Source organism: Lynx rufus, unplaced genomic scaffold, assembly GCF_022079265.1.
Source record: "Lynx rufus isolate CCGP_SWC_20201006 ecotype Redwood Valley unplaced genomic scaffold, mLynRuf1.p SCAF_5, whole genome shotgun sequence".
NCBI classification, from domain to species: Eukaryota; Metazoa; Chordata; class Mammalia; order Carnivora; family Felidae; genus Lynx; species Lynx rufus.
Window position 1 is genome coordinate 12,064,141 of NW_025814867.1, and position 204,626 is coordinate 12,268,766.

At 42.0% G+C, this 204,626-nt stretch overlaps 1 protein-coding gene and 1 non-coding gene across 2 annotated transcripts; both read left to right on the forward strand.

The window, feature by feature from the left end:
• The first annotated feature begins 59,178 nt into the window (after positions 1 to 59,178).
• GADL1 (glutamate decarboxylase like 1) lies at positions 59,179 to 196,347 on the forward strand. Its single transcript, XM_047100262.1, has 14 exons — positions 59,179 to 59,346; positions 66,662 to 66,788; positions 69,021 to 69,111; positions 72,592 to 72,698; positions 73,403 to 73,518; positions 79,254 to 79,333; positions 79,456 to 79,510; positions 84,277 to 84,393; positions 90,760 to 90,824; positions 91,096 to 91,177; positions 122,299 to 122,498; positions 132,260 to 132,311; positions 141,880 to 141,969; positions 196,174 to 196,347. The coding sequence occupies exons 1-14, from the start codon at positions 59,194 to 59,196 to the stop codon at positions 196,345 to 196,347; spliced, it is 1,509 nt and encodes a 502-aa protein (XP_046956218.1). The 5' UTR covers positions 59,179 to 59,193.
• LOC124527366 (U6 spliceosomal RNA) lies at positions 139,424 to 139,530 on the forward strand. Its single transcript, XR_006965830.1, has one exon. It is a non-coding gene; the product is annotated as a U6 spliceosomal RNA (small nuclear RNA).
• Positions 196,348 to 204,626: the final 8,279 nt, after the last annotated feature.

The following is a 204,626-nucleotide window of genomic DNA, read 5'->3' on the forward strand; positions in this document are numbered from 1 at the left end:
GTATCAGGGGCAACTGGAGTTTTATCCTATCAGAGAAGTCCCAGGAACAATATAGAACACGTGCTTTAGAGTCCTTCCTACCTCATGGGTTAGGAAGCTGGGCCATGTATACCCCAATTACTATTAATCACTGATAAAAGTCTGCTCTGAAATCGGGGGGGGGCAGTTCATTAATTCCACATAACTGAGCTTTCTGAATGAAAGGGCCGAAGAGGCCCCCAGACAAAAAAACAAAAGATATAGATATCAGCAGTTTAAAATTACTGCTGGTGTGTCCGAAAATGGAAGAAGTGAAGGATGTTGGGATGGCACACTCCCACTCTGTTACACAAGGGTGTGTTCTGTTTCGTTTGGGGGCATAAGAAACTTGGACATGTTTATGGGTCAGGGAGAAGGAGTCAACAAAGAGCAAGAGGTAGGAGATTCAGGAGAGAGACAAACTGATTCAGGGCGTCAAAGGGAGGTGACATCTTGAGCCTCGATGGGAGAAGGGAACAGCTGTAGAACAGATGGTCCATGTTTAGAGGTGGGAGGGGGAGAAAGAAGGATGGAGTTGGGTGTAGATACTTCTTTAGGCTGAGGGTTGGGACACTGAGGTCTACCCTATGTCATGATTTCAAATTAGTAACGTACCATGCAGTCACCTTTTTAATGAGTGAGGGAACTGAGTATTTAGTAGGTAACTTGAGGCAAGTTCTGAAGGTTTAAAATAACCAGTCAGGAGAATGAGAAGAGAAGCTGACCACCGGTCCTGCTGCATTGTACAACCCCAAGGGCACCGTTCCCATCATGACGTGTGGCATGATAGTCTGCTGCTCATTGCGGGAATGGTTTGAAAAGCAACACAGCTAGTCCAGCCGAAACTGAACATCAAAAAATTTTAATGGCACTAAGGCTTACGTGTGGTGGCGTTTACTTCAGTGGGGCTCACGCTTATAAGTAGGCTGGTTGGATTGATTCACAGTAGGAGATTTTCAAACAGAGTTAGTAAAAAGACAGGAGCAAGAGAGTTTCGCGTCTTCGAAGACTGATTGAATTAATGGATCCTGGAGTCAGGCAGACTGGTAAGAAAGCGGTCAAGGTGTTGGGGGTATTCGTGAAATGAATGAACAAGGGTGGGGGAGCAAAAACCGAGGAAGATGGAAGCAGAGGAGGTTGTAGACAAAGATTTAAAAAAAAAAAAAGGCTGATGATGTTAAATAGGGTTTAATCCTGAGAAATATGGTCCAGGAAGAGTGACCCTGTTATTGGATTGATGGGGTTGGGTGCAAGTAAAGAGACGGTCAAAATGGTAAGGACCCCGGGGCTTGCCGGTTGGGGAAGTCACAGCATGTATATGAACACATCCCTCTCCTCACCTGTGGCAGACATGACCAATCCATCATGGCACTGATGGCCTCATGATTCTTCTCACAACCAGTCTGACGTGGCACCATGGCTTCATGATCCTTTTCAAACAGCAGTGCTCATTGCCGTGTAGTTATCCCACAACTTGGGGGATTTTGTACGGAAGGTGACACGCGCTGATTTGGACTGTGACCTGCTGCTTGTACAAAGTACATTATAATGGAAACCGGCTGGACTGGCATCTGGAGGCTTAGGTCCTTCTCATGTCTATTCCTAAGTGACCTGCATAGGTGACTTCATTGCTCTGTATACTTGCAAATCAGGTGTATTTACACCTACTTTGCCTACCCACTGGGAAGTCGTAAAGAGACTGCTCTTAGAGAAAAGTCAAAGATGCTATACAAATATTTGTCATCGATGTCATTGGTGTGTCGAAAGCTAAAAGCAGTGGCAAAAAATGGAGTAAATATGGGACTCATTGAAGAAGACAATCTATAGATTCAAAGCACAAGGGTAGGTTCTGTGTTTTGTTTTTCCTCATCTGCACTTTCTAGGTATTTTTAAATTCAAGCTAAAGCATTCATCCAATGACTCTCTCTGTACTAAAGAAAAAACAAAAAACCAAAAGCTTGGTTATTTAGGGGTGCCTGGGTGGCTCATTAGGCTAAGCGTCTGACTCTTGATTTCAGCTCAGGTCGTGATCCCGGGGTCATTAGATGGAGCCCCGGGCTGGGCTCTGTGCTCGGCTCCGTGCTCGGCATGGAGCCTGCTTCAGATTCTCTCTTTCTCTCCCTCTGCCCTTCCCCCATTCTCTCTCTTCCTCCCCCTCTGCCCCTCCCCCTAACATGTACTCACTCTCTCAAAAAAAAATTTTTTTTTAATTCAAAACCAGTTATTTAAAGAACTGTTTAAAAGGAAGTTGGCAGCTAGAGGGATTATATAATCTTAAACAATACTGCCCCATGATGCAGAACTCTGATATTTCCTGCTCCTTCGTTTCCTACAAGCTTCCAGGCTGCGGCAGAGACCCAGAATCCTACCCCGTTGCTCACAGCCAAGTGTAAATTAGACCTGTTGCATTTTATGGTTTGGCCCTGTTTGACCATTCCCATGTCAACCTGACCACTCTCTATTCTATTTTTCCAAGGAGGAAGCGAAATGTTATTATTCACGCCTCTCCTGCCGGAACTCACCAACAGGCGGAACTTCTTCCCCCTGCGCTGCGAAAGCGTTCCAACGCCATGCTGATTTTTCCCCCTGTGGTCAAAACAGAAACTTGTTTGTTTTCTCTCAAATTTATTTGGAAAGGATGTTGTTACAGCAGTGCTGTTTGAATTATTATAGCTAACCTTTTCCAGTGTACATGTCCAGAGGCATAATTGGATTCCCAAAATGAACTCCATTGACAACAGCTGCAGAGGGATGCTTCGACTTGTTTATTCTTAAAATTAATGCTGCTTTCATTCGCTCTCTCTCAAAAATCCACTAAGTAAGCCGGACTTAGTGAAGGGCAGATTTGTTAATATTTCCAAAAAAATAATAACTACAGGAGTAGAGATCTGGTACCAAAACTGATCCCAGGACCTGCCTTTTTCCCCTTCCCTTTTCACAGTATGTTTACTTGGACAGTGTGTTTAGTCGGGTGGGAGAGTCCCTAGACTTCTCATTGCACTTAGCAATCTCTTGTGACCCCTTAGATAAAATTTAGTGGCATCAAACTCTAGTAGCCACTTGTACTCCTGGAGTATCATTATTCTTACAAATTGTCCATCATTATGCTTTTATGGGAGGGCTGTTATACCTTGTAAATAGCACAAGCCCAGCAGCTATGACCCAGCAGGCTGCACAGGGCACTGCCCGCTGAGTGGGCAGACGCTCAAGAGAAAACCAGCTCTTTCCTGAAGTGCACATACCTGGTTGCTGCGGGACAGGTGCCAGTGACTTAGGGAGGTTGAGTATTAAGGCCCTGGTCTGGAAGGCAGGCGGGTATGGTCTGTATCCCGGCTCTGCCACCGATGAGCTTCCGCATGTGTCTGACCTCTGCAGTTGCTTCTTGAGCTTTAAGCAATTTTCTTAATGTTTATTTATTTTTGAGAGAGAGAGAGAGAGAGAGAGAGAGAGAACGGGCACGAGTGGGGGAGGGGCAGAGAGAGATGAAGACAGAATCCAAAGTCGACTCCAGGCTCTGAGTTGTCAGCACAGAGCCTGACGCAGGGCTCGAACCCGCAAACCATGAGATCGTGACCTGAACCATGATCGAAGCGGAAGTTGGATGCTCACCTGACTGAGCCACTCAGGCACCCCTTGCTTCTTGAGCTTTAAAAGGGAGATGATAGCGGCGCCTGGGTGGCGCAGTCGGTTAAGCGTCCGACTTCAGCCAGGTCACGATCTCGCGGTCCGTGGGTTCGAGCCCCGCGTCAGGCTCTGGGCTGATGGCTCAGAGCCTGGAGCCTGTTTCCGATTCTGTGTCTCCCTCTCTCTCTGCCCCTCCCCCGTTCATGCTCTGTCTCTCTCTGTCCCAAAAATAAATTAAAAAACGTTGAAAAAAAAATTAAAAAAAAAAAAATAAAAGGGACATGATAGTCCAGCCTCGTGGGGACGTGAAGTGTTACAGCCATTTTGGAAACCAGTTTGGCCGCATCTATTGAAATTAAAAATATGCACATCCTTCAAACCAGAAACCTCATTTCTGGAATCTGTCCCTAGAAATAAAAGCTCCAGTGCACAAGGCCGTGTGTACTCGGGTGTTTGTGCAGATGAATGAACTGGGGCATCTACACCCTGGAACATGGTACAGCCCTGATGATGAATGAGTGACTTTTCACAAGGTTTGCTTGAAGAAGAAAAATTAAATGCAGGAAGAAGTAAATCATGTATGTGATTTAGGTACATTTAAGAAGCCCTTATATATGTGTGTAAGCATGAGTGTAAATTAATGTGTGTGTGTATTTATAATCGATATGGTTTTGGAAAGATATGGAGATGAAAATATGCATGCGTGGATTACCTTGGGGGAGGGGAGAGTTATGTGAAGATGTGAGAATGAAAAACAGAGTAGGGAATTAAGAAAAAAGGGGAAAGAAAAGACCCCACTAAACAGTGTCTATGATCCGTTGTGGGCTGAACGTATGTCCCCCAAAATTCATATGTTGAAGCCCTAACCCGCAATACCTAAGAATGTGACTGTATTTGGAGGTGAGGCCTTTCAAGAGGTAAATGAAGTTAAGTGAGGTAATTGACACGGGCCCCAATCCAATATGACTGGTGTCCTATGTGTAGAGGAACCGAGGGCACAGACACACACAGAAGGAAGATTAGGTGCAGGCCGTGGAAGGAGGCAGCCATCTTTACAAGCTAAGGAGAGAGGCATCGGGAGAGGTCAGCCCTGCTAACACCTTTTGGACTCCAGCCTCCAGAACCGTGAGGAAATAAATTTCTGTTGTTTCAGCCACCCAGTCTGTGGAACTTTGTTACAGAAGCCCTACCCAACCAATACATTATCACGCCTAAACATTTCCGTGTAGTTATTTTTATGTGTAGGTGTGGCTATAACTAAATTAAATATATGGAAAAATGCCTGCTTCCCATATGAATTATCAAGTTCTCAGTAAATACCAACTATTATCATTGTATTATTACTATTATTATCAATTTCACCCCACAATATGCAGCTAATATTTCATTATCACTGTTTTCTTTAGAAATTCCTAATTTTGGTTGGTATGATAGGAGTTGTTTATAGAGATTTTTCATTTTTAGACTGAAGTATCTGTTTTGTTTTACTTTTTATTGATATTATGTACTTGTAGTTTTATTGTAATGGGATCAGAGAATGCTGTTCATACTCTTTTGCTTTATAGAATTTATTGTGGCTTACATGTAAACTAACATAGCAGTTTTTCCACATATGCCTGAGCAGATGTCCTTTTAATGACTAGGATGCAAAGCCTAGTAAATATTCATAGGATCTACATTACTGTTGTGTGTTTTAAGGTCACTCTTACTTATGTTTGTCCACTTGACTCTGTACATTTCATTATATGCTTTTGTGAGGTTTTTTTTTTTTTTCCCTTGTAGATAGTCTGGTTTTACTCTAAAAAAATTCCTTTTTTGACATTTATAAAGGGTTTATATTTTTGTTCTAGTATTTACCTATAAATACCTTTTATATGTTTGTAATTTTATCTTTTCCTTACTTAGGCTTCTGCTATTTGACTTGTCATCTTTCAGTGATGCTCTTAGTATCTCACCTATTATCTATGTGGCAATAAATGAGCTCATTCTGTTTTGCCCTGCCTCCCTCCCTTTCTCTCCCATTTTTTTAGTTGTGCTGTTATAACTCTATCAAAACATTTAACACTTACAAGCTATTTTCCTACCCTTACTACTAGGTTTGTTTTTGTCTCAGATCTACAAATATTTATGTAATATGTGTGTGTGTGTGTGTGTGTGTGTGCATTGTGTGTATAGATATACATAACATACAATAGATACATATTAGAACCTACATACATATAAAATAACATACCATAGGGGCGCCTGGGTGGCGCAGTCGGTTGGGCGTCCGACTTCAGCCAGGTCACGATCTCGCGGTCCGTGAGTTCGAGCCCTGCGTCGGGCTCTGGGCTGATGGCTCAGAGCCTGGAGCCTGTTTCCGATTCTGTGTCTCCCTCTCTCTCTGCCCCTCCCCTGTTCATGCTCTGTCTCTCTCTGTCCCAAAAATAAATAAACGTTAAAAAAAAAATTTAAAATAACATACCATAATAACATATTAAAACACATCTGCACATAACACATCCAAAATTATGACATTTTCCTAATTATCTCTTCATCATCTTCTAGTAGATTTTTCAAGAACTTATGAATACAGGGGCGCCTGGGTGGCTCAGTTGGTTAAGCGTTTGACTTCAACTCAGGTCATGATCTCGCGGTTTGTGAGTTCGAGCCCCGCATCGGGCTCTGTGCTGACAGCTCAGAGCCTGGAGCCTGCTTTGGATTCTGTGTCTCCTCCTCTCTCTGCCCCTCCCATGCTCATGCTCTGTCTTTCTCTGTCTCTCAATAATAAATAAACATTAAAAAATGTTTTAAAAAAGAACGTATGAATACAATATTCTGTAACTTCCTATGAATTTAAACTTGTTTTATGCTGTATCATACCAGCATTTAAACTGATTCTAGAACTTTTTCTGGGTTAATAAAAAGTCCTTGATTCATACTTTATTTCTTTGAGTTTTAAGAAAATGTTGTTCCAGGATTTTTTTGTTTTTATTTTTTGTTTTTTTTGCTTTGCATGTTGATGTTGAGAAGTCTTAAATCTAATTTTCTATTCTTTGTAAGTGACTTGGCCATTGTAATGAAAAGCTCATGTTATTTTTTCTGTACCTCTTAAAGTCTAAAACTTTTTCTAGGTTATGGCTTGGAGTTGACCATCCTGGGCATATGGTGGACCTTTTCAATATGTAGATTCCAGAATTTCTTTTCTTCTGGAAAGTTTTCTTAGATTACACTTTTAATTTTTTTTTTTCAACGTTTATTTATTTTTGGGACAGAGAGAGACAGAGCATGAACGGGGGAGGGGCAGAGAGAGAGGGAGACACAGAATCGGAAACAGGCTCCAGGCTCTGAGCCATCAGCCCAGAGCCTGACGCGGGGCTCGAACTCACGGACCGCGAGATCGTGACCTGGCTGAAGTCGTACACTTAACCGACTGCGCCACCCAGGCGCCCCTAGATTACACTTTTAAATGTTAGTTGTATCCCATGGTTTTGCTTTTCTCCATCACAGATTCAACTTATGGTTATTCTGAGAATACTTAACACTGTCTCTGATCCTTTGTTTCACTTTGGTTATCTAAACTGTTTTCATTCATCTCCTCAATGTTTCTTAATTCATTTTCAATCAAGTTGACTTTCCCTTGGGGCTTTGCAATTTATTATCCATTTCTGAAATAGGGTTCTTTCCTATTAAAGTTATTTCCTAAGTGTGGGCGTCTGCTTCACATATTCCTATTTTCTGCCTAGTTTCTTCTGTTTTTCTTCTTTGAGATGTTCCTTCATATCTGCAAATACCTGTTAATGGCATGTAACTCATGTTGAAGTGTATGTAGCGTGACCCTGCTTTTCTTTTCTTAGAGTGTTTTCTTTGATTCCCATTTTCATCATCTTATAATCGATTTATATGGATGTTGTCTGTGTTCTGTTTTTCAATGTCTTGAATTTAACTGGATGATCAATAAAAAATGTAGCTATCAAAAGTTTTGGTGATTCAATAGGTTTCTTCCTTTAAGAGTGCCTTCTTCTGCCAGGGCAGTGAAGTAAGTTCATGTTCTTCAGTATGTGGTATCTTTTGAAGAGGAGGAGGGCTGACCTGTATTTTGATTCTGTTGTGCTCATTTGTTCCCTAAGTATCTTAATTTCTAACCCTTGTTTCGTTCTTCCTTCTAGGATACTTTCCTATTCCAAGTTGCCTACCTTTTGCCTAGAAAGACTGCTTTATGAAGACTGCAGCTTCTAGTGCTGTACATTCTAAGACTGTACCTCTAGATTCTTCCAGAGCTAGGTTTCTGTGTTGTACCAGGTCAGAAAATGACCTGAGAGTGAGTTTATTTGTTATCTGGCAGCATTAGAACCCTGAAGTATTCTCCAGGTTAGGGAGCATTAGTGTCTGTATAATAATGACTATTTGCGATCCTTGAATATGGTTTGTCCATCTGTTAATGTAGGTATTTAGTCATTGATCTCAGTGAAGTTTTGTAGATTTTAGTGTAAAGGTACACACCTATGCACATCTTGTAGTAGATTTATTTTATTCTGGTGGTTGTGTTCTTCTTATAAGTAGTATACAGTTAGTGTTTGTTTATTCAGTTGAACAATCCAAATCATTATTTAGAGTATTTAGTCTTTTTATGTTTAACATAATTACTGATATAATGGGATTTAAATATACTATCTTCAATGATTATTTATTTTGACCCAATGTTGTCTCTTCTTTCTTGCTTTTTTTACATTAATACAAATTTTAAATTATTTTATGATATCATTGCTTACTGGGGGGGCTAATTGTTTTAAGTTGGAGGTTTTTGGTTATTAACTGCAAATTATCATTATTTTTCAATTACAAGTACACACTTGATATCTAACATCAATGAATCTCAGTAAAAATAATAGATTTTTGTTTGTTTTGTCTTTGTATTTTGAAAACATTTTTTTGCTCAATTTAGTTTGTTTTTAAGATGGCAGGAGATCAACACAGATTTGGTGAGAGAAGCGGCAGGGGTGAATGTTACAAGTAAGGAGATTTGAGAGAGAGATTGTTGCATGCTGGGCAAGGTGTTCTCATCTCTTTGTAGCTTCTTCAAGACTTTAGTCAGGTTTTGCTTCGTAATTGGATCTGTTTCTTTTGTGTGTTGAGATTGGTCATGAGGCAGATCAATTTCTTTGCATTTTGGGAACTTGCCCAGGGCTGCGTACCAGACAGGGGCCAGCTAGAAAACAGAGCCTGTTCTGGGTAGTTCCATGGGAGGAAATTACTATAATGACCTAGTAACTAAAGTATTAGAAGAACTCAAGAAACAGAGGAAGAAGGTAAGGAAACTCAAAGAATAGTAACTGCAGGAAGCCGCTTCTATCTTTTGGGGCAGTGGGCCAAACGAAGGAGCCATTGTTACCAGATTCCAGGAGCTGTGGCCACCTGGTGGGTGCCGTATCCATCTTAGGCTCTATGTGACAGGAACTGGAACCACACAGCTGCTGCTGGACACACAACCCAAAGCCAAGAAAGAAGGGATGCAAAATCTCTTGGTATCTTCTTCCAACCGCATTTCCATCTCCTGTCAGGGCCTCCCACTATGAAGCCAAGTGAAAGCCGAGAGGCGGGAGCACCCAGGACATGTGGTTTCCTAGAGTCAGTCCTCTGTAACTCAAAGCAAATGAAGGGAATGAGGGAGAGCGAATGTAAGGGCACAAGGCAAATGCCTGGTGCGGCACGTATTGTGATCACATCTTTCTTAAACGTGCTGGATGACTTCCGGGCACAAGGAGACTACACCTGGGTGGCTTCAGCTCTCCGGCTGATGGCTAAGCTTGTGACGCTAGGAATAATTGAGGGGTGTGGTCTGTGACCAGTCCTGGCCTGGCTCTGAGGGATGTCCTGTTCTGGGTTAAGAATTGCTTTATCCCCACCTATTCAAATCTTCTAGGTGGGGGTGTCTTTGAGGAGATGGAGTCATTCTTACGTGCCCAGAATGTAAGGTTTTTATGGGGTCCTCTCAGGGGAGGGACAACCTCCCCAGGGAAGTTTTCTGATGCTGAAGATCTAACTGAATTCAGCCTCTCCTTGTGCATACCCATTCTCAACCTCAGCCTCTGGCAGTAAACCTCCATCTCCATTTTTCTTTCAACTCCGCTATAGAGTTGCCCATGCCCGGCAACTCCCGGCAACTCCGCCATCTTGAAGGGAGTTTTGTCATGATGGCTCAAGCGTGGCCATAGTCACTGGTGTTCCCTTGCCTGGCACTTACCATTACCCACTATTCTAAGCAGTGAAAATGCAGGATGCTAGCTGCCACCCCAATCTCATCCTTGGCATCCTTTTCCTAATCATTTTTCCCAAACGGAGAAGTAGGAAGGCACAAGGAAGAAGAGCAAGTTCATTACTTCGGCAGAAGCTGAAGTTAAACCTAGGGAGAAGCTCTTGGCCAACTCTGCCTTTACTTTTTCATGTCATCTTGTTAAATAGTCGACAATGTTTAACAATATTTTTATTAACTATTTGTTGACTATTTAACAACAGTTAAATGACTGTTAAATGAAGTAACCTACACAAGAGACTGAGAAGTAAGTAAGAGATGGGGTGAGGCAGACGCAGAAGGGTGTGATGTCCTGTAAGGTAAAGGAAACAAGTTTTAATAAGAATAGTCAATACTGCCAAATATTGTGGAGATAAAGGAATAGAAGCACCTAAAAGTACCCACTGGGTGTGGCGAGGGGGGAGGTCATTGGTAAGCTTGGCAAAAACCACGTCCAGTGACGTGCTGGCAGCCTCAAGAGTGAGTGGTGAGTGGAAAAGAAGAGGAAACAGTGAGTATGGCCAAGTCCTGACAAGTTTACTAGCAGAACGGTGAGTGGGGAAGTGTGGTAGTAAGGAAAGCGTTTCTTTTAAAAGTGATAAGGCCTTGAGTGTCTTCATATTCTAATGGGAAGGAGCCAATAGGTTGGGAAAGTTTAAAGATGCAGGTGGGATTAGGAATAGTCAATAGTAAGATTTACGAGAAAAATAAGTCTATTTTTTCTCTCACAAGGTAAGGCCTCTCCTCTTTTTGGTAAGTGCTTAGAGCCTACCCTGTGCCCATATTCTGCTGGGTCCTGCGAGCCATGATGAGCCAAGGCTGACATGGTTGTTGTGGCCCATGAGAAGCTTAGAAGCTAGCAGGGACATAGTCCTTAATCAAAGGATCGCATCCCAGATTGTAAAAATATACCAGCACCGTGATGTGCGAGAGATGCATTGATCTGCATAGTTTTGTGCTTTTGTTTAATTGCAAACTCAGCAATCATGGAGAAGCACGGAGAAAAGCCAAGGGGAAAGTACAGAAGGGAGTCTTTGGGTGCCTGACTATGGGGCAAAGACATTTCATAGGTTAGGGAACACGAGAGAATTCCTCCTGGTGCCTGAGTTTGTCTCAGGGGAACGGAGCCTCAGACAGTCATCGCTTTGATACTAGACTGTTGGGCCTGTCTGACCTACCAGCTGAGAATTCAGCTTGCTACCTTTCTCATACACCTCCACGGCCACCAGTGTCTTTCCAGGGGGAACTTGGCTCTGAGCGCTGCTGACTCGGGGGACAAACTCCTACCTGATAGAGAATATGATTCTACTAATCTCATTTGTATTTATCAGGTATTTAAAGATAACAGTAAAAGGTAAAAATAGACCTCCAAACTCTAGCTAAGGGATGAACTTTACCTTGCTTTGTAGAACTTTGAGATTCTGTAGGTTGTGTGCTCCTGGCTCTTTTTCTGTCTTAATCTGTTTGAGGAAAAAAAAAAAAAAAATGATCAAGAGTTCAAAGATCTAGATCCTAATTTGTGTCCTGACTCTAACTTGTGAATTTGTTCACTTCATCAGTTTTCCTTTCGCTGGATTAGATGAGCGTTCAGCTGTCTGATCCTACCTATTAATTTTAAGAGGAATTTACAAAATGTACAATTTGCTTTTTGAAAAATTCTGAGTATGAGGCACCTCCTGTATGTCACAATAATTAGGTAGGTTGACTAAGTGCCGTTTTAATTACCAAATTTGTAATAATCAGCCATAATTTTCAGGATTCTCCACCCTCCCATTGGGTTCCTCCACCCTTGACCTATTCTTACCTTAGCATGTCATTTGCACTTGACTCCCCCACATTTCTGCCTCTTTATTTAATACTGTGACGCTTCTTGTCCCTCTTTGATTAATGAGTTTACAGGTGCAAGCTTCAGCTGACTCTTCTGAAACAGAGCCATCTATTTATAAAATTAGATGCCTCATAATTTGAAAACAAAGGTGAGAACTTATTTCTTTTACCTAGAGATTTTCAAAAAAGCTTAGCATCACAGATCAGGAACTATTAGGGTTAGATGAGAGATTCAGTCAGATGGATAAGCTCCTTGACAATTGGTCATCTGGGTTGAGTTTATGCCCTTCTAAAAGGTAGTCTCAGAAAGCTTGCAACTTACCATAGGGATTACCCTACGATGAGAATACTGAACATGAGAGGCTGCTTCACAATTTTTTTCCAGTTGAACAACAGACCTTGATATGAAAAGAGGCAATCCTGCATGGGTGGACTGAAGAAATGAGTAGTCTGGGGGGCCACCAAGTAGATAATGGCTGACTTAGGAAACTTTCTAGAAAGACTGTGAGAAGTTGGTGTCCGTCTCAGGTCTAATCCTTTCCCTCCCTCAACATATGCGGACACAACACACACACACACACACACACGTGCGCATTAGAACTACAAACCATTAACCATTGGCTTCTACAGGTCTACAGGACAGGCTAAGTAGAAAGTTGGCTGAGCTACTGGAAGACCCCAGTGGTCTATTAACCTGAGGGCCTTCTAAATACAAACCACTCTTCTGGATGCATTCCACCCCTAGCGAGTGTTTCCTTGCTGGCTAAGGAGAAAGCAAGACTTTCTGTTTTGACAATCTGAAGCCTATCTACCAAACTTAATCAGAGGGATAGGTAAAATCAGCTTCCAGAGCAGGAACTTTGTCTCCCCCTCGTACCCATCACCAAGCTTCAGCATTGCAATTTTTTTTTTTTTTTTTTTTTTTTTTTTTTTTTGCTGTATGGGTTTCATCTGTCTACTGCCCATTTTTTTCCTGGACTATTTTATTTTATTTTTTTTTAATTTTTTTTAACGTTTATTTATTTTTGAGACAGAGAGAGACAGAGCATGAACGGGGGAGGGTCAGAGAGAGAGGAAGACACAGAATCTAAAACAGGCTCCAGGCTCTGAGCGGTCAGCACAGAGCCCGACGCGGGGCTCGAACTCACGGACCGCGAGATCATGACCTGAGCCGAAGTCGGACGCTCAACCGACTGAGCCACCCAGGCGCCCCATTCCTGGACTATTTTAAAGTAAATCCCACAGTCATATAATTTTACCTGCAAATATATATGTATTGCTAGAAGATAGGAACTATTTTTTAATAGTACCCAGTGGTTGTTATCATACAAAAAATTGATAATGTTTTATTAATATCATCTAATACCAAGTCCCTATTCAATTTTCCCAAATTGTGTCAAATGTTCCTTTGCAAAATTGCTTTATTCCAATCAAGATCCATACAAGACCACACCCTCCTCCCTTCTTCCATTCTTCTGCTGGACTCCTCACGGTTACAACACGGGTAAGCCAAAAGGGAGCAAGAGGAAATTGCTGATGCAATCCAGACAGGTCAGTCTCTAGGGGCAGAGAACAGGGGGAAGACAGATGGAGGAAGGTGGATGTGCAGAAGAAAATAGGAAACCCACCATACCTCAGAGCACAAAACAGGGCTGTGTGTTCGGGGAGGAACATGATGTGTGCATGAGGGGGCTGCAGGGAGACAAAGTTTCGGCTACATCAGGAAACTTCACCCACTTCTCCAGCTGGAAGAATGGAACGGATCCTGTTGGTCACTCTAGGCAACATGCAACAGAGGAGAAGTGAGGCTCCAACCAAGGTCTTTTTTACTACTATATTTCCTCAATACTAAGATTCCATCAATTGTACAATGTGCTGTCATTTTAACAGCAGTCTGTCAAGTGCAAGAAGGAAGAAGGAAAGAGGAAGGAAGGAAGGAAGGAAGGAAGGAAGGAAGGAAGGAAGACACATATTGCATGAATTATAGCCATCAGTGGTACTTGGATATCCCCATTTTGAGACATTAAATGTCAAAAAGAAATACACAGACCAAGCATAGTTTCCGAGAGCAGCGAAACTGTTCTGTATGATACTGTAATGGTGGATACTTAACGATGTAGTTGTCAAATAATCAAATAATGATATAGTTGTCAAAATCCAAAGAATGTACAACAGGAAGAGAGAACGTAATGTAAACTATGGACTTTAGTTAGTAATAGGGTACCGATATTGGCTCATCAATTGTAACAAATGGACCACACCATCACAAGATGTTAATAACAGGGAAAACTGTATGTGCGTGCGTGCGTGCGTGCGTGTGTGTGTGTGTGTGTGTGTCTGAGAGAGAGAAAGAGAGAGGAGGTGGTGGAGAAAGGATATGTGGGGGGGGGAGGGGATCTTCCTCTGCTCAAAGTACTTTCTGTAAACAGAAAAGTACTCTGTAAAAACTGTAAAACTACTCTAAAACATAGAGTCAATTTTTTTTTTTAAAAAAAGAAGTATGTGTTAGACTAAAGGAAGTACAGTTATTACACCAATCTTAAATGCTCCCTACTGGTCAGAGTGTGGTGGGTGTGGTGGGAATAATCTTAACCCAGGCAAACAGGCAAAGTTAACCAGAACATGAGTGTCTCTGCAGGACTGTTTTGATAAGCATGGATTTCATTACATTTGTATAGCTTAATTAATGCAATTCCAAAACACACCGTCTCCGAGTTACACAAGGCAAAACATAAAAACAGAGGCAGATATTTCTTTTCTCTTTTGAGACCTTAATTATGCTTTAAAAAATAATGACAGAAGAAATAATCATTTGCCATACTGATGAATATGTAGTTTTCCTTAATATTAGAATCTAAGGCAGGATCATAACTGGCTACAGTGCAGACAAACTGAGGGATATCAGTGGTTCAGGGTCCTTCAGCCCTGGAAAGCTGCCAACAGATTATTCAGTTCATTCTTTGGTCCTCTGGGTTGGCACCTCTCGGTGTCTTTCTGTGAATAGAATTCAATGAACAGAATGGATAAAATAATTGGACTGCAAGGTGTAACGATTTGACAGCCAGTTAAAAAGCTAGCCTTACACAGAAGGGGTGGCCCTCTTTTTATCTGCTCTAGTCTCCAAAGATGGCCTCCATATGCATGGCCTCTGTATGCATGCCCTGAAGCGATCCCCTCCCAGTGAACCTGGGCCAGCCCTGTGATTTCACTTTTGACTATAGAATGTAGCAGAAGGTCCAAAGCTTTGCAGCTTCTTGAAATGTTGATTCTGAGGGCAGCCAGCCACCATCTAAGAAGTTCAACTCTCCTCAGACCTGTCTCAAGTGCTCCTTGGGGATATACTTCAGAGTAAGATGATCTCTGCACCAATCGCTACACTTAGTGATGGAAAACGATGGTTTTTGATGGGTCAGTTTGTTGGCCAGTCTCAGCTGGCCAGTTTTTGCCTGGGGACCCTCATGGGGTCACAGTCAAATTTGGAAGTTAAGGCTGGAGTCATCTGAAGGCTCAACAGCACCAGCTGCACAAGATGGCTTCCTCAAGCACATGTCCGGGCACCTCACTGTGGTGGCTGGAAGAAAGGCTGGCCAGGCATCTCTGTTTCCCCACGCTGCCTTTCTGGTGGCTAGTGTGGGCATCTTCACAGCATGGACATTTCAGGGGAGCCAAGCCTGGACTGATATTCCCAGAGCCCCAAGAGGAAGCTATAAGACTTCTTTTGACCTAGCCTCGGGAGTCCTGTCTGCCGCATTCTAGAGTCAAAATGGGTCCTCTTTGGAGACTAGTAGCTATTTGAGTGCTACTATTTTTCTGTGGAAGTGTATTTTTTTGTTTGTTTCCAACAATTCCCCAGGTTCCCTTTAAGTAGCAGGTTCAGATAATAATAACAAAGTGACTATTCCCAAGGGCTTGCAATGTGCCAGGCACTGACTGCCCTACAGGTTTTATCTCTCCCAGTATCCTCTGAGTTACCAGATATTTGTCTCAGTTTTGCAGATGGCGCAACAGCATAGAAAATAACTTGTTGAAGGTCACGGGGCTAGCCAGGGGTGGGCCCTACATATAGTCCACGGCATAAATGTTCTGATTTCTAGCCATCTAGATGATGTGTTAAATTCTAAACATTTCTAATGCTTTTGTCTACACCGTATGAGAAGCCAAGAGAACCTGGACACAGATGGAAAAAAGGAAGGGTGAAAAAGGAAGATGTTGGAAATCGTGACCAGAAAAAAAAAATTTTTTTTCCATGCATCTTCCTTAGGAGGGCACGTATAATTCTCTGTGATGACCCCTGCCTAACACCCCTTCCCCCACCTTATTCCTATTTTGTGCTTCACTGTGCTTTTCGTCAGTGATTCTTAAACCTGGCTTCACTTTAGAATCCCCTTGGAAAATTTAAAAATTCCTGATGGCCCAGCCAGCCCTCAGACCAATTAAATCAAAATGTTTGGGATACAGCTGAGGTATCTGTATTTTATAATGCTCCCAATCCCACAGGAATCCAGCATAGGGTCAAATAACATAAACCCTGCTCTGGTTATCAAGAACAGTTGGTATTTCACCAAAAACACCAAGATGTTCAATATTGCTACCTTTTGCTTTTGCCACCCATTTTTCTTGGCAAAGGTCAGCTCATCATTCAATACCCAGAGTGTCAGATCACCCTTCTTCAAAGAGGACATACCACCCTTCCCACTGCATGTCACACGTCAGTCGTAGCAGCATGAAAAACGCATTATTTCGCTGGTTTACTTGCCTGGCCCCTTGCCTCTCCTCCTACCACCCACTGTCATAATCCTCTTTAGGGCAGGGAACATATTTTACTCGATTCCTAGCACAGTGCCAGGCACACAATAGGGCCATGATAAATGTTTAATGACTGATGACTGACGAATGAATGAATGAATGAAGGAATAGATGGATGAAAGAATGAATAAATGAGTGAATGAAATTTAAAATCTGCTACTTTCAGTGGTTCATTCCACGGCTTGGTTTCAGGCATAAAATTACTTGCTGAGAGTGTATAAAGAATATCAGAACTGCCTTTACGTAAACATTAGGTGTTATCCCTTACAACTGACCAAGCGTTGCTTATCAGACAGCAATGCAGTCAAACCCAGTAACTTACCCATAAGGACATGGTTGAGAAAAATGTGAAAGGACTGCTCTTAAACACAAGCAAGATATCAGTGGTAATGGGTAGTATAAAGTAGGCAGGTTTATCAGAGTCCTGGCGAGAAACCAATGCCACGTTCACGCTGGAACAATTAAGAGTTTAACAAAGCGATTATGTCAATGGTGCCAGCAGGTATAAGGGAAACCAATGAAGAATGATATAATATCCTTGGGCTGGCAACATGGGAGCTCTTGACCTGCCTGAAGAGGCAAAGGGAAGAGAGCAGTTCTTGGAACTCAAAGAGAATAGCTGTTTGGTGAGGGCCATGTGTCAGGAGCCACCATGGGTGGGGAGACACAAGTGGCTTGTAGGAACCAACAGAGAGGGACCGTCGGACCTCACGTTTCCCCTCTCTCTGACCTCCTGCCAAAGCCTCTCATTGGTTGAATGCAGCTCAGCACTGGAGGGCAAGAAAGCCCAATGAGACAGTCCATATAGGTCAGTCTCCCAGGTCACAGAGCAAGGTGGAGAGGGGATCTGGGAAAATACCCAGCACAGTAAGACGGGTCGGTCCTTGGTGACCGTGCACACCTCTTCCACTGGCCTTTCTCCCCTGACAGGTTGCTCAGGCCCACGCTCCTTTCACATGATTAATGGTGTTACTGATGAGGGAGCATAACCCAAGCTGACAGCAAAGTACAAGCTAGCACACCCCCAGACGGAGCATGTGTGATATTTCTCGGACATTCCTGGTTACCCAAGAACAAAGGAAAGGGTTTAAATGCTTGCCATGGTGATGTGGGAAACTAAGGCATATGAAAAATTCCCTTACTCCCTACAGCCCATTGATAAGTCCTTGAAACAGTCAGAGTGACCTCCCTCTGGGAGTTCGGCTGCCCTGAAGATGACACTTTGCTAGGGGCAAAAAGGAATCTGGGCTTAACATTATCTGGACCCCCCCCCCAATTCCCCAGGATTCTGTAAGTCCACTTGAACGTGTAAAAATTCCTTTGGAAACTTCCTTTATCTCAGGTCCCCCAAGATATGTGCTGGGACTCATACTCCAAGCTTATGGCCCCTGATGTACATCTGAAGGGTCTCATGACTAAGGTCTTAACAACCGGTAAGAAATGGTGTTTCCCTTGCTTCTAAAATTCCTTAGAGACTTACGCTGTCCCTAACCCCCTCCCAACCTAAGGGTATATAATCAGTTACTGGTCACAACCCCAGTGCAGCTCTTTCTGTCCATGAGTCCTGCCCTTGTGCTTTGATGGAGTCACCTTTTTTTGCACCAGTGACATCTCTGGGAGTTTTCCTGGCCTTCGGCTCTGAGCCCCACCATCATCCCAAGATCCCATGATTACCAGGTCTTACTGGAGACTTTTCAGGGGCACAATCTTGTCTTGAACCTTTTACTTACTTTCTCTTAAACACATCTAACATTTTGGAGGTTTTCTAGGGAGTGTTCATATTCCCAGTTACAAAGGAGATAGAGCATAAACAGAAGGGAAAATCACAAAGCTTCAACATACACTACAAAATTTAGCAAAGCAAGTGCTCTGAAGTCTGTAACGCATGACAGATTTGGCCTTTTTATTTCTTTTCCTCAGTGGATTAGTTTTGGTCCTCCTTAGACCTTAAATTCCCTAGGGCCAGAAATTTCTGGCAGGAAGGTGCTAGCTCTTTCCAACTTCTTTTGCTTTCTAGAAAGTTCTAGGTCTATTATCTTATGCGTGGCTTATAGGAAGGGTCACAAATGCAAAGGCATATAAGGGCTGATAGGAATTTAAATAAATTGGGTTGAGTGGAGACTGACACTTACTATATGCCAGGCACTAAGTGTTTTATATTTATCATCTTCTTCGCTCATTACAATTCAAAGAGACAGGCGTAATCATTGTCTCTGTTTTTGGGATGAGGAAATTGAGACATGGAATACATTTCCTATATAAAGGGAGCAGTGGTTCCTTGGCTCCTCTTGTAATCAGGTGGCAATATGGGTCATGACCCTGAATTTTTTTTTTAAGAGCTTGAAATCTGAATTTAACGTGAACTCTCTTAATTAAGACAAAAAATGGCAACTATTTAGACACTTCTCAAAAATACCCTGCAGGCCAAAGAAAGTAACTCTGTGGGTCAGTTATGGCTTTAGACAACCCATTTGCAACCTCAGGTCAATGATTCTAGAAGCCTTGTAAGCAGCAAAGCTCAAAGGTTTTAAATCAAAAATACAGAAAACCCTGATAAATTCGCATGAATCCATGGGAATAACAGCAGTTGTCCCTCTAGGTCACTGCTTTTCCTCAGCAGGAGGCTCCAGGACACCTGCCTCCCACCCCCCCCGCCCTTGCCATCCAGGAAAGACTTGAAAGGCGATGCTCATCCTTAAATTAACTACAGTTGCCCAGAAAAAAAAAAAATAAAAATAAAAAATAAGCAAGTGAGTTTCATTTGCATTGCCCGCAGGAGGCCAGACACCTGGCTTCTCCTTTTCAATGACCCTTCTTTACATAGACTTGCCTGGAGGAATCTAATTTCACCTCCAATCATTTTTTCCATTACTTTTATTTAGGAAAATAAATAGCCATCCCTTGTGCTGAGTACTCAAGTCGAAATTATAGAACCACCAACCAATTGGAAGAAAAGGTTTGGTTTGCTGAGCCCATTGAGATTTCTTCCAGCTCTTGTTTTTCATAAAGTCAGGTTTGAAAAAAACGCACACACTAACGGGGCCGTGCTATAAACACACCGAAAAGTAGCTACAGATCTCGGAAAATTAGTTCCTGTGTATACACTTGTATCTCTTTTCAAAGAGCTTTCCCCCCAAAGAAAACACCAGCAGCGATTAAAGTCGACAAATGACTCATTTGGGGGAACGCAGTTGAGAGTCAAGGGTTTTTTGGATGCAAAAGTTATTTTAAAAATCTTCACAATCAGCTCTAATTAATTGGCAGCCCTTTTTCTTCTCCTTGTGCACTCTCGCCAGGGTTTCAAGAGACCTCTTGGCCATCTTGACCTCCCACGTGTGGGCAGAGGTGGGAACAAGGCACAGCCTCATGCTGGGCTTCATCCTACACAACAATGATTCTGGAAATGTTGTCCTTGTACCCACTTGCACCAGAATTACCTGGGAAGAGGAGGTGTAGTCTAAAATGCAGCGTTTGGGCTCCCCCGCCCCAGACCAGCTCTATCAGAATCTCTGCACTTTCAGCAGGGGAAATTGGCATTTTAGCAAGCTTCCTTGGGGATTGGTGGGCTAACTATAAACTGGGAGCTATTATGACCGAGGCATCAGGTAAAAACAATGGATGCTCACATTTCGTGTACATTTCCAGCCCATTCCTGCCTCACCAATACTGCTGGGGAAGGTCACTGAGAAGACAGGACCACCAGTTGACCCCAGGCCCTTTGAACTCCTCACCCCCACCCCCGTCCTCGGAACGTGGCTGTGGCTTGCTTTTCCAGCTAGGACACAGGATGCAACCTTGAGATGGTGATGTGCTGTTGAGAACCAGGGCAAAGTCTATGTGACTGAACCCAGTTAAGGCCTCTAAGTAAACTTTTAAGATCTGGTGGGCAGGTGCGGGGATGTGGTGTTGAGCTACCGCCCAAGACAAACCTCGGGTGTAAGTTCCCTTCGCCTTATCGAACCTGCCACCTACCAACCTGGAGAGGCCCGCCTCTTTTTATCACCCCTCCCTACCCTCCAAGTGTGGGGACCAGTTTCCGATTCCACCTGGGAAGTTCCTGAGGGGGTTGGGAACCAAGAAATGACCCCTTTGAAGTAGATACTATCATTCTCATATTTCAGAAGAGGAAACTGAGGCACAGAGAGATTTAATAAATTTCCCAAGATCGTATGTAATGAGGGATTGTGGGGCAAGCTGAGGGAAAAGTGCAGGCTAAGAGCACCCCTCGCCCCCAGATGGGACATGTATGGTATTCCTCGGAATATCCCGGCTCCCCCAAAATGGGAAAGGACAAAAAACAAATGGTTAAACGCCTAAGAGCCTCCACCACTTTACCAGAAAAAGGCAATCCCATCAGAGCCTAAAGTCCAGGAACCTCTACTCTCTTAATGTTAATGCTTTGCTAGAGGGAAAAATATCCTTAGCTTGACAACAGCTAGGCCTCCAGTAAGTCTTTAGCATATGGAAGTCTGTTTGGAAACTCCCTCCGGACTTTATCTCCCCGGACACCATAAAATGGTCACCCCCCCCCCCCACACACACACACCATGGGTCCTGTCCCCGTGCTTTCATAAAATCACCTTTTTTCACCAAAGATGTCTTCATGAATTCTTTCTTGGCTGTTGGCTCTGGACCCCACGAACCAGTCCCCCATCACCCTAAAACATCATCAATATATACACCTGGTTAGCTGCAGAGATGAGAGCTGAACTCCAACAATTTGGCTTCAGAGGCCACTCTTCATGATTACTTCGGAGCCCTTCTCCCATGGTGGTCCCCGGGGCTGCTGGTTTAAAATGGAGGTTCTGGGGCCCCTGTTCCAGAGATGCTGACTTGGTGGGTCCTGGGTAAGGCACATCAGCCTGCTGGGGCTTAGCAAGTATCCTGGGGGGCGCGTCCCTGCCCCCTGCGGCCACACCTTCCCATAGCAGATTTGTCACAAGGCAGTCTCCCCTCCCAGACAAGGGCCCCTCTTGGAGCGTGACCCAGAGCCCCTCCCTCTTGTACTGTCAGCCTGTGTCTTCTTACTTGGTGTTTCCCTCTCCCTGCAAATATGCTCGAGACATCCCCAGTCTGAGACGCGTGGCAAAGCCACAACCCAATCACAGGTTACCTGACCCCTCTAACTGCCCTCCTTGGTTTTCACATCAAACCTTTAGAATTAACAGTCCACCTTGCCGGGTCCACCCTCCGTCCCCTGCCCAGCCTACCAGCTCTGGCTTCCAGCATCACACCTGTGATGGGGCTCTAATGAAGGTCTCAGGTGGCCTCTCACAAGTTCCAGCACCTCCTCTGGACACTGCATCAGGGCTCACCCCTTCCCGGCCCCCCTTCCCTCTGAGCTGTTATTGCCCGGTTCTCCAAGGGTCTTTCTGCTCTTCCTGGATCCTCTCTTCTCTTTAAATTCAGGGGCTTCCCGAATTTCTGAGCCGGGACTTTCTTTTCTCCCTCCTCTGCCAATGTCAGCCTTTCCCATGGCTTCATCAATCTTTGATGAAATCCCTGTCTCAATATCTCTTCCTCAATCTCTTGTTCTTTGGAAGTCTTGTACTTTACTTTTAAGCATCTTTTGGATAAACCTATTTGAAGTCCCCACAGTTGTTTCAAACTTATCCCAAACAACTCGTTATTTGTGTATCTTCCCCAAACACCTTTTAGCTCTTTTTTTTTTATTTCTGGGTAGTTCATCACCTACCCAATTTCCCAAGTCAGAAGGTTGATTCGTCCTCAACTCCCTACCCCCGCATTTCATGCAAGTCTTGAACTTTCTAGAAAGTGCCTCCCTGCTGCTTCAGTTCAGGTTGGAAAATGATCTCAGAACTGATCTGTCCGCAGTTCTTCCTTCCTCGTCCGTCTTTAATGTGTCACCAGATTGGACTCCCAGAGAAACAAAGCTGATAATACATCTCTGTTGTATCCACATTCAACTTCCGAGCTGGGGTCTGGACCCCTTGACTTGAAGATACGATTTCATGCCAGACCCTTACCACTCCCGGCACCCGCACTCTGCTCCGGCCACCCTCCGCTGCTGTTCACTTCAGCGAGCCTCCAGGCTCTTGATTTGCACAAGCGGACTCCTCTGACTAATGCCTTTTCTTCTTTTCTTCATTTCGTTAAGCTCTGCCGTATTTTCTCAACCCGGTTGAATGCCACCTCGTCTGGGAAGCCCCGGGGCCCCCAAGCAGAGACAAGTGACTTATGCGCTGGCTGCTGTAGGATTGGATTCACCTAATGCATCTGAATTACCTTCTTACCCATCCGTCCTCATCCCTCAGCACAGAGCATCGCAGGGAAAGACCACTGATGTGTCGGATCTGTCCCTCTAGCCTCAGAGCCTGCACACAGTGGATCCTCGCCGAGTGTTATTCCAACAGATGGCAATTGCTCCCTGGCACTCAGAGCGCAATCAATGTCACAGTTACTTATCTTCCTACACTCCATTAGGTTTGGCTCGAACACTCAGTCGCCAGTGGAAATCTTGTGCGGGGAGTTTTGAGTCTTACAAGACCCAGTAATTGATGATGGGCGAGGGTCCTGCACACTGGCTGGTCAGGATCGTCATTGCCCAGGCAGACTGGAATCGTAGCTGCGCTTGCGATGGAATAGTCGGGAAGGTTAGGCCCACACAATCGGTTCCCATCTACAGAGGTGCCTACGCTGACGGCCCCCTCTGACGCCTGCCTGTCTCCAAGGCCCAGGACCCAGGCCATGACCTAGTTACTGGAAGCATTTGAACCCCTGACGTGCCTTTGCCCAGGCTTGGGGAGTCCTTGGCCTCATCTCTTTCCACCCTCGAAGGTCAAGTTCTCTGTCCTCTTTGTCGCTCCAAATATCCAGGTTCGTTGCTTGGTAGGCCTAGCCCGGTCACTGACAACTTATGTGCCCACATGCACCAGGAGGTGGCTGTGTTAGGGGGCAGCAGAAGGCCACTAAGGACGGTGGCCGCTTTTCAGGTGCAGCTGATTGAGGGAGGGCAGCCCATCGTGGCCAAAGGGTTCTTCCTAGTTTTTCAAGAGATGCTAGGAATGGAATTTTGTGAGAAAAAAATTTAGTAATTTTTATTTTTTTTAATTTATGTTTTTTAAGTTTATTTCTTTTGAGAGGGGGAGAAGGAAAGAGAGGGGAGAGGGGGAGAGAGGGAGAGGGGGAGAGGGGGGAGAGAGGGAGAGGGAGAGGGAGAGAGAGAGAGAGAGAGAGAGAGAGAGAGAGAGAGAATCCCAAGCAGGCTCCACACTGAATGCAGAGTCCGAATCGGGGCTCAATCCCACGAACTGTGAGATCGTGATCAAGAGTCAGACACTTGACTGACTGAGCCACCCAGGCACCCCCGGTAATTGATTTTTAAAACCATCACGGTGGGAACCAAATAAAACTTGCTTACAGGCCAGATTCAGCCGGTGGCTGGGCAGCTCGTGACCTGTAACCCAGGCCTTTCTGCCGTAAGAATTTTATGATTTGTCTGTATGGTAGCCCTCCCCTCCTAGCAAATTTTCTGACCTGGGAAACACAAGAGAACTGCTTGCCCTCCCTGGAAGTTTAGAACCTAGAGCTGGCTGCTGCTGTCCGTGGCAGGGGTGGAGATGCTGTGGACTTTTCCGTGGTAGGCTCTAGGAGCAAGGCCATAAAACAGAAAGGCTAGTTAGTGTCTTAATAAGTTGCCTTATGATGTTCGACTGTTACGGCAGAGAGACGAAGGACAGTCCAAAGTTATACCCTTTCTTCTAAAGACCACTTCTGTATTTTAACAGTGACCTTCGGTATCAGTGTGTTGTTTTTTAAAGTATATTTATTTATTTATTTTTAGTGAGACAGCGTGAGTGAGTGCAAGCAGGAGAGGGGCAGAGAGGGCTGGAGGGGGGCGGGGAGAAAGAGAATCCCAAGCAGGTTCTGTGCTATCAGCTCAGGTCCCAGTCTTAAAACTGGTGCGATCATGACCTAAGCTGAAATCAAGAGTCGGACGCTTCACTGTGCCACCCACGTGCCCCTGGATCAGTGTGTTTGAAGCTATCTGTGGGAAGGACCATTTTTTTTTTTACTCTGGCATGAATTAATAGTAAAATAAGATAATAAATTAGTAGGAAAAAAACATGACATAAAAAGAAATACACAATGCAAGGCCCCAATTTTATTTTTATATTATTAGACACAACAGACATAAAATCAGCCTGCCACCTTGCTATGCAGCAGTGGTTCTCACTCAATTGGGAGCGTTTTGTCTGATGGGGACATTTGTCACCGTCTGGGGACATTTTTGGCTGTTGAAACTGGGTAGAGGGAGTTACTAGCATTCAATGGGTAGATGCCAGGGATGCTGCGGAACATGCCAGAACGCCCATGACAACCCCACAGCAGTCACCAGGCCCAAGAAGTCAACAGTGCCAAGGTTGTGTGTATGACAGCTTCTAAATGACTCCCTCATTTTCTGTCTTTACCTTTTTGTGGACCAGTTATGAGCCCTTCCCTGACTGGCACTGGTCTATAGACCACACTCCGAGAAGTACCATTCCAGAGGTTTCGCCAACACCTTTCTGACCAAACCCCAGATATAAGCCGATGGTGGGATTTCCAGAAAACTTAGTGTACTATCTAGGGGTTCTCATAGCAGATGGTTAAAAATATATCTGAGATTAACCCATCAACTTCCATTATGGTACTTTTCAGATGACATATCCTCCTGTCTCGGGACAGAGGCATAGCTGAGCAAGAGTCTCAATTGTGTCAGGTGTATCTGCACCTTTCTTGTTTAAGTCATGTGTACATGGGGAGAAATAGAATGGTGTTCTTAACCTTCTAGACTTGAAAAAATTAAAAACAAAACACCGAAAAAACCCTTGAAAAGAGGTAAACAAGTGACTGATTGGCAGTCAAGTCGGTATCAACCGTCTTCATTGTCTCCTGGCTGCAAGAATCATGTGCAATGTCAAATGGCTTTTAATATCTCAAGGTCATCCTCAAAGACCCTCCCAAGACCCAGTGAGGTGGCTGTTTCCTTACAATGCCAAATCCAGATGAAATCAAACATGGAAGTTTTCCTACGTACTACAGAAAGGAAGAGCTTTTGGAATCCACAGATTTGAATCCCAGCTCTGTTGCTTACTAACTGTGTAGCCTTAGACAAGTACCTAATTTTAAATTTATAAAATGGGAGTAGTAATAATTGCTTCTCCGGATTACATGCCAAGTACTCAGCACAGCTTGCTTCAACGGGACGCTGGAGTTGGTATTTATCCTTTTTTTTTTTGGCTCTCCTGCATCTATCCCTCCTTCCTATGTGTGTGGGGGTCCCTTTGTTGAGTATGGTAACAATTGGGGCACGTGGGGAAGCCGAAGAGAGAAGATTGACCCAGTTGACTGCTGGAAATTTTCTTATTGGAATAGATCCTCAGAATGTTCTTTCTTCTCTTCCATGTCCTATCCAGCAAAAGGCATGCCTTTCACCTTCAGTTAAATTGGTCCAATGGCCAACTCTGCATGGAAGAGATATTTCTTTTTCTTTTCTCTGAATGTAAATTTCTAATTCCTTGGAGGATTCCTGGGGGAATCTGTTGTTGAGATGAAATCAGTTTCCAGTAAAGTGTTTGTAATATAGTAGTTGCTCAATAAAAGCTGAATGAATCTGTGAATTGATGAATGCTTTTCTCACAGCCAGTGTGCCTGGGACATTGATTGCCAAGGTCTTTCTTAAGAGCCATTTTTATGTCCTGCCTTGTTATGGAAAGTAGAAGCTTCTTTGTGAAGGAATTATGACTGGCTAAGTGCAGTCTTTTTCCTACAACACCAACTGCCCTATCTTTTTACCCTCTACGGGCCAATTTTTTTCTGAAAGGTTTTGGTGAAGAGCTCTTATTACAGATCATGGCAAGTGTTTTTGCTAACCAGGGGAATCCAGTGTAGAAATTGGGCATAGGCTCTGTAATCATAGAAACTACATTCCAATCATGATTCTGAAACTCTTCACTTCTGTGTTTGCAGGCAAGTTACTGAAGCTGAGCCTTTACTTGCCCATGTGTAAAAAGGGGACAATGATAATTTCTGTTCTTACAAGGATTATAGGAGGGAATGTATGAAAAGCATTTAGCAGAGTGCCTAGTTCATAGTACATGTTTAAAGATGATAGCAACCAATATTAGTGAAAATGGTCACTTCTGGTTGGAAACATTTATTTTGGAGAGAGCAAGAGAGACAGAGCACCGGTGGGGGAGGGGCAGAGAGAGAGGGAGACACAGAATCCAAAGCAGGCTCCAGGCTCTGAGCTGTCAGCACAGGCCCAACACGGGGCTCGAACTCAAGAACTGTGAGATCATGACCTGAACCAAAGTCAGAGGCTTAACCAACTGAGCCACCCGGGAACCCTTGGCTGGAAACTTTTAATCCTTCAAGGAGAAGTAGCTATCTTCTCGGAGGTGGCTTCTTGACGCCCTATATCTTTCATAGAACATAAAATATTTAAGAAAGGTTAGCTGGTTCTAAGCCTGTCTTACCTGCACTAAAGTATTCGGAGGGCAAGATTTTTCCTTAAGTTACTAGTAACTGGTACAGGGAGAAGTACCCAGTACTTGAAGAATGAAAACACAAAAGAATATGACACAATGCCTTCGTTTAAGATTCAATAGGACCATCTACAAGCCAGGAAGAGAGTTCTCACCAGAAATTAATCCCTGGCACCTTGATCTTGGGTTTCCCAGACTATAGACTGAGAAAATAAATCTCTGTTGTGTCAGCCAAATGAATGAGTGAATGAATGAATGAATGAATGGATAAATAAGTAAATGAATGAGAGCACTGAGATAAGCCAGTACGAGGTAAGCTCAAAGAGCAGTTTCTGGTTTTCAGTCTAAGCATTCTGAATGGTATATTTGCTGGTGGGGGAGAGGGAGGGTGAGGGAGGGCTTCTTGCCCAGGTGTGTAAATTGACGTTTCTTCAATCCACTGCGGCCCAGCTGGTCCCGGTTTGTCTCGTACAGAGAGACGTATAATTTAGCAGTGGCTGACACTGGTCACTGATCCGAGCTGGAGTTGGTATTTATCCTTTTTTTTTTGGCTCTCCTGCATCTATCCCTCCTTCCTATGTGTGTGGGGGGTCCCTTTGTTGAGTATGGTAACAATTGGGGCGCCTGGGGAAGCCGAAGAGAGAAGATTGACCCAGTTGACTGCTGGAAATTTTCTTATTGGAATAGATCCTCAGAATGTTCTTTCTTCTCTTCCATGTCCTATCCAGCAAAAGGCATGCCTTTCACCTTCAGTTAAATTGGTCCAATGGCCAACTCTGCATGGAAGAGATATTTCTTTTTCTTTTCTCTGAATGTAAATTTCTAATTCCTTGGAGGATTCCTGTAACAAGGTTCGCTTATTACAATGCTAAAAACAAAAAGAAAATTCGCCAGAGCATAAATACACGTCCTTCGGTATTTTTTAAGTTTATTTGTATTATGAGAGAGAGATAGAGAGGAAGAGAGAGAATCCCAAGCAGGTTGTGCAGTCAGTGCAGAGCCCGATGTGGGATCAAACTCACAAACTGAGATCATGACCTGAGCCGAAGTCAACAGTCCAATGCTCAACCGACTGAGCCACCCGGGTGCCCAATGTCCTTCACTGGTTTTTGAATCAAGCTACCAAAGGTTAATTCCTGAAGTTCTTCTTTATGTTTCCATCACTAGATCTAAGTCCTTTTTCTGCTGAAACTGGATACAAGAGAGTAGACGGAGGAGAGGGTCTCAGGAACTTGATAAAATTTGTCTGGAGTGTCTTTACTGTTTCTAATGAGTCTAGTTGGAGGTATATTGGGAATAACCACTTCTTACTTGAGAGCAAAGATCTGCCCTGTCTTCACTGATAGGGACTTAAACTCTTGCTAGCCTGGAAAGAATTTACCTGCTAAGGGTGGATACGAGGCTCTGTGCAAAAATAAACCAGGACTTTTTTTTTTTTTTAAGCCCGTTGAAATATCTAGATAACAAATGCAGTTCCCTAATGTAGTTGTCATAAATATGCTTTGAAATGGCATGAACTGATTTTGCTCCTATCCTATCAACAGCCTAAGTTAAAAGCTCCCGAGGGAATTTAACTTTAACCATAAAGCTTGTTAGAAGGATGACAAAAAAGCCGCATCCACTGATTAAATTTAAATTTACAATAGGAACATGGCCGCAACCCAACTTCATGGGCTGGCTTGAAGAACTGGAGCGTTGAGAAAATTGCAGCCTCAAGACCAAACAAATATCAGGCCTTTTGGCCTTTCCCTTCTCCAAACTGGAATTTTGCAGAGGCAAGAGAGGCTGAAATCCGATAGGGGAAAAGGGATTCGCTTGTAGAACTCTGAAATGTCAAGGCAGTACTGAATGAATGGGTAGCAGACGGAGCTCACGGCAGCGGCCCTAAAATAGGTGCCCTGAGCTGGTGGCCTGGAGCAGGCCGCATATTTAGCTGAGGGCTTCTGGGGCCAGATCGGACGCTGTGAGGTGGTTACTCCCAAACGCCGGCCTCTGGAAAAGTCACAAGCCAAGGCTCACTCACCTGCCTTGCCTAGGAGAGCTGCTCTCTGCCTATTTCTACCCAGGCAAATCACCCACATTCCTGCACGCTGTTCCCCACCCCTTCCCAGCGAGGGCACAGGGACCCCGGGCAAGGGTCAAGTCGTTGGCATGCAGCCAGCCGCCCACCAAGTATTAATAGAGAGCCTTGGGCCGCAGGAGCCTGGCACTGGGGCCTCGGGTTGCAAAGTGAAAGGAGCGCCAGGAGTGTGTCCTCGTCTCTCCCTCCGCCCTGGCGCGCGCCCAGCTGCCGCCGGGTGCACCTGCGGGGCCCCAAGGGGGGCGCTGCCTCAGCAACTGCAGCCGCTGCCTAGACTGCGGGAGCCGCGCGGGGGACAACCCGGAGTCGGGGAGCAGCGATGAGCAGCGACTCGGACCGCGAGTGCCCGCTGGACGGTAACGACTGGCCTCCGCGTGGCTGCGATTTTAGCCCCTAACCGCTTCCCTCGCGGGCTTTTATCCCCGGGATGCTGGGTGACCTGCGGATTGAGGAGGAGGGGTTATTTCTCTGTAAGGCGGCTGGGCTGGGTAGGAAGTCCCCATCTTCATGGATTTTTTTGCATCCCTTTCTGTACCTTTCAGGGTTAATTTTAGAATTTAAACAAGTTAACTTTTATACAGCGCAGAGGACTGCGCTCGCAACATAACGGGCACCGTGCAGGTTTGCGAAATGAAATGCGTGTCGGGGTTTCACTGCTTGGCGCGCTGCTGCGGGGATCCTTAGACCCCGTGAAAGTCCCTTTCCCGAAGAAAGACGATTTTGCTTCTACTTGGGACGCGCACAGCATCACCCCCGCCCTCCCACCTCCACCCTGCTACTCTTAGCAACTGGCCTGAAAAGAGGCTGCCTTGATCTTAACAGAGAGAGTGATGCCCTGATGCACTTGGGATGGGAGCCTGCGGGTGGGGGACTGGACGTTAGTTGTTTAGGGAAGGTGTTGGGCCGCAGAATTCCCCAAACTGATTTTATAACGCGGATGCCATTTAGTTCTATAAAATAATGGTTACTGGCTTTTGCGAGGGAAGGGTCTTAGACTGCTTTGAACGTGTGATGAAATATTCCAAACCCGTCTCCCATGGGGTTTCACCCATCTGTACACATTTGGATGTTTGCTAAAGATTTCAGGGTAGACTCCTTACCTACCTCCGTGAACCGCCCCCCCCCCCCATGAAGATCCCCTGCTTTGAAAGGTCATTCCTATTGTTATTCAGGCATTTTCACTAACTAGTTAGTTGTTGACCTTTTAGGAGGAGCGCTCCTCCAGGAATAACTCCCCTTTGCATCAGTATCCTTTCGAGTTGTACTGAACGAGGCTTAATGAAGCTGTGTTAAGTTGAAGCTCTCTGGGGGCTTGGCCACAACAGGTGCGCCTGGCTTGGGTTCCCTGGGGATCATTTTCAGGGTGGGGAATTTTGCACAGTATTTGGCAAGACAAGAGCCATTGTACTACAAGAAATCTTCTTCGTTCATTCCTTTTATTGTCCCTAAAAAGTTCCCAGCATAACTGTCTTGATCCTATTCAAACAAAAAACATTTTTTTTTAAGTTGCATTGTTACTGTGTTTCATTATATGGTTAGAAAAAACTAGTCCTATCAACTTCTGGAGCTTTTTGTAAAATTACTATTTTTGTGTTTCTAGGGTCAGCACTCTCTGTAATTTAAGACATCTAGCTATTGGAGAACTGATTGAAAACTATAAAGTAGATTGTTGATCAGAAAAAAAAAAAAATTTCCCAGTTATGTGGCAGGCTTCTTCATGTGAGGCAAGGATAAGCCGGATAATTGTATGGGACAACCTTAGCCCTGCACTGTTTTGTTTGTTTGGTTTTCTGTTTTTAATCGTAATTCTTTCAAAGCCATACACCCTTTAGAAGTCTGATAGGAACTTAAAAAAAAAAAGTATCTATTCTTCCTAAATTAAAGATGTGTCCTTGTAATTGGGCATGTCTTGTGATGACTTCAATAATTAGCCATGTTTGAAGAGTGAAGTGTGAAGTTTAACCTGACATTTGAATTCCGGAGAATGCCAGGAGGCCCAGGCTGTGCGTCGGGTCGTCTTGGAACAGGTGATAAGGCCATAGCATGTCTAATAGCAACCAATTGTGCCAAAAGTTGCCTATGACATCCTTAAAAAAGCACAGGATATATATGTCAAACTCAGTAAATTTCTAAGTATGTGTGACAAGATCGTGTAAGGTGACATTTGATGAGTATGTTAAATGATACGCCTTGTGTTAAACCCTCTTGTTGACTATCTGTTACAGCCCTATACATTATGGAAGAACATCACAGGGAATCCTGTTACAGATAAAGAATTCCTCATGCTTAAATACGGTTTATGATCTTGCCATAGCACATCCAATTAATTATATGATATGGAAATTTTAATTCCATTAACAATTAAGAATTCTTTGGACTCACATAATATTCCTCCCCCAACCCATGGTTTGAAATAATAACACAAACCTTCCACATAAATCGTCCTGCAAACTCATTCTTTTTATTTTATGCAGCTTTGATTCTTGTTGAAACACTTTTAAAATGGAAGCGAATTTCAAGTTTTAATGGGGAGGGGTACATATTTTTTTTCTCTTGAAAAGCTGACCTTTAAATACTGTTGTAAGTCTGGTGTGTTGTAATAAGATTGAAACCGTGATATCCAGGAACAAAATTTTTCTGTAATTTGTCTGGTGCCCTCTTTATAACTCAAAGATAATGACAAAAGATACTGATTTCCCGCCGTGTTGTCATGTTGAATTACACTGCTTTGTTGCAAATCATAGTTAAGCTAACTTTTGATCTCCCCTCTGCCCTTGGCTTCCCCTGCTTTGTTATATAAAGATGTTATGACAGTTTATGAATACCTAATTTGTAAGTGTCCCCTAATTGTTTTGCATAAGCAGTTGAGGTGCTTTCAAGTGCGTGAAAGTTGAGTGTCTTTTGTTTATCTTTTTCTTTTCAGAGTTAGGTCCGGGAACAAGACCCTTTGTAAAGCGGGATAGCCGCCCCCTTCCCCCCCTCCGCCTCTCCCCGCCATTTAAAAAGTCACCGCTCTTTGGGAAAGGAAGAATGAATGAGTAACCTTTAACCTGATATATTTATATACTTTGCAAAAACTATAATGTTGCTTCCACACTGTCCCGGGAAACAGGATGATATTGTTTTGTTTTTCATGTCTCACTGCTGCTTCAGTTTTCTGAGAAGTGGGATCCTGGGCCTCTTTTTTTCCAGGAGCACCACGTTTCTCTTCCAAGTGGGCAAACTCCTCTTTGGTCTCGAAGGGAATCTTGACTTTACTTTTGAGATTTTCCCTTGCAGGCGTTCTGGTAACCTTGCTGAGTATCCCTGTGACCCCATCCCCTCCCTGCTTTCCAGCCCTGACATACTTCTCTAGAAGTCTAAATCTCTTGATTCCAGTCTAAATCAGTATCTTTTGGTACACCTGTTCCATAGTGCAGAGGGTGGTAGGATGGAAATGGAAATGGGAAAATGCCTCAAAGAAAATAATTTCTCAAAAATGGAACCCACATTAAATTTATGCACAACACGCATGGATTCTGGCACAGTCCCTTTTTCTCCTCTCCCCACTTTCCTTTCGCCTTGAGCTTCTCATGATCATGGAGAGACGGGATCTCCATGGTGTTTGGTTCTGTGCCCATTAAACTTCTTTTTGGATTATGAGGGACTGAGTATGTAAAACATCTATTATTTTGTCCCCTTGTGATCACCACATAGGTGAAGACATAAAATTTTGCCATCCTCCTGGGATCACATGTCCTATGTGCTCCCTTTTAACCATAGCCCCTCCCCTCCCCTATAAGTAACTACTACCCTGACTTGGGTAGTAATTACTTTCTTGCACTTTTTATAGTGTAACCATCTCATTATGCATTCCTCGACGTAACAATTTAGTCTTACCCATTAAGAAAACCTGTGATACGTCTTTTAATTTATAGATTCACCCTCCTGTCCTTTTCCATTCTTATAGTTTATCTGTTAAAAAGCCTGGGTTATTGGCCTATAGACTTTTCCACAGTCTGGATTTTGCTGCTTTTGTGCTGGTGGTTCCATGTTTTCCTTGAAGATCACTTTATTTTGAGCACTATTTTATACCACCCAGCCCTTCCTCCTTCTACATCTTCTGGGTTAAATTACATTTCTTAGTTTAATCTTTGACTTCTAGAAAGAGCCATGATGTCATTTTCTCTATTAGGCTTTTTATTAGTAGGCAATAAAAGATTTTATTGAGCTTCTATTATGCAGCCCTCATTTCTTACATTAATTTCATAATTAATTTCAGTAAGTTGATTGAAAATTGATGCTCTCATTAACTAATTATTTCAAGTACTAGTCATTTGGGAGCATTATGGGCAGTCTCACAAACATATATGTATGTATATGTATGTGTATATTATATATATATTTTAATGTTTGTTTATTTTTGAGAGAGAGAGAGAGAGACAGAGCGTGAGAAAAGGAGGGGCAGAGAGAGAGGAAGACACAGAATTTGAAGCAGACTCCAGGTTCTGAGCTGTCAGCACAGAGCCCAATGCGAAGCTCGAACTCATGAGCCTTGAGATCATGACCTGAGCCGAAGTCAGACGCTTAACTGATTGAGCCACCAGACACCCCACAAACTTTTATATTTTAAGCCCTTTTTTGATCTGTTTTCAGAATTTTTCACATTTCTTCTATGTTATTTTTGGTTTCATAAGTAATATTCAGGCCATTATTTCTTCTTCCTACCATTAGTAAGAGTAACATGTTGGAGTGTTTTCCACGTTTGGCAATAGGGTTTAGTTTGAAAAAATGTTTATGTTGGGTTGCTTAAATCGTAGTAGATTGCAGGATAGTTTGTACAGCAAGAACACATTTTGTTGAAAAATAATAATTCATTTATACATATGAAACCGGAGCGGAAAGAACTTACACTTGGGGATTAAAAGTAGTTGTATACAAGGGGCACCTGGGTGGCTCAGTCGGTTGAGCCACTGCGTCTTGATTTCTGCTCAGGTCATGATCCCAGAGTCATGAGATCAAGCCCCATGTGGGACTCCATGCTGAGTGTGGAGCCTGCTTTAGATTCTCTCGTTCTCTCCCTCTAGCCCTCTACCCTACTTTCCCTCTCCCTCTCTCTAAAATATAAAATAAAATAAAATAAAATAAAATAAAATAAAAACAATAGTTGTATTCAATTGGGCAGGTAATGAATTTTTCCTTTGGTTCTTCTGCTTGTCTGTATTTTCTGAAGAGCATCTTCATTGCTTCTGACAGACAGAAAGAAAAAATAATAATTTAATAGGGAAGTGGGCTGGGAATGGGGTTTTTGTTTTGCTTACATGTTTTTCTCATTCATTTTAGGCCAGGCTTTCCAGTTGTATTTGTCGGGTTTGCTTTTTATTTTCTTACACAAGCATGATTGTCATTTCTATTGTTCAAACAAATCCTTATATTGGAATCTAAATGTGTTCTTATTAATCCCAAGTTACTGAATATTCAAGTTGTTTCAACTTTTTTTTTTTTATCACAAATATGAGAGAAGAGAAATAATTGGCCGGAAATTAAGTAAAAATATAGAAGCAAGAGAAAAAAGAAAGGGAACTATACAAACCTACCAAAGGATTAACAGTGTTTTAAGGCATAATATAGAGTTGGAAATTTGCATAGAAATGCATCAGGATTAGCAATTCTTGAAAATCCAATGGTCAGAAATAATTATTATTATTTTTTTTTACAAATTATCATCCTGACTAATTTGCACTTGGTTATGGCAGGTGATGGGGAAGAACAGGGTTTGAGCTTTGCTTTTTATAGACCAAAACTTAGTTTCTGACTCTAATAACAGTGAGGCCCCTTTCAGGGCAACTTAATTTATAGATTCCCCAGTACAATGGAGATGTTAACAAATAACGTTACTAACCTCATGGGGTTTTGTGAGAATGTACGTAAAGTACCTGGCATGTTTAAGATTAGTATGTCCTGTCTTCCTCCCTCAATAAACGTTTACCATATTGAAGTGTATGGATAAATATGCATGGAATTCTATGGGGAGTATGTTTTAAAATAAGATATAGCTTAGATAGAACCTTCAAAGCAAATAACAAATGGACTGTAGTATAAAGAAAGAAGACCTTTGATCTTTATCACTCCTAATAGAGTAATTGAAAAAGGGACAGTGGTGTATATATATATATATATATATATATATAAAATTTATTATATTATAATAATTATAATTATATATATAATTTATTATATTATAATAATTATAATTATATATATATAATTTTTTAAAGGTTTATTTTTGAGAGAGAGAGTGTGTGTGCATGCAAGTGGGGGAGGGACAGAGAGAGAGAGGGATCTAAAGCAGGAGGCTCTGCTGTGACAGTGTAGAGCCTGATTTGAGACTCGAACTCACAAACTCTGATATGACCTGAGCCAAAGTCAGCTCAACCAACTGAGCCATCCAAGCTCCCGGGACAGTGATTTTTTAAATAGTCTTCCTACTCAGAACTGAAACAGCAGAGATAGAGAATACAATAGAAAAATATGGGAGACAGATTTTTGTTTTTTGGTTTTTGGTTTTTTTTTTTTTTGCCACTGATTACATTATGATCATTGAGCTCAGCATTTTCCTGGGTCTGTGCAAGGACAGAGCCTTTGGTGGATTTAGGGAACTAAAGTCGGTTTGCTTCCATTGCCATCACTGCTGTAAGGGCCATCCCTTCAACAGAAGTTGCATATTTGGACATGAAATGAATCAGAGACCTCCAATGTGGGTTTTGACCTGATACTCCTTTTATGAACAATACATCACAAAATTCTCATGCATTGGAGTTATACAGAGCAGGTTTTTTCCCTGCCTTAGCTGAGCTTCATTTTAAGTCCTACATATGGTTTACATACTTAAAGTTGTCTTGTCTATGGCCTCTGTGGTTGGGGCCCTTTGAGCTGGGGATAAATCCCAACAAGTGTTGGTCCCAACTCAAGACGGCACCATGGAATGCATCTTTGCTGTTCTCTTTTTGTTTCTTATTGTTGGTGGAATGGTTAAATTTTGTAGACTAAGACTTGAAAACATGTGGATTTGGGTGAGCAAATAGGATATTTAGAGTTGAAGGATTTAGATCAATGGGATATCAGCTGTCTATTTTACAGGTGGCTGTCTCACTGATAATCTCTTTAAAAGGCATACACTTGAAATTTGTATTAAAAGAAACTTCTAAGATTTACAATAGCATCAAAAAGAATACATAAAGATAAGCCTAACCAGGGAGGTAAAAAGTTTTTACACTGAAAACTGCAAACATTACTGAAAGAAATTAAAGATGACACAAATAAATGAAAAGACATACTGTGTTCCTTGATATGGTTAAGATGTCTATACTATCCGAAGTGAACTACAGATTCAAAACAATGCTCATCAAAATTCCAAGAATATTTTCTGCAGAAACAAACAAACAAACAAAATCTTAAAATTCATATAGAATCTCAAGAGACTAAATAGCCAACACAATTTTGAAAAGTAGCAAACTGGGAGGACTCAGACTTCCTGATTTCAAAACATATTGCAAAGTCATACTAATTGAAACAGTGTGGTACTTACATAAAGAAGGATACATAGACCAATGGATTAGAATACAGAGCCACGAGATAAGCGCCTATGTATGTGGTCAAATGATTTGCAACAAGGGTGACAAGACCACTCAATGGGGAAAGGACAATGTCTTCAACAAATGGTGTTGAGAAAACTGTATATCCATATGCAAAAGAATAAGGTTGGATCCTTACTTTATACACTACACAAAATTGACTGAAAAATGGATTGAAAGCCTGAACTGAAGACCCAAAACTACAAAATTCCTAGGAGGAAACATAGGAGAAATCCTTACAGTGTTTGATTTGGCAATGGTTTCCTGGATATGACACAAAAAGCAGAGGCAACAAAAGCAAAAATAGACAAGTAAGACTCCATTAATCTAAAATACCTTTGTGCATCAGAGGACACCAACAAGAGAATGGAAAAACATCCTGTGAAATGGGAGAAAATATTTGCAGATCCTGTATCTGATAAGGAGTTAATATATAGACTATATAAAGAACTCCTACAACTCAATTACAAAAAATCAAATAAGTCAGTTAAAACTTAAGCCAAAGACTTGAACAAATATTTCTTCAAAGATGACACACAAATGACCAAAAAGTCTATGAAAAGATGCTCGGCATCATGAATCATCAGAGAAATGCAAACCAAAACCACAATGAGCGATCACCCACACTCACTGGGATGACTACTATTAGAAAGTAATAATAAAATAGAAACTAACAAGTGTTGGAAGGATGTGGAGAAATTGGAACTCTTGTAGGCTATTGGCAGGATTGTGGAATGGGGCCACTGGTATGAAAAACAGTAGAGAGGTTCCTCAACAAAGTAAAAATAGAACTATTATGTTATCCAGAATTCCTATTTCTGGATCAATATCCAAAAAGAACGGAAAACTTGGTCTTAAAAAGATACTTGTGCACCTGCATTCACAGCAGCACTGTTCACAATAGCCAAGAGGTACAAGCAACCCAAATGTCCATCAATGGATGGGTAGACAGACAAAATGTAGTTTATACATACAATACAATATTATTCAGACTTAAAAAGGATAGAAATACCGTCACTGGCCACCACATGGATGCACCTTGAGGACATGGAGTTAAATGAAATAAGCCAGACATAAAATTTTATGATCGGACAAATACTGTATGATCCCACTTAAATGAGGTAATGAAAGTAATCAAATTCATAAAACCTAAAGTAGAATGGTGGTTACCAAGGTGTGGGGGAATCCAGGGAGAAGGAAAAGTCTTTACTTGTTATAGACTTTCAGTTTTGCAAGATGAAAAAGTTCTGGAGATCTGTTTCACACCAATATGAATACAGTATACTTCAACAGAGTGAGTGGCACACGTAAAAATAGTTAAAATGGTAAATTTTATCTTATGTGCTTTTTACCACAATAAAAAAAAAAAGAACACCTAATTTAAAAGCAAAGGAAGCAGGCTTTTAAGAATAGAAAAATTAGTGAAATAATTTTAAAACTTACTTGCCTCCCTCAACACATTTAACCGTCTTTTGTGTATATTGGCATTGCCTTTGGGAGGCCAGAATAATATAGCATTTCTAAGAGTTGAGATGTATCCGCCATGTTTGTCCCTTCACTGAATGATGGGCAGATTTCTGTTTCTGAATTCTTGTAACTTTTATACTGTTTGTCTCCTTCATCATGATCTGCCATGAGTGTCAGAGAAAGAGTAATTTCTTTCTTCTCATAAATCCTAGTAGCATCTTTAGCCGCCGCTTGCCACATTTCCTCCAATTTATTGCTTTCGACAACTTTGGCTATTGTCCCATATTCCTGGTTTTCTAGCCCACGAAAGGTTGGTATCGCACCTGATCTAAGGTTGATTGCCTCCGGATGAAATGTGAATAGGTGTATATAAGAGGAGGTCTAAGTATCTACTACACTAACATTTTTCTACTTATTTATTTTGCACTCCTTTGTATTTTTGTGTGCGTTCTGGATATTTGATGTTGCCAGATAAGACGCTTCCTAATAGAGTGTATGTAGGTGAAAACGTATTTTTATGTACACGTATGCATGCATAATTATAGTTCACGCTCATGATTTGGAGAAACCAATAACGTTTTATTGCTCAAGAGATACACATGTAAACAGATTTGGCAAGTAAGTCCCGGTTTAAAGGAAAATTATAGCTTTTTACTCACTGAACTGTACTGGGAGTATGATAGATCCTTCACCCTTCTGGAGGGGACAATGCCTGCATATGCTCTCCTAGCTTGCTCTGTTTCTATCGCTCACATAGGCAGTGCTACTAAGAAGTCCTTAGCAGAGCCTACAGAAGGGTGCACTCTTTTATGCTGCCCATGATTTTTTAAAAGCTTTATCGAGGTATGGTCTACATATCATAAAATTCACCTGTTTGAATGTGCAATTCAATTTTTAGCAAATTTACAGAGTTGTGCAACGCTCAGCACAGTCCAATTTTAGAGCATCCCCATGCATATGATATTTCAAAAAAACATTACCATGCTTCTTTTTCCTGCTGTTTCTGAGTACCTGCTCTTCTCTGCAAATAGCTGTCTGCTTAAGAGGGAGTATGATCCTTATGGGTAGAATGCAAAGAGAAAGATAATTACTATTTAGATTCCGGTGGCCAAAATAAGAGTTTCAAAGGAAAACAATAGTTTTACAACTCAGGCTATTGCCTTGATGTAGGGCTCCCTAAATTCCTTTATTTCCCCTTTTACATGACCTACTAGGCCTAGAAGACAAAATCGTGGAGGTATCGTACAGAAAAGATACCTTTGTGTACCTTTAAAGCTAAGATCAAAAAGGGAATATTTAAAGTAAGAAAAGTCAGTGTAGAATCTCCACTCCTGATATGAGGTGATAATGGGGAGGGAAAAAGAGATTGAAGCAAGGGAGGCAAATGTTGAAAGACATAGCATCTACTCCTTATTACTTGGGATCAAAGCCAAGGAGCAGGGAGGGGTGTAGATCATTTACATGGTAGGTTTATGGAAACACGGCCAACAACAGAAATCTTTACCAACTTCTCTTGGGGAAGGCTGCCTTGCAATCTCTTCAACGCAAAAGGGATGGCTCACTGAAATTGGACAAGGAGGGAGAGGCTTGATTTAGCCTTTGAAGGGGTGGAGGTAACTCAGAAAGGCCCTCTTGTCCTCAGAGGAAGGTAGTTGAATCAAGTACCCTTGATCCTCCCAAGGGTCCCTCTCTGATGAAGATGAAATCATAGGACGATCTCTGTTGGGGAGGTTATGGAGGATGTGGCATAAATCCAGAGGGTCTATACCATCATTTACAGCCAAGGCGAGGTGACCTTAGTCGTGGAGCACCTCCCCTATCTAACCAACGGAGAGAGAGAGAGAGAGAAAGACCATGAATATTCCTCAGCTGTGACTGCCAGGTGAGAAAGGGTGTAGAAAGTAAGATTTCCCAGAGACAAGGGTGCTAGTGGAGACTATACTGATCCAAGGCCCCTACCGGTCTTCCTCCATCTTGAAGTTGGATAACTTGCTTTTCTGCTTATGTGCCTACAAGCCATCATGAAGAGTATTAGGAGAAGGGGAAATGGAGATCTAAGAGATGGAACATTTTTACACAGTAAAACTGAGCACTGTCTAAAGAGACTGTTGAACTTATTACATATGACCAAATTTTAACCAGATTGGACTAAATAAGGTACATTTTGTTACCTCTTTTTGGCAATGGCGACTCAGGGGGAAGACAAAATTAATTAGAGACCAAAATATATTTATATTTTCTCCGTATACCTGTGTGTCATAAACAACCTTGGGGCCACAAACAACCTTGAAACAAATGAAATTGGCTGCTTTAGCCACTGCCATTGACACCAGCCCCGTCTTTGCGGAGTGCAGTTGCCAAGGGTGAACATGCACAAGCTGGGCCTCAGGTCTGCTGATGGAGCTCCCGTGGTAAGTGAGGCTTAGCGGCAAAGTCCTCCATTTTTTTTAAGAGGGAAAAACAATGGGTATCGAATGTCAGTCAAGTCACATTGTAATTCAAAGCTGAAGTATCACTTCATTCATTCATGCCTACAACTCGTAAAAGCAAAATAATAAAGAGGGACTTTTGCCAGGAAACAGCTTTGCTGAGCCTCAAGTGGTCCCCGTGGCCCTAAAGACCACATTCTTCATCATTTCCTCCAGTGAGCCGCCATCATGGGGTCCTGACACGTTTTAGGAATTCACAGTAGTGCAGACCATTGATGAAGACTCTTAGCAATTCTGGAATGTGATTTGTGCTCATTATGTGAATGGGATTTTAACTGAAAAATGGGCTTTCGCCATAGAATCACGGACAGTTAGAGTGGCCAGGCATCTTGTAGAGGGTCATTTAACTGACGGCATCATTTAACCAGAGAGTAAAGTACTATTTGCAGTCAAAGAGCTATGTAGGGCTAGAGTCGGGGCTGGGCTCTCCCATCCCAAGTTCTATAATGTTCTGTCCGTGCGTATTGTCAGAGCAGATAATGAAAAGTAAGAAATCAACCCTGTAAAATACAGATTAAATCACCGTTAAATTTTATGTTAGTTTCCACCAGCATCTGAAGTACAGTGCTAAGAATTTCAGCATTCAGGAGCTTCTTAGTGGGAAATATTATAGAGCGGCTATCTAAATATTCAAATCTGTTTTGATGATTAAGCTGCAGCATTGGCAAATTTTAAATTTCCACACTCCAATTTTGCCTATTAAATATATTGCTAAGTCCTCTTGTTTGAGTTTCTTGCTGATAAGACTATTCCCAATTCAGCACTCTGGATATTGTGTTGTTTGATCTCCTAATGCTTTGCATTGACTTTCAAAATCAATAGAGACTTAGTTGGTATTTTATGACATATCTTATCTGTTCTTTCAAATGCTATGTGGGCCAAAAAATATATCCAGGGAACACATTTTCTTCATATGCACTTTCATCATGGTTTATTCTGTTATGCCATCAGCTCAGTTTTGTTTCAGTACCTAATTTGTATGAAGCAATGATAGAGAAGAAAGAAAATCCATAAAAAATTGAATTTCCTGATACTTGTTGGTGGCCTTATTTTTCAAGTTGATGGCACAACAAAAGAGAATTTCAGAAAGTAATTGTGGAACATACGTATGATGACAGTTTGGTCCAGAAGTGTTCAATACAATATGTCAGTTTAGCAGTTAATTGTTCTTTTATTGTTTCACGTGTATGCGTCCAGTCTCCCTGGTGAGAGAGGCAGCGTGGTTTAGTGAAAAGAGAAGAGACATCGCAATCAATCATAGTTTGAATATCAGCTCTGCTATTTACTATACCAGCTATGTGACCTCCCCAAAGTTAATGAACTTCTCTGATCCTCATTTTCATATTTGTACAGTTGGGCATGATAACTTGCCACACAAGATGTCATAAAGAGTTGCGTAGGGGCGCCTGGGTGGCGCAGTCGGTTAAGCGTCCGACTTCAGCCAGGTCACGATCTCGCGGTCTGTGAGTTCGAGCCCCGCGTCGGGCTCTGGGCTGATGGCTCAGAGCCTGGAGCCTGTTTCCGATGCTGTGTCTCCCTCTCTCTCTGCCCCTCCCCCGTTCATTCTCTGTCTCTCTCTGTCCCAAAAATAAATAAACGCTGAAGAAAAAAAAAAAAAATTAAGAGTTGCGTAAACACGTGTTAATGTCCAGTGCGGTGTCTGTCTGGGCCACGGGCGTTCAAAACATGGTAATCATTTGTCTTGATTTGAGTTTTTCAGAAGCAGACCTAAGTCAAGGGTAGAAGAGTAAGTAGTTACTTTGGAAGGTGGTTTCAGAGCTAGCCAACAGAGAATACATGATAAAGCAAAGTAGCCCTGTGCATAATTGAAGCTTAATTCTACTGGGGAACTCGGGGTGTTAGTGAAGAATACACACCTCAGAGTCATCCCCTATGAAAGACAAACGAGCTGGATATTTAGACATTAATTTCTACTGGTGATTGGTGGGAGATGCTGAGGTATGGGTATTCGTTTTTCAGAACTTCAGGCTGGCTACATAAGTGGGCAGAGAAGGTTTTGCCAAGATAGGCTGCAGGCAGAGGGATAAAGACAGTTGACTTGGAAGGGATGGCTTGAGCACAGGTCCGCCCCTGAAGAACCACTCTACTCCATTTTTGTTAACGATCACTCCATTTCCTTAGTGAAGAACTTTGTTTTCCTAGTTCCCTGTCGTTGGTATGCTGAAACCACTTCCTACCAGCTCGTGAGAGTGTTAAATATTCAGAAATGTTGTAAGCGAATTATCAGATTGTTAGTATCTTGAGATTAGCCCGACGGGAGTCTTCACACCAGGAAACTAGACAAGTGCTGTCGGTCAGGGCCCTTTTCTTCAGAAACCAGTTTACTGGCGCACCACTGTCCCCGTCCCTCTTCTCCCGGTGAATGGAGAATAGGAGTCACGTGCAGAGGCTCAGGAGTCAGACCTGAGTTCAAGTCTGAGCTCTGAAACCTTTTGGCCGTGTAGCTATGGGCAAGTTACCCAACTTCTGTGATCCTCAGCATCCTTGCCTATAAAACAGCATGTGTGTAACTTGTATGGGTAGGGTGAAGATGAGGCCCAATAACATATTGTGCCTAAGGAGTACTCTGGCATAACATGCTTATTATCGAAATTAAACCTTACCCAATTATGGGAGAGGCTGAGGAAGAAAAATTCCATGAAGAGGCAAGAGGGTTTCTCTGGAAATCAGATAAAAGTCAAGTCACTAACCAGCCCCCGGAAGCACTGGCAAGAGAGGGCAAGTTAGAGCTTATAGAGGAGCCTGGGAACGCAGGCGGGTACAGTTGCCAAAGTGTGACCGTGCACGGAGCTGGAGAAAGAAAGCTGTTTCTCTGTGTAGCTTCCATCCCTGAGAATCAAGAAGCAAGCATTCAGATGAGAAGAGAAGAGACAAGGACAAGCCAATATGTGCTGGGATGTCGGCAACCACTCACCACGGTATCTGACATCAAAGACCGTCCGAGAGGCCGGGCCACTGCTTCTCTTCTGTCTAAGCGCAGATCCAAGAGCCGCAGAGAATAATGGATTAGGAGACCACCCCAGCGGGCAGAATCGGAACCCCGTGCAACAGGCGCAATATGTCCTTGGCTAGATTTCAGAACTGCTGTGGACCAGTGGCTGGCTCTGTGCCTTCCGTTCTTTCCTGGGAGTGTCTATGGTGGTAATCGTATTCTTGCTATTTTATGTTGAGTGTGGTGTCTGAGACTCTGTGTGTTTAGTTTATGGGTCCCTGAACCAAGAGCAGCTGCAACTGAATAGCCTTTTATGTTTGTAGACTTGACACAAATCAGAAGCGATCCTGGACTACAAGCCTGTTTCTATAATAGGACAAGATTTGGGCAGGTTTGGGGATGGGAATAAGTGTATTTTGTGGGTGGAAGGAATATGAATAATTTTTGGTAAGAGGGTAGACTCTAGTAGGTTGAAAAAAAAATGGCTTCACATTCCTTTATTCCTTCCTAGCATTCGTATCACTTTGCAATGTGACATTGCCTTCTGTCGTCAAGAGGTGAGCTTTTTTTCTATATCTTTGAATCCGCTTCTTCTGGTGACTTGCTGTGATCAACACAGTGTGGCAGAGGTGATGTTGTGTGACATACAATCCAAGGCCTCAAGAGGCTTTGTAGCTTTTGCTTTCACTATCTTCAAACCTACTGTCACCTTGTGAGGAATATCAGTCTAATCTCTTTGAAAATGAAAGCCTATGTGGAGAGAGAGGTCCAGCTATCCTAGGCTTTCCAGATGGGCTCAACTCCCAGCCAATGCACAAGCTGATCCAGTTGTGTGAGTAAGCCCAGGCAAGACCAGCAGAATCACCCAGACAAGCCACAGCATCTCGAGAAACAGTACATCATTGTTGTTTTAAACTTCTAAGTCTTGGGGTCATTTGTTGCACAACTGTAGATAACTGATGCCTCCTCCCAATAAAGTATTTTTGTGTTTCACTTAACCAGAGTGAGTTTTAGTTGTTTGTATCTTCACAGGGTTGCTGTGTGGGATAAATATGCTATTATTTGTAAAGGGCTTAACCCAAACCTGGCACGTAGAAAGTGCTAGATAAATGATAGCTACTATTCTATGAAATAAGTTCCAGATGTTTATGAGAGGTGAAGTATGGACAGCCCTTACATGTACTATAGAAGGAGGTACATGACCATCAAACAATATGTGTGCCCCTAAATCTCAATTTTCTCAAAGTCAAAATGAGGATATTTGCTAAATGATCTATAAGTGATGGTCAGGCTCCAAGATCCCATGTTCCTATGCAAGATTGGCCCCAAACCCACTTTGGCACATATTCTAGATGGACCCAAATTCAAGCCTCACTGGGTCTCAGCTGTGGACGCACCCATGCCAATGTCTTTATGATCTGTTATGCAGTGTTCTACGGGCACTTCATTTGTCAACATCAGAGCAGCGATGAGATGTGTGGGCATCCCCCTGGGCAGCCATGTTTGCCACTTCAGGGGCACCATCTACAATGTAGTGTATGTGACTGGTGGCTCCCAAGAAGGTTAAATTTTTTAGAATATTTTCTCTGATTTTATATGGGGTAAGGCTGATTCTGTGTAGCATAAAGGATGAGAAGGAAGGTGCTGGGGGCAGCCTCACCTTCTTTTCTACTTCACTGAGCAGTTCATCTCTGTCCCTACGTTTGCATACTCTGCTCGGCAATGCGTTCGCCCTGCAAGGGCCAGAGTCCTCTCGCCTTAGAAGGCAGCTTAGATCATCTGATTTTCCTTAAAGATGCTTCTTGGAAAGGTCTTACTGCCATTCCAACAGCTTCGTGGTATGTTCCTTCCCATCACTTGTAATAGCCTCCATAAAGGAGTTTTGCTAAGTACAGTTTTCTGCATTTGAAGTTGGCCTCATGTGAATGTCACAGCATGTGTGTTGAGGTGCTAAGGAGCTGAGAGTTACTGTCTCTGCTCATCTAGAAGATGATCTGCCAAAGGCCTAGGCTAGAAGGCAGAACCCTGGGCACAGATGAGCTTCACATCGGAGTTAATCAACAGATCATGCAAATGAGGCACCCATTTATAGCATTTATTTAAATTTTCATTTAAATTGCTGGTTAAATGGAATACATTTAAAATTCTGAAGTCAACACTTGAGCAAATTGGTTTTAAAACTATATATTAAATTGCCGCACATTGCAATTTAATGCATAGTTCCAAGATAATTGCTTATTGCTTTAGGAGTACAAAATATAGGTCCAAATTGTTTAGTGTGGCTGATGAGACACAAGAAGCAGTATCTTCTCGTTTGCCTTTTCTTAAAACAAAGAAAGGTAGAGTGTGGTAATTATCAACGTTATGTCGGACTGAACTCAGGGTATCTGGCTTTGAATTCTGCCTCTACCACTTATTAGCTGTCTGATTTGGGCAGTCCTCTTAATTCCCTCTGGCCTCAGTTACTCTATCTGTGAAATGGAGTTAATAAAGATATTTTCATCATAGGCTTATTGGGAGGATTACATGAAGTGATCTGTACAAGGTGCCTGGCTCAGTACCTGATCTGTTATAAATATCCGGTGAATCTTAACTCCTGTTTTTTTTTTTTTAAATAAGGGCCATTATATTTTTATTTCCTGTATGGCATCTACTACTAGAAAAGATAAATCACACAGGTGGCATCATCTGTGGCTTGCGTTATATTTCTTTTTGGCAGTATCGTTCTGAACTCTTTGCAGAGACAGTACTCTACTTGTTGACCTCAGTCATCCAGACTTGTTCTTGAGAGGAATATTTTTAAAAAGAGAAAAAAAAACCACCATATTTGCTTTCTGACAGTATCTGGGTGATCCCTAAATTTTGGAGAAAAAGATAAAAAGAGATGAGGAATTCTGAGGGTCCGTAGAGTATACTAAGGTGTGTCTAATTGGATTTAACTTTCCTTACTTGGAAATGGCTACAGAAACCAAATTATTCAGAGTATGAGTTATGGTTCTCTGGTGTCACAGAAAACAGGATGAGTCTAGATCACTTTTAGGGGGAATTCAGTGGAAGGATCTTAGAATTCACTGATTTGGAGAGAGAGGTACATAATTAGACCTTTGAAAAGATAGGAGCCCAGACAACTCTGGAGATTGGAAATACTTGGTACCTGGAGATACCCACCAAAGAGCATAACCTTAATTGACAATCATGCCAAGACTGTGTCTGGGGGTGGGTGGGAGGGTCGTTCCAGTTGGGATGCTGGTTAAGCCCCCAAATGCCCTAAGCAAACAAGGAAACTAAAAATGGGCATTCTCGCTACTTAGCCGTATGTCAACAAGGCTAATTTACAGACACAGCAGTGAGTTAAATCTCAGGTTTCACAAATATGTGTAGACAAGAAGCAACATGGAGAGTCAAGGAGGACAAAGAGCCAAAATGGCACAGGGTGAAAAATGACTACGAGGGTGGCAGTGGCTAATGAAGGAGAGGGACACACAGTGAGTAGTGTTCCTAGTGTACATATTGCACCTTGGTCCCAGAGTTCCCACTGAGCCAAATGAAAGCGTCTCTTCCATAGCCAAGTTCTCCAGTCTGGGGCTGGAGGATGGGGCTGAAATGTACTATGTGGATATAATAGATTCAGTTTTCTCATAGAGCCTGACTACCTTCAAATCCTTGCAAGCTGAAATTGTACCCATCAGAAAAGTTCATAAGGCTTAGAGGTGGGATGGTGGGTGGGTGTGGGTGGTTTTAAGAGCTGCTTATCAATATGACAAGCTAAGATATACAGTAGCAGCATATACAGCTTGTCAAGTAATGTTTACTCAAGCGATAGAAATAAATGACTCTGGAAAACCTACTCTCTTGAAAATCTCAGAAGGTTACCTAATTCCTGGCCTCATGTCCAGTGAAAAAGGAAGGCATTTTTGAAATTAAAGTAAATTATCAATATCCATTATCAAAAAAATGGGTATAGAGATCATATACCTCAACATCATACAAGCCATAAATGACAAGCCCACAGCTAATATCATCCTCAATGGTAAAAAGCTGAAAGTCTTTCTCCTAAGATCAGGGACAAGACAAGGATGCCCACTCTCACTGCTCTTAGTCAACATAGTATTGGAAATCCTAGCCAGACCAATTAGGCAAGAAAAAGAAATTAAAGGCATGCAAATGGAAAAAGAAGTCAAACTGTCACTATTTACAAATGACATGATATTATAAATAGAAAACCCTAAGGGCTCCATCAAAAAATTGAGTTGTTACAACAAATCAACAAATTTAGTAAAGTTGTAGGATACAAAATCAATACATAAAAATCTGCTGCATTTCTATACACTAATAATGTCCTCTCAGGAAGAGAAACAAAATAATTCTATTTGTTTTTATTTTGTTTAAAATTGTTTTTAATGTTTATTTTTGAGAGACAGAGACAGAGTGTGAGTGGGGGAGGGGCATAGAGAGAGAGAAAGACACAGAATCTGAAGAGGCTCCAGGCTCTGAGCTGTCAGCACAGAGCCCGATGCCAGGCTCGAACTCACAAGCCATGAGATCATGACCCGATCCGAAGTCGGACGTTTAACCGACTGAGCCACCCAGGCGCCCCCAAGACAATTCTGTTTGTAATTTCATCAAAAAGAATAAAAAATCAGGGATAAATTCAATCAAGCAGGTGAACGACATATACATTGAAAACTACAAGACACGAAGGCAAGAAATTGAAGAAGACACAGAAAAATGGAAAGGTATTCCATATTCCTGGATTGGAAGAATTAATATTGTTAAAATGTCCATGCTACCCAAGACAATGTACAAATTCAATGCAATCACTATCAAAATCCAGTGGCATATTTCCAAAGAAATAGAACAAATAATTCTAAAATCTATGTGGAACCCCCCCACCCCATGACGCCAAAGCAACTTGGAGAAATAAGAAGTTGGAGGCATCACACTCCATGATTTCAAACTATATTTCAAAGCTATAGTAATCAATATAGTATACCATTGGCATTAAAACAGACACATAGATCAATGTAACAGAATAAAGCCCATAAATAAACACATATGGGGTCTATTAATTTATGACGAAGGCATGAAGAATATACATTGGGGAAAGGACAGTCTATTTAATGAATGGTGTTGGGAAAACTGAATAACCACATGCAAGAGAATGAAACTGGGCTATCTTACACCATACACAAAAATTAACTCAAAATGGATTAAAAACCTGAACACAAGACCTGAAACCAGAGAGCTCCTAGAGGAAAACAAAGGCAGTAAGCTCCTTGATATAAGTCTCAGAGATGATTTTTTTTAGTCATCTGAAACCAAAAAGCAAGAGCAACCAAAGTAAATATAAATAACTGGGACTACATCATACAAGCTTCTGCATAGCAAAGGAAACCATCAACAAAATGAAAGAATAACCCACTGAATAGGAGAAAATATTCGCCTGTCATATGTCTGATAAGGAACTAATATCCAAAATACATAAAGAACTCATAGCTCATACAGAAGAACTCAAACAATCTGATTAAAAAATGGGCAGAAGATCTGAGTAGACATTTTCCCAAAGAAGACATGTAGATGTACATGAAAAGTACTTGTACAAGTACATGAAAAGGAGCTCAACGTCATTAATCATCAGAGAAATGCAAATGACAATCACAGCGAGATACCCCCTCATACGTGTTAGAATGGCTAATATCAAAAAGACTAGAAATAACAAATGTTGGCAAAGATGTGGAGAAAAAGAAACGTTTGTGCGCTGTTGGTGGGAATGTAAATTGGTGCAGCCACCGGGGAAAACAGTATGAAGATACCTCAAAAAATTAAAAATAGAATTATCATATGATCCGGCAGTTCCACTTTTGGGTATTTATCTGAAGAAAATGAAAAAGATTTGCATCCCTATGTTTATTGCAGCATTATTTATAGTAGTCAAGATATGGAAGCAACCCAAATGTTCGTCGATGGATGACTGAATAAAGAAATTGTGGTTATGTGTGTATACATATAGAGTGGAACATCCTTCAGCCCTAAAAAAGAATGAAAGCTTGTCGTTTGACGTGACATGGATGGACCTCAAGAGCATTATGCTAAGTGAAATAAGTCAGACAGAGAAAGGCAAAACTGTATGAGTTCTCTTAGGTGTAGAATCTTAAGACGAAACAAAACAAAAAAACCACCCATAAAGACGCAGACTCATAGACGCAGAGAACAGATGGGTGGTTGCCAGAGATGGGGAGTCAGGGTAGGAGAAATGGACGAAGGGGATCAAAAGGCAAAAAGAAAACAAACTGAAACAAATAAATAACAACACCTAAGGCCTGTCTGAGTAGCCGAACAGCCTGGGCTGCTGTTTACAGTTGTGCAGGTTGTACCCTGCACACTCTATGGGGCACCATTTATACCACTGTCTAGAAGAAAAATAAAATTATAAGTGAATAAATAAATAAATAAATAAATAGGGTTTATGGGACACCATGCATTTATTGGCTATTGGTGGGGCTCTGACAGCTATTTTTTTTGGGGTGCTTTAGACTCCCTTGTGAGGAACTTGTCCTCTCAGAAAATGGATGGTGTTTAAGCACCCACCTCTTTTGTTGAAGGGGATGCCTTTGTATTTCAACAGAATCTGAATCATTTGACTAGCATCCGAGATGCTAACACAACAGGCTCTCATAAAAAAAAAACCCTAGGTGATGGGAACATGTCACCTCCAAAAAATGTTATATGTTCGCCAGTGCTTTGCAAGGGAGGAACTGATGCATGGATGCACAAAATGATTTTTTTCTCGCCTTATTCTGTCACCTTACCACCCAAAGATCATTAGAACATAGATTTCCTGGAGAATAGGAAACTATCCTGTCTTTGGACAGCTTTAGGACTCATTAGAAAGACACAGGATTCCTGGCTTCAAGTTTACAGCAGCACTATTATGGGGAGACGTTAAAATAAATACAAACCTACCATTCTGTCCACTGCCTAGTTCATGTTCTCCCTCTCCCTGGCCTGGATTATCACCATCCTATCTCCCCACCTCCAATTCTTGATCTGCCATCTGACCTCTACACCTGTTAAATCTTTCTAAAGCCCTCTTCTTATCCCGTCGTAGATAAGGCTTCCTACTGCCCACCAAGTAACACCTAAATTCTTTCTATTCAAGTTACTGCAAGATCAGTCCCCATGCCACCCTCCCAACACTCACTTCTCCCATTTATAGATCTTGCCTCTTGGACAAATTGTTGGGATTTCCTGGACACCAACATACACATTCATTGTTTTTTGTTTTTTGTTTTTTACCTGGTTCGCGTTGCCTTTTTATCGTGAATGTGTTTGCCATGACGTTTCTACCCCCATCACAACCAATTCGTACTAATGAGAAATAAATCTTGATTCCCTAAGCCTGCCCCGCCACATTCTTGACTAACTTGCCATTTTCCAGTGGTCTCCATATCAGCGCAGGGCTCCACCGTTTGCCAAACCCAAGAGTCACCTTAGATCCTATTGTTTTATTTACCCCCTACGTTCAATTCACCAGCAAGTCCTCTTGGCTTTCCCACCAAAATGTCTCCCGTAGCGCAGCACTTCTCTGCATCTCCACTGCTACCTTCACATCATAGCTTCAGTTCTCTGTTGCCTGGACCTTCCACAGGATTTCCTCAGTAATCTATGTCCATGTGCGCCTCTGCGTGGAATCAGACTAATCTTCTATAAATGTAAATCCCATCATGTTACTCCTCTGTTTAAAACCCTTAAGTGGCTTCGTGTCGCTTTTAGAATAAAATGCCTTACCTGATCTGCTCCCTGTCGGTCTTTCCAAAGCTCACTTGGTTCCTTCTTTTCCCTTTTCCTCCCACTTAGGCTGCGCAGTCCTTTTCTGTTTCTTTCAGGGGCCAATTTACAGATTATTTGCATTTTCTCTTCCTTCCTGCTAGGCTGTTCTCTTTCCACATCTTTTTTACATCTGGTTCCCTAAAACACGTCAATACGAATGTCTCTGCCTTAGAAATAGTTTCCCAGGACCAGATCTAAAATAGCTTCTTCTCCTTATTCTATTGAGTCATTCAAGTAATTTCCTTCAGAGCATTTATTAGAGCCTGCAATTATTTTAATTGGCTATCTGTTTGCCTTTTTATTGACTACATCTCCTGTCTACCCGAGTAAATGTAAATTTGTGTCTTCTTGTTCATCTTGCACATGACGGGCACTAAGTAAGTATTTGCTGAATGGTTGAATGAACGGTCATCCTAACTACCGTCTAATCCAGGTGGCCTTTCTGCTTCGCACATTCAGAAGCTCTTCTCTGGAATTTCAGTGTGTTTTGTCTGACCTCAAGCTTCATACTTTACACCCTCTGGATGGGATTCTAGGTATTCGTAAACATGTCTAATTGTCGTTACGAGATTTTGAGGTTACCATCTGTGTGTCTGATTCATCTCTGAGTTCCCCCACCGTGCCTATCCCAATGTCTTGCACACAATATTCAGTAACTATTTCACCAAGTGTAAATGTAAGCAATATTGATTCACTGTAGATTTCAGCTAATTTCTTAATTTCTTTCTTTCTCTCTGCCTATGGGTAGCCACCCCTCTTTAGCTGAATAATATTGTAAGCATAGTTTTGCCTTTTACTCCTACGTCGTCATATTTGTGGGTTGCACTGTGGAAATCATTCAGTTCCTAAAAAGGCTCTGTGATTCTGCAGCATCGCAGAGGTAGACTCAGAAGCTAAATCCCTACATTCGTTACTATTACCCAAATCTCCAGAGGTTTTGTGGCCAATGCCTCGTATTGTTGTTATTTATTAATCTTTGTTTATTTTCTATAGTCTTTTTAATTGTAGGTTGCCCATAGTTACCCTCTCATTGATATGTTGTTTTAAGACAACAAAATGGCTTAAAAACGGGCATGAAATTTGAAAGGGAGGCAAACAAATTACGAGCCCAGCAGTACCACCCAGGTGCATCAAGTAAATTAGGCATCCGCTCTTTTAAGATTAGAGGAGACACCGGACGTAGAAAACTTCAGAACAGAAGGGTGTTTCTTCAACTTGCTCTTTCAGCCGTATTTTCCTTCATTCTGTCTCCCTAAATATTCTCTTTTCAGATGTTTAGCAACTTGAGGACAGAAACTGTGTTTCTTATCTCTGTAGCCCTAGGCACCAAGTTGGGTGCTTGGTAATTGTCCCTTATTAATTTATTAATTAATGCTATCCTCTTTTGCAGGCGTTGATTTTCATGCCCATCTTGGACTGGCCTATTGGGCTTTCCAGGTCCCGACTCTCAGACCTCCCTTGGTCCCCATTGTCTTTTGCACACGTTTTTGGAAGCGTTCCTTGGCTCCCACCCAGATGCCTGGATTCCTCTTTTGATCTATTGTTCCTCCTTCCTATCCTTTGGAAGCAAGCATTATTTTCCTATTGCTAATTTTCTCTTAACGATTAAAGAGTCTTGGATGGGACTCTTGGCTCTAACTGGCAGACTTTCTGATAAAGACCTAAGGCTATTAATTCTAACTTTTACCTGAGCCAACAGTGGAATGTGGGTGCCAAAAAAGAGTTCATATAGACTCAGTCACATTAATAGTTACTATTTCTTGTTCTCTTTAGACTGTTCCTGGCACTTTGCTCAGCACCTTACATGCTTTGCCACATTTAACCCTTCCAGTGACTCCTTAAAATAGACATGGCTATTTCCTCCCTTCACCAGATAAAAAATCTGGTGATTTACATGGAATGTAAATAACATGGATGAAGTCATAGGAGCACAATTAGAATTTGGACCAGGATCTGCCTGGTTTCAACGCTTAAGCTTTGGTATCAGCTAGGATGCTCATGGGAGCCTTATTAATGGAATCATGGTGACCAGAGCACGGGAAATATGAATTCACTCTATTTAAATTAAAAAAAATTAATGTTTATTTATTTTTGAGAGAGAGATAGAGACAGAGCATGAGTGGGGGAGGGGCAGAGAGAGAGGGAGATACAGAATCTGAAGCAGGCTCCAGGCTCTGAGCTGTCGCACAGAGCCCAGCGTGGGGCTCGATCTCATGAACTGCGAGATCATGACCTGAACCAAAGTCGGATGCTTAACCAACTCAGCTACCCAGGTGCCCCTGAATTCACTGTATTCTAGAGCTGGGGATACCACACCTGGATTTTTGTGCTATGCCTCCTTTTATAAGAAATAAACTGACCCAGACTCGTGACCATGGGCTATCAGAAACCATTGAAGAAACTGGAGTAGTTCTAACTAGAAAAAAAAGAGAGAGAGGGAGAGAGAGATTTAGATGATAGTTGAAAGAAGTCTCCCCGTATTTGGCTCAGAGCCCTGTGGAAGAGAAATTAGACATGTACCCACTTACTGCCAAAGCCTGTGGAAATGACACAAATGCATACGTGAAGTCACGCTGAGAGGAATTTTTGTGACCATTCCAGCTGTCAGTGGGGTGCTACTCTACGTGATGCAGTTTTAAAATTATGATTATTCATTATACCGATACTCAAGGAGAAGACACGTCCTCTAATTCAGAAGTTTCCCCCGATACCTCGACTTCTCTTACAACCCTGAGCCTTAACCACGAATGTCGGCATAGTTTATATTCAAAACATCTTATGAGGGTCCTTCTCGTGCCATTGGACACCTGTCTTCTGGTTGGTTATTCAGTACTCTGAGGCTCTCGGTTAACTGAGGACAGGAATTGAGTCTACTTTATCTTGCTGTCATTACTACCTCCCAGACATGGCCTTACGAACTGTAGATGCCTGCGGAACAGAATCTTGTTGGTCCTCCCCAGAGCTTCAGTATGTTATTTACCCCGGTTTCACCATTTGCTAGCTCTGTGGTGCTGGGCAAGCCAGTTAAACCGTCTGTGTCTCAGTTTCCTCAGCCGTAACACGGAATACATAACTGGAGTTTTGGCGACCGTTAAATTTGTTAAGTCTGTAAAACTTCGAGAACGGAGCTGGACACGTAGCCTGTAGACATGTCTCGTGTGGCTGTAACATTTTGAGGACCTAATCTCCCCGTGAGACTTGGAGGTCCTTGAGGAAATGATCCACTTCGCGTGTTTGGCCCCTAAACTGGTTGGTGGCCTGTGTGGCAGGTGATGGCTACATGCTTGTTGAAATGAATGCCTAAGTATTAAAGTTTAGAGAGAGCCTAGACAACTAAAGCTGTTAGATTTTGGGAGGACCTTAGCGGTCACCAGAACAGTGAATCGTAAGTCCAGCTGGACATTAGTGTGTTTTTCAGCAGCGTTAGTGTAAGTTAGAGCGCTTGCCGAATTCCAGATTTTGAACACAGCCTAGAACAAAATCGTTTGAGTAGCGACTTAGGCATCTGAATCTTACTCAGCTTTTCTGGTAGCCAGCCCAGCACTTTCCTTTGTGTCCTATTTTGTGGATAAGGAAACTGAGACATAAAGAGGTTGTACTCTCCCAGGATCGGGGAGCTTGGGAGAGAGATCGAGACTAGAACTCAGCTAACTTGACATCGTGGCCACTGGGTTGTGCAGGGGATCTTTGGATTGTATGAAGGGATTGCGTAAGATGACTTCCCAGACGTCTCTGCCGTTAGCCAGGCGGTCCTCAGAGTTACTGAGTGCCTACCCGTGCTAGCTGCTGAACGGGTTTCTGACGTGACCAGGAAAATGAGACACGCATCCTTTTCCTGTAGGATTTTACATTCTGGTGCAAGAAATCAAACCGCTGCACAGAAACCACAGTGCAAGCTGGAGAGTGACAAGGCAGGAGGTGTGGAGAGCCGCCCGCTCAGTGGGGGCTGAACTGCATGACCGCCATCTTGTGTGCTGAACATTCTGGCAGGAAGTACTGCTGTGTTTACGGGGCAACCCCCCACTCTGTGGCCCCTCTTTCTACTCTTCCACTGTGGCCCCTTGGTCTAGAGTTCATTACCTTGTCATTTGACCACGCTGAGGAGATTTTCCCTTTCTACTACGGTAGCTTACTGTCACATGGAGTTTCACTTCTCCTCCGTGCACTTATCTATTTAATAAGTATTATTGGTTGCCTGTTACTGTTAGCTAAAATTTATTGAGCCAGCTAATATTAATGACTTTTTTTTTTTTGCGTGCCCACTACGTAGCAGGCACTGTTTTAAGTCTTTGTCGGTGTTAATTTACTTAATCCTGCGTCAAAGGAAGAGGCCACTGCTCAATAACTGAAACAATATTTGAAGTTGAATGTATTGTTTGCTCACCAGGGAAATCTGCGCATCTCTTTGAACAAAGCAAACATTGATCTCATACAGAGCTTTGGGAGGCATGGGATTGGAGAGCCGGTGGACATTCACGAGTCAGAGTTTAAGGGGTCAACTGCCTTTCACATTTGGAAGTGTGGTTCCTAGGGTGAGGCTGGATGGACTGACTTTCAGAAGTCAAATTCCTACAAGAAAAGGAAGGAGAGAGCATAGAAAGAGAGAGGCTGCAGCAAAAAGCATGGAGAGGAGAGGAAAGTGAGAACTTCCGTGTGCAGTTTCCTTTCACAGTCCAGAGGCTACAGCTCAGTTTTCCTGTTGAACCTGTTCCCTGTTCTTCTTCCTGTTCCTCCGTGTCTTCTGTAGGCCATGGATTGTATGAATTGTATTCTATATCTACCCCATCCCCAGCCAAAGTTGTCTCCCGCTCAGTTAGTCAGGTAACTTACAATGGCGTCGCAGAGAAGGGGACATTATCATTGGTTGGTTGAAGGGCCAAGGAGAGCTTCTTCTATTTAATAGCCAACAAAGGCTTATCAGACTCCTATAAATTGCCAGGTACTTTCTAGGTGTTACAGAAACACAAGCGAAACCAACAGACAGAAGCTTATACAGCCAAACCTCTATTGGAGAGACAGATACTTAGACAAATAAGCAAATAAGTTTATATTATATGTCACATCATGGTCACTAATTTTGAGTCAAATAAAGCAAAGAAAGAAGGTGGAGGTGAGAAGTGGCTACAGTTTGAAATCAGGTCGTCAAGAAGGCCTCTTTGAGAAGCTCATGTTTAAGAAAAGAGTGGAGAATAGTGAAGAGGCCAAGGTGGATGGAACTTGGTGAGCTTGGAGGACAGTAGTAATAGATGAGGTTTGAAGTCCAGGAGATGATGGGGACAGGAGATCATTTAGGGCCTTAGAGCTCATTATAAGGACTTTGACTTTTTGGTTGATGACATACAGAGCCATTGGATGGTTTAAGTCAGCCTTGATCTGACATATCGATTCAAGGGAACATAAGAGCTACTATGTTGAGCACAGTCCATACGACATGCAGGACAAGGGTGAGAGCCAAGGGTTAGCTGGGAGGCTACTGCACTAATCCAAGCTTTTGATGGTGCTTTGGACTAAGGTGGTAGGGGAAGGGGTGATGAAAAACAGTCATATTTTGGATTTATTCTTCATGGAAGATTCTTCCCATTGAAAGACTTCATTATTAACCACTATACACACTAGCAGTTAGATTGGAAATCCTGGGTACATATCCCAGAAGATCACAGTTTGACCTACTTACACAACCTTCAGAGGGTCTTTTCCAACCTGGGAAAAAGCATGGGGAAGAAGAGGCACATTGTCACATCTGGCAATAGAATTAGAATGTATATATCAAGAAAAGAAGCATAATCCGTCTCCAGTTCTTTATAGTTTTTATAGATTTTCTCACAGATAATTGCATGAAATATGGGGATTTCTTTGCTGTGGAGACAAAGATGACTTTAGTTTCAATTTCACTGCTTTTCTGGTTGCAAGTGGGTGTTTGACATTTTGTGTGTGTGTGAGAGAGAGAGAGACAGAGAGAGGAGAGAGAGAGAGAGAGAGAGAGAGAGTGATTCTGAGAGAGCTACAGAGTGACTGCTATTCCCTGAACGATAAAAACCTGAAATCCTACTAATGAGGTTAAAAAAACTAACTTTTTCTCTCTGCCTAATAATAGCCCTGCCTACTGACATAACCAGGGTTCCCTGAATAATCGCCCTCTTTTCCAGTTTATTTTTAGAACCTAAAATTGGGAGGGAGGAAAAGTGCCTTTAGGTGTTACAGGCTTCCCATCTGAGAGCTCAAACCCTGGGCTTCCACATTTGGCCCTGAGCCGTGTTGAATGCACCCTTCCAAGTGAAAGATAAGTCAAAGTGAAGGGTGGAACTGAAATCCGTCCTTGGAGCTCTGGATGGTTTACCCTTCAGCGTGAGGTTAAAAGATTGATCCTTTGCTGCAGAACCCGGCTTTCCCAAATTGGGGAATCTGCCTGTGCCATTTTTATCTGCCTCCACGGACACCAATTGGGTTCGCCAGTGACAGAAGTAAAGCCACAGAATTTTACCAAAATAAACTACTTTGAGGAAAAGACGGACTTTAAGGCATAATACATGTTAATACTGTTATGCTTTTTATGCTTTAGTAAGCATAAAAATATTTGAAACGCTTATGGGCCACTGGCATACATTTCTGGAAATTTCCACAATGTACATTACAGGAGGAAAGAGAGACACTGATTAGAGAGAGAATAAAATTGAATCAAAGCTTGTGACAGATATTGGTGGAATATTTGGATGAAGTTGCCAGAATTATTTTTGTGGAGGGCTATTTTGGGTAGGCAGTAACCTTTATTCTCAGATATAGATTTCCATGTTGACTTTTAACCTTTAGTCACTGACTGGCAGTTGTACCTTCCTGAAAATGTTCTGTTCCATCCTTCTGCCTGTGCCCAAACTGGAAGTTTGAAAAATTTAAGGGTATCAAATGTGGGTTTACACCAACCATCATGCATCTCACTTTCCTTTTCTTCTTCTTCCGTAAAAAAGTGGCTGAGTACATGTGAGGAGGGGCCCTCAGGGACAAAAGCAGTGTCTTTAATATAGAGGGTCATTTAAGCATGAGCTTCAAATGTAAAGTTAAGAGAGGTGACCTAGAGATCATTTTTTCTTCAGGAATGACTCATTCCTACAAAAGGAATATATGGCAGTCCTTAACCAATTGCAGAAGAGTGGATGTGCACAAAAGAGACATGGGCTTGTGTCTACAATCATCTTTTTGTACATGTGTTTGAAAGGTGTTTGCAAGAGTGAGTAAAGTAGGTTGAATTTACATTTCTTGAGCTCCTCCGCACTCCCTGATGCTAAACAAGATGCTGCAGGAATGGAAAATAGAACTTTCTTTCCTTAACTCTATTATGCCATTGGGAACTATAAAAAAACTGTCAGCTTCAATGCCCCACATGTATTAAAAGAGATATGGGGCGCCTGGGTGGCTCAGTCGGTTGAGCATCCAACTTTGGCTCAGGTCATGTTCTCGCGGTTCATGGGTTCGAGCCCCGCGTCGGGCTCTGTGCTGACAGCTCAGAGCCTGGAGCCTGCTTCCGATTCTGTGTCTCCCTCTCTCTCTGCCCCTCCCCCACTCACATTCTGTCTTTCTCAAAAATAAATAAAAACATTGAAAAAAAGAGATACACCATTCGAAGCTGGGGTAGTGACCCATTTTTCCCCTTGTGTTTTGTTGTGATCTACTTAGATTCCATCTCAGACATGATCTGTTTGTGTGCTTGCAGGAGACCCCCGTCAACAAGAGATGGTTCCAAGTAAGAAGAGTGCCGTTCTCGTGGATGGGGTTGTACTGAACGGCCCCACAACAGACGCAAAAGCAGGAGAAAAATTTGTGGAAGAGGCCTGTAGGCTAATCATGGAAGAGGTGGTTTTGAAGGCTACGGATGTCAGTGAGAAGGTAAAAATAAAAGACACCTGTCAGAAATCTGAGGCATGGGAAAGATAGGTTCTTTCCCAATCTGGTGGTTCGATGTAAGGGAAAATGGGAAGCTCATGCTGTTATTTCCTTCCTACCTTTGTTTCAAGGGGATCCCGGGAACCAAAGTGTGAGCCCCACCCCCTTCCCCCCAGCATCTACTTTCCTAGGAGGGTTGGCACCTAACTTTGGCAGCCATCTTTTCTTGGGAGACTGGCTGAGACCTCAGACCTTGACCATGAGGGCATGAAACACAGGAATGAAGCTTCTGCGCTGTAACCGTGTTGATTATAAATAACCTGATGATCTGATTTATACACGCCCTAAAAAATACTCTGCTCTCCATTGTCATGGGCACATTCTTTTTGTTACTGGTAAAACACAAGCGGAATGGGGAAAAGGGTATGAAAAGTTTTAAAATTGATCTAAAGGTCCTTCTCAGGAGCTTGTCTGAGCTCAACTGGAAATCTTGGTTAAGTCTGACTTCTGACTGGCACCAGTTACTGGTCCTAGGTTTCAAATTCAGGCTCCAATTCAGATTCAAATTGATACTTCAATTATTACTAATAATATCTACTCTTAGGAGTATTTACTGTGTGCCAGGTGATGTTCTCAAGACTATTCCGTATGAATTTGTGCATTTAATCCTTACAAAAACACTAAGAAGCAGGGGCTATATGTTAACTCTCTTTTAAGGATGAGGAAAAAAGTGAGGCACAGGAGGTCAAGTCCTCTGCCCAAGATCACGTGTTAGTAGGTATTAGCGGTGGCACGAAAATCCACGCAGCCTGGCTTGAGTCTGTGCTTTGAACTTCTCCTCTGTGTGTCTCTTATAATTGCTCGATAATCCTTTATCACATTGATTATCTTTCATATTGGAGTTGAAAGTATCAACGAATAGATGTATAGGAGGGATTCTTATTCCAATTCTATTAGTCAAAAATAAATATCGTTTTAAAAAGATTTTGAATGTGGAACGGTATTTATTCTGAATTTTTGATCACACGCATTTGGGAAAACTAATAGGAGTAAAGACGAAAGTGTCTCGTGAACTTAGAGTAGCTACATTCCAGGCAAAATCACTGATGGTATTTCTTGCTTACATATTTACAATTGCATATTTTCTGGTCTTATCTGTACTTGTGAAATATTTTGGACCGGCTTCACTTTGGAGCACACTGCTTTGCTGGTAAGCTTTTTTCCTTTTTAATTGGCCTCTATTCAGTCATTAAATATTAACTGAGTATTAGCTATGGGTAAGCCATTATATTTGGCCCTGGGGGATATAAAGACAAATAAGATAAAAGCTCGGCTTTGAACAGAATTTATAGTCTAATTGGAAGGATAAGTTTTCACTGGACAAGAGAACAGGGGGTCCCAGTAAGAATGTGATAAATGTGTGTGATTGGGGCTGACTTCGGGGATTTCACAGAGGAGTGGGCAGTCTGAGCTTTGATGTGGGTTGTGAAGGTCAAGTAAGATTTTGAAGGGCAGAGAGAAGCCGACCCATGTGTGCTGAAGAAAGCGGGAAGGCAAAGAATGGAAAGAGCATTGCAAAAGGGAAATTTTGCCCAGAAAGAAGGGCTCATGTAGAGGAATAATGGGAGATAAGGCAAGAAGGGGAGACTTAAGATCTTAAGTTATCAGTTAAGGAACCACAAGTTGATTGCAGTACAGTCACCGTGTCTCTCCATGTGAAGTTGGGTTGAAAGCTATGTTGAATTTGGGAGAAGGAGGTGGAATTTTTATGTCGTGAATATAGTCTACTTTCTCAGAGATCCAACAGGGCACCTTTGAAAGGTGACCTTCAGATACATCCCCACACTTTGTGAGTTGATTACTTCTAGTGCCTTCTCTTACAGACATTAAAAAAAAATTGAGTTACAGGGACGCCTGGGTGGCTCAGTCAGCTAAGCACCCAGCTCTTGACTTCAGCTTGGATCATGATCTCACAGTTTATGGGTTCGAGCCCTACACTGGGCTCTGTGCTGACAGTGTGGAGCCTGCTTGGGATTCTGTCTCCCTCTCTCTCTGCCCCTCCCCTGCTTGCTCTCTATCTCTGTCTCAAAATAAATAAAAGTTAAAAAAAACTTAAAAAATTAAGTTATAATTTACTTTTAGTAACATTTGCTCCTTTCGGTGTGTGGTTATATGAGTTTGATAAGTCATGTAACTACACCACAATCAAGATATAGAACAGTTCCATCACCCCCTCTACAATCAACCCTGGGACCATCTATAGTCAACCCTGCCCCTCGCCTTAGCCCCTGACAGCTGCTGACCTGTTTTCTGTGCCCGTATTTTTTTTTTTTTTGCCTTTTCCAGAATGTCAGATAGGTGGGATTCTATCACAAGAGGCCTTTTGAGGCTTGCAATTTTCCCTCAGCAAAATGCATCTGAGATTTATTCATGTTGTTGTGTATACAGGGGTGCCTCATTTCACTTGAGTGTCCTTTGCAAATATTATGTTTTCTACAAGTTGGGGGGTCTGTGGCAACCCTCCTATTGGTGCCATTTTCCAACAGCATTTGCTCACTTCGTGTCTCTGTGTTGCATTTTGGTAATTCTCACATTATTTCAAACTTTTTCATTATTACATCTGTTATGTATTATAACAAATTCTAAAATATTGGAATATTTTTTATATTTCTTACGATCAGGGATCTCTGATGTTTCTGTTGTAGTTGTGTTGAGACACCACAAACCACACCCATATGACAGTGAATTTAACTGTTTGTATTCTGACTGTTCTACCCATTGGCATTTAGTTCCCCGGTTTCTCCACCCTGTCCTTGGACCTCCCTATTTGGAGACACAAGAGTATTGAAATAAGACCACTGAATAACCCTGAAATGGCCTCTGGGTGTTCACATGAAAGGAGCAGGTGCATGTCTCTCACTTTAAATCAAAAGCTAAGTGGCACCTGGGTGGCTCAGTCGGTTAAGCGTCCGACTTCAGCTCCGGTCATGATCTCACGGTTCGTGGGTTTGAGCCCCACGTCAGGCTCTGTGCTGACAGCCCAGAGCCTGGAGCCTGCTTCAGATTCTGTGTCTCCCTCTTGCTCTCTGCCCCTCTCCCGCTTGTGCTCTGTCTCTCTGTGTCTCTCCAAAATAAATAAAAATGTTAAAAAAATTTTTTAAATCAAAAGCTAGGAATGATTCAGCTTAGTGAGGAAGGCATTTTGAAAGCCAAGATAGGCCAAAAGCTAGGCACTTTGCATCCGTTAGCCACATCGTGGCTACAAAAGGAAAAGTTCTCGAAGAAAATGAAAAAGTGCTACTCCAGTGAACACATGAATGATGAGATAGTAAAACAACCTTACTGCTGATATGGAGAAAGCATTAGTGGTCTGGGTAGAAGACCAAACCAGCCACAACGTTATCTCTTAAGCCAAAGGCTGATCCGGAGCAAGGCCCTAACTCTCCTCCATTCTAGGAAGGCTGAGAGAGGTGAGGGAGCTGCAGAAGAAAAGTTTGAAGCTAGCAGAGAGTGGTTCGTGAGGTGTAAGGGAAGAAGCCGTCTCTGTAACAAAAAAGTTCAGGGTGAAGCAGCCAGTGCTGACACAGAAACGACAGCAGGTTATCCAAAAGACCTACACTAAACACAGATTTTCAATGCAGATGAAACAGCCTTCTATTGGAAGATGCCACCTAGGACTTTTAAGCTGGAGAGGAGAGGCCAGGCCCGGCTTCAAAGCTTCAAAGGGCAGGCTGACTGTCTTGTTAGGGGCTAATTCAGCTGGTGACTTGAAGCCAGTGCTCACTGACCATTCTGAAAATCCCAGGGCCCTTTAGGACGTTGCTAAATCTCCCGTGCCTGTGCTCCGTGAATGGAACAACAAAGCCTGGATGACAGCACCTCTGTTTATAACATAGTTTACTCGATATTTTCAGCCCAAAGTTGAGACCTACTGCTCAGAAGAGAGATTCCTTTCAAAATATCACTGCTCATTCATAATGCACATAGTGTCACCCAAGAGCTCTGATAGAGATGTGCAAGATGAATGGTCCCATGCCTGCTAACATAACACCCATTCTGCAGTCCGTGGATCAAGGAGTGATTTCAACTTTCAGGTCTTATTATTTAAGAAATACATTTTGTAAGGTTATAGCTACCACAGATAGTGATTCTTCTGATAGATATGGGCAAAATAATTTAAAAAAAAAAGCATTCTGGAAAGGATTTGCCATTCCAGATGCCATAAATAACATTTGTGAAACATTGTTTCATATTGACCTTGATTCTGAAGAAGGTCCTACCGTGGGCAAGATGCTGAGAGCATCACATGCTACCGAGAAACCGTTCATGAAAGGAAGAGTCGGTTGATGCAGCAAACTTTATTGTCTTATTTTAAGAAATTGCCACACAGCCACCCCAGCCTTGAGCAGCCACCGTCTCGATCAGACAGCAGCCATCAACGCTGGGGCAAGGCCCTGTACCCCATGATGGTTTGCGTCTTTTAGCAATAAAGTAGTGTTGCTCCATAATCTCTTCAGGGGCTTCCTGGGTGAAATCTGAAACTGGCTCCTGGCAGAGGGCAGGGAGAGACCAAAGAAACGAACAGGCCACTCCAGGTTGGTGGTGGCAGTTTTAATGAGCAAAGGGAACTTACGTAGGAGACTTGTCTTGGGCGGCAGCAAGATGGGTGGATCCCTGAGCCTGTCTGCCTCATCTAGAAAGTTGATATACATAGAGATAGAGGCCTCAACTGGGTTCAGCCAAATACACTGTGCGACTGTTCTCAACACCACGTCATCTCAAGACTGTGTCCCCAGAGCCGGAAATGCGACTTGAACCCACATTCCAAGGACGGGGAGGGGGTGAGTAGCCTCCAAGTGCCCGGGTCCAGCTTGTGGGTCACCTGGGTGGTCACCTCTTCTCAATGACCTCCCCCAACAAGTGTTTTTTAATTACGGTACGGACATTTTTTTGAGACATGATGCTATCGCACACTATATATAGGACAGTGTAACCATCCCTTTTATAGGCACTGGGAAACCAAAAGTGTGTTGGACTCACTTTATTCTGATAGTCACTTTATTGAGGTGGTCTGGAGCCAAACCAGCGGTGTCTCTGAGATACGCTTGTATCAATAGTCATTCCTTTCGATGGTCTCACTTTTGATTGAACTCTGTCTATTATGGTTCTCACATCAGACTTTAAGTTCATACCTCTTGTACAACTTAGCATTTCCTCCTTCTTTCCCCAACCTCCCACCTCCCAGTCTCCTGACTTCCTGGCTACTCCCTTGTCTCTCTCCTCCTCTCCACAGCCTAACTTTTTAAAGAGTGTCTACACTCCCTCCCTCCCTCTCTTTCCTCACCTCCCACACCCTCACTCCATGGCAATCTGGCCTTCACTCCCACCTCTCTAAGCCAAACTGGTATTGCCAAGAACACCTCCTTGTTGATAAATCCCATGAGCACTTCTCAATCTTTATCAAATTCGGCCTCGCAGTAGGATTCGATAGTGATGACCATCTTCTCCTCAAAACGTTCTTTTTTTCTTTGTTTTAGCAGCACTAAACTCTTCTCAGATTGTCCCTGCTTCTCTGGTTTGTCTTCCACCTCACAAGTGAGCTTCTCTCCCTTTGCCTGTATCTTAAGTGTTGTTGGTGCCCAGGTGAGATCCCGTGCCTTTCTTCTTAGCGGTAGGTTCTCTCTGAGCCATGTTATCCGTATTGTATTTTCGTAGTATATGCCTAGAACTGCGTTTCTTGTCTTTCACAAGAGCTTCAGATCAACTGCTGCACTCCCTTTGGAGGTCCTGAGAGGCCTCAGACTAAATACGCTCAAACCTCATCATCCCCACCCCACATCCCACCAGATTCTCCACCCGCCTCCCCCACCCCACCATCACCACCTTCAACCCGTGCACAAAAGCTACAGACCTGAGGGTTGTCCTTGGCCCATTCTTCTCCCTCATCCTTACTGTGTAATTGACTTCTGGGTTCTATTGATTCTGCATTTTAAATATCTGTGGAAATACTTCATTCCACTGGTATCCACCTCATCCAGAATACCACCTTCTCTTGCCTGGTTTAATACAGTAACCCCTCATTTCCAATTTCACTTGGAGTCGTCACATAGCAACTAAAGCTATTGTCCAAAACACAAATATGTTCGTAGCATTCCCCTGTCCCAAACATTTCAGCGTCTGCCTTCGAGCCAAGTTCGAACTCTGTGACGTGCCAGAGAAAATCTGTCATGATCAGAGTCTTGTTTATCCCATTCAGTCATTCGTTAATCCTTTTGTTCATCACATCTTTATGGAGCACTTCTTACGTGGTGGGCACTGTGTTAGCTACTTGAGAGCAGCGAGCACAGATGGACATCTCTGCTCTTGTGGACATTGTGTGGGACATAATAAATGAATTACATGGTAGGTTGAAAGGTGGCAAGTGCTATGGAAAAAGGAAGAGCAGAAAAAGTTGGGGGGGGGCTGACAGAGATGGGACAGGGTGCAGCTCGTGATGTTAAATAAGGGAATTGGGATTGCTATCATTGAGAAAGTGACTTTGAGCAAAGCTCTGAAAGAACAGAGGAGGTTAGCCGTGAGGACATTTGGGACATGAGCATCCAGGCAGAGGGCACAGCCAGTGGGAAGACTCCAAGGTGGGGGTGTTCTTGGTCTTATTTAAGGAAGAGCACGTTAGCAGGGCAGAGCCAACCAGGAGGGAAGCAGATCATACAGGATCATGTTAAGTCATTGTGAGGACTTTGGCTTTACCTTGAAGGAAGTGAACCCCTGAGATATGTCAGCAGAGGAACGACCATAGCTTCGATTTAAGAGGATCATTCTGGATTCTGGCTGCTAGGCTGATGGACTGTATGGGACAAGGATAGGGGCACAAGCAGAGAGACTAGCTAGGAAGTTATCGTGGCATGTCAGCTTCCCTTCTTGGCCTCTCCTTCCTCAAACTCCATGCTCTAGCCACACCAAACTAACTTCACTCTTGAGATGTGCCCCTTATCTTTTAGCCTTTATGACTTCCATTACTTCCGCCTAGAGTGCCCCTTGCCTCACCCCGCTGCCTAATCTTTGCTTGGTTATATATCGGTTCCTCCAGGAAGTCTTTGACCTTCCAAATCCAAGATGGGGCCCCTCATTTGTTCCAATGACATCTGGGCCACTCTCACAGCCTTGTCACGCTGAACTGTGGTGGCACATTTAAATCTCGGTCTCCCCCACCTGTCTGGGAGCTGCAGGAGGGTAGGGTCCATGATGGTAACGTCCTGACTCTGTTAGGACCTGACTCCGGCGGGTGCTCAGTTAACTGCCATTGCTGAATGTCTAGGTTTGCGAGTGGCGGCCTCCTGAACAGCTGAAACAGCTTCTTGATTTGGACATGAGAAACACAGGAGAGCCACACCACAGGCTGTTGGAGCTCTGCCGGGATGTCATCCGCTACAGCGTCAAAACTAGTAAGACCTTTCGTTTGCTTCCTTCGTCCGTACCCCTGATAAATTCTTATATTTTCTTAAGCACGTATTTACCTCACAGTAAAGCTGAGGATGGCAACGTTTATGAGATAAGAAAGCTAGGTCAAAAAAGAGTGGTTCTGGTATGTTTGCGATGGGCCATTTAATCCCTAAGACAGATTTTTTTTTTTTTGTCAAGGCCAAAGATAAATCGATGGAAAAACCGTTGGTGTTAGTGATCATATAGAAATATCATCTGTTCCTTGGCCATCCCATCCCCCGTTTATAATCATTGCTTATGTTGGTCCAAACTGCCAAAGGTCAGTTTGATAGTAGAATTTGTGAAGGGGTTTTAAATCCGAAAGGCCCAGAATATGCAAAAAGAAAAAAAAATGCTAAGGAGGGTGTCCTTGCTATAAACAGGAATAGACGTGGAAGATACTGATGAACTCTTGGCAATTGGTACTTGCCCAATTATTCCATCAAATCTAGCAGGATCAAAACATGAAAACCCTTAGGATGGTGTAAAAAAAAAAAAAAAAAAAACGAACACATGGTAAGTTTCTGCTGTGATAGCTTCACAAGAAGACTTAACAACTATGATCTTTTGTAAATGCAGTAGCATGGTATTCGTCTTGTGCAGAAGTGCGATTCTAACTGTTAATATCCCATACACCCAGTGAGCAAGTTCCAAAGGTAAGAAAGTAACTTTCCCAAATAAGCATTTCTCCGTGTGCTGTAAAGGTAATCTAGTGCTTAAGACCATACAGGCATTATGCTTGGTGAATTCTGACACTGAACTAAATTTAGTGGAAAGAACATAATAAAATCCTGGCTAAAAATAATTGCTTTATATTCCCTTGGGAAAGTCTGGTGTATGTATCAAAAACCCAGTTAGCATTTCAAAAGAAGAGATACATATCTTATTATTATAGTGCATGTCAGAAGTGGAGAATGACATTTAATGCAGTGGATTTTTCAGTTTACTGGATATTTTCCATAATGTTACCATGGAAATCAATCATAAATTAACACGGAACTAAAAAAAAATCTTATTAAAATTACTTGTAGCAATGTCTGGTTTCCTCTGCCAGATTAGAGGAAGTTTTCCACATATTATTTTTAAAAAGCCATTTTCTTGGACTTTTGTTTTTTATCGAACCCCCAGTTTAAAGAGGAAAAAAAAAAGAAAACCTAAAACCAAACGCCGAGCGTCGTAATGAGAAGCCACTAACTAAAAAGGTTCCCAAATACTCAAATTTAGAAATAGACCTCCTGCCTCTTTGTTCTTTGTCATGCTGGGCTTCCTATGATTGAGAATGTCAAGTCAGTTAGCCTGGTGTTTGGTGTGAATATTCACACTGTGTAAAGCCAAGAACCTTTATGAGACCTTTTATAGGAGGGGGAAAAAAATAGAAAGTTGGAACTGGAGTTGAGTCTTAAAGGCTACTGCCTTTGAAGTAAGTTGAATTAGAAAGTTTATGTAAGCCGCATGATGAGTCACATCTTACTCCATCTACATAAGCCAGTTGCACTACGAAAAACGGTCTAATCTGAAAAATGAAAAGTCACTCCCCACCGGTAGCCCAGCGTGAACCCTGTTGGCGAGTGACACGCGTTTAAAGATAGGGAAGTTAATATCAATATTTTCAGAAGACAAAGGCAGCAGGCTTTGATACCTGGACAAAGAGTTCAAATAATCCAGTGCTCCAGGGTTCTGGTTTGGATCTGGGTTGTTAGACAAAAGGGAGCAGATAAACCAGAGGTCTCAAGGTAGTGCCCAAGTTTTGCTTAGAAACATATTACTGTTCGGTAGAAATGGTTATGAGGTGGGTCTTCAACATGTGTTTCTCTTGTACACAACTAGAATTTGAATTCTTTTTAAAGCTGTTGCATAATTTACATTCAGTAAAGTAGACAAATCTGAAGTGCTTAGCTTCATGTATTTGTACCTATCTGTGCATGAGTAACCATCACCAAGAGCAAGATAGAGACCATTTCTGGCACTCCAGAATAGACAGTATAACCTTCGCAAAGGTACCCAGAATTCTAACCTCAGTCTCCGTAGATCCGCTTTGTCTGATATTGAATGACATCTAAGTGGAATCATGCAGTATATATTCTTTTGTACCTGGCTGCTTTTCCTGTCTGAAAGATTCCTTTATGTGACTGCTGTATAGATAGTATTGGTCTTTTTTATCGCTGTGTAGATGAATACTCTGTTTAAATTTACAGACCATCCCAGATTTTTCAACCAGTTGTATGCTGGACTTGATTACTACTCCTTGGTGGCCCGATTTATGACAGAAGCCTTAAACCCAAGTGTGTAAGTGCCATTTTACTGAACTCTTACACGGAGCATGCATTAGAGATGTTTTTTAAGTAGGTGAAGTTTTATTTTGTGAATTTCTATTTAATGGTTTCATTTGTACAGTGTCGTCGTAAATAATGGAATGATACTTAGCAGTATTTTAAAGAGCCGTTTGATTTGATAGTGGGACTGTGAGATGGTTAACGCAGGCATGGTTATCTCCACCTACCAAATGAGAAAATTGATAAAGCAACTTGTCATTCATTCCTGCATGAAAAGTCATGTCTCTGCCAAGTGCTGGAGGGATACGCTGAATAAAAACAAACCTTGACTTTGCCTTCACGAAGCAAAAAGTCTAGTGAGATAGAGATGCTCCATGCAAATTGATCAAAAATATCCACACAAATTGATCTAAACCTTTAATTCACATATGAAGAAGACGTGCATGATGCTATAAATATAAGTGGACAATTTTCTTAGTTGGGAGCTCGGGAAAGTCTTCTCTGAGGAATTGACGACGAAGAGTTGAAGAATGAGTATAAGTTAACTAGGTGAAAAGAGGAAGGATGGATTTCAAACAGAGGAGCAGCATGTACAAAGGCCCTGTGGCAAGAGACAGCATGATGTACCTTATAAACTGAAAGATCAGTGCAGGTGTAGCTGAATAAGCTATGGGGAGTGTGATGGAGGATGTGATTGGAGAAATGGATAGAAACCAGATATGCAGGACTCAGTGGGCCATGTTTGTGAGACATCCTAAGTACAAAGGAAAGGCTGTAAAGGTTTCTAAATCAGGAGGCACCATTTGCTTATTGAAAAGATCACTGGAAATATGGAGAATGGATTGAGGGGACCAATCAGGAGGGCATTATCCTAGGCGAGAGAGGACAGTAGCTTGGACTTAGACAGAAGTGATAAGAATAGAGAGAAAAACATGTGTTTAGAAGATAAAACAGAAAGGCCTGGGTAATATATCAGAACTTGGGAATGAGGACAAGAAGGAGGTTTATAAAATGTTGCCTGGGTTTCTGGCTTTTGTAGCTGGGTTGACTGTCATTTTATTCATCGACAGAAGAAGCATTAGAAGAGGGGACTGGTTTTCAAAGATATGGTAAAAAAAAAAAAAAGAAAGAGCAAGAATTTAATTTTCAGTTGTGAGCAACTGAGTTTACAGTGACTTTGAGATATACAAGAGTATGTATCAACCAAGCTGATATCTCTATGAAAAGTATCAGTTTAGAAGTTGTGGTGAATGATGATAATTGAAATGGTGGGCGTGGGTGGGATTCCTGAAGTCAGTAAAGCTCAACTCTTTCTGTTCATTAGAATCAACCTGGGACATTTCCAAAAAATGTATTGAGGCCCAGGTCCCAACCCAGACCAATTAAATCTGAATTTCTGTGGCTATGTCCCAAGCACCGGTATATTTTCAAAGCCAAACGAATGATTTTGATGAGCAGGATGAAAACACTTTGAATAAAAACAAATCAGGAGATGGAGAAGCAGTGTCTGCAGGACAGAGTATAGAGTGAGGATAGAAGCATAGGACTGAGCCTTGAGGACATCTAATATTTTACCATCGGGAGGAGGAAGGCTAGCCTACCATGGAGAGAGAGAGAGAGAGAGAGGGGAAGGAGAAAATCAAACAGGAAGGCATGGAAGCCATGGAGGAGAGTGTGTCTAGAATCATATGCTGTTGAGTATTGACTGAAGACAGAGGTTCAAAATTGTCCCCAGAACTGGCAGCATGGATGTCATTGGTGACTTCAGTTAGAGAAGGTTTTGTGCGTAATGCGAGATGATACCAGCTCACAGTGAGTAGAACAGTTAAGTAAGTGCTAGATAGGCCAGAAGAGAGAGTTAAATTACCCAACTCTGTGAACCTTTCCTTGTGGATCTTGGGTTTTCTACCTTCCTTCCTGGGTTTACTTTTAGTTGAAACACTGAGAGGTTTACAAAACGTTCAATTGCTGCTAAGCTGAACAATCCCCTCGAAATGGGAGGTCCTGAGAGCATCCCATGATGTCCTCTTCTCCTCTTCCATGCCTGTTCTCAGGTTCAAAGTTTGGCTGGCTTTCAAAGGCAGCCTTAAAATTAATTTTTTTAAAAAAAGTGGATGATTATCTCACCATTTTTCAGGTACACATAAACGTATATACTTTTTCCCACACTTTTGCTATGTGTAAACTGGTTGCCTAGCATGGTTGGAAATAGAACTTGGATTGTTTGCAAGATGACATGATGTCTGGAGAGTGCTTGGCACATAGGGAGGTGATACATTGTGGTGTTCTATTTTGTTGTTTCGTTTCATTTCGTGTTTTTGTTTTGCCCTGTTTCCAACGTTTTCCCTTCCAGATGTTAAAATATTTGCATTAAATCCTGTGACTGTAAGTCTAAGTGTGTCTGTTTAACGTACATATTTAGAGTACCCATTTATTCAGATACACTTTAATGTACTGGCCCCATTGTCAGAGAAGGAGACTATAGACAGTTAGTCTCCATCAGGTTATCTGGAGAAAGAAATGACTCAAACATCACAAAACAAGACATGGTCACCTTCCCAGGTTGGTTCTCGGGGAAACTGCTCTAGATGGAATTGACCGAGCAGGATGTGTATTAAGGAATGCCTTTGGGATCAACATGGGTGAGGGAGGGGAAGGCAGCGGGAGTGGAGGGAGACAGGAGTCCAGCTGTCATGCAGGCTCAGTGACGATCTTGGCCGACTCCGTGGAGATCTCTGGAGCTACAGTGGCCCTTTAGAGTGGTCTGGAGTTGGGTCCACGTGACCGTTACACCTCCAGCTAGCCCAGTTATAAGAGGAAAGGTTGTGACCTTGGGAAAGGTGGCTCCCTGAAGCTGACGCAATTCCCAAGGGGCTAACTTCGTTTCTCTGGCAATAGCAGCTCAGCCCAGAGCAACAAACCCTTCAGTGACAGGGGATTTGGGTAGTGCTTTGCAATAAAATCATCACCTAATAAGAGATGCCCCGCAGAGGACTTCCCATTTGCACAAACACAGGAATGTAACAGAGGAAACCCTAGTTGAGGATTCGTAGTTTCCATGTAGAATATCTAGGGCTGACTGTTAGGGTACTCATGGTTGTAATCTAGTAACACCTGGTTACCGTGACAATGGTTTTTCTTTAACTAGCATCCAAAGCAGCATCCAGAGAACAAAGTGGCCACTGCTCATAGCTAATGTAAAAACTCTAGATGCACTGCCTTTATCTCTCCCTTGCCGTAAATTAAGACTTCTGAAGTAGCTTGCATATCCCTAAGGCCACCAGCTATTGGCATTTATCAAATCATGACCAGCGCTATCACTGACTGCACATGTCTCTATTTCCAATTGGATAAATGGCCCAAGACTCTACAGAGGCTCACCCACAGGTCCATAGCCACTTGGTTTAATAAAACTCTGTGTGCATTTCTCGGGACACCAAAGGGATGGTTTGACTCTAGTCATAGAAGTGAAGTGTTTTTTATATCTATCTAGTTATACGTATGAGGTGTCCCCAGTGTTTCTGTTAGTGGAAGAAGCGGTTCTGAAGAAAATGATTGAATTTATTGGCTGGAAAGAAGGGGATGGAATATTTAACCCAGGTAAGTACAGCTAGTTATTGCCATCTCCTTTCCATTGCAAACATGTAAACATTTATTTATGTATTACGTGAGGAACAACTCGTTGAAGATTTACATATTCCAAAAGGTTGGATATTAATGATGCTATTTGTTGAGAATCTGGCGTGTTCCTCTTCCCGGAGTGACAACATTTTGCATAAATGCTAAATAACTGACGTAAATTTTGAACAAATAAGATATCTACCATTTAGGATTTATATCTAACAAATGAATGTATCTGCTCCTGGGAATTTGGAAGGGCTAGAAGTTTTTCAGTCAATTTTACTTGAGGAGATTTCTGAATCACATTTTGTTTATCCTACGGTCCTTTATTGGGACCGTAGATGAGCGTGTATTATCATTTTATTAATCAGGTGACAGAATATTATTAACTATGAAGACTTGGGTACTGGCCCACGTCCTTAGATTGAAACTCTTAGTTTGGAAAAACTCTGGCATGAGAGAATAGAGCCAAACGCCAGTCTTTGCTGAGGTTGGAAATTGCTGGAACTGGAGGTTAGGAAGTGTGTAGGAGTGATGTGTGGGACGCGGCACTCAGAAGACTCTTCCGGAGATTTGTCATTAGACTAGAACAGCTACGGCCATTCATGTCTTGCACGGTGGTTGGCACTTAGGGAACTATACTTTCATGCTATAAATATGCCATTTCAATTTTGTTTTTGCAGGTGGTTCAGTGTCCAATATGTATGCAATGAATTTAGCTAGATACAAATACTGTCCCGATATTAAGGAAAAGGGGCTGTCTGGGTTGCCAAGATTAATCCTTTTCACGTCGGCAGAGGTAAAAAAATTATTTTTGATATCAGATACAGATTTTTCTGAGAATGCATTATTTAAGAGGGTTTGGTGTGTTTGGGGCGTCTGATATGCTTTTATCCTATCCACGTGTGACTAATATGCCTAAGTCTAACATCATATTTTCTTCCAAAGGAAATTCTGATGGGTTTGATATTGTAACCCCTGGCCACTCAGTTTTGTACATCACCTTGATTTAAAATGTATAGTCTATCACATTTTTCTTTGAGAAAAGGGAACATTCAATTTGAAAGTGCTATCTCTTTCTGTGAATCTCTCCTTCGAGTGTCTTATTTATTAGAACTTATCAGCTATGTCAGAAGACTCACGTCTCCTCGTAAAACTGATGGCTTTGAATGGCTAACACAAAGGCTTTTCAAGAGGATAGGGAGGTATTCAGAAACAGTGACCATCACGCGCGCGCACACACACACACACACACACACACACACACGCTTTCGTGTTGCCACAATCCCCTATCTCCTTTTACTCTCCGCCAAAGTAGGAAGTCCGATTTTAAGTAAGTGCTTTGGCTTTGAGCTAAGCTGCCTGGATTCAATTCCTGTCTCCACTACTAACTATCCGAGTGACCTTGGTAAGTTGATTAACTCCTCCATGCCTCAGTCTCCTAATTTGTTAAAATAAGTATCAGTTAGCTGTTGTATGCACCGACTTATCCCAAAGTCCAATGGTGTAGAACTATAGCTATCTCTCAGTGCTCATGAGCCTTGAGATAGCCAGGCCAGTTCTGCAGCTCTTGGCTGAGCTCTCTTATCTGTCTGCGGGCTGGCTGCCCAATGGCCGATCCAGGAGTGGGCTTGACAGGGGCGACTCCAGTGAGTTCTGTCTGCTCCACGTGTCTCGTCCTCCAGCAGGCTAGCCCAGGTGTGTTGTCGCGACCGGGGTGCAGGTGAAAACAGCCTGGGACCCCACCAGGCCTCTTGAGTCTAGGCTCAGAACTGGCACATTTTCGTTGGTGTAACTATGTGACGGGAAGGAACCCAGATCCAAGAAGTGGAAAAACAGACGCTGTCTCTTAAGGGGCCTCGACGCAAAGTCATCTGGCAAAGGGCGTGAGTACGGGGAGAGGTGAACAATTTGGGGCCATCATAGCAAGCCAGCAGGCACAGGAGCTCAGCAGTCACAGATGAGTGGGGCGTTCCAGGGATCGAATGAGTTAATGCACGTGAAGTAGGATCTGACACATCACAGATGCACAGAGGTGCTAGATTTATTAGTAGGAGGAGAATTACCTAGCTACAGTAATGTGGGTAGAAGTACTACCCACAAGCTGAAGTACCATCTTATCTGAACGGGATTCTTATTTTCCTTTTCTCTTTTTGTGCGATTCCAGTGGGTGCCTCTGTCCATCCCACCACTGCCTCTTCCCCACATCCCTGGCCGGAAGAGTTTAGCTTCTGTTCCTTCTGTGATAATCCAAGGTCTCTTGTCCACCACACGAGGCGGGCAAAATCTATGAGTCCTCTGTTATTTCCGGCTGGGCTTTCCCGTATCTGTTATTTTCTTTTGAGAGCGTGAGTTATTAGGGTAGGAGAACCCCCATGTTTTCCTCCGTCTCTGTCTAACCTTTGTTCTGATTGGTTCAGTGCAAAGTGGGCAGCAAGTGTGGGAAGTGTCTGGAAGGAATCATCTAATCTGAGATTCTTAACTCAGCCACCTGAGGCCCTTCTTCCCAAAACCTTCTTGCGGTGAAGCCAGTGAAGAATGTTTGGGAATATAGTCATCTGGGGGAAATGCTTGGTTCTTTGGGATTATTATGGAGTAGAGTTCCCCTCTCTGGGTTCCAAACTTCGGTATTTCCGTTGAAGGAAGCCAGCATATCGGAAATGCAAAGTCCGTTCTGCGTTTGAATGGCCACTTCCACGCCTGTGAAAGCGGATTCAGTAGCGCCCCTGCTATCAGCTCAGGGCTTTTACTCTTGCCTTCTTCATTCTTTGGTTTTACTAGAGGTCTTTTCTGGAATAATTGTTCTGGAAAAGGGGGAGGAATTCTACTGTGGAAGCCTAGAATAGAGATCATACCTGCAAGAGGTCAGTGACACAGGTGTAGCTAGCAGATTGGGAGTGAAAAGGTAGTGAAACCTCATGCAGCTGGGAAACCAGAACTAGTATGTTTTTAAACATCTCTGGTGGAGCTATATATGCAAAAAGAGGTAAGACATATGCCCTGGCTAACATGCCAGCAGAAGATGGAACCAGAAACCCAAGAACTAGGGCCACGTCTTAGTTTACTCCGGCTGCTGAAACAAAATATCATAGACCAGGTGGCTTCAACAGCACACGTTTATTGCTCACAGTTCTGGAGGCTGGGAAGGCCAAGATCAAAGTGGTGGTAGATTTAGTGTCTGGTGAGAGCCTGCTTCCTGGTTCGGGGACCATCGTGTGCTCACGTGGCCTTTCTTCAGCTTATGCTTGTGGACAGAGGGAGATGTCTCTGTCTTCTCTTCCTATGAGAGTCTCACGCTTGTGATTTCATCCAAACCTAATCCCATCACAGTGGGGCTTAGGGATTAAACGCATGAATTTTGAGGGGACGCAAACACTCAGCTCACAACCACGTGAATTCTACAGGAAAACTCCATAGCTTTGAACACACCGTAGCTCCAAATGTGTCTTTTCATTCCATCCATCCAGACCCTGCCTTGTTGCTCATTCCTTTCCCTGTTTCTGCCAGAGAGCCTGAAGTCATAGTATTGCATTATTTTCATTCATGTTTTGGTGATCACCTTCAAAGCAATCCATTAGTTAAAAAAAAAAAACACAAGAATTAAAGAAGGCTGTGTTTCCTCAATGGTCTTAAACCCTGTGTTAGTCTTTTTGCTATACCTCTCTTGCTTCCTTTTAGGTGCTGGCCCTTGGCCCTGTGATTATTTTGATTATCTGATTATTTGTGAGTATAAACAATATTAGGTGGTCTTCTTTTTCCAGTTTTTACGAGGCCTTCAGGGTAACCACTCCATCTCTGTCTTGCACCATCGGATGTAGATTATGGGCACGCTCCACTGAAGGTGTTTTTGCATACCGGAGGTTTTGACTGCAATCCAATTGTTGATGCGGACCTGGAACATCATAACGGAGCCACCTGCACTGTCAGTGTATCCATAGCAGCCTCTGCAGGCTGAACAGGAACCAAAGAGAGGGGACACTTGGAGAAAAGTAACAAAGGTCATAAATCCATGGCTTGATTAGCAGTTAGATATGAATTCCCCTGAAGTTAAAGAAATCATAGGTTTGGAATTCAAGTCATCGTGGGAATCAGCATAAAGCAGCGATCATTGTCTGCTACTAAAAAGTGAGGGGAGGAAAGAAACTCTCCCCTCCCAGCCCAGCCAGCCGTTGGCCTAGCTCCTCTCTGGCAGGATGGGGACTGGGATGGGGTGAGAGAGGCCAGGTGCACTTCTCAGGGTCGTGCCTCCTCACCACCTCATTCACTGCCCTCTCCGTGGCCCTTCTCTCTAGGCAAGTGTGACCTGAGTTTGAATGTTATTTCAGGTGTTCTCCACAGGCCAGCAGGTGCTTCCTACGACGTCAGGCTGGGTTCCGACCCTGCTTTAGGAATTGAGCCAGCTGTGTGCTCTTGGAGAAGTCCTTGTACGACATCCCTCTCCCTCATTCCCCAACACGTGACCTGCACAGACCCCACCGCCTGGAGCTCATTTGAGCATCGGATTAGTCAGCACCAGGAGGGAGTCCCATTGTCCGGAACACCATCTATGGGAGGGGAAAGCGGTGCTTCACCGAGAAGCCCAAGGTCACAGAAAAAAATCCTTTCTGGAATCAGAAAGGAAAACGTCAGTGCAACCCTGTCTTTCATGTAGACACTTGCTGTTTTATCTTGATAGAAATAAAAGCCCACTGAGACTTTTGTGTCTTCTGTGGGACGAATGAAACCTGAGGGCAGATTGGGTCTTAGAATGGCTGACTGACTTCTTTTGCCGGAGATGGGAGCAGCCGCCATTTGTTTCTAAATTCAGCCGTTACTTCTGAACTCCAACCTTCTAGGTTTTTCCTTTCCTTGAAACTACTAAGCACGTCTAAAGCATTGCCTTCCTTTTTTTTCCCCCCCTTCCAGGGCTCTTTGCTTCCTCTGATGCTTTTAGATGTTTAGACTTCAGTTTCGCAGACATTTTTTTTTTTTAATCTGTCCCTATCCATCTGAGATTGACATTGGACTATACTTTGCCCCGAAGTACCTAAAGATAGCTCCACGGAAGCTATTCTTGCTCTGATTACCGGTTTTTTACTCAGCAGATCCATTATTTTGGGACATTTTGCTATTTCTTAGGCCAAAGCTATGGGATTTTCCTTATTGGCAGATGTCCGTGGGATAGGCTACACTTTATTATTACGAGATCAATAATTGTTTGGTTGCCAGAGCCCAAGTCTCTGGTGAGAAATAATTCACCTTGGCTGTGTCACCTTAGCTGTGGTGGGCTGATGTAGCAAGTAGAGAATTAATTACATTTTCATATACATTATTACTCCTCAATATGCATATGTTCTTGTAACAATTTGAAATGAATGCATCCTACAGGCACTTGGCTGTGTCCTATTTGATACTTGGAAATTAATTATTTAGGCTGGTTTCATTTTTCCTGATGGTGTTACTTCTGCATTTATTTTTACAGAGTTAAAAAAAAAAGAGCTTCCAATAAAACTCTCTTGACAAAGGAAGAAAAAAATTACCACATTTGAGGGAATATATCAAGTTAAGTGTGAAGGCATGACTACTCTTTTAATGTATTCATACCTACAAATTAAATTACTAAGGGTTTTTGGTACAATAATGTCCTTTCGCACCTTCATTTTTTCTGGCATGAGACAGAATTAATTGACCACCTGTCCACACTAATGTATAAAGAGTGACATCTCCAATGTTTGAATGCTAATTATTTTATAGGCTTTATATAGTAGGAAAAAAAGTCCCAACAATCTAAAGCAAATACTACCATTTCCAGTAGAAAATAGGTCAGACCTAATATTAGAGCCACATTTGAGCCTCATTCACACCAGGGCTGCAGAAAGTAGTGTGTCCATAAATTACTATTACTTTTGTTATTGTGGTGTTAGCCGCATTCCTGAATGCCTAATTTTGAGCTTACGTTTGATACTGAGCCAGATTCGTCAAGTGTCTGATCTGCAGTTTATAAGCCGTTGTTTGCTTTTGAGAACAATTAAATTCTGCTGTGGTTTGTGGTTGCAGTTATTGAAGCAGAGTCTTGCTCCCTCCTTGGAGGGTTTTGAGTCAGCAGTGGACTAGATTCTGTTTCCATGAATGTTGAGTCTTATTATAGCGTCAAGAGAAACTTCTCTCGATGTTATGGAAAAACAACAGCCTCCAGTGAGCAAGTTTGTTCCCTATGTCAGGTTCTGTGTTAAGCCCCTTACATGTATTTATTTCTATGAAAAACAAATGAATTCGCATTGACACACCCACTTTAAATTAGCAAACTGAGGCTTGGAGAGTGTACATTATTTTCTCAAGATTCCATAGCTGTAATTGGAATTAAATCCTAGTTTCTCTGATCCCAACCAAAGTCGATGTTTTCAACCACTATATTAAGTGACTACTTTCTTTTTTCTTTTATGGAATCATGTTCCAAGGATTGGGCTCAGCCATATGACTTGAGATAATAGGCAATAGTTTTTTCATGCTGTGTATTCATGTTTTCCTTTTTCTCCCTTGTCCCTTTTAATTTAGTGTCATTACTCTATGAAGAAAGCAGCCTCCTTTCTTGGGATTGGTACAGAGAATGTTTGCTTTGTGGAAACAGATGGAAGGTAATGGGGACAGGATCCGGAAGCCTGGTGGGCGGAGGGGGAATTCATACTTTTTAAAAAAGCAGTACCAATGTCTGTTCACTACTAAACATAACTGAACATCTCAAATCTGTGTCTCTTAGAGGTAAAATGATACCTGAGGAACTGGAGAAGCAAATCTGGCAAGCCAGAAAACAGGTGAGAGGGGAGAAAAAGAGGGAAGGAGAACGTAGGCATGTGTCTGGATACAAAGGAGAGAATTGCAGCAGCCGGACCCGTTTCTGTGTGTGGGAGAGAGAAGAGAGCTGGTTCTGGATAGCACTAAAATAGGGAAACTCATTTACAGATGTTCTATTTCCAGGTGCTTGGCTGTCCATGTTCTGTGCACTTTCTCAGATGTTCTCATTCCCAGGTGGCTGGAGCCTATTAAAACACTGACATCACCGTATTCTGGATTCTTGCCTCGAATTAGCCTTCAAAGAAGAGCCCAGCCTCTCCAGCAGGACCCCTGTAGCCACTCTCCTACCTAACTACTGCCTGAGAATTCTATAGGCCACACCAGTTGTCTCTGGGTTGCAGTCAGAATGATTTTGATTTCTTGAGCAATCTGCCCTCCCAGGTTGCTTCCACGCGAAGCCCATGGCATACCCATCACCTTATTTGGGGCATGGGCCTGGTATTTCAGCTCTGGCAGAATGTCCTCCCTTCCTTAGCTGCCAGAATACATTAAAGCTGACATACCCATTGCTGGGAAGGCAAGGCCTGGCCCTCTCACCTGCCACATGCCAGCCAAGGCTGGCCCTGACACCTGCTTTTTGGGGGCGTGGTTGTCTTGGTGGCCGCCATCTTGCTTCTTGGACCCAAAGCCTGCTGGGTTAGGTGCACCTGCTTCATTGTTTCCCTCCCATCCCACCACAGCTCTCGCTGCTCTTGGAGCTTCAGGCTATTCCCCTGCGTTTCCAGAATGTAGTGACGGCATCAGGTTTGCAACTGCTGTAGCTGCTGACAACCAGAAAGCCCAGCCTTGAGCTGGGATAGAAGGATCTCCTCATACGAGTTCACACTCTAAGAAGGATAGGCTCTTTATTTGTATTTTTTATTTTAATCCTTTTCTGTTATTTTACTCTTCATATTTTTAATTTTTCCTAAAAACCACCTTATCACCAGAGCATGCTTGCTCATTGCATTTGGGTTGAAATTCTGTACTTAAAAATTCTGCCTTTACTACAGGTGTACTGGCTTTAGTTGTGTGTCCTTAGATCTATATTTATCTTTTTTTTTTTTAACATTTTGATGACAAGTGGGCTTGATAGCTGTCTGGTGAGACAGATTATCAGATTTCATTCACTCTCAGGTAAAATTCTATATGACAACCTGCTTGTTCTGCTGTGAGCCACAGATATTGTGTTCTAATTTTATCCTTTTTCCCCTAGTTTTATCTTTTTCTACATACGTTCCTATCAAAGAGAACTTTGTTTATGTCATTAGTGCTTGTCTGGGGGCGGGGGGTGGCGCGGAAAATCGATTGTGTTTTCCGTATGGTTCATAGAATTCTTTCCTTCCTCCTTCCCCACTCTCTTTTCACTCTTTCTTTCTTTCTTGAATTTTAAACTTCTTATTATGGAAAATTTCAAATATATAAAACCTAATATAATGAGCCTCTCTATACCCATCATGCAACTTTGAAATTGTCAACTTCTGCTCTGTTCTGCCTACACCCCACCCCCTTCCACTACCACTAGATTAGTTTGAAGCCAGTCTCACACATCGTATCATTTGATCTATAAATAGTTCAGTATATCTGTAAAAGGTATATACTCTCTCTTTATTAAAAAAGAACACACACACCATTACAAGAAATAATTTCTTAATATCATCAAATTTTCACTCTATATTAAAATTTCTCCTATTGCATTTTTTAAATAGTTGGCATGTTTGAATAAGGATTCAAGGTCCATATGTTGCATTTGGTTGATTCATCACACAAATCTTTTCTAATCTGTAGCTTACCCCTCCTCCTTTTTTTCTCTCCCTGCAATTGATCTGTTGAAGAAACCAAGTTTTTTATCCTGTAGAGTTTTCCACATTGTGGTTTTTGTCGATCACATCAAGAATTTGAGAATCTAAGTGTTCCCTTCCCTATACGATCCATCTGTTCTCTATATTCCCTGTAACTTGACAGTGAGATTTTGAGAGTCGGTGAGACTTAGGTTGGGATTTTTACCAGGAAGGCTTCTTCACAGGTGGCGTTTTGTCCTTGAGTCGGGACACATCTCCTGTCTCTTTTTGTGCTGCCATTGATCCGTGGGTTCTGGTATTATTGGTCCGTCAGTTACAGACGTCTGCTTCGGCTTCTCACCCCATGAATTTTGCTGCCATGGATGATCTCTGTCCACACCCATTATTTCCTTTTGTGATGTTCTAATTCATTCCCTTGTTCCTCCTTCATTTAATGGCAGGCTTACTACCCTAAAGAAAACCTTCCCTCACTCCTGTTTGGTTTCCCAAGAGGAGCCGTTGGCACAGTGAGGGCAGGATAAATGTTTTATTCTTTCTCCTTATTTGCCGGTTTTCATATTAACGAGTTAGTTGCCTAGCATCCCCTAAAGATAGCCAAAGCGACTTTTCTTCTTTAATATCATGAAGGATGCATGCTCTAGCATATTTGATGGGTTTTATTCTGCTTCAGTCATTAGTACTTTCATTGTTCAAATTTTTGTTTGTTTCGACAATGAAAGTACATGAAAATTGACATATCCTGAAGTTGAGAACTTGAAAAGACGAGTTTTGAAAAAGTGAAAATCGCTTTAGGGACATTTAAAAGTAGGGCAATGGGGTGAGAGTGGGTATGTTTCCTCAGTTTTCTTTCAAGTTAGTTAAAACTTGAGTCTGGATTCACCGAGGACAAACCTTGTGTCTGTTCTGAGATAATACCTGGCGATTAGCTTCTTTTTCCAGGAGCTTCAGACCTTGCTCTTCTGTTTCAAGCTTTTAACTCGTGTTGCTACAGATGTGGGGCCAGCGCGTCAATTTTTTTTCTGCTGGGATTCAGTTCCCTGGCCCACCACAATCCATTAAAAATCTGTTGAGCAGTGACCTTTATTTGACGCCATTACAAAGATGCTGAAAACCACAGGAGCATCAGAAGTTCTTATGAAAAGATCAAACTCGTATAACCACTGGATATTCGAAAGTGCTTTCGTGTACGAGTGTTTTTAGTGACAAACTTTCGTAGGGAATACACCTCATCAGCAGCACGCAATCAACCCTGTTCCCACTGAATTTTCTCACTGATAGCTTGAGATATGAGAAAGGGGAAAAAAAAATGGAAGGTTAAATCCAGATTGCAAAAGTTTAATTTCTGGGCCTGATATTTATAGCTAGATTGTTAAAAAGGTGAGGAAAACTCATTAATAGGCTATAATAGCCTGCAAAGGTATTTTTTCACAACTGTTCAGGGTGTCATAGGGTTTATAAGGAACAGTCCAAACATGAAAGGCACCTTAAGTGCTTTTAGGAAATTACTTTTTCTCTTAATGATTGATGTAAATCTGGTCTCATTTTATTTAGGTCACCGACATGATAAAGACGTAATCTGTTGGTAGTTGATCACAGGGAAGAATTCCTAAAGCCTATGGTTCCCCAGGGTCTCTGTCCCCTACTGGCCCTGCTCTAACAGGTTTGGATGGACTGGATTCCGTGTGTCACCAGTGTCTCCCCAGATGGCAAATGGAGTCATTGTGTACCATCACTTTGTTTCCCGTGCATCTCAATTTAAAGAGGTGGACCAAGTGTCTTTGCTCTGCTTCTCTTTCCACTGAGAAGTAACGTCCTTCTGTCGAAGGTCAGCTAAATGGGAATGAGTCAGGTTCAGCCGGAACACCACCTGACATTAAATGGGACGTAAGAACAACTGAACTTCAAGATAAAACAGAGAAAACTATGACTCCATCCTAAATGGAGGTAAAATTACTTTTATAGGCAGTAAACGTTCTTGTCACTTGTTCCTCAGGAGCTCCAGAATCTTCGGATTCTCCCTGCTTCCTCCACCCCTACTTCTGTCTGCAAATTTTCCCTCCCAAGTCACTTCCACAGTGAGCAGAGCCTCTTTGCTGACATACGGGGATGAATCTATGAGGTAAACAACCTCATGTGCTTCCCTCTGTCTGGCTACTCTGAAGTTCCTTATGGGGCCAGGGCACCTGGCTTGCTTGGCTACAATTGCCATTCATCTCTGCGTGTGTTCCCACGGTCTCCCTCCCCCACCCCATTTCCCTCGGGCACCTGTTGGCTCTACAAGATGTAGCCACGGGCTGTATGAAGAGGCATAATCACGGTAGGAGTGATGCACGTTCTCTTTTCTAGCACTTTCTAATGGATTTCTCTGTGGGGCACCCATCTTGGCAAGTGTCTCCCAGTGAGGTTACTTTATCCCCTCGGATACCACTTTGTACCTGAGCACACACTCTTTGTTTTGTAGCTCTGCTTACTTTACAAAGTGACAGGCAGACAGGCCTCCACGGTTCGCCCCTGGAGCTGCTTGTTTTCCAGTCGTCCTGGTGTGGAGGCGCAACAACGCGGGCACCCAGGCCCCAGTGACATGCCCCCAAAAGGAGTTAGTGATCGCATAGAACGCCAGCCTGCCACTGGGCAGAGCATCCTCACTTTCCGTGTCGGAAATCTGAGAGCGTAAAATGCTACGGAAAGAAAACGAGAATAAAAAGGGTTACGATGAGTATCAAGTTGGGACCAAGGACTCTTGCTGTCACAGCATTGCCCCAGTTTCCCTGACCTCTCTGAGATGAGGTTGCGGAGAAGTTGAAAAGCGCTCTGCAGGAGTGGTCACCTCCGACGGGACGGAACCCCGCAGATCTCTGGATGTATAACCATTCTGTTTACCATCCTGCTACAGGACAAACGTAGTGGTGATGGTGACAGTTCTTGTCTGTGGGTCCTCCTCACAGGGAGCAGCTCCGTTTCTCGTCTGTGCCACCTCTGGGACCACCGTGCTGGGAGCCTTTGATCCCCTGGATGAAATAGCGGACATCTGTGAGAGGCACGGCCTCTGGCTTCACGTGGATGTAAGTGCATTTGTCTGTACCCATTGGTTCAACTTCCTCGTCTGTTTGCCGCTGCGGTAGGATGTCTTTCATGTTCTCAGAGACTAGACGTGAGGTCCCAGCTACTTTCATTTGTGCATTTCTTTCTTTAAAAAAGTTTTTTTTAATGTTTATTTATTTTTGAGAGAGAGAGAGAGAGAGACAGAGTGTGAGCGGGGGAGTGGGGGGAGCAGAGAGAGAGAGAGGGAGACACAGAATCTGAAGCAGTCTCCAGGCTCTGAGCTGTCAGCCCAGAGCCCAACGCGGGGCTCGAACTCATGAACCGCGAGATCCTGACCTGAGCCGAAGTCGGACGCTTAACCGACTGAGCCCCCCAGGTGCCCCAAGTGTATATTTCTAAGTAGGGGAAATATATATGTCATTTTCCATAAGGTAATAAAGGAGAAGATGCCAAGACTTGGTGTAAATTTTGGTTTTGCTTTCCAGATTCTATTTTATTTCCTCTTCTCCCATGAACCATTTCCTCTGGTCCCTTCAATCTAGTACTGTCAGGATGCAGGTGTGGTATGAGGGGCACATTGAACTACAGAATCAAGAGACTCTGACTTTGGGTTCTAACTGGTCTCTTCTTCATTGTGACCTCACCCGTTTGGGCTTTGGTTTCATTTATAAAGAGGGAGATAGCTGATGTGGTCTGTGAGGTATCTTCTAGCTCTACAATGACATGATTCCAATCAGCCGGAAAATGCAAAAAGCTGCATTACATAATTGCCTGCTATAAGTACAGCGGGTTTTGGCTGGTTCCCTCGTAGATAATTATTTGAGAGGGACTGAGATAACTTGCATTCTTCATAATTTTCTAACTTAAAGAACGGACTTTTTTTTTCCCTAATTAATTTTGTAAGTCCTGGGGCTCTTCATAATACATTTTCCCTTAATTAAAGGTAACTCTTCAAATTCTACTAATCCAGGGTTAATCATTTGAATTCAGCCGGTTCTGAATGCTTGTCGAGCTTTTGGTTTTCCTTTTCTTTTTATAAAACGAGGAGTTAATTAGTTTGATTCAACCTAATAGAGGTGATGGTTGAACATACTGATGACACCATAGGGAACTTTCTTCTGGCAAGTGAGTGATTCATATCCTCCTTAGCAGAAAAATAAAGAACGCTATTTTTGACTTTCTGAACGGAAGGTAACTAAGCATTTGGGGGATATACCTACACACGATTTTATAGTTTGTATGATTTTATGCTTTCAAAGTACAGTGCCTGTGTTACAGAGAGAATTTTTCAGCAGCTCAAGGCTTTCATTAAGCAAACGCTAATATTTGGTAAAAGCAGCAGTAATGTAAATCTCGCTAGAGTCACCGGCTCTATTAGTATGCCGATGGCAACGCTTCAGGTAGATTATTTGTGACTTTAAATGGGATTGTCGCATTTGTCCTTGTTCACATTTCAGCTTTTATCTTATTGATTTTTATAGACTTAGGAGCATAATAATACATTCCGTCCTAAAAGATAATATGAAGTGAGTACTTTGTGACTGTGGAAATGCGGGGAAAAAAATCAAGTATATCAGCAGTTATACTTAAAAATTCCGTTCTCATAAAAGAAACATCAAATATGGATTATGTAGTTTAGGGAAAGCAGAGCAAGTACAGCAGTTTCTAAATTGGGAGTGAGATTAAAGACTTAAGAGAGGCTCAGAGAGAATTGTGATTTATAAGTATGAATGAAAACCTCCCTAGATTTTCAAAAAAAAGAAAAAAAGAAAAAAAAGAAGGTTGACATTTTTTAAGGAAACACTCTTATAAGAGTCTTTAAGCCACACAAATTATTTGATTTGCACCTAGTAGACATCTAGTAGTATTAGACAAGTTGGACTACGGTTTATCTGACCTGTTAATGAGATTAGCTCCCACACTGACACAGTGTTCACTCATGCTTTAATATCCCAGGCTGGGAGTACCCTGGGTGGTCAGTGGGTTAAGCGTCCCACTCTTAGTTTCAGCTCAGGCTGTGATCTTGCGGGTCATGAGTTTGAGTCCTGCATCGGGCTCTGTGCTGACAGTGCAGAGCCTGCTTGGGATTCTCTCTTTCCCTCTCTCTCTGCCCCTTCCCCACTATCACTGTTTTTCTCTCTCTCTCTCAGAATAAATAAATAAACTTTAAAAATATCGCAGGCTGGATGTAATGGAATACTACATTATATCGTTATAATAATCATATTGAATCTGTTGATAAAATTTTATAAAGGGGGGGGTGCCTGGTTAGCTCAGTCTGTTAAGCATCTGACTCTCAATTTCAACTAAGGTCGTGATCTCATGGTTTGTAGGATTGAGCCCCGCATCGAGCTCTGCACTGACAGCACGGTGCCTGCTTGGGATTCTCTCTCTTTCTGCCCCTGTCCCTCTCTCTCTCTTTCAAAATAAGTAAGGTTTTAAAAAAACTTAAAAAGAACTGTAAAGAATTTTTGCATTTTTTAAATGTTTGTTTATTTTTGAGAGTGGGGGGAGGGGCAGAGAGAGAGAGGGGGACAGAATCTGAAGCAGGCTCCAGGCTCTGAGCTGTCAGCACAGAGCCTGACACGGGGCTTGAACTCACAAATGGTGAGATCATGACCTGAGCGGAGGTCAGATGCCCAACCGATTGAGCCACCCAGGTGCCCCTAAAACATTTTTTTTTTTAAATAAAGGAGCATGTAGCTGATCTCGAAGAAACTTCATATACCATGGATAGTTTATTAACTTTAAAGATAAAAATTAGCAGTAATTTTTTAGATAAAAATTGCAGTAATTACTTTGGCCTGTCTGAAATTTTCTGTAAAATATTTTTTTAAACCCTAGAAAATACTGAAAACAGTCATCCACTCTCTTTCTTTTTTACAAATGTAATTATTGCCCTTCAGGGTGTTCTATACAACCTCTTTGCCCTGCATAGATGACATATGTTGTTAATTCCAAGATCCACTTACTTTGTTTCCGTTTTAATGCGTCGGAAGTTGGTATGTTGATGTCATTTTCTTTTTCTTTCCTGGTGGCACACAAAAGATGGTGACTCTTACCTTTGGTAGTGCCTTACATTTGGTTAATTATAGTGTATTTTTATACAACTGCTTAAGGAAAACTTCCGTGTTTTGGCAGTTTGTATCTCTGGCACTGTCCTTCCTCCAGGACGGCAAATGCTGCTGTACCCTCTGCCTCAGACTAGAAGAACCGTCTGGTCTGGCCCTTCTCTGAAGCAGAGGCCCTGGATACTGCATGATTTCCCATCCCAGCCAAGCGTGCTGGGGTGTCTTACCCACTCTTCATTCTCAATCCCAGGGGAGGTAGTAAACACCGCACGTATTTAACATCAGGGGCTTTAGAAGCTGCCGGATCTCAATTCTGCCCTTGCCTCCACCTCCCTGTCCAGATTGGTCTTGCTATTAATTTCTTAACTAATTAATCAAAGAGAATAACATACACGAATGCTGATGCCTAGGGGCACATATACCACAATGTTTATAGCAGTGCTTTCAACAATAGCCAAACTATGGAAAGAGCCTGACTGTCCATCCACTGATGAATGGATAAAGAAGATGGGGTTTATATATACAATGGAATACTACTTGGCGATGAGAAAGGATGAAATCCTGCCATCTGCAGCCATGTGGATGGAACTGGAGGGTATTATGCTAAGTGAAATAAGTCAGAGAAAGACAGATATCATATGTTTTCACTCATATGTGGAACTTGAGAAACTTAACAGAAGACCATGGGGGAAAGGAAGGGGTAAAAATAGTTTCAAACAGAGAGGGAGGCCAACCATAAGAGACTCTTAAATAAAGGGGAAAGACTGGGGGGAGGGGGGGGAGGGGAGAGGGGAAATTGGGTGATGGGCATTGAGGAGGGCACTTGTTGGGATGAGCACTGGGTGTTTTATGTAAGTGATGAACCACAGGAATCTACCCGTGAAACCGAGAGCACACTGTATGTTCACTGTATGTTAGCTAATTTGACAATAAATTATATGTAAAAAAGTAAAGAGAAAAATATTAAGTAAGATGGTAACTGTGGAGCCTAACATGTAGTAATAGCTCAGTAAATGACGGTCCTCACTTAGATGCAAAACCGTCATCATTTAGGCAGTTGGTTTGATGTTTTTGCAAGTTGGGGGTTGGGAGTTCAGAAAGTGAGGCAAATAGAAGCAGGACAGTGCCCGGAGGGGTGTTGTTCTTCTCCCGTCTGCTCTTTTGAGGACTAAGCCTGAGGAGGAGCTGTTCCCGGCCCTGCCAAGCCACTCTGAACCATGGAGCTAACGACTTGAAAGAGTTCATGTGATTTTATTTTTATTTATTTTGAGGAAAGCAGAGAGAGAGAGCACAAGTGGGGGAGGGACAGAGAGGGAGGGAGAGAGAGAGAGAGAGCAGTCTCCACACCGTCAGCACAGAGCCCATCATGGGGCTCCAACTCACGAACTGTGAGATCATGACCTGAGCTGAAGTCCGATGCTTAGCTGACTGAGCCACCCAGGTGCTCGAAGTTCATGTGATTTTAAAACTTCCTCGCCCCTCACTAGGATTGTGAGAATTTGTTTAATTTCGGGGGAGGAAAAGGAGGCAGAGGGTGGTGCAGGAGACGGGAAGGTGTTCGAATGTGGTGTGTGAGGCTCCTGAACTCACCTCCTTCCATCACTCTCAGCTCCGCACACTGTCTTCTACCATTTGGCCCTAAGCTAGGATGTTATCCTGAAGCAGGAATGGGCTTTGGCTCCCAGATCTCACCTACCACCTCTGAACCTTAGTTTTTCCATTAAAAATTTTGAGGTAATAATGGCTCCATTCTCAATGCAGTGTTGTGTGGTCTAGATAACCATGGAGGGCATTCAACATGGCCCAAGTCGGTGCCCTCATACTCCCTCACAACCATTACCCTTCCGTACTCTGCAAATTAAAACTTAGAAGTCTGCTCAATTTCAAGGACCAGACTGACTTCCTTATTTCTCATGTGGATTCTTCCTCCCCCCCCCGCCCCCCCACCGCCCCTCAGCAACCCCCTTACTCCTGGCTCCAGACTTCCTGTCTGTGGGGTTTCCTTCCATTTCCTAGTCTCAGCTGTCTTCTCCTTTGCTCATAATGTTTACGTCTCCTGTGGACATCTTCCCTAAGTCCCAGGCTTCCTTTCTCCCACTCTTCAAACATTTTTGATTTGCAAATACTTCTGAAAACTGTTTGGCTGAAAAGATCTAATGAATGGGATCCACCTAGCCCTTCCTAGTTGGCTTTGAGTTCCTGTCTACCCCTCTACCCACCCTGTCAACTGTGCTCTTTATTATTCAGAATGCCAGCCCTCAGCCCGTACCTCATTATCAACCCTGGCATGTTGTGTGTGGGAGAATGCCAGCATTGCAAAGGATATTGTCTATTTTCCTCTTAAATACAGAGGACAAACCTGTGGTTGCCAGACGGGAGGTGGGGAGGGGCGGGTGGGGGTGAAATGGGTGAAGGGAATTAAGAGGCACAAAATTCCAGTTATAAAATAAATAAATCACAGAGGTGAAAAGTACAGCATCAGGAATATAGTCAATAATACTGTAATAACGACGTATGGTGACAGATGGTAACTATAGTTGTCGTGGTGATCACTGAGAAATACATAGAATTGTCGAATCACTGTGTTGTACCCCTGAAACGAATGTAACATCGTGTGGCAACTATGCTTCGATAATGACACTAAAGAATAAAAACATTTCTTCACTGGATTATTTGTTTTTTGGGTGTTGAGTTTGGTACGTTCTTCACAGATTTTGGATACTAACCCTTTATCTGATATGTCATTTGCAAGTGTATGTTATTTGCAAGTATTTTCCCATTTCGTTGGTTGCCTTTTAGTTTTGTTGATTGTTTCTTTTGTTGTGTAGAAGCTTTTTATCTTTTTTTAAATTTTTAAACGTGTATTTATTATGGAGAGAGAGAGAGAGAGAGAGAGAGAGAGAGAGCAAGAGAGGGGGAGGGGCAGAGAGAGAGGGAGACATAGGATCTGAAGCAGGATCCAGGCTCTGAGCTGTGAGCACAGCTGTGGGGCTCGAACTCGCAAACTGCAAGATCATGACCTGAGCCAAAGTCGGATGCTTAACCGACTGAGCCACCAGGCGCCCCATAGAAACGTTTTATCTCGAAGAGGTTCCAATAGTTCATTTTTTGCTTTTAATTCCCTTGCCTTTGGAGATGTGTGGTGGGGGAGAGGGGAAAATGGGTGATGGGCATTGAGGAGGGCACCTGTTGGGATGAGCACTGGATGTTCTATGGAAACCATACAGGTTGTCACTCAGGGTTTTCTGTGACAGCGGACTGACAGACGAATGGCATTGAAATAATGTTGTTGTGGTTCTATAAATATCTCCACAGGCTTCCTGGGGCGGTTCAGCTTTGATGTCAAGGAAGCACCGCAAGCTCCTGAGAGGCATCCACAGGTAAATGTGGTTTTTCCAGGCCCCGGGCACCTCGGGTTCAGGCAAGGGCATCTGCCTGCATCTTGCACACTCAAGGGACTATGAAAACAGAGACAAAGTCACCGCTTTACTGGAAAGGAAACCAACCCAAACCCCAAACTCCCCCAACTGCTCCAACAAGGCAGCCTGTTGAACACCTGGGTGTGAGTATCACGTGCTACTAATGATGGTAATCTTGCCTCCAGAAGCTACTCATTCCCTCCTTCCCTGTCCGTTTGGTTTTCCGCAACAGAGCCGACTCTGTGGCCTGGAACCCCCACAAGATGCTGATGGCTGGAATTCAGTGCTGCGCTCTCCTCGTAAAAGACAAATCCGTGAGTTTTCCTTTTCCCTCTTAGGGTCTTGGGGCATTACGGAAGGTGAAACCACCGTGTTTTCGGAGGCCTCGCTTTTGCTTACGTTTCGGTGCTTTGAACCGGATACAGTGGAAGGTCTTTGGGAAATGGTGGTGGCGTGAAAAGGGAAACTACAGAGGCTCAGATTTAAAAAACACACACAAAAAATCGAGTGTTTCTGCTCAGGTGATTTTGGGGCTTAGCTTTAGGTGTCGTATAATCTCATTAGTCACAGCAAAATGGTCTCTGTTGCCCTCATTTGGGTTATATTTTAAACCTCAGTTTTAAACATGGCCAAGATTTTGTTCTCCTTGATTAAGCCTGGGATTGAAGTTATCTTGAAACTTCTGCTCACTGAGAAAGCGGAACAGATGTGTGTCATACATTAAATTGAATGCTTAATATGCTTAGCTAGGGTTTAACAGCGCATGCATACGGGAAGATGTTAGTTCCGGGCTGATCACCGAACACTGATTTATTATGGTCTTTCGGAACATTTTGCGTGTGTGTGTGTGTGTGTGTGTGTGTGTGTGGTGGGGGGGGGGGGTAGTTAGACGCTAGCCTGGATCCCAGCGGGCCAGGTCGCAACGGCGCTGCGGAGGTTCCCCCCTGGCCCCACGTATAAACCCTGTGTTTTTCCGCGGGTAAAATAAGGATTCTTGTGGGAAGTGGCCCAGGCTGGGAAATGCCGCTTCATTCTTAGAAATGCCTCCTCAAGATATGTGTGCGGCATGTGGGTGATCTTTCTCAGCCATCTGTTTACATTTTTTTTTTCCTTAGGGGGACTCCCTTTGCCAATGCTAAAGTCATTTTCTCTTTTTAAGGAATTTTATTTCAAAGGAAAACCATATTTAAAGTTGAAACCCAGTCTTGCTTGTGCAGACAGTTACAACTCTCTTTCAAGATGAATTGTGACATTTGTATGTCCGCACTCTTTGTGTTTGGAGATGACCGAACACAATACTGTAGTAGGGGCCAAGGGCAGGCCCACCTAAAATGTGCCCCAGTGGCATATTGATTATTTTGAATGGAAGCCACTTGGGAATCAGTCAGGGCAAGGACACTCAGGTCCCCTCTGGCCTCCTGAAAACAGAAGACAAATCTCCCACCTGAAAGGTGCCCTCCCTGTAGAAAGAAGTAACAAGACATCCTGACCACCAGAGACAGGAATTGTAAAGCGGAGAAAGCTGTACAAACAAATTGTTACTTTTCTTTTTACTAATCTACTACTCCAACTCAAATTCCACTTAGAATTCCTAACCAGTTAAAATTTCCAAACACGTTTTCTTTATCGTGTCAAGGCTTCACAAATGTATTGTCTCATTGTCTAAAATGTGTAAAAACCGCCTTCGTCATTTGTTTGGGTCTCGATCTCATTCTTCGGCCTCCATGTGCCCATAATAAAACTTTGGTTTTTCTCTCTTGTTAATCTGTCTTCATGGAAATTTAATTCTTTTTAAAAAAAAAAATTTTAACGTTTATTTATTTTTGAGAGTGTGAGAGAGAAACAGTGCACAGCAGGGGAGGGGCAGAGAGACAAGGAGACAGAATCTGAAGCAGACTCCAGGCTCTGAGCTGTCGGCACAGAGCCTGACGTGGGGCTTAACCTCACGAACTGTGATATCATGACCTGAGCCAAAGTCGGACCCTTAACCGACTGAGCCACTCAGGCGCCCCTAAATGGGAAATTTAATTTAGAGTCCAGTTAGAAGAACCTAGGACTAAGTACAGTTTCTTCCTCCCTTTCAGTATCCATCAGAAGCTACAAAAACCGATTCTGCATGTGGAAATAGAGATACTCTCAGAACTATGAATTTATTGCCTCCTATTTTATTAGGTTGTCTACTGTCGGTTGTATTTCACACCATTTTTTTTTTTTGCATGTAACTTCTCAAGTTGTTATTTCGTTTTATAACTGAAAGGTAGTTTAATATTGTCATTCATGAACTAAGGAACATCCTCAGCTTGCCTGTGGTACGTATTTAGGACATGACAGAGTTAGGAATAAACCCAGGTTTTCCTTTGCTCTAGACATAAGAACAAAAATATATTAAGCATCCTTTCTGTGCCTGGCATTCTATATCTGCCTTCGCCCCAGTCCGCCAATCTGAATGACACCCTTATCTGTTGGCGTGACACTTTCAGGAGTGGAAAAGTTAGACCAAAAATTTGATGACTGCTCTTTTAAATAACTTTCTGGCTTTTATACATTTTTCTTGTCGAATGGTATTTTAGCCAAGAATTGATTTGCATTTATGTACTTGATGCAATTCAAAATTTTCTGCATCGTCTAACTCTATTAAAGGGGTGACAATTTTATTTTATTTTTGTAAAGAATTCATTCCTGGATCTCAATAAAAAACAATACCCAGGTCGACTTCCATGGCAGGAATTAAAAAGTTGCGGAAATTGTATTTGTTGTGCGAAGCATTGAACGTTATTAAAAGTTGCCTTTTTTTACTGATTTTTTTAAAGTTTATTTATTTACCTGGGAGAGGGAGAGGGAGAGAAAGAGAGAACGAGCAAGCAGGGGAGGGGCAGAGAGAGAGGAAGACACAGAATCTGAAGTTGGCTCCAGGTTCTGAGCTGTCAGCACAGAGCCTGATGGCAGGGCTTGAACTCAAGAACCTCAAGATCATGACCTGGGCCAAAGTCAGACACATAACTGACTGAGCCACCCAGGTGCCCCAAAAGTTTTAAGCTTCTCTTAAAAATAAAAGATTGTTTTTATGATTTTATTATTATTATTACTGTTACTTTTTTTTTTTTTTTGAGAGCGAGAGAGAGAGAACACCAGTTGGGGAGGGGCAAAGGGAGAGGGAGAGATTTTAAGCAGGGTCCATGCTCAGTGGAGACCCCAACACAGGGCTCAATTCCACAACCCTGAGACCACAACCTGAGCCAAAATCAAGAGTCAGACACTCAACTGACTGAGCCACACTGGCGCCCCTTTACATAAAGGATTGTTTTTAAATTAACTGGAATGGAGAGCGGAACCATGAGAGCTGAGAGAGGACAGTCAGCGTAAGCAAGTTTTGCGTTGGCAGTTTTCTGTCCCTTTCGCACCTATTTTCTGCCTCTGTTCTCTTTTGTATTTATTCATTCATTATTCAGCCAATGCTAACTGACTTCCTGGGTAGGCCAGGTGCTGTGCTAATTTGGGGCTTATAAAACGGGCACATTCCCTGTAGTCAAAGAGCTTATAATCTTACCGAGGAGACGATGAACAAAATGTTCATATTTAATTCTTTTATTGTTATTTTAGTAAGCGCTCCGAAGAATGCGTCAGACACTGTTGATCATATATACTCTAGCCATTCCAACCTCCTTCCTTTCTCCTTCCCGTACTATCTAAGCAGTCTCCCTTGCAGTATGAGCTACAATACGACACAGCTGTGGTCGGTACAGGATAGAGGAAGTGTGAGGACTGTTGAGAACTGTTTTACCTGCAGCTGGGGGTGATACACGCAAGAGGAAAGCATCCTTTCCCCTTTTCTACCTTGAATGAAGTTGGGTCAGGGCATGATGTGTGGAGTTCTGATAGCCGCCTTGCAGCCGTACGACGATGACCCTCAATCAAAAAGTGGGCAGGCACAGAATGGCAGAGCAGAAAGGGGAAAAGTCTCCATCTTGAATAATGATTTTGAAATGTTGTGCTGATGCTGGAAGTGATTACTTTGCAACCGTCTTGGGATGTGAGGTCATTTATTGTCCTTATTGCTGAAATCCCTTCCACTGGGTGATCTGTCCCTTGTAGCCAAATGCACTCCTATCTGATACAGAAAAGAGTATGGCACTCAGAGAATGTGTAGCAGGGAGACCCGAGATGTTTCGGCTGGAAGAAACAGAACATACACGTTTTTTTTTTTTTTTAAGAAAGGAAGGAATTGTAAGAAAGGAACCCAAGCAGGCTCCATGCTGTCAGCACAGAGCCCGACACGGGGATCGATTTCACAAACTGAGATCATGACCTGAGCCAAAATCAAGAGTCATATGCTCAACCGACTGAGCCACCCAGGTGTCCCCAGAACAGAGAAAGAATTTTAAAACCAGAGAGTAATCTGAATAAATTTTCATTTAAGACCGTGAATTGGAGGTAGGCAAGAGTGGAGGCAAGAATATGAAGCTTGCAGTGTCCAAGGAAGAGTTGATGGCAGGGGAGATGGAAAAATGTGATGAAATTTAAGATATACTTTATCTGTCCACCAACCAGATAGGGTTGAATCACCAGTTATATGAGGGAGATGAAGAACAGGTGTCATGGTTGACTCTCTTGACTGGTGATGCAGCAACTGAGTGAAGGTTCATGTGTAGGCAGATGGAGATTGCTAGAGGATGAGAAGATTTGAGAGTGAAGTATCTTGATTTTTAGCATTGGCTACATTAAATTTGGGATTCCAATGAAGTTTTCGAGTGAAGATGTCACGTAGGCAGTTGATGCATAGATGCAGAGCTAGGATGAGGGGTCTGGGCTGCAAAAGTATATTAGGAATTGCTGCTATGTAGATATTCTCCAAGGTCACAGGAGTGGAATGAATTGTCTTGGGAGGAACCTGGAAGTGAGAAGAGAAGAAGATGTAGAATTTAGCCCTGAGGAACTTCAGAGTCCGTGAAAGCTGAAGTTGGAATGGCTGGGGAGATAGGAGGAACATCAGGAAAGCGGGATGCTAATAAAATACTCTTTGAGAGAAGCGTATTATGAGGAATGGTCATGACCTCCCATCCTTTGTGTTGAAGCTTAAATGTAACTTCCTTAAAGAAGAGATCCCAGATTCACCAGGTGGACCGGCATCTTCCTATTATTCTTTCTCAGACCCCGTCCCCTTCCCGTAAGTGCTCATCATGATGGGTAATTAAGATTTCTCATGTATTCACTTTCCCTCCCTCTAGAACATAAGCTGTGTGAGGATATAGACTATGTCATTGTATTTGCCACTGTATTCCCAGTGCCTAGCAAGTATACACTAAACAAGGATGCAATTAGAATTCACTGAAAAATTGACTGCTTAAATATATTAAAAATCCTCAAAAATACTTGCTATCGTGTCAGCAATAACGAGGAGTTTCCAATTTCTCCCCTACCCCAAATCATTCCTTTCGAACGCTCTGAGATAACTGATGAAAATGGCAGTTGATGAGTTTTATTGCCTAGGTCCTAACACGAGGCTGGAGTGTGCCTCCAGCAGTAATTGATGAATAGCGATTTTAATTTGGACTCACTCCTCCAGTTAATGGAAGGGGATAACTCTAGTTAAAAGAAAGCAAATTACTTAGTGAATATACTTCTGTTAAGGGAAAAACGAATTCCCTAATTTGTACCCTCCGAGCCCTGACATTCACAACGCTGTTTTCCTGATTGACTAGCTGTGGTGTTTGCATTTTTAATGTCCTGTATTAGTAAAGAAGATGGCTTCCAAAACAAAGCAGAGCTGCTGTTCTCTGAATTGTACTATCACTAGTCGCCTTTGCATCATAGGGATAAAAAGAAAATCAGATGTTAAAAAAAAAAAAAGAACCCTGTGATTATAAATAGGTTGACTTCAGATGTAAATGCTGGCACTACATGGCTGTTTTGGATCAAAGGCAATTTTGATGCTTTGATCTAAAAGAAAAGGCAATATATTCTAAGAATCAGTTGCATAGATGGAGAAAAATCTCAATATTGGCTTTTTAATTTTTAGTGCTTATTAGAAGGACTGTTTAGTTTAAAGGCGGGGGGGAACCCTAACAGATACATGAGATGAGAAAATACCAATCAGATGAATTTTTGAGCATGGATGTTTTCTCTCCATTTCTACCTACCGTTATCAACCGATATTAACTCACAGGGATTTCCTGTTTCATCAAACAATTTAAGGGGCACTTTTTTTTTATTTAATTGTCTTTAGAAAGACTATGTTGGTCTTGTGGATTTTTTTTATTATGTCTGTTTCTATATGTTTATTTCAGAAGCAATTAATATGCATCATAGACAAATCAGAAAATTCAGATATGGAGAGAAATGAAGAAAAAGAGACAATTCAGATAACTGCATGCCCACTTATGTATGTTCTTCTGCATATATGCATTTAAATAAATAAATGTGTGTGTATACACACACACACACACACACACACACACACACACAGGTGCACATACCTAATCTAAAAAGATTATAACAGGGATGCCTAGGTGGCCTGAGTTGGTTAAGCATCTGACTCTTGATTTTGGCTCAGGTCATGATCTCCATGATCTCATGGTTGTGAGATAAAGACCTGCATCAGGCTCCATAAGATTCTCTCTCCCTCTCCCTCTACTCCTCCTCTGCTCATGTGCACACATTCTCTCACTCTCTCTCAAAAAAAGAAAAATAAATCAAAATAAATAAATTATAACATATTTTTCTTTTAGCATACTGTTTTTGCTCAACCAATTGCTTTTTAGTGAACCAATGTTCGTTCTGTACATTTTTAACAGCTGCGTAGTATTCTATCATTTTGATATAATTAACTTGACCATCTCGTTATTGCTGACCAGTTAGGTTGTTTTCGTGTACGTGCTGCTGGTGCAAGCACTCAATTAGGTTGTTTGAATGTTTGGCTGTTAGAGATTTGGCTGCCATCTTTGAGGGCTAAATCTTTGTGTAAATCTTATACTCTTTCCTTATAAAAAATTCCTAGAAGTAGAAGAGCCATGATGATCTTTCATGATGTTTTTTTATACTTCTGTCCTAATTTTCCTTCTAAAATATTGCTTACCTTCTCACTAGTGGAGTGTGAGTGTGTGTGTGTGTGTGTGTGTGTGTGTGTGTGTTAACCTTTGACATCACGGGTTTTTAGCTTTGTCAATTTAGCAGGTAGGCCATGTGTATACCCACACTTACAGACACGTTTTCCTTATAATGTTATTTATTGACATAGCTCTTTCTGAGGGATCTTTTTTAGACAGAGGTATTGACATGCAACTGTGGGCTATACCTAGGTTTCAAATGTGAGGCCGATGAGTTTGCAGTTCTTCATTCTAGAGGAAGATCAGAATCCTCCTCTATTCTTTAGGAGAATAGTTATTCTCTTTACACTCTTTAGGAGTCCTGGTTATTCATTAGGAGAAGGAGTAGCAAGAAGAGTATAGGAAATTCATTCAATACACACTCACCAAAGGTCCATTACGGGCCCAGTCCTACGATGCAAAGAGAAAACAAGAAAAAGGAGCCCAATATCATCTCCCAATATGGTCCCCCAGAAGAAGGCAGAGATTTTCACTGGAATACTATACCTGAGAAATGTGTTACCTTTTCTTTTTTTTTTTTACAGTTTTTAAAAATGTTTATTCATTTTTGAGAGACAGAGAGAGTACGAGTAAGAGAGGGGCAGAGAGAGAGGGAGACACAGAATCCAAAGCAGGCTCCAGGCTCCGAGCTGTCAGCACAGAGCCCGACGCGGGGCTCAAACTCACAAACTGCGAGATCATGACCTGAGCTGAAGTCGGACGCTCAACTGACTGAGCCACCGAGGTGCCCCAGAAATGTGTTACCTTTTAGCCCCATTTAGATTTTTATTCTGGGTGGTAACTGATATTGCAAATGACAATTACTATATGCCATTTTTTACACAAAATTGTGCAAGAAAAGAAAGAAGGAAGGGAAAGTAGATTTATTAGAGAAACTGGAACACACGGTGTCAGATTTGTGAGGATTTCTTTGTTAGCCCTTGTTTTTCTTCATGGAGTTCCTATGGAAGTGCCATTAGATGGTTTGAAAATACTAAACAATCTGATGATCAAAGAAATTCTTATTTTCACGCCAGGGAACACTCACACTTCCCCCTACACAGGCACATTGTAAGTTTCCTTGGAATGACAGCCTCCTGAGTAATGTGGCAGAAAAAGAGGAAGGTAGGTGTTTCAAACTGATGAGAAAAAAGAAGCATTTTGCTTGTAGGAGAGACATCAGTCTCCTGTGCTTCGTGCTGCCAAAATTACTCTCCATGTCTTAGATGTTCCTGCACGAACAGAGAAAATTTTTAGAGTTTTTAGCAAGGTTGAGATTGCCTAAAACTGGCAGAACTCATCAAATTCATGGTTGCTAAATCGCCCTTTCCTTTTTAAATTCTTGGCTTTTTTTTTTAATTGTAATAAACAAAAATTGATTTTCTTTTCATGAGGCTTTTGGAAATTTGTGCATGTGCACGTTTATGTGTGTGCATCACGTCAAAAATAAAAAAAGGCTCACATGCTTTCAGTCAGTCGTGACAAGCCCCTGTATCATGTCTGCTTTCCTTTTCCCTGAGGTAAAGGGAGATAGTGATTAATGTTCAAGTTGCACATACTCAAAATCCATTATGTCTGTTTCCACTGAATAAACCAGTAATTGGGTTTTAGGGTTTATGGTTGGTACTGCATTTGTCATTAGTTTTAACAAAGGATTTGCACTTTGTTTTGGATCTGTGCTCCTTTTAGCCTAATATATTAATGCCTTTGTGAATTGTGGCTCCAAGTGATAAGTTATTGCATCATTGTGGTTATCCTACCTGATTTCCGTCAGTGGTTACCAACTTGTCGTAAATGGGCCCTAGTCCCAACGCAGAACGCTTTTCGTGGTTTTTGGAATCAGTATACAGCAGACTGAACTACCGGAGGGCAGAAGGGATCTTATTCATTGCTAAGGTCCCACTGCTTAGTACAAAGCTTGACATTCAATGCTCAGTGAAATGTTTCCTGAAGTGAACTTACTTTGTGTCTTTTTCCAATACCATCAAATGGTGATGTGTTTTAAATCTGTTACCTGCAGTGTGAAGTAGTATGTCCTTTATCATCACCACCTGATCTCTTTCAAGTCTTAAAAAGTGCCCCTTCCTGCCAATATGTTGCAATTTTGACAGGGTGTAGAAACTGTTTGCCTTATCCATATGGCTTGATATATCCATTACCTCCTCGCATCCCCTTTCATGTTGGCACTTGAAAAAAAGTCTTTACTCTCAACTGTGCCAGCATTTGGCCTTTTATCTACATGCCTCAGAGACCAATAATAAATCAGTGACTCATGCTTTCCTTTTTCAGAAACCATATTGTCTTTCCCCTAGGAAGTTATTTTCGTTTTAGTGTCTAATGATGCTGTTCTTTATTGGCGACTGGACAAGCGGAAGAGATACTTGCTTTTCTAAGGCTCCCTGGGTCCTCTCTTGACCCCTTCTAATGAACAGAATGACATTCACAATCTGCCTGTTTGCAGTGTGGGATCCAGTATCTTGGCCAACAGCTTCCCAATTTCATCCTTGAGTTCCTTCAGACCTTTGGGTGACTGCCACCTGGTCCTACTGATTAAGCTACATTAATTTCGTCCGTTTGACTTAGATGAGTTGGGGTGTTGGCCACTGTTGGACTTAATACCTTCTGCCTGTCTATTTCTGGAGAAGCCTCAGAGTGTGGGAATCTCTCTGATATCCTTCCAGGTAAAGACTTCATTCTTCATAACAGCCATCCCGTTTCAGTAGGGGACCCCAACCTTTGCTTCCCTGCCAGCCATCATAGAAGACTTTCAGATTTGCTAAAAGGATAAAAAGTGGGGGCAGGAGTGGGGGAGAAATTCTACCCTTGTGTCCCAGCAGTTGAAAATATCCCGGAAGGAGGATTCTATTTACAGATTGTTTTTTTTTTTGTATCCTACCTTACAACAAAACTGATGAGGGTCTCATTATATGGGAGGGTTCTGTAAGCTAAAATCTAAGAAAAATGAGATACCTAGAGTAAAAGGGCACAAAAGGAAACGTGGAATGAAGCTAATGGAAAAATTCTTGCCGTAATTAGCATGCTAGATCTGCCTCAGGTGGATAGAATTTGGTTTTCACATTTTTAAAGGATTCCAAGCATCTGCCATTTTTTTTTTTTTTTTTGCCTTTTATTTTTTATGAACTCACCGCAACAGGCTTTCTCTTTTATTTCTACTCCCTGGTATGACACGGGAGGCCCTTTTGACTTCTTAGAAAAAATTGTTCCGTTTGTTTTCCTTTACACAATTCTAATTGTCATATGTGTTGTTTTCCAAGGAAGATATTTGAAAACATACCTGACATTCCTAGTTAGGCTTTCCAGCTTTGTTGTTTCAAGGACAGAAAATTTCAGGGAGTCAATTTTCTTCTGGGTTCTTCTTCCATGGCCATTCCAAATGTTAATACGAGTACATGTGAACCGAATTATTCTGATTTTGTAGAAACTCAGGGGTGGCAAATGTAGATTTATCTTTCGTAGGCTTTTAGGAATTGTATGTAAACCCTAATTTGTAGGAAAACTGTTAACAGCAATAATAAATTAATTGTAGAATTAATTAATTTCCCTGAATAGAAAAAGGCAAACTCTGTAAAATAGTCACCATATCTTTAAATTCAAGGTGTATATAACTTATGTATGCAAGCACTTATGCATACGCATTCACACAGCAAATATACCTGCCCTTAAGTCATTTTGATATTGATGAACAATTATAATTTAGGGAGTTGTGTTAATTGCAAAAGTAACTCAATAACCTCTCTGATAGTTCATTCTGCGGGCTTTTGGTGGGGGGGTGGTTGGAAGATGTTGGTCGTTTTTTCTTTTTTAAAGTTTTTTTTTTTTAAAGATACATTCAAAGAATATAACTAGAAGCACAGAAGTCCCCCATGTACTCTTTCTTGTTATTGGCTTTTGCTTTGTTTTTAGTTCTTCTCTGTAGTATGGATCCTCAAATAATATAGTTTATTTTTACCTTTCTGAAGGAATCATATATATTTCTTTGGCTCGGCTTTGTTGCTCAGATTTACCTTATGTCTGTAAGATTCATCTGTGTTTTGACACAATCTGATGGTTATTCATTTTCACTGCTGTATAGTTTTCCATATGATTATAGCACAATTTGTTTATCTTTTCTCCAGTGATGGACACTTGGGTTATTACAACTTTGGACTTTTACAAAAATTGGCTGTGAACATTTTTGTGCACATATCTTCATTGCTTGCTATATCTCCAAGATTCCATCCGGCCTAATTTTCCTTTTTCTTGAAGACCTAATTTAGGAATTTCTTAGTGGATCCAAAGGCAGCATGTTCTGTTAGGCTTTGCTTCTTTGAAAATGGCTTTATTTCATTTTTTTCTGGAAGTAGAATTCTGACAGTAATTTGCTTTTGGTACTTTAATGTTTTTTTCCTTTTCTTTCCCCCTTTTGTGTGTTAGAAAGTTAACTAACTCATTTTTTTGATGACAAAATTACTTTTTATTTTGGCTTCCTTGAAGATTTTCAAGTATTCTTTAATTTTCCATTTATCTATGGTGTTGTAAATATGGATTCTGTGTGGTTTATCTTGCTTTGGCTTTATTGGGCTTATTAAATCTGTGGAATGATATTTTTCCAAATTTTGAAGACTATTCACTTAATTATTAACTCCCTCCTTTTCTTTCTCTTTCTGATGGACAGTCCAATCAAATGTATTTGATATCTTCTCACTGTTTCTTTCTCTATTTTGTATGTTTCATAATTTTTTCTTTCCATGCTTTGTTGTGGATGTTTGTGAGTTGATAATCTTTGTTGAAATTCATGAATTCTGTCTTCAGCTATATCTAATCCAGTTTTCTTTTAATTGAGTCTTTTTCACGTATATAATGCCTCTAGGTTCTTGCTGACAGGATCAGCCTCTATCTCCGTGACCATTGCACGCCTAGATTTACACCTAGTCTACCTCTGTTAACTCTGATATCTAAATTCCCTTGAGCGCTATTCCCATTGATTCTTGTATCTGTGATTCCTGGCTCTCTATCTAGAGAGACACCTTATGATGTGTGATGGTTTATGGAATATTTTGTTTGAAAGATTACCTTTAGGAATAATTTAAAATATGGAGTGGAGTTACCTACCTTGGGAGAGAAGATTTTATTTTCATTCTTCTGGGCATCCGGGGGAATTAGCAGCCCAGGACCAAAGCTTGAAGTTTTTCTCGATCTCTAGAGTATATACCCTACCGCCATTTCAGGGTGGAGATCTTTGAATCCTAAACAAGAGGAAGAATTGCTTTACTGCCCTTAGTGACGCTGAACACCTTTGAACTCTGTTTCCGGAAGTATTTGGAGTGCCTGTTTCCACACATGGTGGCCACTATCTCTGTTCCCTCACTTTACCCTTCTGGCTCCTGTATTAGCTATCCTCCCTCAGTCTGAAAATGTCCCTGGGGTAGAGACATTTCTGGCTGAACTTCTTGAGCTCCCTTCCTCTCCTTGGACCTTCCAGAAGTTTATTTCTGTCTTGGTAGGTCTGTGATGCTTTTCTTTAGATGCAGTTTTTATGCTTTGTTTCAGCATATTTTGTTTCTTACAGGAGGAGCATTTCCAATTGATCTAGTCCTTTATTATTAGAATTTGGCTTTTTAATAATCAGCTGCTATTCAGCACCACCGATGGGAATAAGCATTTGTTAGTTTATTCATCCTTTCATTCAACCCGCAAAAATGTACTGCCTCCTATGTGTTAGATGAGTAAGGCATCATCCCTACCCTATGTGAACTCAAAGGCTAGTACGGGAAACAGATTTTAAGCAAATAACTGAAATATAATACATAATGTATGTAATAGAGGGATGTAATGGAGTAAAAAGCAGATGTGTAGGGAATGCAGATCAGGTAAGAGAACAACCCCTGCTGAAAAGGCTGGTGTAGAAAAGTTAGTTGCAGCAGACGTGACTTAACAGTTATTGGTATTTTCTTTCCATTTTTAAAGCAATCTAGATCATGCTAGCACAGTCAGGCATAATGAGGAACATAAAAATTACTTAGAACCCACTAGCCAAAGTTAAATCATTAAAATTTTTTTGATAGATGAATATTACGTATTCATATCTATGTCGATGCTGATGGAGATGACTTTATTTTGCTTCTGTAACCAGCATCTTCCTTTCTTTGCCCATCCCTACCCCTTTCTTTGATAGAAGAAACAGAGGCGGTTAGGCTTATCGAGTCTTAAGAAAATTTGCTTCTTAAAGGATGGTTACCATGATTGTGGAAGCAGCTAATTTGGCATCTTAAGTCCAGCTCAGAAGTGTGCATTTATGCACTTCTGTATATGTTTTAAGAAGATTCTCTTCCATTGCAGAATATATAGTATCTCTTCCCCCCATCCCATCCACACACCGCTTGTAATCACAACTGCGTATGTTATCAGTGACTTTGTTGGGAAGACAGGGAAGCTAAATTTGCTGGTGTTACCATCTTCTTCCACGGGGTGATGTTGGTGTTTGGAAAGCTCCTTCAGCCACCTATTCTTTTGATACTCTGTTGACAACTTTTTGTGACACTCGGCATCTGTTCATTGACAGAAAAAAGTTGTCAGAGAAACCAGATTTTCATGAGAGCAGGTCACCCCATTGGAGGCACCAGATGAAACCCAATGCTGGACAAAGTCTACTTATCAAGTAGGGGAACTGGGAAGTTGTCCCAGCTGAAAACAAAGTCTTTAAAACATAAGGAATTGCAGAATTATACCAGTGCATAAACTGGAGAGGAAAGGCAGAAAATGTTAATTAAGGGTCTGAAAGATAGGATGAAGCAGGGATTTAATTTGATCCCATTTCTGGAGGAACCCGTTTATTGGATCGAACTGTTATTGTTTGCCAAGTCCGTATTGCTATAATTATTATAATCTAAAAATATGTGTCGTCTAGTGGGGCAGGTCTTCATTCACTCTGTAAAAAAACGATCTATTCTCATCTGTTTATTCTTCCAAATGGATTTTGGAAACACTTTTTTTAATGTAAAAACCTTCCACTGGGACTTTATTTAGGATTATATTAAACCTATGGATTAATTTGAGATTTAACATCTTTGCAAAATTTTAGCCTTTCCATCTAGGAACAAGGCACATCTTTCCATTTAACCAGATTTCTTTTATTTCACACCCAGATTCTTTTTAAAAATTTTTTTTTAAATTTTCTTTTTTTCAACGTTTATTTATTTTTGGGACAGAGAGAGACAGAGCATGAACGGGGGAGGGGCAGAGAGAGAGGGAGACACAGAATCAGAAACAGGCTCCAGGCTCCGAGCCATCAGCCCAGAGCCTGACGCGGGGCTCGAACTCACGGACCGCGAGATCGTGACCTGGCTGAAGTCGGACGCTTAACCGACCGCGCCACCCAGGCGCCCCTCTTTTTTAAATTTTTACTATGGAAAATTTCAAACATATACAAGAGCAGAGATGAACCCATATGTACTGATTGCATGACTTTAATAAGGATCAATTCATGGCTAATTTAGTTTCATACTCAACACTTTCTACTCTTTTCTATATAGTTGGGGGGAAAAAAACAACTACAGATATTATATCATAGAATTTTGATGGATTTTCTCATAGAGGACTTGAATATGTTTTCCTATTAATGTTACTTATAAATTTTTATATTTGTTAATGTATATAAAATTAAAAAAAATCTTCTAACTGCAAATGCTGCTATGAAGGCAGACTTTTAAATATTTATTACTACTTTACTAATATTTCTTATTACTTCTGAAGGAGTTAAAGCTATTCTCATGTATTCTCTAAATATATTATTATATCAGTATATAACTGTAATTTTGCTTTTTTTCTAATATGTAAGCTTCATATCAGTTATCAGCAATTATAATGTACTGATAGGATTTCCGAAAATATATTCAGTAATATCAGTAAATAGAAGGCATTTTTGTCTTCTTTGTGATTTTGTTAAAGATGTCTTAAAATATACATTCTTTGTAAATCCTCTTGAGAAATAATGTAAAAATGAGTATTGAATTTTACCATTTTCTCTTTTATTATCTAATAAGGTAGTTCTATCATGTGACTCCTTAAACAAAATTAAATGTGCCTTAATAGATTTTCTACATTACTAATTTAACTCATTCTACTGTGGTCATTTGCTTTAATGTATTGATGGATTTGTATATTTAGATTTTTGGTTCTGTCTACATATGATTGATCTACTCTACGTGTGCGTGTGTGTGAGATCTTGGTTAGATTGTTTTTTTGAGTGGATTTTAAACTGTCTTCATTTTAGAATAATTACAATACCACAGACATCAGTTTTTAAGAAGTGTTCAGAAAAGTCAATCATTAAACTTTTCAGAAATTTTGAGGGAGATAATTCTTTGATCTAATGTTAATTTCTCCCATTTTTATTTGAACTACTAAGAATTTCCTGCTCTCCTGATCAATTTCAAGAACTTACATTTAAAAAAAAATACTACATTTTATTGAGCTTTTCAAATATGTTAGCAGAATATATGCCATCCGTTTACATTTATCATTTTCATTTAAATTTTGCCTTATATTCTTGTCTGAAATCTTAATTTAAAAAAATTTTTTCTTGATTTAGTTTATCTTCTCTCCATAAGGAATGACTAATTGCATTTATTTTTTTTTTAATTTTTTTTTAACGTTTATTTTATTTTTGAGACAGAGAGAGACAGAGCATGAACGGGGGAGGGTCAGAGAGAGAGGGAGACACAAAATCTGAAACAGGCTCCAGGCTCCGAGCTGTCAGCACAGAGCCTGACATGGGGCTCGAACCCACGGACCGCGAGATCATGACCTGAGCCGAGGTCAGACGCTTAACCGACTGAGCCACTCAGGCGCCCCTAATTCATTTATTTTTTGATTCACATATTTATTAAATTTATTCAATTATTCACTGAATTGTTACACATTTTCTCCTGCTTCTTTACACTTTTGTTCTATAAGGATGTTATTTTACATTTGAGGGCAATGTCGCTTCTGTTCCTTGAGTTTTGTTTTGGAGTATTCTCACTTAAATTATTTTCTAATTAATCCATAGTAACTGTGGATTTACTCTTCTAGCCCAGAATGGTTTGTGAAAGAGACTTTAACCTCCCAAGTGCTTAAGATACGTTATGAAATTCTGATTTGTTTTACTGTAGTCAGACAATGACCAAAATGAAAGCAGAGATCAAGAGTGACAAATTTTTACCTTTTCAACTTCAAAAGTTACTCTTTTTTTCTTTTGACTTTGAATTTGAGAGCAAGCGCAAGTGAGAGAGAGAAAGAGATCGTGAGCAGGGGAGAGAAGAAGGGGCAGAGAGAGAATCTTAATCTTAGTGTGGAGCCTGATGTGGGGCTCCCTCCCACAACCGTAGGATCGTGACCTAAGCTGAAACCAAGAGTTGGACACCTAACCAACTGGGCCACCCAAGCACCCGTCAATAATTACTCTTGCAAGGATGTCTTATCACCCAGAATCCATTTTTAGTTTGTACTTTCTTTCTCAAGTAGACAGACAGTCCTCAGGGCTTGGGGTGGGGAGAAAAGTGTTTGAAGAGGAACCAAGTATTAAATATGAATATGCAAACCCAAGAGGACCAAGGAAGAATAGAACTTCTCTATAAATACAGGATATATAAGGGCCTTTCCTCTCTTGGCTCAAGTTCTTGGTGAGAGATAGAGAGTTGGGAAGCCTTTTCTCTCCTCTGTTCCTCATGTCAGTCTGGAAAGCAGAAATTAAGTAGACATGATGGAGGTACATATTAAGGTATAAGAGTACCTAAGATAGCCCCCTATAAGTTTCGGAGTAGCTGGCAAGGAGCTCATCCAAAAATGACTAAAAATGAAGAAGAAGGTGCAAGGAAGTCTGGAAATAAGGGCAAGAGCAAGGAGCATGACTGCGATCTGACAGCTGGAGGCCATGGCCGGTCTTTGGATGGAAGCAGGAAGATGGAAGGATCATCTGGGGATAAGTTAGAGATGGGGCAAGTGGTCCGCACAAGGACAGCAGTGACCACGCTGGGGAACCAGGTTCACTCCCCAGCTTCAGTATAGGGTTGCCAGATTTAGCAAATGAAAATTCAGGATGCTCAGTTAAGTTGGAATCTCAGATAAACAACAGATAATATTTTAGTATAAGTATATCCCAAATATTGCATGGGATATACTTTTACTGAAAATTTTGGTTGTTATGAATTTACGTGAGATTTTTACTTAATTCCAATTTAGTAGGATGTTTTGTATTTTATCTGGCAACCATCCTCAGTGGCATTTGTGAATATCCCAACAATGTTGAATAAACAGCAAGAGGAAGAAAACTCTCAGAGGGAGAAGTCTTGATTGCTCATATTTTATGTCAGAATGGCCTGAGAAATCACTCGGAGTTTTGAGGTTTTCTGGAAGTGACCATATTAAATGTTCTGCATTAGAAATAAATATAGGTCCAAATCAAAAACATTTTCAGTTAAAGAAAAATAAATTACCGTTTTTGCACATCTAAAGTGATGCAATTTTGAAATTCATAACAATGTCGTTTTTGAGTTCCAATGACAGGTGAAATACGGTACTTCACAGTAGGATGCTTCTATCTCAGTCCAAGAGACCAGCATGAGCTAAATTAGGATCTTTCTCAGCGTTAATTCCATACACCTAGTCTTCTCCATCTCTGGTCCAATCAGCTAGGACCAGGGCGGGAATGGTGTGGTGTGACCATCTCTATGGGTGAGAAAGGAAGTAAGGGGTCATTATGGACTGAACAAAGAACCTACACTGTGTCTATGATAAATGTCTCCCATCTCTAACTGTGACAACTTACTAATGGATTGTTGACCTCTAAACCTGGTCCTGAAACTGAAAAGAAACAAGGAAGATGGATTGTATCTTCCCCATTTCTGGCTCTGCAGCCGTTGTCAGAAAAAAGTTCCTGGCTTCTTTTTTATAAGGCTACTCTCTTCTCAGTACATTTCATTATTGCCCTTGTCACGGAGTAGCACATGTCACTATTATATGTCCTTTGGATCTTATCTTGACATATTATTCCTCTGTTTTATTACCAGTTTTAGACAGCACCATAGTGCAGATTAAACCCTCGACATCCAGTTACAGAAATACCGATGCATTCATTTAGAGGACTGTCAGAATCTTTCTGCCATTTCAATATCCACCTGGCCAGAGATGTAGTGAAATGCAATGAAATACATAACTTTTTTTGGAGCTAGTGAGAACCAGGAATTTATATGTAATAAGGAAAAGATTGTTTTCTACTTGTGAGGTAGCATCAGCAAGCGTTAGAAGGTTGGTCTCTCTGAGAGGTTTTATTTCCCAGTTATGAAAATTATAGGGCCCCCTTCACTTAAAGGTTTCAGTTGAAATCCAAGAGGAAAATCACCAGGGGCATGCAGTTATCTATCTGTCTCCTTAATTTAACAAGATTGTGATTGGGGAAATGACTCACTCATGATTGGTGGCGAGGTTAATTTCATGGAGCCATGAGTCTTAAGTGTACTCTCGAGCCTGGTATTGGGTTTCCAGTTTAACAATGAATTAGTGTGAACCCATGGGGTTTATCTTTCCCTGCACGGGATTCCCCCCGCAATGCCTCTATTGCTGCAAGCATTCTTGGGAAAGGCCATCACTTATATTCAAGGCATTTATCATAATTATTTAGAATAAAAAACGGTATTCATCAGTGCCAGCTAGATGAGATCATAGGGAAGACGTATTGTTTCTTATCGCTGTGCCAGTTTTATGGGTTTTGAGAAGCAGGAGAGGAGGAACATAGCTGTGGTTTATTTTAGGTCACTGTGCACCTGGGGCACTGTCCCTGTCAGCCCACAGGGCCCTTCTAGAGGGTACCCTGTGCAGTGTTAGGTTTGAGGGGTGTGATAGGATATGGGGCGGGAGGATGGGTGAAGCCTTCCCTCATGATGCTGTTCATTCACAGTTACTCTCTGGTTTCTGACAAGTTCTAAATAGTCAGAAAGTGCAAACGCGTGGTCTGGAGTCGAGCGAGGCAATGTCCTGGCAGTGGCAGGTGTCCGAGACTGAGGAGGGACGTGTTGAGAGATGGGGGCTCGGGAACAATATCAAGTTTGGATGGCTTTGGACATCACGTTAAGAATACATTCATTTTCCCACTGTGTGGAAACCACTCTGTTCTCTGCTGCCCTGAGTCCTGTGTTTTCTCTCACAACATTCTGCTCAAGCATCAACTTTCCCAGGGGGGCTTCTTGCTTTACTGTCTGCTTAAAGGTCTCTTCTCTATCCCAGCATTTGTTCAGCGTGTATTGCAAGGTCCTCTGTGATCTAACCATGAGCTTGTCACCCACACTGAACTGGAGGTTCCTTAACTGTTCTCATGCCCCATATAGGCCTGGGCAAGTGTGATGGAGAGATAGATGAGTAGATAAATTTCATCCCCATAGCAATCCCACGAGGTAGGGACTGTCATTCTGACCACTGGGCAGATTAGGAAACTGAGTACGGAAAGCACAAATATCATGCCCAAGGCTGCCAAGCTGATAAGGGATGGCACCAGGATTCAGAACCAGTCAGGCTCATCCCACAATCCATGGTTTTAATCACACGGCCTCTATGTTCCTCAATCGAGATGACAGGTGATGGATCAACCTCATACCCTGCCTGAAACTGTGATTTTTTAAAGCCACAATGATGTAAAGAAATAGAAAATATTGATTTGGGAAGATAAGATTTGCCTGTTTAATCCTCTTAGAACCAATACAAAGTGAAATACTATTGCTAATGATTTTGCTTATTCTAACTCTGTTCACATGACCAGGCAGGCTGGTTAAGCTGACCTTTAAATCACTTCCTAAGTCTGTTTGGTGCCCAGACCCGGCATGTAGGTTTTTCTCATTTACTTCTTCTGTTTCAGCGTAGGGCTCTGTAGATAGAGCCACTCTCCCCTAGGATTTGCAGTCACCGCTGTTCTAAATACCCCAGTCCAATACCCTTCGAGACACTTGCAGTTTATCAAACAAGGATTGGGTTTGGAAAATATAATTCTCCTACCTAGAGACCCATTGAGCCAGAGAATCCTAGAAGTCATCTCCCTACTTCTGACCCAGCAGAGAGCCCTTCTCTCTGCCTTCCATCCCTCTCTCCTTTCCTGTTCTTCGACCAATTGTAGTTTCTACTTGCTGTTTGCATACGAGGTGCCAGTTTGATATTTATAGATCTTCCTGCTGCATTATTTCAGGAAAGACCTATTATAAATGACAAAATGCAACCTTAAAATAGAAAATGAACCCAGATGTAACCAGTTTTATCACAGAATATATATATTTTTTCTTCTTGAGCTGTGGGGGAAACAAGAAATTGTCAGTTGTAAGCCAATATGAGTTTGGATCATCAAATGCCATTCCTTATGGAAATTGCATGAAACGTTTCTCCAAAGCAAAAAGGAAAATAAACCATGACAGTTTTGATTTATTTTAAATATTCTTTTTTTTAGAAGTTACGTATTCTCTGTTTGTTATAAAACAGATGAAAAACTTGCCTCAATGAAAATGAAAGACAATGGATTGGAGCTTTCATATAAATGTTTAGCTCTTTTTACGTTTACACATTGGAAATGGTCGCCTTATTGAGTGTATCTCCTCATTGGTTAGGTCTTAAAACAAGGGTCTGCCGATTATGGCCCTTGGGCTAAATCCAGCTTGACGCCTGTTTTTATAAATAAAGTTTTCTTGGAACACAACCATACCTATTTATTTTAGTACCCTATGTGGCTTCAAAAGAAGTGCTACAACTTGCTGAAGTTGAGTAGTTGTGGCAGAGATTGGGTGTCTTACGAAGCTGAGAATATTTACTCTCTGGCCCTTTACAGAAATTGTTTGCCGACCCCTGTTTTAGAATACCCAAAAGAGAGGGCTCTGCCTTCCTTAGTGTCTGAGACCACAGTCTGAACTAGGGAACTCTGGGATTGAATACGATTTCTCCGTGGGAAAATCCATTTATAGACCTTGAAACTCAGTAAGATCTGTGTTCAAATTCTGCCTTTGTTTGGGACTGCCCTGCCTGCCTTTGATAAGTTGCTTAGCTTTTCTGAACCTCAATTATGTTATCTGTAAAATGGAGACACTTTTTCTCTCATGAAGAACAACTCTACCGTTAAATGGGGTAATGTTCCGGCAGGGTGCAGTGTGTTGCCGGCCGTACGGTGGACAGTCAGCGAATACAGTTTTTTCCCCTAGTTACATCCAAATTGAGGAGTGAGCTACATGGAACACACTGATTCTTCTGTCTGGACAAATGTCCATTCGTGTAGTGAAAACATTCTTATTTTCTTTTAATTTTTTAAATGTTTTATTATCCGTATTCGAGAGAGAGGGAGACGGCATGAGCAGGGGAGGGGCAGAGAGGGACGACAGGGGGAGACACAGAAGCTGAAGCAGGCTCCAGCCTCCAAATGTCAGCACAGAACCCGATGTGGGGCTTAAACCCACGATCTGTGAGGTCATGACCTGAGCTGAAGTCAGATGCTTAACTCACTGAGCCACCCAGGCGCCCCAATTCTTTGTTATCTTAGCACATTTCTCTCTTTTATCATGTCTTTGGGGGAAAAACATGCTTTTGTCCGCTAGATCTTGCGTCCTATTAGAGGGTTTTGCCAAGCACTTCCTGATTCATTTTAAACTATGATTTAAGGCCAGTTTTGAGTAGGATTGCCCATGGTCATGGTAATTACCAATGATTTCCAACAACAGTTTGATGGGATTTATGCAATGAAGAGCAGGAAACTTGTGTTTCAGAAATTGCCTTGCTGCACCGCACTCCTCCCCTGTATAACATCAATTTCTTACCTACACTCCAGGCCTCAGAGGCCAGACCTCTCGAGAATGTTCCAACTCCAAGAAATGTAGGCCGGCGGCCTTGCCACTGAACGTGTAAAATTCCACCTGAGAAGGAACCGGGCCCTCGTTAACAGCATCACAATCAGCTGGAGACACAGATCGATTTTTTTTATTTATTTAGTTTTATTTTTTGCTAAATACCACGCTCCTGGTGTGGAGTACTTTTCTAGCCTCGGCCCCCAGGAGCACACTTGCTTTAGATCCATTTTGGCCGAAATGAAAGACACCATTTCTCTACGTACCCGACCACCTATCTGGGAGAGATGCCAAGCCAGCCGTCCAGACTGAAGAAACAGGTCTTGTGTTAATAAGTGTTTTTCCAGACCTTCACTTGCCCATTATGGCACCAATACTTATCCCCAGGAGGAGGGCTGCCTTGCAATATCATTATCCTCAATTTATAGGTGAATGAAAATGTGATCTGATGGAGCAAAGTGAAGTACTTGCCAGTTAGAGTAAATACGCAGCATTTGGCCACTGGGCGCTCTTGCGTTGTGCACATGACCGGGCGGGCTGAGAAACCGTCGGGGAGTCTCTGCCCTTCACCCTCCGTCCAGCATGACTTCTGTGTACAGATACCACGGCAGTTGCACTGTGCTTCCCCACGGCGTTTCCCCTGGCCTTGACTTCTCTCTTCCTCCTTTCCCTTCCCCACTCCCGCATCCCTCTTTTTCTCCTCTTCTTCCCTCTCTCCTCATCCTACCACATTGTGTTTTCATAAGCTGCCTTGTTCCCCCTCCCCCGCTTTGATTAAGAGTCCAGTATTATTCATATCCACCTATGTTTTCTTTACTTAGGTGCCTAGAATAAAGCCATTCCTCATTTGTATTCACACAGAAATACAACTGTGATAATGGACACGATTAGCATGAAAAGTAGTCAGATAATCATCTGGGTTTATACAGCCTTATAAAAACTCAACACCTCAGAGTTCTCTGGACTCTATGTCAATGTAATGCTGACTGAATATTCCAGATCAAGAGTTTTCAACATAAGGTCCAGACCCATCAGAACCATGGTTTTCAATCCTGGCTGCACATTAGGATCATCTGAGAAGCCTAAAAAAAAAATGCCATCACCCTTACCCCACACCAGAAATTCTGACTTTTTGGTCTGGAGTAAGGATCTTGCATTGGTATTAAAAAAAAAAAAAATTAAAAAAAAATAAAAATTAAAAAAAAACTCTTCAGATAATTCTAATATTAGCTACAGTTAAGGACCACCGTACTAATTGGTTTTGAGTTATATAGTCAATTGTAAGTCACCTCAGCTTTTTATTTTCCTTTTCAATGAATAGTCAGGATAGAATAGAGTAGAAAATATGAGTATGTTGTTCAGGTGGTAGTGATGGGTACTATTCCATCAAATTCATGTTTCAGTTTCATGGATATCAGGGTGGAGACTGTCACCACCTAAACACAGTTGCTTGACTGTGGGCTATAATCAGAGTTTGAAAACCACTGCTTTAGATTATATTTAACAGAAAAGTATGTTGATAGCTGCCTGGGGAAGATCAGAAAATCTTCATCTGTCCTAAGAGAGAAGCCCGATTGCACTATTTTTAAATGCTTGTAGGGCATGCAGAGGTATTGCCAAGTTATCTCTGGACTATCAAATGTTTCTTACCTATTTATAGAAGCACTTACACATTCTCTAAGACACTGAGCCCAACTTGCTGCTCTCCTGTAGTCACCCTCGCTGCTTAAAATTGTTAAGTTGCATTTCTTTAAAAAAAAATGTTTTGGGGCGCCTGGGTGGCGCAGTCGGTTAAGCGTCCGACTTCAGCCAGGTCACGATCTCGCGGTCCGTGGGTTCGCGCCCCGCGTCGGGCTCTGGGCTGATGGCTCAGAGCCTGGAGCCTGTTTCCGATTCTGTGTCTCCCTCTCTCTCTGCCCCTCCCCCGTTCATGCTCTGTCTCTCTCTGTCCCAAAAATAAATAAAAAACGTTGAAAAAAAAAATTAAAAAAAAAAATAAAAAAAATATTTTAGCTCAGTCTCTCCTCATTTTTAAACCAGCTCATTCCGACCCTTAGTTAGGGATATTTACAAAAGAGTTACAGCTCATTAGCAAATATAGAATCTTCAATCTGCCACTGAAGTACTCTTATCAGTTCTCTGAAAAATGCCCATCAGGCCTGCAGGCCTAGCACTTAACAAAACTTTCCGGAATCTTCCAGGAGGCTTTCTGGAAGGAGGAGTGGCCTTTGGTATTAACACTTAGTGCCCAAACATTCCAGGGTAATCAGTGGTTTTCGCATATGATATCAAAGTGATTTGGCCCCGCTGGTCTTACAGAGTTCACATGATAATAATGTAGGAGTCTGTCAAGAAAAGTAGGGAGTTTCTGGCCTCATTGGCCCTGCCCGTGCGTGAATGCACACCCTTGTGGTTGGCAGGACAGCAGGCTCAAATGTGTCACCACGTGGCAGTAGAAGGGGGGCAGGTTGTTCACCAGATCTTCGGGAATTCAAGCACAAGCATCTGAAATATGATCGAACTTCCATACCTAACATCTTCCAGAAAACACACGTGACAGAGGGGAGTAAGAATTGGAGAATTAACTGAAGACCTAAGCAGAGGTTGATGTGGGGGTGATACTAACGTTTGGGAACGGATAAGAAAGAGGGCTGAATCAATTGATCAAAAAATGATTCAGAGCTGCCAAGAGAGGCCCCTAAGTTGGGGTGTGAACCTTCTGCAACGACTGAGGTGGCCAGTGAAGCACGATGTGTCTGAAACTAACCACTAAATGGCAAAAGAAAACACAAATAAGAACTCTGATCTGGTGGGGAATTTAGAAAAATTCCAAATGGAATTTTGTGATGGCTGCTTATTAAGTAGAGTAAGTTTTCTCTCAAGCAAGATACAGCACCAGATGATTTTAGCAATTTTCTGCTTTGGCAGCCAGCGAAAAAGCTACAGGTAACAGAAAGACAATGAAGTAAATAAATCCCAAAAAAGAGAGACCCAAGGCATACCATGAGAAAAATGAAAGATGTCTATCCAAAGAATCTGCGAAGAAAAGGGTACTTGCTTTGGATTATAGATGAACGTGAATGGGGCAAAATGCAGAAATACTGTATGTAGAAGCCCAGAAAGTGGAGGCCTAGCGGATTAAAGTTCAAGGCCAATTTCCAATAATGCACAGATCTTACAGCAGAGCTGAGCATGTGAAACACACTGCCTGTCAGTCAGTAACTGCCCGAGACTAGGGGAATCTGATGGACGGTGCGCAGAGGGACAGAGTCAGGACTCCAGTGACGGTAAATGCACGATTTTCACGTTGCCAGTGATTTTGATGGCCAGGTCTCATTCCTACCATAAAGACTGGCAAAATGCTCTATACCCGTGAAAGTCAGAAAGGGAATATTTGTGGGATTGAAGAACAAACAGAGAGTCAAAAGTAGTGGATGGACATTGCATTGGAAGATGTGAAGATAAAGGGTTATGGTCTCACTTTCCTACATGGTACAGCAAAAACTAAACAAAAATGTCAAAGATTCCTGAAAGTGCTGTGCCAGTACAAGAACCTTGGTGCATTAGAGGAGAAACTTAATGGTCTTCTGGTTTCCATGGGTTTTAAACACACCTGTATAAACATAACATAAACATAAAGTATAGGTTGACCTATACTTTAAGACGCGAAAACTCATTTCGAAATAATATCCTTATATTATTCTTCTCCCTTCCTTCCTTGCTTCCTACCTCCCTTCCTTCCTCCCCCCTCCACTCCCTTATGTCTCTTTTTCACTTGTAAAGATCCACAGCATCTATGAGAGCCATCAAGAGTCCTAGCTTAAGCAAGGTCAGGCTTACCTCCACTTGGAGGTAATTCTTCCTATTTACCCTAACATTTCTTTTAATAGCCTTAACATAGTCTGTCACTTGGTTTTCTATATCTGCTGGCTGAGACCTACCATTAAACACGGGAGGTGGGTGAGAGGTATAATATGCTCATTTCATAAGCAGCAACACTGTCTAGAGCTGGCATGTCGTTCTTCAACTTGCTTGGGGTGAGAAGTAAATCAAAGGACAGTCGGAAAGGGTTGGGGGTATGGGAATATGTAGGAAGAAGGGAGTGATGAGCAGGATTTTTGGCCAAAAGATTGAGAGGTGCCCCCAGTTAACATTATTTCATTAGATTTTCATAATATTCCTGTAAGGTGGGCAGAGCAAGTATCATTATCTCCATTACATTGATGGGAAAAATGAAGCCCAAAATGTTAAGTGACTTGCTTTGAGCGCTGACACCCAAGTGACTAAATCAAAAGCGGACTCTACATCTGCTGATTCTCACTTTATTCTGCCAGATCAATAATGAGGTTTAGGTTGAAGTATCTGTATAAGCCCGTGAAAATTCTGTGACCAGTCATTCTTACTGTGGCACTTACGATCCGTGGTGACTTGGCTACTCTGTACCTTTCCAGCCTTACTAACTCTGCCCTACCCCATTAATTAGCCCCAGTCAGACTGAATTCATTCCATCTTCTCTTCCACCCAGCTCCTCCCCATCTTTCAGCTCTCAGTGACCTATTTCTTCTCGCGAAGAGCCCTAACATCTCTGAGTTAGTGAAAGTTGACCATCCTTCATGCTCTGTAGACTTTGTTCTTACCCCTCTTCCGGCCCCATTCTGTAACTGCCTGTTTTTCTATTCCTATCTCCATCTTCAACTTCTTAGGGATAGTCGTTTTCTCCCATCCAAGTACTAACCAGGCCCGACCCTGCTTAGCTTCTGAGATCAGACGAGATCGGGGGCGTTCAGGGTGGTATGGCCGTAGACTAGGGATAGTGGTTTTCTTATTTACCATTACATCCCCAGTGCCTAGCATAGCTTTTGTCATATACTAAGCCTCTCAAATGTTTGTTCACTTAAGCCATAAAGCTAAGATGAGAAGAGATGATCATTTTTAAAATTCACCATTACGTTTTAGTTTACAACCAAACCTTTCTGCTATTCATAACCTAAATTTAGTTTTGCACATCCAGTCAACAAATGTTAGCCAAGATGCTTAGTACCTCCATGGGGTTGTATGCCCAGGCTTCTCATAGTGCTTGTTAGGCAACAAGTACTCAGTACATAATTTCGTAATGAATTAGTTAGTACAAAAATTATTAATATGCCGATTTCCTAAGGCATTTAGTCGATGTCTTGCATGTAAATAATAATGATATGGGACAGAATATGGAAAGAGCCATATGGGAAGAATTTGGGATAGTTTTCGTTGGCTGAGCTGAAAAACATGATTGCAAGGAGTGAGGACATAAGTAGGCCCATGTGGTCATTGACTTCTGGGAAAGAGACAACAGCATTTGATCTAGCCTGTGGAAATAAAAAATGGTTTGACTCAGCTCAACAAGAAAAATGTGCCGATTCATTATGTATTTGTAGTGATGCCCTTAAACATCACCAGCGTCACAAGTATTTAGATGAACACCAGAATGCTTTATAGACAAACACCACCATTAGTAAGACAGAAGTCATAGTTATGGGAAAAAAGCAAGGGTCTGCAATGGGATTATAGTTGTTTTGATCTCCATTTCAGTGTGTTCTCGATGGGCCATTTTCCTTTTCACCAGCCTCTTCAGGACTTTTGTTTTTAGTTTATTTGTTTATTTTGAGAGAGCGAGAGAGAGCACAAACCGGGAGGGGCAGAGGGAGAGAGAGAATCCCTAGCAGCCTCCACACTCAGCATGGAGACCAGGGCGGGGCTCTACCCCACACCATGAGATCACGATCTGAGCCAATATCAAGAGTCGGATGCTTAACTGACTGGGTCGCTCGGGTGCCCTCTTTCAGGACTTTCCATGAACATTTATGGGCCACTCTCTTGCACATGTATTTAAGGGCCCACTGTAGAAAGACTAGAGTGTAATGGATGCAGTGTTCATGCCCTTAATCCCAGCAGCCTTGGTTTGAAATCCAGCCTCACTACCTGGTAGCTATATGATCTTAGGTAATTAACTGAACCTCGCCACGTTAGAGTTTTGTCACAGGTACATGGCATTGACAAAAATAATAGAACTTACATCATTGGATTGTTCTGAGACATCAATGAGTTCATGCATATCCAGTGGCTGACCCATAGTAAGAACTCCATTAATGCTGGCTCTGGTCAGTACTATTACGTACTAGGTTCTGTACAGTGAAAAGGCAAGATGTGGTTTCTGTACTCATGCAGCGTGCTTGTCATTTGCTTGTTTCTCTTTACTGTATAATTCATTCTTCAGCCTTCTTCTGCTTTGCTCTGAAAGGGGTGTGCCTCCTACAAATCACATTTCCCAGGCTCCCTCGCCAATTGGCTTCCTGTTAAGTTTGGGCAACGGGACGTTCAGACGAGAGATTGAGATTGAGGGGGAGGGCAGCAGTCCCTCTCTGCTTTAGGGGCATCACCAGCAGAGGCGGTCTCTTCTCCATTCTCTCCCAACAGAGCCTCCCTGGGCACTCACAGGTCCTACTGGAAGCCCCCATTCCCAGGCTTCCTCCCAGCTTTCTGCCAGGGAATGAGACCAGTGCAAAAGAGAATAAGAAGAGAAAGACAGATTCCAGATTTGATCCTGGATCCACCTGTGCCTGAAGATTATATGTGCCTGGAGTTTTAAATATATGAGCCTATAAAATTTCTCCTTTTTGCTTAAGCTACTTTGCTTGCATTTCTTGTACCTACCACTGTGTGAGTGCTAGTACAATATCCACTAATTCCTGAGAACTGTTTGACATGATATCACAATATAAAGCAATTGGTATTCTCATTGCCTCTGTGTCTCTGGAAATCATAGAACTAGTATTTATTGTCCTGCTAGTGTTAAGATTATAAAGATGAGCAAGATAAACAGGGTGCTTCTCTTTGATAGCACAATAATGACTAATTAAGTGTTTTCAAAAACACTAACTTTTACTCTACTTGTTCCAAAACGTTCTTTTCTCTGGAGGTCTGAAACATCTTGCCTTAGTAGATGTGTATCTTAAAACTAAACGCATCGCATCCATTGTAACACAAGGATATAAACTAAAATGCAAAGCAGGAACTTCGTGGTGAAAGTTTTCATTTATTTTCGATAAAGGAAATCCCAAGCCTCCAGTTGTGCTTTATGAAACCTTCCCAGGGCAGGAGGATTTTTCAGTGCAATGAAATTAATGGTGTCATGACTGTAGGACAATCACTCATTCTGGTGTGTGATGTTTTTGGCTCTTCTCTTCTCCATTTGCCTATGATGATGCAATTTGTCTCCTGATAATGGATGGGCTTCCTCTCCCTTCCAGTCACCGGTGTTAGGCACTGAAACTTGCCCAAGACATGTCCAAAGTTGATCTGCTTGGGGGATTTCTTGGAGTCTTTCATGGTTGATGAAAGCAAATTTATAGTCATGATGCAAGTACAAGAGTGTGTGTGCGTGTTTTGTCCTTAAAATGTATGCAGTGGCCTTTTAATGTTAGAATATATGGTCAGGCTGCAGTTGCTATGGAAACAACAATCAAATTTTCTGACCTTTGAGGGTAGGGAGATACAGTGGTAAGGGCTGTGATCAAAGCTGAGGATTGCTGAGAGAATTAAAGTAAAGAATAAAAAGCAAGGGGCCCTTTATACCTTAATGTTCAGATCAGAGCAATCTGTTCTTCTTCTGTGTCTCCCAACAGTATCCACCAGAGAGAGACTGAAGACTTCCTAGTATTCTTTTAGTTATTATTTTATGTTGTTTATTTTGGATAATAACAACAATTTTGGTTGAGTGGGAATTTTGGAGTTCTTGATTATAGCTGGTCTAGAATTTTTTACATAACATAAAATCATGGTTTCTGGTAATGGAACACCTATATTCAGATCAGTGGCCACACAATACAACGTTACCATTGTAACATGCAAATGCGTGGTTTTGTTTGGAATGCACCAAGTTGATTAGTCAAACGAATACACTCTCTGTTCAGAAGAGATCATTTCTAGGACCAGTGGGGTGTTTCTCTGTAGCTTCCTGTACAGCATTGATCCTTTTGTATTATTAAGATTTAGAAGATGTGCCTGCCAAATGAGAAGTTCATGTATCTGGGTTTATTCTGTTTATACTACGTGTCAGGGGAATGTGAGGGGAATGTGGAATATGGGGAGGGGCATCATCACCCTAATTGCTTAGGGAGGGTCTTCTATGCCCAATACAGTGTTAAACTCTGTGGATGTGGGCATGAATAGGAAATGGTTCCTTCCCTCTAGAACGTGCTTGGCCACACAAGGAGAGAATACATGCAGACTGCATATTGAGTAGGGGCACCGCAGGAGCAAAGCCAGCAACCAGAGCCAAACATAAAAGGAAGAAGTGAGTCCAATGGGATGGGCAGAAAAGAAGCTGAAGGGAAAGCATAACTTGAGATGGGACCCAAAGGAAGGGCAGACCTAGATAAAGAGGAAAGACTATGTTCGGTGTTAGTAAACTTCAGAACTTGTAGATACACTGAATGTATTTTTGAATGTGTCAAATACTATGTTAAAATAGAGATAGGGTCAAGCAAGTGATGGGAGCAAAGACACAGATGAGGCATGATCTAGTGGTCAAAGGACATTGAGTAGTTTGGCTATGTCAGGGAAGCAGAGGGTTTTACTAAGTATTCTGTAGGAATTAAGATGCTCAGAGATGCATAGGGCAAGGTGAAGGGATGGGTTAGGAAATCTGGGATTCTGTGGACACCAGATGACTTGGAGGATAACCAGGATTAAACTCTAAAAATTTGAGGTCAGGGCAAAGAATTTAGAATGGTATTAAATAGGGTAAATTGTCACCCACTGCTTAAAGAGAAGTAACCAGTCAGTAAATGCAGATCGAATTTGGTTGCAAAATAAAACCCATGCAGGACCAACCCCCCAAAACCCTTTGCAATTGCAGCTGATATTGGTGATAGTTATAACTTGCTGGCTGCCGTTGAACTCTCCCATAGCTCCTTCATCAGGTTTTTTATCCCTGGGTTGTTGTCACTTTTGGCCTTGTCAATATGAATATGACTTTAAAGGAAGAGGCTATAAATGCCTATTTGTTTTGCCTATGATATTATACAAAGTATATACAATATGTTAGGTATTTTTTCCCAGTATGGAGCTTTGAGTGAGTTACCAACTGATATTTTTCATCTTGAGAAATTGACCCACTTTGATATTGTACGATGATTACTTGGTCATTGCCAAGCTTCCCCGTAATCATCAGTGAGATTGTGAAGATGGACTGAGCAATTCTCAACTTTGAGGGTTTTTTTTTTTCCCAAACAAAATAGGTAACCTGTGTCTCAAAGTTAATACACACATAGACTGCTTCCCATGCAGGGCGGTCACAGAGGGAGAACAAATGCCTTTGGCACAAGGTAGTAGAATATCACACAGGTTTTGTTTGTGGGTGTGTGTTTTTGAAATAAAGTGTATTCTAAAAATTGACAGTCTTACAGTCTTTTCTTTCTTCTTTCTTTCTTTCTTTCTTTCTTTCTTTTTCTTCCTTTTTTTTTTCAAAAGGACCTTCTCAAGAAATGCTACTCTGCCAAGGCATCTTACCTCTTCCAGCAGGATAAATTCTATGATGTCAGCTATGACACAGGAGACAAGTCTATCCAATGCAGCAGGAGACCAGATGCATTCAAGTTCTGGATGACTTGGAAGGCCCTGGGAACATTAGGCCTTGAGGAAAGAGTTAATCGTGCACTTGCTTTATCTAGGTACTTGCCTGTGTGTGTGTGTGTGTGTGTGTGTGTGTGTGCGCGCGCGCTCACGCACGTCTGTAAAAAAGACTCTATGGAAATGACATTTGTGAGATCTACACATGGTCTTTCTTTTGTGCATTTCTTCTTTCATATAATGGCCATTTTTTCAGTACCTACTGTGTGTTAGGAATTGTGAACAAAACCGTCCTACCCCTGCCCTCTGGGGTCCCAGCCTAGTAACAGATACATTTAAGTGACAAACCTGATCAAATAAAGGTGAACCTACTTTTTGGTAAGGAGAGGTATGTGGTGCTCCAAGAGCATTCAGGTGGCTTCCCTAGTGTTCTTGAGGGGCTTTGGCAGAGGCTTCCTGGAGGAAGTGACATTTAACTAAGACCCGGTGAAGAAAGGGAAGGAGAATGGTGCGAGCAGAGGGAGGACCAAGCCCAAATCATGGTGACTTGAAAGACCTGAACAGCAGGTCTGTGAGAACGTGGGGCTGGAGTAGAGGCAAGAAGGTAAAGGTAATCTTGAAGTGCTGTGGTTACCTGTCTCGTCGTAATGTCAGAGACAAAGCTTTTGAAGACACTTCCAAAGGCATTAGACAAGCTCTCGAGAGACAGGTGGTGGACATTTGCCACTCAAGACTCTTCTGCTAAGCTTGGATCAGTGGGTGCAAATGGGCAGGCCACAGCCAAATTTAGTTTTAAATGTGATTGGTTGAGCCCCAACTGCATAGACTTAATCTTCTTGGTGTTAAAAAAAAAAACTCAAACATTTAAAGACTTAAAATATTTAAAAATAGGGAGATTTGTCAAAAATCTGGATTTTTGGCTTCTCTCGAAAGATCTGAATGCTCTCAGTCCCACATGGTGACAAACCACTGAACATGTTGATGCCTGTCTAGAGACCCACATTCCCCCTACTTCCTTCTGTGTTTTTGCAGACAACCTGGACTCAAAACCTAGGTCTACCATTTACAAGCTAGGTGACCTGGGCAGGTTTCTTAACCTCTCTGTGCCTCGGTTCACCCCCCTAAAATGGAGATAACAGTCGTATGTAGTTCAAATAGTTGTTGTGATGATTAAATGAATTGACATATGTTAAACCCTTAGAATGTGCCTGGCATAAGCTACAGGCTATATGAGTTTTGGTTATTTATACCTGCTTGACCACTACAGGCACTGGAGTTTGTGATCTCTGGTTTGGATGATCTCTCCTTCATATTTCTTGCTCACATTTCACATGCAAAATCCAGAAGTCTCACTTAGAGATTTAAAACAGTTTCCTCTTTCTTTTTTTTTTTTTTTAATTTTTAGCGTTTATTTATTTTTGAGAAACACAGAGACAGAGCATGAGACAGGGAGGGGCAGAAAGAAAGGGAGACACAGAATCCGAAACAGGCTCCAGGCTCCGAGCTGTCAGCACAGACCCCTATGCGAGGCTTGAACCCCTGAAGGGTGAGATCATGACCTGAGCCAAAGTCAGATGCTTAACTGACTGAGGCCCCCAGGCATCAAACAGTTTCCTCTTTCTATACTGGGATTGTATGGGTGCTCTGTGCAATAACTGTCTGAAAAATCAGTGTCTTAAAACAGCCATTATTTTTTCAAGTTTATTTTTATTTATTTTGAGAGAGAGATAAAGAACAACAGGGGGAGGGACAGAGAGAGAGGGAGACAGAATCCCATGCAGGCTCCGCCCTATCAGCACAGAGCCCCATGCGGGGCTTGAACACAAACCATGAAGTCATGGCCTGAGCCAAAATCAAGACTCGGAGGCTTAACCGACTGATTCAGATGCCCCCAAACAGCAATTATTTATTCTCATACGTCTGCAGGTTGGCTGGAGTGGCTTTATCTCATACTATGGTGGCCGTGGGGGTTGGTGGAGGGTCTCAGTCTACTCCCTACATGCTTTGCAGCCTCCTTGGATTAACAGGTGAGCCAGAGTGTGTTCAGAGTGTCATCTGATGGAGATGACCGAAGGCCAAGAAGGCCCCATTATGCAAGCTGACTTCAAAGTTCCATTTATATCCTCTCTACTGGCATTCCAATGGCCAAAGTAAATCACATGGCCAAACTCGATGTTGAGAGTCAGGGAATACAATCTGCCTTTTAGCAGGAAGAACTGCAAAGTTACATGGTGTTGACCTTGAAAATAAAACAGCCAGTTTTTTACCAGAAAAATAGTCTATTTGGGAATGACAGAGGAATTGCAATTCAGGACATGCAAACCATGGCAAAACATAGGCAAGTTTGGAGAACAAAGGGGAGAAGTTTGCGTTTATAGAGGAAAGGGGGAAGTTGAGAGGGGTTGCTTTGGACATGGGTCCATTGGAGGAGACAGGAAGTGATGGTTTCTCATTGGCTGAGTAGTATGGCTTCTCATTGGCTGGGGCTGTTGCTAGACAAGGAGAAAATCTTCCTCCTATTTGCTGTGGTAGTAAAATAGGCTTCTTCCTGTTGGAAAACGCAAGGTAGCCTCTTCCTGTTGAAGTCTTCAATTGATGTCTAGTTTGTAGGGCATGAGAGCCCCATCTGCAGGGCTTCCTGGCTCCATTTCAAATGAGATTTCCTTCATACTCTTTCATAATGGCTTGGTTATAAGGACAGATAAAGTGATGGCTTTGGCACTTTCAGAAGATTGTTAGAAGTCAGCAAATCTAGTGATTACGGTTTAAGAAGTAGTTTGAAAATCTATAAATATTGTATCATTTAGGACTCTGGTGGTGGTAAGCAACAGAAACCACAATTCAAGATATTATAAACAAAGAAAGGTCATTTATTATCTCATGTACCTTATGAGCTAGTGTAATGATGACTTCTGGAATGACTTTATCTAGGAGCTTAAACAATATCACCTTAATCATTCTCCATCTTTCAGATTTGCTCTCTTTTATGTTGGTTTATTCCTATGTTGGAAGGTGGCTGCCAGGAGCGTAAGATCTGTGTCCTCCCTGGTTCAAGTTCAAGGTCAAAAGGAGAGTGTGCTCCTCTCAACAATCCCAAAGGAAGTTTTCTCTATATCTGAATGAGGCAAATGTCCATCCCTAATCCGTTGCTGTCGCCAGGGAAATGTGATACTCTCACTGGTCATGCCCTCCCTTGGCACTGGAGAGATGTCAATTCCTTCTAGAAAATATGTGCTGAAACTAGGTGAAGAATATGCCTTTATTAGAAGTAGGGTTAGGGGCACCTGGGTGGCTCAGTCGATTAAGTGTCTGACTCTTGATTTCAGCTCAGGTCATGATCTCATGGCCATGCGTTTGAGCCCTACATCAGGCTCTGCACTGGCAGTGTGGAGCCTGCTTGGGATTCTCTCTTTCCCTCTCTCTGTGCCCTCCTCTGCTCATGCTCTCTCTCTCTCAAAACAAATAAACATTAAAAAAAAAAAGTAGGGTTAATGTACCTCTATCAGAATTAGTGAGATAACTACCCAATGGTGAAAAAAAATGAAAACGTCTACCATAAATATTCATAGTTTCTGTTCACTTAAAAGTTCAGAAAGCTCTATTTCCTTTTTTGTTTTTGTATTTTCTCAACTAAATTGTGGTAGAATCTCTGCATTATTCCATCTGAGCTGCTAAGGAATTCATTGACAGGTGTCTTGAAAGAAGGCTAGATATAAATATTTGATGATCATATTTGTTATAAAGTTAACATTCAGCTCAGGGTGGAATTTAATTTATAGTCTAAGGATACTTTCTAATTTTTGCAGAGAAATATCACAGGAGGATAAATGTTAACACTTCAATTCAATTCAACAAACACTTATTGTTTGTAAATGTTTGTCAAGTTGAATTGAATTGAATTAACATTTCAGTGAGCATCACTGCAGACGCTGTGACCTGTATCTAAATATTTGAGAAATAATCCCTCCTCTATCATGCTGCTATTCATCATAGTTTTTTTCTTCTTTTTTTGCCTTAACATTCCACATTCTTCATAAATCCAACCCTCTATTCCCGGGGTGGGCAAAAGTCATCCTGTTCTACCCCCAATGCTGAGCAAACACTGAGTCCTTCTATTTTTAATGAATTTTTCACGTTCTTTTAGACGTGTCACTTGTAGTGAATAGGAAATTACGGAGAGTTTCTTTAGGATGAAGAATTATATTAAGTTGGCAATGTAAGTCTTTATTTCTATGATTTTATTTGTTTTCAGATTGGCTAATTGGTTTGTGGTTCTGCTCTTGAGGAAAGAAGGGACTTTATCTCCGTTCTGGGGTCCGTTCTGTTTGAGCCCACATACAGCGGTATACCGGGAACCCGGCTCTCAGCAGGAGCAAACACAAGCCCAAGTCTAAAATGCCGGCAGTTCCCGTGGTGTAAATATTCCCATGGTGTCAAATTGCGAGCTGTCAACAATTCGTGAATATTTAACAATTGGCTCTTAACAGCCAGTCCATCCTAGCCCTAGAACACCATCGATTAAGTAAGCCAGTATAAGCAGTTCAAAGCACCGACTCTTGAGAGTTAAAACATCATTTATGGTCAAGCTCACTGACCCTAGGCCACTTGCTTTAGAGTTTACCTAATAAAAACCATTCTTACCCGTGTCCAGAAGGCCATAGCCTGGCATAATTTCTATAATTTCAGAACAACATTGTTTTGTTTCCAAGAAGTACAATTTCCTTCAGCAGATAAGAATTAGCAAAGTAAAGCTGCAGATGAGGATTGTGTTACTATTTGGTGTGCATACCTATTATCAGTAGCCCGTTGTAGCCAAGGTACCCATTTCCCTAGATCCTTGGTCAGGTCTCTCACATACTGGCAAGGCTAGGCAACTCTTTCCCCCTGACATGTTGCAGGAAAGGCTACTTCAACTCCACAGAAGCAATATTTCCACGTTCCTGAATCTAAATGGAGCTTAGTTTTGAAATTTGTATATTGACCTCAAAATTTAAGGACCGGAGTTTGATGGAACAATGGATTGCCATTACCCTGATGAGATAGCTTGCTTTCGCTTCCCTTGGGAAAGCAAGAGCAAACATTTTCCAGAGGACGATGATTCTTACTTAATGAGTTGTCAGAATGTGGGAAAAAGGGAAAAATTAGCGCCTGGAAGATTTCTAAGGCCTTTCCTAATTTCCATTTGACCCTTGTCATTCCAGTTGACAAGAGAACTCTTATCTCAAGAAATATTAATGACTAAAAACCTGCTTTCTCCTTGGATTGTTTGAAAAGCAGTGACATTGGGAACCTATAGTAATGTGTGATTATTAGGCCTCACTGAGACCCAGAGGGCTGAGGTTTAAAATCACCACCTCAGGCACAAGGCAGGTGACTGTGCATCCCTGATATTTGCCTAGATGAGCTGAAAATGTTTCACAATACCCAGGGCTACCCGTTGCTGAGGGCACCTTCCAGGCCTTTGTTAAGGCCCTCAGTTTAAATGGATATTCAGTAAGAGGTAATTTTTAAAGCGAGTCTAGAAAAGTCATGTGCGTAAATCTTTTCAACAACAACAAACAGCCCAAGAATTCCCATTCGGCTCCTTTGTTAGATCTCCAGTGTATCATTTATCTATTCCCTTGACACACAATCTCTGTAATCTCTCAGATGGCATTCATTTCACTGGCTTGCATGAATACTGAGGGATTTATTGTTTTCAGTATGGAAAAGGTGAGCAGTTACACAATGGCACCTCTGTGCTGGTGTATTTCTCTAGGTGATGAGAGGGTGACAGTCTACAAGGCTATATAGAAGGGCCAGTGTTTTCATCTTTTTCTTTATATTGGTAATTTTTTTAAAAATCACAATTGCAGTAGAACGTAGCATGTATGTAGGTGTCTGTGATGAATCACACAAGCCATGCAATATGTTCTAATATATGCAGAGCATATAGAGAGCAGATGGGGAACCTCTCGGGAGTTCTGGGAGACTCGGTACATCGGAAAAAAAAAATTTCAAATGAGGAGGTGAGACTGGGAGAGAAAGTTGGTCCAGAGTGTTCCAGGGAGACTGAGTAGCTGAGAAAGAGACTGGAAAGGCTGTTTCTGGAAAGAATGTCCTGCGAAAGGACAAGTTCAATGCAAAAATATCAGACAGACTTATTGGGCAAATCAGAGAATTGAGGGCCTTCAAATGTCGGAAGCATGTTTGTAAGCATATTTGTAAGGGAAGTGTTTGGGAACAAGAACATCATTAATGGATGCTTCAAAATCAAGCCAGAATATTAATATAATGAGTTTTTTTTTTTTTTTCCCAGTAGGATTGGTGAAAATTCTTGCTGGTGTGTGTGTGTGTGTGTGTGTGTGTGTGTGTGTGTGTTTCCCCTCCCTTCTCTCTTTTTTTTTTTTTTTTTTTGTTAAGATTAGTAGGAAGCACAGTGATGAGTTTTTATAAGCTATTGTTGTTTTTTGAATCCATTTACCCGGATTCCTTTTGGTGGAAGGGGTTTATGGTTCCTGCATCATGTCCCCAAACTCAATGTACAGCTTTTTTCTGGTTTGCATCAGATAAGACTAGGTTTTGTTTTTTTTTTTTTTTTTGAAATGTATTTTATCTTTAGTCTGTTTCCATGTATTGAAAAGAGAAATTGTGAGGAACAAATCATCCCTATGAATGTAGGCAGAAGTGACTCAAACCTTATTTGGATTCCCTCCCAAAAACCCATTTAATTTAAGTATTTATTTAAGAAGAGGATAGAGTACCCTATAGATGAGGCACTTCTAAACTAGCATTTCTGAAACTGTACTCGGTGGAATAATAGACTTCCAGAAGATTTTAATGAATGTTCTTCCAAAAAACGTTTTCATGGTCAAATATGTTTGGGAAATGCTAACTCCTCTCTTGGAGATTCAGTGTTCATTAGTGCATTAAAGACTCTGAGGGGACCTGTAATATAGAAACATTTTTTAGCTTGACTTTTAACATTTTTAACATGCAGACACTGTTTATTGTTCACCCAACAGCCAGTCTCCCTTTTTCTTTCTTGCTAACAGAACCTTGATTTTATTTAGGTAGCAATAGTCTTGCTGGGAACATCGGTCTAACCCAATCTCACTTCCTGTAGTTAGTTTCGGGGTAAATATAGGACTCCGCCTCAGTCAAGAAGATATAGGAAGAATTCTTTGAAGGCTCCTGGGGGAAATAGTGTTAGCTAAATAGAGAGAAATGAAGAGAAAATGCTTTTGCTCCAGCCCCCTCTCTTCCCTCTTGGACACCGTTGTACAAGGATGTGACGTGTGGAGTGTGGCACACATCTTGTGGACATGAGACAATTAGCACTCTGAGCGTGGCGGGCTGAAATGATAGAAACGATACAAAACGCCTGGTTTTTGATGCCAGTATTGAACCATCCAACCAGCCCGATAAATGTCTTTATGAATTAAGCCAAGTCCCCTTCTAATTGTAGACAAAAGTAATCTAACTGGCATGCCCAGCATTGCTCACGTTTACTTGGCAATTGAACTCTTTTATGTGGGAGACGTATTTACACGGTTTGGCATGGAGCATAGTTGGGGGACTCCAGTGTGAGCCTTTGTTGATGTTTATAATAGCAGCTCTTCACCCGAATCACCTGCACTCTCAACTCAGAGTGTTACCCTAGGCTTTCCGGGCTCTGAGAGCAGCTGCAGTGGGGACGCTAACCCTGACACAAAGTCTGGGTCCCCATGGTTAGCAAAAAGCAGAGTTGTAACTGAAATGATCCCGGTCTGTTTTAGGATGCCTTTCTCTTGAGAGCAGCTATAGCCTGTTTGACAGACATAGCTTAAATGGAGACTTTTGTGTAAGTTTCTTATAGTCATCATGTGTTAGGGAAGGATTTTGTCCCCCTAGTTCCACACCTCCATTATATACAGGAGGACACTGCAGCAGGCTTGGGGAGGCTAAGGGATTTGCCAAAAGTCACAAAATTGATGATCTGCACAACTAGAATCTTGTAGAGTCCGTCCCGGGATTTCTAGAGATGCAAAGTTTTTCCCTAGCTTTGAGGTGTCCGGAATTAGTGTGGGCTTCCTCAGGGTGAAGTGTGGCATTGCTTCAGAGTTCACATATTGCCTATAAACGTTTGTCTGAGGAGCTGCAAAAAGTATGGTTCAGAAGCTTTCCTTATGTAGATAGAGATTGCATGTGTCTGTCTATACGTTTTGTACTTTACATTTTTGTTCATTAAGTTCCCTTTTAAGAATTTTACAAGTAACCACATCCAAGAAACTTTGCAAAGAAATATAAAAAGAGAGCTACTAATCTCTCTCTTCCCCATTGCGTCCTGTTTGTTCCTTCCTCGGGTAAATACTAACAATATATGGTGTACCCTTTCTTTCTTTACTCTGTTAAAAACATATGTATGTGTGTGTGTGTGTGTGTGTGTGTGTGTGTGTGTGTGCGTGTGTGCGCGTGCGCGCGCGCACGCATGCATGCATGTGGATAGGAATTACTTTTGCGTTCTTTTTACAATTTCTTAAAAAGCAAAATTGTGTTATCCGTATTTCTCAGTACCTTACTTTTATCTCTTGCTAATACATCATAAACATCCCTGTGGTTTAATTAAAGTAGATATAATCTATTCTTTTTAACGGCTGCATCATGTTCTATTGTATTGCTATAATACGTTTTATTTGACCGTTTCCCAATTTCTGGATATTACTCTTGTTTCTGGTTATTTTGTATTAAATACACATATACACGTACATGTAGATTTAGACAAAATTACGTGTATGATTTTAACTTTTTTACAACAGCCTTTGAGATTCAAAAAGTAAATTGTGTTGTTTTAGTTTTTTTGAGATTTAGGCCCAAGAAAAACATTTTTGTTGTCCTCAAGTATTAGTTGAATATGTGTAGTTTAGTTTAGCGACATGCTCATATTCCATACAATTGTACCGTATAATTCCCTATGATGCGTGGACCGTAAGTTTCAAAGCCAGTCCTCATTGCTGGGTGTCGTGTTCTTGTTTGTTTGTTTGCTTCTTTCTCTCCTCCTTTCTTTCGCTATTACATATAAAATCACAATAAATATTCTGGCAAGTACATTTTTGTCATTCCTTATACTTTACCCCCAAATTTGAAATACTGGGACAAGGGTTATAAACTTTTCCAGACTTATAATCAAATCACTAATTTTTAAGGCCAATTATTTCAAAATGTTCCCCTTTTTATTGACAGTAGCCAAGCCCAGGGGGAGAGGTGTCTGTGTGGATTTACTCAAAGTCGTTTTTGTCTTTTCTCGGTCATACTCCATATCTCATGTATCTGTGCCCTTTGCTTATGGTCTGATAGTTCTCTTTTCCCTAACATTTGAGATGACTTCATGGACATTCTATCAGTGGCTGCAGCCCACTAACTTTTAACGTGACACTAATGATCACTTCTCCTTTCCTCGGTTCTGGCCTTGGAAAAGGTAATGTTGAGCTTCCTTAATTTTAAATGAGCTTATAGGTGGGATTACGCACCAAAAGCCAGCTGGGTAATTTAAGTACCTATACTAAATCCCCATCTAGAATATAAATGTGTAACTCACGTGGTCAGAGATGTATCTCCGATATACTGTAGGTGGTTTTCATAGTGGGGTAAAAGTCTGATGCTGACATGTGAGATAGACATCACCTTATTAAAAAGATGTATTTTTTTTGCTCGGGCCCCAGAGGCCTGCAGTAGGTTCAGGAATATGTGTTTAAATCCGTGTCTATTCCTATCCCTATGCCTTTCCTTATTTCTAAGCCTTGTCTCTGCATCAGAAATAGCAGTTTGTGTGTGTGTGTGTCAGTTGTGTTCATGGAGTTTTTAGATTCCAAATCATAAATATTATTGTGACTTTCATTTTTAGATACCTTGTAGAAGAAATCAAGAAAAGAGAAGGATTCAAGCTACTGCTGGAAGTAAGTGATTACAGAATTGTGCTCGTGATTTTGTCAGTCAACAGTGATGAAGGTGGTAATTTTCTAATCTGTTATATTTCACTGGTTTTTGTGTTGCAGACTTAGAAACAAGTCATTAGCTTAATTCATGGAGTCCATTATGTTAATTTACTCTATTAGTGAGTATTTTTCCTTTGTTAGCTTCACAAAGAGCACACTTGCCTTTAAGTATTGAAAATTAAAGTGCTCAATAATAATTACCAAGGATAATACTGAATAAATATATAAATTGCATGATGATTGTACTGTGAATATTCAACTGTGCTGTAGTGGTGCCTGCATGTGAAAAATCAATTAAGTGAATGTACAATAATGCATTTAGTTTTGTCTTTTTATAAAATAAGGAAAGCATATTAGCTTTGGAGCAATGGGAAAATAAGTCATTTTGTGTTGGACTGCTTGCTATATATAAGAAGTAAAGTGGTTGCAAAAGTAGAGAATATTGTTTTTTTTCCTAAAACATATGGTTAGAAAATATGAAGAGTGTTATTTAATTCTGATTTTTAAGAAATAGGAAGTATAAAGTTCTCTCAGATCTTCTAATAGCACGTATTATATAGCAATTTTAACCTAATGTAAAAATCCCCTAGAGATTACAGCCTAGGAACCTATATTATATGTAAGCAATCTGGCTGCCATTGGCATTCATTTATTCAGCAAGATTTCTTGAGCAATTACTATGTGCTAGGCATAGTTCTAGGCATGGGAGGATAAAACAGGGAAATCCCTCTCTCTGGGAGTATTTATACTCAAAATGGTAAATGACAGGCGATAAACAAGCAAATTAATACCTAACAAGCATCAGGTAGTGAGACCTCTTAAGAAAACAATAAAGCACGTTCATGAAAGACAATCCAGTATACAAATAAATAGTTACAGATGTAGCAAGTTCTGTAATAGAAACAGATGTTGGTGAGGATTGCTGAGAAAGGGAAACCCTTTTACACTGTTGGTGGGAATGCAAACTGGTTCAGCCACTCTGAAAAACAGTATGGAGGTTCCTCAAAACATTAAAAATAGAACTATCTATGACCCAGCAATTGCACTACTAGGAATTTATCCAAAGGATACAAAAATACTGATTCAAAGGGGCACATGCTCCCCAGTGTTTATAGCAGTGTTACCAACAATAGCCAAATTATGGAAGAAGCCCAAGTGTTCATTGACTGATGAATGGATAAAGAAGATTTGGTATATATGTCTACACACACACACGCGCGCGCGCGTGCGTGTGTGTTTGTATAATGGAATACTACCCAGTAATGAAAAAGAATGAAATCTTGCCATTTGCAACAATGTACAGAGGGTATTATGTTAAGGAAAATAAGTCAGAGAAAGATAGATATCGCATGATTTCACTCATGCGTGGAATTTGAGAAACTCAACAGATGAACACAGGGGAAGGGAAGGAAAAAAAGAGAGAAAAACAGAGAGGGAGGCAAACCATAAGAGACTCCTAACTACAGAGAACAAACTGAGGGCTGCTGGAAGGGAGGTGGGTGGAAGGATGGGTTAAGTGGATGATGGGCATTAAGGAGGGCACTTGTTGGGATGAGCACTGGGTGTCACATGTAAGAGATGAATCACTGGGTCCTACTCCTGAAGCCAAGACTATGCTGTATGTTAAGTAACTTGTTTTTTTTTTTTTTTTTAAAGGAGGGTGGAATGCTGGAATGACGATGTCGGTGGGGGGTGGCTTGTTTCGTTTGGGTCATGCAGGTAGGGCCCTCTGAGGTCATCTTCTACCTGAGACCTGATTGATGGTAAACAGCATGCCATGCAGCTAGCTGTCTGAGCGAAAAGCATTCTAGGTAGAATCAATAAACAACTACAAAGGCTTAATGCTACAAGGAGTTCGAAGTGTTTAAGGAACCAGAAGAAGGCACATTAAGAAAGAGGGGTGTAGGAGGTGATACAGTTGGAGAGGTGGGCAGAGACCAGATCAGGTAGAGTCAGGTAGGGCCTGGTAAGACCTTTGGCTTTTATTCCAAGTGTAATCGTCAGAGAAGTTTTAAGCAGACAGGAGTCTGAATTCCATTTTATTTATTTTTTTTAAATTTTTTTTCAACGTTTATTTATTTTTGGGACAGAGAGAGACAGAGCATGAACGGGGGAGGGGCAGAGAGAGAGGGAGACACAGAATCGGAAACAGGCTCCAGGCTCTGAGCCATCAGCCCAGAGCCCGACGCGGGGCTCGAACTCACGGACCGCGAGATCGTGACCTGGCTGAAGTCGGACGCTTAACCGACTGCGCCACCCAGGCGCCCCAAATGAATTCCATTTTAAAAGATGGTGCTGGATGTCTTGGGAAGAGAGGAATGGGGTGGGAGGGGGTGAAGGAAAGCCAAGGTAAGGATGAACGAGGCAAGTTGGGACGCTGTTGCAGTAGCAGAGGTGAGGTATGATGATGGCCCTCCCAATAAGCTGCAGAAACACTGCTCCAGTGACTCCTGACTGTGGCTTCTGCCACTATCAGCAAGAGTTCAAAGTTCCTGAAAAATGGGGATATGAAAGAACTTGCAAAGACAGCAAGAGAATCCATATTGAAATGGCTTTCTGGGGATACTTGAAAGAAGCAAAAAGGCAAATTTGGAACGTGGGATATTCTACAGGGCAGCTGTCCTGGTTTCCTCAACAGGTTAGTGGGGTGAAGGAAAATAAAGGAGAAGGTGGCGATGATCACCTCAGGTTCAAAGAGACAGAAGAGGCCTGATAACCACATGCAGCAGAGGGAGCTGTTGCCTAGTTTGAACACTTGTAAAAAGTAAAGTTTCAAACAGTTGGGAAGCTTCTAATGTGAACTGGCTATTGGATAATACCAAAGAATTATCAATAATTTTGCTAGGTGTGATAATGGCATGATTACATGAGGAAACATCTATATTTTTAAGAGATGCGTATATAAGCACATAGGCGCAAAACAGCTATAGGATTGGTTGGAGGTTGAGTCTGAGTCACTTTTTTTAAAAAAAAATATTCTTGAGTTTAACTTGCCTTCTTTACTTCCTTGAGGTTGAGTTTTAGTCTTTATTTTTACAATTTTGAACTGCCTTCTCTATTTCTCTGGTTGTGGGAGCTCTGGTGCCTATGGAAAGTCCTGTGCACCTTGGAACTGAAGTCTTTTGATAGAGCTAAAAGAAAAAGTGGAAAAAAAGACGGATTGTCTTAAACGTTATGTATATGTTCCTCCTAAAGGCTTAAAAGTTAAGGGAGGAAACTCTCACCATCATTTTAGGGAATTGCAAACATTCAACTTGTAATGCAAGTGAAGGTGGGTTTTAATCATTAGGCAGCCTTCTGCCCTGAATATCTTAGCTATGGGAGCCAGATGGCCCCAGAGCAGTGAAGGTGGCTTTCTAAAAGCACTCCAGCCTTCCCACTTACAAGGGGTTTTGTATGTGATATGCATTTGCCTCTTTTCTCTGTGTTCCATTTGGAGAAATAATGTAAAATTAGACCTTGAATCTCATATATATAAGTGTCAAGGCAGTTATCCTTTTTGTTAACAAATGCTTAGTTGGATTGATTAGATATAACCATACCGTAGACTTAAGAGAGATGTGATTAGAGTATAGTCTGTGAAACTGAAAGTCTATCACTTTAGGAAAAATGCGAGTCTATATATATATATATATATATATATATATATATATATATATAATTTTACTTACATATATATTCACTTTTTAGCAGATAGCAGTGAGAATGTTAAGTGGAATATTGAAAACAGTAAATGAACACAACAAAACAGAATATCCAGTATTTGAATACCTTTTCCTGAAAAGAACAAAAATAATGCATATCTTCTTGAAGATGATTTAAAGTTATCATTTCAAATGAATTCTGCATTATTCATAGGCCCCTGAAAATAATCTTTCTGTCTTTTCTGTGTTGGATCTAAGATCTAATAAATGTTTTCCTAGAGGTATAGTCATTCATATACTATCATTCACATATTTTATTTTGATCTCTTGGGAGAGTCCTAATTATTCAACTTTTTGTTTTTCTCTTCCTGAGTTCTACATTAGGAAGAGTTATTTTGGCTCCATAGACTTTCCAGGGTGTAAAGGATCTTCAAGGACATCCAGCCAACTTCCTGCTGGAGGCAGGACACCTCTCTTGATGGTAACCAGTAGCCATAACAGGATGTCAACCGCTTCCTGAACACTTCCTGTGTCAGATAATTCACAGCTCAGTTCTCTTCCCCAGAGCTCTAATTATTCATATTCTATTATTTATTGACCCCTGCTATTAATATGTATCAAGTACATGCAATTTATAGTTATCTTCTTATATTTTTTTATTTAGATGACAGCACCCTTCTAATCGCAAAAATCTGATGCACATTGTTTAGTCTTCATCTCATTGGACTTAGGTAGCGTTTTACACCATTATCTACTCCCTCTCTCTTGAAATTCGCTTCCTTCTTGGTTTCTTTGAATTTCTCTCCCAGTTTTTCTCCATTACCTGTAACTTTTTCTTCTCAGTCTCTATGTGGCAAAGGTCTCTTCATCTGGGTACCCCGTGAAATATTCTTTTCTGTTCTTCCATCTTAAGTTCTTCATTGTGTCCACTTACTCTCCCTGAAATGTTTAATCCATTTCTAGAACTTTGTTGTCAACAGCTTCAATAATGTATCCATCCTTGACTTGCCTCCTAAACTCTAGTCATTTGTACATTAGGTATGTTGTGAAATTTTCAGTTAGACTCCCACAGACACCTCAAATTCAACATTTCTAAACCTGTAGTGTAGCCATTTTCTTTACCAAAATACTACATTCTTCTTTCAGTCATTAGAACTATGATCAGTCCATCTCTACATGGGAGCCACACTGTGGTCTTTCTAAAATGAAATCTCCTGAAATCAAAAGTCTCCCATGATTCCACATCTCTTCTAGAATCAAGCCAAAGCCCTCCAACATGGCAGATGAGGAAGCCCTTCATGAAATGACTCTCATTTCCATGCCCATTTTCACCTCTCTTCAGTACACCCTGTCCTCTGTTCATTCCAAGTTCTTGCCATCCCCTTGAATACACGGGCTTCTACATGTACACTATTCCTGTTGCCAGAAATGTTTCTTGTATTACGAGAAATTTCGTCTTTTGTAATGCTCCTTCCATTGCAGTTTAATTGCCTGTATCTAGCTCCATTACTCGTCACTGAGTTCCTAGAGATAAGCATATAGTGTAGTCATTTTTCTCATCTTAATGTCTGGTTCAGTATCTAGAACATAGAAAATTCTGTTAATTGAATTAGACATTTCAGTTACCCTTCTTGGGGCAGGCTATCATTCTTTAACATTCCCCTTCAAATATTGTATGCAAAAATAGTGATGTGTCCCACCTAGTACAGATTTTAATGTGGCTACTCATCCACTTGATGAGGACATCTTGTTCTACCTATATAGCCCCAGATAATAGCCACTATTCTAATAGAGTGCCTGGTGTATGGCCATATATAGTAGTAAGTAAATGTTGGAAATAATCTCTGTGCTATCTAACCAATTCTGCGAAGCAGACCATATGATCTCCATTTCATAGATTAGGAAGCTGAGATTAGAGTTCAACTCCTGTCCAAACAAAGACCTGGTGAAGTTGAGATCCAAATCATATCCATGTGACTCTAAAACCAAGGCTGTTTGTGCTACTCGGTGCTGCCTTTGAAATTTTTCAGTAGTCTAATCAGATATTTAAAATAAAAAAGCTTGAAGTCACTTGAAATCCACCATGGCCCCTTTCTCCATTCTGTACTTGCACGATTATTTCATTCTATCTGCTAGAGTCTGCATTTCTACTTATTAAAATGCCTATTGCTAGCTTTGCTTTTTATTATTATTATTGTGATCTAATGATACTGTAAGCAAAGGAGATGAATTTCTTTTGACATGACTCAGTTCTAGAGGATGCAAGCTACTACATCTTGGTGACCCTCGACTTATTTCCCCAAGGGGTCTCATGTCATTTGCTCAATAATAAAGTGCCTGCTTCATTTCTTAGAATATATCTATTTTTTTCTCTTTGAAAATCAGGGTAGAATGTATCCATCTTTCCTTTAGTGACATTTCTGTACTTCTCCATGAATTTTTAAAGGTTGTGACAATGTTTTTCACTGCTACATGTGTTTTTGTACCCTTCGCTCTCATTTGTCTGGTCTAGACACTTGGATTCCCTTTTTATGTCTTCTCAATTTTATGGTGTTAGAGTACATAGACTAAAGTGTTCCTAAGACACTCGAGAGGTCAGGCTTTCCTATATATAGGCAATGAAGTGCCATGTGAATGGTTCTACTCTGAAAATACTCATTACTGCTTTGCAGCCTCTTGAAGAAAGTCACATATCAAATACAAGCTAGAAAGGCAAAGAGACAGGAAAAACTCAAATGTGTTCCTCGTGAATATTCAAAAGGATATTTTTTCCAAATCTTAATAGTTTTGGAAATGATGACAGTAAAGGTATTCCACCAAATGGAGATCAAATATCTTCCAATCAAATGAACTGTCAAAAAGGCTTCACAAGTTTTCAAATGTCACAGCACTAAAAAACACCATTATAAAAGAGACTGGCCAAAAATCACAGGTATGTCACTTCTAAAATATTTAAACAGAGGGGTGCCTGGGTAGCTCAGTTGGTTAAGTGTCCGACTCTTGATTTCAGCTCGGGTCACGATCTCATCGTTAACGAGTTCGAGCCCCGCACCTCATCAGGCTCTGCGCTGACAGTGCAGAGCCTGCTTGGGATTCTCCCTCTCTTTCTGTCCCTCCCCTGCTTGCTCTCTCTCTCTCTCCCTCTCTCTCTCTCTCAAAATAAATATATAAATTAAAAAAAAATTAAAAATACATTGAAACAGAAACTTACTAAAGGAAGCAAATTTAAAAGGTGATTTAAAAGGTCTAAGTCCTAACGTATACAACATAGAGCAGATACGGGAGCAAGTAGAAACTACCACAAAATGATTTATAATGTCTCCGTGCAAATGAAAAGCAATAACTTAATGATGTATTAGTCAGGGTCCAATAAGAAGACAAAAACTGCACAGTAATTTGAAGTGGGAAAGTGCAGTCTAAAGAATTATTGTGCTTGCTTCAGCAGCCCATATACTGAAATGGGGACGAGACAGAGATGATGAGCATGGCCCCTGTGCAAGGATGACACACGAATTTGTGAGGCATTTCATATCAGAAGGAGAAGGAGTGGGGGGAGGAGGAGAATTATTATTATTATTATTATTATTATTATTATTAACAGGGGATTGCCTCATCAGGGAAAGAGAGAACCCTAAAAAATAAAGAAATAGCAGAGGTAGAAAACACGCACCACTCTTAGAACCCGGGATACAGCACCCAAGCAAGAGGCCGTCCCTCCCAGGGCTGAGATCCAGTGGTAGTTGGAGGAGGCACAGAGTGCTAGAGAAAGCCTCTGGGCAGCACCTTGAAGCTCACTCAGGCTTCACAGGGGTGCCTCGCTGGCAGCACTCCCCTGTGAGACCACCTGAGGGGAGTGTGCCAGAAGAAGCCATTTAGGGCCCCTACCAGTCTGCTGTGAAACCATCTGACGAGGTGGTGCCGGCGGGGAGTTGGCAGGGGGTCCACTTGTGGCTGGACACCAGCGCTGCTCAAAAACCCACACGTCCTGCGGGGGATCCATGAGGTTAGCACACCGGAACCGGAAGAGATACCTCTTCCTTCTCAGCGTCCCTCCAGCACCCTCTGCTGATAAAGTCTCAGATTGGACCAGATGGCAAGGAGAAATATTTATAGAGTCCACTTCCATTGTTATAGGGTGACAAAGTGTGGATTTGAGCTGAGAAGCAGGAAATTATTTCTGGAAAAAAAAATCATCATTAATGTAAAAGATGTGAATTCCTAGAACCCGATGACAGATGATAACTATATTTTCTTTTACTTTCTGATCAACTATAGTTACTTTATTTGAAAAGATGTATTCACATTCAAGGGAGTAAAGAATTTTGAAGGACATTTCTTTCCTAGAGATACCAAATCAGTTATATCAGAAACCCAAGTATAAATTGTATGGATTTGTACAGACTGTTGTAATCTCATGATAAATGTTTGCAGAAACTGAGTTGAATTAAATAGTACTCCATTTTGAACTACTCTATATTTTGAAGATTTGTGGCTCTTTTTTTTTTTTTTTTTGGTCAAATCCAATAAGCATGTTACAAATTTCAAAGGTGAAAGGGCTTAGCTTGTTGAGCTGGGGATGTTTCTGGGCATTCACTTTTGATTTAAAATACACTAGAATCCGAACTCTCTTTAACACTGGTCTTGATCTTAAGATACAAGATGATAGCGATTCCATCTTTCTGAAATACTTGCAAACTTCATCCTGATACTAGAGTATAACTCTGATGGTTACTGAGAACTGTTACAACATCGGCTATTGCCTACAAACCGTGTTTGCGTGGAAGAATGGAAATCATTTCAAATACTGTCACTGCTGAGAGTCTGCTGGGCAGGTAGTCATGTCTTATAATCTTTCCTGAATATCCAATCTTCCCTGTGTATCTAATTTGTAAACCACCAGCATAACTTCCCACACCACCTGGTCACTGAATACAAGTCTTGTGATTGCCATTGACATGTACTACGTTTTTGTCCTGTGAGGATGAAGTGTGTAATGGAGAAGGTCTCGTCTATGTGACAAGAGCTAGACTAAAGCCTGTTCGAGCAGGTTATCCCATGTTTAACCAAAACCGATTACTGGAGATGATGATTTGGCTCTGGCCTTTCTAGTTCAGAGTTTCTCAAACATATACCATGCACGACTTACTTCAGAATCCCCTGAGATGCTTTGTAAAATACCAATTCTCCAGCCTTTTCTATGCTGGACTAAATCAGACGCTGGGCATTCTGAGCACAGGGACTGAGAATCTCTGTTTTGAAAAAGGCCGACTCCTATCCTGACAGTACCTGGGACTGGCACTGATACTCGAGAGCCACGAGTCAAGACGATGCTCTTTTTCTCAAAGCGGTATAGGCAAGGGTCACAGCAGGGCTGGTTAAGTGAGGTCCAGGTGTGTCCTATGTCATCAACTCGTAGGTAACTGGGGATTTTGCATCTGTCAGGTTTAGCAGGTAATGGAAGACAGCTTTACCTTAAATAGCTCTACCTTAAATAGAGAAGGAATTATTAGAAGGGTATGGTGGTATAAGAAATAAGTTGAGGATCAGAGTTGAAGAGGGAGGGACCAGGGCATCTCTGGGCACATGAGTGTCAGGTGCTAACTGATGATCAGAGCTTGGTTGGAGCAGCTTCAAACTTTATTATGTTTTTCCCCAGTTTTGTGCTCATCCCTTACCTGGAGGAAAGAGCACCCTCTTTTTCTTCTCAGTTGGGTGCACCCAACTGAGAAGAAAATCTCCCAACAGGCTGTTATCAGAAGTGAGGCAGAATGATTTGATATCAACATAATACACACATGACAACTCTTAGAAGAAGTAACTAAGCTTAATTACAGTATAAGATTAATTTTAAGTTAAAATGACTTTCAAATTTTTTAAACCCCCAGCCTGAATATGCCAATATTTGCTTTTGGTACATTCCGCCGAGCCTTCGAGAGATGGAAGAAGGACCTGAGTTCTGGGAAAAACTTAATGTGGTAAGTAATACGTAAAATTGCATTTCTCCTTTTGATGAAATGATTCAATGCCCATTGTCTGTTGATCCTATGAATAATTCTGTGCTCGTAAGACCTCCTGAAGATGTAGAGAAGTAGCTCCTGGTATATTACAAGCTAATGACATACCAAACAGTATAAATGTTGTTTACGCTTAACAAATTAACATGCTTGACCTACACACAAACTCAAAATAAAGTGCTGTTTGCAAGATCGTTCTAAGATTTGTGAAAAGTTCTCACTCACGGTGTATTTCTGAAAGTATGATCTGATAACAGAACACAAGGTAAAATCGTATGATGAATGGCTTCTTTCCTCCAACTCTGCCAGCACATGTCTGTGTTGGCGTCACCTCTCTTGGAGATAATGTTAAAAGTCTAAATCCGGTACCCTTTGTGAGTGTGAAACCTTCTGTTCTTTCCACCAACAAAAGCATCTTATGCCCAAGGGGCTTGTGTGATAAAAAATGAAGAGATGCCAGCAGAGGGTTTCAACTGATCATAGAACAAAATGTGCTTGAAAGTGTCTCCACACAGTTGGTGAGGGCTGACTGTCCTGAATGAGAAGAAGCCCCCGGGCTCTAGAGAGAGACTCCTTGTGTCTCACCTGCCCCTCTCCTAGCATGGTCCTGCCGGTTAAATTCCTGCCTCCAAATTAGATTTTGAAGAACAAGGAAGTCCTGAGTCAACACTACTTGCTCCCCCTCCCGTGCTGCATAGACATCATGTATAGGGATGTGAACCAATGAGTTGCCCCGAGGCCATGACAGATAGAATAGAGTTCACAGCGGGTTGCAACCATCCAAGTTGGGTAATTTGGGTGATGGTCTACCCCTGGGATCTTCTCCCTCAAGCTCAGCTACCTCCATGACCCTGGTTAGTAAAACCGCCGACTTGCAAACCCCTCCCTACCTTCAGTGGGAAAATCGGTGTTACTATTAATAGCTTTTATAGGCAATAGCGCTTCTCCTTCCCAGTCGGGCAAGCAACAAACCTTTATGGAGCACTTGCTGTGCCGCGCACTGGAGATACAAATGTCAAAAAGGCTTGGTTCCTGCCTTTGAGAAGTTCCTAAGTGGGGAGACAAATGAGGAAAGAGATGATCGCAAGGTAACTAGTGAGGACCCGGATGGAGATAAACCCTGTTTGCACCGAGAGCAGAGAGAGAGGATATCTTCCTCCGTGGGTGACACTAGAGCTCAGTCTTGAGCAATCAGTAGAAGCCAGTTAGGGGACGGTTGTAAAGAAGCCGGTTCCAGGAAGAATCACAGCATGATGATGCAGAGACTTAAGAAGAAAAGGTGTGATTCAAGGACGACAGAGGTGCAAAGGGGCAGTCTTGGGGTACTTGTCTTTCGTGACAAGGAGCTTGGAACTTGTGGTAATGAAGAAGAAGACGGAGGGCCATGGCCTTTCAGCCATAACCACAGATAACCTCACCTACAGCTTCTCCTCTTAGCTGCAAGTTGTTCTCTGGTTTTCTTCATGGCTCATTAAACCTCCTACACTGTAGCACAATATGTCCCCGATACATACATATTCTACCCCTTGGCAAACCTGAGATCAGGCAGTAGGGATGGGGAGAGAGGGGTGATGTTCTCTGCGCCTTTGCCTAGAAAAGCCCCGCCCTTACCCATTTCAGGCCGTTCACATAGTCCTTGGGCTTTGTCTTGCATTTTTGTCACACAAGGCAAATAGAAGAGTGCTAAAGAACGCATTTCAGATGCTAAGTAACCCATACAAGGAAAAGAGAACTGGACAATGTGAGAATTTAATAGTGAGGTTTCTAGGGACATTTTCTACTTTGATGGAATACAACTGACGCTTTTTGGTGGTGTGGGGGAATAATTGCCCAGGGTTGAGAAAGATGTGGTTACCGTTTTCCTCACTTTTCCATTGTTAAGAAAAGCAACGAAGGATGTGATATTTGTGTTTTGCTGACTCATTACCGTTCAAGACATGGATCAGGAAAACTAAATAGCCCCATTATATTTGGGGATATTGTTGACTCACTCTTCCTTTATTTAAAGCAACAATCATATTACCTATTCTCAAAAACAGTTGAAATCAAGAATGGATATACATGCTAAAGTCAGATAATCAGCATGTAATATACTTTTAATCTTAACTGGAAATTGAATATTAATTGGGACATTCTTTTCTATACCTAGTATTTTGTAGCGCTGATTCTCTTATGGTTAATATCTATGATTCTCTATTCCTTCATTTTGCAGTGTTTTTTTGTTCTATTTAGTACCATGGTTTTCTTGCCCAGTCTAATAGCATACTATTTTAATTGGTAGGGTTGCTTCTGATTAGTAAATGTGACTAGTGCTGACACATAATCATTGGTTCACAGGTTCTTAGTTTCCTTTTATTGTCTCTCTTTGTGTGGGTGTGCATGGATTTGGCAAGGAAGGGGCACACACACACACACACACACACACACACACATATATATATATATATATATATATGTATATGCACTTGGTCTTTGTAGTTTTCTGCTTACTGTAGTATGAGAATGCAAGTATATGATTTATAACCTGGAGTGTACTTGAAGCACACTTAAAATTTATTTGGGGGTTTATCTTGGATGCAGAATCACAGACAAATAAATAAGCCAAATCAGGCTTTGCCCCTCCAGTTCAGGCTATTGTCAGGTTGAGCTGTCAGATCACAGAATCAGTGGTGTGATAAGTCTTTCCTTTGGCAGCAGGAGCGGGAGAGGGATTACTTGGTGATGAATCGGGAGTTTCAGAGCATGTAAGCGTGTGTCTGTGTGTGTGCTTGCAAATGTGTGTGCGTGTGTGTGAGGCTACTTTTGAGGGCTCAGTCACTCTGTAGTCACTCTGACACCATATTCAATCACTGAGTTCTAGTCACTTCCTTTTTAAGATGCTTCTGTAAAATGTTCTTCCTTCTGATGCTTGCAGGCATTGTGATATTGTAGGTGTGCGTTATTTCCCTGCCCAGATTGCGTTTGCCTCCTTTATGGTCTCTTTGTCTCTTGCCATCTCTTTTCCCCATTTGTTTTCTTGGCTCTCTGCGGATCCATACCTCCAGCTCTGTGTCATCATGTTGCTCTCCTGCTGGAAGCCTCTAATGGCTTCCTGTGCTTTGCAGTAGCAATATTCACCCCTAGAGACCCAATGACCCCTGCTTATAATCAATATTGTCAATGTCCCCTTTGCTCTCCTAAAATGAGACCAATACCTACACCTGACTTGGTAAAAAACACGAGACCTTGCGTGTAACATGAAGGAGAGCTAATCTTCATAATACAGATGCGTATTTCACTGCAACATGCGTGGGCGTGACTGCACTAGAAGACAGGAGGAAGTGAGTGGTACAATTCTCACACATACTCTTAGAGTCACAGTGACTGTAAGCCATATACAAATGCAGACTTTTGTAAGTAGGTGACGTTGCTGATGCAAATAGCAGGTGTGGTGTGGTATTAGTGATATAATTTTCCAAAACGGTGCACAAGTCTTAGTAAAGCTTTGAAGAAAACCTGTTTCCCTTGATTTACCCGAGTAATAAGAAAACTTAGTGTTTCTTAAAAATGGGCACAGAATCTTCTGCATTTGTATGTAAAACAGAGTTAGGGTATGGGCTTGGAGCCTTGTAACCGGGCTTCTCACCTGCTACATTTCCGGAGGACGTTTGAAAGTTGGGCAGGACACAGGACAGTGCTCCTTATTGCTCAGGACCGCTCTACACATTGTAGAGCTAGCAGCCTCTCTGGTCCTCACTAAACACGAGTAGAAGTCTCCACCCATCTTGAAAACCAAAACATCTGCCCAGATTTCCAAAACATTCCCTAGAAGTATACTGCCATTCCCTTGGGAGTGACTGGTCCATAGGATAAAATCTAGTCCATTCTGCTTGGCATCCGAAGGCCTTCATGTCCAAACTTCAAGTATTAAAACAAGAAATGTAGAAGAATCTAAGTATTCAACTATAGGGAATTGGTTAAATTTTAGTACCTATTTATATGCAAATTTCTAGTATATAGACACTTAAAATTCTGTTCCAAAATAACGTATTCATAATTTATTATTAACTGAAAAAAATGAGTTATACAAACAGCCACTATAGTATAATATCAATTTTGAAAAACCATGTGTTTATATATATATGTACATAGATACTTATATACGTACAAAATGTTGTATATATGGTTAGATAAGGGGAAGATAACAGGCACCAAAATATTTTAGAGATATTTATAGGTGTTTTTTTCTCTTTAGTATCCCTCTGAAATGTCTTAATTTTCTCCATTAACATATAATTTTTGTGAAAATCATAATAAGAGCGGGGCCCTTGGGTGGCTCAGTCGGTTAGGCATCCGACTCTTGATTTTGGCTCAGGTCATGATCTGACCGTTAGGCTAGTGAGATCGAGCCCCATGTCAGGCTCTGCACTGGCAGTGCGGAGCCTGCTTGGGATTCTCTCTCTCCCTCTCTCTCTGCCCCCTCCTCTGCGCTCTCTCTCAAAAATAAATAAACATGAAAAAAAATTTTAAAAAATCATAATAAGAGACAATAATAATAAACCTAAGTATAGAGTAATTGACCTGGTGAAGCCATCGGGTTCCTTGCTTGCTTACCTACACAAAGGCTATCTAGGAATTGACCGCAATCTGCTAACAGTTAAAAACATCGAAAATAAACTGAGCGTTCATTCACCCCAATATGTTTTTATTCTTTTAAAATCATCTACATGTATTACTTTTAAATATAGTATGCACATTTAAGAATACACATCATCATTTTTAAGGATGAATTTTAAATTTTAAATTATGTAGAGATGTTCTAATCTCTTCTCCTTACATCACAGGGGATTGTCTTGTTTGGAGAGCATGATTATACAATATTCAGTCAATTAGTTTGCAAACTATTTTCTCTCGTGACTTGTTCCCAGATGTAGTATGTCATTTGTCTTCCCTTCCCATCTCTATCTCTGCCCTTACTAAAACACCCACACCATCTGCACTGATTTTAAGTTCAGGGGCATTGCCCGTGGTCTCAGTTCAGTTCTTCGAAAGGCTTTCCAGGGCTCCCCAGGAGCTTCCAGCATCGTAGCAGAGTTATACTCTGCTCTCTAAAGCGACTGCCTAAAATAAGTTTATGTCTGTTTGTTTCTTCGGAAGCTTCACCCTAGTGATCAGATGTGGAGGGCAAGGGAGTTGGGCAAGGCTGCAGAAGCCCGAGACCCAGAGAATGTAATTGAAAATCCCGTCAGTTTGTTTTGCCTCATCATGACTCAATGTTCTAATGCAGATTTCCTCTTTGGTCAACATTTCATAAATAATTCTGCATCGCGCCAGCCAAATTTACATTCTTAAAAGTAATTAACAAGTTGTCTTTTTGTACTCACGCATGGTCATTTCAACCTTTATTTTTGTTTGCTGACCTGCAGATTTGTGACTAATGTTAGTCATTTATTACCGGCTCCTTTCTCCTCAACAGTAGAAGAGAAATAAATCTTTTAGAACCTATTTGATGGGTGTGTTGTTTTATTGCTTATTTGGTGATACCACTTGATATGATATTCCAGATATCTTTAGAGGGAATCGAGTATTCTCCCTGGTAGGTTTCTGATGAACAACACTTGAAGGAACTGCATAATCTGGGTGGGGTGATGTGTTTCTATGGAAGCCTCACAGTGAGACACCCCAAAGGCCACTTCCTAGGTGGGCAGGCAGGGCTTCAGGCACCCCCCTGGGTGTGCTGCATTTAATTCCTGTGTGTGTGTGTGTGTGTGTGTGTGTGTGTGCGCGCGCGCATGTGTGTGTGTTCATGTATGTATGCATGTAAGAGTTTGTATACATTTTGAGAGCTTCTGTATATTTTTGAGGATGCTGATCCTAATTTTCTTTCCATCACCATCTGTGACATTGGTATATCCAATCACTCGTTTTTAGATCATGAACAAAAAAACACCCGTTTCTTTAAAGATGCAACAGTGTTTTGTTTTTAATGTTCAGGATGAGTTTCTATTTTAACAATGGGATACAGAATTTACAATATATTCTTCAAAACTCCTGTTTCCTAGTGGGTAGAACTCATCTTAAAGCTGCGCTTTGTTTACAATTTATATTTAAGGAGAATCTAATATAGACGTGCCCTTTAAGTGAAGTATTTCTCAATGTGACTTGAGAGACTCTCTGATAGTGGCTGGGATGTAGATTTTGGAAAAGCTTAACTCATGAATTTCCTATGTCTTGTAGATAATGTATTCTCTTTCCCTAAACTATTAAGACCCGAGATACAATCCTGTCCTATGTATTCTCTCAGGTGGAGCTGTTTTATCTACAGTTTGTCAGATACCCTACTAGCTGAAGTCAGATTGTTCTTTGTCATTCTGAGTTAAGGGTCAGGATACCACAAGGTGGTGGTTACGGGTTAGGGCACCACAAGGAGCCACTTAGATATGTCCCGCGTAAGCATGGCCTTCTTCAGAAATCAGCTGGTGAGGGTGGGGTGTCCCTTCTGCTAAAGGACGTTGGATGCTCTGAATGTTTTATGGGTTTATGCTCATTGCGTTTCCCTAGTTTAAATCACAGTCTTTCTAGATAGCTGTACTCCACCGTATTTATAAAATTGCAACCAGCAAAAGATTGGTTTTTAATTTTTTAGTTTATTTATTTATTTTGAGAGAGAAAGCATGAGCAGGGGAGAGGCAGATTGAGAGAGAGAGAGAGAGAGAGAGAGAGAGAGAGAGAGAGAGAGAGAGAATGCAAAGCAGGCTCTATACTATTAGCGTGGAACCCAATGCGGGGCTTGACCTCACGAACTGTGAGATCATGACCTGAGCCGAAACCAAGAGTCAGACGCTTAACCGACTGAGCCACCCAGGCGCCCTCCAGCAAAAGATTCGGACAACATTCCTGTTGGATATTCTTGTGCAACAGGGGAGTTCACAGTGAGTTCTCCTTCGGAACACACAGAACACATTTTTAAAATTGTTGTGTTATTAATTTATATTAACTTATATTGCATTTAGATCTTGTGGACTTAAAACATTATTTTCAGACCCATCCAGAGGATTTTGCATGGATAGTAACCTGAGCTCCCCGGGAAAGCCAGACAAGTGCAGAAGACCTCATTAAAAAAATTTTTTTTTCTTTCCTTTTATTTTTCTGTCCGGAGTTTAGCAGGTTCCCCTCTTGTTTCTGTTGGACTCTTCTCATTTACCGTGGAAAAAGCTCTGAGCTTGGACTGTCTGTTGAAAATTAAAATTGAGCAAAATTAAGCTGGGCGTCTCTGCAGGCTGAGGCTGAGCTCATGGGCTGAGGTCAGGACAAAGATGGGTTCTGAGTGGGGAACATGCGTGTGTGTGGCCTCCTGTAGCCTGTTCACACCAGTATATGCCTGCTCACTGGGACTGGCTGATCCACTGGGCGCTCTTTTTTTTTTTTTTTTAATGTTTATTTTTGAGAAGGGGCAGAGAGGCAGAGAGAGGGAGACACAGAATCCGAAGCAGGCCCCAGGCTCTGAGCTGTCAGCACAGAACCAGACATGGGGCTCGAACTCACAGACCGCGAGATCATGACCTGAGCCCAAGTTGGAGGCTCAACTGACTGAGCCACCCAGGCGCCCCTCCACTGGGCACTCTCAGTAGCAGTGATGGAAACTGAGGCCCAACAGTGGAGCTAAAGCTGCATTTCCACAAGTATCTCTTTGTACCTTGGGTTTGCTGTTCCTCACACAAGCATGGGTATACTGTGCTGTATGCCAGGGCTACCCCTGGCCTCATCTGTCACAATTGCATAGGAACCAAGTCGGTACCTGAAATATGCCAGTGTCTTTAGTCTGTGCTCAAATCTTAAGGCCGTCTGAAATAATTCTGAATTTCCAGATAAATCAGTGTGAACAGTGAGGAAAGGCAGACGCTTAGTCTTAATCAGTCTGGAGCCCAATCCTGTATCCTGAGTATGATTGGATTTAGTTTACTCAGAGGTTAAAGCTCAAATGCTTATAGAAGCTAGACAGGTAGCATAAATAAGGGAGGCGGACTGGGCATAATACTCTAGGGCGTGGTGGGGACTGTGATAAAGCAGAGAAGGGCGGCCTCAGCTAAGGGAGCAGCCCCGGCTCCACAAATAATGGCGGCTGCCACGCAGGAACGCAGGGCTGTGTCCCAGGCCTTATTTTTCTTTCTTTCTTTTCTTTTTTTTTTTTTTAAATATAATTTATTGACAAACTGGTTTCCATACAACACTCAGTGCCGGGTCTTATTTTTCAAGAGATGCTACGTATACAGGTGCTGACGTGAACTATCCTTTGCTCTTGATATTTTCAATGTTGGCCAATGACTTAAAAATTTCCAACGTACCTTTGTCAGTGGGATCTGGCCTTCTGGCTTTTAGTTTGCAACTCTTCCCTAAGTTCACCAGGTCTTAATGACCTGTTTCTGTGCATGAGACACTGGGAGCTCCTTGGAGGGGGACATATCCCTTCTTTGTGTTGGTTCCTCCATGGCACCTACCATGATGGTGAATCCTCAACCCACCGTTGGCTACGAGGGCTGCCCGAGTGCTGTGTCATCTACCGGAAAAAGAACACACACGGTCACGTGATGTCAGACTTGTAAACACGGGGGTTTTAAAAATGGTAACCTTGAGGCAAATGTGGCAGCACACTTAGGGTATATGGGTGGCTTCTGTTCTTGTGTTCTTCTCCTTTCCTGATCCTGAGAAAGGCGTAGCACCCCTGGGGTCCATGCCTCCTTTGAGGCTTGCGTAGCCCTGATGGTATCTGTCTTCCTAGGTTTTCTGAAAGCCTCAGCTGGCCAGTGAACCCCTAGAGGAAGGCAAGAAGTTTAGAGGCAGAGATGCAGGCCTAGGAGAGCAAGGGGCTAAAAGGAGGGGTGGTGGGGGCATCCCCAGATAGGGATGACTCCCGGCTCCCCTCTGTAAGCACCCTAAGGTGGTGTGTGTGTGTGTGTGTGTGTGTGTGTGTGTGTGTTCGTTTCAGATGTTGGAATGTCTGCTCATTTCTAACAGGGAAGGAAATGGCCCTGCCACAGCGTATCAGGGGATCACGTTGGTTCAGGCCGTAAGCATTTCATGTACTGGACCAATCACCTAAGCACTAACACTGAACCTCCGGGGGACCTCTGGGGGCTGTGGGAGCCATAATCATGACAGAGGCTGACTTTTAATCAGGCTTGTAGGATCTCCACTTGAGGCTGGATTTAATTTTATTCAAAGGATGTAAAGTACTGTGACATTTCATGCACACCTGAGTTTCTGGAGCAAAATTCATACCCACAACACAACCATTAAAGAAATTGCTCCGGACCCAATGCAGTATTTATGGTTGCAAAACAAAGAATGGACCCAGAGCTGAAAGGAAAAAAAAAAAAAAATCTTTTTTTCCTCCCCGGAAGATCCTTAAACTCCCTTTGCCAGACCAGACCTGCCCCCTGGTGGCATTTTTGCTCATTTTTTCCTTTACTAGCTGGGAAGGGCCACAGTAGCCCCTGACTGAAGCAGTGCTTTTAACAAGATGGTACAGGGTTTTTCAGCCTCCGTGGTGTCAGGGCTCCCGGAGTCTGCCAAACCCAGAAAGGCTCACCTGAAGGAGAAATTGTAGAAGGATCAAATTGATCCTTGTCTTCACTTCAAACGTGTTTCTGTTGGTCTCTCTTCACCTCGACTCCAGAGGAAGGACTTGCCTATTTGCACAGCAGACTCTTGCCTGTTTACCTTTGGGTTCTGCTTCTGGGGCGTCATCCCAGACAGTCTCTCTTCCCCGCGGCGTCCCTTCTGTTCCACCCCCTTCTCTCCCTTCTCGTTCTCTGTCCTTCTCACATTCGCATCCTTTCTTTTTCTCTATTGTATTGCTGCCCTCCATCAATACACACGTCCAGGCTCTGACAGCCTTGGAGGAAATCATTCTATGATTTGCTTTTAGCAAATTGCTTCCCTTCAAATTACCTCCTGTCTCTTTCTCCATCCCTTTGGACTAAACTGCTGAGAAGAAAAACCTAAAGGGTCTTAGCCCGTGGAACACCCTGTGTCATAGCTTATGAAACCATCCCCGTGATTTTGGGCTTTCAGCTTGCCTCCAGCGCGTTGCCGTCGTAAATGATAAGGGGTGAACACGTCTGTGCTCATACTGCCCGCTTTTGCTTTCATTATGTCCAGAAGATAAAGTGCCCCGTATGTAATTGCTGATTATGAAAATCAATGTGGTTTTGAGCCAGACTCTGGCTGTGTGTTGTGATACTGACTTTTAAGAAGGTTGTAACCACTTACAATGCCACCAGCAAGGAATGCGTTCCCAGGCACAATCCAACTATGGCAACATTGGATGCTGCCTTTTGGGGGGGGGGTGGAAATTCTACTCAGAGAAGGGTGAGAAATCATATCTCACCTTTGCTGTACCTTTTATTGTATTAATTGTTGGTGGGCTGAACCATTTTCTGGTTTTTTTTCTTCACCGATTATGCTTCCCTATGTGTTTGTTGTTTTTTTCCCCCATATTTTCCATATTTTGAGGTCTGATGTTTTCCTTATGAATTTGAATAAGAACATATATAGTGTGAGTTTAAGGCCCTCTTTGTCAGATAGAATGCAAATATTGTCCTCAGTATAATGTCCTTTTTATTTTAGTCTTGCTGTTTTTTCATTGTACAGAAGTTTTAAATTTTTTATGTATTCAAATCTGTCAGTCTTTTCCTTCATGATTTATTCCACTGCTTCCAAGCTGAAGTTACTGTCTTTCACAAATCTGATAAATATTCTATCCCATCTCCTGCCGTTTTTCTGTCATTCAATTTTTTTGTATTTAACTCCTTAATCCAGGTGGAGGTTATTTTTGTATATTGTGTAAACTATGAATCTAACTTGGAAAGTTCCCCAAATGGTTATTTGCTTATTCCAGTTTGACTAAGTAATTCTTCTTACCATTTTTCATTACGGAAGCTTGTGTTATCAAGGGTTACATTTTTAAAAACACTTCCTTCTATTTCTGGATTTTCCAATCTGTTGTATTGATGTGTGTTTCTGTTTTTGAACCAGGGACAAAGGTTTTAGGTGGCATTGTTTCCTAATGGGCACCCAAAGCTGCTAAAACTCCATCCTTCTGGTTCTTGTTTAAAACAGCATTCTTCAGGGGCCCCTGGGTGCCTCAGTCGGCGAAGCGTCCGGCTCTTTGCTTAGGTTCAAGTCATGATCTCACCGTTCGTGAGTTTGAGCCCCCTGTTGGGCTCTGCACCTGCTTGACATTCTTTGTCTCCTCTCTCTCTGCCCCTCCCCTACTCTCTCTATCTTAAAAATAAATAAACATTTAAAACATAGCATTCACATAGCATTCTTGAATGCTGTGTTTTAAATGTTTTCATATGGGTTAAGCATCTGACTCTTGGTTTTGGCTCAGGTGACCATCTCACTGGTTGTGGGTTTGAGCCCCATATCAGGCTCTGCGCCATCAGTACAGATCTGCTTGGGAGCCTCTCTCTCTCTCTCTCCCTCTCTCCCCCCTCTTCTTTCTGCCCTTCACATCTCTCTCTCTCTCTCTCTCTCTCTCAAAATAAATAAATAAATAAACATAAAAAAGGCAGAGGCACCTGGGTGGCTCAGTCTCAGTAGGCTCAATGTTTTCATACGTATTTCAGAACTCTTTTTTAGTAAAAAAAAGACAGCTCGTTAGGTTTTTTATTGGAGTTTATATCACTAGATCTGGAGCTAAATAAATAACGCCTTTGTTGCTCACTGCCCGTGTAACCACGGACAACTTACTTAAGGTCCCTTTACCTCTTATTTTCCATCGATGGCATGGGGATGATAAAAATATCCACCTTAAAGGATTTTTACAGGGATTGAATGGCATGACTCGGGTACAGTCTGGCACAGAGTAAGTGCTTATTGAACATTACTTTTCATTATTAATCCTGTTACCCCATGTTTGAAGTATGAGCCTCGAATGTCTTCTTCGTGCCTTTCTGTTTGCCCCTTTCCAAATTGCCGTCTACACTCTTATCATAATAAACTTTCTAAAATACAACTCTGATCGTCACGTCGCTCCTTCGTGCTTCCTTTGTTCCGGAGGGAGAGGGTCCATAATCATTCGGGGACCGCAGTGATCCAGTCTGTTTCAGCCTCCTTGCACGGTCCCCGGCTCATCCTCCTCATGTACCCTGCTCTCCAGCCAACTGGACCACCTGCTCCTGTGTTCACTTGGGAAGCCAGCCTATATCACTGTCGCTAAGCACATGGGCTCAGCACTCAAAAGCTCAGGTTCAAACCTGGCTTCATCATTCTTTGCGTGTACCTTCTGGTAGAGGACATTGCCACCCCATGCCTCAGTTTCCTCATCTATAAAATCACACTGATAATGATAGGTTATGGCTTTGCGTAGATTAAATGAGATAGTGCATGCAAGCCATTTTCACCGAGCTGAGTAGGACCGGCTACCTCATTTGCAGAGCCCAGCGCAAAACGAAAATATGAGCCCCCCCCCCGACTTTTTTTTTTCCAGAAATTGTCAAGAATTTCAAGACCGTGACACTGGGGAATTAAACGAAGTATGAGGCCCTTCTCTAGTCTGGGGTACCAGGTGACTGCACGGGCCACAGAGCTTTGAAGCCAGCCCCAGTCCACAGTATTTGATGACGGCAGGGAATGTTAGCATTCTGACCGCCTTGTGTTTTCTCAAGCTGCTCCCTCTGTCCCTGGTGTCTTGTTCCTATGCCCTCCCGCCTCCCCACCCCCCACCCCCCGCCCGGTGGCTTACTTTATGTGCAGTCTCCTCCCTGAAGCCCCCGAGATACACACTTGTTTCCTCCTTTTTTTTTTTTAATTTTTTTTTCATGTTTATTTATTTTTGAGACAGGGAGAGACAGAGCATGAACAGGGGAGGGGCAGAGAGAGAGGGAGACACAGAATCCGAAGCAGGCTCCAGGCTCTGAGCGGTCAGCCCAGAGCCCGACGCGGGGCTGGAACTCATGGACCGTGAGATCATGACCTGAGCCGAAGTCGGAGGCTCAACCGACTGAGCCACCCAGGGGCCCCTTGTTTCCTCCTTTGAGAGACTGTGGCTATGATCTAGTCTTGTGTAGGCCACTTGTAGCCTTCAGCCTGGTACACGGGGAAATTTTGTGCGTGACTCCCTCTTTTTTTTTTTTTTTTTAATTTTTTTTTTCAACGTTTTTATTTATTTTTGGGACAGAGAGAGACAGAGCATGAACGGGGGAGGGGCAGAGAGAGAGGGAGACACAGAATCGGAAACAGGCTCCGGGCTCCGAGCCATCAGCCCAGAGCCCGACGCGGGGCTCGAACTCCCGGACCGCGAGATCGTGACCTGGCTGAAGTCGGACGCTCAACCGACTGCGCCACCCAGGCGCCCCTCGTGACTCCCTCTTAAGATCAGGCTGTCGGCCCCCCAGCTGGCACTGGAAGCGTTTCCTGGCACTCGAGTGTAAGTACCCTTCCCAAACACGCGGACGATGCTTGGCTATACTATCTCGGCAGTTACTCTCCGATAGAAACCTTTTCGGCGGTTGGAGGTGGTGGTGGTAAGCTTGGGAAGAGAGGAGCAGGCCATGAGAAGTTACCCGCAGGGGGGAATGGCTGATGAACTTTAACATGGGGATGGCGCATCGAAACCTTCCATCAGGGGCGCCGCCTGGGCGGCTCAGGCGGTTAAACGTCTGACGTCCGCTCAGGTCATGATCTCACAGTTTGTGGCTTCAAACCCAGCTCGGAGCCTGGAGCCTGCTTCAGGTTCTGTGTCTCCCTCTGTCTCTCTGCCCCTCCCCGCCTCGCTCTCCATCGGTCTGTGTCTCTGTGTCTCTCTCAAAAATAAAAATAAAACATAAAAAAAAAAAGAAACCCTCTGTTATCAACTAAGATTTCCTCATTTGTTTTTAATTTTTAAAAACAAATTTAATGTTTACTTAAGGCCTGGCAAGTAGAGAGCCCGGTGCAAAATAACAACGATAAGCCTCTTATTCCAAAATTATCAAGAATTCTAATGTGGTGACAGCACAATATGAAACCAAGCATGAGGCTCTTCTAAGCACAGGGCCCCGTACAGCTGTGTAGGTTGCACACCCATCAAGCCAGCTCTGGTACCGTACTGAGTGTTAATAATGGGGGTGATTGTTTATATTCTTATTGCTTTGCATTTTTCTCACATGGCTACTATCACAGGGGGAGATGCACAATAAATGTTTGCTGAATGAACGGATCAGTGAATAAAGGCATGGACTAACGTGTCACCCTTTGGAGTGACTTATTTCTATGCTTACAGCGGTTTGCTAGAGACATAGTTATTCTCACCTTCTTTGCCCATCGGTGAGCCCCTAGAGGATTTTAAAACATCAACTGCGTTTCCAGAGACTGTGATTGGGCTTTGTCTGGAGTCATGTCCTGGGAGCATCTTTCTTACTTGGCTTCTGATGCGCAGGAGGGACTGAGAGCCCTCAGATCTATGAATGATCCGTGTGGGGTTTTCTCAGCACAAAGGCATCGTGTCTTGATAAGGAAGACATTGCAGGGAGCGAGGAGCATTCTAGGGGAGATGAACATTTTAGTCGGTCTTCTCATTTTGTCTGGAAGTTGGTGCTGAGAGTTGCTGTCTAGTTGTGTCCTGCCGGCCAAGTCGTCATCCGTTCAGAATGCAGAGAAAGATTTTTGAGGTCCGCATTTATAGGTCTGACTTCCGATGGCGAAGCCTCTCTCGACTTCAGGTCCGACTTTTCCGACTGTCTATGTTGGCATCATGCTCTGCTTCTGATGGAAGTGTCTTCCTGTCTAGGATGTCTTAGAAAGGATAGCACCCCACTCTTTCGGGGGATGGGATGGTTCCAATGCCGGAGGTACAGTAGCAGATCTTGCTTTCATCAATTGTACCATCACCTGCCTAACTCTGAAGGGAGATGGTCTTTCCGTCTGCCCCCTGGGGGAGCCGATTGCCAGGTGGTACTAAGGTGGGCCAGAATATTGTAGCTGGAGAATTGGGTCCTAACCATGTCTGCTGCGGACGTCAGCCATGCGGGACTGTAAGACGACAATCAGGGAGTCAGAATTCTCATTTGAATCTGCTCATTCATTCAAAAATGGGTATTGAGCACCTACTCGGAGCCCAGCCCTCATCTGGGGGCTTAGACTGCCCGCTTCTTTTTAGTTCAGTCCTTTCTGGAATTAACATGCTGATCAAGGGGTGTAGGAAAAGGATAATTAGAGACTGAGGGTTTCGTGAAGGATAACAGGACAGATTAAAAAATGATTAAAACAGAAATGCTCCTCAGTTTGTACAAGAGCAAACTCAGCTTGGACTTTAGCTCCTAATTCTGTGGTCCTGCGGTTTTATTTTTCTTACACTCATACATTGTGAGTGTAAGCTAACAGAAACGTTGCAAAAGTGAGTTATGATTTCTGTTATAGTCTAAACACCGGAATCTATCAGACCATGTCTTGGAAACTAGCTTCTGCTGTGTATCTTCTTACAGTTTGAACAGAGAAAATGCCTTGCATCTAAAAATCTCATCTATAACTCTATTAAGACATTTTTTTTCCTCCCCCTTCATATCCTTAGTTATTATGTAAGAGAACTAAATTTTGAAAATTTCTTTAAGTAGTTTATTTTTTATTTTTGGATATGAAGCTTAACTTTAAAATGGCTTTACTAATTACTTTATTAAAGATAAATATGAACATATTAAATATAAATGTACATGCATATGTTAAATAGAAATTTACATCTTTGTAAAATACTTATTATATTAAAATTGTCTATGCTGTTATCATAAAAGTAATATTGAATAAAATATTTTATTGCCTGATATCTTCATTCAGGGGTTTAAAATTAACTTAATAGGAATACCCTATTAAATTTGGGTTCTTTTTATAACAAAAAAAAATGGAAAGATACTTTCTTTTGTATTACTGAACTTTTTTATGAAGCTATATTTTCTAAATACAGATAGCCACATTCTACATCATTTCAAAAAAGGTATTTTCTGATACCTGCACTTTTCTTCATTTTATAGGTATATTAACTTTGTCACATAATTTAAAAATTTCTTGTCAAAAGCTGATTAAAGATTATATATATATATATGATTCATATATATAAGATACCACACAAACACACAGACATATAAACAAACATACACACACATATCTAATTTGTGTTATGTTCTTAAAATTTTTTTTAATGTTTATTTATTTTTGAGAGAGAGACAGAGAGCGAGTGGGGTAGGGGCAGAGAGAGAGGGAGACACAGAATTCAAAGCAGGCTCCAGGCTCTGAGCCGTCAGCCCAGAGCCCGACACGGAGCTCAAACCCACGAACTGTGTGATCATGACCTGAGCCGAAGCAAGACGCTTAACCGACTGAGCCACCCAGACGCCCCTATATGTGTATGTTTTTTTTAATGTAAGTCAGGGGATGGAAAGGACTCCGGGATGCTTCGTGTATTTTTTTTTATGTAATGGCAATTCAGAAAAATCACATGAAAACTTTGGATATTGCTTTACAAAGGAGCCTTGTATTGAAGTACTGGGTAGAAAAAAGAGCAATTTTTTTTTTTATCTTAAATATATTTAAATCACAGGAAAAAAAAAACCAGCTGGAAATGGTACGTTGTATTTTTTCCCTCTATTTAAACAATCAGCCAGTCAGCTTTTTTTTACACAATCAGCCAGCTTTTTTTTTTTATTTAACTGAACTATAGTTGGCACACATTACGTTCGTCTCAGGTGTAGGACATAGTGATTGCACCACTCTGTGTTAGAGTGCTATGCCATTTCTATTTCTCCCCCACCTAAACCCTTACGGAGTCCCTCAATCTTTGTATAGCACACTACGAGTATAACTACCATATGTCACCACACAACACTCTTACAATACTATTGACTATATTCCCTATGCTGTAACTTTCATCCCTGTACCTCCCGATCCCCCTCCCCATTTTGACCAGCCTCCACCCCCTCCTCTCTGGCAATCGCTAGTTTGTTCCCTGTAATCCTTGGTCCCTTCCTGCCTTTTGGTTTTTTGTTTTGTTTTTTAGATTCCACATAGAAGTCAAATCATGTGGTCTTTGTCTTTTCTCAGTCTGACTTATTTCACTTACTATAATGCCCCCTACATCCATGTCATAGACTCTTAAGTCTAAAGTTCTCTCTCGTCTAGCAAAGAGCGGACGCAGGATTAAAGCGAGAGATGGCTAATGTCTGGGAAAAGACAAGAGCCCCGAGTAAGGGTCCTTGCCCCGTTTTTATTAGGATCAGAAGGCTTACAAATATGGCGATGGACGTGCACAAAGGGACAATGAATCTGTGAACATTAACTTGTGGACGTGAGGGAAAGGGGGTCTTGAGGATATTTGTGGATAGCGGTGTGGGTTAATACAAAACAAAATCCCCGGGCAATGGGGAGTTGGGAGGAAGGTTGTTTACAGAGGAAGGTTGTTTACAGAGGCAGCACCTCTGTTGATCTCAGCCTCAGGGATAAATCTGGGGAAATAACCTCAGGATTGACAAGGCACCTTTTCTTTGTTAATCATCTCCGCTCTGGGCTGCTTTGCCTCCAGCTCAGTGGTCCATAGTCCAATTCACCAATTTACCTAAACTGGCCCTATCCTCCTGTGAAAGCAGCTTTTCTGCCATAGGACTAAATTGGGGTGCTTCCATCCTGAACATCTAATCTTGTTAATTTCACATACCTATGTATTGGGCACCTTTGCGCTGTTTCTATTTCAGGCCTTTGCCTCTCCCTCTCTATTCTGGGGGCCCTGCACCCCCCTATTCTTGCAATGCCAATCTGGTTTACCCAAACTCAGGTGTGAGCATTTATGACTTTGTATCTCTTTATGCCTTGTCAACTCATTGGCGTAAGTCCAGGGGATTCCTAAACTTAGCCCTCACACATCCATCCATGTTGTCGCAAATGGCGAGATCTCATTTTTTTCACAGCTGAGTAATATACCCTCCTACACATATACCACATCTTCTTTATCCATGCATCTGTTGATGGATGCTTAGGTTGCTTCCGTAACTTGGCTATTGTAAATAATGCAATTAACAAAGGGGTGCATTTATCTTTTCCGGTTAGTGTTTTTGTATTCTTTGGGTATTCCTGGATCATATGTATTTCTATTTTTAATGTTTTGAGGAACCTCCATCCTGTCTTCCACAGTGGCTGCCCCACTTTGCATTCCCCCCAACACTGTGTGAGGATTTCTTTTTTACCACATCCTCGCCAGTACTAATTATTTCTTACAAAAGGAAGCTATTTTAAGTGTATGTCCTCACTTCTCTGTTCTTACCTAGATGACTGCTCCAGACATCTCAGAACTATCTGCTTGCTTCTAGCATTGCCTGTACATCTCACCCTGCCCATTACCACTTGAGGGCCATATACACAGCCCATGGATCATTTTGCTCCACGGGGTAAAGAGCTTCCCATTACCTTCTCTATAAAATGCGGGCCCCTAAGCAGGACAGTCAAGATACTTGGTGACACAGCTGTGCCTCCTTCTGCACCCACACCAGACCCCTAAGAGTGCTGTGCTCAGTTTCATCTGCCTCTTTTGTACCTTAGTTCCAGATGCTCTCTTTTCGTGGAATCTCATTCTTCCCACGGCGCCACCTTCCCCGGTATTACGTATGTATATATCTCTGGTGTATGTATGTCCATATATAAAAATTTTATATTACATATAATATAAAATACAACAATTGGTGTGCTATCCAGTTTAAATACTGCCTTAAAAACATTAACCTTAGTTTTGACCCCAATTGGCGTGTGAGGGAGGGTGCTATCTTATGGGTATAGTATAGAGTAACCGTTCCTGTATGGTTTTTCAGCTTAATGCTCATGCAGTAAAGTCATTTTCCCTCTGCCCGTTCTCCCACACCTCATACGTCTTTCTGAAAATCTCCTTCCAATCCCCATCATTATGGTCTGCTAAGTATTGGTATTTTGAAATAAATAAAGTTTGGTCTTGACTCCAAGATTTTTTTGGGTAAAGAACTAGGGGCAACTAGTTAGGAAGAAAGTCAGGAAGAGGGCTTAACCAATTTCCATTTGCACAAAAGACTTGAATAGCTTAGGAGCTAAAATATACCATGCAGTAAAAATAAACATATAAAACCCCAGACTCTGCAGTTAATGGAATGTGAAACTGTGTGTGCGCGAATGACACTCAGTGCCTGGAAGAAACCGTAGCCACTTACTTTGTCAATAAACTCCACATACGCTCCGTAAACAAGTCGTCACTCATTCCTAGAATTTGCCAAATAAATCTTCTCTGAGTCCATTTTACCCCAGCAACTTGGTAAGGGGCCCTGATAGTTTCTAGCTACCTTCTTCCTGGAGGCTGTGCTTAGAATTCTCATTGCTAACCATGATACGGCATTTCTCAGTAATGTACAAGGGGATGGAAATTCAGCCAGATAGGAAGGAAACCTGAAATTTTATTAAATGAGTAAATATGGCAGACGCTGCGAGACTTACACCCAGGGTCTCCTCAGAGGTCCTTCGTTAAATGCCTGGATAAAAACTGGTAGTGTGATACTCTCTTGAAATGAAAAAGAAATCTAGTTGCAAAAATTTTATGGGCTCTGTTCTGCTTGGTAAATTTTAATCCTTGTTTGGCCAATCTGAGTTGATACTACTTACATTTTTTTCTTAGTCATTTGGTTTTTGAATGGGACAGCCCAGGATGGGACCGCCTTTAATTTTGATAATCAGAGTGGGAATGGCTGCAGTTTTCCTATGTGCTTTCTCCCCCACCAGAACCCTCACCGAGTCCCTCAGTCTTTGTACAGATGAGGCTCTACCACCTGTCTGTCACCGCTCTGCTCCTAATTCAAGAAAAATGCATATGATAAAAATTCTGAAATTAGAGAACACATTCAGGGCCAAGTCACGTCACCAAAGTCACTCTTTGCTTTACAAAATTATTCCCAATCTTATACCTTTACCTGAGAGGCTCCATGGATCTAAATAACTCCCTTTGAGTGCGTATCAAAGCTGCATATATCTTACCGGCAAGGTATTTGGAGTGTGCTTCGGTGAGAGATAGATAACTATTTAACCCCGAGGTTTTTTGTGGATGGATGGCCAGGAGACAGATGGTCAAGAAAAGAGAGGGGGAAGAGCAGATTAAGTTAGAAGAAGTTGCTGCCCGTGGTTTGGGGAATGGCACGTGAGAGGTATTTGGGGAATGCCCACTGGACACAGCCGGCGGGCAGCTAGAACTCCGTGGCTATGACCCAAGGAAACCTTCACGACTGGGGATAGAGTGTGAGAGTTTTCCACAGGGAGTGATACAGGTCCCTGAAAATGATACTGAAAAGACAGAAAGGACTTAATGTTAAGAGAAGCAACATTTTGAGTAGTATCTATTGATAGCACACAAGGAGAGTGAGGGTGGTAAGGTACAGTGAGAAAGTAGCTAGAGCCCTAGTAATGTATATTGTTCCGGAAATGAAGGAGGAGAGGCTTGAGAAGGGTGTTAGAGGAAGGGGATGTGTTCCAGGGAGGAATTAAACTTCATGCAAGATGCACTTTCTTTTTCTAGTGTATCCAATCGTCTTTGAAAGGGAGAATTTCCTTTTTGCCTTCCCAGGAATGTGACTTATCGCTACGAAAATACTGTGTAACAAATAATCACAGACCTTACTGATATAAAACAGTAGGCATTTCACGCATCTACAGATCAGCGGGGGCAGGGGGAGATGTTAGGTGGCTAATTTCGGCTCTCTTCAGCTGGGGCCGGCTCCGCTCCAGGAGTCTCTTATTCTCTTCCTTGCATCAGTGGATTATCTGGGGGCATGTCCTTAGAGCAATGACAGAGGCCCAAGAGCGCAAGCCCAACTTCACAAGAACAATTTCAGGAGTCTCTGTCACATCATGTCTGCTAGCGTAGGGTTGACCAAGTCACATAACTGAACACAATATTAAAAATGGTGGAGACTATACTGCACCTCAGTGTAAATCCGTATCAAACCATATGGCCAAAATCAGTCTCAATGGGTCAGGGAAATATGTTACTCCTATGGAAGTGAGGAGGTAAGAATAAATATTTCTTTCTTTCAAATTTTATTTAAATTCAAATCAGTTGACATTCAGTGTAATAATGGTTTCAGGACTAGACTTCAGTGATTCATCACTTACACATAGCACCCAGTGCTCCTCCCAACTAGTGCCCTCCTAAATGCCCATCACCCATTTAGCCCATCCCCCATCCAACGCCCCTCCAGCAACCCTCAGTTCGTTCTCTGTATTTAAGAGTCTCTTATGGTTTGCCTCCCTCTCTGTTTTTATCTTAGTTTTCCTTCCCTTCCCCTATGTTCATCTGTTGTGTTTCTTAAATTCCACTGATGAGTCAAGTCTTAAGATATTATGAGTAAATATTTCTGAAGAGTTACCTCATCTATCACAAACATGGATGGTTACTTTGAATTTAGCAATTTAGACATAATTTAACAAGAGATAGAATATGGAAGAATAAAATGCAGTGATAATTCAAAATCAGTCTTTTGCCCTGCCACGGTGTTGTTGTGGGAACCTGCCTCAGTTCAATTCAGCACATATTTTGCAAAGCACTATGGGAAAAATCAAAGATGAAAATGACATCACATCTTCTTTCAGGCAGCTTTCAATTGGAAGAAGAGAGAAACCTGTCTAAAAATTGCTGTAATGAAAAGTCAAGTGTATCCAGAATTACGGGCAGAGCAAAGTACTTTGGGTACAGAAAGAAGGGCAGGAAGAATTCCTCTTCTAAGTGATTGCTTAGGGGTCAAGTGCATGTCATAGAATATACTCTGGCTAATTTAACAAGAAAAGAATTTCTAGAGAATCAAAGACGTAATCACTGGAGGGCTAAAAAAGACACATGTTCAAAGCCATGCCCCAGAGCCAGGCTGCCTCGGGTGCTGCTGCCCCTGCCCCTGTCTGAAGTAGCCTGCTGAACTGTCACGAGAGATGCCCCACACTGGAACCAGCTGCCTGTACTGTGATCTGCCCCGCAAAAACGGATCCGTGTCACTAGACCGCTTCTCCCACTGAAATCATGGCTCATACAGGTGCACCTGATGGGCTAACTCTCAGTCACACCAGACCCTTAGCTGCAAGGGGGCCTTGGGAATGCATCAGCCTCTGCAGTATAGGAGGGGACTTTATTTGGAAGGGTTGTATTGATGCTGAGTCCCTGCTGTCTTCTACAGGAAGCGTAGGGAAGACTCCATCGAGAGGCAGGCATCTGTGCTGGTTCTTAGAAAGTGCTGCCTTAGGGCAAGGATGGCCTAGGATTCTACTTATGAAAGTGTTTTACAATTTGTACAGCGTCAAAGCATCAAAATGAATAAATAAAAACTTAAAAAACAATTGGAAAGCAGCAAATCTAAAGAAGACTTGCTTTGTTGACATGCAATGCAGTCCTCCTGAATGGGGTCATCGTGGAGATCTTTTTTTTCTCAGTAATGAGAGTCTGTGAGTAGTTTCAACTCTCTCCCTCTGCCAAATCGGTGTGTTATTCGAAGGGGCTGTATTTATTATTTCGTAACATGTTTTGAGCATTTACTGTATTCCCTTACAGTGTGCTAAGCCCAGTACGTACATAATTGTATTTAGTTCTATGAAGCAGATTCTATTATTCCCCTCAGAGAGGGTCAGTTAGTTGCCCAACATCTCATGTTAATTAGCTAGTCAGTTAGTTAGTGGCAGAACCGGTCTGATCCTTTAGAATCTTTAGCCTTTAGTTCTTAAGGCCAGGCATTGTGGTTCTCCGCGAAGGGAAGGAAGGGGGCGGGATGAAAGGAAAATCATAGGTAACAACGGAGAGCTGACAAAAGGCAGAGCTGGGAGAGGCTTCAAAGAGTGGCCAGGAGAAACATCAGCAGCCTAGGAGGGGCTGTGCAGGGAGGTGGACCAAGCCCTGCCAAGGAAAGGAACTGAGAAAGGTGAGACATTTGGTCCATGTAACTGCATGTGTGACAACACTTGGCAGATTGTGACCTGGTGTACAAGCAGTAGCTTCAAAAGCAAAGAATGTGGGAGGGAGCCAAATTTTAGGGTTCAGATGGTTCTTGGGTATCATCCAGGCCTCGTCTTGCTCTTGGCTCTGCCAGTAAGTAGCTATAACTGGCTGTTGGGACAAGTTACTGTGTCCCAGCCTCATGGGTAGAATGGATTTAATAACACCTGACTCATGGAATTGTTGACAAGACAACTCTGAGACTGTGAATAAACACTAGGATGCACAGTATGGAAAAACACGCTCAGTAAATGATAGTGCAGCATTGTTGATGGGCACTCGGCCTTCCCATCTTAAGCTCAGATGCTATTTCTTATTTTTTGCTGTTCTGCTGACAGTTTGGATAAATTTGCTGCTGGTGTATTCCGTTAATAGGAGGAAAGAAGGAAGTCTGGGCATCCAGGAGGTATACTGTAAACAGAGAACCCTTGAAGCGAGGGTGGCAATATATTTCCACAAGTTGTAGCATTCCTTCAAGTTCTCCTGTTGTGACTCTGATCTATTGGTCATGAGAAATATTTGGATGATTGGATTTCTAGGACATCATCCTGTGCTTATGCACACTCCGTGGAGGGGGTAAGCCCTGACAGAGAAACAAAATGCAAACAACAAAGCGGAAATAAAGGGAAACGTTAACGCATGAGCCTATAATTATCCTCAGAATATTCAGTAACGGTGTAACATTCATCCTGGTTGTACGTGGCAGGCGCTCTGTGAGCAGAGACTACATGGTCACAGAAGGCATTGATGGGTTACACTTTCATTTCTTCTACAATTATCTTTCTACTCTCTGTGCAATTTCTCCTGAGCATTTATGGTTTTTATAGACTTCTGGTGATCTAGCCTCTGATCTATTCCCTTTTCCACTTTTGCTAACTAATCCCTTCCTGCTTTCCTGCATCAGCTGATTTTTAAATGTCAGGTTGGGTAGGTTGATTTCAGAAGCTATATTTAAAAAGAGACCTGCCTGCATATTCGGCTCTTTATTGGGGCAGCATACTTAAAGAGGGATTGGATGGGATCCGGGAAGCCATTTCTGTCTTTCTTTTTGGATCACGTCTTGGAAGCAGACACACAGCCGTTCACACTGTGTTCTGTGATTGAAGGGCAGTCTTTTTGCTGAGAGCAGAAGCTTTCAGCCTTCATTCTGAGGTCAGCTGGGAACTGTGGCTCCCACCACCCTGGAGATGCTGAAGGAAGCTGAAGGGAAAAGCTGAAAGATAAAATTGTCATTGATTTCCAAGACCTCATACAGCCTGCCTATGTTAGCTTTTCTTTCTGGACATTTCCCCAGGGACTCTTAATTGGAGGCTACAATGCTGTGTCAGTTAGCTATTGCTGCGTTACACACCAGCCCCCAAACCCAGTGGTTGAAAATATTCATTTTTTTTATCACTCCTCATGAACCTACAGATGATCCAGATGGTTCTGCTGGTCCTGGCTGAGCTCAGGGTTATACGTACAGTGAGCTTCGGGTCAGGGAGTCAGCTCTGCTGCTCATGGTTGTGTTTGCTGCCATAGGCTGGGTTGGATAACCGAGCCACGTTCTGCATGGTGTTCAGTCCTCCACCAGGCTATTCTGGGCTCATTCTCCTGGCAGTGGTCGGGGTTCCAAGACAGCAAACAGGAATTTGAGAGACTGCTTGAGGCCTTGCCTTGGAACTAGCCCACCATCCCTTCTGCTGTTTCTTATAAACCAGAGCGAATCGCAAAACCAGCCAGATCAGAGAGGAGGCATCGTAGATGAATAGACGCAGGACAGGAGGGACTTCAGAGTCCATTAAAGGCTGGTAGAGGTACAGAGAATTAGTGTTATGTTCGCAAGCATTCTACAAAGACACTTGTCTATCTAGCATACCTCACAGAGTGTTTTAAGGCTTGACAAGTGTTTCCACATCCACGGTCTCACCCGATTTGCCTATGAATCCTTCCTATAAAGTCAAGTTTATTCTTATGACCGTCCCCATTTTAAGAAAATGGAGGCTCTGATCAGCTAATGAGGTAGCTAACTAGGTAGAGGTTGCTTAAATTTACTTTTTATTACCACCAAGCTCCATATTGTTTTCGTGGGCTACAGAAAGATGACTATGTCAGAGGATGAGGTGACAAGCGTCCAGCTTCGGCTCAGGTCATGATCTCACGGTTCAAGAGTTGAGGCCCCAGGTCGGGCTCTGTGCTGACAGCTGGGAGCCTGGAGCCTGCTGTGTCTCCCTCTCTTTCTGCCCCTCCCCCTCTCGTGCTCTGTCTCTCAAAAATAAACAAACAAACAAACAAAAAAGTTGTACTCTGTGAAAAATTGTAAATTGTTTATAGCGGTGGTCTTCTTCCAAGGGCTGGACTGGAACTGTCTTCTTTTACTGTTGCTATTTAATAACGAGAAGAAACACCCAGATTCTTTAACAAACCAGGCTGGTGGTTTCAGCATGGAACATCTCTGTGTACTGCTTTCAAGTCAGTAAATAATTATTATCTCCTATTATGTACAGGACAAATCTAGTTGGGATATAATTTACAGTAAGGTAAGGGCTAGTCCTTGGTATAAATATGAATCCTCAAGTTATCCGGCTAGGTCAAACAGTATTCTTCCTGCAGGGAATCCTTTTCAGAGATGCTGTAATGTTAAAGGGGTTCCCATTTTGTCTGCTTTCTCTTGGTTTCTTGATATTTGACCATCTTATTAGCTGCGGAAAAAAAAATTAATTCTTTCCAAGCATGCGAGAGACTTTTTTTTTTTTTTAGGAAAAAATATAGAAAGAAAAGAAAAAGAACCCAGTGCCCCCCCCCCCAGTGTTGCTCCTTCATAGCAGAGCTAAGATTCATTTTTAGAAAAACATGCTGGTAATTACATCTTCTACATTTGCCAGTTTATCTCTGTTAAACACAGTAAACATCTCACTGCTTAATTTGCTCTGTCAACCACAGCTTTTCAAAAAACTAGAGCTCTCAGGCAGTTGAGATTTTATGTCTGCAGTATAATTTCACAGGCAGGTTTTTTTTTTTCTCCCTAATTTTGTATTCTTGGCTCATTTACAGTCAAATATCTTCCACTCCATGAAGCTTAAATATTTAGCCATTGAGGTAATACACTCTTTATCATCTGTCAGCTTAGCTGTAGAATCTGGACTTCATGTTCTTGACATTCCCAGGCTCCTGTAGAATCAAAAAGTTTGTCATTGGCATTCCTATGGAGTTATCCTTTTCCATATCCCTCTAGGATTTAGGCTTTATTATGCTTCTCATTGTGGCTGAATCTACTCTCAAAGTACAGTCACAACACCTTCTATTTTCTTTCCTGAAGGGGTCTGTCAGATGATATGATTTGATAACTTGTATTTCATTAGTTGGACAAACTTATTGTTTGTTCCCCAAAAGGCCAGCATGTAGGGCCCTCTTTACATATCTTGATAAAAACAAATGGTGGACTTTGTGCCCATGGCACTATACTGAAATTGTCACCCAGGGAGGAAGCAAACATAGACAGAGTCCTACTTTAAAGGCAAACCCGTATACCTTCTTTTCTCTTTTTATTGAGAGGATCTTTACTTCTCTGAAGTCTGCATATCAACCTGATGGCTCGTCACAGGAACCTCTGTGTCGATAATTGAGTTTATGACTTGAAGATAGAAGGTATAGAACAAAACTGGCGATGCAGCTGTCCCTCAGTCCCCCTGGAGAAATCCTGTGGGTGGCCATGACTTTTAGTGTGCTCTAAACGGAATAATAATATCATTTTAAATAATTGCTTCCTCTTCTCTAATTAGTCAAGGTTCTAGTTACGTTTTTCACAGGGCCTACTAAAATTAGGTGCTGAGTGAGGAACCTCATAAGTGGATTAAAATGTATAAGGAAACTTCCATTTGATGAATTAAAGCCTTTACAGGTTTAATTGTTAAGAAGCAAATGAGTGGGAGTTTCTATTTGGGCTACTGGATTCACATTGGTTTCCTCGTAACATTACCCAAATGTCAGCCGGGGCCTTTTGTAAGCCTCATCCCACAGGTAAATATAGGGTTAGGAGGGTGCATTTAAGTATTGTCAAGGAAAAGGACTAACATGTTGTCCTTTAAGGTCTGTTGGTCTTTGGTTGTTCTGTTGGACAAGCTCAGTGGTGGTGGGTGGGCAAAAGGGTCTCCCATTAGTCACCCTTCTATAAGAAACCATCCTTTCTTGAAAGCAGTAGTTTGGTTTCTTTGCAAAAATGACGACCTGAGAGAGGATTACATTTTCTTTTCCCTTAAAATTAAAATTAAGAAAGTTTAAAAATAAACACTAAGCAACCCCCCGCCCCATGACCAAGATAAATATGCAAAATACCGTATGCAAACCTGTCACTGGTGTTTTTAAAGATGCATTTGGAACTAGGAAGGCTGCTTTTGAGGAAGGACTTCCGAATTGAAGGAATAAATGCCAGGGAAAGAAAGGCTGTTGTGTATAGAGCACGTAATGTAAATTGGGCTGTCTCCACTCACACGGTGTGAAGGCAATTTTCTTCTGCTTGCATGCAGTCATGGGTGGGGTCTTTCGAATGCGGTTAATATTCCACAAGGTAACTTAGCAGATTGATATCACAGAGGCAGCAAATCGCTGTCTCACCAGTAGGATGAAATAGTGAATTTGTTGTTGGCAGTTGTTTGTAAAGGGAAGTTGGTTTAAGATGCCTATTGTACTTTACTTTAGAATCTAAATATACCTAAAATTTAATGCTTAATTAATATGTACTGATAATGGAGTGTTCTTAACTGATTGAGGTTGTTGAGAATGAAGATTCTTAGTTTTCAACTGAGTTCAAGTTCAGTTCAAAGTAGTAGTTCCCAGTTTGTCGTCACCCAGTTACACTGGTTTGACTTCCATCGACTTTTGTGAGCGGTTACTTTTTTGATACATTAGGAAATAATTATCCTATTAAAAGTTAAATAGAACAAACACTGGTATCCAAAGAGTTGGATCATTTTAAGATATCGTAGAGGAGGAAAAATGATTTTCCTTCTACCTTTCTAGGTTCTTGGCTGAGACACCCTTACAATAAAGGCATTAACAGGACTAAAACAAGCAGAAGTTGGGTAACATGTATATCTCCTGTATATATGAGAGAGACCCAGGGAAACTGAGTAACTCCCTGCAATGGCCCAAGCCATCACTTTACATTTTTTTTTAACGTTTATTTATTTTTGAGACAGAGAGAGACAGAGCATGAACGGGGGAGGGTCAGAGAGAGGGAGACACAGAATCTGAAACAGGCTCCAGGCTCTGAGCTGTCAGCACAGAGCCCCATGTGGGGCTCGAACTCACGGACTGCGAGATCATGACCTGAGCCGAAGTCAGACGCTTAACCGACTGAGCCACCTGGGCGCCCCATCAAGCCATCACTTTAAATACCATCTTGAGCTAAAGATCAAAGGTGTTTGGGAGGCAGGGAGACCAGTTTTGGGAGGTTATCAGGAAAAGCACAGTAAACAAGGGTAAGGTTGTTATACAGATTTAAGTCCTTGCTTTGCTATTGATAAGAGTTCTAGAGATTTAGAATCACCTTTCTTTTCCTGCTAAAGAGAGGGAGACATCCTTACACATGGAGATTTCCCTTTAAGCTGTAAAACATCATTTAGGGGCAGAGAGAGAGACACACACACACACAGAATCCAAAGCAGGCTCCAGGCTCTGAGCTGTCAGCAGAGACCCTGACGCTGGGCTCAAAGTCACGAGCCGTGAGATCATGACCCGAGCCAAAGTAGGACACTTAACCAACTGAGCCACCCAGGCGCCCCAACAAAAGGTAACTTCTAAAGCCTACTGGTTTTCCTATGTCTGCTGTTTTTTGGTTTTGATTTTTAAAGAATAATCAGCCTGAACTAACTCCTATGCTAAAAGAGGCATATTTTGGGGTGGCAAATTCTACCCCCCTTCATAATTGACATCTTTTAAGCACTAACAAACCAATCTTTGGATTCCAACACTCTCTAGAAGCCCCAGGTGAATTGAGAGATGGGGGAAGTTTCTTCTAGAACAATCCATGCTGCCCTTTCACTTCGGTCGTCTTGCTGTGGCGTTTGCTCCACAGATCACTTTCCTGCAGCTGTCAGATGTTTAAGGGGAAGAGGTTGAGAGAGAGAGGACAGGGAAGGAGTCACTTAGGACTCCTCCAGGTTGGGTTTCTGAGTGGTTCTGGTGATTTAAGAAGCAAATAGTGTCCCATGTCCTCCTCATCTCCAGGGCTACGGTAAATTTATGTTAGCTATTGTAACCATTGGGTGCAGGGCATCGTGTAAAAGCTGAGGTTGGCTGGGACACAGGTTTCACTGTTGTTCCCGTCATCTTTCACCACAAATTTCCACACCTCCATGTAGAGTGCTCCACTTAAATGGATTTTGTGCTTAAACTGCAGCTTGTGACTGTCAGCCAGGCACAGGTAGGCCCCATAGTGTCTGAAATGAAAGAAACTGAGGCTTTGTCTCATGCCAGCCTGGGCTAGTACTCAGTTTGTGAATCTGCCTCCATTGAATTTTAAAAGCAGGAAAAAAGCCATTGGTAATAACCCCGAAATTACCTGAGAAAGCCTGGTGAGCAGCGCCACATCGGGGTGGCATCTTTGCTCAAGCTTCTCAGTGAAGTACTCAGTCAGGTCCCTTTTTGTGTGTCGAGTGAGAAACCACAACCGCGCTTTAATGAAATGGGTTTCAGCAGCCGGGCTGGGCGGCCTTTGGAAAGCCTTCTGCCTGCTGGGTTTAATTTCAGAATCTCGGCCTATCTTATTCTGACGGCCATCCGTAAGCCTCCCTTTTTTTCTCTTTTCATCCTTGGCCTCATTACCCTTTGCCATTCACTTGTTGGAAAGACAGGGGAACAAAATTGGTTGGGGATAGAGTGGAAAGCTGGATTTAGCCTTGCCACTTAATCCTACTCCAGCCTTTGACAAAAAAAAAAAAAAAAAAAAGCCTGTGAAAGGGTTCCATACATAGGGCTTTCCTCTAAAAGTATGAGCTGTGAAATGGTAAGACCATTGGGGGGCGCCAGTGCAACAGAAATCTAATTGAGTTTCTCAGTCCATCTGTCTGTGTCTATGGGACGACACCAGGGGAGTAAAAATAGACAGGGGAGGGGCAGAAGATAATCCCTCAAATCATCTGTCTTTAAGTTTTCCTATTAGCCTATAATACCGCCATTCAAAATCTGGAGGGCTTTTTTTTTTTTTTCTCTCTGTTCTGCTTGGTTTATTCGGTTTGCCAAAGAAAGAGCTTTTTACTTCTTTGTCTACCAAACACACATCCTTTTACATCTGTATCTTGTATTGGAGATGATGTCCTGTGTCTTCCAGAAACATGTAAAATATATAATGTGCTGTTTATTGTAGACCCTAGCACGTCCTGATGCGTGCTGAAAATTAAAAGGAAAAAATGAGCTTCTAAGTCAGGCAAATGAATTGGCACTTATTTTGAGTCCGCTGAAGAGAAATTAGTTTGAAGAAGATTCTAACTTAAATCAAGCAATAAGAAACCACAGAACAAATTGCAAATATGCATGTGTACATATTGTGCGTGTGTGTGTGTGCGCGCGCGTTGTTACTATTGGCAGTAGTTGTAGCAGTTGTGGCCGGTGATTGGCATCAGGGGGAAAGGGATGGAGAGGTGGGAATTTTTATCCTTAGGCTTTTGCATCATTTGGAAGCAAATTGGGAGCTTCTCAATGGCCACTGTGACCTCTCACGCAGCATCACCTTTGGAATGTCGCTTGGGTATCTCAGTGGGCCTGGCCTTCTGGAGGCTCGAGCAGAGGGGGACAGGAGGCCCGAGCAGAGGGAGGCCAGGGCGTGCTGGTAATGCTTGTACTCCTCCATCCACTTACACAGCATTTACGACCTAGACCATCGGTATGTGTCTGGTGACCAGAGAACGTATTCGTATTGCCTAACTCAGGACACTTTTGAAAGCGAAGTGGATGCTATTAATAATTATACCAGAAAAAAAAAAAAGACATACATAAAATCAGCACTCCTCTGAGCAAATTGGCGTCCCTAGTTATGTGCTCTGTTTTCTTGTAATTTTAACTCCTTCTTTCCCGTTCGTGAAAGCATGTCAGAGCAGGAGTCAGAGGGATGTTATATGCGGATAATCTGAAATGCTCTTAACTTGCTTTGAAGGAGAAGGAGGAAGAGGAGGATTCCTGTCCTTTACCCTGATAAATAATAGGTTGCCTACATACCACACAGCTGATTGAGTGCCAGCAATCAATCTGGACTCCTGTCAAAAGGACGAAGAAATCTCCTACCCAAAGCCTTTTTCTCCATCATCCCTGATTGCTGGCGATAAAACACTCTGACTTAACTCTCCATCACAGTTTGTCCTTCAGTTATGGTATTTAGCCCATTTTGCTTCATGTGATAGTCATTTTCATGTTTTCTGACCCCTCCCTGAGAGGGAATATGTTTTTTTAGCCATTCACTATAAGAGTCCCTCAGCGGCTTGTCTGCGTGAGGAGCTGACCTAGACCCAGTGACAAAGGGTAGGCTGTGCCATTGTCCTAAACCACTGAGTAGGGGGATCCCTCACTCCCCATTCTGCCTGCCCGCAGGTGCTTTTCGGGTATTGTCATGCAGATCGAGAATTTGTTGCCCGCTCAAAATCTTCCCTTCCTATTAGTTTCGGGGGCCACAAATAAATATAAGGGAAGCACAGTTGAAATGTTCAAAAACTGCTCTGTTCTCTAAGTTCAAAGTAAGTCCAATTGGCTGAAAGTGTTGGCTTCTAGAAGAAATGTTCCCAGAGTCACCTGTTGCCCAAAATAAGCACGGGTTAGTTGGTGCATGGCTGGATTAAGATAATAGCTATTTAGCCATCTGTCAAACAGTGGAAGACCTGGAAGGGGAAAGTGAGAGAGCCATCAGCATTCTGGACAGTCTTCTTTTCTTCTGATTAGAGAGAGAAGTCCAAGATTCTGAGGGAAGGTCCATATCTTCCCAGTGGCCTCTCATGGAGGCTTGGAGACCTGTCGGAGGCTTTATTTCTTCACCTAAAAAGGAGAAGCCAACAACATGAGCAACGTGAATACAACATTTGTTTCCATCGAGAGTAGCTAGAATCAGTTACTCCTAGAAACTGATGTCCCCCTGGCGATCTGACCATGTAACTTCAGAGCAACTGCTAGAAATGAGAGAGCAAGCTTCCCGTCATGAATGGGAAATGAGGGTTTTTTTTTAAGACAGAGTAGATGAATGAAGAATCGTTAGTCACTACTGATAGTTATAATGAAAGTATCAGACTATTGAGCTCGGGAGGTTTGTTGTTGTTTTGCTTTATTTCTCCTCCCCCACCCCCATGGGAAGCTTAGAAGCAGTGACATAACATTTATTCAATGCCAAGAGCATGGCTTTATAGAGAAGAATTCAAAATATAATAGCTGAATTATATTCAACTCTCTTCCCCGGTTAAAAATTCTAGCTGCCAATTTTAGTTATTGAACAATGTTACATTTATTGAGTGCTTTTTGTGTGCAGTGCACTGTGAAATAGGTACTGTTAGTACTGATTTTCTGGCGATAAAAGCTGTTGAGTTCTAGAAAAAAGACTTAATATTTTTGATAGCTAAAGCCTCTACATATATACTGTTTAACTGAAAAACACTGCAGGTGATAGATGCATGTTTGAAAATCTGGTGCCCTGGCATCATTCTTTCCAAACCCTTTGGGGCCATTCCCAGATGCTGACTTTCTGGCAGAAGTAGGCTATTGATTGAACTGACTCCATGAGGCATTTCTTAGTCTCTTACCTTGGTCAATGGGAAAGTGCTAAGAGAGGAAACTATCCACTGTATCTCAAGAGGCAGGTGGGATAATCAGTCGAATCTGGTCTTTGCCGCAGTCACCGGTCATTCTGTTTTGCTTTTGCCCTAACTTAAAAAAAAAATCACACCATTGTTCATTTCAGAACCATTTAAAATAGTCCGGCAGAAAGTATTTAATCAATGGAAACATAATTTGGCTTGGGATTTTTCTTTCTGTGTTCATGCACTTCCTCAAATCCTTCACTAGATGGTGTCCCAAATCAACCCATAGTCTAGACACCATTGCTTTGGTCCTGGAAGAAGGGGAAAAACACAAAGCTCTCTGCGACTGACCTAACTCCCTTCCTCTGCCTTCAAGAATGATTGGACCTTTCTCCACTATCTGATAAGTGGTTAGGTCTGCGTACTGTTGAACTTCTGCTGGTACGGACCTGTCAATGTGTTGGGGGTGACTCTGACTAGAAGCATTTTCTGTGGCCCCGGAGATCTAGCTGGTGCTGTGAATGAGGAACAAACTCCTTTTAACTCCCTGAAGACAGTTCAAACCACAGGCCCCAATCCTGACAGGAACTGAAATCCAGATCTGATGAGTGGGTGGACAGTTGAGTAATGAAGAGAAAATACAGACTATGGTAGACCAGTGGAAACGTATAATCCTCGTGCCCTCCTATGTAAATCTTTGGTCCATGTTCCCTCAGATATGGCTATGACTAGAGTCTTCCTTTCAAAGGAAATGATAAATTACTGTTGTTTTTTTAAAAAAATAACAAGACATTTGATTCACAAAAGATATTGGGGTCTATGTTTCAAAAAGAAACTGGATTTGAGGATTCTGTAAGAACTGTCCAATAAGCTGTATGTATAGATATGAATCCATCCTTCTCCAGAATTATTGTGTTTATTATTTTTTTAATTTAGTTATTTAAATTCAACTTAGTTAACACACAGTATAATATTGGTTTCAGGAGTAGAACCCAGTGATTCATCACTTACATAGAACACCCAGCGCTCATCCCAACAAGTGGCCTTCTTAATGCCCATCGCCCATTTAGCTCATCTCCCACCCACCTCCCCTCTAGCAACCCTCAGTTTGTTTTCTGTATTTAAGAATCTCCTATGGTTTGCCTCCCTTGCTGTTTCTATCTTATCACTGTGTTTAGTTTCAGACTCTACTTAGTTCCACAGTTCTCTCCCTCCCCTTCTTCTCCTTGCTTGATTATTCAGATAGCAAAACATGCCATCATTTTGACAGCTATATAGGCAGTTGATTCATTATTGTCAGTAGTCAAGGAGACTGAATTTTTTCATAATACATTTTGAGGTCTGAGCCAGCTCTGTGAGAAAAAAAGAACTTTTAGACAGCCCAGTAGGTTGGATGCTGAAATCCCTGGGAGGGAACAATGGCTGGGTTCCACTTGTGATCATTTGGTTGTCAACATAAACAGAGCAGAGCCCGCGTCTGACTGGTCTTATGATATGCTTTATGTGGAAGGCTTGGCGCAGGCCTACGGTAATGAATATCACCTGAGGGGCAAAGAGAAAAATGGCGGAACCTGAAAGGCGCCATGTTTTAGAGACATCCGTATATAGTTGCTGTAATGTTACACGGTGCAAAAAGGCCTGTGAGGATGAAGGATGGAAAATTCCTGACCTGAATTGCTTTCTTTCACAGAGGGATTTTTCAGTATACTTCTGCCCTTTACATTTTTATTTTATTTTATTTTATTTTATTTTTTATTTTATTTTATATTTTATTTTATTTTATTTTATTTTATTCTTTTAGAGAGAGAGAGAGAGAAAGAGAGAGAGAGAGCAGGAGAGGGGCAGAGAGAGAGGAAGAGTGAGAATCTCAAGCAGGCTCCACACTGTCAGCACAAAGCCCCACATGGGGCCCAAACCCACGAACCATGAGATCATGACCTGAGCTGAAATCAAGAGTCGGACACTTAACCGACTGAGCCACCCAGGTGCCCACTTCTGCCCTTTAAACACTCAAACACACTGTTTCAGTTTTGCTCCCCTGCATTGATTTCCCTCAGAAACACTAAAATACCACACTGATTTTGTAGAAAAGGATTTTTGTACCTGTGATAGATCTGGCTCATTTTTTCAAATATGCCGATGGTGATTTTTATGGACGATTATATGGATGACAGTTTCTTTTTGTTTCGTATCCCCAAATTATACTTGAGTTTTATTTATTGATGTTCCTCAGTGTGAGATGACCAATGACACAGGATTAGATACTGTTGTCGTCTGAGAGAAAAGTACAAAGTAGGAAGAGAAAGAAGCTTCTCCGAGGGAGTGATAGCCCACCCTTCAGCTCATTGCCCAATGAGATATGGCCCTGGTGTCATTTTCTGTGCCTCGATTTAAATACTGAGAGTGGTGGGGCGCCTGGGTGGCTCAGTCGGTTAAGTGGCCGACTTGGGCTCAGGTCACGATCTCACAGTCCGTGAGTTCGAGCCCCGCGTCGGGCTCTGTGCTGACCGCTCAGAGCCTGGAGCCTGTTTCAGATTCTGTGTCTCCCTCTCTCTCTGACCCTCCCCCGTTCACACTCTGTCTCTCTCTGTCTCAAAAATAAATAAACGTTAAAAAAATTAAAAAAAAAATAAATTAAATAAATAAATAAATAAATAAATACTGAGAGTGGTGACTATTTGCATTTCTCATGATCTCTCTGTTCCTTTACTTGGCTTTACATGAAAATCATAGGGAAATTTTGGTAAAAATCAGTTTTCCAGGCTCAACTGCTTTTCTTATTTTTAAACTTAAAAACTTTTTTATTTTAAAAAAAAATTTAATGTTTATTTTTGAGAGTGAGAGAGAGCATGAGCGGGGGAGGGGCAGACACACACACACACACACACACACACACACACACACACACAATCCGAAGCTGGCTCCAGGCTCTGAGCTGTCAGTACAGAGCCCCATGCGGGGCTCAAACTCACAAACTGCAAGATCACAACCTGAGGCGAAGTCGAAAGCTCAAACGATTGAGCCACTCAGGCGCCCCTAAACTTTAAAAAAATTGAATTTAGTTTTGTTTTAGAGAGAGAAAACGTGCATGCAAGAGAGTGTGAGCGGGTCGAAGGGCAGAGGGGGAGGGAGAGAAAGAGAGAATCTTATGCAAGTTCCACGCTCAGCATGGAGCCCAACTTGGGGCTCGATCCCATGACCCTGGGATCATCACTAACATCAGGAGTAAATGGATATTAAGTCATTTTCCTGTACTATGCTCCCTTCCCCATGTTTATTCAAGCATACAACTATGCTGCCAGCTCAGAGCAGTTTCATTTACCTTAAAAATTTCGCCTACTAGGGCATCTGGGTGGCTCAGTCGGTTGAGCATGGCTCAGGGCATAATCTCATGGTCCGTGAGTTCAAGCCCCACATTGGGCTCTCTGCTGTCGGTGCAGAGCCTGCTTCAGATCTTCTGTCCCCCTCTCTTTCTGCCCCCACCTCAAAAATAAATAAACATTAAAAAAAATCTCCCCTACTCTGTGAATAAGGTAGAAGTCTCCATAAGCATGTACCCCAATTTTACGGAAGAATATTTCTACCTTTCTTTTTTATACTGCTTCAGGAGGAAGGTGTTTATACCTGCCTTGGTGTCTTAGGAGCGACTGTGATAGATATGATACGTGTCAGGTTATCCACCTCGTGGACAGAACAGACACCGTGTGGTTGTTAATGATATTGGTCATTATTTTGGCAGTAGAAGAAGTAGAAAGAACGGAGGAGAGGTGATTTTAGTATTTGGAAACAGGATGAACTCCAAGAGGAGAATTGGAAGATAAATTTAAAATGTTAAATCAGGCAGAAAATGTCCTTAAAAAAAAGTAATACTTTTCTCTGGTGGCATTTAAATTTATAGGGAGAAAAAGTGGTTCAATTATCTCAACAATTGTCACTATAGCCCACGTGCCAGAGATGGCAAATATTGGCCGTCAGCTCCTGAGCACATTTGACTCTGATTATTTATGATTAAAGACATTTAAAGAACATAGAGAACCATATTAAGATTCATTGCTTTTTAAAAGAAAACTTGACCTCCTAGTCTGAGTTCAATAAATGATAAAATGGACTTGTTTTTATTTGAGCAGATAGCACTGAGATTTTGGTTTCTACCCTTGTAGGACAGAGCTCTAATGCAAGACGTTAGGAATTGTATGACTTTGGTATAAAACACAGAATTATTACCTGTCACTCGAAATATACACCTGAATTGGGAAGAAAGCATTTCTATGTCAGGTCAATATAATTGGAAGTCTAATTAATGGACATGTAAATCATGGCATGTATTGATAGTTATTCTTGGTTATCATAAGTTTATCTTATCAAACCAATAGCTCAGCAGATGTCTCTGTTTCACCTCATTACTGTTGGACCTCATTCATTAACTTGGCATGCATTAAATAGCCCTTCAGTGGGAATCCACTTGGAGTGGACAAAGATGAAAAAAGAGAGATGAAAGCTGAAAGAAACTGAAATTCATTGAGTGCCTGGTCACTGGTACTTTATATGTCATCTTAATTAATTCCTACAAAAACCTTGTGAAGTGGTTATACCATCTGTCCTTTAAATATGGGAAAGCCAACAAATTAGCGGTGTCCTTCAGTGACCACTGGGTAGCTTTTAGTGTTAAAACAATATAAATCTGATTGTAAAACATTAGGTTTGTTTTAACATGTTTTTATTTTATATGTGTGTGTGTTTTTTTTTAAGTTTTCTTATGCTATAGCTGGGGTTGGCCTGCAGACCAAATTCAGCCCATTGCCTATTTCTATAAATAAAGTTTCATTGGAACACAGCCACCCTCATGGGTTTTCTGTTATCCGTGGTTACTTTCACTTACAACCTGAGTAGTCATGACAGAAACTATGTAGCCTCCAAAACCTAAACTATTTACCGTCTGGCCCTTTACGGAAAACATTTGCCAACCCCTGTGCTGGAGATTGACGCCATCTTTCTATCTGACCAAACCACTTTTATGATGGTAGATACTCATTGAACAGTCGCTTAGAACCATCCAGCAGTTGCCTGGACTTTGCCTACGGAAATCTAAGTGCGTAGTATCCTCAGGGTGTGAGGGCTTTAGTGCCCTGTCTAATGCAGGGAAGACTAGAGCCAAACAAGGATTACCTGGGTTCCTCTAAAGCGGGATTCATCCTGGATCTAACCTAATGCACCTTAGTTTGAGCTGTATTCCTTAGGTTTCACTTAGTTGCACTATAGCAATGAGTGAGCGCCCCCTCCCAGTCTCCCCGACATCCGTCCTCCTGCCCATCACTTAGGTAACCGGAGTGTGCTGTGAAATCTCCCGGTTACTGCTTCCTGTGACTTCACAGGCCCACTCCTCGTCCGGGTGGCTTATTGTTCCGTGTTTTGTTCTAGCAACCCGGACTCAGCTCGTCTCCTACACGTGTGTTTCTGCTTTTCTTTCTGGGGCGAGGGCCGGCGACTTGACAAATAATCAGCGGTGAGTAAGAGCAGGTCCAGTCAACGGATTTTGATTTACTTGCATCAATAGGTCCGCGCCGTTCTGAGGCACTTAAGTTATTCCACAGCCTTGCCTTCCTCCCATTTGTCGGGGTGATAAAATAGAAAGTAAAATCACCTAAAAAGCTGGCCGTGTGATAGGAGTTTCAATTTCCTGTTTAAAGAAAGCTGACCCTTTTGTGGGCCTGCGGGTGAAAGTTGCCTGTTAAATGCAGATCGGGTCTGGCTCTTCTGCCTGGAGGTCAGCGGAGTAGAACCAGATATTAAAGATACCTCCCCAAACTGGGTCAGGACAGCGTTCAAAGACGGGAGGATTATTTCAGGGAGCTGCACAGTCATCCACTCACACAGGTTGAAGAACTTAATTTATGTCGTGGGTTTGGAGCCCCCGAACCTGTCTGATTGATTAGCCAGCCTCGCACACGGTGTTGCCGCGCACATTCCGTTTTTACTGCTCCATTCAGCAGAACGCCCGTCGTTTCAAAAGCTAAGCAAATGCGGGCTTTAAAAAAGCAATTTCAGGGGCGCCTGGGTGGCTCAGTCGGTTGGGCGGCCGACTTCGGCTCAGGTCATGATCTCGCGGTCCGTGAGTTCGAGCCCCTCGTCGGGCTCTGTGCTGACAGCTCGGAGCCTGGAGCCTGTTTCAGATTCTGTGTCTCCCTCTCTCTGACCCTCCCCCGTTCATGCTCTGTCTCTCTGTGTCTCAAAAATAAATAAACGTTAAAAAAAAAAATTAAAAAAAAAAAGCAATTTCATCATCTTCTCCCTGTCTCTGGCCAAGTCAATTACGAAAGTATTCCAAAATTATTTCTCCCACTTAAAATGAAGAGAAAAAAAAAAAAAGCCAAAACACAAAAAACATAGGCTGAATGACCAAAATTAATGTTAAGCCTTGCAGGTAGTCTCACGGTTGTGTCCTTTGTTTGCTTGTATGATGTCTTCGATTAATATCTACCGAACATGAAAAGCCTTCTCGTTAGGCTCACTAACAAATTAGGAACATCTGCCCCTCGCTGCTGCGCGTCGATGTTGTTCTGGGAGCGCTAACCACTGTGACAACCAGAAAAAGACATGGGCTTTAAAATATTTCAGAGGAGAAGACTCAAATGTGTTCGTTTTAGATTGTGCGATTCTGTATCTATAACACCCAAGGACATCAAATAAAAAGCTTTGAGAAATTGGCTACCATAGACGTACGAAGTTGAATATCTAAAAAAGCTTTTCCTTGCACAAAGAGTAAGAACCTAGGAGCTGGAGAATTGAAATTTATATCAGAAGGGAGCCTTTTAGAATAATTTTTCTCAACCACAATAGCAAAAAATACATTAAGTCTCTAAGAGTTAAATAATTATAGTACCTATAGAAGAAAACTGCAAAAGTACGAAACTTTAAGGACACCCCCCCCAAAACTTTAATGTTCCCAGTAACAATTTCTGTTTTACAAATTATGCCACATGAAGCAGCTTTAAACAGCCATTTTATTATGCTCATGGCTTTCGGAGGTTAAGAATTCAGACAGAGCACAGAGGGGATGGGATGTCGGGAGCCTCATCTGGGAGGACTAAAATAGCTGAGGGTGATTTGGTGGCTGGAGCTGGAGTATTCTGGAAGCATATTCACTCATACTTGACGGTTAATGCCGGCCCTTGGCTGGGACCTCATTGGGGCCTGTCAGCCAGAGCCCTACCTGACGCCTCTCCGGGTGGCTTGGGGTTCATCATAGGGGGTGGGCTCAGGAGAGTTAGACTTCAAGAAGCCAGGGTCCCTGAGAATCAGCTGGCCACTGCTGTACCTCTCCTGACCTCACCTTGGAGGTATGCAACATCTACCACATTACTGGTGCCTAGCCTGCCACCAATCCTCTCCAGGTCGGGAAATCTCTTTGAGAGGAATGCCAAAAACCATGCAGCCATATTTTGAAAAACAAAAACAGGGGCGCCTGGGTGGCGCAGTCGGTTAAGCATCCGACTTCAGCCAGGTCACGATCTCGCGGTCCGGGAGTTCGAGCCCCGCGTCGGGCTCTGGGCTGATGGCTCAGAGCCTGGAGCCTGTTTCCGATTCTGTGTCTCCCTCTCTCTCTGCCCCTCCCCCGTTCATGCTCTGTCTCTCTCTGTCCCAAAAATAAATAAACGTTGAAAAAAAAAATAAAAAACAAAAACAAAACTACCTCATTTAGAAGCTGAAAAACACCAAAATTCTACATAAGAAGATTGACTTTTCCCTAATTCATATGCAGCGTGAATATAATTCTAATCATAATCATGGAAAGGTTTTTGTTTTTGTTTTTAACTTGTCACAGTGTTTTTCAATATCATCTAAGAGAGCAGGTGGGTAGTAATAGGTGAGAACATTTTGAGAAGGGTGAATGCTGAAAGGGGCGTTTGATATTTTATGGACGGAAATAAATAAAACAGCTTGATTATTCTAAGAATAGACATATCAATCTTACAGAATAGAAAGCTCAGACCTAAGTATTCATATGTATTCCCAATACATGCTGGGGAAAGGCAGGCTTGTTCCCTCAGTGATGTTGAGACTCCTGGTTAAATACAAGGAGTGCATCTCTAACTTATGTAAGGTGCAAATGGAACGTTCAAATGGATTAAAGGTTTTAAGCATCACAATCAAATCAGAAAACCATATTTATTTAACTGGCCTAGGGTAAAATGAGTGTTGGAAAAAAAATACAGATGTAGTTGATAGGTCTGACTGTATACATAATAAAACTGTACATGAAATAACCAAAACAAAATTAAAAGCAGATAAGCAACTTGCACCATGTGAAGCAATCAGATAGTTGATGTTCTTAGTAATAAAGCGTTCTTCTAAATCAGTGAAAGACGATCACACAAAACGGTCAAGGAACATGAACAAGTGGTTTACAAATGGAAGCCATTCAAATGGCAAATGGATAAGTTGAAACTCTGGGGTGATTATGGGAGAGTAAAAGCACAGGAATGGAATGATGATCACGTGGGAGAAACAAACGGGCCCTTAAATGGGAGGTGATACAGCTCCATAGTGCAGCTGTACTAGGATATACTTGAGGTTCAGTTATGTGAAACGGCCAATAATTATTCATTGTTGCTACATTTGGACACAGCTTGGCCGTGTGTGACATATCCTCAACTCTGCAACCTGTTTCTCTGTGACTTTCCTCAGTTTCCCCAACTTGGTCAAGAATGTCAACCAAGAGCCCCCCTCGCCCCTTAGACTCAGCATGTAACGAGGCATCCCTTTAGCTAACATCTTGAGGGGTATTTTTTGGATATCTCAAAACGGCCAGTCTTGAATAATAATAACAAATACATTGCCAATCAAGTTCAAACTTGTTTTTTTGTTTTTTGTTTTTTGTTTTGTTTTGTTTTTTTTACCTGGCAGAGCCCTTGTTGTCCCACAAACTCTCACATAGAACTCTAATATATTGAAGACAGCTAAGGTGGGGCTTGCTTTAGGCCAAGAAGGGCCCTGTCTGCTCTGGGCCTTCTTCCTGCCCCTCTAGCATCCCTGCTCCCCTTCTGCAGCCCTCTCTAGCCTGTAGCCCCCTGGAACTAACCGGACCCCCATGACTTTGAGGAAGAGGCAACGTCCAATTTTAAGCACTTAAAGAGTGTTGAGTGAGCTCCATAAGGAAGAATGCATAATCACTTTTGTTAATTTGCACAAAATGTGCAAACCTAAAGCATTTTGTTACTTAAGTAAGCGGTCTGGGTTGCTGTTAAAAGCTGTTGCTTGCTATTTACAGCACTAATTGTAAAAAAAAAAAAATCCTTTATGAGCATTTATAAAGATTTCAGCAAGGAACATAACACTTATTTTCTCAATATTTTTATGAGTAATACAGGAACAATAATTATTTTTAAATACCCTCATGGTAGCTCTCTTTGATTTAGTAAAGAAAGAAAGAAAGAAAGAAAAGTGAGGTACATAAAACATCTGTCTTTAAAAGTTCGGGTTTTGCCTCTGAGGTCGAAACACCAGCATTTTAGGATACACTAGAGCTCGGTAAATTAAGTGCAGTGAAATGATATGCAAAGCACTTATAAATAGACATGCAAAGACAAGCCATAGGAAGAGGTGAGAGTGTATCTTGTGTGTGTAGCTAACTTGGGGGTGGTCAGTGGACAGCTGTATGCTACCAAACCAGAAAAGGTCGAAAAGACAATTTGGACTTCAGTGTACTCCAGAAGCAAATATCAGTGCAAACAAAACAAAACAACCTCTAAGCGAGATGAGGATACAGGGGAGTGGCTGCAGGTAGGTGGGTTCGGGCCAGTGAGCACCTCACCGAGGCAGAATTCGGACGTGTCGGCGGGCTGGGCAGAGTAAGATGTCTCTCAGTTCAGAGCAGCGTAACATCATGGGATCACTTCCTGTTTTACTCCCTGCCTGTCAGGCCCAGAATCTACTCTAAAAGCCCGTAATTCTGCAATTCAGGAAGCTTAGCCTCCTGAGCCTAAATGCAGGTTCTGCTCCTTAAAATTATTGCTGCGCCAACACAGGACCGCCTCCCACATCTGTGCCTGCGCTGCCGCTGGGTAGGGGTTTGGCATTTATGCCTCAAACAGCCTCACTTAGAGGCTTGTTGGTAATGGCCGAGTCAGAAGACAGAATTTCAGCTGCCAGTTGCCCTTTGCCAGTTGTCCAAGGGGAAAAGACTTCTCAGGGAGAGTTACCCTGGGAAAACCTGTTGGGAAAGGGATCAGACTCTCATCCACTTTAGAAGGCATACCGGGCGCTCCTTACCTCATGAGTGTGTGGGAAGGATATGAATGTACCTCCCTGTCGCAAAAAGCTGGTGAGTCTGAGCCCCTGGCTCTAGAAGGCAGTCGTGCTGGAACTAGCTGGAGGCTTCCAAGCTGTGTCCCTGCCCTGCCAGATGCAGCATTTAGAAATATGGACCACCGCCCAGAGGACGTAGGGAGAAACCTGGACGATACTCATTTTATCCCCTCGCATGGGGTGATACTCTTGGAGTATGTTAAGAATCTTTGAGCCATCCCTTCACAGTGTATATGCACAGCAAAAAGTCACATTGTACACTGTAATTACACACGGTTTTTCGTTGTCAACTATACCTCAGTAAAGCAGGAAAAAATTAAAATAAAAAGGGCCTAAGGGAGCCAACAGAAAGTGCTGTTGGCCTCTGAAGATCCCATTCCCTTTGCCGAGTCATCAGTTGAGTCCTGTGTTCTGGACCAAAGCAAGGGTCAGAACTCTTGAGAGAAACCAAAAGGACCCGGAGGTGTCAAGATAGAGTGTGGGAGGTATCCCTGGAGCACAAGGGGCTCATGATCCATGTTTCTCAACAGGGGCATCGTTGGCATTTTGGGCACCGTGACTCTTCCTTGGGCAGGTTTAGTTGAAGCACTGGGAGGTGTTGAGCACCCTTGACCTTCAGACGTGAAATGCAGAGAGTCTTGGCAAGCAATCCAAAACACTTAGACACAAAAGCCCCTAGCGAGGTGATAGGACCCCAGGGCGGCTGCCATTTTAAGGAAAGAATTACCGAATAACTTGTCAAATTAAGGAACGAGACAGGGATCTCCCAAAATGGGCGAAAAGTTGGGGGTTGGCCCACGACAGTTACCCAGCAGCTATTAGCTCACATGGCTCCTGTGACACAATTGAGGATTAAGTTTTTGCTTTATAGAGTGTGTAAAATGTTTATTGTGTCCATTCTTCGGCTAACGCTTTCAGTTCAGTTTGGTTTATTTTTATGACTGTTCATTTCAGCTGCCTTGAATATATGACTGACATTAGGTTTATTGGAATTGCCGTCATTGTCATTTCCACGTTGTAAACACCAAATGTGAAGCTAACTGTGTCCTTCGGCCTTTCCAGGATTCTAAACTCTGTTTTCGTGGCTTAGCTCCTCTGTATTGGAAAGGGCATGAACAGGACAGTGCTTTGAAGTCGAAACACTTTTTCATTTTGTGCGCGTCTGATTTTGAGATATACTCTGGAGGAAAATATGGATAAAAATCCCTATTTGAAAAGAGGTGTGTCCACTCTAAGTGTGGCCTATTTCTCCATGTTCTGCCAAGCTGAAATGATCCTTCAGATGCATCTGATTTCATGGGCGATAGGCCACCCATTTTACATAATTTAAGCTCGGGAGATTTATACCGATGTAACTCAGATCTAAATTATAGGGGGGCAGATACCAGGGGAATGAGTGAGCGTTGTGTGCAGGAGTAAGAAGAGAATTGGACAGGTAAGGAATGGCAGAAAATATATGGAAAGAGGCAAATCGATTCTCCTAGCAATCAAGACAAAGAGCTTTATTGTTTCCTGGGCCACGGTTAAGTGTTTGGAACACTTTATCAGGTTTTACGATTCATAGAAAAGTTGGCCAGCAATTTCTTTGAAGGTGACTGGCTTATTATTTCTTTATTTTTTATTTTTCAGGATCACAGTATCTCCTGCCAGCTAAGTCTTATTTTATTGTAAAATTGACGTAAGAAATTCAGGAGGGGGAGATTCCCAATCTCCTCTCCCTTCCTCTCTTAAAGTTGTTTTTCTGGTCGCAAACATCTCTCACCTCTCATCCCATCATCACCTGTCCCGGGGTCCTAGGTAAAGGACTGTCATTCGCCGTGTTCTCAAACTTGCGTCATGATAACAAGCATTTGAAGTGCCTGGTAAATATGAAGACGACCAGGTCTAACACACTGAGATTCAAATTCAGATGCTCTGGATTGGGACCCCCTGATCCAGTTGATTTGTATCTCCAGACACATTTGGGGAACACCTAATACTTCTCTTTGGCCTTCCTTTGCTAAAAATATAAGTGGTGGGACAGCACAAGGAGACCGTACAATTTTGGGCACAAGCTCATGGATATGGGGACAGATGACCTTTTCAGTTTACGACTTTTCCACGTGTCCAAAGAAGAGGTAAATTTTTACTTAGAAAGTATTTCTGCTTCCTGCAAAATACTTATACGACACGTGGAAACTTCTAACGTACAATAGAAACTCATCCCTGCCCACGATACATTTCAGTGGAAAGCTTCTTTCCCTGCCCACTGCCCACCCCCACCGCCCAACTGCCAAGATGCTCAACTACTGTCTTACTTTTTAAAAGAAAAAGAAGTTTACTTTGCTAAATGTTGGGAAAAACTTGGAACTTAAATAGAAGATTAATACAGAAGTGGCATACATGAGGTGCGAGATTTAATTTCTAAAACTCCTAACTCACAACATCTCAGAATTATTTAAATACAGTTTACATGCTTTGGGGAGAAAGAATAAATTACAAATCGTGTTTTCACATAACTTTCAAATGCTCATCTCTCAAGAGATGATAATGAAAGAATGTGATAAAAGACCAGGTATGAATGTAAATTGATTAAAAACAAATTCATTTTAAGAAACTAATAATACTGGTGTCTAGAAGGTGCCAGATTCTATTCTTGGTGCATTCATATGTATTATTTCATTCAGTCCACCTGACAATCCTACAAGGGATTATCAGGTCTTGACGGAAGAAGGTGAGTCCCAGAGGAGTTAAATGTTGGTCCAAAGCCACATCGAATTTCAGGAATTAGGTCCCAGGTCAGTCTAAACTAGCCTCTTGGTTTATGTATGGTTATTCTAAACCTACAACTCAGCATCTAGACTCACTTATAATAATGAAAGGCATGTATTGATAATTACAAGTGTAAATTGATCTGTCCTGAGGAAACAGGAAAATTGGTCACTCAGTAAACTCCAGTTTATTTAGCCATCGGGAAAAATTAGGGCGGGGACAGAGGAATTGTACAGGGATATATAAAAATATTTGCTGTTTTTTAAAAATCGCCTCAAAATGCAAAAGAGAAAGTGGAAAACCAGACATCGAACAAAAGATTATGTTAGCTCAGTCACCCACAACTCACCTGAAATCTTCCATTATCATGTGTGAATCACCTTTAATAAGCACAGTGGGTACATTTAAATGTTTGATGTAATGTGCTGTAGAGCCTCTATAAAAACCTTGAGCCAGTCAATTTCCACTAGGCCGCACTGCTCACCATGAAGAAAAACTTCAAGTGCCACTGTGTCCAAAATAGTTTTATCTTGTGCACCCAAAAGTGGTTACCATGACCCTTCTCATTTCAGGGCTATGGGGAAATTACGTGATTTGCTTAAGGACATGCGGTGAGTGACAGAACTGGAAAGAAACATCCCAATTTAGACCTCCGTTTCCTTTCTAGAGTTTGTGCTCTAGACTTTGTTTGAATAAGAATATTAATCTTCAGGGGCGCCTGGGTGGCGCAGTCGGTTAAGCGTCCGACTTCAGCCAGGTCACGATCTTGCGGTCCGGGAGTTCGAGCCCCGCGTCGGGCTCTGGGCTGATGGCTCAGAGCCTGGAGCCTGTTTCCGATTCTGTGTCTCCCTCTCTCTCTGCCCCTCCCCCGTTCATGCTCTGTCTCTCTCTGTCCCAAAAATAAATAAACGTTGAAAAAAAAAAAATTAAAAAAAAAAAAATCTAAAAAAAAAAAAAGAATATTAATCTTCATCATGTACCGTCCGCATTATATGCTGCACTATAGTATCATATTCCATATTTTATCAGTTGAATGAAGGGGCACTATCCTATTATCATCTCCTGCCTAGAGATGAGGAAACTGGGCTTTGGGAATTAAAGTTATTTGCCTAATCTCTTATAGCTCCGTGTCTCCTTAGAGCCTCTCTTATTTTTATTTTTTTTTAGTTTTTTTTTTTTTTAACTTATTTTTGACAGAGACAGAGTGCGAGCTGGGGAGGGGCAGAGAGAGAGGGAGACACAGAATCCGAAGCAGGCTCCAGGCTCTCAGCTGTCAGCACAGAGCCTGACACGGGGCTCGAACTCACGAACCGTGAGATCATGACCTGGGCCGAAGTCGGACGCTCAACCGACTGAGCCACCCAGGCGCCCCGAGCCTCTTTTATTTTTAAAGGAATTCATTTATTAATTTAAAAATTTACATACAGATAGAGCTCACCTCTGAAAGTATATAGTTCTATGGGTTTTGACAAGTGTATAACGTTAGTTACTGGCAAGGCTTTGTATTGGAAATCAGATTATTTGAGAAGAAAGTATAAAGCAAGTTACTTTTCGGGATTGGTCAGGGATAACTGCTGGAAGAAAGTCAGAGTGACAAAGCCTGTCCACCCATCTGTGGTACTGGTTTCATGCTCTGCTGGAGAAGGACAGTCAAGAAGACTGTTGGCGTTTCCTGACTCAATGTAGAATTTCTGAAAACAAAACAAAACAAAACACAAAGAAAAAAACCAATGAATATAAGTTTCTATGCGCTTTTTCCTTTGAAAGGGTAGATTTTACATATCATCACATATCTTTCCATTTTGACCAGGGAGTCGGTTCATATGTCCACAACCAAATCTAGCTCATCACCTATTGATTTATAGCCCAGGAACTACGAATGGCTTTAACATTTTGAACTGGTTGAAAGGTCATCACAAGCAGCTTAGTATTTCCTGATATGTGAAAACCATATGTTAAATTTCATTGTCCCTAAATAAAGTTTTAACAGAACACAGCGTTGCTCATTTGTTTACGTATTGTCTAGAGTTGCTTCCATGCTAGTGATGGGGGAGTTGAGTATTTGCAACAGAGATTGCATGGCTAACAAAACCTAAAATAGTTACTAGCTAACCCTTTAAAGAAAAAAGTTCGTCTCTCAGATCTAAAATAACTAACATTCAAGTATAGCAGCTGAACATTAGCCTCCATTTTATTCCTTTCTTAGTGTTTCTTTGCTTAACCATGTATGGAGACGTGTGGTCTCGGTATGTCCATAAACTGTTGTGGGGAATACAGAAGAGGCCAAGGAGGTATGGAGTTTAGTGTAGATAGAGGGAAATTTAAAACTCTTTTAAGTGACTTTTTCTTTCTTTTTTTCTAATGTCTATTTCTGAGAGAGGGAGAGGAACACAGCATGAGCGAGGGAGGGGCTGGGAGGGAGGGAGACACCGAATCGGAAGCAGTCTCCAGGCTCTGAGCTGTCAGCACAGAGCCTGATGCGGAGCTCGAACCCACAAACCATGAGATCATGACCTGAGGCAAAGCCGGACGCCCAACCGACTGAGCTACCCAGGTGCCCCTCAAGTGACTTTTTATAGAGAGAAAAATATTGTAGATAATTTTCCGCATTGGACATACGTTTCTTTCAGGCAAGGTAATCTTAGAACAAAATGTTAATTACAATACTAGTCTCGTAATTTACTCTTCAGTTTATTAGCTTGCCTGCCCACTGTATGTTCTACCCACAATATCTGCAAATTATTGTGAGTTTAGCCTCCTACCTCCAAAGAATCTTTGCTTCCTTGGAGAAAATGGAATGTAGGTTAATTAAATTGAAATTGAGATAATAGCTCTAAAAATCTGGAGTTTGAGGAGCATTGACTTGTTCATGGTTTGTGGGAGAATTTAGCAAAATTACAAGTCTGTCTGGATTTATTAGAAGCTCTGGGTCGTATTGTTGTCTAGTGTCAGAGTAGAAGCTTATATAGTATTTGTCCCTCATATTAGCTGCAAAAGCATCATCTCTTTTAATTATGGATTTGTCTTCACGGCCACCCTAGGTGTTGTGATGCTGTGTATTCTACAGGTGAAAAAAATGTGACTTGATTTCACCTGCACAGCAGATAATGGGAATAGGCGTACGTGGGTCCTGAAGTTTAGACCGTTTTGAGCCATTTACTGTTATAATCTTTGCACGAGCTTTTGAAACACTGATGTAGAGCTTTCATGATTGGGTCCATGGTTTCACTGAAATGCCATTATGACTGAAGCAGGCCCAAGATTTAACAACTGGGAAATGATTTAGGTAAACTAAGGCATAGTGTTGTGATGGAATACAAGACAGCATTCAAAATGGCACGGAGACCATGGCAAGAGGCGTAAATAAACATGCAAAATAACATCAAGATTCATAACTAACATAATCTATACCCACAAGGAGCCAAGGGAGTTAAAACAGAGCAGCAGAGACTTCAAAAGGTCATCTCTAGCCCTTTGCAGATCCATGAACTGAATATTCCCAGTCTGCGATAAGAAAAATATGGAACTCAAGAGCTCCTGCTTAGAAACTTTGACGACACGTTAACAGATTAACTTTACTGTTGAATTAAAAAGAATTTTTTTAATGGGGCTTGTAGTTATTCTGTCTTTTTTCCCACAGTTTTATTTAGTAATTCATTTTCAATCAATAGTTCGCATTTGTTGCATTTCACAAAAGTATTTCTGCAATGCATTGGAAAAAATAAACCTCCTTGGGAGTTTGAGAGACACTTTGTGTATCGAAAATGTGTTACTGTCAACCTTAAATATGTTACAAATTTTTAAGAAGAAATACCACTTAATGGACATGAAATTTTATTTTCTTGAAAGGCTATGCTAGTGTCTGGTCAGTTACTTGTTATCAAATTACTGTAGTTGGCCAGAATGAGAGAGTTTCGTTTTCTATTTTTCCCTTGGGTTTAAGCAACTTTTAAGTATCAAATGCTATTTTATGCTGCAGGACTGTGACAACAGAATTCTGTTTAAATGACTAAATCATCGCTGGAACATAATTTAAGGTGGCGGGGGTGGGGGGACAGCAATCCTACAGAAACGTGTCGATTAAGTTTCTGTGCAACCAAATAGAAATGTCAGGATCTTCCTCCACTTAAGATGCAGGGACCAGGGCACTGAGGCATGCGAAAAGAATTTGATTTACAATTTGAAGGAAAACCAGCAGTAAAATAATTGAGAGCTGGAAAGCAATCTCACTCCTACCAAATTGCTTTCCTCCATGCATGCTCCATTTAGGGGCGATATTCAGATACTTACATTTAGTTTGTGCATATTTTCTTTCCCCTGTGACTATCCCATCCTGTCGGATTAGGACTATTTCTCTGCTTCGATCAGCAAAAGAGAATATCCAGGTTATCCAGCATTGGGTTGTGCGTGGAGTTTTATAAACAGAAAATAGGTGATTTTTTTTTAGGTGCAAATATGATAAGCTGGCTGTTAATGAGACCATTCTTGGTCTCTAAATTGCAAAACACGGGTTCCTTTCAAATAAGCTTTAATGTGAGTTCGTGGGAATCAGATATGTGAAAGCACATTGGAGATTGTGAAGAGTTGGTAAAATATTTGTTGGCAACAAGGGTAAACCAGTCCCACTGCTACAATTATAATTTGTGACAGAGATTTAGTGAGTATCAGCCCTGGTGTGGCTTATGGCTTGCTTTTCCCCGCAAAGCGTTCATAGATAAAGGAGATCTTCCCTTCTTGCCTAGGAGTGATTAATCACCTCTAGGAATTAATCATATATGCACGGGCACATAAATAAAATAAGTGTTGTACTGCTAAACCCTTGCTTAGTTTGTTCTCTGAGTCACATAGATATTTAATCATTTATTTATAATTTTGAACATCAGTGGCAAAAGGTGGCTTAGAAGTTTGTTTCCCATGTATATGTGTATTTAGCCACGGAGGCCCATTCTACAATGGCAAGAATTATAAAGACCCAAAATATCTTTATATGAAAAGAGCCGACGGGTCCTCTTTTATCTTTCTTGCACACATTCGAGAATATTTTTGGTTTGCTCACAAGAAAGGCAAAACTGACAGATTCATTTTGATAATTGCCTCGTGTGAGCCTCTGACACTTTATGAGCTGGGATCCAAATTCTAATGCTCTCCAAAGGGAAGGCATAAAATATTACTGGGAAGGGGGAAATAGGGTTATTGAAAAGTAAACAGGAATAGACAATGAAGACTAGGCTTGAGCCAAGAACGTGCCTGTTTTAAATTTAAAATTGGCTATAGTCCAGAGCCTGTTATATGCCCCTGGGTACCAAGAGGAAGAAAGAGATGAATATGAAAGGAATTTTTATTTAAAAAAAAGTCAGCAGAACCACAATCCATAAGCTCTAAAACTGATAGTCTGTGACTCTCCTGGCCAGATATGTGTGTTATGTGACCCACGTTATAGTTATCAGCAATGGTGCTATTGTATTTTTCCCTCATACCTTCCATTTACATCAAGAGGCCACTTGTTTGAAATAAAACTAAATGTGCCTTTGTCATGAACCTGAGTCAAACCATGGTTCCTCGTTGCTTTGTGACAAAACAGGAAGGTTTTTGAGAGCACTATATGACAAACGGTGGGTTAAAAAGTGTAATGTACATGTGCTTGTGCACACACGTGTGCACACACACACATACCTACATGCACATGCACGCATTCACATCCATAGTCACACAAGAGACCCTCCTACCCAAGGTGGTGAGGATTGGTCAGTTACAGCAAATACTCCTAGAAGAAAATGTGATGACTTAAACATTTTAACTTAAAATATATCTATGTGTATTTATTTCCCCCATCTTTCGGTGGGAGGCTGCTGTTTTCTTTTCCCTGTCAAATGAGGATTTTTTCTAAAAGCTTTCCAAAATAAGTGAGGTTTTTCTTGAGTTGGGATCCGATGATCAAAGGGCCTTTACCGTTCTTACGTTAACTACAGGAGTCATCTGTCCCGTCCAGCCCCTGTTTCTGTAAGCAGAGTGAGGGTGTGGCAGCTGTGTGGCCATCTGTGTGCAGAATCAGTCTAGACTCTAGATTCTGCTTGAAGGCTTTTCCAGTTCTGTTCCTGCACCTGACTTGCGGGGATGTTTAGCAACCCCCCCCCCGACTTCATCCAGCCTTTCCAAAGGATTCAAATTAGTTTTTATGGAAAGCACTCTCTTTTTTTGCATTCACCTTTCATTTGCTTATATATCATTTCACAAGATTTTTATAATTCCAATAACAAATGATACTTAAATACAGAGCTTTGCAAGAAAACTCAGTGGATGCTTGGAGCATTCATATTTAAGAGTTTCAAACAGGTATACGTAGAGCGTAGGTATGTAGAATGTTCCCTACTTGCTTCCTTTTAGCATCCACTGAACATTTGTCACTAAATTTTGCAGAGATTGGAGATGATGTTTATTTAACCCTGCTTTCCTAATCTCTAAAGAGCTCAGATAAAATTTGTGACATACTTCCAGCAATCTGTAGAACTTGATCCTTCATATTTTTTCACTAACTCGACCTCTGACTTCATCTTCTTTTTCTATATTTTTTTTCTTTCATGCTCATAGATTTTCTTTTCATGTCTCATTATACGGTGAGAGAACACCAATACTTTGCTAGAATGGCAATGCGGTTGTGCTTAATGGATGTTTGTTTTGCTGTCGTAGGCTTAGAGTAGTCCACGTTATGCAAGATTTAGGTTCTAAAATTAGCACATACGGGGAAAAAGTACTTAGTTAAAATTATCCTTACACACCCCTGGAAGGCTCTGTGGGTGAGTCTAACACATCCTGCCAATAGAGGCCTAAAACCCCCAATTTTTCCATAAGCTTTGCAATAGCTCAAGATGACGTTGAATGTCAGATAAAGTAGTTTGGCTTGTTTTCAGGGGGATATCTGACAAAACATAGGTATGTTTAAAAAGACTAGAATGGTGTGGGATGGTCACACCCTGAAATAGGCTTGCGGGAACAGAGAATTTTGCCCCTAACGTAAGGAATTTCAAAGCACATCATGCTTGGTGTTATTTATGTATGCTTTCTTCCCTTCTGGATTAAGTAAGTCTCATCTTTCTGAGGAGATGAGAACATAAACTCATTATATTTTCATCATATGTTCATGTAGGTGCACTCAAATTTTGAAACAGTTAAAAGGAAAACGGAAAACCTTTGCTTGCCTTTCCAAGCCAGGAAGAGTGCGCTCTTTTAAATTGTTTGACTTGGTATTTCAAAGAGCAGCTTTGCTCTTTTAAAAGTTTATAACCTAGTTCTTGGGTGGTCACACTACCGATATGAAAATGGACTGATTTTTCCATTCGGTTCTTAAATTGGACTAATTTCTTCAAACATTAAACTTTTAGAAAAATTTGTACAGTTGGACTATCGGGTCCCATTTTCCCTGTGTTACCTGGAAATCTTTAAAATAGGGTCTTCCTGTTTTATTCCTGCCTTTACACCTCTTAATAAAAGAGTGTGTATGTTTCATGCATACTATTAATAAACTAATAAAATATTAGTCTTCAAAGCAGAACTGTGCATAATATCTGTATTCATGTTTTCCTGTGTAGACAATCAACGCAAGACTGTTATATTTGTGTGTGTGTGTGTGTGTGTGTGTGTGTGTGTGTGTGTGTGTGTTTTCCCACCCAAGGCTAATTTTCTTTATTTAAGATGCCTGAACTGGAGGGGCATTTGGGTGGCTCAGTCGGTTAAGCATCCCAAACCTGATTTCGGCTCAGGTCATGATCTCAGGGTTGGTGAGTTTGAGCCCCTCATCAGGCTCCACACTGACAGTCTGTAGCCTGCTTGGGATTCTTTCTCTCTCCTCCTCCCCCCTCACTCTCTTTCTCTCTCTCTCAAACTTAAATAAAACTTAAAAAAATAAAAACATGCCTGAACTGGAAGAGTTTTTAGGTCAAAGTTGGGAACGTGACATTTGATACTTTTAAGTCTGTGCTCTCTGGGGACACTGGGTTGTTTTGGAAGAGACAGCAGTGCCTAATGATTTAGGGTTCAGAGTGTGGGCTTAGGTGAGGCTGCCTTCTCTTTCACTGACTTTTTCTGAACATGGGACCTCAGACTGATCACCTTGTACCTCAATTTCCTCATCCAAAAATGGGGATATCTGTATCTCCCTCATGAAGTCACTGTGAAGGTTAAATGAATTAACTGATCTAAAGCCATTGGATCAGCCTTCATATGCTGCAGGTTCTCAGTAGATTATTATGAACGTTGACCTTGATGTGCGCAAGGGAACGGGGTCCACAGTGGATGCCAGTGAGTATCAGATGCCTGGTTGGAATGCAGCAGGAATGCGCTCTGTCTTTCACCGCCTCCCTCCTCTCGCCCGTGCAGGTGGCCCCAACCATTAAGGAGCGGATGATGAAGAAGGGAAGCCTGATGCTGGGCTACCAGCCCCACCGGGGGAAGGTCAACTTCTTCCGCCAGGTGGTGATCAGCCCTCAAGTGAGCCGGGAGGACATGGACTTCCTCCTGGACGAGATAGACCTACTGGGGAGAGACATGTAGCTGTGGCTTTTGGTTCCCCAGAGGCACGGGTCCTGTCCTGGGGAGGCTTTCAGATCCAGGGCATCTGGGGACACGGAGACTGTGGCCCTTCTGGTGAGAAATAGGAAAGGTGGCCTGGTCTGGCCTGTCAAAGCGGAAATGCTAAGCAAATAGTGTTAAGGACTCTTTAGCTGCCTGGGCACTAGTGTTGCTAGAAAGGAGGAAGTGAAAAAATGGATTTGCTCAAAAATTGTCTTTAGGACACAGCCTCGAAGAGAGTTTATTTAGTAAGTACCACACAGGGCCTGGGTTCTAAGCTTCGATTGCCCTTCTCAAGAACATGTAAATTAATAGTTGAAAGCAGTGGTTCTCGAATTGGTGGTCCCTCCACTAGCAGCATCAACATTGCCATGGAACTTGTTAGAAATACAGGTTCTCAGCCCCGCCCAGACCTACCGAATCAGACCCTTTATATTTCAAGTGCTACTCAACATTCTATATTTGAAGTAGCTTTCCAGGTGATTCTGAGGCAAGGCAAAATCTGAAACCAGTGGTTTAGCGCAACCTTGTGAAGACTGAATAATAACTCCGATGTTTTGCCAGCAAAGAGATAGCTAATATTTCAGCGACCCCTGAGTCAGTTTGAAAATAAGGCCATGGCATCTGTAGCACAAGTGTTTAGGGGCATCAGAAGTGTATATATTTTTGAACAGAGGAACTGTTTAAGATGTTTACTTTACAAAGATGTATCTTTTATGCAGCTGAATGTTTATTCTCAAAAGTTAAAATTAACCGTTATCTATTCTAAATTACTTAAATTAGAGATAAGGATAAGGACAGACACTTTGTAGCATGGCCTTTTTAATGAAAGCAATGGTACTAATTCACTTCCCAGAGCGCTTGTGCCATTAGCTTGGAGTAGACATTAGATACAGATGTCTCCAGCTATGTATCTCTCTCGGCGTGAGGGGCCCATTTCTTATCTTATTCTCTGCATATAGGAAATAACCAGAATGAAGTCCAGGGTTATACAACATTCCCTTTATCAAGCTTTGAAACGTCAGTGTAGACTATTAAGTGGTTTATATTAGGCAGAGAATCTGGGAATTGGAGGCCTTTTCAGTGCAGACACCTCTTCTGTTCCTCTTGGGAGCAGGTGATTGTAATTCTGTCTCTGATCCTGGTCCTGGGTTTCTAGGAGAATTCTATTTGACTAAGAAATAAACAGAATTCAGAGGTGTGGGTGCGGAGTTCCACAGGTAAGGTTGTGAATCTGATTAGAACTCTGATTTGGGAGGCAAAAAAGATTGAAGAGTATTAGACTTCGCATATTCAATAAGCTTCCATATGATATCGTCAACTGTGTTGATTACATTTTGAAGAGTAAAAAGCAGATGTGTACTATTGCTCTATTCCATGTTTTCACTTCAGGGTGTGTGCTTTCTCAATATCTCCATCAGTCAAAGAATATTTTAATCTTTCTCTGAATCACTTTATTCTCTGGTGATAACTGTGTGTGTGTGTGTGTGTGTGTGTGCATGTGTGTTTTACATATCTTGTTGCTTCTTTGTTTTAATGTCTACATAAAATGTTCCTGAAATTGATATTTGCAATAACTTAGGTTTCATGAAATAAAAAGCAACATTAGCGCCCACTGAATGTTACCGACTTTTCTATTCCTGTCATCTCCTCTTTACTGGGTTTTCTCAATGCATTTTAGAAGTGAATTGAGTTCTGCTGGGATTTTAGCTAAATGATTGAATGAGTCGGTTGGAAGCTGTCTGTTTTTTAGCCAACACCTTGAGTAAAATGGAAAAAGCAGTTATAGCAAAGTGGGGATTTGTCTCTTGTTTTGTCTTCTATCGGGAACCCGATAGCCACGGCTCAGCTCCCGTTGGACCTTTTCTTGAGAGATGATAGTTCCTTGATCAATGAAAAGAATAACTGTTACCAGATACTTTAAAAAGTCCATTCTTTGATCCTTCACATATTCAGATACACCACCCCCAATCATGTATTTGGCTGAATGGTCAAGAATAATTTTCCAACAAAAGGTTAATTGTAATTCATTCACTCCTTGAACATATAGATGGTGTGCCTAGTACATCCTGGGCAACTATCTAGGTGCCAGGGATATGCAGTGAATGAGACAAAGTGCCCGCTCCTCTGAGGCTTTCAGTCTAGTTGAGGCAGACAACAAGTAAACATGTAACAAATCAGGTGGTAATAAGAATTTTGAAGAAAAATTAGGGAGAATAGAGGGGAAGAGTATGGAGAGGAGAGAAGCGTGTGCTATTGGAGAAAAGTTGGTTGGGGTAGGGCCTCTCTAATAAGGTGACATTTGAGGGGAGACTAAGGAAGTGAGGGAGGGGACCATCTGGGTGTCTGGGGGAAGGGTATTCTAGATTGAGGATATGGTCAGTGCAAGGCCTGAGGAGCAATATTCTTAGTATGTTCAAGGACCACTGTGGAGGTAAGCGAGGCTGAAGCAGAGGGAATCATGGAGTGAGTGGTAGATGATTACATCACAGAAGTATCTGGGAGTCAGTACACTGGGCCCTGTGGGTGGGGACTTAGATTCAGGCAGAAATAACATTGGACAGTCTGAACAGGGTATTGATGTGATTCAATTTCTATTTTAGAAGGGTCACTTTTTTTTTTTAATTTGAGAGAGAGAGAGAGAGAGAGAGAGATGGGGAGAGAGAGAGAGAGAGAGAGAGAGAGAGAGAGAGAGAGAGAGATGGGGAGGGAAGGGCAGAGGGAGAGTGAGAGAGAGACAGAGAGAATCTTAAGCAGGCTCCACTGTCAGCATGGAGCCTGATCCGGGGCTTGATCCCATGACCCTGGGATCATGAACTGAGCTGAAATCAAGAGTCAGAGATTCAACCAACTGAGCCACCCTAGGTGCCCCTAGAAGGATCCCTTTGATTACCGTTTGGAGAATAGGATGTCTGTGGTCAGGCGTGGATTCAGGGAGACCAAACAGGAGGCAACCACAAGAGTTCAAACAAGAAATGATGATAGTTTATACTAGTCGCAATGAGGGAAGTGACGAAAAGGGGTCTGACCCTGGAGGCATTTGCAGGTAGAATTGATAAGGTTGGCTGATGGAGTGGAGTATTCCAGGAGAAATGGGGGATTCAGGAGAGTTTCATACACTTTTAGTCTGGGCAACTGTAAGAAAGGAATTGCCATCTGCTGAGAGAAGGACTCTGAGGAGAGTAGTTTAACCTGTTTGGGGTCATGTAAAATTTGAGGTGTCTATGCCAGACAACCAGATCTGATGTAAGGGATTACTTCTGAGTCTCAACTTCAGGGGGGACGTTGGGGCTAAAGCTACAAGTTTAAGAACCACCAGCATAGGGATGTTAATTCAAATTATGGGACTGGGTGAGATCATCTAAAGGTCTAGATCAGAGATATAAAAGGAGAGGCAGGGCAAGGACTGAGCCCTGGGACTTGAGCACAAGATGGAGAGGACCAGCGATGAAGACTGAAAAGGAGCAGTCAGTGAGGCAGAGGAAGAACCAAGAGAGTGGTCACCCACAGGCCAAGTAAAGAAACATTTTGGGGGGAGGAGGGAACGCCCAACCATATCAAATGCTGGGATGGGTCAAGTGAAAACAGATTTCCTTTAGAATTGGCAGTCTATTCATTATTACCGGCCATTGTTAAAATGTCTCACTGAAATTTTATTTTCTAAAAATAAGCATTTAAAATATAATTTTCAGTGTTTCCTTTAGCAGTTAGTAGACTTGATTCAGTCGGTTGAAAACTGTTCAACCGGTTGGCATAGACACTTTAAAATTCCTGTTTTGGCTTTTGACATTTAACAATAGTTCTTTATTAAAAAAAGATCTGGTAACATAAAGGGATTTGAACTTCAAGAAGTATCTCGTTGCTAACTGGATCAAAGAGGATGAGATTTAGTAGCATGCACATGAAACCCCAATTAATTGTGGTTTCATTGGAGGGGTTTATTTTTCTCTATTCAAAGGAGGTTCCAACATAGATAACCTGGAGGTGGTATCTTACCTTGGGTTACCCAGTAAGAAGACACAGATAAGGATTTGAGAGCAAGAAGCCTGATCACTTGGTGAGCCCAGGAAGCACTGTTTGGGAGCCAGTAGAGTGAAGAAGGAAACCAGTATAGTGAATGTTAGTGAGCAAATTAATGCTGTGACGACTGTCCGTGACCTCTGGGAAAGAGTGTAGAACGTACCTCACAGGTGTTCCATCTGAGGGGCAAAGAAGATGGGGTATTTAATGCATTGGGGAATTAATTGAATGAGAGCTGATCCCAGGAGTATTAGCTCCCTGACCATCCTGATCATACTTCCATGGCCCTAAGAGGTTTTCAAGCAGAGAATACAGGTGCTTACCACCCAAGCCTTGAGCGGGACTGGTGAATGTTGGGGAGACTTGGGAGGGGTGCTGACGGCTGGATGGTACCTCCACCCTATTGTCAGGGACCCCAGATCCTTCCATATTTTCACCCTGCCATCCTTAGAGATGGATTCGTTCATCAAGTTTTACTCATGGGTGTGATTTGTGCACTGTGGTTCCAGCCATCTTCTCCAACTTTCAAGTTGGAGCAACAAGAAGCAGAAAGAAATTTTCCCAGGAGCTACCCACCCCCCGCCCCTCTTCATGTGACACCCTTTCTCTTCGGGAAAGAATGGGAAATACAGTATTTTTCGTCTGCTTGTTTTTGTGGGTGTTTTAAAGCTCTACATATGTTGATGCCCACAACCATATAAGTAGTTCTGTTAGTAGTGAAGAAGAATATGAGGACGGGTACTGACAGGCAACTTGTGGTTTTTGCCACTGTGACACGTGCATTGAGTGGCACCAGTTCTGAAAGCATTATTTTTCCAGAGAGCTCGGAAATAACCTAGGTTGATAAGGTTTGATTCCATTTTAACTGGAATCTGGTCTGGTTGGTCCAAGCTAAGCAGAGTCGGCCTTGCCCCGCTCACATTTACCTAATCCAACCGGAAATGGATTGATACAACTTGAAATGTCCTAATCCCCTTAACTCAATTAGAGCCAATTTTGAACAGGGAAAAAAAAATTTTTTTTTTAGATTCAATTTAACCTCTTCAGGACCAGTTTTATTTCTCTTAATCTAAACCGGTCTGAACTCACCTAATATAATCAGAGCTGGCCTGATTCCAGTTTGAAGCAATTTTATGTCTCTCTACCTTGATCACATTCCATTTGAGCTAGCTTGATCTTGTGGGAATTCATTCCAGCAAATTAGAAATGGTTTGATTTTGTTTTGATTTGTTTGAGATTTATTTTACATGGTTTAGTTCAAGAAAAATTGGATTACCCTTGCTTAATCCAACGGGATGCATTAAAAAAGCCCCCTTTTCAGGAAGCCCCTGGCTTTAGGGAACCCATTCAAATAGCAGCATTACAGTAAGGGACACCTGACCGGCTCTTCAGAGAAAAATAATCTCACAGCACAAAGGACAACTCCAGGTTCAGTTGGAATCACACATGGGGAAAAATGAGACCTCTCCGTCTCTATTCTATTTTCCACTCCATTCTTTCCTGGCATGAGACTGGTTACGTGAAGCACCCTGACCCTGAAAATGAAGGCCCATGTGGGGACAGGTGTAGGTGGAGCGCCGTAGCTAAAAATTAGAAAAAAATGTCTTCACTTTCTGTAGCTATATGGAGAGGAAAGAGTCATCGTGGACCAATCCTAGCAATCTGACTATGCCTGGCATCCCACAGTTACTTGGCGAACAAAAGCACCGAGAACCAGCTTGGTCTCAGAAGGCAATAATTATCTCATACTGTCAAGGCACCTTTCTCAAGTTAGATTAGGAATTTTTTTTTTTTTTTTTTTTTTTTAGATTAGGAATTTTCCTGTCTCCTTTTTGCCTTTGAAGTTGGAAGGCAGCAGTGGAGAGGGTCTTTGGACTTGAAATAGTAAGAAATGTTTAGGGGCTTCTGAGTGGCCCAGTTGGTCGAGTGTCCGACTTTGGCTCAGGTCGTGATCTCGTGGTTCGTGAGCTTGAGCCCCGCATCAGGCTCTGTGCTGATAGCTCGGAGCCTGGAGCCTGCTTCAGATTCTGTGTCTCCCTCTCTCTGCCCCTCTCCCACTGACGCTCTGTCTCTCAAAAATGAATAAATGTTAAAAAAATTCAAAAATAACAAATGTTTATAGGGACCAGAGTGGAGGTGAAAATAAATATTTTCTGAGTATTTGGTCATTGCTTTGTTTCTCGGACCTTTTTGAGTTCCTGGACCACTGTGCTAATGCTTACTCGACAACTCCACCAGGGTGTCTCACTCAAACTCAGCAAGCCCAAAACTGACTCATGATTTCCTACCCCAACCCTACATTCATCTTCAAACCTGTTTTTTCGTCTGTGTTTCCATTTCAGTGAATGACACAACTTCCTATCTAGTGTAGCAAACCAAAATGTATAATTCAGGCTTGATACCTTGTGGGTCTCTCTCCCCCCACTGTCCAATGACTTAGCAAGCTTTCTTGGGTTTCCCTCCAAGACATGTCCCGGATCCATCTGTTTATCCAAGATGTCCAAATTCCAGACATCTTTCACCTCTCCTCCGGACTATAGCAATAACCTCCTTGGTGTATCCATGCATTGGTTCCGGGCTCTGTCTAATCTACTTAACCAAACTGCAACTAGATTAGAACACTGGTCCTATCTCTCACTTTCTGTTTGGTCTTAGGATTGACAACTACCAACTCTGCCAAAGACCTTTAGAAAACCTGTTGATCAAGCAAAGCTAAGTTTATTGGCTCTCTCGCGTACAGGGAACACTGCCTTGCAAGAGTCTTAGTGGTATCTCAGAAGGGAGAAGTTGGAGGATGGTATTACAAGCTTCAGGTCTGTGCTCCGATGGCTCTTCCAAGGCAAACTGATTGGGATACAGTTAATCATGGGATCGTTTAGGCTTGGTGGGCACAGCAAGGTGAGATACTTGATGTAAGTCTTGATAAATACACTGTTGTGTGATAAGCAAGCTGTTTCTGCAGGGAGCACTCTTTTGTCCTGATGGGAGAGATGGCTCAAATGTTTGTCTGGATAAATTAGTTGGCAGGGTTTCCTAAAGCAAACAGGGAAGTTATTCTCTGATTTACAACCTTAGCTTTCTGAGCGAGAATCTCCTGAAACGAACATTTAAATCATGCTGACGATAGTCATCTTGGTTCTCGGTGCTGGTGGTTAAGCTACACGGAAGCAAGTGATTTCAGTTCTCAGGATAAAGATCGAGTCCTGGCAGCGGCTGCCGAAGCTCTTCCTCCTTCCAATTCCCATAAGTTTCAACTTTGTGTCGCGTTGCCTCCATCCTGCTGAGAGCCAGAAAAGTCAGTGTTCTTCCAGATCCTTCGTGTCAAAACTTTGGGATGTAGTACTTTCTCTTCCTAAAATGCTGTTCCCCCCTTCTCCTAACTGAATTTCTGCACACAGTTCAGATCTCAGCTCGATTCTCAGTTTCTTAGAAGAACGTCTCTCCCTGCCCAAAAGGGGATCTGCATCAATATAAATAATTTTCTTTTTTTTAATTTTTAATGTTTATTTATGTTTATTTATTAGAGAGAGAGAGAGAGAGAGAGAGAGAGAGAAAGATAGATCATGAGTTGGGGAGGAGCAGAGAGAGACAGAGAAACAGAATCCAAAGCAGGCTCCAGGCTCTGAGCTGTCAGCACAGAGCCCGATGCAGGGCTCAAACTCATGAACTGAGAGATCATGACCTGAGCTGAAGTCAGACACCCAAACAACTGAGCCACCTAGGCTCCCCTTCTCTATAATTTTCTTAAACTGAATGTATCACTATTTGTGATCATGTATTTCTGTATACTTTAAAAATTAGACTATGATATACAGAGGGGGATTGGGACATAGTAATTGCTCAATAAATAATTGTGGCAGTGAGGAAGGTTGGCAGGTAAGTGCAATAATATGCTTTCAGAGATAACTTTTTTATTTAGGGGAGGTTTGGATACCTAAGTGTGAAACAATTAACCTATTCCTTAGAGAAAACTCTTAAGTCACCCGTTAATCTTAAAACACATTGCTTTGAGGGACACCTGGGTGGCTCAGTTGAACGTCCTGCTTTGGCTCAGGTCATGATCTCGAGGTTTGTGAGTTTGAGCCCCACATCGGGCTCCCTGCTGTCAGCACAGAGCCCGCTTTACATCCTCTGTCCTCCTCTCTCTTTTCCTCCTCCCCGGCTTGTGTGCACACACTCTCTCTCTCAAAAATAAATAAACATTTTAAAAGATTTAAAAATAAAAAAACCCCACATGCTAG

What these genes read in the sequence shown, in the direction of transcription:
- GADL1 (XM_047100262.1), top strand. Translation starts at nt 59,194, where the DNA reads ATGGTTCCAAGTAAGAAGAGTGCCGTTCTCGTGGATGGGGTTGTACTG. An exon ending in CTCCTGAGAGGCATCCACAG is followed by an intron (nt 90,825 to 91,095) that starts GTAAATGTGGTT and finishes TTTCCGCAACAG; the next exon opens with AGCCGACTCTGTGGCCTGGA. An exon ending in GATTCAAGCTACTGCTGGAA is followed by an intron (nt 132,312 to 141,879) that starts GTAAGTGATTAC and finishes TTAAACCCCCAG; the next exon opens with CCTGAATATGCCAATATTTG.